Below are 270,283 nucleotides of genomic sequence, written 5' to 3'. Positions count from 1 at the left end.
ATACCATAGTACATTCCCCATGGGAGACATGAGACTTGGGGGCACATCCTGCCTGACATGGGCCCTGAGGGAACAGCTGGTGCTGGCAGGGCCAAGACCTGGGGCAGAAGGGATCCAGACCTCATCCACAGGGCAGGCTTGGGACCTGAGGGGGCCAGGAAAGGGGCCCCCTGGTACAACTGTGCTTATATCCTGGGACGATTGCTGAAATATAGGGATGCTCTAAATGGGAAGGAATGAGAAGCCAGTTGATTAGCATGTTTATTAAGTTAGACCTGCAGAGCAAGGTCAGAGCCTCTCCCCCCACCCAAGAGCAACCCTTCACCCCCCAGTGTGGTTTCAGCAAGGTCAGGGACCAGCCTGAGTTCTGCCTACCCCAGTAACAACATCCCCATCCCTTGGGGGGTCCCACCTAGGCTGTTCTGTTTCCTCTGCCTTCTCCCAAGCTGGAAGCAGAGCCCCTACCCTGGACCCCTCTGCCTGTTTCCACAACCTACAGCCACTTAAGTCTCCAGACCTTTGCAGTAGCTGTTTCCATTTCCTGGAGAACCATGCTGTGTTTGTGGCAAACTGCTATCCATCCCTCAACACCAGCCCCAATAACTCCTTCCAGCCAAGTCCTGACCAACCTTGGGGGTTGGGAGTGGGGCAGAGGCCATAGGAGCATTGGGTGAGAGCCTGAAGGAATAGCCCTGGGAGGGATGCTGAGGGTAGAGGTGGGGATGGTCATGCCAGATAAAAGGAGAAACCAGAAAAGCGGATAGAGTTGGGTGAGTAGAACTTGGGGTCCCTTTCTGGGCAGAAGCGTCAGGAGGACCAATAGGGCCCCACCACCAATCAGGGTCATCCTCAGAAAGCCACCAAATGACATGCCATGCTCCTGCCTGTGTGGTCTATTTCCTAGTATGTGAAATGGGTAGAGGAGTTATGTCCAGCCCAAAGGATGGGCACTGAACTTGCATTATTGAATGATGACAACATCACTGGGTCTGAGTGAGGGACCCATACCTCAGGCCCCAGGGTGAGTCCTGCAGGATTCTCATTCCACCCCATGGCCACCTAGGAAACGGGCTCCAGGGGCCAAAACGCTCCCGAGGCCACGACGTGTGATGACTGGCTGCACAAGGCAGTCCAGGTGCTGGTTAATCGCTCCATAAATGCCCTCTGAGGTCACTGTTAAGGGATGCACGGCTGCGGCACCCCCACTCCAGGCAGGTGACTTCGGCCTGTTTTCCTGGACTGTGCTGCTGACTCAGGCTCCCCTTCCCACGCCCCGCCTTCCGCCTTGCGGGCACCCCCAAGCGGAAGCACAGGGCTTGGAGCGGCAGAAAAATGTCAGGGAGCTCGGCTGTGCACCCAGAAACCCAATACCCGTGGCCCAAGTAGGGGTGCGATCGAGTCGTCGACTTGGATAACCGTGACCTCGGGTTCGGAGGCATTCCAGGAGCGCAAGTGGCCCAGGCCGGGCGGCACTCCCGTGCTCTGGCCTACTGGGAGGGGCGGGGATGGCCTGCGTCACCGCCCGCCCGGTTCCCTCCCACTACCCCTGCCCGCCCAAACTCCACCCCAGGGAAGGCGGCGCGGATAAAGGTTCAGGGCCGCCGGTTCGGCCCCATACCTACCCCTCCACGGCGCACTTGTTCTCGATCTAGGTACATGAAAGGACTGTTGTGACCTCGGACTGGCCGCGCCCGGTGAGTTGTGGGCGGGATCTCGCGGGCCAAGGAGGGGTTCCCCGCTCTAGGCTTTTAAGGTGCCCCACTTTTCTTTGTTCTTGGGGCAGGCAGGGTTTGGGATATCTCCAGTCCTGGGAAGCACCTCTTCCCTCACGGGACGTGGAATGGGTGGAGCGAGGCGCAGCCAGCACCCCCTTGACGGGACCTCGGCCCCTGCCCCACCCACCCCCGGCACTCCCCCTCCCCGGAGTGACCTTGAGCTAGTTGCTGTTCCAGCCTGATTTCCGGTTTGTACGGCCTGTTTTAAAGGATTCACACTAGCGAGGCTCCCCCCGCGCCCGAAGTCGGTCAGCTTTGCCTTTGCCCCGAACAGTCTCGCGCCCCCTCCCCAGGACTCCCAGCAGCGCTCCTGGATTGGGGCCGGCAGAGGGCGCGCCAGCGCTGCTGACTCACCGCAGCCCGGAGCGGAGCGGTGCGCGCGGGCCCCACCAGGGACGCCGCGTCACGTCATAGCTCCGGCGGGTGCGACTCAAGAAGCGGGTCCAGCCCGCGAGACTGGGGTGGGACGCGAGGTAGCACCAGGGTCCCCCCGACACCGGCCACGTCCCGGGGATGCAGGACTCGCCATCAGCTCGTGGAGACCTCACGCCCCAAAGTCGAACCTTCCCGCGAGCCACCGAAACATGGCCCAACCACGAGGCGCGGGTATTGCCTCCCGCTTCCGCTCGCGGTAGCTTCCCGGACGGACGCGGGAGAGGTCACGCGACATCCTGCCCATCCTGGCGTGGGGACAAAGCCGGACCTCACGCCACACAGCTCCGGGAATAGGACCCGAGTCCTCCCCGGCCGCTCGCCCTTTGTTGTGGGCACCAGGCCTTATGAATGGCCCCCGGCGCGGGCGGGGGCGTGGGGGCCGGCTTCTGCGGCTCCAGCTCCGCCCCCGCCGCGCTCCCCTTGGCCACCGGGGCAGGGGCGGGGCCAGGGGCGGGCCCTGCGGCCACGTGGGGCAGCGCCGCGGCTACAGCCATTGGCCTGCAAGCGCAGCCCACTAGGCCTTCGGTGCGTGCCGATTGGCCGGTGCGGGCCGGCAGAGTAAGTAGTGAATGGGAGGGGGCGGAGGCCCCGCCCCTTGGAACGTTGCTACATTATAACTTTTTTTTCTTGTTACTTTCACCCCCAGATCCTCGGAGCGGCGGCGGCGACTGTTGCTAAGGGAGGTGACGCGCCGAGAAACGCGGCCCGAGCGGCAGACGGCAGTAAGCGCGGTCAGCCAGCGGCGCCCACTCCTCCGGGACCCTCCCCCCGCGCCCGCCCAGTCTCGGTCGACTCCCGCCGCCCTTGAAAGAAGCCGCAAGTACAGTCCCCACCCCCGGAAGGCGCCCCAACGAGCCGACGCGACCCCGGAGCGCCACTGAGATTCTTGATTCGCCATTTGTTCCTGGGACCTTCTCAAAGGGGACACGCGCTGCCCCTCATACCCAGTGTCCCCAAGAACCCTGGTTCGGGGAGCCCCGGCCCTGTCCGGAGGCGCGGCGAGGATTGGCGTTGCCCCGCGGACCCCAGCTCCCCAGCGCGGGCCGGGGATGGAGCCGCAGCCAGGCGGCGCCCGGAGCTGCCGGCGCGGGGCCCCTGGCGGCGCCTGCGAGTTGGGCTCCGCGGCGGATGCAGCGTCCATGAGCCTGGCCATCCACAGTACAACGGGCACTCGCTACGAGTTGTCGGTGTCCCCCGACGAGACGGTGGAGGGGCTGCGCAAGCGGCTGTCCCAGCGCCTCAAAGTGCCCAAGGAGCGCCTGGCGCTGCTCCACAAAGACACGTAGGTACCGAGCGCCGCCCTTGCCGCAGCGCACCCCTGGCCTGTTGCCCCCCTATGGCCCCGGCCCCCGGACGGGAACAAAGAGCTCGCAGCTCGGGAAAGGAAGGGGGCGGCCAGACCGGGGGTGGGGGGACTGGTGCGCTCTCGGGCGCCCTCTGCTCGGCCTTGCTTGCTTCGGCCCCCTCCCCCGCCTGGGGTCGCTGCACAAAGGCTGCTGCGACTGTGCCTCCCGCTGGGCTCAAGCGACCCCCTCGCGGGACGATGGGATCCCTGGGATGGCGCGGTGCTCCCATCTGTGGGGGTAGGGGGGCCGCTGCTGTCGCTTCCCCTGCCTGCTTCTCTGCCGGCTTCCGCATCTGCTCGGCAGCCCTCTGTGCGTCTGGCTGTCTCCTTCCACTTGCGTCTCTCTGCCCCCCTTTGTTCTCGCCACGAGCGCTCCCCTCAGCCTTCCCCTCCCCCTCCCCCATGGTATTTAAATCGCCTCCAGGCTGGGAAGCCCTCCTCCCGCTGGCCTCCGGGGACTCACTGTGTCCATCCCCAACGGAGGGGCCTCGGTGGGGGAGGGGCAAGAGGGGGAGGGTCTCCTTTGTCTGAACGGCGGCTGCCTGCGCCAGTGAAGGAGGGAGGAGGAACCCTGCCGGGCAAAGCCCCTGAAGGCTACGTCCTGTGGCCCACAAGAGGAGCCCGGGGCTGGAGTTCGTGAATTACTGGCAGGGCTAGCCCTGGGGTGGCTGGTAGGGTGTCACAGGTCAAAATGGGGCCCGGGTAATGAAAAAAAGTGTCTTGCTGAGGTGCAAAGGGGTTGCCCCACTCCAGAGTTGGGGTTCCTTGAGAGAAGGGGTCTGGACCACTAGCAAGGGGTCCCAGGACCAGATAGTGAGCCTTGCCCCCATTTTCAGGGCCCAGGGTCTAGCCGCCAGGTAGAGATGGGGGTGGAAGGACTTCTGTCTCCCTAGCAAGCACTCCCTCAGCGTCTGCTTCCGCGTCCCTGCCTGGTCTCTGCTGTAGCCTCACCCTCTTCCTTCCTCCCCCTCCCCACCCCACCCCACCAGCCGGCTCAGTTCGGGGAAGCTGCAGGAGTTCGGCGTGGGGGATGGCAGCAAGCTGACTCTCGTGCCCACCGTGGAGGCGGGCCTCATGGTAAATGGCTGAGGAGGCCCCAACATGGGAGGGTAGCGCCCTTTCATGCCAGCGTGGTCCCCATCACACCTGTCTGGGCTACCTCCCGCCCTCCCCCCACTCCCCCCACCTAGCAGGGCCATCCCAGCCCCTGTGCCCAGGTGCCCAACCTAGAATGCATACTCAGGGTCTCTTCCCCTCCTTCTCTTTGTAGTCTCAGGCCTCAAGGCCAGAACAGTCTGTGATGCAGGCTCTGGAGAGCTTAACAGAGACCCAGGTGAGATTCTCAAGTGCTGCCCCTCCTAGCCCAGGGGCTAGCAGGCTCTGTGCCCAACCCCTCTGGAGAGCCTGGGGTTGTTTCTGTTCGGGGGAGGGGACTTGAGCTGCTCCGCCTTCTTGCCAGCTTGGCCTGGTCACCCAGCTTCCTCTTCCTCCTCCCTCCAAGCACTCACCACCTGACCTTGAGGGCCTTCTCTCCCACGGTGGCTGCCATGGGGGATGGAGGCCCAGCTTTCACAAGCCTGTCTGTGGGTGACCTTAGCCCAGGCTCCCACCCCCGGGGCCTGTGTCCCTGAGTGCCCCCCCTCCAGGGCCACTGAAGTTTCCCCTGAGCGACCTTTATAAAATTTCTGCTGGTGGGGAGAGGGAGGGGCTGGCCTGGGTGACACTCCTTCCGCCTTTCTTGACCCCATTGTGAGGGGTGGGTAGTCACCCCTCCCCCTCCTCTTTCTGGCCTTTGTTCTCTGCCCCAAAAGGGGAGGGGAAGGGAGGGGCGGGGTGGGGGCAACCAAGCACCCAGTGAGGCCAACACAGGATGTTAGGAAAATATTTAGTAAGCAGCCTGGAGGAAGATGAGGAGGGCGGCCTGGGCTGGCCCACACCCAGGTTCCCGGTTTTGTTGCAGCCTTTCCCCCCTCCTTTTCTCATTTTTCTGGCGGCAGGGCCTCCTCCCAGGAGGGTGACACAGGCCTCAGCTATCTGCCTGCTGCCAGGGTGGGGGAAGCAGGCTGCTGCCCTCCCCTAGAGGGGGTGGGCAGGTTCTAGGCCTCCCTGTCTGGGCTGGCCAGCCGCAGGAAACCTGCTCAGCCGCTTCCCTTCCTCCTGCCTGAGGCCCTCGCCCCCTCCCCGACATGTAGCATCCTGCCCTCGCCAGCCGGCTAGTGTGAAAGAGGGGGGAGAGCAGTAGCTGGGTGGTCTGCCATCAGGAGGGGCAGCCAGGTGGGGAAGAACAGGAGTCCTGGGAGCCCCATGGTGTCTCCTGATTTCCTGGGGCAGATGTGAACTGAGCTCCCTGCTCTTGGGGGGTGGGGGTGATGTGGTTGCCAGGGGGGCCCTCTGTGTTTGGTTCACATCCGCCACAGGGTGCCTGAGAGGGAGATAGGGAGGGGGGCTGGGTGAATTGACTGGGCTCCCAGGGCTGCTCCCTGCCTGGCACCACATCATGCCTGCCTGGTTGCCCTCCCCAGGGAGGAAGTTGCGGGAGGGAGTGGGGGGGGGGGGCGGGGAGGGTGACCCAGCTGCTCTTGGGAGCTACCCCAGGCCCTCTCTGCAAGGGGCATTTCTGGGGTGGGGAAGGGTCATGAGACTGGGCTGGGAGATGGGGGCTTCTCACTGCCTGCCTCGCTCGCCTCCTCCCCAAGGCCCCCAAGCAGAAAAGGTTACACCAGCCGCTGCCAGGGGAGAGCTGGGAGGCGGTTGTTCTGAGTCATCCAGCCTCTGTCACTTCTCAGAAACCTCCCCCCCCCCCCCCCGCACCCACCCCAGCCCGGCCCCTGGGGACAGTTCTGTGCTAGCCAGGCCCCACTTTAGACGGGTCAGAGGCACCTCACACCCTCTGTGAAGGGGGACCCCAATTGAAGGGTTCATGTTTGCATGGGCTATGTTCAGGTCCTGCGGGACCCTGGCTCCAGGGAACCAGTCAGGGCCCCTTCCCACAGTGACGCCTCTCTCTTAGCCTCCGCCCCGCCCAGGACAGATAAATATTTATCTTGAGAAAGCAAAGGTTAGGATAAAGAATTTGTCCAGCAATTCCACCCACTTGCTGCCCACCCCTGTGGCTTAACTGGGAGGGGGCCTGAGATAGGTCTCTAATAATCATAGGCAGAGAGAATCTGGGGGTTGAGAGGGTGGGGAAAGGTACAAGGTGAGGGTTATTTGAGGGCAGTGACCTCAGGCTATGCCCCGCCCCCTCTGGCCTCAGTTTCCCCTTGAAAGAACCAAGCTGGCCAAGGAGGGCCAGGCCCCCTGTCTGATCTGCCTCTGTCCCCCACAGCCCCCAGCGGCGCCCGGGCCGGGCCGGGCTGGCGGAGGCGGCTTCCGGAAATACCGATTCATTTTATTTAAGCATCCGTGGCACCGACAGGGACCCCAGAGCCCAGAGAGGGGCGGCGAGAGGCCCCAGGTCACACAGCGTGGGGGGCTGGGCCGGGCCGGGCTGGGCGCCTAGGGCTGGAACCCTGGGGTTGACAGGCCACTCTCTGCAGGTCAGTGACTTCTTGTCGGGCCGCTCACCACTGACCCTGGCTCTTCGAGTGGGTGACCACATGATGTTCGTCCAGCTTCAACTTGCGGCCCAGCACGCCCCACTACAACACCGCCATGTGCTGGCGGCTGCAACTGCTGCCACCCGCGGGGACCCCAGCATGACCACTCCTGTGTCCTCTCCCTGCCGGCCAGTGTCCAGTACTGTCCGTGTCCCCCCAGTGCCCACCAGCCCTGCACCTGCTTCCCCCTCACCTGTAACAGCCGGCTCCTTCCGTTCCCACTCAGCCCCCACCACCTGCCCCGAGGTGAGTCTGGGAAGGGCTTATCCTTCAAACCCAAGGACGGGCTGTTTGGAGGGGGTGGAGAAGGGACTCCAAGCCCCTACTGCATGTTTCAAAGGCCATTGATGGATCCTGGGCTGGTGGGTGGTCCCAGACCTTGAACCCCAAGGCCTTTCCTTATACCTTAAGCTTATGTCCCCCTATTCCATCAGCAGATGGACTGTTCCCCTGCTGCCAGTGCCCGGGCCAGCTCCACATCCACCCCTGGGGGCAGCCCCACCTCCCGTTCCAGAAAACCTGGTGCCATTATCGAGAGCTTTGTGAACCACGCCCCAGGGGTCTTCTCAGGGACCTTCTCTGGTAGGTGTCATGGCTTCTATGTATGTCCCAGCAGTGGTCACATGCACACACCTCAAGGGTGGGACACTCACCATCCCACCCTCAGTTCTTCACATATACTTGTGACCCTACAGCAGGCTTTGTGTCTCCCATGCATGGGTGGGAGTCTTTGTGTCATTCTTGCCCCAGGGTCCCATCCCTTGGGCATTCACCAATATACTCTGCCCCCCTGTAGGCACGCTGCACCCCAATTGCCAGGACAGCAGTGGGCGGCCACGGCGGGACATCGGTACCATCCTGCAGATCCTCAATGACCTCCTGAGTGCCACGAGGCACTACCAGGGCATGCCCCCATCACTGACCCAACTGCGTTGCCACGCCCAGTGTGCACCTGCCTCTCCCGCCTCAGACCTCACCCCAAAAACTACCTCCTGTGACAAGCTGGTGGCCACGGCCCCAGCCTCCCTGAGCCAGGCCCGCCTGGGCAAGCCCACGGGTGAGTGTCCAAGGCGCCCCACCCATTCTCACCAGTCAAGGCCCCTCTGTGTGCAGCTCAGAGCAGCTGACCCAATCAGGCTGGGGAGGCACCAGCTGCCATTCAGCTCGCTCTGGAAGAGCCTGAAGAGAAGGGAGTGTGTGTTGGGGACACAAAGTGTCCTTGTGCCCTCCCGAGGGGGAGTGGGGTTCCTCCTCACATCCTCCTCAGGCACTTTCTCCAGATGGCAGGTGGAGCCTCTGTGAATGGCCGAGTCAGGCTAAGGGAGGGGGGCTGGCTTCCCCTCCTACTCGATGGCCCCATGTCCCCCAACTTGTTTTTACCCTATAAATCTGGAATCTCGCAGACTTGTGATGCCACTCTGTCCAGTGGACCCCCAGCCCAAGCCACGAAGAGGAAACCATGGCCAGAGCCTGAGTTCCTCTGTCACAGAAGCAGCTGGAAGGGCTCAAGCTGCCGTTAATTCATGTGGTGACTGTGTCTTGAGTGCTTGTCTTGGACACGGCCCTGCCCTCACAGGGTTCACAACTGGTGTGCTGGACATTCAGACAAGTTTTAATAAGCCCGCAGCTCCTGGGAGTCCCTGGATACTCTTGATCAGCTCCCTCAATGGAGCTAATGTCCAGGAGGCCCTGAGCTCTGCCTAATGCAGGGGGGCATTTGCTGGGGGTCCAGCCTCTCCTAGGGGGTCATGGTCATTGCTTCCTTTACAGGGGATCGGCTGCGGCAGACAGAGAACCGGGCCACCCGCTGCAAGGTGGAGCGCCTGCAGCTGCTGCTCCAGCAGAAACGGCTCCGCAGAAAGGCCCGGAGGGATGCCCGAGGCCCCTACCACTGGCCACCCAGCCGCAAGGCCGGCCGCAGCGACAGCAGCCCCGGAGGCAGTGGTGGCAGCCCCAGTGAGGCTGCGGGCTTGGGCCTTGACTTCGAGGAATCCGTCTGGAAGCCAGAAGTTAACCCCGACATCAAGTCAGAGTTCGTGGTGGCCTAGAAACCTTGTCCCTCACCCCCTGCCCAGGGTGGCTGAGAGCATCGCCCAGCTCAGGAGGGCATGCAGTGGGCACTGCAGGAGACCCCTCCCTCTTCAGCCAGCATCCTGGTTTTTTAAAATTTTCATTTCTTACCATGGTTTTCCAAACCCTTTGTGGCCTTGGGTTCCTGCCTCCTCGGTTCAGCCTCACATCTCCCCACCTCTTCCTCTGTACCCCCACCCTCCCACCTCAGCCACACAGGGTCCTTCCCTGCCCACCTTCCCAAGCTCCAAATATGTAGCAGTCTTTCCAGATGGTTCAGAGCAGAAATGAGAAAGAAGCCCCCCAACCCCTTACGCTGGCTCTGATGCTCCACCACCCCCACCCTCTTCAGGTTTAAGTCCAAAATGTAGATGCCTCATTTGCACTTTACAGACAGGAGGGGGCCACAGAGAAGAGAACCCCCACTGCCAATTCTGGCCTCCCCCTACCCAGCAGGGCCCCCAGGGCTCCAAACACCTCACAGGACCCACAGCTGCACAGACCAGGGGCTGTCTCTTCCACATCTATGCTACTTTCTCTTCTTAGTTTCTTTTTCCTGGGAAAGAAAAGCTGTTTCAGGGGAGGCTGGCCAGAGCCTGCCTTGGAGTTCGGGTCTGGGTGTAGTACCCTTTCCTGGCAGAAAGGGATGGAGGAGAACAGACTTGTCGCCTGCCTTTGCTGGCCACGCACTGTGTGATACTCTTCTGATGCCACTCTCCAACCCCACATCTATTTTTTTTTCCTGAGCTCTGGGTATTTATAGACTGTTAATTTTCTGACTGAGCCAATAGTAGTTGGGAATCTCTTGAAAAATCAGGAGAGAAATTGCTGTGGGGTGGGGTAGATGCCCCCAGCCCTAATTCTCTGCCCAACCTGAGTGATCTGGGCCTGTGGACTATGTCTGGGGGTGGCCCTCCTGCAACCCGGAGGGGAGGGGGTGCTGAGCTGTGAATCTCATAGTTAGGAGCTACACTGTAGCATTAACCCCCCCTGGGAGGTTGCTGCTGGTCTAATTTGGAACCTCCCCACTCATGCCCATGCCCCAGGGGTCTTTGGCCCCCAGAGCAGAGGGACAGGACCCCCCCCCCCTTAATTGGGGCCATTTCAATGTGGGTGGAGTTTATTTTTCATTCACTTTTTTTTACTGATAAATGGAGATGAGATGTCTGGGCCTTCCCCCACACACACACCTGTCTGTCCTGCAGGATACCGCGCCCCCCCCCCCCCCAGCCTGTCTCCCTCCTTTTGTCCTACTTGTAGATGAACCCCCAGGTCCTCACTCCTTCCCCATTATGTGTTTCAAGTTAATGGTTTCAGATGTGAACATCATGTGTTAACTGTAGCTCTGTACATTTTTTTTTGTGGGGGGGTGGGCGGGGAGGAGGGGTCAGAAAGTTAGGGGTCAGAGATTTGTTTTGTTTTTCTAAAAGGAGAGAAGAGGGGCAGATTTGTTTTTGAAAAACTGTCTTGGATACCTATTTAAATGTGTGTTCTCTTTTATTTTTAACATTTTTTAAGTAATGTCTGTGCACCCCGGCAGGAACCGGCCTTGCCCAGCCCCTGAAGAAAGCATTACCAGTCCTGGGGGTTGGGGTCTGGCTATGGGGTGTGCCTGCACTTTTCATGAGTTTCCTGTATGAAAAAAAGCCTACACAAACACCAACACCATGATTTCAAGTAATAAACAAAATGACACAAGTGTAAGTCCCTCCTGCTCCCCTGGCGGGGAGGAGAGTCTGTTCCAGAGCATGATAACTGGTCTTACATGCCTGGGAGGGGTGCCTTTATGAGGTGGCATGCTGGGTGAGAAGTGGATCCCATAACATCCCAGGCCCCTTCCCTGATTAGGGTGAGGGTGGGCAGGAAGCTGCCCCTGCAGGGGAGGGGTAAGCAGGCCACCTCCAAGGTCCGAAGTCCAGGGTATGGGTAGGGGATGTGTGGGGCTTTGCCCTCTCAATTCCCTGGTCTGGTTGGCCCCAGATGAGCTCCCTCCCAGGATACCACCAGACTCCCCACCCCACTCCAGGGGATCCAATCCTCTCCTTAGGAATCCACAATTCCCAGGGCCGGGGGCTGTTCAAGGCGACCAGACCCAGTGTGAACTCTCCCTGGCCTTGCATTCCAGCACTCCCCAACCCTGACCATGCATCCAGCCTCCAGGATCAACCCTCTCTTAGCCTGGGAAGTTTCACTCTGTGTCTCCCACCATCTATTTGGGGCTGGACAGATACAGGACAATCATTTATTTTACATGGATTTCTTCATTTCACAAGTACTGCTACCTAATATAAAAAATATTTACACTCCCATTTCATAGAGGAGAAAACACTGGTCCAGGGGGTGTTTCTGAAATTAGTGACTATCACCCCTGGCCAATTTTTTAAATTGGAGATTGATTTGTTCTTCAAATTATTTTATGCAGTCATTTATTCTTGTTTGTTCCTTAACCAGGAATCTAACCTGAAACCTTGGCATATGAAAGGATGCTCTCACTGAGGTATCTGGCCAGGCCTCCCTGGCTGATTTCTGATGGCCCAAGTCCTGCCCTCCCAAGGCGCAGCTTCAGGGACCCAGAAGGAAGGGAAAGGTTCCCTCCCAGGAATATCCTGGGGGCATCTTGTGGAGGCACTTGGGCTCTTCCCACCGTCCATTCACCCCCAAATCATCTTTGCCTGCTCACAGCAAAAAAGGTATCGGGATGCCCAGGTTACGCTGATCACTTCAGACTTCAATGTCAACGGAGCAAACGTCCCCGCAGGTGGTGGAAGCGTGGGTGGGGCAGTTCAGGTGGAACACCCTCCTACGCAATCCGGCTGGAGGGGAGGGGAGGGTAAGGGCCCAGCGCTGTGACCCAGGTGACCACCGCAGAGCTGGGTGGGGGATGCAGAGGGAGGGTGTCCACTGAGGAACACGCTGAATCACGGCTGTGTATGCACAATGCAGGGCGGGGAACACTTGTCCCTATGTCCCGGAACTTACCCCTCAGGGCGCAGCCCCGGAATCAAGAGTCACGGCCCTGCCCAGGGGTCCTAAGAGGACTCCACCCCGCCTAGGGGCTGTGGGCCGCAGTGCAGACACCTACAGGAAGTGTGGGTGCGGGTGCCCATCCGAGGTGTTGAAGCGGTCGGAAGGGCGGTAGGTCAGACCATGCAGGAGTAGGAGGCACAGAAAGATAAACTGAGGCCCAGGGAGGGCAGGGACTACTGGGGCCGCCAAGTGTTGGGGTTGGCCCTGAACCGCCTCCTCCCCCATTGACGAAAAAGATGAATGGGAAGAGGCGGCCCCGGAAACCACAAGGATGGAAACGTGGTTTCCAGGGCAACGCGCCTTGGAACGGCTCTTAACGTCACCGTACAGCGGGCGCCCCGCCCGCCCCCTACCGCGCGTCGGCGGCCCAGGCCCCGCCTGCCACCGGTGACGCCTCATTGGTGGGTGCCCTGTTGGCCTCTGCACACACCAACAGTGAGGCGGGGTTGCCTTCCCGAGGCTGGACTGAGTCCCGGCCGGGCTGAGTGCGCAAGTGTGGCGAGGAGGCGTTAGACCCCCTTTGGCCGCAGTTTTGACGCCGGCGGATATCTTTTGACGGAAGAGGAGGCGGGTCGCACCCCCACCCCCTCGCATCCCCCACCCCCGCACCGGCGCGCTCGTGTGCGCCCCTTCTTCTACGCCCAGGTATTGCCTGCTGGCCCCTCCCCAACGTCCACGTGTGCGTGAACCCAGGCTGGAGGAGTACTGTAGTCCCCAAGGTGGGGAAGCCCCGGAGACCCAATGGGAAGAGGACACTTGAAATGAGGCTTTGCCCATGGAATAGGAGTTTGCCAAATAGAGGAAGAGGCAACGGATGCCCCAGGGGTGTGCAAAGACCAGGAGACATAAGAGCAGGAATCAGGTGAAGGGAGCAGAAGCCAGAACATCCAGATGGACAGTGGCTGGACACTGGGTCTGGGCTTAGGGGAGAGGCCTGAGAAGGGACAGATGGGGCTGGAGATAATTGGCAAAAGGGCTGCAGGGAGCTAGGAGACTGGAGGAAGGCACCCCTATGAGCTCTTGGCACCTGGCCAGCCTCCAGGCAGAGATTGTTGAGGACCCAACAGGGAGAGGTTAGGGTGGCAGGAAGTTCATGTCGCTGCCTGGGTGTGGCTCAGATTAGTCTGTGACCAGAAGTCACTCAGAGAAGTCAACAGTCAGTGTGAACAAGGTAGGCTTTGCCAGCTGGGGAGGATGTGAGCCAAACCATTGGTCCAAGGCAAAGATCTTAAGACTGAAGTGAGGGTCAATGATGGTGGTGTTGACTGGCTGGTGTGGACAGCAAGGTGTGGAGCCTGAATCCAGGTGGTGGCTCACAAGTTGGCCATGCTCCTGGGGTGATGAGGCCACTGTGGGTGGTCAGGAAAAAGTCACTGGGGTCATGGCTTTCTACTTGAGGCCAGAGTCCTCTGGGGGTGGCCAAATGGGTCACGGTGGCTAGCTGCACGGTGATGTTGAAATGCCAAAGGCCACAGTCAGTCCTGGGTCGCTTGGGGAGGACATTAGGAAGCCAGGCCCCTGGCCAGGAGCCTTCTGGTGAGATGGGAGTGAGTGGTATGCCACCAGGGACAGCTGCACCCCCAGCACTGGGCAAGTGCCAGGGGCACAGCCACCCCCAGCAGACCTAGTGGAATCCGCCCTTCTCTCCAGGCTCATTGGGAATGGGAGTTACCAAGCCAAGGGTGCTGGGGCCCAACTCAGGAGTCCTGACTCCAGTCCCACCCACGGCTGCCCAACCCTGGGAAGGCAGAGGACCAGTGGCCTCTGGTGTAATTCTAACCAGGTGAGCAGCCCGCCTGTGGGTGGGGGCAGGGCCACTGTTACCTGGGGCCCTGCTTCCCAACTGCCCTACCCTGATCCTGTGTCCTTGGCCAACTGCCTCATGTCTGCCCCTAGTCTCTATCATTCTCTGCCTTCCTCTCCTCCCTCTGTCCAGTTCTCTTCCTCTGTCTTCATCCCCTCTTTCTTTCTTTTTGCCCTGCTCAGTCTCTCAGCCTGTCTTTATTCTTGTATGGGTCTCCTTCTATTTTCATGTGGTCTCTGTCCCACCAGCCCCTTCACTATTTCTGCTCCATCTCTGGAAGCCCCCTCTCATGCTTGGCACATTCTGGCCTTCACCCCCACCTCAGTGCCCATCCCTGGAGCCAGCTACTGCTGCCTTAGGTGCCCAGGACCAAGGAGGTGGGTTTGGACCAAGGTTACAGGTCTGGGAGCAGACAGGGGTGGGGAGGTATCCCCTAGCCCTTCTGGAATGTGGGCAGGGCCGGCCCCAAGAAGTGGCAGGGGAAGGCAGCCCCCCACAGGCTGGCCCCAACTGCATTCACACACACACACACACACACACTCCCCAGAGGCTCCCCACAGGCCTCCTGGAGAAGCAACAACACCTCAGACTCCCACACAGGGCCCCTCACAGCCCCAGATAGACTAATCCACCTTCTTGCTGGACACTCACACGTAGCACCCTTCTTCACAGTTCATCAGCACTCTGCTCTGCAACCCAGCAACCCTAATACACAACATCCCACACACACACCCAAACCAGCTCCAACTCACATTTTGGTCCCACCACAACCTCAGTCAACTGAGTGATCCTCAAATCAAACTGCAGCCCAACTCTTAGCCTGGACAAAATCTCCCTTAAGAAAACTACAAAATTGGAAGTTACACTGGCAGCTGGCACTCAGGTCCTGGAAGAGTTGCTCACCCAAGGCAGTGTCCTCCCCAGACACACCCAGCACTCAGCTACAGACTCACCCACACAGACCCAACTGGAGGCTAGCCAGGTGATTCTGGTGGGGACAGGTGCAGGGGGGTGTGGGCTCATGTGTGGGCTGGTTGCCGCACAGCTCTTCCCTGAATCGCTGCAGCTGTCAGGGAGGGGGCACTCTACCTTTGTTCACTCCAGTGCTGCCATGGAGATGCCATAAGCCCCCTGTGCCTGCATGGAGCCTGTGTGTGTGTAATGACATCTTGTGTGTGGTGCCAAGGTAAAATGGACTGGGCATCCCTCGGGATTAGCTCCTTCTGATACATGTCCTATGCCTGAATGCATGTTTTTGGTGTGTGCTTGCTCACCACTGCATTTACCATCCTGCTTGTGCCTCAGTTTCCCTCAGCAGAAGGGACCACCATCCAGGTCTCTGGAGAATCATGAAATGGGGAAAGAGCAAACATGTGTGTGACGCAAGAGTCAGGCTTGTGGCTCCCACAGGCTTTCTGCCCAGGTGCAGGTGGGGGCAAATATACAAGATCTGTGTCTCCTTAGTCCCTCAGGGTCCCATTCTGCAGCCCATCACATGGTGCATGCAGTTTGTGGGGACTGGGGTCACTGCCTGGCATTTACACTCTGGGATGCGGGCCTGCGCAGGTGCAGAAGAATCAGCCTCCACAATCCTGGGCGGTGAGTCACAGGCAGCTCTACCAGGTGTCCGTCCCCCTGCCCTGTGTGCATCCTCCTCTACGTGAAATACCCCCTCCTAGAAAACAGGAGAGAAACTGAGCCGGAGACAGCTAAATCTCGTGTTCACAGTTGGCAGCCACTTGGGGCCTGCTAGGATCAGAAGCCCCCACCTCCTCCTGCAGGTCTGAACTGGGTGGAGAGCAGTTTAACTCTTCCTCCTCCTGGCTTTGGCCTCCTGTGTCTCTCCTCTGCCCAAAGAGACCCTGGCTACTGCTGATGCATAGGTTGTGTGCCCATACCTGGGGCATAACTCATGCTACCACCTATGGACACATAAGCTTTGTGAGTCCCAGCCCATCAGAGTCATGTATACCCAGCCCTGTCTCTGGCTTTCCCACATCCACATCCATATTGCACACAACCCCTCTCCCCCGTGATCTTTCAAATGGAGTGCCATGCAAGCATGTCTTCATATGTAATCACGCACACCTCCACGTGTTTTCACACATGAGTTCCATGCACACATAGCCATCCCGTGTGCACACACACATAGCCCCATTTTCGTGTCCACACAAGCGTCCCCAGGAATCCTTGTTTCTCTGTTTCTGTACCCACGAGTCCACTGCCCATGGGCACACATGTGCACCACACCTGGCAACTCCCGAACACATTCAGTCTCCACTTCCCCCACCCTAGCTCTGGACCCCACAGATTGGGGCCAGGACCATCCTGCTTCTGTGTCCCCGCTTGGCAGCCGCCAGGTGCACCGACTGGCCCCCGCCTGGCAGGCTAGGAGGAGGCAGTTATTACGCGGTACACGGGTCTTCCACATACAAGCGTCTTTCATCCCGGCCACTCCGGTTCTGGCCGCAGACCCTCATTACAGCCTTTCGCCTGTTCATTAGCTTGGGTCGGGGTAGGACCAGGCATCCCGCGGGTGGGGCACTGCAGAGAGGACGGAGGAGGCGGTGCGAGAGCTGGGCGGCCACACCCCCGTCTCCCTGGCGACGCCGGGGAGGAGAGTGGAGGAGAACCCAGCCAGGGGACCAAAGTTGGGTGATTCAGGAGGCTGGCGCCCCCTCCACGGTGGCCCTCTTGTGAGGGGCTATTTGTGAATGAGCCGACCGGGTCCTCCCGGCCTAATCCCCCATCCCCGCCAGGCAGGCGGCGAGCACCGCGCGTTCCCGGCCACAAATAGCAGCCTCGCCCCCGCCCGCGGCTATTTTGAGCCTCCTCCTCCCCGGCCACACACCCATCCTGGCTCGGGCTGAGGCGTGGGGCGAGACGGGGACCCTCTCCCACGCTGAAACAAGAGGTGGGCAGCCAGACTGGATGGCGGTACCCGGGTCAAGGTGACAACTAGGCCGCAGCGCCCCCTAGTGTTCTCGGGGTGAGCGTGACGCAATGGCTGCAGCAGAGACGAAGGTGGTCCCAGCCCCCTGAGAACACCCCACGGGAGACGCTGTTCTGGTTACACATCGAGTCACAGGAACAAACAGACACAGGTGACCACAGAAACAGGTACGGAGACAGGTTACACACCTGTGACGCAAGTACACAATTCCCACACAATGCCCGGTGCACCTAGTGACTGGTATCTACAGGTATGGATGGGTCCATACCATGATGGGAAACCAGGACAGTTGTGGGTACGAGTGCAGCCCGTACCCAGCAACGGGATCGTAGTAAACGTTTAATAATTGTGTGCTGGTAGAATGAATGAATGAACAGGACACTTCAAGAAACCAGCACAACTCTGAACCACAGAAAGTGGGGCAAGGCGGGAGGGGGAGGAGCAGAGGGTGATTAAGGCACAGTGGTCCTGGGAACCCCTGGTCTGAGCTGGGACAAGGAAATGCCCGACCTGACTTTTCTGGGGGAAGCAGATCAGAAAGGGTGAGCAGGAATTGCTCCTGGGCTAGGGAACCCTGGTCTCAGATTCCCCATAGGCGGCCAGCAGGAAAGGGAGCTGAGTGCTGTTATCTTTCTTTGCTTCTTTTAATAACCACCCTGTATAAGTGGCTGACACAGCATCAGGCTGCTGCTGACTGGGAGTAATTATAGAGGGGCTGTGGCGTGGGGGGACAAGCTGCAGAGGGGACCACGATGAGTCATGAATTGGTACCTGGGAGAGGAGTTCCCGAGACTGTATCACAGGAGACAGCATCTGTGCCCAAGCAGGTCCCTGCTGCATCAGCTAGACCCACCTGAGAAGTCTAGAGTGGGACTGGAACTTCTCTGGGGTGTCTTCTCTGAAGACTTGCTAGGGCAGGGATGTAGCTAGGATCTTTGGTCTGGCAGGCAAGGTTCTGCACTAACTTCCTCTGCCCGGAGGAGTTTTCCAAGGTGTAAGAATCTCTGTAAAGATGGTTCTCCTGATAGCAGAGATCTTGGGATACCTTTAAAAGACAGGAAAAACGACACAGGAGAAGGAGCAGAGTGGTACTGCCCCTCCCCCCATGGGTACTGAGTGGGTTCTGGGTTTGCTGGGCCGGATGTGTTGGAGCACCTGGTGGAGGGGAAGCCAGGGCTGAGCTGAATGTAGTGCTACAGTGAAGTCTCGAGGACGGCCCAGTTGTAGGCTTGAGAGGTCAGCCTGTGGTCTAGAGCTGGGATGCACAAAAGTATTTGGCCAGGTGAGTATTGGGGTGAGAGTGAGGTGAAGTCAGGATTGGATGGGAGTTAGGTGTGGGTAGGGATCGGGATTTGTAGACAAACTTGGTTGGGTAAATTTGGGGTGTCCCAAAATTGGGAAGTAGGAAGAATTGGAATGGTGGTGAATATTGGGGCCCACATAAATGAGCTTGTCTCAGTAGTGGGGTTTTGGTGGGGTTTGTGGCATATCACGTGAAGTGGTGTATTCATGAGCTTTGAGCCCTGGAACGGCGTGGGTGTTGGTGATGTGGACTGTTGTCGGGGTTCAGATGAAGTTGGGTGTCAGAATTGGGCCTCGGTGTCTATGGGAACCTGGGTGAGGTCGATATGTCTGCGATTCATGGCAACCATCAGAGTTCTCTGAGGCGCCAGCCTCTGGCAACTGCGGCTGGAGGGCCCTTTGTTCCAGACCCCGAGCGGCCTCACGCAAGTGGGTCGACCCCGCCCCGCCGCGCGCCGGCCCCGCCCTCCGCTCGCAGGTGGCAGGGGACGCGGATTCACGCGTCCCCGCCAATCACGTCGCCCGTCGCTAGCGCGCAGGAGGGGGCGTGACCTATACGAGCCCGGCCCACAGCTCATGAATATGAGGCATGGCCGCTGCCCATGGGGCCTGGGATTGGCCAACGCGGAGCAGGGGGTGGTACTTGGGGGCGGAGCCAGGAGGCGGCGTACATAAGGCCGGGCGCCCGGTTACCCCCCTCACTCGCACGTTAGGAGGCTCTGGTCGTTTCGCACCGTCGTCTTCCTGCCTGCGTCAGGGACCTGCCCTACTCAGTGGTGAGGGTCCTGGCGGCACCGGCTCCGAGGGCCCCGGGCGGCGGGCGGCCTGGGGCCGGCCGGATGAGGCAGGGCGGCGGCGGCACGCCCCTGGGCAGGGGTGGTGCCTGGGCGGGCCCAGGGTGGAGTCCGCCCCGCCGGCGGCGAGGGGCAGCCGTAGACCGGGCCGAGCCGCAGCTTGAGGGCGTCCCCTTAGAGGCCTAGGCTCGCCCAAAGCGGGGCGCCACCGCAAAATGGCGGCTGCGAGCGCGAGGCTGCGCCCCGCGAAATGGCGGGAGCGCCGAGTGCCCGGATGGAGTGGCGCAGGGCGCGCGCAGGGCGCATGCGTGCGGCGGGGGCGGGCCTGGGGGCGGGCCAGGCTCCCGCTTCCCCGGTTTCCCATTGGATTTGCACTAGGAGAGTACAGCCTTCATCCCCATGTCCCACTCTCCTTTCGGCACCCCAAGTTGGTCTTCAAATTGTGTGGTTCTAGAGACATGTGGCAGAGGTTTTCCCAGTCTGGGAAGGGTCGGTCCAAGTCAACACCCGCCCTCTTGCCCACTTCATGTTGGAGCCCCCCGCGTCGGGACTCTGCCCCAGCTCCTACAGAGGTCCAGTCCCCGGCCACCCCACAGGCGCCCTGTGGTGGACCAAGCACTTTGCCACCCCGCACCCCGAATGTCTTGTTAGGAGTTAGGTGTCTGCCTTTAGTGCCCAGCCCTAAATCTCTCCTGAGGGCATCATCTGGGGTCCACAGTACTTCACTGAGGAGTACACAAAACCGGGCCTGCTCTCAGGGAGACCTGAGTGGGGACGGGGCCCTGGGTGATGAAGGAATTCACAGCTTTTTAAAATTAAGTTCTGGGTGTGGGCTTGGGGTGATAAATGGCAGAAAGATAATTTTTCAATGTATCCCCAACGAGCATATGTCATTTGTATAAAGTAAAATAGGAGGGAGGGGTGAGCGATGAAGCCCCTGGAGGATCTCAGTGAGGATTTCAACGATTTGCCACAGGCCACCATGGCATCAGATGAAGGCAAGCTTTTCGTTGGAGGGTTGAGTTTTGACACCAATGAGCAGTCGCTGGAGCAGGTCTTCTCAAAATATGGACAGATTTCTGAAGGTGAGGCGGTGCTGGACTGGCAGCGGCTGACCAGGGCTGCTCTTGGGGCGGTAAAGTGCTGACTGCAGACTTCTCCCTCCACAGTGGTGGTCGTGAAAGACAGGGAGACCCAGCGGTCACGGGGCTTTGGGTTTGTCACCTTTGAGAACATCGACGATGCCAAAGATGCGATGATGGCCATGAATGGGAAGGTGAGGGTCAGCTGTCTGGGGATGAAAGGGTTCAGGCTTGTGGGGCAGGGAGGCTCAGAGGCTGACCAGAGCCAACCTCTTGATCTTCACAGTCTGTGGACGGGCGACAGATTCGAGTTGACCAGGCTGGCAAGTCATCTGATAACCGATCTCGTGGGTACCGAGGTGGCTCTGCTGGGGGCCGGGGCTTCTTCCGTGGGGGCCGAGGCCGGGGCCGTGGGTTCTCCAGAGGTGAGTGCCACTCTTGGGGCCTGAGGCCCTTGAGGACACGATGGAAACACTGGTGGAAGGAGCTGGCACTCACTTGTCCTTCCTGTCCCTGTCTGTAGGAGGAGGGGACCGAGGCTATGGGGGGAGCCGGTTCGAGTCCAGGAGTGGGGGCTATGGGGGCTCCAGAGACTACTACAGCAGGTGAGGTCTTAGTCCTGCCTGGGTGTGTGGCAGGCTTGTGTTGGGACGCTGGCACAGGGTTGGGGTGAGTACACTAAACTGCCCTCCAGCGCCCACATGTGTCCTTCCTACAGCCGGAGTCAGGGTGGTGGCTATGGTGATCGGAGCTCTGGAGGGTCCTATAGAGACAGCTATGACAGTTATGGTAAGTCACGCTCTGAGGGCCTGTGGTGGGAGCTCGGCAAGCCTTGGCGCCCTCTATGAGCGACACTCAGACCTTGTCACTGTGCTTGCCCATAAGGGATGAGATTGCCCTCTCAGGTCTCCGTGCCAGTAGCCATTTCTACAACAAAACATAAAAGCTAGACCAGACTGACCAAGAAGGAAAGGGAGACGAGGGACCTGCCAAGCAGGCAGCATAACTGCATGTGCGGCCACCCGGCCCCGCCGCCCTTGGCTGTGGGGGGGGTTGGTTGCTCCCGAGGCTGCAGGGCCGAGCCCTCCAGATCTGGACCCGGGAGTGGAATGCTGCCTCTTGTTGCGTGCTTCAGTGCTTTTACACTGTACCTGCTTCTTGTTCTCAGCTACACACAACGAGTAAAAATCCTTCCTGCTCAAGATCGTCCTTCCAATGGCTGTATATTTAAAGATTTTGGGAGCTTCGCTGAATCGTTAATGTGTAGTGAACACACCTCCTTGTACCCACTTTTGTAGTCTAATCAGTTCTGATCTTGTCAAACACAGCCTGACTGCTTCTGACCCCTGAGATGGCTTCAATACTAGACTTTACTTTTTAAGGAAACACTGTCCGTTTTTAAGGGTTTTAAAAACGTTTTGAAAAGCACTTCAGATTTTACTTTTTTCTTTTTACCATGAGCCATGAGTTTTTTAGAAAATCATCAGGGGGTTGTGTGGGTTTTTTGTTTTTGGTTGTGTTGTCTTTTTTACTTCCCTTTTTAGTGGGGTTGGCCTGGTGAAGTTGGGTCCTCCAATTCAAATCTCTTGGAGATTGGATGGACTCTGAGTCTGCTCTCTGTTGGAAGCTGAGGGAGCTGTGGCTTTTTTCCAACTTCATGTACCGTTTCTGAGTGTAGCATGGTAGGACCTGTCCCAGATCCCAGGTGGCAGCAGAGGTTCCTTGCCACTTGGGCCCGGCCTGTACGGCCCATCTGCTGTGTATGACTTACAGTAGACTTGGAGATGTCACCAAGAGGTTCTTGAAAATGTTTATTTATATTGTCCTTTTTTACTGGAAGACGTATGCATATCCCATTGATGTTGTATTTGAAGTGGTTAAGGAATTCTTGTACACAGTTTTTTTGGCTTTACGAAGCAGATTAAAAAACCGTCTGAAATGAACCTCGCTCTGACAATTTCCCTTTCATTGCTCAACACACTCCTGCTGCGAGCTCTTGGCACTCAGAACTCAGCAGAGAGGGCAATTTGAGAAGTAGGTCTGCGAGTCCTGCCTGAGGCCCATGGAGAGCTAGACCAGGAAGGCAGAGTAAACTGACGCTGGCGGGCCCCTGGTGACAGCCGACTGCCACCAGTCCTGGTTAGGTGAGCAGGTGGCTGACGGGAATGGGTAGGTTGGACCTCAAGGCAGCCCTTGGGAGGCTTCTGGCAGTGGCAGCCAGAGAGCTCAATGGGGCGGGCAGTGCAGCAATGACAGTGGACCCACGTGGGCACCTGACGTTGACCCGACTGCCTTAGCCTAGAAGCAGGCCAGAGAGCAGACGGCAGGCAGTGTCCCTGGGCGACCGCAGACTGACTGCTCATTAGTTAGCTCTGCTGTTGCTTCACAAGTTCTGAGAGTTCTCCGCTAGCCTATGGAAGCTGCAGCCCCTCGGAGGACAGAAGTGTTGTGCGCCCAACAGAAACCTCTGAGACGCAAGCTGCTCCCTTGGCTAGCTCATATGTGGAAATAGCCCTGTAATTCGAGGTAACTCCTTTTGCTCGTGTCCACATCCCTCCTCTTGTCAAGAGCTCATTTGAAAGTAAAATTATGTGCCTGGGGAATGTTTTTATGACTTTTTTGTTTGTTTGTTTTCCCATTATCTTTATTTTTTTAAAAAAATCAAGCTAGAATTAAAGCAGACCCCGGCTGTTTAGCCCTTCCCTGCCTGCAGCCAGGCGAGCAGCCCAGGAAGTTTCACCTCACGAGTAGGTTCAATCTGTAAGCAGGATTAGAGAGCACTGAACATCCTGCCTTCGGATTTTTTGTTCATCAATTGACAGTCTTTTCCAGACCTCCCTAACTCATATTCCTAACTATAGCTCTCTGATGTCTGTTGCCTCCATGAGGTTTTTTTTCCTAGAGCCCACACCATTCTCTAAGCAGCTCCATCCCAAGTGGGTAGCTGGCTCTGCTTAGGGATGGAACACTGCCTGGCCAAGGCTTAGGCTTGCCCTGGTCACACCAGCCCGTGACAGGGTCTCTGCCAGGATGGCCCGATGACTAGCTTGAGACCCTCCTAGGAGCTGTGGATGGTTTAGGGGGAGGTGGGAAGCAGCTATGAAGCTATGAGCATGTCCAAAACCCTGGGGGTAACACTCCTTTGCTTTGGCAGGTTGAAGGGAAGCCAGTGCAACTTGGAAGGGTGGCCCAAGAACAGTGATGACCTGGGGTCCTGTCCCATGAGGGACTTCACCTGGGAGCAGGAACCAGATGCCCAGCCCCCTGCTCTTTCAGCTTGTCATCTGTAAGTGCTTTTCTGGGGGGTGACACATGGTCCTTCAGCCTTGACAATGCCTGATCCTTGTGGGTTCCCTCTGGTTTCCTGTCCCACCTACAGTATGGGTGGGGGCAGCTTTCTGTGTGTGCCTCCTGCCGGAGCCAGCTCTAGTTCTCCCTTCACTCCTTCTTCATTTTTCCAGCAGGTGTTTTATTGGCAAGGTTGGAGTGCAGGGTTTCAAGTCACTCAGGAAGACCGGTGTGTGGCAGTCTGCACGTAGCCAGTCCTCACCTGCAACAGTGTGACAGAATGTGGAAGTCAGATTTGAATAAAGGACTGGTGTGTGTACCTAGAAATCTGAGTCTGGTTTGGGGTGCGACCGAGGAGGGTGGTTCCCTGAGCCTCAGGTGGAGGCTGGGTGGGAAGTGGGGCTCCCCTAGAGAAAGCCTCTTCTGGCCTTGGTTCAGGGCACTAGCTGTACTCAAACCAAACAGACCAGCCAGTCACTTAATTGTCTTCTTGGTTGGTCTGGAGCCGTAGTCGGCAAACTGCGGCTCGCGAGCCACATGCGGCTCTTTGGCCCCTTGAATGTGGCTCTTCCACAAAAAACCACAGCCTGGGCGAGTCTATTTTGAAGAAGTGGCGTTAGAAGAAGTTTAAGTTTAAAAAATTTGGCTCTCAAAAGAAATTTCAATCGTTGTACTGTTGATATTTGGCTCTGTTCACTAATGAGTTTTCCGACCACTGGTCTGGAGGCACACTTAGCCTAAGAGGAGGAGGTGGTGGTCCCTGTGTTCCCTCACCTGGGATGTGCACCTGTTTCTCTCAGGGCCCTGGCAAAGGTTTTTGTTCCATTTTTTAAAGTACAGCTTTTTATTGATATGGGATTAACGACCCAGGAGCTTCTGGGTGCAGAACTGGGATTGGGCCTCAGCAGGGAGTGATGGCTGTTCAGCCTCACTTGTTGGGGGCATAGGTATGGAGGTGACACATTGATTTGTTGTTCCACTTAATTATGCATTCATTGTATGTGCCCTGACCCGGGATTGAACTCAAAACCCTTGGCGTTTAGGGACAATGCTCTAACCAACTGAGCTACCTAGCCAGAATGAACTTAAGCATCTTCATCTGTGCTTGCCCGTTGGGCCAAGCTTGCTTCCTGAGCTGGTGACTTCTGCTCTGGTCTTGGGGTGCCGAGTTGGGGTTGGACCCTGCTTCTGTGAGGCCTTGGGTCTGTGTGCTTAACTCAACAGGGTGGTGGTGGCAGCAGCATTGGACGTCAATTCAGTGTGGTCAGGATGGCTGAGGTGCCCTTCACTACAATTGAGGACAGGATGCTCAGACTAGAGCGAGCAGGCAGTCCTACCTACCCTTCAGGAGGGCCTATCCTGAAGTTCTAGAGCCAGGCTGGGAACCAGAACAGCAAGAGCTCCCAGAGTCCCAGGGGTACTGTGCTGAAGTTGGCATAGCCTTGCCCCTTGCCCTAGTATGACGCCGCTATGCAGTTGGGAACCTTCTTGTGAGGGTGTTGGCTCCCTTGTGGCCTGTAGTCCACTCTCTGGTCACCCAGCTTTTCTGACTTGTCCCCTGAACTGGGCATTCCAGTTGGTTATAGCCATTGTGCTCTGGGCCAGAAGGAACTGAGTCTCAGGCATAGGGCGCGAGCCGAGCCCTAGGTGAGTGAACAACTGGCCGGGTGCAGAGCACTGTGGGACAGCTAGAGGTGAAGCGAGGTTAGCGCCTAAGGGGCGGGGCGTCCCCCCCCACCCCATCGTCGAACTCCGCCCCTGCGGGCCATTGGTTGGCACCGCCCCTTGCCCGGTGAGTGACGGACGACTTGTGGGGGCGGGGTGCAGCCACCGCTTCCGCAGGGCCATGGGGCTGTGCCTGCTGCCACGGTCGCTCCTGCCGAAGTTGCTGCTGTCAGTGCTGCTCTTTGGAACCCAGGGGGCCGCTTCCTCGTCGCCACACCTCGCACAGACTACGCTCTCGCCATCGCAGGCCTTGACGAATGGGAGCCAGCCAGGCGCGCCTCACAACAGCACACACCCCAGGCCGCCGGGCTCGCCAGGCTCGCAGATGCTGCGCTCCTTCTACGTGCTTTCTGGCTTCCTCAGCCTAGCAGTGCTCTACTTCCTCATCCGGGCCTTTAGGTATGTCAGGCGCATGCCGGCCTCCCTGGCGTGGCAAATGAGCTCACGCCTTGCGCCTCACGTGCTCAAGGGCGAGCGCCCAGCCCCTAAGGAGTGGGCGTGAACAGCGCGCGTTATCCGGGATCATGGGTGATAAGGCAGTCATGTAATACCTTGGTGCTTCGTAATGCAGGGGCACAGATGCGGGTTTCTCGAACACAGCAACCCAGATTGGACAGTGCGTGTGGGGGAGGGCATGCGCCCGGTTTATGTTTCTGCTCTGTAGCCCGTGCCAGGCGATGCCCACCAGCCCAAACTGGGTCTGTGATCCCCGACGTCCCCCACCCTAGAAATGGAGAGGAGGGCCCGCTAGGCAGGGCGGGACAGAACCGCGCCTTCCTTCTCCAACTCTTTCAGCACTGGGGCTGGCTGCGATCAGTTTCTTGGTTCCACTGATGTTCTCCCTAGAGAGTTGAGGACTCCTCTTCCTTCCCCATGGTTCACATGCCCTGGGAAGTTCTGGTTCAGTTCCCTGGCTTCCCTGTTTACTTCCTGTCTGGGGTTGACCTCCAGAGGGCTTTTGTCACACACAGCTGACCATGTTCAGACGCTTTAAAGGGGCCCTTTTTGTCCCCAACCAACACTCCTGTGGGTGCACAGTGCTCGTGTTCCCTCTAAGTACTTGATCTTGCATCCGCTTCAGAAGGCTTCCTTCCTTTCCCTGGTGCCCTGGTGGTTGGTGGTCAGGACCGGGGACTTTGGCCTGAGACAGAGTGTCTCTGGTACACCCTCACCCCTCTCTGAGACTCGGTTTTCTCATCAGTAGAGTAGGATAACAGCACAACCTGGGAGGGGGCCTGCCAAGGGAGGTATCCACTTGCCATTATTGACATAAGAGCAACAAATGGAATCACCGTGACTGTTATGAGGCCAAAGAAACACAATTAGACCAGGAAGCTTCACAGCAAAACTTTGAGGGTTGGGCAGAGGTGGCGGAGAGCATAGACAACAAAGGATAATGGGGAAGGCAGGAAGAAGGATGGGGTATCAGCTGCCCCTGGAAGTGATCCGAGACAACCACTGATCGTGCCTGGGACTGCTTGCAGGTTGAAGAAACCCCAGCGGAGGAGCTATGGCCTCCTGGCTAACACTGAGGACCCCACTGACATGGCCTCGCTGGACAGTGATGAGGAAACCGTCTTTGAGACCAGGAACCTGAGATGGTATTGAAGTCCTCCCCCCACCTCCAGAAGCTCTGGATGGGTGGGTAGAGCAGGGCTGGAGAGTTGGCAAGACCACTGATTCCCTTGAGGTCATCCACATGCCACCAGGCTATATAGCCTTGGGCAAGACATGTGCCCCTCCCAGCCTCAGTTTCCCATTTCTTGCAGATGGGAAGGGGCTGCAGTCTTGGGTCAGTGCTCTGGGCCCGACCCTGAAGGTCAAGCTCAACGTCAGAGATAGAGAATTAACTGTAGGGTGCTGCAGAGGGGATGGGTTGGGTGGTCTCTCCATGGCCCCAGCCCCAGGAAGATCATAGCAGGCAAAGGGAATGGTAGGAAGGAAGGAGGGCAGGATTAACGACCCAGGAGCTTCTGGGTGCAGAACTGGGATTGGGCCTCAGCAGGGAGTGATGGCTGTTCAGCCTCACTTGTTGGGGGCATAGGTACGGAGGCCAAGAGTTTAGGGGGCAGTCCTAGCTTTCTAAGCCTGCCAGGTAAGGCATTGCTATTATGTGGTAGCCCCTCTGGTCTTCTCTATCTCCCCTAGCTAGGGGACCTCTTCTCCCTCCTTCCCCCAAGGTGCGAAGTTGAGCAGGGCCTGGCAAGCTGGGCAGATGGGCCCCAGTGGTCCTGGGGGCAGGGGCTGGACAGGTGAGAGGGCTTCCAGTCACTTGGAGGGTGAGCCTCAGGCACAGTTGGGGGAAGTGGATCAGGATAGGCCCATCGCTCCACACCTCTCACTCCTACCCCTCATCTTTCAGATGTTCAGGTCAGGGAGGTGGTGTTCCCAGCAGCCCTGGGGGAAGGACAAGAGACTTGGTCCACTCCCAGTGCCTACATACCCTCCGATTCTCCTGCTGGCCTGAGAACTCGAGTGGACCTGCCTAGCCTGCCTGAAGCCACCTCAGCCCTCTACCGCCACAGGACCGCCCAGGATGCCAGGTGCAAACCAGAGGGGCCCCCGGCATCCCCATCTAGGATTCTGAGACCCTCTGGTTGGACTGTGACTTATGCTGCTGACCCTCCCTGTGGGAACACTGCTCAGGCCTGGCAGGCAGGTGGGCTGAGGGTCCTGTGTGGGAGTGCTTTCCCCACTGGGCTGGGGACAATAAAGGCAGCAGTGGTTCTGTAGCTGGTACCCAACTCCACATTGGGCCAGACCTGGCATCCTGGCTCACAGGGAGGGTGGATGGTAGAACAGGGCTTCATCCGAGCCTGGTTTTTCTTATCTGTGATTATGCTGGGCTTCTATGACCTGTCCCCAGCTGTCCAGAGGGCCCAGGGAGGTGTTCCATGAGGTAGACAAGAAAAATGGGAGGACCTGCCAGTCATCACCTCTGAGCCTAGAGAGATCTCCTATTCATCCATCAAAGGCCTTGTAAAGGGGCTTGCTCTTCTGTGCTGCATTCAGCCTGGGGCCCCTCAAGGCTATATTTTCTGGGATCCTCACCTCACCTCATTCATACCACTAGAACCTTTGGGGCTGGAGCTTTCTGTAGCTTCAGGACCCCTGTGCCCACCATGCCCCTCCCCTGTCAGCCTCCTATGGAATCATTGATGAACCTACCCTGGCACCTGACCTCATTCCCTGTGAGGGGTTTGATGGGTTCTTTTTTGGGCTTTTTTTCCCTTCAAGGCACTATGTCTGGGTAGGGTCCAGTTCGGTCACCCCTGCCCCCTGTAAATTTGATCTTGGAGATTCGGAGGGGAGGGGCTGGCCTGTGGCAGTCCCACTACTTGAGGTCTGTTCCCCTGCGGCCTGGCCAGAGCTACCATGGCCACGTCATTAGGAGAAGCAGCCACTAGGTGGTAGCCTTGTGCTGCCCAGCCTCTGCTCTGCTGCCTGCTTGGCCCAGGTGTGGCCTGGGCTCAGCCCAGGGGTGGGCAAACTTTTTGACTCGAGGGCCACAATGGGTTCTTAAACTGAACTGGAGGGCCGGAACAAAAGCATGGATGGAGTGTTTGTGTGAACTAATATAAATTCAAAGTAAAGGAGCAGAGGGGAGAGCAAGAGAACCAGATAGAACAGCCGGATCCGGCCCGCGGGCCGTAGTTTGCCCAAGGCTGGCTCAGCCAGTTGTACAGGTGGGGAAATAGGTCCAGTTGGGGGCCCTGTTTCTCATGCCTCTTCCTCAGTTCACTGTGGGATAGGCCAAGCCTGCCCCCTGGGTCTGTCCCTTTCAGCCCCACTGACTCTCCTTGCTGAGGCTGAGCCTGGGTCCCTGCCTGTTTCCAGGTGCAAAGGAGTCATCTCTGCCAGTCAGCTTGTCACTCCTCTCTCCATCTCCAGTCCTCTGAGCTGGTCCCCAGGCTGCTTCCTTGGGCATCTCTATCTGTGCCTCCCCCCAACTCTGCTCACACATCAGCTTGCCCCTCCAGTGTCAGTTGCCACCTCCAGGAAGTCTTCTCTCCTGGACTGCTCCCTGCCCCACTTCCCCACCATTCTTTGGGAAGGTCCTGCACTGAGGCACCAGCAGATCCTCCAGGGAAGTTTGAGGAAGTGAGGCCAGAGTCCACTGGAGGCCCCAGACATCACACCCTCTGCTTCTCGGGCTCTGGCTGTTCCCTTCCTATCTGCCCCCACTCCTCTCCACACATGTCTATCTTTGGTCTCTGCATCTCTGTCTTCTCCACCTCTGAACCCCTGCCTGCCTCCTTGTTTGCATCTCTCCATCTACACAGCCTTTCACTTGGTCTCCCTCTGTTTCCATCTGTCTCTCTGCTCTCTATCTCTCTCCCTGTCTAACCCACTGGGACATGCTTTTAACAGGTGCACAGACACTGTGCGGGTCTCCCCACCCTGTGATCTGTGCCCCTCTCCCACAGCTCTGAGCGATTTCTTGAGCTTCAAAAGGCACATTAATTACTCTAATGAGGTCAGGAGAGACCCTGCATCTGCCATCTGGAGCCAAGAACACCCTCCAGCCCAGCTGCCTCCTGCCCACCCCAGTGAAAAGGGGAAGGGTGCCCCTTGCTTCCAGGCCCCTGTGCCTGTCAGCACCTATCAGCCTCACTGCATCCCCCTGCATTAGTGTGGAGTAATTGGCAGCCCCCTCCAAGGTTAATGCAATATTAGCAGGAAGTTCTCAGTGGCTAAAAGCCGAGAGAGGGGCCTGTCAGCATGAGATGAAAGGCCTAGATCCTGGCAGTTTGAGGGCCCCTGTGTATGGGCATGCATGTGAGGACGGGAAGGGCTTCCAGCACCTTCCTCTACCTCTCACACTTATAGACACAGGACACATACAGCACGTGACACAGACTATCACACATAAGTGATAGACACAGGACACACATGCGCACATACTGCCTGCAACAGAGCTAGGGCCTGTGCCAGATCGGGGTGCACAACCCATAGCCCAGCACCCTTGTGGCCCTCCCACCACCTCCATCCCCCTCCACATGCCCACTGGACATGCAGCAAACCTGTCCCCTCAGCTGTGGGCAGGTTGGGGTTTCCTGCTCTTGGGTGACCACTGTGTGGCTTCTCTATCTTGGGAATGGGGAGAAGTGGGAGCTGGACGCCTCTGGCTCATTAAAGCGGCAGCTTGTGGCTGGCTGCCTCAGGCCAGTGGTGGGTGGTAGTCATGTTGTCTTCCAGGAACTGGGGGTTCTGTGTGCGTGTGTGTGTGTGTGTGTGTGTGTGTGTGTGTGTGTGTATGTTTTTACTGGTTTTTAGAGAAGAAGGGGGAGAGAGAGAAACATCTATCAGTTGCCTTCAGTATGCCAGGTCCAAATGTAAAACCTGTGCTCTGACTGGGAATCAAACCAGCAATCTTTTGTACATGGGATGACAGCCAACCACCTGAACCACATTGGCCAGGGCAGGAGTGGGGGTTCTTCTGCTGGCTCTGATGTGGGCTCCCTGGGACATGGCCCCAGCATCCAGCAGGGCCGCGTTTTCTCACTTAGGGTCATCAGTTGAGGCAGCTGTGCCCTCCTGGGGTTCCCAGCATCCCAGTTCTTCTTCTTCTTCTTTTTTTTTTTTTTTAAATATATTTTATTAATTTCTTACAGAGAGGAAAGGGAGAGGATAGATAGTTAGAAACATCGATGAGAAAGAAACATCGATCAGCTGCCTCCTGCACACCTCCCACTGGGGATGTGCCTACAACCCAGGTACATGCCCTTGACCGGAATCGAACCTGGGACTCTTCAGTCTGCAGGCTGACGCTCTATCCACTGAGCCAAACCGGTCAGGGCAAGCATCCCAGTTCTGATTCCCCATCCTCTCTGGTGGTTCAGTGCCCCTCATACTTCCTGGAGGAGTATGAGCTGCCCTCCACCCCATGATGTCCTAATCCTGGGCTGGTGTGGCTGTGCAGGTGCACCCAGACCTGTGCTACCCAGCACAGTAGCCATATGTGGCTGTTTACAGTCAAAGTAAGAAATTAAACGCCCTGATTCTCGTCATACTGGCCACATTCCATGTGCCTCGTAGCCATGCGGAGCTGGGGGCACTTTTATGGGACAGTGAAGATCTGGAACGTTTCTACCCTCAAGAGAAGTATAGCCCCAGACTGGCAGGTTATCACCATGGAGGATGTGTCTCTGTTCAGGCCTAGGGCTGGGAGGGTGGGAAGGAAGGAGGGAACTAGAGGGGTGTGGGGCCTGTTCAGTCACTGGCCTTGGCAGTTGCAGGAATCTTAGGTCCTGCCTGAGATTTCAAGGGCCTGGCTGGACACGAGTGTGGGAAGTCTAATTTATCAGCAAGAGAATGGGATACATTTTTATTTTCAATGACAGAAGCCAACACCCCCACAGCCTGGGGGAATTCTTCACCCCATGGGCTGGTGTAGAAGCCCTCACCCTGCTCTGACCAGGGTCAGTGGAGCTCCCTGCGTACTGAGGCCACCATTCTTCTCTGCCAGAAATCTACCTGACTGAGCTGGGGCATCTGAAAACCACTGGAGCCAGAGCAGGCTGCAGATTTGGTCCAATTCTGTAATGAGAATTTTTCCCTGTGTATTTTTAGCCTTCTTCACAGTGCTGTGGCCTTTGAAGGCTGAGGGATGCTGGACACTGATCCCTACCCTGGGGACTTGTTCAGTGGACCAGATGGCACATGATGGGTAATAGGTTCTGGGTGGTGGGTGAAGGGTTAGTGGGTGCTGGACTGGGGTAAGTGGGTGGTGAATGATGGGTAAGGGGTCAATGAGCAGTGGGTGCTGAGCATAGGCTAGGTGCCAGGTCTGCGTCTGGCTGGGACAAGATCCTCTCCTGAGTCTGAGCCATACCCTGGAGCCCAAGAATGCAGACCCAGTTGGATGGGGATAGACGCTCATCAAAGACCCTGTCCTGGGGCTGACAGAGAACCCTGGATGACCTTGACCCTGACTGAGCATTAAACCCCAAACTTAAACCTTGTCCCCAGACTGAGCCTGAAATCCAACTCTTGACTTCAGAGGAAGCTTACACCAGAATGACCTCTGATCCCAGCTGATCCCCTTGGCTGTTGATGGAGACTGGGACAGACCCCAGCCCTGGGAGGGGACAGGGCCTCTTGGGTGCCCATAGCTGGTTCCAGCTGAGCTGGGGTCTCCATGAACAGCTGGGCAGCTGTTCCTGCACCTCCACCCTTGGCTTGCCTGGGGCCAGGCCTTAGAGCTGCCCAGCCCTCCCCTCCCTGGGCCCCTTCAGGCACAGAGATTGAATGGGGGACACATGTCTTTGTTCCTATCCCTGCTCCAGCTGTGACCTTGAGAGAGAGACAAGAACAGAAGGAAACAAAGCTTCAGCGCAAATCTGCTCTGAGGAGGTAGTGGTGGCTCTTGCAGAGGTGGCTCTCACAGAGGTGGCCCCTGCGTGCAAATGAGCTTACCCAACGCTGACCTTTTTGGAGTAGGTCCCCTCTGCCAGTGGTGTCCTGCCTGATCCCCTGTGCAGGTCCAGTGCTGCTGGGTTTGACAGCCCCCACCCCATCTGTGAGGTCCCATAAAGTAGGAGGATTCTCCAACGGCCGAGGAGACTTCTGGAAAGGACCCCTCTGCCAGAGAGGATGCTGGGCTGGGCCAGGCATGCTGGCACTCTGGGTACATGGCAGCACTTTCTGTGCTTGGGCCAACTACTAGGTCTCTGCTTAGGATACTAGGTCTCTGCTTAGGATACTAGGTCTCTGCTTAGGAACTGGCTACCCCTCTGCTTCCCAAAGAACCAGCCAGCCAGCTGGGCTGAGCCCTTGCTCCAGGGATGTCCAGAGAGTTTGAAGGCCCAGGGCACCACTTGTAGACAGGTTCTGGGCCTCCTGGGTTGCCCCAACCACCACTTAAAGGCAGGTTCTTTCTTCCTCAGAGTCATTGGGCCAGCCCTGGGATGGGCATCTGCAGTCAGGTTTGAAGATAGGATCCACAAGCCAGAAGAGACTGAGCTGAGTTCCCTAGAGGACAGAGGACTGAAAATCTTATCCTGTGGGAGGTGGAGGCCCAGGGTCACATGAGCCTTGAAGAAAGAACAGAATTTCAATGAGAGAAGGATAGATACTCCAAGTACAGCCAAGCAAAGGCTGGGAAGTGTGGCTGGCAGAGAAGTGGGGGTAGGGAGAAGCTTAGGGGGCAACATAGTGGAGGTGTGTGGCTGGGATGGGTCTTGTTCGAAGGTTAGTTTGTCCATCTCTTGCCTCTCATGGTCCCTGGGAGGAGCTTCAGCCATCTAGATGGGGACCTTCCAGTTCAAGAGCTCTTGGCTCTGGACCCTGCAGCAGGCCTGGGTGAGGGAAACAAACCAGAGAAGCAAAACCTGGCTGGGCACCACTGGTGTTTAACATTCAGCACTTGATGACAGCATAACTCCACAAGCTCAGTCTGGTGAGGCCGTGGCATGCATAAAGACAGAAATATGCCCTAAACGGTTTTGCTCAGTGGATAGAGCATCAGCCTGTAGACTGAAGGGTCACGGGTTCGATTCTGGTCAAGGACACAAACCTCAGTTGCAGGCTCTATCCCCAGCCTTTCCCATTCTTCCCTTGTCAGACTTCTCCTGCATGTTGACTTACCTGCTGAAGGTGCCAGGTATGGACTCCTGTTCCATTTTCTGGATGAAAAAACAGGGGTCCAAAGAGGTGTGACTATCCTGTGGGCTCCCACGGGGGCAGTAGTGGACTTTGGTTAGCCCGACTGCAAAAGTCTCCACCAGGTGCCCTAGCTGGTTTTGCTCAGTGGATAGAGCTTCCGCCTGCGGACTGAAGGGTCCCAGGTTCAGTTCTGGGCAAGGGCACATGCCTGGGTTGCAGGCTCAGTCCCCAGTAGGGGGCGTTCAGGAGATAGCCAATCAATGATTCTCTCTCATTCATGTTTCTCTCTCTCTGAAGTCAATAAAAATATATCTCCCTTCCTCTCTGAAATCAATAAAAATATATATATTTTAAAAAAGCCTCCACCAGGTGACTGGAGAGGTGGAGTGGGCTCAGCCTGGTTTTAGGATTTTGGTTTGAAAAATGGGAGTGAGTCATCTCTGTTCCTCCTGCTCCTTGAACTGCCAGGCTCTGCAGATGGGCTTGGTGTCCTGAATGGAGGTGACAGAGAGGAACTCAGGAAACCTCGATCAGGGCTACATGGTGATGTTGGGATCTCTGGAGCAGGACCCTGGGGGTCCAAGCACCCAGACCAAGGACATGAACAGGGGAGGTGTCTGGGAAGCTTTGGCTGGGGCTGGGGGCGCGGTTGAGGCAGGAACCCCCGCCCACCCCCGCGTGGCCTGGGCACGGCAGGAGGGGGCGCCCGCGGCCCTCCCGGCGCTCGGGAGGGACAAAGGCTGGAGCCCCGGCCCCTCCTCGGCGGGTGCGGCGGCGGCGACGGCGGCCGGTGCTCCGAGAGTCCGCGCGGCCGGGCCGGCGCCCGGGGCGACCCCGGCGCCCCGCCCGCCGCCGCCTGACTTCTCGGCGCCCGAGGTCGTGCGCACCCAGGCAGGGGCGGCCAGGGATCTCCAAGCGCCAGCGCGCCCTCCTCCCGCCCGCCTGCTCGGCGGCGGCGGCAGCGGCGGCAGCAGAGGAGGCGGAGACGGCTGGCAGGCGGCGGCCAGGCGAGCGCGGCGGCCGGACCCGGGCCATGGCGCCCGTGCAGCGCCCGCTGCTGCCTGTGCTACTTCTGCTGCTCCTGCCGCCGCCGCCGCCGCTGCCCTTAGCGCGCGCTGAGGACGCCTCCCGAGCCAACTCGGACCGCTACGCAGTCTATTGGAACCGCAGCAACCCCAGGTGAGCGCGGGTGGGGACGGGGCGCTGGGGACCCCGGATGCCCGCCTCCCGGGCCCGGCCTCCCTACCCTGAGCTTGGGTGTTCCGTTCCCCAAACTCGCTGCTTCTGGAGTGGGGGGTGCCCGGTCCCCGGGGAGGCCCCAGGGAGTGCCGGCACCCCCGGAGTTTGGGGTACTCGTGCTACTCATGCATTCCCCTTCCGGGTTGCCCCACTGCCATGCAGTCTTGGGGGACTTGCACCTGCATGTCCCAGAGCGCCGCCATCCCCGGGAGTTTGGGGATCCCTTCTGGCATCCTCAGAAGCTGTTCAGCTTTCTGAGTTCCTTTCCAGACTTGGGGGACTCCATCCTTGCGGCTCTCCAGGGAAGGTAACCCCCTTTCAGAGTTGGTGGGGATCCCTCGGGACCTTGGCACTGAGCTGCACCTGGAGATGGGGGATCTTGGCCCCCTGGGTCCACAGGTACATCCTGCCAGCAGGTCCCCAGTATAACTTGAAGAAGTTGGAATGGACTTTCCTACTGACCCAGGTCCATCTGCATTCTAGGGGTTTCAGGTCCAAACTTTGTAGGTCAGGGGAGACTGAGGTACCTAGGGAGCTGGGGGTCAGTCCCAGGAGTCTTGACCCTCGCCAATCCTCCTAGTGTTTGATGGGAGAAACTGAGGGGCAGAGGGGATGAGCAGCTGGCTCAAGGTCATGGCAAGGGAGCAGAGCTGGGGCAGGGACCCAGGTGGCCTCTCTCCTAGCCTGCCGAGGTACCAACACCTGCCTGCCTGCCTGCCTTCCTATACAACCTCCTCAGTGCTGGGTGCTGAGTAGAATTTGGGGGGCAGCAAAATGAGAAAAGTTTGCTGGTGACTGACCACATCCTGGACATCAGCAGAAGCCTCTCTCTGGGCTGTCCCTGAGTCTTGAAGGCTGGAGTAGTCTAGGGGTCCGATGGGAGATAGGGCTCCAAGGTCCCATGGATTTATTATCAGCTCCAGCACTCATGGTCACACAGCTTTCCCATGGTGGCAGGGCTGTCCATGGGGATCTTAGGTGGTCAGCCTCCCAGCTCCCTGCCCCTCTGCCACTGATCACTTTCTCTTCATTTCTAATTCCTGCCGTGTGCCTTTTTAAGCCTGCCGTCCCCCCACTGTTCCCTGCTGTCCTCAAGTCTTAGGGCCGAAAGTTGCATAAAGGGCAGTCTTTGAGGCAGGCTGTGGGACAAGGGTGGCCAGTGTCCGCCGTGGGGGCAGGGAGTATGCCCAGACACTCCCCTCAGTTGCCCAGCTGCAGGGTCGGACCCTGGAGCCCAGGATAGAGACCCCATGCCAAGGAGGGCTGGCCAGGCCACCTCGGACCCCTTCCCCTCACCACGAGCCTCGCTGGTCACGTGGGTTTGATTAAGGCTATTCCCTGAAGTTGGCTGAGCAGGGAGCCCAGCGGGCAGTGCTTCCCAGCCCAAGTTTTTGGTTTCAGCTCCAAAATCCCTGTCCCTGTCATGGCCTGTCCTTTGTTCTAGCAAATGCCAAACACATGAGGAGCTGCAAACAAACCAGGACGAACCAGGGTGAACTGGGACAGATGGGGGTCGTTGGGGCAGTCCTCTGCCCATTCTGCCACAGGACTGTGCTGCTGGCAGGATCCTGCCAGGGAAAGGAGGTGCCCAGTCCTGGCTCTGCTACCACTTGGTCACTGCTGTTGCTGACCCAACAGCCCCGCTCTGAGGAGCCGCCTAAGGGGATGGCCTTGCTTGTCTGGCGCAGACCCTGGCTGGCACACCTTTCTCCTCTCTTGTCCTCCTGCCTGGGGTGTCCCATATGGGAGGTGACCCCCCTGACAGCTTGTGATGGGGGTGGGGATTGGATGGGTCCAGATTGGGACTCCATTCATTGCTGAAGTTGGGGGCTCTTCCAAAGGGGACCTTGGTGCCTGGGGACCCTTGGGAGGTTTAGTGCCCAGCGGTGGCTGGATTGGAACCTGTGCCCAGTAATGGGGTATCTCGGAAGGAGGGGTGGTGCTGGGCCTCAGGGTCTGAGGTCACCCAGGAATGGAACTTTCCCTAGGGCACCCAGTCCAGGGACCACAGCCTGGGGAGAGGCACAGGGTCGGAGAGCAGCCCTGAAGAGTGAGGCAGTCCCAGGAACAGAGATGAGAGACCGACCTGGTTGGAAGAGCCAAGGATGGGGTCAAATCAGAGAGATTGGTGGCTGTGGCAGGCTGAGGAGACAGAAACGAGAAGAGAGGGTGGGGTCACTGAGCCTGAAAGAGGCATACACAAAAGGCACTGTGAGGAAGGGGACAGAGCTAGGGCTGGGCAGCTCGAGTCGGGGACAGACAGGCAGAAGAGAAGCAAGGAGCCTGAGCAGCGACTGTGCTCAGGTGGAGATCGACAGGCACTGGTGGCATTGCGGTGAGGTCAGCCACCCTCGCATGGCTGGGCCTGGTACCTGCACTGAGGTAGTAAGTGTGTAGCTGTTTCCCAAATTATGTTTTCCTACTGTGCAGATCATTTCCTTTGGCCTGCGGACTTCGTAGGAGAGGGAGCCTTGCACCTACCTCGACTGCTGTCGTAAGGTGGGGTCCTGTCGCCAGTCCAGCCATCCTCCCCTGGCACCCCCACCAGCTGCTGTCCATTGCTGGTGTCTCTGAGCCTATCCCTAGCTGGGCTGGGCCAGGGTCCTGGGCCAGCTGCCCTCACCTGGCCTGGCCATTGGCCGAGTGTGGGGCTACGTGTGCATTTGTGCACATGGGGGCTGCAGGATGTGTTTGTATGTGTTGAGGTGTGTTCTTGTTCCTGATATACAAGGGGTCCTAGGGACCCTGGGAGGTGCATGTCTGTGTGGCAGGGTGATACATGTGCCTACCTATGTATGGCGGCCCTGGCTTGTTTGCACATGTGTCTATGTGATTATGCCTGTAGTCCACACGTGTGGAGGGTGTAACACACATTTGCAGGAGTGTGTCTGTGTGTGGAATGTGTGTGGTGTCTGGGGGTACATATGCCTATCTGCAAATGCATATTTGTGCATGGGGAGAATGTGTGTGTTTGTGTGTGGTGTATGTACACATGTGTGTCTTTAGTGTGTCTGCATGTGCAGTCTGGCTCTGGCTGTCCCAGGGCCTCACTGATGGTGGCACAGTATGCTTTCCCTGCCCACACTTCACTTCCTCTTTGGGCCAGGTGGGTCCCTGCTGAGGGACCTGTCCAGATCCCTCAGGTCCCATGCTGCCTGTGGTGTAAAGCAGTGGTCGCCAACCTTTTGGACCTCATGGTCCACCAGTGGTCCACGGACCACCAGTTGGCGACCATTGGTATAGACGGTTCCATTGAGGTTGACAGCTGGTACCATGCAGGGCGCCTGCCAACCCTCATACTCCCCACTTGACTGGAACACCTCAGCCGGACTAGACCCAGCTGTGCCAACCTTGGTGTGGGGGCTCTGGGCTTAGTACCTACCCCCACAGGCATCTCGGGCTCTTGCCACCTTCCCCTGGCCCTCCAGATTACCCACAGGGTGGGCAGCGGCCACATTTCCTCTCAAATGACCTGGTGGGAAATGTGGGTTTGGGGAGGATGTTCCTGTGGTGTAGGTGTGGGGCCTCTATCCCAACCCCCATCCCTGCTGGCCTTGCCTGGGCCTCTGGGGGGAGCTGGCTTTGAAGGGGCAATGCTGCATTTTGCCGCATGAGGCTTTTTTGTTTTGTTTGAAAGAAACTCACCCTCTGATGCTTGCGGGGCTTGGAGTCTGGAGGCCTGGGGCCAGAAGGTGGGGTCCAGTAGGCCGTGGGAGGGCCTGGACTTGGATTTATGGATCCTAGAACCCTAGGTGTGATCTCAGGTGGGCAGCTTGGCTGCTCTGAACCTATGTCTCTTCCATGAAGTGGGGGCTGGCAGGCTATGCCCCTCAGCAGATGGCAGTAGGAGTCTTTTATTTAACATGTATTTTTATTGATTTCAGAGAGGAAGGAAGAGGGCGAGAGAGAGAGAAACATCAATGATGAGAATCATTGACCGGCTGCCTTCTGCACAACCCCCACTGGGGATCGAGCCTGCAACCCAGGCATGTGCCCTTGACCGGAATCGAACCTGGGATCCTTCAGTCCGCAGGCCGATGCTCTATCCACTGAGCCAAATTAGCTAGGACATGCAGTAGGAGTCTTAAGGGGCACAGAGAGGAGAAACCGAGGCAGTCCCTGTGGGCAAGAGGAGGGGTCCGCAGGCCCCCAAATCCACAATGACAGTGATGTTCCAGGAATAGGTGACATGGCCAGCCATGCCCCACCTGGGAGGAAGCCCAGACCCCACCAGGTGGGAGTGACTCAAAACTGCCCCATTTAGCCCCCTGGCACTGCTGTCCCCACCATGCTGCTCCTAGATTGATGTGTGAGCACAAATCAGACTGAACTTGGTGGCCAGCCTGACCTCACTACAGGTGCACACGCCTGTCCTTGCACCCACCTGGTTATTGTAGGCACTTGGTCTCCCATGCCTCAGTCAACCCAAGGATGTTGGCTTCAAAGTGCTTAATTCACTGCATAGGTCAAGTTGCCCCCTCACCCAGCCCACACCCCAGCCATGCAGCCCCCTAACCCACCCATCCTGTGCCTCCATTTCACAGACCCAGAGTAAGTGAGTCATCCAAGGCCATGGGGAAGCCGGGCCCAATTGGGCGTCACCCCTCTCCAAGAGGCAACCAGGTCTGGGGCTGGCCAAGGAGTGTCAGGGACACTGCATGCATTCTGGGGGAAGACAGGCCTATACATCTGGGCCATGTCTTACTGAGACTGAGGCCCAGGGCTAGAGCTGATTCTGTGTCCCCTCCCCACCTATTGTGCCCACCCTGCACTCAGTGTATCCCCTGTGTACCCAAAAGGCCATACATGTTTCCAACCCTGCATTACTTGGGGCCCTAATTTCCCCCAGGGGTCCCACCCAGCCGCCCCGTCCTGGTGGCCAGGCCTCAGATGGAGCTATGTCTTTTTGGCCCCTGGAAAGCCTAGGGTGGGCACTGAGGCCTTAGGGACCTCACTGGGAGCAGCAGGCAGGGACAAGGGGACTCTGCCCCACTAAGGTGCCAGATGGGCACCCAGGGCCCAGGCATGCTACCCACCTCACCAGTGCCTCAGTTTCCAGTCTGGGAAGTGCCCCCACCATTTTGGGTGAGATCCTTAATTAGTTGCTTTGCTATTAGCTCCTAATGACTTGACAATTGCCCAATTGGAGCTAAGTAGCAGCTTGCCAGGTGGTTACGGAGAGGGGGCAGTTGGCAAGGTTGGGATGGCCATGAAGGGCAGGACAGGGAGCCCTGGTGGGTGAGGGACCACCAGGGCTGGGAGGGCTGCCTGGAGGAGCAGATGTTGGCAGGGTGATCTAGATGGAGGCAAAGGTGTGGCTGGTGAGGGTGGGGGTCGGGGAGGGAGCAGGAGGTCTGAAAGCCTGGGGAACCCTCTGCCTAGGAAAGATCCCAACTCAGTCACTAACTCCTTGGTGAGAATTTCTCCTCTATCTGCTGCAACCAGAGTATTTTCGTATCAAGCTAAGGCCCCAGTGGAGAAAATGAAAGCTTTGTATTGCATGCACAACCAGGCACCAGGCTCAGTTTTGGGGCTGGGCCTCTCTAACACACAAACAGGGTGAGGCGCCTGCCCTTGGCTTGCTAGCCATCTTGGAACTGGGAATGCCAATACAGCAAGGCAGTCACTATTTTATTTATTTCATTTCATTTTGTGTGTGTGAATCCTCACCTGAGGATATTTTTTTTTATTTATTTAAAATATAGTTTATTGATTTTTTACAGAGAGGAAGGGAGAGGGATAGAGAGCTAGAAACATCGATGGGAGAGAAACGTCGATCAGCTGCCTCCTGCACACCTCCTACTGGGGATGTGCCCACAACCAAGGTACATGCCCTTGACCGGAATCGAACCTGGGACCCTTGAGTCTGTAGGCCGACACTCTATCCACTGAGCCAAACCAGACAGGGCAACCTGAGGATATTTTTTTCCCCATTGATTTTTAGAGAGAATGGATGGGAGGGGGAGAATTAGAGAAAAGCATTGATGTGAGACATATCCATTGGTTGCCTCCTACACTTGCTCCACACATGCCCCAACTGCTGCCAGGGATCGAGCCTGCAACGGAGGTATGTGCCCTTGACCGGAATCAAACCCACAATCTTTAGTCCAAGGGCCATTGCTCTATAGAGCCAAACCAGCTAGGGCAAGGCTGTCATTATTTTAAAACCAGGAAGGGGAAAAATGGCCCACTTAAGGGGGGGTAGGGGTTGGGCTTCTCCTGGGACACGCCTCTCTTCCCCATGTGGAGGCCACTTTTTGCTCCCCAAGACTCTAACACATTGAATCCTTGGCCTTTGTTTGATCAACAAATATGTATTAAGCACCAAATATGTATAAGGTCTGTGTGGGTCACCAGGAAGGAGCGGAAAAGGAGGCCGACCCTCATTGTCCAGGAGGGCAGACAGTGGACTATGTAGAGGTAAAACTATGATGGTATTGTAATGAGATACATGATAAGGTTGGGGAGGCAGGGAAAAGCATTCCAGGCAGAGGGACGAGTGTGTGCAAGGGCCCTGGTGTGGGAACAGGAACAGCCAAGAGGCTGGTGTGGCTGGAAGGCAGGCAGAGGGTGATAAGGGGACTGTGTCAGGGCCACACGGGGCCTTATGGGCCTGGGAGGACAGTTTTATTCTGAGCCGTGGAGAGAGTTTTAAGCCATTGGCTCACAGAGTCTGATTGACATTCAGAAAAGAGCCCTGGATTTTGGGAGACACGGAGACCAGCTGACCTGGTGGGGTACAGATTATCTGGTTTCTGAGCCAGCAAAGAAAGCAGCCTTGATCTCTAATGCTTTTCAGAAGGTGAAAAGAGAATGATGGTAGCATCTGGTGCAGTGGCGGGAGTGGGGGTGCGTTGTCAAACGTAATGGACACAGAGGTGGAGGGGGAAGAAAGGGTCACGCTGTGGCCCCACTTTCCCAAGTCCATTCTGGTCTCAAGAAAGCCCTGCAGAAAGCCAGGCTCTCTTTCAGGCTATGTGTGCATCCCTGGGCATTGTGCCAGGGACAGGAAGGGAAACTGAGGCCCAGAGGTGTTGGGGGCCAGGATGGCAGCCCTTCCAGCCTGGCACCCCCTCCTTACTTCCTCCATTGTGGTCTCCTCTACAGGGCCCTGCATAGGTACTAGCCAGTCCCCAAGTGGGTGCTTGGCTGCCGCTGCCATCGATTGGCTGATCAATGGGGCTTTCAATGGGGCCAGGAAGGAGTGAAAATGACTTTTCAAAAAGCCTAGAGCAACTTCTGCATCAAGCCCAAAGGGCTGAAGGACAGACAAAGCCTGGACAGCCTTGGGGCAGCCTGAGGGATGGGCAGAGTCCAAGGCTGACCCTGGTCTTAGCCTGGCCCTGGTCCCAGCTGACCCTTTCTCAGCCTGACCCTGGTCCCAGCCTGATCCCCCTTCCTGAGGCTAGCTGCCAGACACATTTATTCTACAAAAACCTTCCCACCTCTGTGGAGGTGGAATGAGTTCTTGATCCCTGAACAAACCCTATAGAATGGGGAAGTGGCTGGGGAAAAATCTGCTCCTTCCCGTTCCCAGAAATTCTGTGAACCTGGATCTTAGCTACAGACTTGAATCACTGCTGTAGTGATGGATGGGGAAGCTGAGGCACAAATGAGCAGGGTCTTCTGCCTGCCTCATTCCCACTTCTGGGGGGTCCTGCCCTGCCTGGTGCAACATCCCAGGGGGCCAGCCCCTACCATCTGATAATTCTGCTGCCCCCTCAGGTGCCAGCTGTGCCAATTAGTGCTCCTGGCATGGGGGTCACATAGAGCTCCCTCCCACGGGCTGTGGCTGCTAGCAGGGTCGGTACAGAGACAGTGGCGGGGCTGGAATCCCAGCAGCTTGCACCCTCCCTGCCACCCACCCTGGCCAGGTCTTTTTCCTTGCCTATACAGGGAGGAGGAAGACAGGGGCAGCCTGATGTTACCCTGAGGGAGCCTGTACTCCAAGCACGGGTGCTTAGGCTTTTTATGTGCTAATAAGCCCCTCTTGGGAGGCCCTCTGTTGTCCCCTTCTGTCCAGGCTGCGTTCACATGTCAGGGACCCTGGGGACCATGTCTGGAAGATCTAAGAGCTTCTGGTGCTATAACCCGAGGTGGTGATGGAAGGGGAGCTGCCGGTCTCTGGCTCAGCTGACCTCCATCCTCCCAAGACAAGGCTGGGTCAAGAGGGGCTTCAGCTGCCAGACAGTCTAAAGGGACCTCCCTGGCAAGGCTGGGAGGCGGAGATGTCATGGGTGGGGGGAACCAGGTGCATTGACCAGGAACTTGGGGGGCAGCTGCCTGATCCCGAGGCTCCCGAGCTGGGGTCACACAGGATGGAAGGGGTAGGGCTGGGAGGACACCTCTGAGCTAGGCCGAGGGAGTGCCTGAGGTGTTCTTCACTCTGTGCCCCACCACCTGCGGGAACACTGAGGCAGAGCTTGCCCAGAGGAGGCCAGAACTCCGGGCCTGTGTCCCCAGGCTACCTGGGTCCTTCCTGGCCAGCGGATCTGCAGAAGGAAAGCCAAGGAGGCTGCATCTGATGGGCAGGATAGGGGGTTATCTGGAGGAGGGGGTGTCGAAGTCAAGCCGTAATGTTTCTGGAGAAGGACTTCCTGGTGGGGGAACAGCTTGTGTGAAGCCTGTTTGCCAGGAGGGGCCCAGATGTTGGGCCTGCGGGGTGGGGGTGGTGTGTGAGTGTAGGCGCTCCCGAATCACTTGGTACGTGCTCATTTGCATGTTACCCTGAATGCGGTCCCTCCCCCTCAGCTCCAACCACGTTGAGGCCGCGGGCTCAGGCGCCTGCCAGCTGACCGGTCTGCTGGGCCAGGGACTTGCAGGGTGGGGGTGGGTGCCAGACCGGGGACCGTGGGCTCGCACCCTCGAACCTTTCCTAGCTTCCGCCTAGCGGTCTCCTAAGACCGCCGCCAACAGCGTGCTGATCACGCCCCCGTGCAGACCACGCCCCTCACGTTTCCATCCCTTGGCCCCTGCCCCCGCTTTGGCACGTCCCCTAAACTTATTGTCCCGGACCACGCTCTGATGTCTGGTCCCGCCCCCGAGCTCACCGCCGGCCCCGCTTCCAGGTTCCACGCGGGTGCGGCGGACGACCGCGGGGGCTACACGGTGGAGGTGAGCATCAACGACTACCTGGACATCTACTGCCCGCACTACGGGGCGCCGCTGCCACCGGCTGAGCGCATGGAGCACTACGTGCTGTACATGGTCAACGGAGAGGGCCACGCCTCCTGCGACCACAGGCAGCGCGGCTTCAAGCGCTGGGAGTGCAACCGGCCCGCAGCGCCAGGAGGGCCGCTCAAGTTCTCCGAGAAGTTCCAGCTCTTCACGCCCTTCTCGCTGGGCTTCGAGTTCCGCCCGGGCCACGAGTATTACTACATCTGTGAGTGGGCGGGCGGGGCCGGGAAACGAGGAGGCGGGGGAAAGGGCGGTGTCGAAAACCAGGAGGGGGCGGGGGCCTGGGGTGGGAGGCCCCCTCTCCTTGTCCCGCGCTAGCCTCTGTCTTGGGGTGGGGGTCAGCCTCTTGGATGGTCTCGTTATCCTTCCAGCAAGCCCTGGAGGCCCACTGTCAGGGTCCCCATTTTGCAGATTGGGAAACAGGCTCAGAGCGCGGCGGAGACCACATACATATATGACCTCAGCCTCAGGATCAGCCACTGGACCTCTGTTCTGGGGGAGCCAATGTCTGTCCCACCATCAGTCTGTCCCACACTGAGACCAACGCTGCCCAACCCCCCAAAGCACTGAGGGGGTAAACTTAAGCATACCGAGTCTAGTGGGAGAGTGGAGCTTGGTCAAAGCCAGGGGAGACAGCAGAGCCCTTGTTCTGCCCAGCACATCCTGGCTTGGGCACGGATCCCCCTGGCCCTACCCCTGCCACACCATCCGACCCCTGCTGCCGGGAAGGGACCCAGCTCCTCAACATTCCGGCTCCTGCTGTGTCAAATTAAACTTCACAAGGCCCCCTTTCCTCCTTTTCTGCTCTGTTTGGACTTTTTCTTTTTAATTCAGGGAAGAAAGGGGTGGAGGCAGGGGGAAGAAGGTGTTTAAATTAAATCCTAAAACATAAGAAAAAATACATTTTCTTTCTGAGATGGGAGTTTCATAAAGACAATCGTTGTAATTATTTGTCCTGTCTGTGACAAATGTTATTTTTATTATCTGCTCTTTATCTTCATCTCCCAGAGTAAGGGGCTTCTGGGGGTTGGGGCAGAGGTGGCAGTCAAAGACGAGAGGACAGTCTGAGAGGACAGGTGGGGACAAGCCTTGCTGTAGCTCTGGGTGCCCACAACTATTTACATGTGTGCTCCCTGCCAGCCCCCTCCCTTCTGATTCGTGGCTGAGCTGTGGCACCATCCCTTCCCCGCTCCGGGGCCCTTGTCATGTTGGCCAGGAAGCAGGGAGCAATATGGTGGCTTTTTAGGCATGAGACCCAGTGTATTTCCACTTCCATATGACCTATGTAGTGTGGGTTCCAGGAGAAGTGGAATCAGACTTCCTCCCAGGGTAACTGGCTTCTGTTGTCTCCCAGATGGAAATAATCATCTTCGAAGTACTGAAGCCCAGATAAGGGGTGATTTGTTAACAGTAACCCAGAGAGCAGGGATTTGCTCCCATGTTAATCATTTAGTTATACTGAGTTTTGGCTGATCAATTGAAAACAAACGTTTTTATCTATCACCTTTGAACCTTGCTCTGTACATGATGGAGCTAGACACAGACACCTCAGTTTCTGAGGCTAGAGTTCAGCAAAGGGAGGGTCAGGGGACATGTGCAGGAGGACTTCTGGGAAATAAGGAGGGCACTGTGTCTGGGGCTTTGATGTATGATTAGGAGTTTTATGGGTGGATCCCCACCTGGGGTCAAGGATGGGGTACCAGCCTGGGGAAAGAGGTTACAGTGCTAGGAGGTCTTGGCCACCCAGACCCCCCTGCCCCACTAACTCACAACCCATTTCTTCTAGCTGCCACACCACCCAATGCTGTTGACCGGCCCTGCCTTCGGCTAAAGGTTTATGTGCGGCCAACCAGTAAGTACTCAGGGAGTTGGGCAGGGTCCAGGACACCCTTGTGTCCTCATTGAGAATCCACTGAGTGGTCAGTAGAGTCAGGGGATGATCATAACACAGCCTGGGAAGTCCCACAACCTCAGCAAGGGCAGGCTCGCCCTTGAGCCTCAGTTTCCCCATCTGCAAATGAGGACATTTCAGACCTTCAAGAGTGAAGGTTGAAGCCCATTGCTAAGCACCTCACTGAGGCCATAACCCCCGGGTGTGGGCATCAGGGAAGTTTCCTGAGATGGACCAAAGGGCCTGTGTTCTGAGCTCTTGAAACACCAGAGCCACACCCAGAGACAAGGGGACTCCTGCAGCTTTCACCCAAGTGCCAGGGTTGAGACATTTAATGATCGGGTCTGGATAAGCCCTAGGAAGCAGATGGAGGGGTGGCCACTTAGGGAGGGGTCTGGGCTGCTGCTGACTGTTCTGTCTCCTTATCCCCCAGACGAGACCCTGTATGAGGCCCCTGAGCCCATCTTCACCAGCAATAATTCGTGCAGTAGCCTGGGCAGCTGTCAGCTCTTCCTCAGTACTGTCCCAGTACTCTGGACCCTCTTGGGCTCCTAGTTCTGGCCCACATGATGCCGGCCCCACCTGGACGACCGAATCCAAGACCAAATAGAGACACCTGGCTCTTTCTCGACTGGTGCTGCCCCCACCTACAGGGGGTTGTCTACCTGTTCCAGAACCAGCCCCAATGGCAGGAGACAGCCAACAGCCCCTGATGCCTGAGGGGCTGGGTGTCAGTACAGCCCCTGGCCAGCCCATCTCCTCAGGGGCACTGGAGAACCTGAGAAACTTATCAGTGATGTTGGTTTTTTGTTTGTTTGTTTATTTTTCATGGTTGGATCAGAAAGGCTTGAATTTTTAATTTAATTTATTCCTTGCTGTCGCCAGTGACTTTGAAAGGAAACACATTAGTTTGGGGGGGTGGTCCTTGGCTCCCTGGGGGATGGGGATGGGTAACCCCTAGTCTGGGTGCTCCATTTGTTGGGTCCTGGCTGGAGACCACTGCAGACTCCCCAGATGCTCCAGGATAGGCCAGTATGAGGCAGAAGGGTAAAGGTGAGACCCCTGGATTCTGGCCTAGGACTCTGAACCCACCTCAGATTCTCATCCCCTCAGCCCCACTATCCTCATGCCTGGTGATTATCTCCCAGAGTGGAAACCCACGCTGTTTCACCAGAGGCCCCTGGAGTTCCAGCCCACTCTGAATCACAGCTCCCCACTGTGTTCCACAGCCTCTCATGATCACCCCTGAGCCCAATAAGACCTTACATTTCTGTAAATAGAGCCAGGAAGTATATACTGTGGTTTATTTTTACTGTATTCCTGAGGACGAACTGGACAGTTTCTTTTTTTCTCACATCTTCAGGAGGATCTTTTATTTTGGTGGGAGGGTGGGTGGACTTTTTAGAGTAGAAGCCACACTTTGCAATAAGCTTGTTCGTCTGTCAGAGCCCTCTTCCTCTACTCTGTGACTAATAATGTTTATAAGAAAAAAGAAAACAGGACACAACAAAATGGGGGGGTGGACCTGACAAAAAGAAACCCCCCTCCCAAAGACACTTTAATGAAGCAAACAGCGCATTTATACAGATTTCATATTTCTACCCACCTTTCCTGATCTGTGTTTTATATATATTATGTAAAAATATATATGGTGCACAGCTGCTGGGAGACCACCAGGCGTGCCAGCTGGGAGACCTTTTGTAGGGGTTGGCGTGGGTGGTGGTGTTGCCACGCCTGGAGCTGGCGACGGGGCCTCCCCCTTCCCGTCACAATCAACTTTGGATTCTGTATTTTTTAATAATAAAATAAGCATAAACCTCTAGTGTGTGCATCTATGGTAGGCCGGTGACCCTCAGAGGAGTGCTTTGAGCTAGTAATTTGGGAGTCAGGTCCTTGCTAGGGAAGGGTGTCCTAGAAGAACATCTGGGGATGATCATGATTGGTTCTTTTGTTCTGTGCATCTTCTAGGCCAGGCCCTAGAATAAGCATTTTATGGGGCATTATATCCTTTCTTGCCACCCATGGGCCTTGGTCTCCCCTTTTGAGAAATGGGAACAAGCCCCCTCTCCCTCAGGGACCCCTGGGAGGATGGACAGAGGACAGGCAGGCTCTGAGTAATCAGCAGGGACTTATTAAGTGTCCTTTGGAGCACATGATGGGTCTCTTAGAAACCAAATTCTGGTCCTGGCCATTTTGGCTCAGTGGATAGAGCATCAGCCTGTCGACTGAAGGGTCCCAGGTTTGATTCCGGTCAAGGGCTCGTACCTCGGTTGCAGGCTCTATCCCTGGTCAGGGCGCATGCAAAAGGCAACCAATTGATGTGTCTCTCTCACATTGATGTTTCTCTTTCTCTCTCCGCCTCTCCCTCTCCCTTTCACTCTCTAAAAATCAATGGAAAAATATCCTCAGGTGAGGATTAACAAAAAACACACACAAACCAAATTCTGTGACATCTCCATTACCAAGCTCTGTTGTGTGACTTAGTTTCCCTAACTGCCCCAGGCCAGGGCAGGGGAGTTTGGCTTCTCTAAATCTCTTTCTGGCTTTGCAAAAGGCATGGTCAGTGGGTTGTGGAGTCCCAGGGGCCTTCTCCCCAGTCTAGCCCTAAACGGAGGCACAGAGAGGCTGGGGACTACCCAGCAGGGCTGAGAGTCTGTGGTCTTTGAGGCTGCTCATGCCTTGGTGCTATTCCCTGGGACTGCAGTGTCTTGGGTATAGTTTGCCGAGAGGGAAGGCTCTCAACTAATGAATTTGGCCGTGCTGAGCTCGGTGACGGGGGCTGCCTCTTAATGAGGCCAACGAACAGCACAAAGACCCCTCTGTGTTCCCCGCCTGCCCCTGCACAGTGGCAGCGGATGGAGTGTGCCGAGTACCATGAAGGAAAACCTAGGGTACCCCACCACACACTGAGGACCTCGAGGCTCCAACCCAGCCACAGAGTCAGAGGGACCTAGAGGGAGAGAATTAAATGCAGGAATCATGGGGCTGAATCTTAGCAATTGACGTTGATTTTATTATTTGAAAAAAAAATCTATACATATAAAACCCTAATATGCAAATAGACCATCAGAACAACCGAACAACCAGTCGCTATGATGTGCGTTGACCACCAGGGGGTGCACATGGAACATGGTGGGCGTCAGCCATGATGGGATGGATGGTGGAGCAGGTGAGCAGGGGTGCCAGACCAAGGCGGGGTGCTGGTCGCTGTTATTGGGGTGAGCTTCTGTTGGTTACTGAAAATTCCACTTGTGGCCCCAATTGCTCAGTGTTGTCAGCAGGTGTGAGCAGCTGCTGCTGGCCCCAATCGTCCCTCAGGGCTTCTCCACCTCCCCCTACTCCTGAGGGGCAATCAGGGCAGCAGCCTCCTCTCGCATCCGCTGCTGGTGCGGGCCCCCATCGCTCCACGGTGGGTGGGAGCAGGGCTGGCGCTGTCAGCGCTGTCAGCGCGTGGGAGCAGCAGCAGCCCGAGCAGGGCTGCCGGCAGAGAGGGGACCAGGGGGCCGTGGCGGGAGGGGCTGAGACCTGCCCCTGTGTGCACAGCAGCCTCACGGCCAACAGTTCCTTTCAAGGAGCACAAATTCGTGCACTGGGCCCCTAGTTAGATATAATTTACATATCACACCATCCGTTCATTTAAAGTACAACTTCATAACTTTTAGTATATTCCAGAGTTGTGCAACCAGTACCCCTATCTAATTCCAGAACCTCCCATCACCCCTAAAAGAAACCTGTCCCCATCAGCAGTCACCCTCAGCCCCTGACAACCATGAAGCCACTTTCTGTCTCTGGATTTGCCTGTCCCGAACATGTCATGTGAATGGAATCCCACACTGTGTGGCCTTTTGTGTCTGACTTCTCTTACGGAGCACCATGTGTTTAAGGTCCATTTATGCTGTAGTGAGCGTCAGTGCTTTGCTCCTTTTCATGGCTGAATAGTATTCCAGTGTGCGGATGGACCACTTTTGTTTATCTGTTCATTTGGTAAAGACTTTTAGGTTGTTTCCACCTTTTAGCAATTACAAGGATTTTTAAATTATTATTTAAATTATTAGGGTTTTTTTTGTGTTAATCCTCACCTGAGGATCTTTTTTCCATTTTTTTTTTTTTAGAGCGAGTGGGAGGGAAGGTAGGAGGAAAGGGAGGGGAGAGAGAGGAGAGAGAGAGAGAGAGAGAGAGAGAGAGAGAAACATCGATGTGAGAGAGACACATCGATTGGTTGTCTCCCAAATAAACCCTGATTGAGGATCGAACCTGCAACCCTACGGTGTGTGGGCCGACACTATGACCACTGCACACACTGGCCAGGGCAATATGATACATTTATAAATTGCAATATGACAACCACTTATTATTTTTGAGACAGTTTTAGCACAAAAAAATTTTCTTGGATGGGTAAATACAGAAATAGCTGTGTGCCTGGCTCAGGGCCTTGGCACTTGCTGTGCTCCCTGCCTGGTACATCACTGCCCACCTCTCAGCTCCTTCAGATCAGGTCAGATGTCACCTCTTGACCTCCCTGGCCAAGTGGCCACTCACCCCACACCCCTGGCTGTCAAATCTCTGATTCTTGTCCATCTCCCCCACTGGCTGGGAGCTCCTTGAGGGTAGAGACCTGGTCCGTTGGGGCATCACTGGGACCCAGTGCCTGGCCAGTCTCCCCTCAGACTTGTCATTTGCCACACGTGCAAACATGCATACATACACATGTGTTGCACAACCCCAGACACCATATACCACCGGACACATTTGGAGCCCGGGTTTCTCTAAAACCACTCCTGTCCCTCAATGGCCACTGGTCATTGCCTCAGGGGCCACCATCAATGTGCAGAGTGGCTACTCACTCCCCAGGCTGCATTGTGCAGAGCTGGGGACCCCAGCCACACAGAGGCACTTGAAGGCCCCGGGTGACCATCGGTTTGGGGCTGTCGGTATGTGGCCTCTGTGCGGAGCCTCGTCTACCCTAGAGGTTCCAGAGGAAAGTTATTTCCCTCTCTCGGTGCCCCATCTTGGGCAGGGAATCCAGGAGGCGGGGGCGGGGAGTCTGAGGCTCTTCCTGACCTTCTGGCTGTTCTTGTGGAGCCATACCTCTCTCGTGGGCCCCCTCAGTTTCATGGCCATCCTAGTGTGGGGGAGGGACAAGCCCCTCAGTCACAGGACAGGCGCCCCCAGCCCCTTCTCCAGTTCCTTCTCTGGGCCCCTAGTGTCCTGTCTACATGCCTGGGCCCTGTGCTTGGATCCCCCCACTGTGACCAGGAAGGAAGGGGTTCACCCCTCATTCCCAGGACTGGCTTTTAGGGGTAGGAACAAGCCCCTTGACCATAGCCACAGACCTGGAGGCCCCCAACTCCCTCCCTTGACTCGGAGGAAAGGCCACAGTCCCAGCAGCTTCAGTCTTCCCACCTGTTCCTCCCAACATCTTCCTACTCTCTGGGAGGCTCCCACCTCCCAACTCCCAGGCCTTTGCTCCAGCGGTGCCCCTGCCCGGACACCCTCACCTCCTTTCGGCTTTCCTCAAATGCCCCTCCTCAGACCCTCCCAACCCCCTCTCTAGCCTCCTCCATGGTTTTCTTCCCTGGTGTTTATTCATCAGCCCTCAGGCATGCCCCATAGTTTATTTATCTCAGTTTCTTATGGTCTCCTCCTTTAGCCAGACAACCCTGAGGGCAGGGATTTTGTCTGTCTTTGTCATTGCTATGTCTCCAGTTCCTAGAGCATGTCTGGTACACAGTAGGCGCTCACTAAATGCTTAAATGCATGTATGTTGTATATATTTATGTGGAAGCTGCATGATCAGAAAAGAGAATTGCATTTCCTGTGTCAATGTCAGCAACCCCAGCAAGAATCTACTGAGCGCCTGCTGAGTGCAGTCAGTGCTGGGCCCTCCCTCAGTCTGTGGCATCAGGGTGAGGTGGTGAGGCCTGCTCCAGTGGCCTCTGAACACCATATTTGGGTGGCTTATGGGCCATGGGAAGAGGCCACGGTGTTGGTGACCCTTGTCCAGGTTGCAGGTGGTTGGATGGCCATTAATGAACAAATAAAAAATGAGTTTTTGGCCTGGAGCCCGAGGAGCCATAAATCACCATGAGATGACTCAAAAGCCAGAAATTAAGTGGCCCCAGCTGGGCTGGTGTGGCTGATGGGGCAGAGACCATGGTGGGGGGACAGGAGCCCCTCCTACTCTCTCTCTCTCTCTCTCTCTCTCTCTCTCTCTCTCTCTCACACACACACACACACACACACACACACACACACACACACACCATCTCTCCTCACAGCTGCTGGACTGGCCATGTCATTATTAGAACCATACAGGTGATGATCATTAGGGCTGGGTGTGGACCACGGGTGAGGAACGCTGAGCAATCCAAGTGGTAGGATTGGCAGAGACACAGAGAACTGAAGGGCAATTCAGGTATGTCTTCCCTCCACTTTTTTAGAGGCTGGGAGGGAGGGGAGGCCTGGAAAGCCAAGCAAAGGAGGCAGTTGGGGGTGAGGGGAGGGGCACAAGAGGCTTTGGGGCAGGACTGGAGGCCAAGGAGGAGGAGTGGATTGCAGGTGGAGGGCTGCTGAGCCTGAGGACCGGGGCTGCCCCCCACCAGGAGTTGTCATCCAGGAGGGCACTGGGCCCTCTGTGCCTCTGCACTGTCGTGAGATGATGGAGCAGAATCCTGTTGGCTTTGCCTTTCCCCCGGCTGAGACTCCTAAGGGCCACCCACCCTACAGCCCTGACACCCCCACCTATCGATCCAGAAATGAAGGCTGAGACGTCCAGAGATTATCAGTGGGCCCTGATGGTGGGAGCACTGAGTGGTCCAGGAGACCCTTTTTCCTGTGCAGGTGGGAAAACGAGGCCCCATCAGGCATACAGGTCAAGGGTTTGAATGAATCCAGGGTGAGTTTAGGCCTCAATGGGATCAGGAGTTGAGTCTGAGCGGGGCCTCAGACAGCCCCAGGGGCATAAGACCAGGCCTCCCCACAACCACTAGCGGGCCTGGGTGGAGGGAGCCAGTCTTCATGTCGCCTCTTTTAGGAAGCATTCATTTGTTCAGCCCGCCAGGCTGTGTTGGGGACCTTGGGCTGCCCTCTCCTGGGAGCTCTGACTCAACTCATGGATGGGTTTGGGGGTGTAGAAGCTGCTACAGGTTCAAGTCCAGGACTCCCACTGCTGGCTCATGACTACCTCTCTGGGCCTGGGGCCACAGTGTCTGACTCCTGGAGTGGAGGAAGGTTCCAGGAAAGTCATTTCCCCAGCCCTCCTGCCATGTCCCTCTGGAGCTCCAGCTCCCAAGGGCGCATTGATGGAGTGCAGAGAGGTGGAGGAAGGTAAGGGGGTGTTATTTATTTTTTAAAAAAATATATTTTAGCCCTAGCCGGTTTGGCTCAGTGGATAGAGCATCGGCCTGAGGTCTGAGAGGTCCCAGGTTCGATTCCAGTCAAGGGCATGAACCTTGGTTGCGGGCACATCCCCAGTGGGAGGTGTGCAGGAGGCAGCTGGTTGATGTTTCTCTCTCATCAATGTTTCTAACTCTCTCTCCCTCTTCCTTCCTCTCTGTAAAAAATCAATAAAATATATTTAAAATAAAATAAAAAATATATATATTTTATTGATTTTTTACAGAGAGGAAAGGAGAGGGATAGAGAGTTAGAAACATCAATCAGCTGCCTCCCGCACACCCTCCACTGGGGATGTGCCCGCAACCAAGGTACATGCCCCCAAGCAGAATCGAACCTGGGACCCTTCAGTCCACAGGCTGACGCTCTATCCACTGAGCCAAACCAGTTTTGGCATAAGGGAATGTTATTGATGGCACATATGTGAGCCCCTCTCAACCTTCAAGCCTCACCCAATGCCGGCTTCCATGCTTATTTTCATGACATACGTATTTTCATGATCCATTTCTGACTATACCAAGGAGCTGCCCATTGGACAAGAGGGAGACTGAGGCAGGAGGCAGGCAGGAGGTCCCATCCCGGAAGGAGGTGAGCGGCAGTTGTTCTGGTCTAAGGGTGGGGCAGGCTGGAGAACTGGCTGCTCACCTTGCACCCATTTGTGGGCTCCAAGTGCTTAAAATCCTCTTGTGGCTACTGAGACTGGAAGGGGCAAAAGGGGCGGCGCAGGGCAGCCTGGGTTGAGGCTAGGGGCACCCCAACAAAGAATTTGAGATGGGCGGGGACCCCTGAGGATGTCTCTGCCCCCCAACCTTTCCCCCTGCTCAAAGCCCTGTGGTAACTCCTCTGAGCCCTCAAGACAAAGCCCCACTTCTGCTGCGAGGTCCCGCCCACCCCACGCCCCACTGGGCTGGTTCCTCCCTCAGCAGTCTCCAGGCTGGGCCTGTCCCGCGCCAGTGTCTTCCCAGCAGAGAATGTTCTCTGCACTCTGTTCCTTAAAAGAGCATCTCACCCTTCAGGTCCCAGCTCTGTGCACTGGGCCTCAGTTTCGCCATTTACAAACTGAGGGCGCGAGCTCTGGTCTCCAACTGTTTGGGCAAGCTTTGGCCAAGCTACCTTCCCCCTCCAGGACTCCATTTCCTCAACTGTGCAAAGTTCCATTCCCAACTCAGCCTCTTTCTCCAGTGGGATCCCACAGGCAGGGCAAGCGTTTTCCTTTCTGGGCCTCAGTTTACCCTTCAGCAATACTTGAAACCCACTGCACAGATGAGAAAGCTGAGGCTAGAAGATGGGCAGGTCAGCCCCAGGCCCCACAGCTGGGACCCTGAGGTGGGTGCCTGAGCTGCCCCTACGCTTGGGGTGGGTGGGGACAAGTTGGACCTCCCTCCTCAGCAGCGCAGTAAGCAGCTCAGGTTCAGAATATTTATTCTTGGCAACAATCTGAAGTGGGCTGGGAGGAGTTGGAAGGACTGGCAGGGGCATCTGAGCAGGCAGGTGGGGCTGCTGGACCGTCCTTGTGGGTCCTTCTTAAAAGGTGAAAATTAGAGCCTGTTAAGATCCTGACTTTGGCGGGCACCCCTGAATGGGCCCTCCACAAACCCACTCAGCCATGCCCAGCCAGCCCCTCCGCCCCTTGCCTCACCCTCCTGGTCAGGCGGCCAGGCGCTCCAGAGTTACGGTTTGCAATATCCCAGCCATGTGTTAAGGACCCAGCACCACCCGGGGCCATTATTAGCATCATTCATCATGCACAGCCCAGGCTTCCACTCTAGACACCCTGTGGCCAGGGTGGGAAAATGAGGCACAGAGAGGTTCCTTAAGCTCTTGGCTGAGTTTCAGCACCCACCTTCAGTGAGTGATGAATGACTGAAGTATGTTTTGGGCATGGACTCCATATCAAGTGCTCTTTGTCGCCAGCTAGGCAAGGCTGGAGGCACTTGGCCTCATTTTCCAGCGCTCCCTCCTCAAGCAAGGCTAGGTTGTGGGTGTTGGTGGGGCACCCCAGGAGTCAGTGTGCTGGCTGGCAGATCTTTAAATTAAAATACGTATATAAACCAGATAAATAAATGGGACCCAAGTCCTGGTGACAGGCGGAATTAAGTCCCTTGGATGGGGACCTGGCAATGAGGGGTATAGGGTGGGGATGTATCACTGGCTCTCAGCTCCCCACAGCCCCCCATTCTATCCATGACTGTTCAGCACCCCTGCAGCCTGGTGGGGATGTGAGAAGGCGTATAGGGGGCAGAGAGTGAGGTCTGGGACCCAAGGCCTAAATTGTGAGCCCCAGGGTTCCATAGCCCTGAGTTTAAGAGCAAATCCAGCCCTGGCCAGTCTGACTCAGTGGATAGAGCATCGGCCTGAGAACTGAAGGGTCCCAGGTTTGATTCCAGTCAAGGGCACATACCCTGGTTGCAGGCTCGATCCCTGGCCCAGGGGTGTATAGGAGGCAACCAACTGATGTGTCTCTCTCACATTAGTGTTTCTCTCTCTGTCTGTCCCCCTCCCTTCCACTATCTGTAAAAATCAATGGAAAAATATCTTTGGGTGAAGATTAACAACAACAAATAAAGAGCAAGTCCATCTTTTTAGCGAGGTGCCCCTGAGAGTCACGTGTCTTCCCCCGCCCCCCCCCCACAAACGGAGGAGACCGTGCTGCTCCTCAGGGCTGTGGTGGCACTGGGCACTGGGCGTGGCACAGATCAGGTTGGATCCTGGCCCACCCCGCTCCTCACTGGCCGGAGTTAGCAGCGGATCTTTCTTTTCTTTTCTTTTTTAAAAATATATTTTATTGATTTTTTACAGAGAGGAAGGGAGAGGGATAGAGAGCTAGAAACATCGATGAGAGAGAAACATCGATCAGCCGCCTCTGCACACTCCCCACTGGGTAAGTGCCTGCAACCAAGGTACATGCTCTTGACCGGAATCGAACCCGGGACCCCTGAGTCCGCAGGTCGACGCTCTATCCACTGAGCCAAACTGGTCAGGGTGGATCTTTCTTGTGAGATCCTGGCAGTCCCTGTCTTGTTGGATGCCAGGGAGACCCCATTCCAGCACATGGGAAGGCCCCCATGGGGCATGTACAGCTGTGGGGTCCTCCCTGGCCCCTTCCCTCCACCAGAGCCCCAGTAGAGAGGGGGGTAGGGGCTGGGAAGGGAGCTTTCAATTAAGGAGCAGCTAATCGCCTGGCGAGGACCTTTCTGGGGTCCAGTAAATCTATTATGAAAAGCCTCTAAATGTGTGTAAAACTGTCCTCAGACAATCTGGGGATTAGGCCTTGGGGAGGGGAAACCGAGATGCAGTCTGGCTGGTAGATTTGTAGAACTGGGGCCCCTGGAGGGTTGGGGGAAGTGGCCCACAGGGGTTGGGGCAGAGGAAGAGAGGTCTTCCTCGGTAGAGGCCAGCACCCATTTTATTTTATTTTTTATTTTTATTTGAAATATATTTTTATTGATTTCAGAGAGGAAGGGCGAGATAGAAACATCAATGATGAGAGGGAATCATTGATTGGCTGCCTCCTGCACATAGGACCAAGCCCGCATGTGCCCTTGACTTCAGTCTGCAGGCCGACACTTGATCCACTGAGCCAAACCGGCTAGGGCAACCAGCACCCATTTTATAGTTGGGGAGACTGAGGCCCAGACCCAGAATAAAGGGGCCCCTCCCAGGGTACCCTCAGACCCCTATCCAAAGGTGGACAGGGGTGCTGTTCACTGCTATTCCTTCCCTCACATATCATGGTGGATTTTCCTATGGCTTCAATGGGTCTGAAAGATCGGGGGCCAAAGACAGGGGTCTTTGTCCTGACAAAGGCGCTAGTGAGCCCAGGTCCCAGCCAGTGAGGAGGGGTCCCTCCGGGGAGGCGTAGGAAGCCAGAGCTATGATTTCAGGGTCCCAGTTGAAGTCACCATGGACAGGCCCACACCCTTCACCTGGCAGACACTCCAGGTAGAGGCACCTGCCTGAGCCAAGGCTTGGTGGTCAGAGGGAGAAGGCTGAGGCTGGGGTGGGAGGAGGCTAGCAGAAGGGGATTTTATTTTCTTCTGAGAGCAGCAGGGACTCTGAGTGGGGTTTTAGCCCAAGTGGCCCTGGCTTCCCTCCCAGGATCCATTGAGGGAACATTGACCCTAAGATCACCTTCCTCTGGAGCTGAGTTCCCCCAGCTCAGCCCCCACCCTGCTTCCCGGGTCCTGCCACCGGGTCCTGCTTAAGCTGTTCCCTCCTTCCGGGATGCCATTCTCCCACCCCCACCCCCTGTGGAAAGCCTTCCATTGGCTCCAGTTAGGTGCATGGGGAGGAGGGAGAAGACATGCCCTGCACACCCCCACTAGCGGCGCTCAGGGCTGCCCTGCAGAGTGGCCCTGACAGCAGAAAGACTGAGGCACCTGGCAGACAGCCATTTCTATAGACCTCAGGCATAGCTGGTGGGGCCTTTCCTGGGCCCCTGGTATGGTCTTGGTCCAGCCACCTATGTGTACCTGCCACCCAGATGCTGAGAAATTATCAGGCGAGTGGTTCCCATGACTCAGCTGGGCCCAGCCTCCAAATGCCTTCAGGTCACGGTGAGGCTGTGTGGCCGGCGGGGATCGGGGCTTTGCAGGCTGCCAGGCCTGGCTGTGTGTGTACCTTCCAGTGACTGAATTCGCTCATCATCATTCTCAGCGATGGCTCAGTGCTGTTGAGGGGAGTGACGGGGGCTCCAGGTGACCCCCCTGCCTGTCTACCAGTCAGGCCTGCTGGGCCCCTTCAAGTCGTCACAGCCCAGCAGCTGTAGCAGGGGACATCATTCTGGCCTGTCCAGGATGGACTCAAGTGGAACTGATGCTGACCAGTGGAATGCCCCCACCGGCCCAGCCTGCTCACCTTGGGCCGCTGCTGGGGCCCCCACCCACTTGCCCTCACGGACAGCACCTCCAGTGCTGTATTGCACAGCCTCCATCCTGGCCATGCAGCTGTGGACCCTGCCTGGCTGAGACTGGCACAAAAAGCCATTGGACCCTCAGCAGATGCCCCTGTGCCCTGCTTCACTTTCCCCATCTGTAGCATGGGCATGCCTGTAGTGGCTGCTTGCTGGTCCTTTGAGGATTGAATGAGAGCTGTGTGAGCAGAGGTGGGGGGCGAGCGGGGAGAGAAACTCCCAGGACTTTCCCAGGGGTGCTTGGCTGGTCCTCTGCCCATTCCTTCTGCTGAGCTTTTGTCCAGGAAATTCGATGTGGCAGGGAGAACGGATCTGCTCATGGCATGAAATGAGCAGAGGCAAATGCTGTTGACCCCTGACCTCGGTCCCCTAATCCCAGTTAAACCCTCACTGGGAAGGGGCCCTGCGAGATGGCTGGGGTGTGGCCCCTGCCCCAGGCATAGAGGGGGGGGGGCTTCCAGGTCGAGGTTGCAGGGGCTTGGGGGAACACAGCTGCCCCACTGTCCACGTGTCTATTACCACCCTGAAGAGGCCCACAGAAGAAACTGAGGGCAGGCAGAGCCCTCGGAAGCCCCAGGCCTAGGGTAGAATTAGGCCCTGCCAGCCCTAGGCTGGGTGACTAGGGCCAGCAGCCACTCTCTCTGAGCCTCAGAACAGGAAGCTCATAGGAAGTCTGGCCTGACTTGGAAGTCAGCCCACAGCCACGTGGGATATCTGCTTCTAACTGGCTTTGTGCCTCACTCAGTGCACTCCTCTGGGTTGGGGGATGTCTAAGGGGATACGTGGCCCAGGGGTCCCCTCGCCTGCAGTGTGGGGAACATCTTTCTGACCTGACTACCCTTTCCTGCTATAGACTCCTCCATAGCTTCCACGGTCTTTGAGACAGTTTTTCTGACCTGGACAAGGGCCACAGAGATGGTGGTAAAAGTTCTGACCACGGAGCTTCAGGACCTGAATTCAAACCTCAGGTCCCCCTCCCTTGGGGGAGCCATCTTTCCGCTGGGGCCTTTCCCAGTGGACAAGGAGGATATCAACACCAGGGCTGTTTCCAATATAAAATGAGGGACCCCATTAATCAGGCTGAGCCCAGGGCCAGGCATATAGCAGGCGCTTAATACATGCAACTCAGGGTGGTGCTGGACTTCAGCCCTGATTCTGGCCCTAACCTTGGGCCACATGCACAAGACCGGCTGCCACCAACCCAGCAGGGCTAGCTGAGGAGTTGCTAAGACAATTAATATCAGGGTTGGCACCGGGTGACATTGCCCGATAAATGCTCCAGGAAGAAAGGGGTGAGTGAATGAAGGAATGAGTAAAGGGAGGGACGGAGGGAGGAGGTGTTCTCACTTCTGCTAGCTGTGGTGACTTAGCCTCTTGCCTTCCAGCTCCTTGGAGGCTAATGCTAGAAGCTTCCACTGAAGATTAAACTGTTCTCCCTCAATGGCTGGGATGTGTTCTCATGCCTGGGTACCCCTGGGTTCCCTGGAGGCCATGTGTCTGTTCCACCCTGCTGAGCTGTTCCCCATGATCAATTTCAATTTGGCCTGCTCTTTGCCTCTGCAGCGTGATGCTCCTTGGAGGCTGGGTTGGGGGTTTGCGGGGAGGCGGTGGCTCTCACAGCTGCAGCCGACCCCCCATGTCCTGAGACCTGCATCTGGTAACAAGAGGGGCCTACTGTTGCTCCCCGTTTCTGGACCTGTTTCCTCAGGGATGGGATGAGGAAGTAAGGAAGGGAAGACTGGGGCCAACCCTGTTTTCATCTAATCTCTTACTTTTCTTGAGTGCCAACTGGGTGCCTAATCCTATGTTGGATGCCAGGGACACAGTGAGAACCAAAGTAGACAAACCTGAGTTCGAGTTAATCAGGGTAAGGGTAAGAGTAGGCATTCTGGCAGGGGGGAGAGCCAGTGCAAAGGCCCTGAGGCAGCAGGGAGCATCATGCTGTGCAGGAACACAAGGAGCCCTGTGTGGTGGGAGCAGAAAAGGAGAGAGGACCAGGGTGGAGGGTGGGGGAGCCTCGGTAACAATATTGCTCAGTGTTAACTCTCAATATTTATTAGTGCCTACTCTGTACCCAACATCGACCCCTGGGTTTTACCTGCCTCATCTTCCTGGAACCTTACAACTACCCTATATGTGTACTCATCTTACAGACAAGGAAACTGAGGCTACGGAGGGGCGGTTGCTGGTCAAGGTTACTGAGCAGGTGCGCAGCAGAGCTGGGGTTTGGTCCTGGAGTTCCAGCATGACAGTGGTATGGATGGACCCTCAGCCACTGCCCTTACCACCCATGCCCCCCTGTGATCCCCCCAACTTCACTCCATGACTCAGGCCCTGCTCCATTTTCATGGGGTGAGGAGGAAGGACATCTATAGGTTCTGATGCCTGGAGTTTGGTTTGAACCCACTGCCCTTCTCTGTGACCTTGGGGCAGGCCTGTCCCTCTGTGCCTCAGATTCCTAGCCTGTAACAAGAGACTGTGGGAGACACTTCTCTCTCAGACAAGGTGAGCAGGGGGGAGGGATAAGGCCTCACCTGTAATGGCTGGGAGCGCCCTGTGCCTCACACCCTCTTTGGGCCCAACCCTGCTGTGTACCCCATAGCCCTATTCAGGCCCCAACTCTCCCTGTGCTTGGGTGTGTGTGTGTGTGTGTGTGTGTGTGTGTGTGAATTCTACTGTGCACCCTGTGGCCCTTTGCCTCCTCCTTGGGCCCAACCCAGCTGTGCGTTCCCGTGCCTTTTCTGGGTCCTGATCCCCACTGTGTACTCCCTGAGCCCTGAGCCCTGAGCCCTTCTCCAAATCCCTGTGCCCTGCACCCTCTCTGGGCCCCATCCCCACTGTGTGTCCCTACACCCCAAGACCTCTCGGGGCCTCAATCTCACTGTGTGCTTGCTCAGTGGGTCCCATGCTCTCTCTGCCCTCTCCCCGCCCCCGCCCGCTCCTCCCGCCCCCCCCCCCCCTCGCTCAGCTCCAGCCACCACTAGGTGGAGTGAGGAGGCCAGTGGAGACCTGAGTCTCCTGGCCACTGCTAGATGGATGCCTCGGACACCGGCAAGGTCAAGCCTCCTGCCCGACAGACAGTGGCCCTTGGAGGGAAGCACCAGTTGTGTCCAGACAGATGTGAACCAGAAGCCCAAAGGCTGGTGTCCAAAGCACCTGAGCTGCACGCAACTGTGACCTTGACCCCCAACCTCTGACCCTGCTGCTGCACCCGAGATGCCCATGTAAAGTTCAGAATCTCCACCTCCTGATGCCTATCCATAGTCTGGCAGCTGGGCATATGGGCAGCTGGGGAAACTGAGGCTGGATGCCTGGCCAGCGGGTGTGAGCTGTGAGCACACTTTGAGTTAGGGCCAGGTTGAGGCTAAGTGAGAGTTCTGAGTCTGAGGATAACCTCCCACCCACAGGCAAGGACTCCATGACACGGGAGACAGGTAGGCTTCTCTGAGGAGGTAATGGCTCAGCTTAAATCTGAAGTATGGGAAGTATTGGGCAGGGGTGAGCACAAAAGGGACAGTTTGCTGTGGCCCCAAGGTAGGGTCCAGCATGTTTTGGGAAATGGAGACCAGGTAAAGGTGGGTCAGGGCCAGTCCCCACCTCCCAGGCCTTCATAGGCCAATTGGGGGAACTTGAGTTTTTTGCAGAGCGTGCTGAGGAGCCATGGTGAGTGAGAGCAGGAGAGTGACATAATCTAAATTACTTTGTTTCACAGCTCCCTGAGGCTGCCTGAGGACAGGCTCTGGGGGCAGTCATGGAGGCTGGGGAGGACCAGAGAGTAGGCTAGGTGGGGGTCCCGTTGAGGTCTGTGTAGGAAGTGGCTGGGGCCCTGATTCAGGAGAAGAGCAGGAAGCTCAGAGATGTGGGTGACCTGAGTGGGCTCAGGGGCCAGGCAAGCCCTCAGGCTGGCCCATCAGTCCCAGGCTGTTCCCCACACCCCCAGAGTCTCAGGGCTGGGTTTGTGCCTCCTCCTGTGTCTGCCAGCTTCTCATCAGCTGCCTGATGAATGGCTTCTGGCTTAATTCTCTTGGGTTACTCCTTTTCCAGAAAAGAAAACGAGGCACAGAGGGTTGGTCAGTCTGGCACATCTGGGGCCCCTTCTGTGTAATTAGCACATCAGGGTCCCCCACTCTGTGTAAGTGGCACATCTTCTATGTCTATGTAATTAGCACATCTGGGGGCTACTTCTGTGTAGTTAGCATATCTACCTCTGTTTCTGTTAGCAATGTGCCCTGGGCCACAGAAAGACCACATGCCTTGGAACCCATTCTTATTTTTTGTTTTTTTAAAATCTATTGTTGCTAGTCTTACAGATGTCCCCCATTTTCCACAACTCCCCATTGGCCCCCCTCCAGCCAGCCACCCCCAACCCAGGCCTTCCCCACAGTATTATCTGTCCTTGTGCTATGCATATATGTTCTTTGGCTAATCTCTTCGAGCCCCACCCAACTCCTCCCCTCTGAGATCTGTCAGTCTGTTCCATGCTTCCATGTCTCTGGACCTATTTTGTTCCACAGTTTATTTTGTTTATTAGATTCCACATGTAAGTGAGGTCATGTGATACTTGTCTTTCTCTGACTGGCTTATTTTGCTTAGCATAATAATCTCTAGGTCCATCTGTGCTGTCACAAAGGGTAAGAGATCCTTCTTTTTATAGCTGCATAGTATTCCATTGTGTGAATGTGCCACAGCTTTTTTATCCACTCATCTACTGATGGGCATTTGGGCTGTTTCCAGATCTTAGCTATAGTAAATAATGCTGCTATGAACATAGGGCTACATCTATTTTTTCTGATTTGTGTTTCAAAATTTTTAGGATATATTCCCAGAAGTGGGATCACTGAATTCCATTTTTAATTTGTTGAGGAAACTCCATACTGTTTCTACAGTGGCTGCACCAGTCTGCATTCCCACCAGCAGTGCATGAGGGTTCCTTTTTCTCCACATCCTCACCAGCACTTACTGTTTTTTAATTTGTTTTTTTATTGATTTTTTATAGAAAGAGGAATGAAGAGGGGGAGAGAGAGAGAAGCATTGATGTGAGAGAGAAACATCAATCAGTTGCCTCCCAACCAGGGACTGAAACTGCAACCTGGGCACGTGCTCTGACTGGGAATCAAAATGGCCACCTTCGGACGCAAGGCACAATGATCAACCACCTGAGCCACACCGGCCAAGGCCAAGGCTGTTGTTTGTTGATTTATTGATGATAGCCATTCTGATAGGTGTGAGGTGATATCTCATTGTAGTTTTAATTTGCATCTCTCTGATGATTGGTGACCTTGAACATTTTTTCATATGTCTATTGGCCATCTGTAGGTCCTCTTTGGAGAAGTGTTGTATGCGTTTTTTATATTTTTTTAGAAATTAACCCCTTATCAGATGTATAATTGGTGAATATATTGTCCCATAAAGTGGGTTCCCTTTTCATTTTGTTGTTGGTTGTGTGTGTGTGTGTGTGTGTGTGTGTGTTTTGCTGTGCAAAAACTCTTTAGTTTCATGTAGTCCCATTTATTTATATTTTCCTTTGTTTCTTTTGCCATAGGAGATGTATTGGCAAAAATACTGCTACATAAGATGTCTGTGATTTTACTGCCTATGTTTTCTTCTAGAATTTTTATGGTTTTGAGACTTACATTTAAGTCTTTCACCAATTTTGAGTTTATTCTTGTAAATGGTGTAAGTTGTTGGTTTAGTCTTTCTTTCTTTCTTTCTTTCTTTCTTTCTTTCTTTCTTTCTTTCTTTCTTTCTTTTGCATGTACTGGTCCAATTTTCCCAATACCATTTATATATATATATATATATATATATATATATATATATATATATATATATATTCCCAAATCTCCATAAAAAAAAAACTACTAGACTTAATAAATGAATTCGGTAATGTAGCAGGATACAAAATTAACACCCAGAAATCTAAAGCTTTATTATACACCAATAATGAACTCAAAGAAAGAGAAACTAAAAAAAACAATCCCATTTACCATTGCACCAAAAAAATTAAGGTACCTAGGAATAAACTTAACTAAGGAGATAAAAGACCTGTACTTGGAAAACTTCAGGACATTGAAAAAAGAGATAGAGGAAGACATAAACAAATGGAAGAATATACCATGTTCACGGATTGGTAGAATCAACATAATTAAAATGTCCATACTACCCAAAGCAATCTACAGATTCAGTGCAATCCCCATTAAGATACCAACGGCATATTTCACAGACTTAGAACAAACTCTCCAACACCATTTTTTGAAGAGACTGCCTTTACTCCATTGTATGCTCTTGCCTCCTTTGTCAAATACTAATTGACCAGAATGACATGGGTTGGTTTCTGGGGTCTCTGTTCTGTTCCATTGGTCTATATGCCTGTTCTTGTGCCAGTACCAGGCTATTTTTATTACAATGGCTTTGTAATATAGTTTGATATCCGGTATTGTGATGCCTCCAACTTTGTTCTTCTTTCTCAAGATTGCTGAGGATATTTGGGGTCTAAATTTTGGAAAAATTGTTCTAGATCTTGAAATATACCATTGGTATTTTAACAGGGGTTGCATTGAATCTGTATATTGTTGATTAGTATGGACGTTTTAATGATGTTAATTCCCCCAATCCATGAACATGGTATATGCTTGTGTGCCGCATCAGCACAGCCAAGCGTTTGGCGAGCCTGAGGGAGGGCCGGTGAAGGATGAAGAAAAGACAGACAAAGAGAATAAGCTGGGTCTAGGTGGATCTTCTGTGTCTGGCTGAGACCATAGAACAGATCCAGACGGCAAGCTGTGCCTTTATTTTTATAGTCAGAGGTAAACAAGGTAGTGGTCACCATAGTTACAATGTTCTTGTGAGTTTCACTTGTTTTGTCAGCACTTGCTGCACCTCCCACAGCCCATTAGCTACCCAGGAAGGATCTAGGGAGTGTCATAAGGTCAAGCTTAATTATGCTAAGAGGGCTGTGCCCTCTAAGCTGGGACTTGTTTTTGGCTTTGCCAGCAGGTCAGTCCGAGCCTTAACCCTATAACCGCTCCCTACATGCTTGCACTTGTTTTGTGTGTTCCTCTATTTCTTTTTTCTATATCCTATAGTTTTCCGAGTACAGGTTTGTTTGTTTTTTACCTCCTTGGATAAGTTTATTCCTAGGTATTTTTTGTTGTTGTTGCAATGGTAAAAGGGATTTTTTTTTTTAAGTTTCTCTTTCTAAGAGTTTATTATCTTATCTAATAAAAGAGTAATATGCAAATTAACAATCACTCTGCTACACCCACAAGCCACGCCCACCAGCCAATCAGGAGCAAATATGCAAATAAACCCAACCAAGATGGCTATGGCCACAGAGAGCAGGAGGGAGTCTTGGGTTTCCCTGGCAATGGAGGAAGCCAAGCTTTCCGTCTGCCCTTGCCGGCCTAGGCCTCCACTCAAGGCTACAAAGTTTCAAATATAGAAGATACATAAACCCAAACAGAAATGGCGGCAGCCACGGAGCTGGAAAGAGCAGGAGGCTAGGGTTGACCCCAGCAATGGAGGAAGCCAAGCTTTCCACACACCCTGGTTGGCCCAGGTTTCCACTTAAGGCTACAAAGTTTCAATTATAGAAGATAAATAAACCCCAACAGAAATGGCTGCTGCCACGGAGGGAGCAGAAGGCTTGGCTCCGCTCCAGGCTACAAAGTTTCAATTGTAGAAGATAAATAAACCCCAGATACCAGGGCCTCCACTTGGGTCGCCAGGGGGCGTGGCCAGCCTGCAAACCACCACAGGCCCCTCGCCCAGGCTGCCTCATGCCCCAAAGGAACCCCCACCCTGATCCGGGACACCCTTCAGGGCAAACCAGCTGGCCCCCACCCGTGCACCTGGCCTCTATCCTATCTAATAAAAGAGTAATATGCAGATTGACCATCACTCCAACACACAAGATGGCTGCCCCCATGTGGTCAAAGATCCTGCCCCCATGTGGACACAAGATGGCCACCACAAGATGGCCAGCAGGGGAGGGCAATTGGGAGGGACCAGGCCTGCAAGGGAGGGCAGTTGGGGGCAATCAAGCCTGCAGGGGAGGGCAGTTAGGGGTGACCAGGCCAGCAGAGGAGGGAAGTTGGGGGTGACTGGGTCTGCAGGGAAGGGCAGTTAGGAGAAAACAGGCTGGCAGGGGAGCTGTTAGGCATCAATCAGGCTGGCAGGGGAGTGGTTAGGGGGTGATCAGGCTGGCAGGCAGAAGCGGTTAGGGGCAATCAGGAAGGCAGGCATGCGAGCAGTTGGGAACCAGCAGTCCTGGATTGTGAAAGGGATGTCCAACTGCCTGTTTAGGCCTGGTGGGATCGGGCCTAAACGGGCAGTTGGACATCCCTCGAGGGATCCCAGATTGGAGAGGGTGCAGGCTGGGCTGAGGGACACCCCCCCCCACCCTGTGCACGAGTTTCATGCACCGGGCCTCTAGTTGGTGTATAAAAATGCCATCGAGCCCTGGCCAGTTTGGCTCAGTGTATAGAGCATCAGCCTGTGGACCGAAGGGTCCCAGGTTTGATTCCGGTCAAGGGCATGTACCTCGGTTGCAGGGTCCTCCCCAGCCTGGGCCCTGGCCGGGGCTCATGCAAGAGGCAACCAATTGATGTGTTTCTCTCACATCACATCTGTCTTTCCCTCTCTCTTCCAATCTCTCTAAAAATCAATGGAAAAATATCCTCAGGAGAGGATTTTTTAAAAATTTGTTCTATCACCTATAAAGTATAATTTTAAAAAATGCTGTGAGGTTCTCAGGGCAGGGAACAAAGACAGGGAGTCCAGGCCAGTCAAAAGGGAGTTTAATCTTGCACCCCCCGGGCGAGGTTCACTGGTCCTGAGGGTAGGGCCTGAGAAGTCGCGCTGGGCGGGAACTGAGGCACTTTTTTTATACAGGTGTTCAGTGAGGGCGGAGAACCATGAGCTGAGGGCGGGTGGAATTTCCACCACGGGCAGGGGTTCCAGGAATGGAGCCAATATCTGCGCCACCATTTGCCTGGAGCACTGGTCTGTCAGGGGTTCCAGGAAGGGACCAGCATTTGTGTCCCCTTCTGTCTGGTGCACTAGTCTGTTATCTGCGTCACCATCGGTTGCATGCATCGGCTTCTGGAGTTCCTCTGACCTAACAAATGCCATCAATTTCTGGATGTTAATTTTGTATCCTACTACTTTACCAAATTCATTTATTAAATCTAGCAGTTTTTTGTGTGTGGAGTCTTTAGGGTTTTCTAGGTACAATATCATGTCATCTGTGAATAATGACAGTTTATTTCCTCCTTTTCAATGGATGCCTTTTATTTTTTCTTCTCTGATCACTGTGGCTAGGACTTCCAGGACTATGTTGAATAAGAGTGGTGAAAGTGGACATCCCTGTCTTGTTTCTGATCTTAAAGGAAAAGCTTTTAGTTTTTGCCCATTGAGTATGATGTTGGCTATAGGTTTGTCACATATGGTCTTTGTTATATTGAAGTATGATTCCTCTAATCCCACTTTGCTGAGAGTTTTTATCATAAATGGGTGCTAGATTTTGTTGAATGCTTTTTCTGAGTCTATTGACAAGATCATGTGATTTTTTAAATTCTTCATTTTATTTATGTTTATTGATTTGTGAATATTGTACCAGCCTTGCAGCCCCAAAATAAATTCCACTTGGTCATGGTGTATGATCTTTTTAATGTATTGCTGGATCTGATCTGCTAATATTTTGTTGAGGATTTTAGCACCTATGTTCATCAGGGATATTGGCCTGTAAGTTTCTTTCTTTGTAGTGTCTTTATCTGGTTTTGGTATTAGGATAATGCTAGGCTTATCAAAAGAGTTTGGAAGTCTTTCCCCATTTGGGTTCAAGGCACCAAGAGTCACGAATCTGGCCCTGCATCTCCCCCCTTGCTCCCTACAGCCCAGCCACCTTGTTCTTCTTGGAAACAAACCAACCTTGTTCTTGCTGCAGGGCCTGTGCACAGACCATTTTCTTCTCCCTTGATCGGCCAGGCAAAGGGCAGCACCACCTACCTGCTGCCCACCTGTGATCACGCACACACACCCCCCACCTGCTGATACAGATTTTTATTTTCAGTTCAACAATGTTTATCACAAATGGGTCAGGTATTGTACACCTTAGGTGAATGAGGCGCAGTCCCTTCCCTCCGGAAAGTCACAATTGAGCACAGGAGACAAATGTTCTAAAAAGATGGAGCCTACACTAATAGAATAAATAAGTTCTTACCCAGAGAGCAGTGGGTTTTTTATTTTTATTTTTTCAGATATAATTCAAGTACCATGAAGTTCACCCATTTAAAGTCTACAGTTCAGTGGTTTTTAGTACCTTCACAGAGTCATGCAACTACTATCTAACTCTAGAACATTCCATTACCCCAAAGAAATCCCATCTCCATCAGCAGCCACTCCCTATCCTCCTCCCTAACCCCACGTCAGCCATGAATCTACTGTCGGTCTGTGGATGTGCCTGTTCTGGGCATTCCACATAAATGGGATCACACACCGTGTAGTTTTGTGTCCGGCTTCTCTCACTGAGCACCATGTGTTCAGGGTTCATTCATGGTGTGGTGAGTGTCAGTGCTTCACTCCTTTTCATGGCTGAGTAATACTCTACTATGTGCATATTTCCACTGTTTGTTTTTTTCCTGTTCTTTTCTCCGTATTGGTCAGGGCCAGCGTCAGGGTCCTGAGGAGACATGTGTGAACGTTGCCTGTAGACAGCTGGGTTTGCCCCTTCCTCCCTCTGGGCCAGCTGTCCCACTCTGCCCTTGAACCATGCCTCTGGCCACTTTTCCCGTATGGGATCCACCTTCTCCCTGATTCCCCATCTGTCCCCACCCTGCACAATATACATGGCATCTGCCCACTCCCCTCACCCCACCCTCTGCTCTGGGCCAGGCCTTGTTCACTGCCCCATGCTCCCTCCTTCCTGGAGCAACCCGTGGAAAAGTTCAAAACCAAAATGAGACCAGGACCCACCCCTGCCTAAACCCCCCTATGGCTCCCCATCACCTTCAAGGTTAGTATGAATTCTGGGGCATGGCCAGATCTCTCTGTGGGCTACATGATGTGGCTGGAAGATTCTCAGAAGGTCGAAGAAATGGGGTGCTCCTTCCCCCAGGGATAGGAGACACGACAGCAGGGGAAGTGGGCAGTGGGATTGTCCCCATTTTCTGGGTAAGGAAACGTAGGCTCTGGGGCTGAGATGTAAGTTGGGGCTGCAGTGAGTCCTGTTCTCAGCCACGTGAAGTGATGCCAGACCCCTGATGACCAGACCCCACTGCCTGGCTGCCATTCCTGTCCAGAGGCCCTTTCTGGTGGCCCAGAGACTCTACTGTTGCTTCTGGGCTGTCAGTGAGTTGGGGAGGGTCATTGCCAGAGACCCTGAGACCTGAGGGAACAACACCAGCCTAATGAGAGTCCCCAGGGCCCCTACCCAGCCTGGGTTGGGAATAAAGGCCACCTCTTCCAGTCCACTGTTTCTCTGTCCCTGCTGTAATAGGATTGGGACTTTTGAAGTTAATAGGAAATGAAGAGGCTTCCACATAGAGAATACAGTGCAAAGGGCTTCGAGGGGCCTTTGTGTGCCTAGCTGGCGATGATAAAAGTACCGTGAAATCAACAGTGTCACCAATGCCCCAAGACCATGACAGGCCCCGTTACTTGAAGAAAAAAAGGCGGGGAGATCCCCAAACAGTTATATATGTGCATGTGAACATACGTGTGTATGCAGGGCTCTGGCTGAGGCTGAGGCCCCACAGGTCCCGAGGCTCCAGCCACAAGGTGCCATCTCAGGCAGGAGAGTCTGAGATACCAGAATGTTTTATCAGCAAAAAAAGTTTCTGGCCCTGGCTCGGTAGCTCAGTTGGCTAGAGTGTCATCCCAATACACCAAGCGGGTTTGATCCTCTGTCAGGGCACACACAAGAATCAACCAATGAATGCATACATAAATAAGTGGAACCACGAATCAATGTTTCAATTTTTAAAAGTTCCTGGCCCTAACCGGTTTGGCTCAGTGGATAGAGCATTGGCCTGCGGGCTGAAGGGTCCCAGGTTCGATTCCAGTCAAGGGCATGTACCTTGGTTGAGGGCACATCCCCAGTAGGGAGTGCTCAGGAGGCAGCTGATCGATGTTTCTCTCTCATCCATGTTTCTAATTCTCTATCCCTCTCCCTTTTTCTCTGTAAAAATCAATAATATATATATATATATATATATATATAAAGTTTCTGGATTTCCAGCACTGGGTCTGAGAGTCAGAAGCCATTTCTCACCCATGGCTTGAAGCTCTCTGCTTGCATTCCGCTGGAGATGGGAAGCTCACTATCTTGCAAGGCTTCCAGACAAGGCTTCCTTGGGTGTGGCCCCAGATGAATGTGAAATTATAGCTTATCTGGGTGTGGACTTCCAAAGTCAGGGAGGAAAGCTGACATAGGTAGGAGGGACTGTCATGTTTTTAAACATCTTAATTGAACTGTTCACATACCTTACAGTTTGTTCATTTAAAGTGTACAATTCATTTGTTTTAGTGTATTCACAAAGTTATGTGTCCATCAATACCCTCGATTCTAGAATATTTTCAGCCTCCTCAAAAGAAACTCTGTCCCCAACAACTGTCATACCTCACCTTTCCCAGCCCCGGCAACCACTAACCCACTTCCTGTCTCTGTGGATGTGCCTGTCCTGGACATTTCACATAAATGGAACCACACACTGTGTGGTCTTTTGTGACCGGCTTCTCTCACTGACTGTCATGTGTTCACATACCATCCATGCTGTAGCAAGTGTCAGAGCTTCACGCTTTTTCCTGGCTAATATTCTCTGTGTGGATGGACATTGTGTGTGTCCATTCCTCCATGGAGAGGCATCGGTTGTTTCCCCTCTTTTGGTGCTTATGACGAGAATGATTCTAGAAGAAAACCTTTCCTCAGACCTCCTGTTGGGCGTTAAACCCTCACACAAGTGTAACGCCCACTGAAGCCCAAGGCAAAGGGCAGGTCCCCGTCCAATGCATCTGTGGCACCAGGGTGGGTGGAGGCAGGTGGCAGGTACAGGGTTGCTCCTTGGAAGCTGCCCTGCTCTGCCCGAGGATGCCTGGGGAGGCCTGACCCTCCCTGGGCCCTAATGACCCATGTCCCCTCCGTTCCTCAGTGAGTAGGGGTTGGGTAGGTCCTGGCCTTTGCCCACCCCTGAAATGGTTCCATCTCCTTCTTTTCCTGAAGAAGTGCTATGAGATGGAGCAGAAACAGCATTGGACGGAGAGGACATGGGTCCAGAGAGGACACAGGAAGGCCAAAGGTCATGCAGCAGGTGGGAGACAGAGAAGGAGAGATGTCATTTGAGCCGAAACCAGAAGGGAGAGAAGAAGCCATATTCTTGATGAAGATGAGCATCTAGGCAGAAGAAACAGCAAGTGCAAAGGCCCTGGAGTGGGATGCAGCCTCCGGGCGGCTGGCATGGCTGGAGCAGGGGTAAGTGGGGGGAGAAGTGTGGTTCACCCCAAAGGTACTGGGGAGCCACAGCAAGGTTTGTAGCAGGGGAGGGATGTGATGGAGGCATGTACCTATCAGGAGGACCATCCTCGTTGGCTGTTATTGCTTCCCTCAGTAGTTGCATAAAAACAACATTGTCCCCACAGACCTTGCTCCCTGAAGGAGACTTTGAACAGTGCATTCCTCATCGCAGGCTACTGTCTTTTCTGATTGCTTTAGTTAATGGTGACCACGCCTGACTTTTGCAATATAAAGAAGGAAATTAGGACGGTAACTTTGTCATTGAGATGAAATTTACACCGAATAAAATCAGTAAACATTTCCTCAGGTGAGGATTTAAAAACATACATATGTTTTAGGGTCATTCATAGAACCATAAAGTCCTAGAAGAAATTCTAGATAAATATTTTTTTAAGTCTTGAGGTGAGGAAATCCTTTCTAAACATACTCTCAAATCGAGAAACTAAAAGAGAAAACCTGCACAGATTGGACCTCTGAAAAGTTTTTTTAAATTATATTGTGTAAAAGTTGGGATAATTAATATCCTTCATATAAAAACATTTGCCACTAGTCAACAAAGACCAACAACCCAGTAGAAAAATGGGCAAAGTCGGTAAAAACGCAGTTGTTAGGGAAGAAATGCAATGGACAAGTGGAAGTGATAATCAGCATCAAAAAGCAGAGCATTCACCTGAGAGCAAATGCCTTTTTTCTGGTCTTGGAGACTAATATCTTCTTGCTGGCTATGAAACAGGACATGGCACATAGAAAATGTGAAAAACACAGAACAGCACCCAAACCAAACCCCGAAATCCTCACCCTGAATCCTCTCTGGCACCGAGAGGCACATCTCCAAACCTCAATCACATGTGTGTGTTCTGGCACATGTGTGCGCTGATCTGCTGTTGCTTTGCTTGTTGATTTGTGACCTGTTATCACTTGACAGTGTATCATTACATGGCCCTCTTCCCGTGTAGATTCTTCTTCTGGGACAGAGTCTGTGAAGCTTACACTGTCCTGCTAGGCGGGGCCATGGTTGTCATTCACTGTGACTTCTCCCATGGGGCCGACCCCTCTGGGGAAGGCCCTGGACAGATGTTGCCTAATTGCCCCTCCAGGAGGGCCTGCTGGCATCCACACATTAACCCACAGGAAGCAGACAGAGCCTTTCCCAACTGGGTGCTGCTTGGAGGGAGGCCCTGAGGGGAGAGAGGGGCTGAGGTCTGGAGGGTGGGGCGGAATGACCTGCTGGGGGGACCCACTGAAGCTGGTGGTGTGACAAATGGGGAAGGCCGAGGCCTCCACATTGGATCCCGGGCACTCACTGTAGGGTCACTCTCTGCACCCCAACATGCCTTGCCTTCTCTGACCCTGTCCCAGCTGTGCCCAGGAGTCCTGGTGGGGGCTGGAATGGGCCAATGGGGGCGGAGGCAGGGGCTCAACAGGCCAGCTGAACGCTCTCATGGGAGCCCGTTGGTCATGGCTGCAGAAAGCCGAGGCCTCTGGTGGGGCAAGGCATCAAGCACACAGTGCTCCTGTCATCTGAGTTTTCTGCTGTCCCAGGGCCGCTGTGGAAAGTGGGGGCTGAGAGCCCTTGCAGAAAGGCTGGCTTTGTCGCTATTTTGTGCGTCCCTTTGGGGAGACAATAGGGGGTACTTTCCTCTTTCCCCTCTGGACAAGACGGGTGATGGCTTTCGGCTGATGGCATCACGGCCAGACCCTAATCCATCTGGGCACTTGAGGAACGGGGCCCACATCCCCTGCTCACACCCGCTCTCCCATTGCAGGCTCTCCGGTGACCAGCATCCTCCTGACCAGGGGCATTCTGCACTGTGACAGGTGTCTCTCTCCCTGTGGGGACACGGGGTGGCCCTCAATGCCAGGTGACTGAGGACAGTGCAGGCATAACCCAGCTAGAGAGGGGCTGAGGGGTGGGAGGCGAGCAGCCACTTGGCCTGCTAGGTGCCCAGGTGGGAGAGGGGCTTTGGGTCCACAGCCAGCTCAGGACCACCCCCTCAGAGCCACATGTGTTTGTCATGGTCAGACTGGGGTGGGAGTTTCGGGGAGGAGCCCCAGTCCAGGCCGTTTCTGGGGGTTCTTCCGTGAACTCGTGGGGATCACTTATCCTGCTCTTTTGGACTCAGGTCCTGGGGGGAGATCTCAGGACCCACCAGCACCTCCTGCATATTCCCCATCACCGATAACTGGGCTGTTCCGTTTTCTAAAATTATTTAGTATTGGAGTTTTGTGTGTTTTACTCATTTTATGACCTTTAAAAATTAAATTATATGCGGAAGCCGCCCATTGTCTTCACTAGCAGAGAGGTGGGGACAAGGAACCGGAAGGCTGATGACCCTTGAGCTCTGGCAAAGGTCAGGGCTGTACACCCACTGTTTAGTCCAGACAATGATAGCTGAAGCAACTTCCCTACAAGACAGTCATGTAAATCCTTACTGATAAGATAGTCTGCCTGTTACTGGAAATTGCCTGCCTAAGGGCTATAGGTGTATCCCAAATTGAATAAAAGGATGGTGAGGCCGGTGCCCAAGCGGAGTCCTTCCTCTTGAGTTGGGCTCCCACCTGGTCCCCAAATATTTCCAAATTATTATTTCTTGTCTCTTTGATTTGCGTGCAGCCTCTCTTCCAGAGCTCAAACCCTGAACCATGCGGAACATGGGTATTCACAGTTATACTACATGTTCTGTAATGTCTACTTTGTTTTGCTTTTAAACTTTAAGTAAAGGAATCATACTCTGGGGGGAAAAAACAAAACTCAGCTCCCAGAATCTAAAAACAAAAAGTAACAGTTTGGTGTTTTTAAAAAAAATACTCAAATGTTTGGCTGTTCACATTAAAAAAATGTATGCCCTTTTCTGGATTTCAGAAGGAAATAATTCTTTTAAAAAATATATATTTTTATTGATTTCAGAGAGGAAGGGAGAGGGAGAGAGAGATAGAATCATCAATGATGAGAGAAAATCACTGATCAGCTGCCTCCCGCATGCCTCACACTGGAGATCTAGCTCGCAACCTGAATGGGAATCAAACCATGACCTCCTGGTTCATAGGTCGATGCTCAGCCACTGAGCCACTCTGGCTGGGCAGGAAGTAATTCTTTTAATAGCTGGTGGCTTCTCTCTAGGACCATTTTTAAAAATTCTTCTTGCCCTGGCCAGTGTGGTTTAGTTGGTTGGGTGTCATCCAGTGAACCAAAAGGTTGCAAGTTCAATTCCTGGTCAGGGCACAAGCCCGGGTTTTGGGCTTGATCCCCAATGTGGGGCATGTAGGAGGCAGCCGATTGACTGATGTTTCTCTCTAAAAGTCAATTTTTAAAAATTCTATGTTCTTTTACCTGAAAAATGCATAGAGATTTACACACAGCAGGGACTCTCTACTGGCGTTATTCTGTCCCCACGGGACACTGGGCCACGTCTGAGGACTTCTGTGGTTGTTACTTGTGGTTGTCAGGACTGCTGGCATCAAGTGGGTAGGGGCCAGAGATGCTGCTTAACACCCCCTGGTTCCCAGGATGGCCCCCACAGAGATACTCCACCCAGTGACCCCAGTGTCCAGAGGGGCACCCTGCCCTACACTGAGCATTCCCTTGTATGTGTGTCTGTGTTCAAATTTCTTTCTTTCTTTCTTTTTTTTTATAAGGTAGGGACTATGATTGCTTCCATTTTAAAAATAATAATTTTATTAGTTTCAGAGAGAAAGGGAGAGGGAGAGAGAGATGGAAACATCAATGATAAGAGAGAATCATTGACTGACTGCCTCCTGCACACCTCCCACTGGGGATCAAGCTGCAATCCAGGTATGTGCCCTTGACTGGAATTGAACCTGGGACCCTTCAGTCGAAGGCTGACACTCTATCCACTGAGCCAAACCAGCTAGGGCTTTTTTTTTTTTTTTTTTTTTTTTAATTTAAATAAGGACACTACCATATTGGATTAGGGGTTACCCTGCTCCAGTATGACCTTATCTGAGTAAATAACATTGTTTCCAAATCAGGTCACATTCTAAGGTCCTGGGGGCTAGGGCTCCAACATGTGAATTGGAGGTCACAATTCAAGCCCTGAGCCCGCCTTCTCTTTGTGCAAAGGAGTCTCTGCTGCCAAGGTGGTGCACTGATAACTTGTCAAGGTCATTTGAATTCTAGTCCTATCCTCCCACGCGTCTTTGTGTTGGGACCATTTGCTTCAGGAGGCAGGCACACTGCTTAAAAGCTTCCTTTCAACTCATCCCCTCCATCCTGGGGACTGGCACTGTTTTCCAAGTTGGAAAGGATTTTTGAGTTACGAGGGTACCATCCTGCCCTGGCCTGGGGACCCGTGGGCCTTTCATCTTTGGGAGAGCAGTATGGAGTGGCTGCCTGTTCCCTGGTTTAGGGAGACAGTGTTATCGGATGGGACAGTCTCTTTTAGGGAGCCACCACAGCCCCACTGCTTTGCAATTCCCAGGCCCCCCCCCCCAAATGAACAGGGGTATGTGGCAGCCATGGGGCCCTAGGGCCCCTGGGTTGCTGCAACTTTTTGGGAACTTTATTTTAAGCCACTGTACCACCTCCCTTTCCCCCAGGGCACAGCGGTAGCCTGACTCCAGCCTGGGGATCCTGTGGGTTCCATTGTGTCCATGTTTTCCCAATCCTTCTGAAACTTTTGCTTATGCCGTGGAATATCAGCACCCTCTTTCATTCTAACAAAGACACAGGATGTCTGTCTCTCACGCAGGGGACGAGTTTGCAGAAACACAGTGTACTGTGGGGTTTTTAAATATATTGCAGGGCTTCTGTCCCTGTTGAGCTGGGGCCCCATCAGTGAACACACACAGTCCTCATCCCCCTGAGCTCGTCACTCATGTGCCTGGGAATGGTGAGTGCAACAAGTCTGCTGGACAGATGGGAATTCATCCTCATCGAATGGAGTGAGTGTGGCAAGACACAGAATCCGGAAACAGGGCAGCTCTCCAAGTGGGAAGGACCTGCCCACCTCCCCAGAGGCTCACTCCACCCCCAGCCCCCTGAGGGGGCTCAGGGCTTGGTCTTCTACATGGTGTGAGGTCACTTGTCTCTGTCCACAGTGCAGCCGCACCAGCTTGGGGAGAGAACATATTTCTAGAGCACTTCCTTTTTTGTGTTTTTAAATGTACTTTTAAACATTTTATTTTTAAATTAGAGTCACTGAAAGGTGCAAAGTTATATAAAGGGAAGTTCAGTGTACCTTTCACCAGCCTCCTCCAATGATAACATCTTATAACTAGAGTACCAACATGCCAGAGTACCTGGGTACTAGCTACAGTGCCTAGATACTAGAATACCTGGATACCAGAGTGCCTGGATTCCAGAGTGTCTAGGCACCGGAGTGCCTGAACACTTGAGTGCCTAGAGATTCTAGAATACCTGCATTCTAAAGAGCCTAGAAACCCGAGTATCTAGGTACCAGAGTGCCTGGATTCTAGACTGCCTAGATACCAGAGTTCCTAGATAGTAGACTATCTGGATATCAGAGCGCCTAGGAATTGGAGTATCTAGGTATTAGAGTTTCAAAGCCAGAGCACGGAGCCTATTGATATCATACCAATCTTACACACATGCATTTATCTGTGTTTCCATGCTATCCGATCACATATGGAGATACAAGTCACTGCTCCAGCAGTCAAGTTACAGAAGGGGCCCTGGCTGGTTTGTCTCAGTGGATAGAGCGTCAGCCTATGGACTGAAAGGTCCCAGGTTCGATTCCAGTCAAGGGCATGTGCCTTGGTTGCAGGCAACCTTTCTCACATGGATGTGTGTCTCTCCCCTCCTCCTCAGGTGAGGATTAACAACAGCAAAGTTACAGAAGGGTGCTGTCCACCACCAGGAAGCCCACCCTTACCCTGTCTCCCTTCCCCCCAAGAGACTCAGGAGCCATTCTGCCATAAGTGCTCTGGGAACAAAGTGAATCACTGAATCTAGCAGCCAGCATCGGCACATCTGTGATTTGAGGCTATAGCAAATGTACATTGTATCACAAAAAAGTTTATTTTTACTAATTTTTCTTCCGTTTCCCTTGCTTCCTTATATTCTGGTGTATGGTGCTGTTGAAAGCAGGTGTCAGAGTCTAGGATTCTCATACAACTGAGAAGCAAAAGGGAGTGTTTACAGGTATGTTTACAGCTATATTGTACCCAAGAAAGGATGACGGTAAGCAGTGACACTTGGTGGCTCCTGCAGCCGGGCAGATCGTATCAGGTGTTTGATGTGCTAAACTCCCTAATAAGGAGGAGAGGCCCTAATGATGGGAGGGATAGTCTACAAACAGACCCCCAGCACCACTGAGTGATCCCCATTGCACATGGGGAGACACAAACACCGGGAAACAGCGGGGTTCTCTTCTTGACATTCTCATCGTCATCTTGAAAACCTTGCTGTGTCTCCAGTTTTTATCTCACTGACATAGACTTGTGGGTTTTAGACATTTTTTTATCCATCAGTTTCACATGCAGAGAAAGAAGTTCATGACACCAACACTTCCTGATGTCATGTTGCACTTCGTTTTAGTGAGATGGTAAAGTGAATTCATCTGGCCCTCATGAAAAGAATGAAAAAATACCTAAGACACCATGGTTCATGTCATGAGCTGGTCCTGGAACTGCAGCAAATATAAAATACAAGTCGCCCTAGCTAGTTTGGCTCAGTGGCTAGAGCCTCGGCCTGAGGATTGAAGGGTTCTGGGTTCGGTTCCCCTCAAGGGCACATGCCTGAGTTGTGACCCGATCCCCAGTAGGGGGTGTGTAGGAAGCAGCCGATCAGTGATTCTCTCTCATCATTGATGTTTCTATCTCTCTCTCCCTCTTCCTTCCTCTCTGAATTCAACAAAATTATTTAAAAATAAATAAATAAATAAATAAATAAATAAATAAATAAATAAATAAATAAATAAATAAAAAAAATACGAGTCAACTAAAAGAAATGCTTGTGGGGCCCTGGCCAGGTAGCTTAGGGGGTTAGAGTATCACCCCAATACGTCAGGGTTGCAGTTTTGATTCTCAGTTGGGGCACATATAAGAAGCAACTAATGAATGCATAAATAAGTGAAATAAATCAATGTTTCCCTCTCTCTCTCTCTCTCAAGTCAATTAAATAAATAAATAAATAAGAGAGATTTCTTAACCAGATCTGTGATGGGACTGCTCAGTCCATATGACAGACATGGGAGAACACAGAAAGTATAACTCAGCTTTCAAAACTGTCCCACGTTTGGGGGTCGAAAGGGGAGTTAGTGTTCAATGGGTCAGAGTTTTAGTTTGGGATGATGAGGAAGTCCTAGAGATGATGGTGGGGATGACTGCACAACAATGTGAATGTACTTAATACCACTGAACTGTGCATTTAAAAATGGTTAAGATGGCCCGGCTTGTGTGGCTCAGTGATTGAGCGTTGACCCATGAACCAAGAGGTCACCAGTTTGACTCTGGGTTGGGACACATGCCCAAGTTTTGGGCTTGATCCCCAGTTTTGGATGTTCAGGAGGCAGCCGATCAATGATTCTCTTTCATCACTGATGTTTCTATCTCTCTCTCCCTTCCTTTCTGAAATCAGTAAATATATATATTTTAAAGATGGGCCCTGGCCAGGTGGCTCAGTTGATTGGAGTCCTGTACACCAAATGGTTGGTTCGATTCCCAGTGGGTACACAGGTGTCTAGGAGGCAACCAATGCTTCCCTCTCACATCAATGTTTCTCTCTCTTTCCCTTCCTCTCTGTCTAAAAAACACACAAAATCAAACAAACAAAAATAAATAAAAACATCCTCTGGTGATGATCAAAAGAAATAGTTAAAATGGTCAATTTTATAATACGTGTATTTTACCACAATTTTTAAAACTGCCCCTCTGTAAGAAAGAGATAGGAATAAACAAGGTTCTTTGGAATCCGTTTCAAATCCAAACTGCTGAGCTGAGGCACATCTTTCCCGGGTGGGATGAAGGTGACAGTCAATAGGGTTAAGGTCCAGGTGATTTGTCCTGGCTGGGGTCCAGGCTGCAGGGAAAAGCTGGACTGTGAGCGTATACCCTCAGTGCTCTGGCATGGGTGCCCAGGTTCTCGGGGACTTACAAAGCAGAATCCTTACTTCCATTCAGTGTGTTTTAGGTGGAACCAGAACAGGGTTATAGTGACCCTGAGAAATTCGAGTTATTGATGACGGGGGTGGGGGGGGTGAGAGGATGGGGGGTGCTGGCTTGTATGCTGGTGGGGGACTGGGAGGGGTGGTTGTGTGGGGGTTGTCAGCTGTGTCCATGTGTAAGACTTTTAGACAAAGGAAATTTATGCCTGGGAACAATGTGAGGTAATATGATAGAGGACCTTGAGGAAAACAAATAAAAGATGGTTGTAGATTACCCTCAGTCTGGGAGAAGAAAGGAAAGGAAGAAAATAAATCCTTGTGAGGCGCTTTTTTGAAATGCAGATGACGTTGTGTAGCTTGCCCTGAAATGCCTAATAGTTAAAATGAAAGGCTTTAAAAAATCAAAGGCAAACAGGATGGAAACTCAATGGGCCTAATCCTTGACTCTGTTGAAGAGACACTGCAGCGCTTGCCCTTTTCTGGTTGGGGAGGACACAGAGATAGGAAAACAATTTGGAAGGGGAGGTGCAGCGGGGGTGGTGGTGGTGGTGGTGGGTGGTGTTCCTGGTGGGGTCACATTCCTGTCAGGCTGTCTGTCACTCTCTGATCTGAACAGTGAACACCTTGGGAAACATCCCACATGGTATGGGAAATGTTTGCTTGTATGAATGGGGTGTAAAACAGTTTTCTAATGTGTCAAAATAAGTACAACATAAAATTTTAACCATTTGTTACTATTTTGGAGTATACAGTTCAGTGGAATTAAGCACATTCACATTGTTATGCAGCTGTCACCACCATCCATCTCCAGAACTTTCTCATCTTTTCAAACTAAAACTCCATCCTCATTAAACATGAATCCCCCCTTACCCTCCCTCAGTCCCTGGTTCCCACCAGCTACTTTCTATCTCTATGAATCTGACTCCTTTAGGGACCTCCTGTGCGTGGAATCACACAGTATTTGTCTTTCTGGGTCTGGCTTATTTCACTGAGCATAATGTCCTCAAGGTTTGTCCATGTTGTAGCAGGTGTCAGAATGACCTTCCTTTTCATGGCTGAATAATATTCCTTTATGTGGATGGGACCATGTTTCATTTGTCTGTTCATTTGTTGATGGACACTTGGGTTGTTTCCACCTTTGGGATGTTACAAATTGTGCTACTGTGAACATGGGTGTGCATGTATGGGTGTCCTGCTTTCAATGCTCTGGGTATGGACCCAGCAGTGGAATTGCAGGGTCATATGGTGAACCATGTCCAGCTCAGCCAGGGGTGAACCTGAGGAGGGGCGGTGAAGGATTAAAGTAGACAGACAAGAGAATACAGTTGGGGCCAGGTAGGATCACTGTGCCTGGATGAGGAAACAGTGACAGCCTGTAAGCCGAAGCTTTATTTTATAGTCAGATCACACAAAGCAAAACAAGGGCAAGATGTTTACAATGTTCTTGCGAGTTTCAAATCTATTTCATTACTCAAGCCTTGTTTTGGCAGCACTTGCTGCACCTCCCACAGCCCATTAGCTACCTAGGAACAAGGGAGGACTATATGGTCAAGCTTAATTGTGCTAGGAGGGCTCTGCCCTCCAAGCTGGGACTTGTATGTGGCTCTTCCACAGGTCAGTCCGAGGCTTGACCCTATAGCCGCTCCCTACAATATGGTAATTCTGTGGTTACCTTTTTGAAGAACCACCACACTGTTTTTCACAGCGTTTGTCCCATTTTACCTCTGCGCCTGCCGCTCAGCCCCCAGCCGAGTCCAACAGAGGGTGGACTCCAGCACTGGCACGTGTACATAGCGTCCTCTAAAGATCAGGGGCATGTTGCCTGGAGAGCTCACTGGGAATTGCCTGGCAATGAGGACTCTGGGCACAGAGAGGCCTGGTGGCAGCAGGGGCAAAAGAAACAATCTGGTATTAGTTACCTAAGGCTCCTGTGTTTGTCTGCTCTGGCTGCCATAACGAAACACCACTGACAGGGCAACTTAAACAATTTATGGTTCCCAGAGCTGGAGGCTAGAGTTAAAGGACAAGGGTTGGTGGGGCTGGCTGCTCCTGAGGCCTCTCTCCTGGGTGTGTAGACATCCGTCTTCTCCTCATGTCCTCACCTGCTTGTCCTGCTGTGTGTTTTGTGTCATGATCTTCTCTTCTTATAAGGATACCAATCTCCTTGAATTAGAGCCCACCCTAGTGACCTCATCTTAATCTAATCACCTCTTTAAAGACAAGACACTGTCTAAATACCGGACATTTCTAGGTTCTAGGGGTTAGGACTCCAACATATGGATTTTTGAAAAATATATTTTTATTGATTTCAGAGAGGAAGGGAGAAGGAGAGAGAAATAGAAACATCAATAATGAGAGAATCATTGATCAACTGTCTCCTGCACACACCCTACCGGGGATCAAGCCCACAACCTAGGCCTGTGCCCTGACCAGGAATTGAACCGTGACCTTCTGGTTCATAGGTCAATGCTCAACCACTGAGTCACGCTGGCTGGGCCATATGGATTTTTGAGGAGACAAAAGTCAGCCTGTAGCAGTTGCTGAAACAAATGACCACAAACTGGGTGGTTAAAATAACCTAATTTATTCTTTTTCAGTTCGGGGACCACATGTCTGAGATCAATGTGTTGCAGGGCCCCCCTCTCACTGGAGGCTCCGGGAGGGGTCCTTCCTGCCTCTTTCCGCTTCAGGCGTCTCCAGGCGTTCTTGAGCTTGTGGCCACATTACCCCAGTCTCTGCCTCTGTCTGCACAGGGCTTTTCCTCTTCTCTAAGTGTCTAATCTCCCCACCTCCCTCTTATAAGGACACTTGTGGCAGTTGGGGCCCACCCAGACAATCCAGGGTCATCTTTCATCTCAAGATCCTTAACTTAATCACATCTGTAATTCCTTTTTTCCCCCCCAAATAAGAAAACATTCACAGGTCCAGAGATTGGAAAGTGAATATATATTCGGGCCCTTATTTAGCCTACCACACCACACAGTGAAATATTACTCAGCCATGAAAAGGAGTGAAGCACTGACACTCGCTACAACATGGATGGACCTTGAACACATGACGTTCAGTGAGAGAAGCCAGACTCAAAAGGACACACAGTGTTGTAAGTCCATTTATGTGAAATGTTCAAACCAGGCAAACCCACAGAAACAGGAAGTGGATGAGTGGTTGTCAGGGTCTGAGGAGGGTGACAGCTGATGGGGATGGGGTTTTATTTTGGATGATGATAATGTCCTAAATAAGATTACAATGATAGTTGTAACTTTGTGAACATACTGGAAGCCAGTGAATCACACACGTTAAATGGGTGAATTGTATGGTATGTAAATTATAACAACACTAGAGTCCCGGTGCACGAAATTCATGCACGGGGGGTGTCCCTCAGCCCAGCCTGCACCCTCTCCAATCTGGGACCCCTCGAGGGATGTCCAACTGCCAGTTTAGCCCACCGGGATCGGGCCTAAACGGGCAGTTGGACATCCCTCTCACAATCCAGGACTGCTGGCTCCCAACTGCTTGCCTGCCTGCCTTCCTGATTGCCCCTAACCACTTCTGCCTGCCAGCCTGATCACCCCTTAACCACTCCTCTGCCAGCCGGATTGATGCCTAACTGCTCCCCTGCCAGCCTGTTTGCCCCTAACTGTCCTCCCCTGCAGGCCTGGTCACCCCTAACTGCCCTCCCCTGCAGGCTTGATCGTCCCCAACTGCCTTTCCCTGCAGGCCTGGTCACCCCCAACTTCCCTCCTCTGCCGGCTTTGTCACCCCTAACTGCCCTCCCTTGAAGACCTGGTCCCTCCCAATTGCCCTCCCCTGCTGGCCATCTTGTGGTGGCCATTTTGTGTCCACATGGGGGCAGGATCTTTGACCACATGGGGGCAGCCATCTTGTGTGTTGGAGTGATGGTCAATCTGCATATTACTCTTTTATTAGATAGGATAGAGGCCAGGTGCATGGGTGGGGGCCAGCTGGTTTGCCCTGAAGGGTGTCCCGGATCAGGGTGGGGGTTCCCTTGGGGCGTGAGGCGGCCTAGGCGAGGAGCCTGTGGTGGTTTGCAGGCCGGCCACGCCCCCTGGCGACCCAAGCAGAGGCCCTGGTATCTGGGGTTTATTTATCTTCTACAATTGAAACTTTGTAGCCTGGAGCGGAGCCAAGCCTTCTGCTTGCTCCCTGGTGGCAGCCATTTCTGTTGGGGTTTATGTATCTTCTATAATTGAAACTTTGTAGCCTTAAGCGGAGGCCTGGGCCCGCCAGGGTGTGCGAAAAGCTTGGCTTCCTCCATCGCTGCAGGCAACCCTAGCCTCCTGCTCTTTCCAGCTCTGTGGCTGCCACCATTTCTGTTTGGGTTTATGTATCTTCTATCATTGAAACTTTGTAGCCTTGAGTGGAGGCCTAGGCCGGCAAGGGCAGGCGGAAAGCTTGGCTTCCTCCATTGCCGGAGAAACCCAAGACTCCCTCCTGCTCTCTGTGGCGGTAGCCATCTTGGTTGGGTTTATTTGCATATTCGCTCCTGATTGGCTAGTGGGCGTGGCTTGTGGGCGTCGTGGAGTGATTGTTAATTTGCATATTACTCTTTTATTAGATAGGACTAGAGGTCCCTCGGGGTGGCCTGCAGAGATCAGGTCCCAGCTTGGGCCCCCATCCTCGCAGCCCCGCAGCCCTGCCTGGAACCCTGCCTTGGCCTGCCACCGCCCCCTCACCTGCTCTACCATCCAGCCTGCGGGGCAATTGGTTGGGGCCGGGCCCCCTGCCTGGCTCCCTCAGCACCTGGGAGCCGGGAGGTGGCCCCTTCCCTGGCCACTACCGCTGGTCGCCGTCTGTGGGGCAATTGGTTGGGCGATCAGGCCCCTGCTTGCACCCACCTTGGCCTGGTGCCACCCGCTTACCTGCTCCACCATCCTGCCGCAGTCCCACTCTTGTCAGGACCCTGGGGCAGCAGCACCTCCACTGCCGCCCACTGCCAGCACTGTGTCACTGACGTCCACCATGTTCTGCACTGCCCACTTTGTGGTCAGCGCATGTCATAGCCAGCAGTCGAACTCCCTGTCTCCCGGTGGAACTTCTGGTTGAACGACTGCCCAAGGGGACAATTTGCATATCAGGCTTTTATTATATAGGATAAGCCTACTTAACAAATTTCAATAAACTTAGTTTTAAGTGTTTGATAGAAAAAAAGAGCAGCCAACATATGTTTTTAAGAAATGTATCTCTTGCCCTAGCCCGTTTGGCTCAGTGGATAGAGCGTCAGCCTGCGGACTGAAAGGTCCCAGGTTCGATTCCGGTCAAGGGCATGTACCTTGGTTGCAGGCACATCCCCAGTGGGAGGTGTGCAGGAGGCAGCTGATCGATGTTTCCCTCTCATCGATGTTTCTAACTCTCTATCCCTCTCCCTTCCTCTCTGTAAAAAATCAATAAAATATATATATCTCTTTACCAGTTTTCAACAATATGTGTGAATGTGTGCGTGTGTGTCCCAGAAACTGAGGAAAACTGGTAAAGAGATATATATTTTTTATTGATTTGGCAATTGGTTGGGGCCGGGCCCCCTGCCTGGCTCCCAGGTGCTGAGGGAGCCAGGCAGGGGGCCCGGCCCCAACCAATTGCCAAATCAATAAAAAATATATATCTCTTTACCAGTTTTCCTCAGTTTCTGGGACACACACGCACACATTCACACATATTGTTGAAAACTTCCCTGTTTTTGATAAGACTCCAACTTTGGTGCCTGTCAAAGGTTCTTGTGGAACAGGAAAATCAACATTATGCTTCCAAGTTTCACTTGTACCTCTCCATACAAGTTCTCTATGTAGAAAACATTCTATAAATCCAATTAATAAACAGGGTTGTCACTCACCTTCATTTTTAAAATTTTTTGTTAAACTCACCCAAGGATATTTTTTCCATTGATTTTTAGAGAGAGAGAGAGGGGAGAGAAAGAGAATGAGAAACATTGGTGTGAGAGAGACACATTGATTGGTTGCCTCCCACACGTGCCCTGACCAGGGTGGGAGATCTAACCTGCAACCCAGATTCGTGCCTTTGAGGGGGAATCGAACCTGTGACCCTTTGGTGTACAGGCTGATGCATAACCACTGAGAAATGCTGGCCAGGGGCCAGTCACCTTTAAATTTCATGGTCATGACTAACCAGTGTGGTTCAGTTGGTTGAGCATTATCCCACGCACCCAGAGGTTGCTGGTTTGATTCCTGGTCAGAGGATATATCTAGGTTGCGGGTTCAATCCCTGTTTGGGGCATGTACGGGAGGCAACCAATTGATGTTTCTCTCTCTCTCCCCCTCTCTCTCCCTTCCTTTCTCTATAAAATCAATATAAATATATTTTAAAATTAATTAATTTCATGGGCATTACACGAAGTTATTATGTACCTAATCTGTCTATTTTGTATACAATATATATGTAATAATTTATAGTGAATTTGAGTTCCTTACATATCTACTATGTATCTGATATTTTGTATATAATATATAGCTAATAATTTAGTCCTTTGTTTTATTTGGCAAACCCTAATCTATGAGGCTGCTGCTAATGACATTGGATTTGGGGTTACGTGATGAGGAACTCGATCATTCACTGTGATATTGTTATGGGTTGAATGTGTTTCCCAAAAAGTTATGCTGAAGTCCTAGCCCCCAAGAACCCATAAATGTGACCTGATTTGGATGTTGTTGTTTTTTGTTGATGTAATTAGTTAAGATGAGGTTAAATCCTGAAGTGCAGTGGCCCTAATGCAATGACTGGAGTTTTCATAAGACGTGGGAAATTTGGACACTGACACATAGGGGAGAAGATGGCTGTGCAAAGACGGAATCAGAGACTGGAGTGATGTGGCCACAAGCAAGGGGCACCAAGAGACTTTGGAGCCCCCAGAGGCTGGGAAAGGCAGGAAAGACCCTCCCCTGGAGCTTGGGGAGGGAGCAAGACTCTGCCACACTTTGAGTTTGGACTTTTGGCCCCAGAACTGGGAGCCAATACATTTGTTTGTGGTATTTTGTTACAGCATCCCTAGGGCAGTCACACAGAGGTAGTCTGTGTTCTGTGCAGAAACTTGGGCCAGGAACACATGTTCACCCATGTCAGGACAGTCTCAAGTTGTGAGCCCCAGAGGAATTACCTCAGGCATGCCAAATGCAAATGGTTGATGACAGAGGCGTATGGCTGGTTCTCTGGAAGGAATGTTTTCAGTGAAAAGGAAACCAAGCTCTGTTTGCCGAAATCAAATTGGGAATGCCAGGATTTGGTGGAAGGAGAAAGATGGGGTGGGCTGACAGTAGTATAGGAGAAGTAGGTCCCTGAGGGGCTACGCAGCCCCTGGGCTGTCCTCTTCTCCTGCTGTGGGTCAAGCCAGAGGGAAGTCTTGACAAACAGGTAGAGTTTCAGGAGGGAGATTGTCTTTCATTTGTTCATATCCCAGGTGTACGGATGCTGGGTGCAGGAAACCCCAGGAAGCAAGCTGACCCCATCGCAGCCACATCCAGGAGTGATGGCCAGAATGCAATTAGTGTATGGCTGTGGGCCTCACCCAGAGCAATGCTGCCACCAGGGGACACTGCACCATGCTTTTGGACATGTGTGATTGTCACACCGGGTGCTTCTGGATTAAGTGGATGGGGGCCAGGGATGCTGTTCAACACCCCAAAGTGCCCAGGAAGGCCGCCTACAAAGAGTGACCCGGCCCCAGTGTCCCCAGTGGTGAGGTGGACAGACGCTGCTTTGTTAAAGCAGGTCAGTGACATGATAGGGTCAGTGCAGAGAAGAAGGTGCACGGCCCCTTCACAGCCGTCATTGGAGCCATCGGTGAGCCCTGAAGGCCACGCTAGGAGCCTGGGTTCCTGAGACAGCTGGTGGTCGGGCAGCTGTGTGGATAGGGGTCATATTGTGTGGCGAAGTGTGGTTGGTTTGGTGGCACTAGATGACCCCTCAGAGCCCAGAGGGAGGCAGTCCCAGATCAGATAAGGGTTGGCATTCTGAAGATGGTTTTAAATTTAACATTTTTGGTCTTGAAAAAACACATAGAAGTCATACAGATCCCAGATAACCAAAGGAAACTAAGGAACACAACAGAATCCTGCCTAACTCCTCCAAGACAGCCCCACACCCACCGCCCAATGTCAGCACAAAGTCGTCATGACTGGGCCAGGTCTATAGTCCTTTTTTTTTTTTTTTTTTTTTTTTTTTCACTGTGTCCCGGGTTTCTTTATTAAAATCAAAGTGATAGGGGATTAAAATCAAGAGCATCACTGAACTTCACCTTCCCGCCAACCAGCTCCCCAAACTCCTGCCCCCACACTGTTTGTGCTCCCAATTCTATAGTAAGAAGAACTCAATCCCAAAGCCCTGGGACTATCTCGGGTTCTTTCCCTTGCTCCCCGTCCTGGGAAGGCGGGCAGCTCAGTTTGAATGCATGGGAGAGCCCAGAGTGGTGACGGGCACAGCGGGAAAGGCCTCACCCTCAGGGAACTGGACTGTGGAGTACAGCGTAGTGAAATGAGGGCCCGCATAGCCTGGGCCAAAGTGGGGCCCTGGGGCCATAGGAAAGGATACTGGTCCCCCTGAGAAAGGAGGCCTGGGAGCCTCAAAATCCTCACGTTGAGAATAGTCACTGTTTGATCGTTTGCCCTTCTGGCGACGGTTGCAGAACCACACTCGGACCACGTCCTTCGCCAGCCCGAGCTGCTGGGCGATGTGGCTGATCTGCTGCAAGGTGGGCTTCGGGCACTGCAGGAACATGTTCTCCAGGTTGCCCTTCACTCGGTTCTCGATACTCGTCTGCTTTCTCTTTCGGGCCTGCATCAGGGTCTCTGCTTTGCATATCTCCTGCAGGTTCTCATTGTTGTCAGCTTCCTCCACCCACTTCTGCAGCAGTGGCCGCAGCTTACACATGTTCTTCAAACTGAACTGCAGAGCCTCAAAGCGGCAGATGGTCGTCTGGCTGAACACCTTGCCAAAGAGAACGCCCAAGGTAAGCCCCACGTCGGCCTGGGTGTACCCCAGGGTAATCCTCTTCTGCTTCAGGAGCTTGGCGAATTGCTCAAGGTCTTTCTGCAGAGCTCTCATGTTCTCCTCCTCGGGGTTGGGCTCCAGCTTCTCCTTCTCCAGCTTCAGAGCCCCAGGCAGGGCAGCACAGGGTTCGGGGGAGGCCCCCTCAGAGTTGCTCTCCACCCCGCCTCCTGCCTCGCCCTCAAGCTGGGGGGCCTCCAGGCCGCCTTGGGGTGCCAGCCCCACTCCAGCCTGTGGCCCACAGTAGGCCATCCCCCCGCAGAACTCATACGGTGGGGGGCATGGGGAAATCCCCCACACCTCGGTCCTGGGCGCAAGCCCTGGCCCGATGGTAGACCCGCCAGGAGGGCCCTGGAAGCCCAGCCAGGTCCGAGGGTCAACCCAGCCCAGCTCCGGCCCTCCGGGCCCATGGCCTCCACCACCTGTGGGGGGCGAGAAGGCAAAGTCGGAAGCCAGGTGTCCTGCCATGGGAAGGACGGCGCCCCAAGCCGGGGGCCTGGTGGAAGGAGGGCTCTCTGAGGCACTGCTCGCCACCAGGTCTATAGTCTTGTTTCCTTGGTGACCTGAGCATGTTGGGGTTTTGTTTTATTTTATTTTATTTATTTTTTTTTTAAATATATTTTATTGATTTTCACAGAGAGGAAGGGAGAGGGATAGAGAGCCAGAAACATCAATGAGAGAGAAACATCGATCAGCTGCCTCCTGCACACCTACTGGGGATGTGCCCGCAACCAAGGTACATGCCCTTGACCGGAATCGAACCTGGGACCTTTCAGTCCGCAGGCCGACGCTCTATCCACTGAGCAAACCGGTTTCAGCTGGGGTTTTGTTTTAATTAGCAGCTTGGTTCTCCTTGGGTTTCTTGTGAATTGCAGGCATTTTCTGATAATCATGTTAATTTTCATTCCTTTTGGCCAACATTGTCCATCCACTGGGTGCTGGCTGGGCCCCTGGGGGCCTAGCTCCCCCTGGCTGGCAGGCTCCAGGGTGTGGAGGCTTGTTCTCTTTTTTGGCTGAGTGTGTCCAGATTAGAGGATCTGGCCGAGCCTGATTCAAAGCACAGAGGTCCTGAATTGGATGTTGTTCATCCTTGACTCCCACTTTACCCCCTGGGTTATCTCTCTGTCTCTTGATCTCCATGGCTCCCACTTCTCTTCCCAAACAGCAGTTACCTGTCATCAGGGCCTCCCTTACTGTTCCCTCGTAATAATTAAGGTATTTTCCTAAACAAGCTTTATAATGAGTCTCTAAAATGAGTTGTGGTGCCAGCTGGTCAAATTAATTTTTCCCATATTCTTATGATACAACTAGGGGCCCAGTGCACAAATTCGTGCACCTTGAAAGGAACTGTGGGCTGAGAGGCTGCAGTAGGCACGGGGCGGGTCTCAGCCCATCCTCCGCACCCCTCTCCCAGCCTCTCCTGCTGCGGCCCCTGGTCCCGTCTGCTGGCAGCCCCACTCCCACCACCGCCACTCCCACATGCTGAAGGTGCCAGCCCCACTCGCACCCGCTGATGGCACACAGCAATTGGGGCCAGCACCGTTAGTGGGTGTGAGTGGTGGCTGCTGCCCTGATCACCCCTCAGGAGCAGCAGGAAGTGGAAAAGCCCTCAGGGGAGATCAGAGCCGGCAGCCGCCACTTGCACCCGCTGACAGCTCCGAGTGATTGGGACCGGCGCCAGGCACTGGCAGCAGGTGTGAGCGGGGCCAGCGCTGGCAGTGGGTGCGAGTGGGGCTGGCGCCAGCAGCAGGTGCAAGCACCAGGCGGGACTGCAGTGCGTGGGAGCAAAGAATTTTCATTAACCACCGAGGCTTGCCCCAATGACAGCAACCGGTGCCCCGCCTTGGTCTGGTACCCCTGCTCACCTGCTCCACCATCCTGCCGCGGCCAATGACCATCATGTTCCGCACATGCCCCCTGGTGGTCAGTGCATGTCATAGCGACCGGTTGTTCAGTTGCTCTGATGTTCAGTCTATTTGCATATTAGCCTTTTATTATATAGGAGGATAGTGAATGATACACCATCTGTCATCTGTGGGAGGTCAGCATCTGGGGAAAGACCAGTGTGTAGACAAATAATTACATTACAATGATATTAACCCTACTTTCTGAGGCAAAGCTGCAGTGACAAACACCCTACCCATCAGCATTATGACAAAAGAAAATGCATGCTGGCCACAGCATTTTGGCCCAAGCAAGTGGAAGTAAATTCACCACATACTCCCGCCTCCCAGGAGAGAGAACCAAACAGACAGGAACAACTCCAGTGGCCACCATAATTAGGTACAGACTGGTCCTGGGCTCAGAAGGAGGGGTGCATGGAAGAGCTAAAACTTGAGCTTGGCCATGGAGCACAAAATGAAAACTGAGGAAGGCAGGAGAGGGAACTGGTAATTTCACCCTGGTGGACGAAGGGTCTCCTGAATGTTTGTTTCCTACTGTGGGGCTGGGGCCTCTGTTCAGGGTCTTCAGGGTGGCAATCCATGAGTAGGTGAGGCTGTGTCTCCTCTGAGAGTAGGCTAGGGCCTCTCGCAAGCTCACAGGTTGTTGGCGGAATTCCCTTCCTGGCAGTTGCATGACCCATGGCATCCTGCTTCTCTATGGCCTACAGGAGAGCTTCTGTGACCTTAGGAGGACTCCTATCTCTCTTCTGAAGGTTCCCCTGATTAGGCCAGACTCACTTTTGATTAACTAAAGGTCCATTCATTAGGGACTTTAATTCCATCTGCAAAGTCCCTTTGCCTTTGCCATGTAATCCTATATAATAAAAGCCTAACATGTTAAGTGTCTGACTGTTCGTCTGACCATTCGACCAGCTGCTATGATGTGCACTGACCAACAGGGGGCAGACGCTCCGACCGGTAGGTTAGCTTGCTGTTGGGGTCCAGCTGACTGGGGATTGGACAAGATGGGTCAGACACGCCCTAGAACCCTTCCATAGTCCCTCCCCAGCACCAATCATTCACCGGTGGGGTCCATCGGCCTGGCCTGTGCCCTCTCGCAATCTGGGACCCTTTGGGGGATGTTGGAGAGCTGGTTTCGGCCCAATCCCCACAGGCCAGGCTTAGGGACCCCACTGGTGCACGAATCTGTGCACCGGGCCTCTAGTATCATATAATCAGGGGTGCAATCCCCATCACATCACAGGTTCTATCCACACCCAAGGGAAGAAGAGTGAGCCATTGGAGCCCTTAGCACACCTCTATTGTTGGACGTTCAGGTGACTTCTGATTTTTTACACAATATAAATAATGTGCAGAAAACCTGCTGCCCACACATTTTTGGCCATGTTTGTCTGTGTCCTTAGGATAAATCACTGGAAGTGGAAATGGCAAGGCTGGAGAGTCTGAAACATTTTCAAGGCATTTGACAGATAAGTTGCTTTTCAGAAAGTTACCAATTCACATTTCCAAGCTGCCCTGTGTTACAAAGGCCCACCTAACCCTGTGCTAGGGCCAGGTGTGATTATTCCTTTCCTCTTTGTTAATCTGATGGTGGGTGAAAAATGTATAAATCTGTTATTGAACCATGAACTGGATCAAAGATTAAAACCTACTCATCCATGCACACCTAGTGAGCCAGCCTGAACCAGAACTGAATCTATATTTTCTAAAATGATTGAAATGTAACATCAAAATAGCCTCTGAACTGAGACTCACCCAGTGTTTCAGTCCTTTCAAGTACCTAATTAGGTCATAAGGGGACCACACTGGAAACCTTGACCATGCCCCGATCTTGTTAACACTGACTATAATCCAATCAGCAGCGAAAGCCCTATGGGAGCTTTACAGGTGATGATGACAGTGCCCTTTAAACCAGCCAGATTTAACACAAGAAATTCAGAAAGCAAGAGGCAGGTGTGACACCCCAGGAGTCAGGTGAGTGGGCAAAGGCCTCAGGGTTCAGGCCCTGGGATACAGCTCCTTCCCTCCTTCCCACTCACCCACACAATGCAGCCCTGGGGGCCACATTAGGACCTGAAAGTCCCTAAACCCTGAAAAGATGTAAACTGAACCTCCACTCACCAATTTCCATTTTCCACCTGACATAACACTTCCATGCTGGGCCCTTGTTAGCACAGGATTAAAATATGTCAAGAAGTGACAGAAAATATATACATATATTAAATCATTACGTTGTACACCTGACACTAATATACAATAGTCCCCCCTTATCAGTGGTTTGTTACCCAAGGACAACTACGGTCTGAAAATATTAAATAGAAAATTCCAGAAATAAACAATTCTTAAGTTGGTTTTTTTAAAAATATATTTTATTGATTTTTTACAGAGAGGAAGGGAGAGGGATAGAGAGTTAGAAACATCGATGAGAGAGAAACATCGATCAGCTGCCTCCTGCACACCCCCTACTGGGGATGTGCCTGCAACCAAGGTACATGCCCTTGACCGGAATTGAACCTGGGACCTTTCAGTCCGCAGGCTGACGCTCTATCCACTGATCCAAACCGGTTTCGGCACAATTCATAAGTTTTAAATTGTGCGCCATTTAAGTAGCAGGATGAATTTTCTCACTGCCTGTTCCATCCCCACCATCCCCTCCAGGTGAAGCATCACATTGTTCTGCACACACTCCACTCCAGTCACTTAGCAGCCACCTTGGTTGTCAGAGGGACTCAGTTGAATTGTGTTCAAGTCACCCTTATTTTACTTAATAACAGCCACAATGGCTCTCACATAACTTTCATTACAGCCTATCGTTATCATTGTAACATTTCATTATTGTTGTTAGTCTCTTACTATACCTAACTTATAATTTAAACTTCATGTACTGCTGATCTTTGTAAGAAATAAAGTGAGCCCCCAAATTCAGGGGTCCTGGTGGAACACAAAACATACTCAGGACATGCCAGGCAGCAAGGCAAATGTCTTTACTTCTGCAAGTGGGTGCACACTGCTCAGCTTTTTAATCCTTACAAAGGTAACCTGGCCCTTACTCTTGATTGGAGCGCAGGCTCATAGTGTTTCGTGATTGGCTAATTCAAAGGGAGAGGTTGGCCTTTGCCATTTCAAGGTGGCGGCCACCAGGGGAGCTGCAAGTTATGGAGCCAAAATGGTGGCTGCCAATCACGCAGTCCAAAATGGCAGCTGTCTAAAGCAAGCAGGTCAAACTCGTGGCTGGTGGGCCGCATACCTTGAGCCATGCAGCCCACCAGCCGCAAGTTTGACATGCTTGGTCTACTGTTCTTTGACAGAAAAGATTACTTGTTTATTCTCACATCTTGAACATCAGTTTGGATTGCACAGGTCCATTTACTCATGGATTTTTTTCAATAAATACACTTGGCCTTCATGGATTTCACACTGGCGAATTCAGTCAACTGCAGATTGAAACCAGTATTTCCACATTCCCGACTGCAGATTTTTTATTCTTTTCTGGCCAGCTTGCCCAAACTGTGGGGACAAAAAATAATATTTCTCCTCTCACTATGTAAGTTCTTCCAGCTGTTAGAGTAATCAAATTAATAGGGACAGATTGACAGGAGAAAATCAAATTTTAATACATACATGTGGGAAATTCACATAAGCATGAAAATTCCAAAGACAGTGAGGCAGCATTGGGTATGTGACATTTTGGACAAAGGAGAAAAGGGGGGGAAAGGGTCTTAGATTTTAGAAATAACTGAGGAAGAGCAGAACACATGGTAGGTAATTCTTTTTTTTTTTTTTCTTTTTTCAAATATATTTTATTGGTTTATTACAGAGAGGAAGGGAGAGGGATAGAGAGTTAGAAACATCGATGAGAGAGAAACATCGATCAGCTGCCTCCTGCACACCCGCCACTGGGGATGTGCCTGCAACCAAGGTACATGCCCTTGACTGGAATCAAACCTGGGACCCTTCAGTCCGCAGGCCGATGCTCTATCCACTGAGCCAAACCGGTCAGGGCACATGGTAGGTAATTCTTAAAAAACAACCCAGAAACACTGGGACAGAAGGCAGCAAACAGGTCCCCATTTGACACCTTCCCACCTACCATACTCAATGCAAATTAGGCTAAGGCGACATCCTAAAATTTCCCTCCTGGATCTGGTCTTTGCCTCTTGAATCTCTGGGGCAGGAAGTGGGAGGGTCAAAGGTTCTTTCTGAGACTTGTTTCTTAACCAGCTTCACATTAATATCCCAAAAGGCAGCTTCAGGTGGCAAGTTTTGGTCCCCTTTGGTCCCAACCCCGGTTGTTGAATCCACAGATATAAAGGGCCAAAGGTGGAGCCAAAAGGTATAGAAAAGAGCCCTGGCCAGCGTTGCTCAATGGTTAGAGCGTTGGCCTGCGCACTGGTTCGATTCCCTTAGGGCTGGGGGAGATAAAGGTATAGGATCGGTGGTACAGGGTCTGCACACCTCACCCACACCCGCCTGGGTCAAGGGCCAACCGCATGGGGGGAAAATATCTGTGTAGAGGGCTGGGCATTCCCACGGTTTCAGGCCTCAGTGGGGGTCTTGGAACGCCAAGGATGAGGAGGGGCACGGACAAGGGAGACTATCATAATCTAAGTCATTTACCTCAATTGAAAAAAACACTAACATCATCACAGAGAGAGAGGCAGGGGCCCTTTGGATTGACTGCACAGTGCGCCGGCCTTCCAGGAGCCCTCCTTCCCCAGGTACTGGACTAAGTAAACAGGTTATTTGCAACACGCGCGGCCCCCTTTTGTGGGTGTGCGCGGGGGTGGGGGTGGGGGTGGGGGCCGGTGCTGAACTTGAATTGTTTCAGCAGAGGATCTTCAAGAATAAGAAGGCTCTCCAAGATTCTGGAAAGTTCCCTCAGGGTCCGCTGAGGCTACGGGCGCCCCAAGGCGGGTTTACAAAGAGTCTTGGGCCAAAACCCCTTATAAACTGTGGCAGAGAAGTGGCCGGAAGATGGAGGCCGCCCGCCAGCCAAGTCAGCCTCGTGCGTTCCTGCCCACCCGCGCCCGTCACTCACATTGCGCCCGCCAGTCCCGCGCCCACCTGTCAGTCACCCAGCCTCGCGAGCGGCCCGGCGGAAGGGGCGGGGCGAAGGCGCGGTTGCACACGATTCATTGGTCCGCTGGCGGGGAAACTCCGCGGCGCCGCGAGACTGGCTCCGCCCCGGACCCGGGGGAACGGCGGCGGCGGCGGCACGGTCTGCGGAGGTGGTGAGCGCAGGCGTGGGCCGCGGCGGCGGCTAGGGCGGCGCGGGTGCGACCGCCGTTGGGCCGCCGCGGCCTTCTAGATCTCCACGCCGGGCTTGGAGACGCCGCGCTCGCGAGGCCAGGGGTCCGGTGAGCCCCCGGCGGGCTGTACCTTTCGGGTCGGCAGGGACCGGGGATTGAGGCGGCCGTGCCTGGTGGGGGAGGAGCGAACCCCGAAAGACGCTTCTCGGGGCGTTGACCCCGCGCTGCCGCGGGAATCCCCTCCCCCTGCTGCGTGAGCTGCTCCTCTGTTCACGACTAACCTCTACTGCCCGACCCTCCCCTTCTGCAGCACCAACTCCCCCCCTGCATGAACTCCTCTGCTGCGTGAGCCCTCCTCTGCTGACCGACACCCCCCCCACTCTGCTACCTGCAACCCTTCCGTTGCTGCCCCCAAGTCTCTTCCTCTGTCGCTTGTACCCCTCCTCTGCTGCTCGAATCCACTCCTTTACTGCCTGAATTCCTTCTGTTGATCAAACCGCTTTTCTGCTGCCTTAAGCTCCTTCTCTGCATGAACCCCCACCTTTGCTGACTGGCCGCCCTACGCTGCTGTGGTGAACCCCTCCTTTACACAGACGATGCCCCCTCGTCCCCTTTACGTTTGTGCTGACAGCCCAACCAGCTTTCCCATTGATGGAAGGAGCGTCTGCAGCTGTCCCATCCTTCAGGGACATGGCGGCTAAAAGAGCAGGCCTTTCCCTCCGATTTTATTTTTTTTTGCTCTGCGGTCAACTGTTAGCGCCCTAAATGGGGGAGGGTTATGGATTTTGTTTGTTTAAAACGCTTCCCCTGCTGAAGTCCTGAGACAGCCTTCAACATAGAGATGATTTATTTAGGAGCCTTTAAAAAACAATCTAGACACAGCCTTTGGGGAGGGAGTTTGGCTATTTTATTTATGAAAACAAACAACAGGTGCCTGGGTACCAAGGCCAGTCATCTCGTTTTGGTATCAAGTATCTCTGTGCAGGGTTACACATGAGGATAAGCCCCCATAAAGTGGGCCTTAAGGGTTGTCTCGGTGTAAAAATCACCAGCAAACAACGTTAGAAACCACCCTGAAAATTTTGTTGCAGGGCCCTTTGCACCAGACCTTCAGGCACTTTGCATCTAATCTTTACCACTTGCCACATGAGCCCAAATCATGACGGACGCCAAGTATGTCCTCTGCAGATGGAAAGAGCGATTATGGCCTGCAAAGGTGACAGCATTATTTTCTAATTTCAGGAATAGAAATGACTTTTGGGTGACAAGTAAAATATTTATCAAGAGAGACTTAGGAGTTGCTTCAGTGGAATAATTGAGCCTGAACAGTTGGCTGCTGTTTCTGGTGGCACCAAATCTCATTCCCCATTTAATGGGGTTTTGGTGGAGTGCTTACAAGGTTAAACTGCTGGAAATGTGTGGTGTTTTTTTCACACTGAAAAAAAATTAACAGCTCTAAAAGGCATATATGGCAGTAACTCAAGGAAATTTCTGGCAGGGAGTCCTGTGATAGTAAATAATGGGAGGATCTAGGGAGACTTTCCAGCCAAGCCTGAGGAAGAGAGTCAAACCTAAAGGTAGAAACCCATCCTTGTCAGGGTCTGCCACTGACCTCTTGTGCCTGTTTCCCCACCTGCAATATCAGGAAGATTAGAATATCTTTGAAGTTCTGTGCTTTTATACTTTAAGAATTACCTGCTACAACATAAACTGATGAACAAAAATAGGTCCAGAGACAAACACTGAACAGACTGTCCAACCTCAGAGAAGGCAGGGGAGGGGGAGGTGGTAAAAGATCAATCAAAGGACTTGTATGCATGTATATTAGCATAACTAATGGAAATGACACTGGGGCGGTGGGGACTTGTCTTGGGGCCGTGGTCGGCAAACTGCGGCTCATGCAGCTCTCTGGCCCCTTGAGTGTGGCTCTTCCACAAAATACCACAGCCTGGGCGAGTCTATTTTAAAGAAGTGGCGTTAGAAGAAGTTTAAGTTTAAAAAATTTGGCTCTCAAAAGAAATTTCAATCGTTGTACTGTTGATATTTGGCTATGTTGACTAATGAGTTTGCCGACCACTGTACTTGGGGGTGGGAGTGGTGGTGGTGGGGGTCAATCGGAAAAAGGACACATATGTAATACTTTAATCAATAAGAAAAAGTCCATAATAGAAACAAAAAGATGGATATGTAACACCATGTTAGAAGTCCATACATGTTATGGAAAAAGAAAAATAGAATAAGTAAGGGGATTGTGGTGGATTGTTTTAGTAAATGGGAGATTGGGGAAACTAGGGTCATCAAGGGGAGGTTAGAACAAAAACTTAAAAGAAGTGGAGTTAGCCAAGCCAATATGTGGGAAAGAGATTTCTAGCAGAAGGAACAGCTGTTAAGATCCTAGTGCAGTGTATGCATGCATATTAGCATAAACAATGGACACAGACACTGGGGTGGTGGGGGCTTGCCTGGGGTGAGAATGCTTGTGGGGGGGCGTCAACTGGGGAAAAAGGAGACATATGTAAAACTAGACCAAAAAAAAAAAAAAGATCCTAGTGCAGGAATGGGTCTATTATGTTAATAAAACAGGAAGGAAATCAGTATGGTTGGGGTTGTGTGAGCAAAAGAAAGAGTACAGTAAAAAGTGCAAAAAATTATCTGCTACATTTGTACCTGTTGTCACTGCTTCTTACTCTGTGTCAATTGTTTGTTGTGTCTTAATAACAAGGATTTTTTTTTTTAAACATAGGTTTTGGCCAGAACTGAGATGTCAACAACTAAGAAAAAAAAGGGATTTTTTCTAAATGTTCAAATACTCTCCTTAGAAAAAAAGTTAAGTGTGACAGTTTTTTTCAAGACTTTATTTCCTTACTAGGGGCTCAGTGCATGAATTTGTACACCTTGAAAGGAACTGTGGGCTGCAAGGCTGCGGTGGGCACAGGGGCAGGTCTTGGCCCATCCTGTGCGCCCCTGCCTGGCCCTTCCTGCCACTGCCGCTCCACTGACGGCACAGAGCGATTGGGGCCAGCACCAGCAGTGGGTGCGAGTGGGGCTGGTGCCGTCAGTGGGTGTGAGTGGCGGCTGCTGCCCCGATTGCCCCTCAGGAGCAGGGAGAGGTAGAGAAGCCCTCAGGGGCAATCGGGGCCGGCAGCCACCACTCGCACCCACTGATGGCGCCAAGTGATCAGGACCAGTGCTAGACACCAGCAGCAGGTGCAAGTGCTGGACAGGACCACGGCATGTGGGAGCAAAGAATCTTCAGTAACCACCAGAGGCTCGCCCCGATGACAGCGACTGGTGCCCTGCCTTGGTCTGGCGCCCCCACTCACCTCCACCATCCCACTGCGGCCAACACCTGCCATGTTCCGCACACGCCCCCTGGTGGTCAGCGCACATCATAGCAATCGGTTGTTCCACCGTTAGGTCTATTTGCATATTAGCCTTTTATTATATAGGATAGGATGGGATTTCTGATTACCATGCCCCCACCAAAAAAGTGAAGTCCACACCTAAAGGCTTATTAAGCTAACTCTTCAGTTAATATAACTTCAGTTATTGTAACTGATTAGTGCTCATCATAATCTTAAGAAGAAAGTAGCTGATTTTAATTTTTTGTCAGTTTGGAAATTGAAGATCTACACAAGGCATTGTGTGATCTCCAGGGAGACCAGTATAAAAATGGAATAAATATAAAATTACACTAGGGTAAACTCTCATCATTGGTGTTCAAATAGGGGTATTTCCTGCCCACTGATTTATTTGTGTCTTCCTCCCCCCTCCAGAAATTTGTGTAATATTTTTGAAATAATTTGATTTTGAGTCAGTCCCTCTAATAAACTATGATTTAGAACTCAGAAGGCACACCTGATTCTGGCAGCACATTACTGTTCTCTTGATTACCTGAAATGGAAGGACATAAGATGATCTAGAATGAAGATAAAAATACTCAGATCAAGTAGGACTGGCATCGTGTGTCTGATGGAAGAATTCCCAATTCTAAATAGAGAATTAAAATAAAACCCAGTGGGCTTCCTTTGCAGCTCCCCACCCCTCTTTCTTCAGAGCCTCCTAAGCTTGTTTAGTCCCCAGCTCACACTTTCCCTGCGGCTGGGGAGGTAATTGAATACTGGAATTTGAAAGGAAAGCACATCCTTTTAAACTAGAACACACATGCTGGGATGTAAACATCTATTAGTGACATTATCTGTTCTCTGAAAATCTAACACAAGGAGTTATTTGTGCAGTTGAAAGTAGGATTTGCCTTACAAAAGTCACAATTTGAATTCATTTGTACTCTTAAATCCAGCCAACCTTTTCTGTCTTTTTAAAAGGGGAAAAAAAACCCACATAAAATATTCACTAGGGTCCTTGCTGACTCAAACCTCAGGCACATGGATTCCTAGTTGGCTGTAACTTGGTTTAAGTGGAAAGTTGAGAAGGAAGAAAACAAGCCTAATTCTTTTGTAATCTGAAGAAAACATGTTTGAAAATGTCTCCATGCCTTAGTGGGTAGCAGGTAGTATATAACAGTCATTTCTGTCCCTGCAGGGTGAGAGTGAAAAGCACAGAAGCCAAGATTCTGAGGAAGTCCCACATCGAGGACATTGCTGCCTTATTGGGTAAGGCACTGTGAGGCCTTAATAAAGGACGTGTAGGGACTTGCCAGTTAGTCTTGTCATCTAGAATTCCTATCATGGTGTTTATAAAATAGGGTCTGTATTCCTATGTCTTTGGAAAAGCAGCTGTTTATTTTTCAAAGCAGGTTTCACCCTTGCACACCCTGGGCATGTCAGCCATCACCTCTCAGTTGCCACCATCTGTTTGCTCAGGTTGTGTTGGAGGTCAGTTGTTTGAGGGTGCTTTTATATGAAACACAGGAAGTCCTGTGTTGATGGAGGTTATACCCGCTGAGCTGGGAGATTGCATTTGTCACCAGTTCCCATGAATAGCATCAGGTGTGTGTGTTGGAATGAATGAATGACGCTGTTTCAGCAGAGAGGCCAGGCTGAACTCAATGTCCGGAGTGCTCTTTCCTGCCTTTGAGATGCTCTTGCAGAAAAGTATGGAAAATTGACCTGCCAACAAGGAGTCTTTTCAGTCGGCTATTTCCCACCCTACCCTCCACCTCAGAATGCATTCCTCCTAAGTTCTTTTTAATATATTTTTTATTGATTACAGAGAGGAATGGAGAGAGCGAGATAGAAACATCAGCGATGGGAGCCCTAACCGGTTTGGCTCAGTGGATAGAGCGTCGGCCTGCGGACTGAAGGGTCCCAGGTTCGATTCTGGTCATGGGCATGTACCTTGGTTGCGGGCACATCCCCAGTGGGGAGTGTGCAGGAGGCAGCTGATTGATGTTCTCTCTCATCGATGTTTCTAACTCTATCCCTCTCCCTTTCTCTCTGTAAAAAATCAATAAAATATATATTAAAAAAAGTAATTGGAGTTTAAAAAGAAACATCAGTGATAGGAGAGAATCATGGATCGGCTGCCTCCTGCACGCCCCCCACTGGCAGTCATGCCTGTGCCCTGACCAGGAATAGAACCATTCATAGGGCGACGTTCAACCCCTGAGCCACACCAGCTGGGCCCTCCCAATTCTTTATTTCCTTGGAGTAGGTTCTTATTGACCTTGATTGAATTGGAAGTTGTCAGACTACAAGAGGATTTATGAAACATATGAATATGTTTTGCTGGCAAGATTATTTTGTAATCTGGAGGAATTTATTTTTGTCACTCAATCAGGTTAGGGTTACTCAATTTGTTCTTTTAAAAAACCCAGCCCCGCAGCCCTGAATGCAGACCACAGCCAGTTACCGTTTTGCAGCCCTGTCCCCTCTTTGGGGAAGACAGAGGGGAGAAGTGTCAGTTCTCGCTTTAGGTGGAAAACTAGCTATAGAATGAGACGGAGCCTGTAAAGTGATGCTCTGATGGTAGTGCCCGGGCACCTGGACGTCACCAGGCTTTGTTTATTTACCATCCTTCAGCCTCACAGAACAAGGTTTCAGCCAAACCTGTGGAGGAGTTGACCTACAGACGGTCGCTTAGAGTGGCTCTGGATATTTTAAATGAGACAACACATTCTCATCAAGAAAACTCTTCAAGGGAAGAAAGAACTGTGTCTGCAGGAGGGAAGCACATGGAACTAGCATCCTCACTCTGTGGTCACAACGCTTCATCTCTTCTCCATGAGGGGGTGTTGGGCAGTTCTGGACCTGAGAGGAGGGAACGCGTACACCAGAAGCTGTTGGGCTTGTCCACTAGTGAAAATGAGATCAAGTGCCAAATGGACCACAAGAAGGGGATTGGGGAAAGTGAAAGCCCACTTACCCTGGTGGTCTCAGCTGGAGGTGGCTCTCAGGACCGGAGTAAATCAAGAATACACCTCAAAAATGGGTCGACCCTGAGTAAAAGGGGAAGAAATTTGGCACAGGAGCCCAGCAGGCATCTGAATGGCTCTTCACTTTCAGTGGGAGATCAGGAAAGAGAGAGTGAGGGAGAGACGGACAGCCCTGCAGTCCTGAACTCACCTTCTGCAGCTACGGAGCAGGGTCTGTGTGCCAAAGGTCGCCACTCAGTTTTGCCATCAGGCAGCCCCACTGTGCACCTAGCCTACCCGGATGTTCAAGGCCCACCCGGTAAGCAGCTGTGCTCTGGTGGCAGCCAGAGGTCTGGGCTAAGGGGTTGCATGATTCTGGGAAGTGCCAGTAGGCTTGGCCCTTCCATCCTCCTCACTCCCTCAGATAACACAAGTCTTTATGTCCTGGAGGAAGGTAGGTCTATTCCAGTGCTGGGACAGGGTGGGGTTCTGATCTTCCCTCAGCCAGATCCAGAGCCAGGCCCCATGTATTTTTAACCAGATCTTAATGAGATCAGTACCAGAATAGATCCAGAACAAAGATTTCCCAATTCCTTTTTTGTCTGACTCTTTTTAAAAAGAAATATATTTTATTGATTTTTTACAGAGAGGAAGGGAGAGGGATAGAGAGTTAGAAACATCGATGAGAGAGAAACATCAATCAGCTGCCTCCTGCACACCTCCTACTGGGGATGTGCCCGCAACCAAGGTACATGACCTTGACCAGAATCGAGCCTGGGACCTTTCAGTCTGTAGGCCGATGCTCGCTGAGCCAAACCGGTTAGGGCTCTTGAACTGGGCTTTAATGACTCCACTTCTCCCCATATTTGTATAGTTATTTTTGTTTTGAAGGGGAGGGAGGAGTTGGAGTGGGGCCTGGGGCAGTGTGCCTGCAGACATGTTGTGGGAGGCACTGTAGTTATAAGAATGCTCCCTTCTAGGATTGATTCCTTTTTTCTTAAACCATTGCAGAAGTGAGAACATGGGAATCTCTAAGTGATGAACTCACTATAGAGGCTCCTAACTTCCCGTATAGACACATTTCTATGCAGCTGCAGTCAGGCTCAATGATTTTTTCCCATTTTCACATCGTAACATCCCACTTATTTTTGAAACACTAATTGAGAAATCTTCATTTCTCCTTGCTGGGGTGTCTAGAGTTCTCACTACCCACCTACTGCCCAGGGTTCTGCCCTGAGTCCAAACTTCCTTCATGAGGCCCATACCCTGGCATATTTGCAGGCTGCAGGGAACTGATATGCACCTCCCTGTGTTCCGACTACAGCCCTGCCTTGTCTCCCAGTTGTATCACTGTCCCTGCATATTCACTGAGTGCTTTACACCCAAAAGGGATCCTGCCCAGAATCCAGTCAATCTCTTGTGACTTCCACTGCTTTTTTTCCTTCCAGACTCGACATTCCCTCTCTGTCTCATGTATTTATCTTTTAAATGCCCTCTAATGGAAGTGTACCCCACTTGAATCGGGCACTGTGGAAGTCTGTAACATGGATCTGTTTTCACTTACGGTCACAGATCATGAAGTGTTTTTTGGGGGATGAGTCATTCACCATGAAAGTCTAATCTGACATTTTTGGCAGACCATCAGTCTTCTGAAGAGTCAGTGGAGTTTGATCCTGTTAATTCCATCCTGGAGGAGGAGGAGGAGGAAGAAGAGGAGGAGCCCCCAAGAATCCTTTTATATCACGGTAAGGCTTGAGAATGACCCAGGGGTGGTAGGAGCACTCTCGGATGTCTCAATCCTCTGGAAGGAAATATGCATTCCTGGACCACTGACACCTTTGCCTGAAGGTCTATTACTCTTTCATTTTTCTCCTACTAAGCCAAGACCTTGGAAAGTGCCTCATTTTTGGTTCCCTGCCTTAAGCTTAACCACACAAAGGAAGGAGGGACTCCTTGTCAGCACAGAGCTGTCTTTCCTTGTCCCTCATGGGAACAGGACAGTCAATTAAACAGGTGGGCTCCCCAGCCACCGTTGGAATGTGGCCTGGCACCTCTTATAGGCCTTTGGAGATGGTGCCTGTGTGTGTCTTTTAGAGGCAGGAGTTCTCTCCCTCCCACACATGTTGCCTGCTCTGAACAGACCACCCTGGACAGATAAGAGCTGTGGGCCCAGAATGTACACCAACAACACCAGTTCCTTTAGTTTTCTGAAATAATTGACTGAGAAACAGTTCCCTTGTTAGACTTGCCCATTACCCTCTCAGGTTAACAGAATCTAGTTTTTTTTCTTTTTTTAACCTTTTGATTTTGAAAGAATTGTAGATTCACAGGATGTTACAGAACTAACACAGGGCAGGATGGAGACCTGTCCCCTAGCCTTTCAATGGCAACAGCTTGCAGGACAAGGAAGCCACGTGGGTACAGCTCCAGAGTGTTCCATGTCTCCCATGCCACCTACATTCCCTTGTCACACCGTCTTTTTCCAGAAATCACCAAGTGCTTTTCTCTCACTGTCACTGTACTTAAAGGTTTGCATTTTCCTTATTTTTACTTGATAATTCAGACTTTTTTATTAATCCTCCTCTGAGGATATTTTTTCCATTGATTTCTAGAGAAAGTGGAAGGGAGAGAGAGAAACATCTATTGGTTGCCTCCTGCACATGCCTCAATTGGGGTTAGGGAACCTGAAACTGAGGTATGTGCCCTTGACCAGTAATCGAACCGCGACCCTTCGGTCTGTAGGCCAACACTCTAACCAGTGAGCACTGGCCAGGGCATAATTCGGCCATTTTTTACATTTCCACATGGTCTTCTGATTATTCTCAGTGGAAACTAGTTACTATTTACTAGGAGTGATGAGTGATTACATACTGAGCCTTCGCCACCATCAGTGTCTAGATTGTCCCACAGCTCTGGGGCTACAGTGTCTGTGGCACATGCTTCTGGGAAATAACTCCGTAACATCAGTTCCTGGAGCAGGGCTTCCTGGGCCACAGAAGGGACACTGCCTTCTTTCAGAGGAGCATTTCCATCCCCACAGCCACCAGCAGGGGGTCAGGTTGCCTTGGCCCCCAAACGTGGGTATTTGCTTTTTCTCCTGGTTTCTGCTTCCATTTGGTGTGGGTATTCCCGGTTACCATGATCGTCTGAATGTTTACTGGTGATCCCTTAATTGGCCATCTGCACCCTGACCCATTGTCCTCTGAGAAAGGGAGACTTCTCACAGGAAAACAGCCCCTCACAGACCTGTGGAAGGCGGTTTCCCAGTTTGCCTCTGTCCTCCCTTGGTCTTGCTTCTCATTCGATAAACTTTTAACTGATGGATAGTTGGACAGCACGCTTTCCCTTCTCCCACAGTAGTGTCAGACAGAGGATCTTGGCTCTTTGTCAAATACCAGCCTGTCTTCTCCAAGGTTTTGTTACCCGATTTTTTTTTTAATATATATTTTATTGATATTTTACAGAGAGGAAGGGAGAGGGATAGAGAGCTAGAAACATCGATGAGAGAGAAACATCGGTCAGCTGCCTCCCACATACCTCCCACTGGGGATGTGCCCGCAACCAAGGTACATGCCCTTGACCGGAATCGAACCCGGGACCTTTCAGTCCGCAGGCCGACACTCTATCCACTGAGCCAAACTGGTTTTGGCTACCCGATTTTTTAAACATTTAAATTATTTATTCATTTAGGAGTTTTTGGTCGAAAATAGTTTAATTTTGTTCAGAAATAATTTTATAGTTCTCTGATGGTTATTTAAATAATTCTCCTTCTTTCCCCTTAAAGTCCCCATTTCCTCAGACAGATGAGCTTCTCAGAAACTGAGTTCTCACGTGGGTCTTCATTGTGTGCTATTGGCTCCTTTCTGTTTTCTATCAACTTTTTTAAAAAAATATATTTCTTTATTGATTTCAGAGAGGAAGGGAGAAGGAGAGATAGAAACATCAATGATGAGAGAGAATCATTGATTGGCTGCCTCCTGCACCCCCCCCCCACCCCACTGGGATCGAGCCCGCAACCCAGGCATGTGCCCTTGGCTGGAATCGAACCTGGGACCCTTCAGTCCGCAGGCTGATGCTCTATCCACTGAGCCAAGCTGGCTAGGGCACTATCAACACTTTTAAAAAAAGTTTATTTTGGAGTAATTCGAGATTTACAGAGACGTTAACATGATACAGAGTCTTTGCTACCAGCTTCTCCTGTTTCACAAACACTATGTGACTATGGCATGTTGTCACCATTTGGAAACTAACAAGGTGTCTCACTCTTAACTGCTCAGTGTGCTTGTCCAAAATCGAACCCGTGACCCTTCGGTTCTCAGGCCAGCAGTCTGTCCACTGAGCCAAACCAGCTAGGGCAGTCCTTGTGATCTTTTAAGTGAACTGTGGTAACATCATATTTAAACATTATCACAGTAACTGTTTTCTCAAGCTGATGCATTTGCTGCTTGCCATGGATCTGACTTATCTGTTCTGTCTTTTTGTGTTTTTTCTTTTTAATTCTAGAACCAAGTTCGTTTGAAGTAGGAATGCTGGTCTGGCTTAAATACCAAAAGTACCCCTTCTGGCCTGCAGTGGTAAGAACAACTCTATCTCCTAAGTGCAGTTACTTGGCACCCTCAACAATTGAACCTGGGCAAATGTTTTCACATTATTACTAGGAAAAGTGATGGGCTTATAAGTAGGATTTCTGAAGACACATGTACCTAAATAAAGGGAGTTTAGTCATTGTGTCACCATTGATAAAGTTTATAGGTCAGATTTTTACCAACGAGGCTTAGAAAAACCTGCTTGGAAAAATAAAATCCACAATTTGTTCATTTTAAATGTGCATTTCAGAGTTTCTCCTCTGTAGGAGCTTTTTAATCTTTTAGATTTTGGGGTAGGAAGCCATTGTGCATATGAAAAAGCATTTGAGGTCCTGGCTGAAGAGCTCATTTGGTTAGAGCTGTGGTCGGCAAACTGTGGCTCGCGAGCCACATGCGGCTCTTTGTCCCCTTGAGTGTTGCTCTTCTACAAAATACCACGTCCTGGGCGAGTCTATTTTGAAGAAGTGGCGTTAGAAGAAGTTTAAGTTTAAAAAATTTGGCTCTCAAAAGAAATTTCAGTCGTTGTACTGTTGATATTTGGCTCTGTTGACTAATGAGTTTGCCGACCACTGGGTTAGAGCATAATCCTGATAATGCCAAGGTTGCAGGTTCAATCCCCAATCAGGGCACATATAAGTATCAACCAATAATGCATAAATAGTGGAACAACAAATGATGTTTTGTGGGGGTTTTTCCTCTCTCTTTCCTCCTCCTTCTCTCCCTCTAAAATGAATCAAATTAATAAATAAAAAATAAATAAAAACAGGCATTTGAGATCCTGCCCAGTGACCCACTGTGGTGAATAAGCTTAAATGTAGCCAAGTTTGAGGATTTGCTTTTAAGCTGGATGTTGCAAACAGTCAGTTTATTGTTTAGGGCGGCAAAGGCACTGTCTTGGCCTACTCTTTATCCTTCTTCAGCTGAGACAGGATCTGCATAATTCTAGCCAGAGTTCTTTAATTTTTAGTGAGAGACAGTGGCCTTTTAAGTTGGAAAGGTATTAGTTGTAGTCAGGAGGAGTTCTGTTCTCTGGATGAGTCTGACCTGCAGTCAGCCGGGCCTCCTTGCACAGGGCAACAGCATGGCTTCAGGAAGGGCAGAACCAGACCCTGCAGTATTTGTGGATAGAATTTGTAGCTTGAACACACATCTGGTGAGCTGGGCGTTCAGAAAGCCCCGGGACAATTGTGGTAGCCTTTATCGGGGCCTCCTCCTCCCTCCAATACCCTCTTCCCAAGAGATGCCACAGCCTGCTTACAGTAGGCACCCTTTTCTCGGCCCTTTCAGCCCTTTCCTCATTTCCAACAGTTCCCTGGGAGCCCTGCTGGTTAACGGGTCACCAACATGACATTCTTGGGGCATGGATGTCCACACCCACCCTTGTCAGTGAACCCTGTGTACAGAAAGGGGCTCCTTGGCCCTTTCGTCCAAGCACGTGGGTTTGAGTCAGGCCCTGCAGAAGTAGTTGCTTTTATTTAAAATTTTAAGAAAACCCTGCCTGATTCTGCTCAGTTGTCAAATCCCTTAGAGCCATGCATGCAGCAAAACTTGGGCAGTTCCTAAGCACGTTACCATGTGGACTTCACTTCAGTCCCCCAGCCAGCGGCATTCCCTGTCCCAGGTGTCAGTTGGTTACCTCTTGCTCAATGAGATGGTGTCAATAAAGGATTTAAAACCCATGGCTTTTCCTAGGTTCTTGATGCTTTGTTTTCTTGGCTTTGTCCATAGGTCAAGAATGTCAAGCGGAGAGAAAAGAAAGCGAGTGTGCTTTTCATCGAAGGACACATGGACCCGAAAGGGCGAGGGTGAGCCCATCATCCCTGGCTCTTTACGGACACTTTCCAGAATAGGAGCTGGGGAGCAGGCAACCGGGGCCTGCTAGGTCACACAGCTCAGTTTTCCAACCTTTATTTGTGGGCGTAGAAAGGCCATCCAGCTACACATGCACCAGACCCCATTTCCCAGAAACTAGCAAAGGTGGCTCCCTCCATGCAGGTTGTGAACAGGGACCCTCCCTCATTCTGAGTTTTGTCATGTGGGTAGTTGTCGGTCTTTCTCTACTCGATCTTCGTCCTGGGATGAGAATATACACAATGTGTCACTGCTCCCAGCGAGCTCAGCAGGCACCACACCACTCTGCACTGAGGCTACTGTAGAGCTGCTCCTCTCTGATCCTCTGGCACTTCGGTGCTGCCACCCCTCCTTTGGTCACCAGCAGTGTAGAGATTGGGCCCTGGCATCAGTACAGTGGCCCCAGCTGTGTCCCTTTAGGGACCCACTCAAGGGTACCTGCCACTCCAGGGCATGGCTCCAAGGGGCTTCCTTGGGCAGCGGGGCACAGCAGTTGCCTTGGGTGACCTGGTCTGGCAGAGGCCCCTCCTAATGGTCAGAGGAAGAGAATGTCTGTTCACGTGGTGCCTTACGTCTGTTACCTTGCCTCTGCTTTCTGCAGCATTACAGTGCCTCTCAAGAGGCTGAAGCACTTCGACTGTAAAGAGAAGCAGGCGCTTCTGGTAGGTGGCTTGTTATCTGTGCTTCACTAAATAGCTCCCTTATGATTGGTGACAGTATTCTTTGTGTAGCCTTTGAAATCATTATCATAGGGTACTAGCACCTGCCCTGTCTGCTTTGGCCACTACCCTCAGGGGTTCCTGCAGGGGCCCTCAACTACCCAGGAGCTTGCCACTTGTCTTCCTTGTGGTTCAGGGGTGGAAACAGGCTGTGGCAGGGGAACCGTTTGTCCCGGGTTAGGGGCTAAGGTGGCAGAGAGGCTGGACATGAGGCCTGTTCCCTCTGGCTCCTTCTGAGTCCGCCCCTTGCGATGAGGCACAGGGCCTCTTGGAGTAAGGACCCTGCCCACCCGGTGCCTGAGCACAGCATGAGTTGGGGTCAGGACATCCCCAGGCTACCTGCTCTGCTTCCAGTGACCGAGTCCCCACAATTCTATGATCAGCTTTGTTATACATGAATCCATGAGCCATGAGGTGTTGCTCCTTCAAAACCCTGTCTGCTTTGAAACACTGCTCTATGTTGTTCCAGCTTTCAAAAAAAAAAAACAAACCAAAATTGGGCAGGGAGTTGAGGCTTCTGCCTGCACCCCACTGCAGGGGTTCCCATGGCAGTAGCCAGGGTTTCCTGGATTTGCAGGTTGGGAAGCAGTCTGTGTCTGAGCTGTGTCCTCAAGAGTGCTGCGATCTGGGAAGCCCGCTGCCCACTCCTGTGTTGTTTCCTGAGGATAGCAGGCCTCAGGCTGCAGGGGCAGGTGGGCGTTTGGAAGATTGGCTCCCATACCAGATTCTATCCCTTCCTTTTCCCCCCTGGTTTTCTCATCTTCACAACGTGAACCTTGCTCCATCTGTTTGTCTGCTACGTCTAACCCACAACCAGTGCTGGGTGCCCGATCCCCATCAGAGTGCGTGTCAATGGGGCCTGGTTCTAGTCTTACAGGGTTCTATGCTCCCTGAATGCCAATCTGTAAGTACAAGGAGCTACTCACCCAGCCTTCCAGGCCAGAAGCTACCTGACTCCTCTAAGTGCTATGTGCATTCTTAGGGTCCTGGTAACTTTCCCATGGCGGGGAGGAGGTGGGGCTGCAATGGTGCAGAAAGCAGAGTAGGAATCTTGCTTTAGGATTTGTTATGAGAAGATGTTGTGTGGGCCTCTTGTGGTCTAGCTTCCTGGAGGGCATCTGTGGCCAGCTTCCTATTCCCCTGTGAGATGAGTGTGGAGGGGAGCACGAGGTGTTGGGTCCTCTGAGTAGCAGTGAGCAGCACATCCAAGGGGTGGATGTGTCGCCTGTTCTAGAGGTTGATGGATTGGCTCTCACGGCCTCTGCTGGCCCTTGGGTGACTATCACTGCTTTGTGGCATTTGTAGGCTCCTGTGTGTCTCCTTCCCTGGTGCTACACTGTCTGCCATCCCAGGTGCCAGTTAGTTTGGCCTTCTCCCGCTAGAGCTGCTTGCTGTGCTTGCATCCCTTGCCTGCTTCGTGTGGTGACCACAGGAGGGTGGCCAGCCCAAGGCAGCAGTAACGCAAGATGTGGGTTCATCTTGAGTCTGTGGACATTTCCTGGGAACTCCTCCCAGCTCAGGGAGCCTTGCCGGTTATATTGTTCTTGGTTTGGTGGTGGCCAATGTCACTCCCTTAAGGCTTAGACTGCCCCTCTCTAAGTGCTGGGCACAAAGACATCTCTTAAAAGGATTTATTTCACACTTTAAGGTCCTCTCCCTATGATGGTCATGGCAACTACAATTCGAGGTGTTTATCCACCTTTCTCTTTGAGTCTTCAGGCCTCTCTGGCCCAGAGCCAGGCTCACAAGGGAGCAGCCCGGCCGCAGAGCTGGACCTTGCCAGGCATTCCCTGCCAGCCTTGGGAGCCTGCCTGAGGGTATCTGCTGGGTGCCCTTCCTAGATAAGGTTACTGAGCAGGCCAGAGGAGGAGTCCCAGCAGACTCCTATTGACACATGCTATCTCTCTCGTTGCAGAATGAGGCTAAGGAGGACTTCGACCAGGCTATTGGCTGGTGCGTCTCCCTGATCACTGACTACAGGGTCCGACTCGGTATGTGGGACCTCCACAGCCTTGGACAAAGGGAGCAGGTGGGGCAGCAGCGTGGGGCCTCCTTTGCAGACCGTCTGGTGGTAAAGGCTGAGTGCAGCCCATTCCCCATGGTAGTCTGGCGTAGCCCTTGACAGTTGTGTGCCCAGTACAGGTGTATAAGTAGACCCCAGGAAGAGGTGGTGATGTTGGACATGGACAAAAGATGGGGCCTCCTTTGAACCAGAGCTGGTTTCTGTCCATCCCAAGTTGGACTGTTGGGAATTGGGAATCTGAATCAGGCCTGTTAGCAGAAACTCCTGGCCTTTTCGTGGCCTCAGGCTCTATGCTGCACCAGCCCTTCCGCTAGAAGGGGTCTGATTGGGACTGATGTGTGGTCGGAGCATCTAGATCCTACAACCTGAAAGGGGTTTCCAGAGCATACCTCATGTGCGCCTTCTCCCCTTCTCCCTCCTCTGCAGGCTGTGGTTCCTTCTCTGGCTCTTTCCTGGAATATTATGCAGCCAATATAAGTAAGTCCACCAGCGCCTCTTGAAAAGTGTGGCCTGCTTTTTAGTCTAAAAGTAACAGGTCCCTAAGCCTTTTCCTGGATTGTGGGACCATTTAGCTAGTCCGGTATCCACAGGGCACCCCCAGGTCTCCTCTCCCTCCCTGCCATAGGGGCCTGGACAGCAGGTCCACTTCTAAAACTGCCCTGTCAGTGATAATGTCCCAACTTTAAAATACATATATGAACAGTACCTTTTGTCTTCCTTCCTTGTCTCTGTTTTCATTTAGTGATAGTCACACATATATACTGTCCCATTCCTCCCATCCTTAAAGAGGGAGATAGGTGAATTAATGCTTCTTTTGGGGGCTGGAGGAGCTCTGCTCTTTCAGGTTAAACTTGGCTAAAGGGCAGAGTTGGGGGAATGATGAGGGTCTGCTAGAGGAAGAAGCCTTTAGGAATGTGGCTGCTCCAGTGTCCCCATGGCCTGGGGTCTTCTCCATACCCCAAGGACGTAGTGAAGGGACCCCACCTGGCCAGCAGTCCCACAGACGCATGCCTTGCCTTCTCTATAGGCTATCCTGTCCGCAAGTCCATCCAGCAGGATGTCTTGGGGACCCGGTTCCCTCGGCTCTGCCATGAGGATCCTGAGATGCCTATGGCCGGGAGTCCCTGGGGCAGGAGGCAGCCCTGCAGAAAAGTCTTGCCTGATCGATCACGAGCTGCCCGGGACCGGGCCAACCAGAAGCTGGTGGAGTACATCGTGAAAGCGAGGGGCGCTGAGAACCACCTGCGGGCCATCTTGAAGAACAAGAAGCCATCCAGATGGCTGAAGACGTTTCTGAACTCGGGACAGTATGTGACGTGTGTAGAGACGTACCTGGAAGATGAGGAACAGCTAGACCTGGTGGTGAAATACTTGCAAGGGGTCTACCAGGAAACAGGCAGCAGGATGCTGACGCAGATCAATGGTGACAGAATCCGCTTCATCTTGGACGTCCTTCTGCCTGAAGTGAGTGGCCAGAAAGAAATTCTGTGTATGAGGGTGGTGGGGGTCTGTGGTATGGGCCCAACTATAGACCCAGCCCACTTTTGCCCAGGCATGGGCTGTACCAGGCATGGGCTGTACCAGGCATGGTGCTAGAATGTCACCCTTCCAAAATCTGCCTGGAGGCCCCTACTTCATGGGGTCCCAGCCCTCCTGGCCATTCCGTGGGCAGTGGCACAGGGCTAGGGTGTTCTGATCTCATCACCAGCCCTGGGGGAATAAGATGCAGGCTTCATCTGCATGACTGTTCCAGAATTTACTCTGGAAACGGGAATTTTAACTTGCCTCAGTACTGGTGCCAGGCTGGGCAAGGAGCAGACACAGCTCCTCGGTTACTGTGAAATTCAGAATGGGCACTGCTGGGTGTGTATGCATAGTGTGGACAAAATATTGACAAATGCAAATATGTTGAACTTTATAATTGTCATAAGTCCCAAATATATATATATGTCTATATGTATGTAATATATATATATATATATATATATATATATATATATATATATATATATGTATGTATATAAATAAATATATATAGAATATTGTGAACCCTTATGTGTTCATCACCTGCCTGGAATGGTGACCTCAGTCCATATGTGCCTCCAGTCCTTCCCCAAAATTATGCCTCCAGTCCTTCCCCCAAATTAGTTCTTTTGGGCGGGGGGGGAGGGGGGAATCCCAAACATGTAAAAAAAATTTTTGATATATTTTTTATTTTTTTTAATTGAGTTTAGAGAGAGAGGAAAGGGGAAAGAGAGAGAGAAAAACATCAACTCACTGTTCCAACTATTTATGCATTTATTGGTTGATTCTTATATATACCCTGACTGGGGATTGAACCTGCAACCTTGGTGCATTGGGATGATGCTATAACCAACTGAACTACTTGGCCAGGGCCCAAATGTTTTTTATTCATAAATCCTTGTGTATCTCTAAAATGGGATGATCCTGCTTCCTGGGAACATCTGGGGTTGTCACTGTAGGGGTGCTCCTGGCATCGAGGCGGTGGTGCCAATATACTCAACAACCCAGGACAGCCCCACAAAGAAAGACCTGGCCCTGATGTCTTTTGATATAACCACAATGCTGTTATTTCACCTAAAAATATTGACAGTGATTCCTTGATATCAGGCATCTTTATGTATTCAAATCATCACTGTTGTACCTTTTTATTTTTTAACAGTAAACTCAAAATTTTTCAAAAATGCACTTGTTGGTTTGGGTGCTGCCTTTTGTTATTATATGCTTTTAGTGACAGGAACTCTCCTCTTTAGTCCAGAAGATAATGTTACTGATTTTATTCATAAACTTGATTACTAGCAGAGATGTCACGGGTTCCATACATATCTTTTAAGCCAGTGGTCGGCATACTCATTAGTCAGCAGAGCCAAACTCAGTATCAACAGTACAACGATTGAAATTTCTTTTGAGAGCTGAAAACCGACTTCTGCGCATGGGCCACAAAGTTACAATCGCACTGTACGTGCACGCCCGCACGTGGTATTTTGTGGAAGAGCCACACTCAAGGGGCCAAAGAGCCGCATGTGGCTCACGAGCCGCAGTTTGCCGACCACTGTTTTAAGCCATAAATGGGGACGTGTCTGGAGGCCAGCATGTGGTCGAACTGGCCCCTTGCTAATACTTCAGAGCTCGGTGCTGAGAGTGGCCTGACCCGGTGTTGACCTGTTCCCCTCTTGCAGGCCATCATCTGCGCGATTTCTGCGGTGGATGCGGTAGATTACAAGACGGCTGAGGAGAAGTACATCAAAGGACCTTTGCTGAGCTACCGGTAGGCTGCTCAGAGCCTTGCCCCAACCATTTTACAACGTATCTTCCAAGGCTTGTATTTGCACACATGCTAGTAACTGGGACTGAGGCCCCTCTTCTTGATATGTTGGACTAGATACACTTTGGTAAATGAGTCACATAAACTTGAAAATATACATTAGCACTTGGCAGTTGAAATGCCAGACAAAGCCGGTGAAGCCAGCAATGGACGTGCTTGTCCTCTGTCGAGTTTGGGCTGTGGGCCCTGGACCCTGTACTGGATACATACCGAGGACCCATGTAGCACCCTATAGGGGCAGCCAGGGTGACCCCTGGACGTGCCCTCGGGCCTCTCTGCCTAATCTCTGATTGCTGAGAGCTGATACTGTATTTTCAACTCTCCCCTGTGCTGCAATGGTATGGCTGTTTGAGAACAGGAAGCACTCGTCCTGATGGGTATTCACCAGTCAGAGAAGGCTCTGATCAAGACGTTTTTCTCACATTGGTGTGGTTAGCTGCCCTTGGAGTTCTGGCCCCGGAGCCCCTAATCCCTTCTGGGCATGTTGCCAGGTCTTGCTGGAAACAGGCGTGGCTACGTGCCAGTGACAGGCTGAAGACTCAACTAGAGTCACAGGCTAGGGGCTCCCTCCAGGGCTGACTGGGCACTGTCACGGGACACTCGGGTGAAGACGCTCGGCATCCTTCCCAGGCAGGGCCCCAGCGTGTGCAGGGAGGGTTGGAGGGCTGCCTGCCGGCCTCAGTGGATGACAGGCCTCCTGTGCAGCTGCCCACAGAAGAGTCAATTGGCTCTGCATGCAGCTCACTTAACAGGACAGGAAGGGCCTTTGGAAACAAATTTGGCATCTCTGTTCCTGGATCTCAGGCCTGGCACGATCCATATACAAATCAAGATAGTGGTCTTGGAAGAAGCAGGGCAGAGTAGCTTCGTCTGGAGCAAACTTCTGCTCCTATGATCCTGTCTCCATCTCCACACTGTTCCCTCTGCTGGGTTGCCAGCATTAAGAGTGTGAGTTCTTTATAGCCTCTGCCTGCCATGAATATGTCAAATGCCCCCTGGAAATGCGGTTCACTGGCTGACATGACTGAATTAGGGTGAAAACACTGGCCCCATTTTATTCCTCGGGGACGTGGTCTAAGGAACACAATTAGTGATTAGCCTCTGTTTCTGTCCTTTCGCCCCAATTTTCAGCCACATGGTCTGTCTATCACAGGATCCATGTACCCGTGTTCCTCTTGTCTTATAAGTTAAGAGGTTGTGCACAAAACTGACTGTACTGTGCATTGCAAAGGTGTGTGTGCTGTTTCTGTTGCGCTCATTTTCAGGCTGCCTGTGTTTCTTGTTTTGAACTGACATGCACATTTACCTCTCCAACGTTCCTGTGTTTAGCTGAGCCACCTCAGAATTAATTTGTTTATTTATATCCTGAATGCAGTGGCCAGCCAAGTGATTGTTGACACAGTTTTTCTTAACTGGGAGTCACTTAAAAAGGACAATTTGAGCCCTAGACGGTTTGGCTCAGTAGATAGAGTGTCAGCCTGCAGACCCAAGGTCCCGGGTTCGATTCCGGTAAAGCGCAAATACCTTGGTTGCAGGCTTCTCCCCGGCTCAGGCCCTGGTAGGGGCATGTGCAGGAGGCAACCAATCCATGTGTTTCTCTCACATTGATATTTCTGTCTTTTTCTTCCACTCTCCCTAGGGATCAATGGAAAAATATCTTCGGGTGAAGATTAAACCCCCACACCCCAAAAAGGACAATTTGATATTTCATACTTTTAAAAATTATTTTGCCCTGACTGGGTTAGAGTGTTGGCCTTCAGACCCAAGGGTCATGGGTTTGATTCCCTGTCAAAGGCACATACTTTGGATGTAGGTTCCCCAGCCCTGGTAGGAGTGCCTGTGGGAGGTAATCAATCAATATGTCTCTCTCCCCACTCCCTCTTCCCTTCCACTCTCTAGAAATCAGTGGAAAAAATATCCTTGGGTGAGGATTAATTATTTGTTAAAATATATTTTATTGATTTCAAAGAGGAAATGAGAGGAAGAGAAAGATAGAAACATCAATGATGAGAAAAAATCATTGATTAGCTGCCTCCTGCATGCCTCCCACTGGGGATCGAGCCTGCAACCCGGGCATGTGCCCTGACCAGGAATCAAACCTTGACCTCCTGATACATAGGTTGACACTCAACCACTGAGCCATGCTGGTTGGGCGAGGTTTAATTTTTTTTATTTGGTAAAATATACATAATATAACTTTACCATCTTAAATCATTTAAACCTTTTCTTTTACTATGATTTTAATGGGGAGAAGGGAGAGAGAGAAAAACAACATTAGTTTATTATTCCACTTACGTATGCATTCATTAGTTGACTCTTGTATATGCCCTGACCGAGGATTGAACCCACAACCTGGGAGTATCCGGACAAGGTTCTAACCAACTGGACTATCTGGCCAGGGCCATCTTAACCATTTTTAAGTGGACAATTCAGCAGCATTAAACACATTCACATTGTCATGCAACCATCCCCACCATCACCCAGGACTTTCCAAACTGAAACTGCCCCCATCATACATCCACTCCTCTGTTTCATGCTTTTAAAAACACAATTACTAAAATGAAGTTGTCACTTTTTATCTTCTGAAGGGAAAAAGAAATATTTGACAACCAGCTCCTAGAAGAAAGGAACCAGCGATGCTGATGTGGGAAGGCGCCATCGTGTGTAGTGAGAGTTGCCAGAGGTCCCTGGGCTGTTGCACACGCTTTCTGAAGATGGAACTGGAGAGATGTGTACATCAGATCTGTCTATGGGTTTTTTTTTCCTGGCTTTTCAGGGAAGATACAGTTCCTGAAAGGTTTTTGAAAGGACAAAACTGACTCATTTTGCTTTATTTCATTACTTGCGACTGTACAGAATAGTTTAATATAAGGTACACATTTGTCTTTTTATGTTAAAAAGCATTGTATTCGATATTAAACAGGAGTTGTTGTTTTTTAAAGAGTCTGATAATGAATGTATAGCTCCAGAGATAATCATGTATTTTTCCATTTCCCCCCCTCCTTTGTGTGGTTTCCTCTTAAGATGGTTCCTGAGTTTGCTGTGCCTCCTTATACATTTTTTAGGAAAACCAGTATTTGTAAAAGGCAGAAACAAAGACCAGCTGCCTTCTTGTGCTTTAGCATTTGCTATGTTGCTCATGCAGGACAAGAGACAGACATAAATCTTTCCATAGCCTCTTTCTGCTCGGACTCAAGTCGGGGGGAGTCTCCGCTCCAGATGGATGTCGAGGCTGCCTGTCCCCTGTGGATTTCCATGCATGTCTCAGTGCTGAGCATTGTCACAGCCCAGCCAACCCTATTGTCTCAGTAATCTACATGGGTAGCTGTGATGATCCCATGTTTTCACTGCTCCCACATGGACAACTAAGGTCATTGTGTACATGCCTTGTACCCAGCTCTTGGTCTGGGAGCCATAGGATTGGGCTTGTTCCTGCCCGAAGCATGAGACGGGTCCCAGGGCCCCTGGCTTGGAATTCTAGCTGTATACAAACCCATGCCCCATTTTTAATTGGCCAGGCCTTGAACACGTACCAGTTAGAGCCACACACCAATGAGTTATTTATTCTAAGCTGATGCAACACTGTTGTAGTCAACATTGGTGATGTTAACTTCAAGGTCCTGCCCCATCATTATTACCCTGGCTTCATTGTCACCCATGATGACAGCGCCCTCTCTCCTGATACCCCCTTACCTGACAGGAATTACTGTAGATGACAGTCTGAAGGAGATTCTCCTGGCATGTGTGAGAGTAGGTGCCTGGTGCTCTGAGATGTTGAACAGGAAGGCACTGGTTGGTTAACAGGGTGTGCTGAAGAGATGGCATGAGATGCTGGGGGCCCCCGAACCCTGCCAGCGATCTTTGTCTCAGTTTATTTTGGTCAAATCTTAAGAGCAGGAAATTATTACATGTGGCTCTAACAGACCTGCTGTCATCCCTCCCAAGTTGGCCAGAGGGGTGACAGTATAGGGCCAGGTTTGGGAGAGGGACTGGTGGCCCAAAGCTAAGACCATAGTGGGTGAGGGTCTGCATCTCATGGGGAAGGCTCCTGATGTCTAGTAGCTTGGCCCTGCACAGGTCACTCTTCCTGGACCGAGTCCTCTATCCCCACACTGGAGGGCCCCAGCAGCACTGCCAAAATGGGCCTGGCTCCCTTCCAAAAGGTTACGGCATTGACAGTGAACAAATACACTGGCTGTACTTTTTGGATAACAAATGTCCATGAGGCCCCATGGAAACCCTGAGGTCCACATAGGCCTATTCCATTATTGTGAAGTATTTTTAAATTTCTGTTTCTTTGCTAATCTTCACTGTGTTTCAAGGCTGTGCTTGTAGACTTGAACCGTTAAGATGGGAAGTAAATGCCATTTTGGAGCTCTGACTGCTTTCCTGGGCTCCGCTTGCGGTCTCCCTCAGGTGGGTTTGGAGCTTGTGGGGTCCAGCCACAGCCCCATCCGGAGAGGCTTCTAACCACATCCTGGTCCCATGTCCCAACAGGGTGTTTTCAGCGCTTGCTGTGTTTTTGTGGATACCAAGTGTGTTTGTCTTCAAACTTTGTCCGGAGGCAAGGTTGCAGTGGTGGCTAGTGGGGTGGGTAGAGGTCTGTTCTCCCTCTACATGGGTGGTGGTAGTAGTTCAGGAAGTCACAACCAGCTTACCTGACAAGTGAGAAATTTCCTAGAAGGCCTGAGAGGTGGTCACTGCCTCTGGGGAAGCCAGTGCCACTCAACTGCTTCTCAAGTATGAAGAAGATGGACTTCACCCAGCACAAGGCAGGGCTGCAGCTGGGGCACCACACCCTCTTGCACCCACCATTCTCAATGGCAATGCAATGGCTTCCCTCCAGTGTTCTGGCAGCTGAGCCTGTATATCTCTTTCAGCAGGCTCTCCCCTCTGCACTGTTGACATGGGGCAGGGGTGGGGGACATCCTGGGCACTGGAGGAGGGTTTTGAGCAGCATCCCTGGCCCCTGCTGCTTGCCAGGAGCACTGCCATAAACTGATGGGGATCTTGCTATCTTTCCCTGTCACCATACCTATGGAGGCAGTGACTCCTGCCTGCCTCCTCCACCCTTTCCCCAAGGGCTTTGTCTAACTAGTTGCTCTAAGCTGCCAGCGCCTCTGCTGAGTTTTCTCTGCTGCCCCCTTGTCCTCCCCCAGGACCTCCTGAGACACTTTCCTCCAGCCCAGCCTTCCCCAGCCCATCCCTTCACTGAACCTCATCCAGACCCTGCGACCCTGCAACTACACAGATGCCTTCTCTATGGTCAGTTGACTCCCAGCACCAACCTGTACAGCAGAGCAGTCAAACTCACCCTCAGGGAAGTAGCCATTTTCTACAGAACCACTTCCTGGAAAGGGGATTTCATTGCATAGTATTGGCAAGTCTGTTATTTATCTTTAGAAATTATTTTTTTTAAGTAGCATATTCACAGGGTAAGAATCTCCAGCCACAGAGAAGCCTGTCTGCACAATGAACATGGGTCACTCTTGCACCAGATTCACGGCCTCTACTGACCCACATTTCCTGTGCTCCCTCTCTCCTCCTCCCCCTGTCCTATGTATCTCTTCTCCCTTTTCCCTCTCCCCTCTCCCCTCTCCCCCTCCCCTCTCCCCTTTCCCCTCTCCCCTCTCCCCTCTCTCCTCTCCCCTCTCCCCTCTCCCCTCTCCGCTCTCCCAGAAGACCTGGGTTCCTGAGGCAGGCTCTTTCTTCCTCTATTTATTGCTGTATAACAAATTGCACCAGATACCCAGGAGTTGGAAACAACATTCTGATTTCTGTGGGTTAGAAATTCAGGAGCAGTTTGGCAGGGAGGCTCTGTGGTCCCCTGAGGTCTCTCTCAGTCAGATTTGAGTCTAGGTTGGGGGCTCAGTTCCCAGGATGCCATGCTCACAGGGTGCGAACTTTAGGGGAAAGGAAACCCAATAAAAGAGGGTGTCCTTAATGTATCCATATTGGTTCAGGAGTTGTGATAATGCATCAAATCAATGTAACATGTTAACCACAGGTATGGGGTACATCCTCCTATATAATAAAAGGATAATATGCAAATTGACAGAACGGGGGAATGACCAGTCGCTATAACACACACTGCCCACCAGGGGACAGACGCTCAACGCAGGAGCTGCCCCCTGGTGGTCAACTCAACCAGAAGCCGGCTCATGGCTGGTGAGCATAGTGGTGGTGGCCAGAGCCTCTCCCGCCTCCGTGGCAGCATTAAGGATTCTGATTGCCGGCTTAGGCCTGCTCCCCGCAGGGATCGGACATAAGCCGTCAGTCAGACATCCCGGACTGCAAGAGGGTACAGGCCGGGCTGAGGACCCCCCCCTACCTCCACCAGTGCACGAATTTTGAATTTCATGCACCAGGCCTCTAGTTGGAACTGTAATATCTTTGTAACTTTTCTATAAATCAAAACCTTGATGTGTCTAAGATACAAAGTTAATTTAAATATAAAAATCCAGTCCTGGCCAGTTTTGCTCAGGAGGCAGTGACACAGTTTTGCTCAGTGGTTAGAGTGTTGGCCCAAGGACTGAAGGGTCACGGGTTTGATTCCTGGCCAAAGGCTTATACCTTGGTCGTGGTTCGATCTCTGGCCCTGGTCAGGGTGTGTGCAAGAGGCAACCAAGCAGTGTGCCTTGTATGTTGATTTTACTCTCTCTCCCTCTTTTCCCTTCCACTCTCTCTCTCTTAAAAAAAAAAAAAAAAAAAAAAAGGAAAAATATTCTCAGGTGAGGATAAAACAACAACAAAAACAAATAAATAAATATAAAAATCCAACTGCACAACATAGCCAGTTGTGGGAACTACAGGGAAAGGTTATTTGTGCATCTGCCAGAATTTTATAGTCCTGTCAGAGTGGCCACCCTTTTATTATTATTATTTTATTTTTTAATTTTTAAAATTTAAGACAGAAAAAAATTGATTTGTTCCACTTATTTATGTATTCATTGGTTGAGTCTTGTATGTGCCCTGATTAGGGATCAAACTTCACAACCTTGATATGTCAGAACAATGCTCTATCCAGCTGAACTACTCGGTTTGGCCGCTCTTCATCTCCTCTTTCCCACCTGTGTGTCATCCCTTTAGCTACGGGGTTTTGGCCTAAGGCCCACCCCACACCTCTCATTCCCAAGGGACCTTGAGCTCCTTAAGAACAGGGACCAGGCCTTGCTTTGCTCAGTACCAGCACAGAGCAGGGAGTGGTCCTGCCAGGAGACCAGCTCTGTCACTCACCTTCTTTTTTGCCTGTTTGGGCCTCAGTTTCCCCGTACATAAAATGGGCAGAACAGCTACCTAGCAGGTTTGTCAAAATGAAATTACATACAAGGGGGAAGTGTTCTTGAAATCTATTTTGCCAGTTTTGATGTTCAGTAGTGTTCAGTTTTACAATTAACACTGGTTCTAATGCTATCACTTTAAAAAATTGGGTTGTGTCCTAGCTGGTTTGGCTCAGTGGATAGAGCATCCCCATGCTAACTGAAAGGTCCCAGGTTCGATTCCAGTTCAGGGCACATGCCTGGGTTCTGGGCTCTATCCCCAGTGGAGGGCTTGCAGGAGGCAGCCGATCAATGATTCTCTCTCATCATGGATGTTTCTATCTCTCCCTCTTCCTTCCTCACTGAAGTCAATAAAAATATGTTTTTTTAAAAAATTGGGTTGCGCCCTGGCCGGTTTGGCTCAGTGGATAGACAGCGTCGGCCTGCGGACTGAAAGGTCCCAGGTTCGATTCCGGTCAAGAGCATGTACCTTGGTTGCGGGCACATCCCCAGTAGGAGGTGTGCAGGAGGCAGCTGATCAATGTTTCTCTCTCATCGATGTTTCTAACTCTCTATCCCTCTCCTTTCCTCTCTGTAAAAAATCAATAAAATATATTTAAAAAAATAAAAATAAAAATCGGGTTGCCCTGGCCAGTGTAGCCAGTTGTTTGAGCATAATCAGCTCCTGCACCCAGGTTTCGGATCCCCGCTGAGGGCACATGCCAGGGTTTCCCAGGGTTTCAGGCTCAATCCCCAGTAGGGGGCGTGCAGGAGGCAGCCAACTGATGTTTTCAATATCTCACATGGGTGTTTCTCTCTCCCTTCCTCTCTCTCTAAAAATCAATAAAAATATTTTAAAAGAAAAAAACTAATCATTGCTTTTTTAAAAATCGGATTGATGAAGGGGAACGTTTTGGTTGGAATCATAGTCTTGGAGGTGGGGACAAGGGGGTGAGTACGGGATTTGAGTTCCTTGCTCTGTCCTTCCCACGTTGGCCTGAGTGGCAGCCCTGCTCTTCATTTGCAGAATGAGGACACATTCTGGTGAAAGGAGAAACCGCACCAGCTGCGAAAAAGGGTAATGATGCTCCCGGCCCGCCAGCTGGCGTGGCTCAGTGATCGAGCTTCGACCAATGAACCAGGAGGTTACGGTTCGATTCCCAGTCAGGCCATATACCCGGGTTACGGGCTCCATCCACAGTGCAGGGCGTGCGGGAGGCAGCCGATCAATGATTCTCATCATTGATGTTTCTATCTCTCTCTCCCTCTCCCTTCCTCTCTGAAGTCAAAGTATGTTTTTTAAAAAAACCCAAAACAAACAAAAAAACCCACGATGCTCGGGGGCGCTGAAACGCTCGCCAAAACTCGGGATTGAACCAACTCGGGATTGAACCAGGGACCTTTAAATCTGCAATTCAGCGCTTTTCCAATTGAGCTTTTTCGGGTGAGTGGAAGGGCCCCATAGTCCATTTCACTCCATTTAGCGGGCACGCAGGCGTATTTCACCCTGCGTTTACCGACCGCGCATACCTTGTAGGGTCGCGGCTGAAGCAAAAATGCAACTCAGTCTCTGTGGCGCAATCGGTTAGCGCGTTCGGCTGTTAACCGAAAGGTTGGTGGTTCGAGCCCACCCAGGGACGCAATCTTGCTTTTGCTTCTCTGGTAAGGAAAAAATTGTGCGGTCGCCTGCTTTTTTGGAGGCGGACTCCCCTGTCCTTTTATGCCTCGTGAGGGTTTGGGGGTGCACAGTGTGGGGGACGTCCACAGAGGCGGAACGTTCTGAGCTTGGGTTCCGTTTTCCCTCAACAGCCGAACCGCTTTGGGTGACGGCCCCCGGGACTCGGAGCGCTAAAACGGACGGACTGCAGAGGTTATCTGAAGGCCGAGGCTAAGATGGCGGCGTTGGCTGGTGAGCGGGTCGGGGAGCCTAGGTCAGGGCCCCCTGGGGAAACTGAGGTCCGGATAGCGACGCAGGAACCCCAGCCTCGGGAGGTCCCCGGAGCGGGCCCCGGAGGGGCGCAGGGCTCGGCCCGGGGAGCTGCCCTGGAAGCTCCCGAGAGAGAGGTGGCCTGAGATTGCAACTCGGACCGGCGTGGAAACTGAGGCCCGGAGGGGTGCCAGAACAGCAGGCGTCCCACCTTGCCTGATCCCGGAACCTTCGTCCCGAGATTAGTGATTAAACGCATAGGATGAAATCCGCAGGGTTGCAAAAGAAAGCAGTTATCACGAGACAGTTGTCAGGATTCTGTCTCTAAACCCGGTTGACGAGTTCCTCATTCATTGTGCTTGGGTATTAACGCCGAAATCCAGCGGCAGGTCCGATTGCTATGGTTTAGAAGGATGGGTGAAGATGTCTGTAGCCCTGGTGACACCATTGGGAAACGTCCGTGATTTCTGTTGGTGAAAACCATGGGTCCTGCCAGTAGGGGTCCTGTGGTTTGTTGGCGACACAGAATTGAAAGAAAGGCCAGTTTCCAGTAAGACGGTGACAAAGAGGGTATTCTTTCCTGTGCAAGTTCACAGGTCTACTGATCTGTGAAGGACATTTACTGGGCTGTAAATTTATGCAAAGCCCTAAATTTTCAGGTGGGGAAACAGGCTCAGAGAGGAGCAGCTCGAACAGGAGTCTGGGGCTGGGCAGTTAGCCTGTCTTCCATGCCGGTGTCTGTAGGTTTGTTTACTCAACACACACCACCCAAGGCTAAGGCTGTCGGGGAACCTGGAGGCCCTAGCAGTGCTGAGGAGGCAGGCACCACACCAGCAGGTACAGGTGGTGATCGGACAGGGTGCCAGGATTCTGGGGGGCGGGGCGCTGCCGCAGACCCACTGAGAAGTGAAACCTGCCCGAGCGGGGCTGGCCTGTGCACCTGCGGGGCAGGCTCCGGCAAACGGATTAGCACGTTGGCAGGCACCGAGGAAGTGTCAGCTCCGACCTGTGAGGACGGGAAGGTGCCCCTGGTGTGGAGCCTGGCTTTTCTCCCGGGGGCTGTGGGGTTTTAAGCAGGGGATTGGCACTACCCGGTTCATATTCTGAAAGACCCCTCTTGACCAAACGTTGGTTAAAGTAGAATTTAGATAGACCAAGGGTAGAGGGAAGGTGACTAGGCAGGAGGCCTGATGGGCAAAGACCTGGCTGGTCCAGGCCCCTGCGTTTGTGGCCTCTGGTGCTGTCCAAAACTCACTGCCCACACCCTGTGTTTCTTTCTGCAGCTCCCGGCCTGCTCCGCCCAGTCCTTGCTCTGCGGTGAGTGCCTGCGTCTGGGTCTCTGGCCTCGCCTCCATCCAGAGGCCCTTGGAGGGAGGGCTCAGACTGGGAGGGGGGATGGGATCAGAGTACCTCTGAGCTGGGAAGGGCTGAGCAACTACAGACGGGGTCCTGCCTGCTGAAGGTCACACACGAGTCAGGGGCAGCGCTGGGACTGGCAGCGGCCCTCCAGCAGGTGGTGTGCTGGCCCCTCTGTCCATGTTGTGGCAGAGCCTGGGTTCGGACCCTTGTCCCCCGTCCTAGTGCCCTCAGGACTCACTTGCTACCAAAAGTAATCAGTGCGTTTGCTCAGGTGACAACCCCATGCAGGCCTCTTCAGGACAGGAAGGCAGGTAGCCACTGGGGCCTCGTTATGGACAGAGCCTGGAAATCAAACCCCAGGTCCATAGGATCCGGGACATGACAGATCTAAGGAGAGGGTTTTCCTAGTGGAGAGAAGTCGGGGGGCTTGGAGGTGGGCACAGATTTGGGCTGAGTGTGGTTTAGTTTGATAAAGTCTTTTCCTTAAGGGTAAAATACATATTCACTGTAAAATGAAGGGAAAAGGGGAAAATGAAAGAAGTGTCAAATGAAAACCAGGCACTTTGTCCCTGATAGGTCAGATGGTAAATGTCTTTGGCTGTGTAAGCCAGATGATCTCTGTTGAGACTGCTTAGCTGTGCCTTTGTGAAAACAGCTGCAGACAGCACAGAGACAGATGAGTGTGGCTGTGTGTCAGTAAAATTTATTTACAAAAATAGGTGGCCCTGGCCAGTTTGGGTCAGTGGATAGCATGTTGGCCTGGGGACCAAAGGATCCTGGATTCGATTCCGGACAAAGGGCACATACCTCGGTCGCAGGATCAATCCCCGGCCCTGGTCGGGGCACATCCAGGAGGCAATGAATTGATGCTGTCACATCGATGTTTCTCTCTCTGTCTCTCCCTCTTTCTTCCACTCTCTAAAAATCAGAGGAAAAATATCCTTGGGTGAAAATTAACAAAAATAGGTGGAGGGCCAAATTTGGCCACTAGCCCCATCCCTGCTACAGTGTAGCCCTTGTAACAGCATCTCAGGATGTCCCAGGCTCCTCTTCATGTGTGCTCTGTCTCTCTGCAGCTCCGGCGTGGGTGCGGCTGTTCAGGTACGATGTGTCCATGCCAGTTTGGCTGCTGACAGCCCAAGCAGGTGAGGCCAGCCTTCCCAGTGGCCCGAACACCCTGAAGCACCCACCCCCTCCAGCACAGTAGTACCCGTGGTAACTCCAGGGCCCTCCCACATCCAGCAGAGCTCTGAGGTCCCTGCCCTTGGAGCTCTGTCCAGACCAGTGGCTGCACATCCACAGTCCAGAAGGGCCTTTGCTGAAGAGTGTGTCAGTTGGCCCCTGTTTTCCAGATGAGGACACTGAGTTCCTGAGAAAACAGGGGCCTCTTGGGGCCACAGCAAGGCAGGCTGAGGCACATCCATGCCATCTTTCATTCCTTTGTTCAGCAGACCCAGACCTGGGTACTAAGATGCTGCAGCCCCAGGGTAATCCCTGGCCCCATGGCTCCTCCCATTACTGCCCTCAGGACCAGCTGTGACCATAGCTTTGACCTGTGCTCTGAGAGCTGCTCTGTGTTAGGTTACAGGGTAGAGGCTGTGAGGGTAGCCAGTGTTCCTTTCCTGGGACTCCTGCCTGACTAACACCTTCCTGTGCCATGTCCCATGCCCAGCACACAGCCTGCCGTGTCCAAGGCTGGAGCCGTGGTCTCCAAACCCAGCTCACTTCCCAGCAGCCGGGGCGAGTATGTGGTGGCCAAGCTGGATGACCTCATCAACTGGGCCCGCCGGGTGAGCCCCCAACCCTCATCCATCTCTCCAACCTCTATTCTTTGCTTGCACACTGTGCACACGTACAGCACACACGCTCACTGCCCTTGTGGTTCAGGGAGCCCAAGAGGCTCGTGATTATGTCAGGATTCATCCTCTGCACCCCCTACCCCGCCAGCTCCTGGCTCTGACATCCCCTCAGTGTCTCTGTCCCATCCCCTTGTCTCTCCCTCAACCCTTAGTGAAGATTGCCCACTTCCCTTCTATAGTTGTCTTCTGTTAATGCCTCTTTTTTTCTCTTAATGTAAAAGTAATCTTCTTGGCTAGAAAAGTAATGTGTACTGAAAACAGTAACTCCTTCCTGGCAAAAATTTTAAAAGCCTGCCCTGCCCCTAGCATCAGCCACGAAACAGTTTTTGTCTTGTATCCATTCCCTTAGGTTGTGTGCATGGCATGTCTCCCTTTGGACATATGTCCTGTCTCCCAAGACAGGCTCCTTTCAGTGCCCAAGGGGTGCTGGCTGGATAGGCCACGTTAACAATCCCTCATTGATGGCTGTGCACTAGCTCAGGCTTTTGTGTGTCTTTGTGTCACACACAGCACCACAGCAAACATCCTACTAGAGCCTCCAGCTCCAGGACAGAGATGTCCACTGTAGCCTTGTTTATGACTGTGAACACCCAGAGACGAGGTCAGGGTCAGGCAGCTCAGGTGCTTGGTCAGTCAGGTGGCCTAGCCATGTTGGGCAACCCTTGTCCTGTCACCCACACTAGCACATTAGTAGGGCAGTGGGGGCCACTTCGTAGTCCCAGATTCGAAGCAGAGGAGCAGAGATAGGTCTAGCCTAGGAGCACAGCTGTGAGGAAATCAGACACCAGACAGATAAAGGAGTCAGGGCGCTCAAGGCCATCCAGAAGGACTTCCTGGAGGAATCGGCATTTGGAGTTCTTGGACACTAGGGGGTGTCCAGAACAAGATCCTCAGGGTTAGGCCTATGCCACATGTGGCGGCCAGGCACTCAGGGCAGCAAGTGCCCACGTTGGAAGGATGGGGTTTAGGATGTACTAGGTTACATCAATGGTATTAAAACTAATTTTACTTTTTTTTTAATTTATTTATTTTTTAAATATTTTATTGATTTCAGAGAAGAAGGGAGAGAGAAACATCAATGATGAGAAAGAATCATTGATCGGCTGCCTCCTGCATGCCCCCTACTGGGGATTGAGACCACAACCCAGGCATGTGCCCTTGACCAGAATTGAACCTGGGACCATTCAGTCCTCAGGCCGACGCTCTATCCACTGAGCCAAACTGGCTAGGGCTGCTTTTTATTTTTTTAGAGGCAGGAAGGGAGAAGGAGAGAGAAAGAGAAACATTGATACAAGAGCTGAACATCTATCAGCTGCCTCCTGCATGTCCCCTACTGGGGATCAAGCCTGCAATTCAGGCATGAACCGGCAACCTTTCCATGCACGGGATGATGCCCAATGAACTGTCCACACTGGCCAGGACAACCTTTTTTTTGTAATATGGCAATTGGCAAGTGCTGACCCACAGGCCTAGCCTACTTTACCTTCACGTTGGGCAGCCCTGGGCTGGGGCAGGCAGCAAGCTCAGGCTAGGTCTGAGGGGCCTTGAGGTCACGTGGTTGCTGTACGGGGAAGAGGGTGGGGAAAAGCTGATGTGTTGTTCTTCAGGAAAGGCTAGAAATCTGTTTTTCTATGTGAAATTGCCCAGTTTCTTTAAACATGATGGTCCAACTGTCCACTCACGGGTTGACCACCCTGGCCCCCTCAGAGTTCCCTGTGGCCTATGACCTTCGGCCTGGCCTGCTGTGCAGTGGAGATGATGCATATGGCAGCACCCCGCTACGACATGGACCGCTTTGGCGTGGTCTTCCGAGCCAGCCCACGCCAGTCAGATGTCATGATTGTGGCTGGGACACTCACCAACAAGATGGCCCCTGCACTCCGCAAGGTAGGCCTGGCCCCAGACCCCACCCCTCCACCGCCCAGGATTGAGCTGCACATAGACCCTGTCGTCTCTTCCAGGTCTATGACCAGATGCCAGAGCCTCGCTATGTTGTGTCCATGGGGAGGTGAGTTCCAGTGGGGCTGGGGGCCATAATCTGGCTCCAGGGACGAGACATACCTGTGACACACTGTTGTGTTTCCCCCCAGTGTTTTATCTGGGCTTCTGTCTGATCAAGGTCATGGAGGTATAATTTATACTCTAAAATCCCACACCTGCAGGAAGCCAGATAGTGACTCTGACACTCTGCTGTGTACACTCCCCCCTCCCCAGAATGTCCCTTCCTGTGGATTATTATTGCTCCCTCATCTGATTTGTCTGTTTCTTTATGACTACATAAATGATATCACCATCTGTAGACAGTTTATATTCTCCTTGCCTTTTTAACTTGTAGTCATTCTCTACATTGTTAAAACCTGTTTAATTACTTAATTTCTTTTTGTTGAGATAGAATTCACATAACAGAAAGTTCACCCTTTTAAAGTGTGCAGTTCAGTGGGCTTTAATGCATTCACAATGTGTAAAACTATCCCATCTGTCTAGTTCCAGATTATTTCATTATCCCAACAATAAGCCTCGTCCCCCCATCAGCACTCACCTCCCACCCTCTTCCCCAGCCCCTGGCAACCATGCACCCATTTCCTGTCTCGTGCCTGTTCTGGACATTTCATATAAAGGGAATCACACACTGTGTGGCCTTTTGTGCCTGGCTCCTCACTGAGCATCATGTTTTCAAGGCCCATCCATTCATTTCTGCTCTACCTGGTCTCAGGTGACTGTTGTCTTTCCTATGACTTCATATCCCTTCTTGTCCTTTTTGGCAGCCTAGGCACCTGCCTGCAGTTGAAGGCGGGTGTGGGTTAGGGAAAGGGCCCTGAGGAGGGAGCAAGGACAGGATGGCCAGAGAGGCCCTCACGGCACTCTTCCCACTCCAGCTGCGCCAACGGAGGAGGTTACTACCACTACTCATACTCCGTCGTGAGGGGCTGTGACCGCATCGTGCCTGTGGACATCTACGTCCCAGGTAAGTCCACTACCTCGTCTCCTGGCAACCAGGTCTTCAGGTCCCCACAAAGGAATCCCCATGCCCCTGTAGACATGGTGGGCTCTCCCTGTTTTAAGAACGAGCAGATTTGGCCTGGCCGACGTGGCTCAGTGGTTGAGCATTGACCTATGAACCAGGAGGTCACAGTTGGATTCCAGGGCAGGGCATGTAGGAGGCAGCCAATCAATGATTCTCTCTCATTGATGTTTCTATCTCTCTCTCCTCCTTTCCTCTCTGAAATCAATAAGAATATATTTTTTTTGGGGAAAAAAAAGAGCCGATTTGGGTCTAAAAAGAGTGATACCAGTCTTTCCTTTTTGTCCTTTCTTCATGGGCTCCCCAGTTTCATCCAGATGTTGGACCAGGCCAACATCAAAAGGATTGAGCTGTACAAAATTGCTGATATTTGGCCATTTTTAAGCTACAGTTTTATATGATTCCACCTAATAGAAACCAAACCAAATAAATGCAATTAAAAAACAGAAAAAAGTTCCTGGAGGACATGAACAGTGTCTGCGAGGTCTCATACTCATGATGGGAGGTGAGACCCCACCCTACATAGACCCAGGATCACCAGGGTGTCCAGGTTTAGCAAATAAAAATGCAGGGACCCAGTTAAATTTGAATGTCAGAGAAACAATGAATAATAATCTTTTTCATTATAAATATATCCCATGATATTTGGGATATAGTTATACTAAAAAAAAGTATCAGTGGTTTGTCTGAAGTTTACATGTAACTGGGTGTCTATTTTATCAGACCGTCCTGCAGAACTCCCTTGCCTCCTCACTGGGCCAATGAGCAGGGGGTGGCCTCCTGGGCATGTGCTGGCACCTCCCAAAGGCAGAGAAACAGGTTTCTACATTGGATTAGAGCTCATTGGAAAATGGCATTGATTTGTTTAGCATTCTGCAAATACTTATTTATTTATTTTTAATCTTGAACATCAGATTCTTTTCTTTTTATTTAAATATATTTTTATTGATTTCACAGAGGTAGAGGGAGAGAGAGATAGAAACATCAATGATGAGAAAGAATCATTGGTCGGCTGCTTCCAGTAAACCCCACACTGGGGATCGAGCCCACAACCCAGATATTTTCCTTGACTGGGAATCGAACTGGTTCACAGGTTGATGCTCAACCACTGAGCCAGACCAGCTGGGCTGCAAATATTGAGTGCATTTTCTAGGCCTGGGCCTGGCTTGGGCAGCACTGGGCCCTAGAAAGGCCCCATCACCGGACCAGGCCCTGGGGAACCCCCAGGTTTGGGGGGATGGAGCCTGACACAAACGTGCCCCACCCCACCTATTGTATAGGACTTTGAAAGATGCATAGAAGTCTACCCTGCAGGCTTGTTAACCTTGACCAGGAGCCAGACCCTTAGTCAGTCACTGCTTGTTTGACCCATGACCTCAGGCAGATCTCTCCATGCCTCAGTTTCCCCATCTATCAAATGGCCATTGTGATCATACTGTCAGGCACTGAGCACCCCAGAGTCAGCTGGAAGTAATTGACTGTGACAGTTCTTTATCCAGCCTCCCGAGGTGGCAGGCCTGTCAGGTCCTGGCCGTCCTTCAGGTGGCAAAGTGTCTCTCTGCTTCTTCCACCTGAGATACTCGGGTTGGAGACTCTGGGAATTTCCTTCTCAGTGTGTGAACCTCCCCGCCCTGCCCACCTTGCTGGCTACTTCCAGTAATGGGCCAAACTACCCACCCCCTTTGTGTATTCTTTGGATGCTGGGGTGAGGGTCCTTCTCAGCCTTCCCCACCATGGGAAGGGGTCAACCAGCCCTTAGCCCACCTGCAGCTCCCAGGTCACTCTTCCTAGGGCCCTTGGTAGCCCAGGCCTTTCTGCTCCATGTGGCCTGTAGTTGCTGCCCACAGCCGGACCCTTTGACCTTCCTTCTGTTTCATGTGCCCTTTGCCAGGCAGCAGGGAGAGGGGTGGTGCCCCAGTAGGGCCCAGATCCAGTCACTGGTCAAGGGCTCCTGGCAGAGCCAGAGCTGTGGGCCCCCTCCCCATGTGCAGACACTGAGGCAAGGTCCCGCCCCCCAGGCTGCCCACCTACCGCCGAGGCCCTACTCTATGGCATCCTGCAGCTGCAGAAGAAAATCAAACGAGAGAAGAGACTCAAGATCTGGTACCGAAGGTAGTGCCACCCGACTGCCACCCCGTATCCTCTTCCTCATCCTGAGAGATGGTCAATAAACCTGAGAAATGCACTGGCACGGAAGCCTGCCCTCAGGGTGTATGGGCAGGTGGTCCTGGGAAGTAGAGAGGTGCCCCTTGTGCTGGGTGTAGGTGGGCGAGTGCTTCCTTGGTCAGGGTCAGTCCTTAGAGATGCTGAGGTCCTGGAGGCAGATGGCTCGGTCCACATCAGCCCCTCTTAGGGGCCCTACACCTCGTCTCCTAAGGCCCCACCAAGGAGGAGGAGAGCCCAAAGCAACCCCTGGAGCTAGGTGGGGGCTGGGCTGCCCCTGCACTGAGACTGAAGGGGACATTGAGTCAGAGGAAACAAGACAGTGGGAGAGTGTCAGGCCTCAGCAAGTGACACTGCACTTCATGAGTGGCTGAGGGTTCTGTGAGAGTCCAGATATAAAAATTTTGCTTTATTCTGAAGTTCAGCCTGACTTGGTGGGACCAGAAAATCCTCCTCAGCAGCCTGAGGACCTGGGCCTAGAGCTGCTACCCTCCTTGCAGTCCTGACCTAGTTCTGCACCCCCCTGGACCCCAAGTGCCAAACACAGGGAAGGGAGGGGCAACCGCCCTGGACGGCTGAGGGACAGGACCGTAGGTGATTGATTGGTGATATCTCCCTTGGGCAGGATTGGGTTCACTGACTTGTACACAATGGAGCATATAGCTTGCCCACTGGCTCCCTGAAAGTCCAATAACAGATTGTTTTTTTAAAAATATGTCTTTATTGATTTTAGAGAGAGAGAGAGAAATAGAAACATTGATGAGAGAGAAACATCCCTCCACTGCCTCTTGCACACCCCCTACTGGAGTTCGAGCCCACAACCCAGGCATGTGCCCTGACCAGGAATCTTGGTGCATGAGACACTCAACCAACTGATCGACACAAGCTGTGCAACAAATTTCTTTTTCTTTTTGGAGGAGTGAGGGCACTTTTGCAATTGGCCAGCCTAGTGTTAGCATTTATTTCATCCCTGTGACCCCAGAAGAAGGCTGAGACTGGTACTCTTGCAGAGGTTAGGGAAGGTAGCTGGGGTCTTACAGCTGGTGCTACTTCAACTAGAACCTGGGCTGAAGCCAGAGCCTGAGCTCCTGGCCACGAAGGCACTCGGAGGGTGGTGCACCAGACTTAGTGCTTGGTGATCAGGGGTGTGATCATCTGTGGGAAGGCATAGTAGCGGCAGTCAGCAGGCGGGACCAGCTCCATCACCTGTGTGTGGATGTTCTCCCGGCGGAAGCCCGACTCCAGCAGCGCTGGCACTTGTGTCTCCTGTGAAAGGGAAGTGCCAAGTTATGTCCAGGCTCTGAGGCCTCACACACACACCCGGTGCCTACCCTTCCTTGCACAGCATTGTTAATGCCAAGGCCCTCAGGGCTGCAGTAGCCTCTACCCCAGGCCCAAATGCTGAGATAACATGGGAGCCAGGTCTGAGTGGCAGTCTCCAGGTGTCTAAACTCAGGCTGCAGCTTCCTGGCTGTCACAGGCCATCACCAGGCTGCCCAACCGCTCCCCCTGGCAGGCAGAGGAAGAGTTTGGTCAAAGGCCCTGAACTAACAGGGGCACCCTGGGTAGAGGAAGGCCTAGGGAAGAGTATGGGGCCTGTCAGCCAGGCGGAGAGCTTGGGTGAGTCCTATGTCCCAAGGGCACTGGGGAGGACCTTGCCTGATTTCCACACAGAGCACACAATCTACCCAAGAGCAGTCTGGAAGCAAGGGACCTTCCCAGGTCCAAGGTGACTGCAGCTGCCTCCCCAACCTGCCTGGGGTGGGTGGGGGAGGGGAGGACAGGGAGCTAGGCTGTTGCACCTCAAACATGGTACTGATGTTGGAGTACTTGGACTTCATCAATTCCCCCCAGGAGGTGAGGTTGCAGTAGGTGAGGATGCCCCCAGGCTTCAGCAGGCGAAAAGCATGGCCCTGAGAGGGGGACAGAGGTGGGGAGGGAGATCAGAGAACCAAGTGGAAGGAGGGGCGCCCTGTGTGGATGGCAGATGCCCCCACCCAGTGAACTCCATGCTGGTGGCTGCAGACCCTATTCCTCCGTGAGGTCCTACCCTGATGAAATTGAACTGGTGCGTGTGCCAGGTTTCCTCAGACAGTGGATACGTGTCGTACAGGATCCCTGCATGGGAGGATGGAAGTCACATGGTCAGGGCCAGGGGCAGCCACACCAGGACAATGGCTCCACACGAAGGTGGAACTTGAACATGGCCCAGGAACCCCAGCAGCCATACCCCAAGTTCACTATGCTGCCATCACCTCTAGGTGTCATGTGCAATTCAGTGATTCCTTTAGGTATCCTACTGAGTGTCAGGTCTCCTGTGTGTCTGTGCCCCCTTCCCAGACTCAGTTGGCCCAGTGACATGTCAGCCCATGTGTTCTTTAAAAGGTCCTTCAGCAAGTGAGGAGGAGATTCAGGCAGAGGTTCCCCCTCACCCAGTGCCCAGAGTCCCCTCACCATCAAAGTGACCATCTGGTAGGGTGGGTGCCACCTCTTCCCACAGGCCTTTCAAGGGAACCACCTTGAGGCAGGGGAGAAAAAGAAGGCTGAGGGTCAGAGGGATCCCCAGGACTTCTCCACTGTAAGAAGGAGGGCAGAGGAACTCCTAAGGGAGGTAAGGGAGGATACTCCCCCCACCCCGCCCCCATCCCATGCTGGAGACTGCCCCAGGAGTGGGAGGGGGGCCTGCAGGCAGAGGTAGCACCTTGTGTGGCTGCCGCTGGGCCCAGTCCTGGAGCCGCTGGAAGACACCGTCGTTGCACTCAATGATCCAGTGCTCATCGATGGCAGCTTCCTGCACCTTGGTTGCTGCGATTGCCATGCCAAAGCCCACCTCCAGGACCCGGCCCCCTGGACACACAAAAGGCGGGGGCTGGGGAGACTACCTGGAGGAGGCGGCTCAGGGGCAGAGCCTTGGCGGAGAAACTAGGACAGAAGGGCACAGCAGACATAGGGACACAGTGGCCCTGAGAAGGAACAGTGTGGACCCTGGCCAGCGGCCAAAAAGGGATGACCTGCCAGGGAGGCAGCAGAGCAGCTTTTGGGTCGGGTATTTGGTGGGGCGGGGGGAGGGGTCAAAACCTGGACTTTGAGCCTGACTCTGGCTGTGTACACCAGTGGCACTGATGGCATGCCACCAGTGCAGCTTATCTTTTGGTTACTTTTCTCTCCCCCTCCCACTGTCCCCACAATGAAGTTCACAAGAGAAGGGCAAGGGAGGACCAGGATTCCAGGCCAGGGCCTGGAACAATTGGGGAGGAGGTGGGGGTGGTACCCACTGCACTACAACAAGAGGCCTACAGGCCACGAGCCCAGCCCTTGGGGGACCTGAGCACTCTTAGGGCCCTGACACCGGAGGGCAGGGTCACCCCGTCACAGCTGTCTCCCAGCCTCAGCTTTCCCAGAGCTATTCTTAGCTGGGGTGGGTGGGGTGTCTAGCGCAGGGACGCTCCCCACGTGCCTCTGGGCAGCGACCTCCGCCAGACCCCCTGTTCCTGATCTCAGGCGGGGGGCGGCACCTCATTTCTCCTGGAGAGGAAGTTCTCGATACTTAGGGGGCGCCTACTGGGTGCATGCCCCGTGCCTGTAGCACCCCTTTTAGTTCCCCATTGTCGTCCCCCGTTAGCAGCCCCATTCTCCAGGCTAGGAAAGAGGCAAGGAGAGGCTCGGATGCGCATCAGCCAGAGAGCTGGCTGGCATGAGTCTGGTCACCCTCCGGCAGGACGCGGAGCTACCTCTGGAGGCGGCGGCGGCCGCCAACGCGTGCATGTAGGGGGTCTCCCAGCGCTCCATCACTGGCTTGCCCAGGATCTGCAGGTGCATGTCCGACGCGTCGTAGGACGCGGGCGCCGCCAGCCACGCAGGCCTGCAGTTCTCTCCAGGCGCGAAGATGGGGGTCGCGGCGGGGGCGCTCATATTGCAGGCGGACGGACAACCTGACTGCTCCCGAGGCGAATGGTTGGTCCCTGCAGGGCCTTCTGGGCCGGGGGTGTGACCATGACTGGCGGGGGCGTGGCCGAGGGCGTGGCGTGATGAGGACCCGCCCGGAACCTGTGAGCAGACTGCGCGAAGACTCCAGTGGCCTCTAGCGGCTGTGAAGCAGAAGACGGCTCCACATGGGTCGGGCCTCGGCGGATTCCCCGCTCCTCGCTGAACCTCCAGCGCTTGCTGGCGAACTGGGCACAGCAGCTGAGAGCCCTCAAGGTCTGTAGCCTCGCCTTTTCACTCTCCTGCCTCAATTTCCTCATCTGTCATGCCGGAGAAAAGCCCCCCTTCCTTGCTGGGGTGGGAGGATCTAATTTTCCTGGCGCTGTTGGAAGTGCTTTTTAGGTATTTTTAAAAAATCAATCTTCAGAGATGTTGCAGTGGGTTTTTATTGTCCTCATGTTACAGATGGGTAAACTGAGGCTCCGAGAGGCACAGCCAGCAGTCTTATGGCCATGGATGTGAGTGGGTGAGGACTCATGATAGAACCCTGATAGTCCCCACTTCCACCACTTGCCGAGCTGCCTCTCTTCTTTCAGGAGCTCACTTCACATCCCCATAAGCTGGTGGTCACCCAGGATCCTGATGGGGGCGCTCACCATGCAGAGGCTTTGCAGTTCTGGGGACCCAAATGTGATTCCTGCAGTCTGCTGTCCCTTACACCCAGGAAGTTGGGTAGGGCAGCGCTGCCCGGACATGGGATTGAGGCCACTTGAGGTCAGCTGCATCTTCTGCCTGCCTGGGTCCTACCCACAAGCACTGGCCTCCAGGCTTTGTAATGTGACTTCCCTTTTCCAATTCTCTGCACATCAGGCCACGAGCTCTAAACACTCCATTCCTGCCTTCTCACTGAAAAACTGAGGCCCAAAGACGCTGTGGTCACAGGGTTTGAACCCAGGCAGCATCTTTTTTATTTTTTTAAATATATAAACATATCTTTATTTTTATTTTAGAGAGAGAGTAAGGGGAGAGAGAGACATCCATTTGTTGTTCTACTTTTATTGTTTGTTTTTTGTCAATCCTCACCTGAGGATATTTTTCCATTAATTTTTAGGGAAAGTGGCAGAGAGAGGGAAAGACAGAGAGAAATGTGGATATGAGATAAACACATTGATTAGTTGCCTTCTGCACGCTTCCCAACCAGGGCCTGGGCTGGGGAGGAGCCTGCAACCAAGGTATGTGCCCTTCACCAGAATTGAACCCAGGACCCTTTGGTCCGCAGGCCAACACTATCCACTGAGCCAAACTGGCTAGGGCTGTTCCACTTATTTATCCATTCATTGGTTGATTCTTGTTATGCCCTGATTGGGGATCAAACCTGCAACCTTGGTGTATTGAGACAATGCTCTAACTAACCAACTGAGCTACCCGACCAGGGCCCAGGCAGCCTCTTAAACAGTTCTGGAGTTTGGTCACTTCCCTGGATCTCTGTGACCATCTTTCACAGTCCTGACTGACTGAGCTTCAGACTACTCCCCACAACCCCTGCCCACCATCTGCAAAGTGCTCCTGTGTCACTCCTGCCTCCGGGCCTTTGCACATGCTCTTCCCTTGACCTGGACAGCTTCTCTTTCCTCCTGACTTGGTGTGGGCATCATGCTTGAGCCCATACCTCCTCTGGAAGGCCCCCAAGACCCCCAGGCTCTTTCATCTCTGAGTACTTCTCCTTGGCATTTTATTAACTGAAGGTATTTACTTCTTCATGGCTCTATTGTCTGTCTGATGGGCTTGGTGCATAGAAAGTGCCTGCTCGATAAATCCTGAGGGCACATTGGGATCTAATATAGTCTAGATGTGACAACTCTGATTTCACAAGAATCTCAGGAGTGGGCAGGATGAGTAGATGCCATCAGACATCTGGGTTGGTCTCTTGCTGCTTTTTGCCTCACGTGAGTCCATTTGGTCTGGTTTCCCCATCACCAGCCACCACCGTGGGCACCAGGACGGACACTTTGTGGGCCTATATTCCAACATCCTTGTGCTGCCCAAAGGGCATGTCCCAGGATGCTCCCTTGTGCATCCCATGTAAATGGGTGGCACACGCTAAATGTCACCCAACTCAAGGGATACCCTGGAATGCCTTCCTGAGACAGGAGGAGGCTGTATTTATTAGCACTTGCTATGTAACAAATCACCCCAAATATAGCCGCTAAAACAAGGCACATTTATGATCTCAGTTTCTATAGGTCAGGAATCCAGGTAAAGCCAAGCTCAGTCTTCTGCTTCATAACATTTCACAGGCTGCAGTCATGGTGCCTCTGGTGCTGAGGACTCATCTGAAGGCTCAGCCAAGGAAGGATCCTTTCCAAGCTCACTCACTGGTTGTTGGCAGCACTCAGTTCCTTTTGGGCGATGGGCCCCCAGGCCTGAGTTCTTGACCATGTGAGCCTCCCCAGTGTGACAATGTGCTTCATAAGAGCCAGAAAGAGAGAGCCTGCTAGCAACAAGAACTGACACCCTTTGTAAAAAATATTTTTATTGATTTCAGAGAGGAAGGGAGAGGGAGAGAGAGAGAGAAACATCAATGATGAGAGAGAATCATTGATCGGCTGCCTCCTGCACACCCCCTACTGGGGATTGAGCCTGCAACCTGGGCATGTGCCCTTGACCAGAATTGAACCCGGGACCTTTCAGTCCGTGAGCCGATGCTCTATCCACTGAGCCAAACCAGCTAGGGCAAGAACTGGCACCCTTTATGAATTCGTATGCAACAAATTCCAGTGTTAGGTGAAAAGGCAGGGTGGAGGGAAATGTGGAGTGTGCCACACTGTGTGACAGATGTGTGTGAGTGTGTGTGTGTGTGTGTGTGTGTGTGTGTGTGTGTGTGTGTAGACTGGAGCATTGTCTCACATAGATTGCCCTGGAAGGACACTCAAGATCTGGTCATCACTGATAGGGCACCGTGAGGGGAGATTTTAACCTGGTACACATTTATTGTGGTAAAACACACGTAACATAAAATTCATCATCCTGCACTAACCAGTTTGGCTCAGTGGATAGAGCGTCGGCCTGCGGACTGAAGGGTCCCAGGTTCGATTCCGGTCAAGGGCATGTACCTTGGTTGCGGGCACATCCCCGGTGGTGGGTGTGTAGGATGCAGCTGATCGATGTTTCTCTCTCATCGATGTTTCTGGCTCTCCCTTCCTCTCTGTAAAAAATCAATAAAATATATTTTAAAAAATTAAAAAAAAAATAAAATCAATAGAAACATATTTTTTAAAAAATTTACCATCTTAATGATTGCTAAGTGCATGGCTAAGTGGTATTAAGTACACTCATTGTTGTGCAACCATCAGTATCATCCATTAAACACTAAGTCCCCAGCCCCTGGTTCCCACTATTTTCTGTCTCTATGAACTTGACTCCTCTAGGGACGTCCTATGAGTGGAATCACACAGTATTTGTCTGGCTTATGTCACTGAGCATCATGTTCATCCACATTGTAGCAAGTGTCAGATTGTCCTTCCTTTTTTTTTTTTTCTTTAGTATTTTTTAAAATGTGTGTTTTGTTTTTTTATTGATATCAGAGAGGAAGGAAGAGGGAGAGAGAGACAGAAACATCAATGATAAGAGAGAATCATTGATCGGCTGCCTCCTGCATGCCCCACACGGGATCGAGCCCACAACCCGGGCATGTGTCCTTGACCGGAATTGAACCCGGGACCCTTCAGTCCGCAGGCGGACGCTCTATCCACTGAGCCAAATCGGCTAGGGCTAAAATGTGTTTTTAATAGATAGAGAGGAAGGGAGAAGGATAGAGAGATAGAAGCATGGATGAGAAATATCATTGATCAGCTGCTTCCTGCACGCCCCCTACCAGGGATCGAGCCTGCAACCTGGGCATGTGCCCTTACTGGGAATCAAACCAGCAACCTCTTGGTGCATGCATGGGTTGGTGCTTAACCACTGAGCAACACTGGCTGGGCAGAATGACCTTTTTATTTTTATTTATTTACTTACTTATTTACTACTTATTATTGATTTCAGAGAGGAAGGGAGAGGGAGAGAGAGAGAAACATCAATGATAAGAGAAACATCATTGATCAGCTGCCTCCTGCACACCCCCTACTGGAGAACGAGCAACAATCTAGGCATTTGCCCTGACCAGGAATCGAACCGTGACCTTCTGGTTTATGGGTCAATGCTTAACCACTGAGCAACACTGGCTGGGCAGAATGTCTTTCCTTTTATTTATTTATTATTTTTAAAATTTTATTTTTATTGATTTCAGAGAGGAAGGGAGAGGGATAGAAACATCGATGATGAGAGAGAATCATAGATTGGCAGCCTCCTGTATGCCCCCCACTGGGGATTGAGCCCGCAACCCGGGCATGTGCCCTAACCAGAATCGAATGATGACATCCTGGTTCATGGATTGATGCTCAACCACTGAGCCACCCTGGCTGGACTGTACTTCCTTCTGAAGGCTGACTAATATTCCACTGTATGGATGGACCATGTTTTGTTTGTCCGTTCATTTGTCCATGGACACACCTTTGGCTGTTGTGAATCGGGATGCTATGAATAGTCATGTACAGGTAGGTATCTGTTCAAGTCCATGCTTTCAGTTCTCTGAATTTGAAAGGAGTGGAGCTGTTGGATTATATGGTGATTCTATATTTAACATTTTTTTAAAATATATTTTTATTGATTTCAGGGAGGAAGGGAGAGGGAGGGAGAGAGATAGAAACATTATCGATGAGAGAGAATACATGCATCTGCAGCCTCCTGCATGCCCCCTAGTGGGGATTGAGCCTGTGACCCAGCCATGTGCCCTTGACTGGAATCGAACCCGGGGACCCTTTGGTCTGCAGGCCGACACCCTATCCACTGAGCCAAACCAGCCAGGGCTATATATTTAACATTTTAAGCAACCCGAATTTTCTGCCCAGGGTTACTCCCCATGCCTCCAATCCAGTCCAGATGGTTCTCATCCTAATGGCTAACTGTATACTCCGCATTGACTGACATCGTAGGGTACTCACTCCATTTGCTAACTCCATATAACCATGTGACCCCCACCTTAGCCAATCAGAGTTTTCCATTGCCTGGTCGCAACAATGGATTGAACAAGGACATGTGACCAAGGTTGAGCCAATCAAAACCTTCCCTTGAATTTTTGCTACCTCTTTTTGGGAAGAAGTTCTGACCTGCTGGGGCTGTTAAGCTGATGGAACTGCTGGCACCATCTTTGTCCCCACAAGAAGTGGGACTGTTGAGGTAAAAAGCCAAACAGAGGGTGACAGAACCAAGAGAATGGAGAGATGGATGAATCTTCATGCACTGTTTGAAGGTCCTGGATCCAGTCAAGCCTGAAATTAGCTGGCCAGTGTGTCTCAGCCAGGGGTGATTCTACCCCCCAGGGAACACTGGGCGATGTCTGGGGACATTTGTGGTTGTCATAACTGGGGGTTCTCCTGGCATTGAGTGGGTGTGGGCTAGGGGTGCTGCTCAACACAAAGAAAAATCTGATCCCGCCCAGCTAGTGTGGCTCAGTGGTTGAGCATTAACCCATAAGCCAAGAGGTCTCTGGTTCAATTCCTAGTCAGGGCACATGCCCAGGTTGCAGGCTTAATCCCCAGCAGGGCGAGTGTAGACAGCAGCCAACTGATGTTTCTCTCATCAATGTTTCTATCCCTTTATCCCTCTCACTTCCTCTCTCTCTAAAATAAATAAAAACGTATTAAAAAAAAGAAAAAGAAACATCTGATCACAAATGTCACCCACGCTGAGGGAAAACCCCTGATTTACATCTATCCCTGGACCTTTCAGTTCCATGAGCAAAAAATTCCCATTAAAGGAAAAAAACAACAATACAGTTTCAGTTTCTGTGCGATGAAACAAAAGATTCTAACCAATTTGGGAGGTAAGACACATGCAGGGGTTTGGGAGATGGAAGGTGCAGATGGCTGGCCTGGGGCTTCACCTCCATAAGCAGAGCATCCTACTTGGGATTAATAACCAGGTGGAAGGACATGGGTCAGGCCTATACTTTGATTATTTTTTAACACAGGCTTAGTTTTAGATTTATAGAAAAGTTGCAAAAAATATGCAGAAATGCCTGGTACCTACTTTGCTCTGTTACCATCTCATGTTAGTGTGGGACATCTGTCATTTATACATTATACTAGAGGCCCGGTGCATAAAATTCATGCACGGGGGTGTGTGTCCCTCAGCCCAGCCTGCACCCTCTCCAATCTGAGATCCCTCTCACAATCCAGGACTGCTGGTTCCCAACTGCTCGCCTGCCTGCCAGCCTGATCACCCCCTAACCACTCCCCTGCCAGCCTGATTGATGCCTAACTGCTCCCCTGCCAGCCTGTTTGCCCCTAACTGCCTTCCCCTGCAGTCCTGGTCACCCCTAACTGCTCTCCCCTGCAGGCCTGGTCACCCCTAACTGCCCTCCCCTGCAGGCCTGGTCATCCCTAACTGCCCTCCCCTGCAGGCCTGGTACCCCCCAACTGCTCTCCCCTGCAGGCCTGAGTCCCCCGCAACTGCCCTTCCCTGCAGACCCAGTCACCCCCAACTTCCCTTCTCTGCTGGCCTGGTCACCCCTAACTGCCCTCCCCTGCAGGCTTGATCGCCCACAACTGCCGTCCCTTGCAGGCCTGGTTCCTCCCAACTGCCCTTCCCTGCTGGCCATCTTGTGGTGGCCATCTTGTGTCCACATGGGGGCAGGATCTTTGACCACATGGGGGCAGCCACCTTGTGTGTTGGAGTGGTGGTCAGTTTGCATATTACTCTTTTATTAGATAGGATAGAGGCCTGGTGCATGGGTGGGGGCCAGCTGGTTTGCCCTGGAGGGTGTCCCGGATCAGGGTGGGGGTTCCCTTGGGGCGTGGGGTGGCCTGGGCGAGGGGCCTGTGGTGGTTTGCAGGCTGGCCACGTCCCCTGGCGACCCAAGCAGAGGCCCTGGTATCTGGGGTTTATTTATCTTCTACAACTGAAACTTTGTAGCCTGGAGTGGAGCCAAGCCTTCTGCTTGTTCCGAGGTGGTAGCCATTTTTGGGGGGATTTATGTATCTTCTATAATTGAAACTTTGTAGCCTTAAGTGGAGGCCTGGGCCGGCCAGGGTGTGTGGAAAGCTTGGCTTCCTCCATTGCCAGGGGCAACCCTAGCCTCCTGCTCTTTCCAGCTCCCTGGCTGCAACCATTTCTGTTTGGGTTTATGTATCTTCTATCATTGAAACTTTGTAGCCTTGAGTGGAGGCCTAGGCTGGCAAGGGCAGGTGGAAAGCTTGGCTTCCTCCATTGCTGGGGAAACCCAAGCCTCCCTCCTCTCTGTGGCCATAGCCATCTTGGTTGAGCTTATTTGCATATTTGCTCTTGATTGGCTTGTGGGCGTGGCTTGTTGGTGTAGCAGAGTGATGGTTAATTTGCATATTACTCTTTTATTAGATAGGGTTATTATTACCTAAAGTCCTCAGTTTATTTGTGTGTGTGTGTGTTAAATATATTTTTATTGATTTCAGAGAGGAAGGGAGAGGGAGAGAGAGATAGAAACATCAATGATGAGAGAGAACCATTGCTCTGCTGCCTCATACAAGCCCCCTACTGGGGATCAAGCCCCCAACCTGGGCATGTGCCCTGACCGGGACCTCCTGGTTCATAGGTCGATGCTGAACCACTGAGCCATGCTGGCCAGGCTGTTTTTTCAAATTTCTTTAGTTTTCCCTTAATGTCCCATTTCTGACCCAGAACCCACCTGACATTTAGTTGTCATATTGCCTTAGGCCTCTCTGGGGTGCGATGGTTCCTCAGACTTTCCTTGTTTTTGATGATCTGGACAGACTTGAGGACTGGTTGGGTAGTTTATAGAGTTTTTCTTGATTGGGGTTTGCCTGGTGTTTGTCTCAGGGTTAGTTAGACAAAGTGATGGGTTTTGAGGGCAAGACCCCTTTCTCATTCCATCAGATCAAGGGTCCCTACTGTCCACACAGCTGATCACAATCAATGGCCACGGAACCTCTCTGGTGTGGGGCCTGTTGATCAGAACCAGAACCCTAACCTGAACATTAGCAGGTCTGCAGCATTAGTATTAGATGTCAGGAGAACCTGGCTGTGACATTTATCACTCCTTAATGGCCAGGGTTGATTACCTTATTTTTTTATTTTGGTGAAATTCATATACAATTAACCATTTTAAAGTGTACAGTTCAGTGGCATTTAGTACATTCACAATGTTGTGCAGCCACCACCTCCCTCTAGTTCCAGAACATTCCACCACCCCAAAAAGAAGCCCCTTCCCAATCAGCAGTCATTCCCTTTCCCCTCCCCCAGGCCCTGACGACCACTAACCTGTGTCTTTATGGATGTGCTTGTTCTGGACATTCCACATAAATGGAATCGCACACCGTGTGGCCTTTTGTATCTGGCTTCTCTCACTGAGCACCCTGTGTTCAAGGTCCATCACATTGTAGTAAGTGTCAGTGCTTCACTACTTTTCATGGTCAAGTAATATTCCGTTATATGGTAGGCACATTGTGTTTTTCTGTTCATCTGCTGAGGTGCATTTGGGTTGTTTGTACTTCTTGACTGTTATGAGTACTGTTGCTATGAATTTGTCTCTTTAAACATTTTACCATGAAGTCCTCACCACATCCCAAATCTCGCTCCAAACACTTAACACATACTGGTCCTCACCAAATTCTCACGAAAACCCTCCAAGAGAGCCCAGCCGGTATGGTATAGTGGTTGATCATCGACCTATGACCCAGGAGGTCATGATTTGATTCCCAGTCAGGGCACATGCCTGGGTAGTGGGCTCAATCCCTAGGGCGGTGCATGCAGGAGGCAGCTGATCAATGATTCTCTCTCATTGTTATTTCTATCTCTTCCTTTCCTTTCCTCTCTGAAATCAATAAAACATATACATATATATTTTAAAAACCCTCCAAGAGAATTACTATGATTGTCCTCATTTTATAGATGGGAAAACTGAGGCACAGAGAGGTTAAGTAACTTGCTGGGGGTCACACAGCTACTGGGTGGCAGAGCTGGATTTTGAACCCTCCAAGTCTTAACCCTGGTTATTCTGCTGCTGAAGCTCCACTCTGCAGACCATACTTGCAGCCCTGGGGGCACAGAGATGACCAACAGGGGAGGAAAAGCATTGTAAACCAGCTCCAATACTCATCCCCAATATCTCCCCTGTTGGAACCCAGATTCTGGCCTTTGCTCTGCAGATTGTGATGGGGACGCCCTAACTGGGACTGGGGAGTCTGGCTTCTTTCACGCCACGGGGACCTGATGTGAGTCACCCAGCCTGATGCCCTGGAATTTCCCGTGGGGCGGGGCAGATCCAAGGTGAAGGTTCAGGAAGTCCCAGTTCAGGTGACGTCAGTGCTCAGGGAGAAAGGGTTGGGGTGAGGTAAAGCCTGGGGGAACAGGGAGGCTCCATTCACCTTCTCAGATCCTCACCTGGTACTCATGTTACAGGGACTGGCCAACATATCAATGGAAGGACCAGGAAGGACCAACATATCAATGTCCTGTCCTGCAGGGCTGTTGCACTCCCTTGTGGGCCAGGAACATCATGGGGTAGGCTCTGTTCTCCATTGTGTCTCTGGGGCTTAGCCCCAAAAGGCACCCAGTAAATGATTCTCAGATGGATGTGTGGCTTCCCCTACCTTTTGACCCACCTCCTCCTGTGATCACCTGAACCCCTCCTCCCGCCCCCCCCCCCCCACATCCTAGCTCTATCTCCCCTGGTGCTCTAAATCCCCCCATAACTCCCATTGTTCAGGTACAAAGCCAAGCCAATTCCCTCTCTGGAGTGGGGTTGGGGGTGAGGGGTCATCCTGAGGGTCCTCTCTCCTCCCCCCTCTCTACTCTTCAGCTCCAGCCTGGTTCACAATGGGACCTTGATAGAAAGAAATCCAAAGTCTGACCGCTTCTCTTGGCTTCAGGCAGCAGGTCAACTTCCATGGCCTCAGTCTTGCCACCAGATGAGCTTCAGAGATGTGGCCCCTCAGTCCTATCCAGTCCAGCCATGTGGGCTGATCCAGTGACCTCCAACCCCATCCTGACCATACCACTCCATTGCTCCATAACCTTCCATGGCTCCCTACTGCCCTAAGGATAAAGGCCTCCTAGTTCTCTGGGGGCCCCCATGATCCCACCACTTCCTTCCCAGCCTTAATGCCCTGCTCCCTGATGCATTTCCCCCTGAGGGCCTTTACCGGTACTGTGCCCTGTTCTTAACAGTCCCTCTCCTCTGGGCTTGACTGGTGGACTGCTGATCTTTCTTCTCTCCCACCTGCTCCCCACCCTCAGGGCCCAGCCCTGACCCAGCCTGGGGGGGTGCTCTGTCAGGTGTCACATTTACCCTCCTGCAGCCTGAGTGTCCCAGCCTCAGGCAGAGGCAGTAAGGCCTGTCTGAGGTGGGTCTCAAACCCAAACCCGTTGGACGGGTTAGCTGTTCCCTGAAGTTGCCCTGGCTCAGAGGCAGCCTTGGCCGGGCCTGGCAGGATCCTGCTAGGGGCTCAGGCCAGGCCAGAATGGTGCCAAGGGAGCTGCAACCTGCCAGCCAGAGCCACCTGAAGACCCCTTGGGGCAGGTGGCAGGTGGGCCAGGATACAGGGACAGTGTAGTGGCTGAAACAGGTGGGGCAGGCTTGGTTTGGAGAGGGGAGGGTGACTAGCCAAAGACCGAGATAGAGGTTTGAACAAATTGACAAACAGAGATGGTGAGAAAGAAAGAGGTGGCGAGGGAAAAAAGGAAAGTGACTGGGAAAGTGAGGTCAGGGGACATAGAATAGCTTGTGTGACCTGGGCAGGCCCTGCAGCTCTTGCCTCAGTCTTCTGCACCATGCGAGGGTGTGATTAAGGCTAGAGAAGAAGAAAAAAGAGGGGCATGGGAGAAGAGACTGGAAAGAAGGGGAGAAGAAGAAGGACTGGGAAGAGGGGGGCAGGAATGGAGCCACTGGCCAGGGAAGGGGGTGGTAGTGAGGGGAAGTGGGTGTGGAAAGGAGAAGTGGTGAGGGAACCAGGCCTGGGAGCGGCTGGGAGGGAGGTGCTCTGGCTGCTCAGGAAGGCTTGGGGCTTTCCAGAATGTGGAGAAACAGGAAGTGGCTTTGTCCCCTCCCCCACTTAGGCCAGGCCCACCTGCCCTGCCTCACCTGCCCAGGTCTGAGAGTCTCGCCTCCCTAGATGGGTCCTCAGTTTGCCTCTGTCTCCTTGACTGCAAAATGGGCATAGCCCCAGAGTGTTCCCCAGAAGAGAAACTGAGGCTGGGAGTGAGAGGAGCTCCAGGGTGACACTTCTCAGAAGGGAAACTGAGGCTGGGGGTTTAATCGGTGGCACCTCCAAGATGGGAAAACTGAGGCCAGCCCAAGAATTTCGTGGGTTCACAGGGAAGCCCCAGGGGACTTGACCTTCGGGTCTGTCTTAACTTTTCTGCTGTTGGAAGTAATTAAAACAGCTGACCTGCACTGCAAGCTCACTGCACATCCTCTCCTGTCTGTGTGTTGTGTCTTCTATGTCCCTTTAGCAGGGGTGACACTGAGGCTCAGAGAGAGGCAGCTGCTCCCCAAGCCTCCCCTGTCCTGGCTCTGGGACCCCATTTCTGTCTGTGATCTCCCCACCTTGGGTCTCCCAATTTCACCAATAAAAATACAGCACTCCTGGGTAGATGTGAATTTTAGATACACGAAGGCTACTACTTCTTTAATGTAAGTATGTTCCAAACATTGCCTGGGACATGCTTACACTAAAGAAGTATTCTTTGTGTACCTGCAATTCAAATGTAACTGGGCATCTTGTGTTTTATCTGGCAACCCTACTTCCACGAGCCTGGTCACAGTATCTAGGGGCACCTCTGGCCTTGTGTGAGCACTGTCTCCCCTGCTGATGGAGCCCTGGGCACATGTGATCCATGAATGTTCACTTAGGTGACCCTGTGGTCCAGAGGCCTCACATGCAGACACCCTAATGGCTAAATACTAGGCACTGCTCACTTAGCTGTTTAAACAACTTAAAGGGCAACTACTATTATCATCATCGTCCCCACTTTACCGGTAGGGAAACAGAAGCAGAGAGAGATTAAGTAACTTTCTAGGGCCACATAGCATGAAAACACAGCTGCACCGGGGCTGGGGCTAGAGCTCCAGAACTGTGTCCCTTCTGCTCTCCCAGGCTGTCTCATGCGATTCCCTGGAAATCCCCGAATCTGACTAATTCCCCAGACATCCCCAGACTTGGAAGATTCCTCCATGCTGAGATGGCTGGACCCACCCTGGCTTGGGCAAATTGCCCCCACTTCAGGCGAAATTACCCGTAAAGACCTCATGGTTTCCCAAGGTGGACGTGGCAGAGTTCAAGTGCACGCCTGCCTGCCACTCCTGGTGACCTCAGTTCTGCACTCCAGTTTCCCCACTAGCAATATGTAGGTAACACCAGTCCCTGCCTCTGAGGGACTTGAATTTCACCCAGGCCCTGCACTCAGGGGTCAGGAGCCTTGGTTCAATTTAATCTCTGCTGCCACCACCTTAAAATTCTGAACGCTTTTTGAACAAGGGGCCTCACATTGTCATTCTTCATTGGTCCCTGAAAATTGTGTGGTTGGTATTGTGTAGGAGGAACTGGGAAAATGCAACTGGGCACCCTCTGTCCCCCAAATCAGCTTGTTCACCCTTTTGAATCTTCAGTGTCTGTTGCTCAATTGGATTTATTTTTATTAGTTCTGAAAAATAGTTCCAAAGTCAGGTTAGAACCCAGATTGCCAAAGCAATACTCACTCTGGATAAATCACTTCTATCTGGGTCTCAGTTTCCCCATCTGCTCTCTTGTGCTTGTGGGCTTGGACACAGGAGGTCTTTGGCCTGAATTTTGTAAGGCAAACAGGTTTTTTTTTTTGTTTGTTTTGTTTTAAATATATTTTATTGATATTTCACAGAGAGGAAGGGAGAGGGATAGAGCTAGAAACATCGATGAGAGAGAGACATCGATCAGCTGCCTCCTGCACACCCCCCACTGGGGATGTGCCCGCAACCAAGGTACATGCCCTTGACCGGAATCGAACCCGGGATCCTTCAGTCCACAGGCCGACGCTCTATCCACTGAGCCAAACCGGTTTTGGCAAGGCAAACAGGTTTTAAACATACTCTTCTCCCTTACCAGACCAGTCATTTGAAGAGCTTTTATACTTTGCCTGGACTACCCTTCCTATTCTTATGTGTCTAACAAACTCCTACTTAAACTTCAAAGCCCTAGCACCAATATTCCCTCCTCCCTGCAGGACTCCATGATGCCTTAGGCAGAGACATCACACTTCCCTGGGCCCAAGGCCTTATCTTGCAGATGAGAGTGTCTGGCTCTGTCTCCCCTAGACTGGGGGCTTTCTGAGGCCAGGGCTGAGAACTGAGTTCTCTCTGGGGCCCCAGCTTTGCTCAGCTCAAGGCCAGGCACAAAGTAGCATCCATTAGAGTTCACTGAATGAATAAACAAATATATGAAGAGGTGACCTGTAATTTCAGGGGGTTGGAATGGGTTCAAGAGGCACTGGCTGGTGGTAAGGTGGGTCCTGGGAAAGAGTTGTAGCACCTTCATTGCTGATAACCTAACTGGGGAGGGAGTTGTGCCTCCTGCACTGGATATGACTGAACCAGCCAGCCCACCCCAGTGAGTCCAGTGGGCTCAAGTCACAGGAAAACTGCTTTCTGTGCCAAAGTCTGGCCCCATCCTCTTCTTGGCAGTGCCCCGAATCTCATGTGTCAGGCCCCTGGAAGCCCTAACGGGGTTCTGAGTTGCTGGGAAGCTCTGGTGGGAGCTTCTCAGAACCCTCTGGCCCTGCACTCTGCGATAGAGGATTCTGCTCTCTCTCTGGGGACCCCTGAGACTTACCAGACACCCCCTCCCCCCAACACAGATACCCAAGTTACAGGCTCCGTGTTGGGGGTGGGGGGGCAGGGTCCTAGAACTATTCGGATGGGGAAACAGATTGAGCCAACTACTATTGTTGGGGAGGCAATCAAGGGAGGGAGCATGACTGGGTGGTCAGGGGCCATTTCAGATAGTTGCAAGGAAGACTCTGAGGAGGGGGCTTTCGAGTTAAGATCTGGGTTGTACAAGAACCCCAGTGGCTTAAGGTCAGGGGTGAGTGCACGAGAGGAGGGCACAGTCCGCACAAATGGCCTGGAAGTCGGAGTGGTTGGTTCTATACCCATGTTACAGAGGAGGAAACCGAGATTCGCAAGGGTAAGCTACGTGCCAGGGTCTCAACAGTAGGTGGCGGGGTCGGAATTCAAATTTAGAGCCTATAGAGAGTTCCAACCTCTCAACAGGCTCAGGATCCACGGGCCGCACCACGCCCGCGCCCCGCCCACCATAGGTCCCACCCCGCGGCATGACCGGAAGTGCGCGGGTCCCCAAGATGGCGCCCGGAACCAGGAAGTGAGCGCGGCCGCGGCGAAGCTCAGAATCGGAGGCGGCCGGACCCGGCTATGAGGTGAGGTGAGTCCAGCCCGACCCCCGGCCCTACCCCGCCGCCCCTCCTTGGCCCGAGTCTCGCTCTCCGGCCCGCGTTGGCCCGGGCTTCCTGCGCCGGGGTTTCCGGGATTCCGGGAGTCGCGGGCGGGGGGAGCGCGGCGGCTTGTCCCCGCCCTTTCCCGCGACCCCCGACCCTGCGCTGCTCTATGACCCCAGTCCGACGCGCCTGAGCGGCGAGCGCCTGCCCAGTATAGCGGTGATTCCCTGATCCCTTCCTTCTTGGTGACCCCCTATCCCGTGCTTTTTGCTGACCCCGAACTTTAATTCTTTGGTGACTCCTAAGTCCATACATCTCGGTGACATCCCAGAACCTTGTGATCCTCACTTCCTAATCTCTCCTCCGCGATTCCCTGACCTCTCCCTTCGTGTGATCCTCAACCTCCGTGACCCCAGCCCCTCCCTTTCTGTGAGGCTCCGATTTCTCCCATCTTGGTGACTCCTGACCCCAGACTCCTTGGAGTTTCCCTGGACCCCTCCAGCGCTCCAAGAAGGGCAGACACCCTCAGCTTTGGGATAGGGCCTTGCTTGTATCAGCTGACCTGGCAGAGCATGTTGTGGTGGGAGTGTCACCAGAGTTAGTAATGAAACCCGGCAGACAAGGACAGGCCAGGGGGTGGGGTGGGGGATGCAAAGATGGCCCCCACCCCACAGGTGAGCGGAGGAGCTGCCTGTGTGGGTGGATGGGGAAGGCAAGGCTGCCAGGCAGGTCCTGCCCACCAGAGCTTCCCAGCAACTCAGAACCCCAGAGTAGGAGGCTGATAGGGCCTGGAGGGACTGGGCGTGGACAGCCAGCCAGGCAGGAGCCAGGGAGGCGGTGGGGTGTCTCCCTGCATAACATTATTAAGATTCTACAAAGGGAAAAATAATTGAGTAAAAGGTGTGTCTAGGGCGAACCCGGCTTCTGCTTCCCTGAATTTGCCTTGGACCCACCTGCCGGGATGTCCTTTCTACCTGTCCATTCGCCTCCCAGGCTGGGTATAGTGCCATCTATTTGCACTGAGGACAGGAGAGTGCCTGGTTGGAAGCTGACGGTGATGAAGTTTGCTGGCAGTTTGGGGGTGGTGGTGTTTCAGGGTGTAACAAGGGAGCTGGTGTTGGACTGAGTTTAGCTGGGAATCTGCTTATCTGCTGCAGGGCATGGTGAGTCTGTCTCAGTAGACCCTTCAGAAAGATTCAAGGCAAATGGGGCTGGGACCTGAGGGCTGTGGGGCCAGGCACCACAGACCCTGGAGGGAAGAAAGGCTTGCTGTCACGCATTGAAATCCCAGAGGCGGATTGGAGGCTGGCCTCAGTCAGTAGATGTGAGGCTGGCCCTTTCTCCAGGCCAGGCAGTACCCTGCAGTGGCTTTTCCCTGCTTGGGGGCAACGTGCCCTTTAGGACCCTGTGAGCAGAGGAGTGGCGCTTTCTTTGAGGCTGAGATCTGGGACCCCATTGGTCAGCCAATTTGTGTCCTTTCTTCCAAGCACCCTGGATTTTCCCAGGGGAGGCCCCAGAAGTGAGTGGTGGTTGCTGTCTGTTTGGGGCCACTGGCTTCGTAGTGCCATTTGCCCTGAGTCCTTGTGAAGAACACTGAAATCTGGGCTGATGGGTGGGTGAGACCAGGGAAGGGCAGGATGGGGAGGGGGGCCCAGGGCTCTCTATGGTGGGGGAGACACATGCAGGTGCCCATCAGACTCTGAGGAGCCCTGTGAGTGCTGTCCACAGGGGAAAACCACTGCTGGTACCTGGAGGAAGATGCTCTGGAATTTCAGAAGACATGAGGTGCTTTGGTTTAACTGAGTGTCTTAGCAGACATCTGCTCACACCTGTCTGGAGTGAGGACCCGCCCAGAATGTGTATGTGTGTGTGTGTGGGGGGAGACATCTATGTTCTTACAGAGGGGTGGGAAGTCCTGGAGTCAGACAAGGGTCTGGGTTTCCAGGGAAGGCCATTGGTTTTCACGTTGGGGCTGGCAAAGCAGGCTGCAGGTGGGCAGCCCAGGATTAGTGCTCTCCAGGCTGTGTGATCTTGGGCCAGTCACTGCCCCCACCTGGGCAAAACCACAGCCAGGCTCCTGCAGCTCATAACCCTGTCCCACCCCAGGGGTTTGACCAATCTGGGCAGGCCAGCTCTGTTTTATTAGTCTCAGATGCCCCTCCAACCAGGGCTGGCTAGAACTGCTGACCCAGCTAAGACTCTGGCCGCATGAGCGAGCTTGGTTGGGAATAAAGAGGCAACTGTGTCCAGGTCCCCAGAGGCGGCCACCCCCCAGGATGGCCTCTGCCTTTACTGCCAGCATGGGGGGGTGCGGTTAACGTAATCTCAAGAGTGTAAACACAGCATGCGGCTGACATGGTTGAGTTAGGACAGCAGCTTCCCATGGCGCCAATACAGTCCAAGGGTCTGAATGTGTATGTAAGTGCAGGTTTCATATGAAAATGTGTGCCACACTGTGCATGTTGTATGTGGGCATGTGTATGTTTTGTGCTGAGTACATGCATGTTTGTGTCCATGTCTGTTGTATGCATGTAGCATGAGTGGGCTCTCGTGTGTATGAGTGTGCAGGTTTGGGTGTGCATGTGGGTTGCATGTGCACACTTGAGATTGAACGCAAGCACGTGTCATACATGAGTGTGCACATATGTATGCGTTTGTGTGTGTATGTGTGCGGTTTGTTGTGGACATGTTTGGCGCATCTCCACCACTTTTTCCCCAGCATAGGGCAGCGTGGTCAGACTGCAGGGAGGCTGGGCATAGAAGGCTGCTGGGTGTAGCCAGAGAGTGCGGTCACCCAGACCCAGTATAGGCCTGGCCTGGATACTACTCACCCAGCTTTGGCCTCAAGTGCTAGTGTCCCTGAGTGCCTGTCAAGTGTAGGTCACTTCTCCCCTGAGTGGAACCCCCAGTCCTTGTCCTTTGGAACTACCCTCTCCCTTCTCCTGCCACTGGCAGGTCAGTCCCACATGAGTGGCCTGAGCAGGGCTAAGACAGAAAGCAAATGCCGATGGTGACAACTGCCCTGAGGTCTCCTGCGTCTCTCACTGGGAGGTTTGGCTGCCCTGACAGCAGGCGGGTGACTCAACTGAGGGCCTGAACTGTGGTTTCTGATGCTGGGGCTCCATCACCTGCTGCCCTGGGCTTGACGGGGTGGCAGAGACAAGACCTGTTGTTTGTATTCTAAAACGTAGATGAACCTTCAAAATTATGTTCATTGATAAGCCAGACACAAAAGGCCACACAGTGTGTGATCCGTTTATGTAAAATGTTGAGAACAGGAAAATCCACAGACTTAGGAAGTGAGCTTGTGGTATTCAGGGACTGGAAAGGGGATGGAGGTGACTGTTGATGGGGATGGGGCTTCTTTTAGGGTGATGGAATGTTCTGGAACTACATAGTGATACTGGTTGCACAACCTGTGAATGTACTAGAAACCACTGAGATGTGCATTATAACGGATGAAGTATGTGGCATGTGAATTGTGTCTCTACAAAACAAAGTGTTAAAAAAGGAAAAGAAAGAAAGCCCGGTCTGTCCTTTCCCCTCCTATGCCCACATGCTGTGGCCTGGGGGTGGGTGCATGTATACATGAGTGGGCTGAGCATGCCTTCCGCTGCCAGCTCATACATGGGTACTAGATGGTTTGCCCCACACGGGGATGGCAGAGGAGGTGCTATCTGTTTTATGGAAGGTGAACGCGGCTCCCCAGGGGCCCCTCACTAAGCCCCTACTCTATCCCGAACCAGTGCATCCTGCAAGAGGTGGTCCTAGGGCAGTGGTCGGCAAGCTCATTAGCCAACAGAGCCAAATATCAACAGTACAACGACTGAAATTGCTTTTGAAAGCCAAATTTTTTAAACTTAAACTTCTTCTAACGCCACTTCTTCAAAATAGACTCACCCAGGCCGTGGTATTTTGTGGAAGAGCCACACTCAAGGGGCCAAAGAGCCCCATGTGGCTCGCGAGCCGCAGTATGCCGACCACGGTCCTAGGGGATCTGGATTCCTGGTACAGGGGCGTCGGGTGGGATGCGAGTGGGTGGGGGTGGGGGGCCCAGAGAGCAGCTCCTCCCTGAAGGCTACTCAGTGGGAGGTGGTGGGTTGAGGGCTGGCACTTCTGTGGGCCTCCTGTAGGTTTCCCTGATTTGCTGGCTGGAACCCCCCCTGCCCACCGCCCCCCCACCCGCCACTGAGGCCAGGTGACAGCAGGAAGGAGAATGGTCCCAGAGTGTCAATGCTGAGCGCCCCTCCCTCCCCAAGTCGCCCATTTACATGTAACTCTTCCTGGGTCAGTTGCTGGGGGAGAGGGTCCCTTCCTCTGCTACACACAGGGCCGAAGGAGTGTCCATAGTGTCGATGGCAGGGACACAGCCCAGGGAAGCCAGCGAGGTTGTAAAGGAAAGGTTCGCTCATGGTCTCTGATGTTCTGACACGTCCTCTGAGCATGTCACCTGCAGCAGGAAACCTTTCCAGGCTGTGCTCTAGGCACAGAGTTCCCTTAACTTCCAGAACATGCTCGGGGCTAACCTCTAGCCACATTGTGTCTTTCTCAGTGGGCATGTAGAGCAGACCCCCAGTTTCCCCTCAGATTGGCCTCAGTCCTCCTAGGATAAATACCAAGTGAAACTGAAAGAGGCCTCAATCCTTTTGCTCCAAGGTCTTGGAAGCAATGTGTCCACGCCCACCAGGAAAGCTGTCCCCCATTTCCTGGGAGTCCACCCTGAGGGTGAAAGGTCGCTGACACAGGAAGCTTCCATGGTGGGAAGGAGGAGGGGTCCGACTGGGGTCCTAGCGGGCAGTAAACTTTTATGGCCCTGACTCATCTGCAGCAGAGATGGCCCACAGGCATGGGAGTGTCTGCTGTCACTGCAGCCCAGGGCTCTGAGTGTGGCCACAGTGAGAAGGCATCTTCCTCCCCGCATGAGGTAAACCGAGAAAAGGCTCACTCCCGGGCACTGGGCCAGCACAGGCTTCGGTGGGGAAGTTGCGCTCAGGCTCCCTCATGCCCTTGGCTCCTCCTGTGGCCAAGTCTGTGTGGCCAGAGCTCAGTAGGGCTGCTCCAGGGTCTGGGATGGTCTTGATGTTTTGGGAGGTGCCCTGGAGGCTGTGAAGTGGGGGTGTAGGGCCCCTTCCTGCCCCCACCCGGTCCAGAGTGGGTGCTGGTGACACAGGGTGTGGGAGCCTCTCCTGGTGTCCCAGCGTATATGTGAGCTGGCTGGGGGGGGGGGGGCGGCGGGGGGGGGGCGCGGAGCGGGGAAGGATGTTCATTAGATTCTGGCCCTCCAGGAATTCGACTGACTAATTTTTGGGGACTCAGGGTGAATGAGACCCCAAGTAGATATGGGGGCTGTAAGGGACAGCCCTGGAGGAGTACTGGGTAGTAACAGAGGGTCTGGGAAGCTCCACTGTCAGCACCGTGGGAACTTGGAGGAAGGTGCCCCACAGGGAGGGTTGGGCATGATGGCTGGACTTCCAGTTTTGAGAAATCAGGGGCTGCCACCTCCAAATCCAGACTTGTCGCTTCTCTTGAAAAACCAGCCCTTCTGGAAGCCTGGACCACATTCCTGTGCCAGCCAGCCCCCCACTGCCCGGCCCCTCCAAGGGCCCTGGGGAGGCTTCCGGGAGAAGGGGCCACGTGGGCTTTGCATCTATGGGGAGCAAGACCTTCATCCCCAGAGCTTGTCACTGTGTGTGTTTGTGTGTGGGAGGAGTGCTTGCTGCCTGCTGGTCTACTCTTGAGCTGTGTCCTATCTCAGTAACACCCCACAGCTGTCCCCATCCTGGTCCTGGGATCTGTGGATATGTCACCTCATGTGGCAGAGGGGATTTGCAGATGGAATTAAGTTGAAGATCCTGAGATGGGGGTGATTGTGGATTCCCGGGAGGCCCAGTGTCATCACAGGGTCCTCATAAGCGGAGAACTTTCTCCACTGGAGGCTGAAGAGAAGTGAGGGACTTGAAGCTTGAGGGGACATGAGTGCTGCTGCTGGCTGTGAAAATGGGGGCAGAACGTCGACGGGGGGGCGGGGAGGGGGTGCATGGGCAGGCGGCCTTCCAAAGCCAAGACCTAGCCCTGTTGGCAGCTCAGAAACAGCTTTTCCCCAGAGGGTGCAGCATAGAGCCTGGCCTGGGAGCCCCAGGGCTGAGGTGGCAGTCTGGCCTGGATTTTCAGCCCACAGAACCGTGGGAGGGCCCACTAAGCCATTTTAAGCTGCCAAGTTTGTGGTCACTCATCATGGCAAGAGTAACGGATCCAGCCCTAGCCAGTTTGGCTCAGTGGATAAAGTGTCGTCCTGCGTACCAAAGGGTCCCGTGTTTGATTCCGGTTAAGGGCGTGTAACTTGGTTGCAGGTTCCTCCCTGGCCTGGGCCCTGGTCGGGGCTCATGCAGGAGGCAACCAATCGATGTGTTTTTCTCACATCGATGTTTCTCTCTGTCTTTCCCTCTCTTTAAAAATCAATGGAAAGATATCCTCAGGTGAGGATAAACAAACAAACAAACATAATCAATGGAAAAATATCCTCGGGTAAGGATAAAAAAAGAGAGAGAGAAATGGGTCCAGTTTCTGTTGATAGGTCTTGGGATTCTTGCTACTGTGATTTGGAGGTCTCTGCCTTTTCCCCAGAGAGGGCACAGAGTCTAGCCCAGCCCGAAGCCAGGAAGGACCTCCTCCTCCTGTAGGACACCGATGCCCTTCAGGCTGGGACAAAGGCCCCTTATGACGTTCCTGGTACCAAGCTGGACAGAAGGAGCCCAAGGAGAGTGCTGACTGCTCAGACCACTCACCTAGGATGAGTGTAACTAGTAGCTGCTCGGGGCTCTCTGAGGAATTGGGTAGAAAGACCTGGCATGCTGGCCAGCCCGAGGGATACCCAACATCAAATAGGGACAGCAGCAAGTGCCAGAAGACTGTCCACTCTCTGCATAGACTCCAGAAGACTGCTCGAGTAGGTGTCAAAGGACCAAGAAGTCAGAACCAGGGGGATTTGGCTTGACATTCATTCAGGGGAAGAAGATCTGGGGTCAGAAGAGACCACAAGCTCAGCATGTCTAAAACTTTCTAAAGACCACAAGTAAGCACAAGACCTAAGTAGGCATTTACCAGAAGAGGATGCCCGCATGAAGATGCTAGGCCTCCTGAAGGCTGCACAACTCTGCTGTGTCCTTATAGCCTCAGAGGCTTCCCTGGAATCTAAGTTGCTTTATAAAGCACCCACCTCACCAAATAGCTGTCAGAACATCATCATTCTGCCTTGCCCTGCATGGGACCATCACAGTGGCCAGCTGGTCTGTCCTGGACAAGTGGATGGGTCTGTGGGCTCACAGTTGGCAGATGCATTGGCTGGAGACAGCCAGCCAAGGTTACCCCTAATAGGTGCCCCGGGAACCTAGCCTGAGGGCCTCCTTTTCTGCATAAGTGTTTGTTTCACCAAATATCAATGGCTGGGTTCTGCTTCCCAGGTGCAGTTTCTCCTAATGGGCCTTCTTTCCCTCCTGGCTGTTTGCCTGTCAGAGGGGTGTGTGTGTGTGTGTGTGTGTGTGTGTGTGTGTGTGTCCTTAGGCATGTACCTGTCCACTGTCCCAGGCTCCTATGCCAATAGCATTGTCCCTGGGGTGGCGTGTGGAGTCACCATGAATGTTCCCCCTTGCTTGTCCCACATGGTCCAGCTCTGCAGCTTTCACTCTTGGGAGTGAAGGCTGGAGTAACAGGCTGTGTGGTTGCCCCCCCACCTGAGTCTCCTTCATTCATTGCTTACTGGTCCTCTGTTCAGCCAGGTGTTCAGGGCCAGGGCCAGGGTATCAGCTGAACAATCTCCCTGCTCAGCCTGGAGAGGAGCTGTGGGGTCCCTGTCCTGCTGGGTGGCCACCTGGTGCCTTGGACTGGAGCATGGGGGAGAGGGGCTTCATGTCTAACAGGTTGGGAGGTTTTGCAAAAGATGGCTGCATTAGTTCAGACACCCTCTGTAGGTGAAGTGTGTGAGTTCCACCCAGGTGGGGGCCCGAGGGGAGTCCTGGGGTCCTGCAGGCTACCTTTCACCACATTGAGTGCAGAACTGGAAGTTCAACCTGTCCTCCTACACTCTCAGATGGGGCTTCCTTGAGGCCCACCTTGTTCTCCTTGTCCCAGATGGATGGGCTTTCCACTCCCACCTGCCCAGCATGTGCATGGGGCTGGGGCCCCTGCCATCTTTGGCATTCCAGGGCTGCCCTGTTCCAGACGCCTCTTGGGGGCTTTGTAGAAATTTGAGGACATACGCTTGGTGCCAACCTGGCCCCAGTCAGTGGAGCTCTTGGTCCCCAGGCATCACAGGATTTGGGCCGAGGGTCAGGGTGGCTCCAGCTGGGGTTTGCCTCCTGTTCCTGTCTAAGTGTCCTGGTACAGCTTTACTGACCACACATTTGGGTGGCTGAAACCACAGAGATTTGTGCTCTGTCAGTTCTAGAGGCAGAAGTCTAAGACCTAGGTGCCACAGAGCCATGCTCGCTCTGAAGGCCTTATGAGAAAATCTTTCCTGCCTCTTCCAGCTTCTGGGTGCTCCAGGTGTCACTTAGCTTGTCGCTCCATCTTGATATGGCTTTACTTCCGTGTGTCTGTGTCCAAATCTGGGGGCGGGGGGGCAAGATACCAGTTTGTATTAGGCTCACTCTGATCCAGCATGACCCCATCTTAACTAATTTCATCTACAAAGACCCAGTTTTCTAATAAGGATCCATTCACAGGTTCCCAGTGGATGTGAGTTTGGTGGATACTGATTGCCCCAGTACACCTCTGCCCCTCCCCCCCACTTCCTCCTGAACCACTTCTCTTCCCAAATCCCCAATCCCCCATTGTTCTCAGCTGGTGTCCATCCCTCTGTTGGCCCTTGAGCCCTGGGGTCTCACCCTGGTCTTGTGTCCTCCCTTTGCTGCCTTGTCCCCATGCATCCGACCCAAGTATTCCTCAGTGGTCAGTAGCTAAGGAATGGGCTCCCAAGGCTTTTGGTAAGGAAAGAGCCACAGCTGTCACATCCTTCAGGACCCTCCCCCACAATCTCCTTTTGTCCTTGGGTCTAGCCCAGTGGTTGGCAAACTCATTAGTCAACAGAGCCAAATATCAACAGTACAACGACTGAAATTTCTTTTGAGAGCCAAATTTTTTAAACTTAAACTTCTTCTAACTCCACTTCTTCAAAATAGACTCGCCCAGGCCGTGTTATTTTGTGGAAGAGCCACACTCAAGGGGCCAAAGAGCCGCATGTGGCTCGTGAGCCACGGTTTGCTGCTCTGTTGACTAATGAGTTTGCCGACCACTGACCTAGACTCTCGATTCCAATAATTACAGGCTGTTGTTGTTCCTTGTGATTAAGCCCCTATCCCAGTGGTCGGCAAACTCGTTAGTCAACAGAGCGGCAAATTGTGGCTCGCGAGCTGCAGTTTGCCGACCATTGGTCTAGCCCATCCATGGAGGTGGCTGTCCAGGTGCGAGTGCCCCATTGGGGGTCCTGGAAGAGCTGAGCTGAGCCCAGGCAGGACCTTAGTACAGAGCTGGTGCCCCCAAGTCAGGCTGCTGATCTCTGCTGGCTTGGCCCCTCTGCCTGCAGCTGCCCATTTCTGCCCCTGACTCCAGCATGCCCTATCTCGTCGGCCCAGCACCTCCATCTAGGAGCAGAGCAACCTCTTCAGGATGTCCCCACTCTTTTTCCTTTTTGGGTCTCTCATTAGGGACTGACCCCAGACTGGGCCTGAACAGTGAGTCAAGGAGAGGGCTCCCTACACCCAGCTCTGTCAACTTCATTGACGGCCCTCCCCCCAGACAGTCCTGGTCTGCCAAGTCAGGCCTAGCCAGGCCTCAGGAACCACTGGGGCCTCTGTCCTAATAGCTGAGCCTCATGGAGCCCTGGCTGCCCCTGCTCCGCTCTGTCTGGATCTCAGGGACCTCACTTGGAGCCTGAGGGAGGGATGGCCGGAATGGCTACTGTCCTATATCCAGCATGTCCCTGCCAGCTACAGATGTTGTTCCAGGGGGACAGCCTTGTCTTGGCCTGGGAGGACACAGAATAGGTAACGAGTGGCTAGCTGGGTCCAGGCACCGGGGGAGAGTCTGGGCAGATGGAGAGTGTTTGGGGGCTGAACCAACAGCTCAGTATGGGGTGAGATCCTTGGCCTGTCCTGGGGCTCAAGCTTTCCCAAACCTTCCACCGCCAATGGTCCTGTCCAGGCCACTGATTCCTTGATCTTTGTCTTCTGTGATGACTCATGAAAACCTGATCTCAAAAGGAAATCCTGTGAACATAAATCATGATGGCGACTGCAGGCCTCTACCTGCCGAGAGCACTGACGCTTCTGTTATGAGACTTGCATCTAAAAATACTCACCAGGCCCCCTGCACACTGGCTCTGATCTTCATGCCCCAAGATCCCACACTGTGCCCCCTGGGGTGGGTGCCCTCTGAGATGTGACATGTTCACACTCAGGGGCTGGGGGCAGGGTCCAGAGCTCAGGACTAAAGAGTGGGGCAGTGGCAGTCAGCAGAGGCCAGAAAGTGAGGGGATGGTACAGCCTGTGTTTGGGGGGACAGGGGAGCAGGAAACCTGAAGCTGTGGAGGCACCAAGACACTGAGAAGTGATGTTGGACCTGGGCGCTGGAGGAAGGGGCACCATACGGATGGCTTCTGGGGGCATGTGGATGGTAGTGGGCACAGTGTCCCTCCTTCCTTCCCAGCCTCCTCTCCCATACCTGGCACCCACTCACCAACTTCCTGTCTCTGTGGGTCTCCCTGTTCTGGACATTTCTCATAAATGGAATCACACACTCTAGCCTTTTGTGTCTGGCTTCTCTCACCAACTCATGTTCCAGGTTCATCCGCATTAGAGTGAGTGTCAGTGCTTCACTCCTTTCTGTGGCTGAGTAATATCCTAGTGCAGCGATTTTTGCCCTTTTCCATCTCATGGCACATTATAAACTAATTGCTAAAATTCTGTGGCACACGAAAAAATCTATTTCTTGCCAATCTGACAAAAAAAATTAATTATAATTTTGATTCATTCACACCGGACAGCTGCTGTTGTGTTGGCTGTTGTAATTATTTTTATTTGACATTCTTTTTTTGTGTGTGTTTTTTTAAATATATATTTTATTGATTTTTTTTACAGAGAGGAAGGGAGAGGGATAGAGAGTTAGAAACATCAGTGAGAGAGAAACATCAATCAGCTGCCTCTTGCACACCCCACTGGGGATGTGCCCGCAACCAAGGTACATGCCCTTGACTGGAATCGAACCCAGGACCCTTCAGTCCGCAGGCCGACGCTCTATCCACTGAGCCAAACCGGTCAGGGCTTTATTTGACATTCTAAGGGAAAAGAGGGCGGTGCCCCTGACTAAACAGTTAGGTATTGCATGTTTTAAAAAAATCTTGTGGCATACCAGTTGAAAATCGGTGTTCTAGTATGTTTGTCTATTTATTAGCTGATGGACTTTTTGGCTGTTGTGAATCATGTCACTATGGACATCTAGGTACAGGTTTTATGTGGACATGAGTCTTCCTTTCTCCTGGGTGGACACCTGGGAACACAATTGCTTAATCTGTGGCGACTAGGTTTAACTGTTTGAGGAACTGCTGATGTCTAAGCAGGCATACCCGCCTGCTGTGTGTTCCATGAGACCATAACTCTGTCTGCGAAAGGAGAGGATGCACATGCTCCCCAGGGTCTTAGCTCCCTGGATCTCCGCCCTTTGGGTCCTGGCTTCCAGTGGAGCCTGGAGCCCTTCGCACAGGTGACAAACCTCTTTCTCTGAAGGAATGTGATGGCTGGACCATGGGTGAAGGAGGACATAGTGCTTGAGCCTTCTAGGGCTGCCAAACAGGTTCCATGGGAGGTTTCTGGGCATGACTGATTCTGGTTCCTGGGATAGGAGCTTCTGGGGCTCTGGAGGGGGCAGGAGGGGCCATGCAGGCCAGTAGGACATGGATGAGGGGTGAGCATGGGGGGGGGGATATGCTGTGGTTGGGAGTCCCTTGGGCACAGTGCAACCTGAGGGCCATCCATGGTGACACCCCCACCCCACATGCTCTTTGGCTGCAGGCTTTGGACAGTGCTTTCCAAGGAAGCAGCCGAGCCCTGTGGTCACAGAGCCCAGAAGCACCCTGTGTAGATTGGGGTCTGCTTTGTTCGGGGATGTGGCTGCTGTAAGGGGGAGCCATGGTAGGGAGATTCTTGGGCCAGGGACATGTCCTGTCCTGAGTCTTTGCTGCAGAGAAGGGACAAGAGTGAGCCAGCCAGTGCCTATGGTCAGCTTTGTGAGCTTTCTCTGTTGAGTAGAGGTGGTTTCCACCTGCCTGCTGTCCCAGGTGCTGGGAGCACACTTTCCTTAAGGTATGTCTCCTGAAGCAAGGCAATTCCTGGGGCCACTGGGTTGCAGAGGCCTCTGGCTCTGCTAAGGGCCTGATGAGCCTTGTCCACAGAGCCCTGGCCAACCAGCCCATTCTCCAGATAAGCAGGTGGAGGCTTCAGGAGCGGGTGCCCTGAGGTGCCCAATTATCCAACCATTCAAGTCTTCAACTTGTCTGCCTGACCCCAGAACTTTTATAAATACCAGCCAAGACCACAATCAGAGTAGGTGTGTGTTCATCGCAGGCAATCCCAGGGCTTCCCACTTGCAGCGTCCAAGCCTGTGTCCCACCAAATCTGGTCTGCGGGAGCCTAGAGGGTGCATTCAGGAGGTGTCTGGCATCTTCCAGGGTCCAGGCCTCGGGGGGGCATGGGAAAGGTTATCCTGCCAGCAGACATGAGCCTGAGCCTGAGGGCGGAGGCTGGAGCAGGGCCGAAGGATGAGGGGTGCACGGCCAGCAGGGTGCAGAACAGCCCGCCCCCCCCCCCCAGGATTGCACAAGCTGCTCTTTCGACTGTGATTACTGGAAGTCCTTAGGATTTCTTCACTCAGGGCTTGGCTGGGAGTGGTGGCTGCCTCCCCTTCCTGCCTGCCTCCCTGGGTGATTAATGTCCTGAGGTGGCCTCTTTCCTGAGGAGCATGCTGGCCTGCTTAGGGTCCCTGCTCATAGTGAGGGGTGGGGCCCAGGGTGGGGGTGCTCAGTCACAGGGCAGGGGGAAGTCATGGGGAGCTAGAGTCACCCCTATGCCTTTTCTTGGCCGGTATGCCTGCCCTAAAGAATGGGGAAATTCTTAGTGGGAACACTGTGTGTCCTTATTCCGAACGAGGACTGGGGGACTCTTCCTGGCTCAGCTCGGCCCTGATTCCCCAGAGATCCTCTGGGAAGCCTCTCCTGGCTACAGAGGGGCAGGGCTGGCCCATGGGCCTGGTGAGCACCCCCAACACAGAGGTGCCAGCTGGTTGGACTCTGCCTCCTAGCCATACGTGCCGGTCACAAAGCCAAGTGCTCAGGGGTCACCCCTCATATCAGAGGTCCCAGAGCTCATGGCTTTCTATGTGGGTATAAAGAGTGCTCTTTAGGGCCCACATATTTGTTATTCGGTGGGCAAGGCTGCCTGAGATGGTGCTGTGACCAGCAGGGAGGGAATGAAGCGGGGTCAGCTGGCCATGCTGAAGAGGCTGCCCTCATCCCAGAGGTCCAGACCCAGTGTCCCCAGGAGGGGGCCCACGGTGGGGCCCCTGTGGGTTTTGAGCATGGAGGCCAAGTGGGGGTTCTGCCCTGGCTTCTGAGGGGCCCCCTCCCCAGAATAGCTGCCGGGGAGAGGCTGGGAACTGAGGGGCATCCCCGGGGGAGCCTCCGCTCATATCCTCCCCATTGAGGTGAGGTAGTCAGGTTGGGTGAGGGTGTGGTGCATGGCCCATGGGGCTCTGCAGCTGAGGCAGAGCCTGGGGGGCGGGGCCTGATCCCTCTGTGAAAGCCCTGCCTAGCTGTCCCTCACCCACTGTCCCTTGTCCCTAGGGAAGGTGTCTTTGCCCACTGAGGTTAGAGGCTGACCTCAGGACATGTTGTGTCTCTCCCCAGGTCATGATGCCTCCACCTTGGAGCAAGAAGCCCAGATAGACGCCCCCGTGGCCCAGGTCGAGGAGCTGCCTGATGCTGGCAGTGGGGTCCACCATGGACAGGGAGTTCCCACAGCATGAAGCCCAGCCAGCTGGCAACATGATGTGCAGCCTATCACCTCTGCAGAGCCCACGGTGTGTGCCCAGCGTCCAGGTGAGCCCGTACCCCCAGCATTGGCCCTGGGGTGGGACACTGCCTTTAGTGGGGAATCCTGTCTGCCACCAAGTTCCTCACTGTGAGCTACTAGATTTCTTCTGCAAGGATCATGACTGGCCCTCGGGGAGCCACCTGGGCCTAGCAGCTACCTTTACTTGTGGGACTGGGACCACTGCAGTGGGTCATGGTTGTTTATTTTTCTTCAATATTTGTTCTTTGTAATTCAATAGACATTATTTTTAAAATATATATTTTTATTGATTTCAGAGGGGGGAGAGAGAAATATCAATGGTGAGAGAGAATCATTGATCGGCTGCCTCCTGCATGCCCCCTACTGGGGATTGAGCCCGCGACCTGGGCATGTGCCCTTGACCAAAATCGAACCTGGGACCTTTCAGTTCGCAGGCTGATGCTCTATCCACTGAGCCAAACCAGCTAGGGCTAGATTTTATTTTATTTTATTTATTTATTTTTAAATATATTTTTATTGATTTCAGAGAGGAAGGGAGAGAGAAGGAGAGAGATAGAAACATCATCGATGAGAGAGAATCATGGATCAGCCGCTTCCTGCACACTCCCTAGTGGGGATCGAGCCCGCGACCTGGGCATGTGCCCTTGACCAGAATCGAACCCAGGACCCTTCGGTCTGCAGGCCAACGCTCTATCCACTGAGTTAAACCGGCCAGGGCTAGACTTTATTTATTTATTTTTTTATTAATTTTTTAAAATTATATATATATTTTATTGATTTTTTACAGAGAGGAAGGGAGAAGGATAGAAAGTTAGAAACATTGATGAGAGAGAAACATTGATCAGCTGCCTCCCGCACACCTCCTTCTGGGGATGTGCCCGCAACCAAGGTACATGCCCCTGACCGGAATCGAACCTGGGACCCTTCAGTCCACAGGCCGACGCTCTATCCACTGAGCCAAACCGGTCAGGGCTAGACTTTATTTCAAGTGGCTTTAGATTTATAGGAAAATTGCACAGAAAGTTTCCATATACCCCTCAACCGCATCCCCTGTTGTCAATGTCTTGGTTAACGAGTGAGTTACTTTTTTGCAACAAAGAAGCCAATGTATATACACTGAGTGGCCAGATTATTATGATCTCTGAAAGCATAATAATCTGGCCACTCAGTGTATATCCTATATAATAAAAGGCTAATATGCAAATTGTCCCCTCGACCAGGAGTTCGACCAGCAGGCAGGCCGGCCAACCGCCCATGTCCCCTCCCCCTGGCCGGGCTGGCTGGACCCCACCCATGCATGAATTCATGCACCAGGCCTCATATACATACATACATACATACATATATATATATATATATATATATACACACACACACACACACACACACACACACACACACTGAGTGGCCAGATTATTATGTGTTCAGAGATCATATTAATCTGGCCATTCAGTGTGTGTGTATGTGTGTGTGTGTGTGTGTGTGTGTATATATATATATATATATATATATATACATTTTTTTTTTTTAATATATTTTATTGATTTTTTTTTTACAGAGAGGAAGGGAGAAGGATAGAGAGTAAGAAACATCGATGGGAGAGAAACATCGATCAGCTGCCTCCTGCACACCTCCCAGTGGGTATGTGCCCACAACCAAGGTACATGCCCTTGACCGGAATCGAACCCGGGACCCTTCAGTCCGCAGGTCGACGCTCTATCCACTGAGCCAAACCGGTTAGAGGAGCCGTGGGCAAACTATGGCCCGCGGTCTGGATCCGGCCCGTTCGGCTGTTCTATCCGGCCCGCGGAGCCGAAAGAGCGGAGGGTTCTCTTGCTCTCCCCTCCGCTCCTTTACTTTGAATTTATATTAGTTCACACAAACACTCCATCCATGTTTTTGTTCTGGCCCTCCGGTCCAGTTTAAGAACCCATTGTGGGGGGGCGGGGCAAGAAAAAAAAAAAAAAAGAACCCATTGTGGCCCTCGAGTCAAAAAGTTTGCCCATCCCTGGGTTAGGGCATCAGTGTATATTTTTAATATATTTTTTATTAGTTTCAGAGATGTAGGGAGAGGGAGAGAGAGAGATAGAAACATCAATGATGAGAGGGAATCATTGATTGGCTGCCTCCTGCATGCCCCCTACTGGGGATTGAGCCCGCAACCCGGGCATATGCCCTTGACCTGAATCGAACCCAGGACCCTTCAGTCCACAGGCCGACACTTTATCCACTGAGCCAAACCGACTAGGGCCAAAGAAGCCAATATTGACCATGTTGTTATCCACTGAAGTCCACAGTGGACATCACGGTTCTCTCTTGGACACTCTATATGTTTGTTCACATGTATAGTGAACCACCATTACAGCATCATACAGAGTAGTGTCACTGTCCTAAAACCCTCTGTGCTCTGCCTGAGTATCCCTCCCCAACCTTGGCATCCTTCTTAGAAGAACCGCAAGTCTATGATCTGAGCCTGAGTGGTTTTTTTTGTTTGTTTTTTCAGAATGTCCTAGAGTTGAGATCATATAGTATGCAGGCTTTTCAGATTGGCTTCCTTCACTCAGTAATATGCATTTGAGGATCTTCCATGTCTTTTCATGGCTCCATAGCTCATTCTTTTTAGTGCTGAGCAATGTCCTGTAGTCTGGATGGACCACAGTTTTATCCATCACCTCCTGAAGGGTGTCTTGGTTGCTCCCAGCTTTTAACAACTGCAGTCTATATATATAAAAGCCTAATAAGCAAATTGTTTGACCGGGAGTTTGATCGGGAATTCAACCGCTCGCTGTGACGGGTGATGCGGCGCTGGCGGTGGGCGGCAGTGGTGGCGCTGCCAGTCCCGATGGGCCCCGACAAGAGCAGGACCGTGGCAGGATGGTAGAGCAGGTGAGTGGGTGGTGCCAGGCCAAGGTGGGTGCAAGCGGGGGCTCAATCGCCCTGCCAATTGCCACACAGATGGCAACCAGCAGCGGTGGGCGGGGCTGCCGCCCAGCTCCCAGGTGCTGAAGGAGCCAGGCGGGGGGCCGGCCCCCAATCACCTGCCCTGCAGGTGGGATGATGGAACAGGTGAGGGGGCGGTGCCAGCCTGAGGGAGATCCCACCCGTGCATGAATTCATGCACCAGGCCTCTAGTAAGTAACTTAAGTAACAAAACCACTACAGGTGCCAGCCTAAGTAACAAAACCATCACAGGTGTTGGGCTCTCATGTCACAGAGGCACAAGTGGCCCCAGGAGAAGGGTCCAGAATTCTCCAGCAAGTCAGGCCTGGCATTTCCTTTCCTGGGTGGAAGCAGAGCTCCTCTTCCACTGTAGAAAGAAAAACTGCATTTTTCGCCCTAGCTGGCTTGGCTCAGTGGATAGTGTGTCAGCCTGTAGACATCCCAGGTTTGATTCCGGTCAAGGGCATGATCCCCAATGGGGGTTGTGCAGGAGGCAGCTGATCAATGGTTCTCTCTCACCATTGATGTTTCTATCTCTCCTTCTCCCTTCCTCTCTGAAATCAATAAAAATGTATTTAAAAAACATCAACAACAACAAAGCTGCATTTCTCAGTGGGGAGACTGGTGAGGAGAATAGGTGTGGTGCTGAGTGGCAGAGAACAGCCTGAGAAGCAGCAGGGATGGGCAGAAGCTAGGTGGGCAGAGGAAGCAAGATTCAACCTCAAGGTTAAGAGGAGCCAGGAAATGGGCCTCAGATCAGATGGAGCTCAGGTTCCAGTGCTGGAAACCACTGGGAGGCATCAGGCCCATAACCGGAGCATCAGAAAGGGCTGGGAGGACTCAGACCCTGAATTCCCTCCAAGCTCAGCTGTGCCCACATGATGTCTTAACATGACAGGGCATGGAATCCGAACTTACTCAGAGTTGGCCTTGAACACTGGGCAGGCAGTGAGTTGATATGCCACCTGCAGCTCAAAGCCTAGCTGAGGTCCAGCAGGGCCTCTGCAGGGTCCAGGTCGCACCATGAGCTGGTATAGCCTCCTCTCTCCTTCCTATTGAAGCTGTGTCCACATGTCCCCTGACCCTCCTGAGCCTCTGCTCATGTTGTCATAGCTGATACCTTCCCATTCCTCCTTTGATCCCCTTCACTGTCCCTTCGTGCCGCCCCATGAGTGGCATTGTGCCTGTTTCTTAGGCTCAGAGCACAGACTTGCTGTTCTAACACACAGGATTCTTCCTTCTCAGCATCTCATAATTTGCTTAATTATTTCCGTAGTGTTGGGCCTTTGAAGTGGTTCCAATTTTCTGTTAGTATATATAGCGCCCTGTGTTTTCCTTCCCCTCCTCGATTTGTCCCACAGCTGTTTCTGGAATACAATTCCTGGGTCAGAATGTGCACTGACTGGGTAACCGAGGACAGAAATGTGGGTTCTTGCCATGTCCCCTTTATGGTGACTCAGGAAGCCAGCAGAAGGCCAGGATATGAGCTTTGCCTGAACAGCCTGTGAGGACCTGAGGGGTTCAGAAACTGGCATATAGGGCAGGTATAGGGACCATGGTGCAAGGAAGGTACCAGTCGAGCCCTGGCTTTGGATCTGGGCTCCCCTCTGGGCAGTCAGATCTGTCTGACCAAGGCTGGGCCACCCCTCCCCAGGCTGTGCACTCAGCCTGTTCCTCTGGGGCCACCAATTATGGGGGTTGCCCCTCAGGCCACATCAGGTCTGGCCAGGGAGCTACCGGCACACACTGTAGCCTGTGCAGTCTTCGAGTTTGCGAGAGTCAGAGTGGGCGACATGCTTCTTCTGCCTCCTAGCTGGGTGGAACCAAGCTCAGGAAGGGGAAGCAGAGTGGACCAGGTGAGAGGTGGAGCTGGCCCCAGGATATTCAGTGTCACTAAAGTAGCCAGATTTAGCAAATAAAAACACAGCTGTCCAGTGAAATTTATTTCACATAAACACATAATTTTTATTGTGTGTGTCTCATGTAATACTTCACACTCAAAATCACTTACTTGTTGCTTGTCAGAAATTCCAGTTTTACTAGATGTCCTATATTTTATCTGCCTCCCTGGCAGGAGTTATATCTTCCTAGTCAGCTTATAGATGGCCTGGGCAGCTAGGGCTAATGACCCAGGGCCTGCCCCTCCCCAGGAGAGGGCTAGCCTCTGTCCACAGATGGAGAATCCCCAGGCAGGCTCTGAATGGCTAGTGTCAGGTGCCTGTCTCTGGACCAGTCACATCCCAGGGCCTGCCCTCAGAAGGCGGAGCCACCATTTCTGGCTGCACTGGAAAATCCCATGGAAGCCTGATTGGCCGATTTGTGGTGCTACCTCTGGGGTTGAAACTGGGTTGTTGCCCCTTTTTTTCATTCAATTATTTATTTATTTTTAATCCTCACCTGAGGATATTTTTTCCATTGATTTCTAGAGAGAGTGGAAGGAAGCGGGGAGGGGGAGAGAGAGAGAGAGAAATTATGAGAAAAGACACATCGATTGGTTGCCTCTCGAATGGGCCCCTACCAGGGCTGGGGAACCTGCAGCCAAGGTACATGCCCCTGACTGGGAATGGAACCAGACTCCAACCACTGAGCAAACCAGCCAGGGCAGTTTTGTATGTTCTTTAATTGATTTTTTTTAGAGAGAGAGGGAGAGAAACATCCACGTGAGACAGAAACATCAATTGGTTGTCTCCCATATGCGTCCTGACTGGGGGGATTGAACCTGCAACCTAGGTATGTGCCCTGATGGGGAATCGAACCCCCAACCTTTTGGTGTATGGGACGACATTCCAATCAACTGAGCCATCCGACCTGGGCCAAATTGGGTTGTTCTTGATTGGCAGCCTTACTAGAGCGGAGTACTGGGGAGGAGGTAGAGGTTGCTGGGTAGACAAAACCAGGAGTGACCCCTACCATCCTGCCTTCCCTGCTGAGGCCTTGAGTGCCTCGAGAACCAAGGGGTCCCCTGGCCCAGGAACTCCACCAGGCTCCCCAGACCTGATCTAGGTGTAGGCAGAGCAGATTGGGGAATGAACAACCCCCTCGGTCCTCCCCACCCCAAACACCCACAGCCCCCAGGCCAGCTGTGCCCCTTGTGAGCCCATAGTTTAGGCACCCACTCCCTGGACTGGCCTGGCTGAGGTGCTGTCTGTCCACACACCCTGAGACTGTTTATGCTAGTTCATCTAAGGAGGCTGAGCCTGGTCTGGAGTAGAATGTTCAAGAAGTGCCTGTGACCTTGGGAAGTTCATGTCCCTCTGGAGCTGGATTTCTCTTCAAATAGGGCCACAGGAGTTAAGTGACCCTGCACCAGGGCCCTAGGGAGAAGTAGGGTTCCTGGGGGGACCCCCATCCTCTCCAGGCCACAGCATGGCTTCCTTCTGGAGGCTTCCACAGCGGATTCATTGTAAGAGTGTTTGTACTATTGGTATTCATGCTGGGGACAGGCCTTGTGCTTCTTTTTCCCCAAATTTTTTATTTATTTTTATTTTGCAGCCTGTGCAAAAACAGAATGGGCAGGCCAACCGGGGCCTCTGCCAGTCAATAATGTCTCAACGTGTCTCTCTCCCCTTCTTCCTTGCATTGATTCTCTGGGACTGGACATCTGGACACTGGAAGGCCCCTTCAGGGGTGGGGCGTAGTGATGGGAATTCATGGCTGGCTCCCCCCTTGGCATGGAGGGGGCACAGGAGAATAGCGCTGTGGTGGTTTCAGACATCAGGGCTGATTCTGGGCCAGATTTGGGTCAGGGTCTCAGAGAGGGAGGCACGGAGGCCTAGGGAGTTGCATCCAGCCACTTTACTAAGGACCAGGACCTGTGTGGGCCAGGTGGTGGGAGGCTGCCGTCTGCTGGGCTCCTGCCTTGGACTTGCCATCCAGCTGGGCCAGCTGGGACCACTGGAGACCTGACTGCAGCCAGTAGGCCTCTCCCCAGGGAACAGCTTTCCTGATGGGGTCCTATGTGGGCTTTATTGCTGGTGAAGCTGTGGCTTGTTTTAGGGGAGGGGACTCCTGCCCAATTGACCTGTGTGTCAGTGTAGGACATGCCACTTCCATTGTACAGAGGGGCTGGCGTGTTCACGGTCCCACACTTTCAAGCTAGTCCTGTCAAATTCCAGTGCAAGGCCTCTTATATACCCATTGACCTCAGGCTCACTCTTCCTCACTGGTGTTTCCCAAAGCAGGTTCCTTGGAACCCCTACTCATATGCTCTTAGACCAGACAGAGTTGACTGATGCTGGTAGCTCCCTTGGCCCATGGGAACTCTGAGGAGCTCTGAGAAGTGTGACCCCCCGCCCCCCAACTTGACTAGGAGAGGTTTGACCATGAGGGTCTTGCTATGGCAGGGGCCAGTTCATGGTGCTGTGGGAGCCCCTTGCCCTGGCCTTGGCCCCCACCCCTCTGAGAAGTCCTATCTCTCTGGGTAGGCCACACATCTTCCCTATGGGGCCTGGCCCTGCAGGGACTTGAACTATCTCGCTTTGCATCTGGTCTTATCCTTCCCTTTGTAGAATGCGGGTAGGGAGCCTCCAAGCAGGGTGTTGGATCACCAACACACAAGTTGTTAAATACAGTTTCCTAGGCCCCAGGCCTGGGTGTCAGACCTTGGGCAGCTGGCAGTCTTGGCTCCCCAGGCCTCTGGGATTCTGGGACCACACCCACCCATCCCACCTGGTCCTGTACATGTATTGATCAATACCTTCATCTTTGCTGCAGCCGTCTCAATGGGTTCTCCCATGCATGTGGGGAAACTGAGACATACAGCGGCTAAATGAGGCCCAGGTGACCCAGCTAGGGGCCAAGGGTGGGCTCATACCCTGACCTTAGAGCCCCTGACTCTGGACCACTGGAACCCTACCCAGTGAGTGAGGCAGGTTCCCTCTTCTGCCATCCCCTCTGGTCCCCTTATAATGCACTTGTTCTTTTGCAGAGCGCCATGCTACAATACCCGTGGTGGAACACCCAATATGCAGTCTTCTCCAGTGAAAGCCAGTAAGTTCCACAGCCCGGGTCTCAGCCAGCCCCACCACATTCCATAACCACATCTCCCTCAGGGGCTTCCCTCTGCCTTCCTCTTCTGTAGCGATGAATTAAACAAAACTAGAACTCGTAGCCGGGGGGCTTCAACCTCCTGCCAAGTGGGCTATGAACCTGGTCTTGGCTGCTTAGAAGCAGTTGAGATCAACCAGCTATGATTTGTCTTAGTGAGAACCCACCAGGGAAAAGGGCAGAGGTAGTGGGGATGAGCAAGGGCGGGCTCCACTGTGGGAGGTGACAACAGGTGAGGAGGGTGAGACACTTTGGGGGCAAAAAGAACCAGCATGCATCTTCTTCCAGAGGGCAACAGGGGCTGGGTTTTGTAGGGCATATAGGAGTTTGCAGGGGAGCATGCCTGGAACCAGGCCAAGGAATGGCGGATGCCAAAGCCTCGAGGCACATGTAGCTGGACCCTCTTTTTCTGGGACATGGATGCTTGGGCCCCTCCTCTGAGCTGAGTTTCTGAGAGACCAGAGTTCTTCCTGTTGGTGGGTAGCCCCACTCATGTTCTGCACTCAAAGTGGGGAGGACAGTGCCCCTACCACACCCTATAGCTCACCTTCTTTCCTGTCTCTCTCCAGCCCTTACATGAACATTGTGGGCCAATCCTGCACAGACACCAGCTACAGCCCAATGGCCGCCACCCCCAGCTTCCTGCCAAAGAGTGACTTTCCTCAGGTAGGAGACTCAAGTTCGAGCAGCCTGTCAAGCCCTCAGTGGCCCAGTGCCTACCCACGGGATCCCTGCTGCATCTCAGGTCGGCACCAACAACCTCTCCTGAGCCACGTGCCATGTGGAAATACAGCTTATTTTGGGGAATAGCAATGCCCCTTGGCCCTGCCAGCCTGAACTACAGCCCCACTGTTCTGTCTGGCAGAGGCAGTTTCACCACAGTAGAGAGCTGGGTCAGAGGTCATGTAACGGAGGATGGGGGCTGTCCCCATCGCTCCTTTGCTCACATCCCGTGTATGGGTGGTGGGGCAGCCTTTTAGAACTCCTGATTTGCTTTCCCCAAACCTCGGTGCCTTCTTCCTTCTCCTAGCGTAGGCCCTATGTTCACCTTAGCGCCTAGGGGAGGATCCTCTGTCCCTGTGCCCCCAGGCAAGAGCGGTGCCCATCAGGTGCAAACACCACAGTGAGTGTCTGTGCCCTCAAACCTAGCGGCCATTTGAAAACATGACACACACCAGTCGAAGGAAGATAACGTTTGATTTATTCTCTCGGGGGACATGGGGGCAGCTCGGCTCCCAAGGAATCAGGCAGACCCTGCCTTCCTGGCCTCACCAGTATTTTTGCATAGCGCCCCATCTCTTCATGGCAGCTCTGGAAAACTGAGCTCCATGGAGATGATTCTCGGGAAGAAGCCCACCCTCAGTCTAATGCTGGCACCTTTGCTCGAACGTGATTACCTGGGACCGCCGAGGCCTTGGCACTGCATTTCCCTGGGAAACTTCAAATACTCCGTGAGCCTGTTCTTTGTGGCAGGGGCCTTGGCATATGGTTTGGGAACCACCCAGTTGTGAGGGTACTGAGGCCAATCAGGGAGGGAGGGGGCAGCAGCCGCTCAGCTCCCAGCCTCAGTCTCCCCCTGTGAAGTGGGGGATGTGAGGACAGGCTGTGGAGGGATGCAGCATAAATCAGTCAGTTAAAACCCACTGGGCTTGCTTGGATCCAGACAGGCCATTTATCCGGCTTGCACCCACTGGAGCCAGCCGTTCTCCACACTCAAGGCTTCAGCAGGACCGGGCAGAGAGCTGGACTGGGGGGGTCTGTACTGTGATAACCAGTGTCCCCCCTCAAATCCACATCCACCTGGATCCTCAAAATGGGTCCTTCTTTGGAACTAGGGTCTTTGTAGGAGTAATTAGCTGAAAGTGGAGTTGAGAGGATGCTGGTTATCTCAGCCGGCCCTAAACCTGGCGAGTCCTTAGGGAGACAGAAGAGGAGACACAGAGGACAAAAGCATGTGACCATAGAGGCAGAGACTGGACCATGTGGCCAGAACCAAGGACACCGGGAGTAGGAGAGGCAGGAGGGACCCTCCTGGGATGTTTGCCCTCCACGGCTGTAGGAGCAAGTGTCTGCTCTTTTTTTTTTTTTTTTTTTTAATATTTTTATTGATTTCAGAGAGAAACGGAGAGCGAAAGAGAGAAACATCAATGATGAGAGAATCATTGATCGGCTGCCTCCTGCAGGCCCCCTACTAGGGACCGAGCCCACAACCCAGGCATGTGCCCTTGACTGGAATCGAAACTGGGACCCTTCAGTCCGCAAGCCGATGCTCTGTCCACTGAGCCAAACCAGCTAGGGCAAGTGTCCTTTAAGCTGCCCCTTGGTGACCCTTGTGGCCACCCAGGAAAAGATGAGGCTGGGCCTCATGGAGATGGGAGCACAGGGTTACCTGCCCCTTGGGGGCCTGCAGAAGGAATTTGGGCCCCCAAGTATCCCAGGATAAAGGCAGTGATGACAGAGATGAGAGGCCCTCTGGACATGGCCCTCCAATCTTTCCAGGTGGGTTCGAAGTTTCTTCCTTCAACTCTGGAGCATGAGGACACCCTGGGCCTCCAGTTTAGCAAGTGCCATTGCACAACCTTGGGAGGTGCCATTGTCCAGTGGGTTCAACCTCTCAGGGTGCTCTGGCTGTCATCTCAAGACCCTCCCCCATTTTCTGTGTCTCTGCGTGTTGGCTTGTCCTGCAGAGCTGGTGACCTTCTCAGAGCTCTGATTAAGTTCCTCTCCACTCGTCTCAGACATGACTCCATATCCAGACTAGATATTTCCTGATGCTGTTTCCCCATCTGGGGCATCACCTGACATGTGAAGGAGGAAACTGAGGCTTGAGGTGTGCAGAGTCCACGGCCCTTGGAAGCCTCCCAACCCTTGTGGCCACCCACCAGGCCTTACTCCCCCATCTCTCTGTCTAATGCATTCAGCTCCCACCACCTCCCCTGCTTTGCCAAGAAATAGCGCGGTTTCTCAGCATAGAACCCCTTGGGACACCACAGCCGCCTTTCCTAGCACTCAGAGTTCATGTATCCATCCCACAGACGTTTATTGAGCGCCTGCTGAACACATAGCGCCCTGTCGCCCACCCCAGTCTCCTTGTTAGGGCACCTTGGACCCAGTTCTCCCTTTTAAAGCAGCAGAACTGCCCTGGCCCGATGGCTCAGTTGGTTGGAGCATCGTCCAGTGCACCAAAAGATTGCGTGTTCGATTCCTAGTCAGGGCACATACCCAGGTTGCAGATTCTATCCCCGATTGGAGTGCGTACAGGAGGCAACCGATCATGGGAGGTAACCAATCAGTGTTTCTCTCTTACATCAATGTTTCTGTCTCTCTCCTCCTTCCTGTCTCTAAAATCAACTAAAAAAACAACAACACCAAAACAAACTAACAAAAAAGACACCATATCACCCAGCCAGCGTAGTGGCTTAGTGGTTGAGCATTGACCTATGAACCAGGAGGGTTTCGAGCTCAATCCCCGGCAGGGGGCGTGCAGGAAGCAGCCGATCGATGTTTCTCTATCATCATTGATGTTTCTTTCTCTCTCCCTCTCCCTTCCTCTCTGAAATCAGTAAAAAAACATTATATATATATATATATATATATATATATATATATATATATATTTTAAAAAAAAACAACAAACACCAGATCTTTGGGTGAGGATTTAAATGAATAAATAAGGAAAGCAGACCCTTCCTCCAGCAAAATCTCACCCCAGTGCTGAGTGTGGGATCAGACAAAAATGAAATCAGAGTTTGCTCAGGGTAAGGGGTCCTGAGGCCCTGTTGGTCAGCTTCCTGTACCTCCCACATGACCCCCATGATCCCCAGGCCTGTGATTCGAGCCAGGAAGAAGTCCAGATGGAGCCTAGTATTCGAAGCCCTTTATAGCCCACCACAAGCACCTTCTGCTCCTGATCCAGACTGTGACATCAGCATGGTGGCTGGCTTGGAGACAGCTCCAAATATGTCCCCATCCCGGTCCTGGGACTGTGGACATGTCTCCTCATATGGCAGAGGGACTTTACAGATGAGATTAAGTCAAGGATCCTGACATAGGATTGAGCCTGGGTTACCCAAGGGGTCCAGGACCCTCCCTTCTGAGGTACCTGGGCCTCTGTCTGGGCCCCTGGAGGAAGCTTAGTGCTAGAAAGTTTCTCTGTGTCTGCCCCCTGGCCAAGCCAAGTGCTCCTCAGACCCTTCGGACCCTCTGACACCCAGCTCTTTTTTCTTTTAAGATTTTGAAATTGACTTGATTTTTAGGGAGAGAGAAAGAGAAACATCGATATGAAAGCAAAACATCGATCCGATGCCTCCTGTATGTCCCGTACTAAGGATTGAGCCCACAACCGGGCATGTGCCCTGACAGGAAATCGAACTGGCAGCCTTTTGGTGCATGGGATGACCCCCAACCAACTGAGCAACAATGGCAGGGCAGACACCTGGCCTCTAAAACTCTGTTTATACAGTTTGTTTTAGAGTCCCTGACAAGGGAGCTGGGGGGAGCCCAAAAGAAAGAAAGAATGCATTGCACTGAGTGGGTGTATTAGAATGCAACCCCAAAGATGTCCCCATCCTGGTCCCTGCACCTGTGGATATTACTTTGCAGATGGGATTAAGTCTAGGACCCCGAGATGGAGACAACCTGGATTCCCCATGGGGCCCAGTGTCCTTATAGGGTCCTCATACGAGGGAGGTAAGAGGGTCAGAGTCAGAGAGATGGAAGAGGCTGTGCTGCTGGCTGTGAAGATGGAGGAAGGGGCCAGTGGTGCAGTGCCTCTAGAACAGCCGTGGGCAAACTACGGCCCGCGGGCCAGATCCGGCCCGTTCGGCTGTTCTATCCGGCCCGCGGAGCCGAAAGAGCGGAGGGTTCTCTTGCTCTCCCCTCCACTCCTTTACTTTGAATTTATATTAGTTCACACAAACACTCCATCCATGCTTTTGTTCCGGCCCTCCGGTCCAGTTTAAGAACCCATTGTGACCCTCGAGTCAAAAAGTTTGCCCACCCCTGCTCTAGAAGCTAGAAAAGGCCAGAAAGTATTCTCTCCTGAGCCTCCAGAAGGACCAGCTCTGCCCACACCTGTGTTTAGATCCGTGAGACCCATGTTGAACTCTTTTTTTTTTTTTCAGGTAATTTTTTTTTATTTTTTATTGTTTAAAGTATTACATATAGTAGTACATATATCTCCTTTTTCCCCCCCATTTACCTACGACAAAACAAATCTTAAAGCCTCCCCTACCCCCTGTCGTATGCCCTCATCCCACCCACCCCCAGTGTCTTGTGTCCATTGGTGTGCCTATATGCATTCATACAAGTCCTTTGGTTGATCTCTTTCCCCCCCTCCCCAACACTCTCCTGTTTTCCCACTGTAATTTGACAGTCTGTTCAGTGCTTTACTGCCTCTGTATCTATCTTTTTGTTCATCGGGTTATAATGTTCTTTATTTTCCATAAATGAGTGAGATCATGTATTTTTCTTTCATTGCCTGGCTTATTTCACTTAACATAATGCTCTCCAGGTCCATCCACGCTGCTGCAAATGGTAAGAATTCCTTATTTTTTATAGCAGCATAGTATTCCATTGTGTAGATGTACCATAGTTTTCTAATCCACTCATCTGCTGATGGGCATTTAGACTGTTTCCAAATCTTAGGTATGTTGAATTGTGCTGCTATGAACATAGGGGTGCATATATCCTTTCTGATTGGTGTTTCTAGTTTCTTGGGATATATTCCTAGAAGTGAGATTACTAAGTCAAATGGGAGTTCCATTTTTAGTTTTTTGAGGAAACTCCATACTGTTCTCCACAGTGGCTGCACCAGTCTGCATTCCCACCAGCAGTGCACGAGGATTCCTTTTTCTCTGCATCCTCGCCAGCACTTGTCGTTTGTTGATTTGTTGATGATTGCCATTCTGACAGGTGTGAGATGGTACCGCATTGTCGTTTTGATTTGCATCTCTCGGGTAATTAGTGACTTTGAGCATGTTTTCATATCAATGTCGAACTCTTGATCTCTAGAACCATAAGGTAATAAACTTGTGTTGTTTTAAGCTAGAAAGTTTGTGGTAATTTATTACAGCAATGAAAGGAAACTAATACACCATGCAAAGCCTTCCTGTGGCCCATAGCACACTCTAGAAATGTTCCCCACTGTTGTATAAGTCAGAAGGAATTGAAATGGGAAATCTAGAGGGGGGGTTGGGGGTGAAGAGTGAATATAAACCCATAGGCCTTAATATACTTCCTAGTAACTAAACTTGATTCCCAAGTTTCCTGGCAGCCAAAGCAAAAAGAGCAAGATGAACTGTGTGACTCCTGTTACCTACAAGGAGAAAGCTTCTTCCACTTTCCCTTTAGGGCACAGAGCGATTCCCCCGGGGTCAACATTCTGCCCACACCTCCACAGGGAATGCATCCAGACCTGCGGTTCTCCAGCCTGTGGTTGGCCTCGGCCTGGCTTTGCTGTCTGAGGTCTTTGCTCTTCTCTTGTCTCCTGGCATGGAATCCCAGGGATATTTGGTCCCTCCCTTGATTCCGAACAGGAGCCAATCCAGGCCCAGGAACATTGGGGGTAGGTTGGGCCTCTGTGGGCCTCCACTTCACAGATACCAGGGGTCCTCCAGCCTGGGGGATTCTGCAGTTCACATGCCTCTTGGAGGTAGCTGTGCTGGGTGTGGTCCCCATCACCCTTCCCTGTCCTGCCCAGGGCCTGAGACCTAGGTCTCTGAAAATTTAAGCTCTGATGCTTTTTTTTTTTTTTTTTTTTTTTTATGTTTGAATGTTTTCACGACAAAACAAATCTTAAAGTATTTTATATTTACAGAAAAGTTGCAAAAACAGTACTGAGAATTCCTGGCCACCCTTATTCACCTAGCTTCTGTGCATGTATGTCATCATCCTGTATAACGTTGGCCCATGTGTCACAGGGCAGAAATGAGCTTGATTCAGTGCTGGTGACAGACCCGAGTGCCAGGTGGACACAGGCCTCTGAAGAGTTTGCCTGGGGGCCTCTTGCTGAGACTGGGGCTCTGTGCTTATGGCAGGAATCCCACAGATGAGACCCTGTGTCCTCCTCAGTGCTTTGTCTCTGAGACCCTGGTATTGATGTATCTCATTGCCAGTGGGATTGACCTTGACCCCTGTTGGGGCGGCCTCCACCAGGTCCCTCCACTGCCCACTGTCAGGCTGCTACTTGTCCCTCATCCTGTGAGAGACACAAGGCTGTGCCGGTATCTTGGCCCCTTGTGGTGGGGGTGGGAATGACCTTGTCATCTGTCGGGGGTTGTCGGCTACAGCAATTGTAACCGAGGTGTCCATCTAACAGATTGTTGTCTTCCCTGCTATAATGATAGCTGGCATTCTGTAGGGACAGCTGCCCCCTCCCCTTAGCTATTCATTCATTAATTTATATCAGTGTGGGCTCTGATCAGGAGTGTCTGCTCAGGATTTCCTGTGTCCCTCTGTGTCCCCATTGGAGCACTTCCTCCCTTGTAGCCACTCAGGCTGGCCCAGGCTCATGCTGTGTCTTCCCTGCCTTGGCCCTTGCATTACCCACCTCCCAGAGGAAGGGCCTCCTATCCTTCCAACTCCTGTTGGCATGAAGCCACACAGGCCCCAAGTCCCTGGTTGGTGACCTGAACAGCTCAAGAGGCCCCGCATAAGGTCTCACACTGGAGTGTGCTGAAGACACAGGGATGTGAACATGCAGCTTTTCTTTCATCTTATTTATTTATTTATTCATTTATTTATTTATTTATTTATTTTTATTGATTTCAGAGAGGAAGGGAAGAGGGAGAGAAAGGTAGAAACATCAATGATGAAAGAGAATCATTGGTTGGCTGCCTTTTGCACGCCCCCCACTGAGGATCCAGCCTGCAAAGCTGGGCATGTGCCCTGACCAGAATCGAACCTTGACCTCCTTGTTCATAGGTTTGAAGCTTAATCACTGAGCCACGCCAGCCAGGCTATTTTTAAATTGAGATACAATTTGCATATCATACGATTCAGTGGCTTTTAGTACACTTATTATGTTGTGCACCCATTACCTCTGACTTCTATCAGAACACTCCATCACCATAAAAAGAGACCCCGTCCCCATCAGCAGTCATCTCCCCATTCCCATCCCCCAGCCCCTGACAACCACAAATCCACTTCCTGGATGTGCCTGTTCTGGACATTTCACATAAATGGAATCACACTGTGTGGTCTTTTGTGTCTGGCTTCTCTCACTGAGCGTCATGTTTTCAGTGTTCATCCACATAGGGAGTATCAGCACTTCACTCCTTTTCATGGCTGGCTAATATTTTACTGTGTGAATGGACCACGTTGTGTTTATCTGTTCATCCAGTGGTGAACATTTGAGCTGTGTCTACCTTTTGGCTGTTGTGAATCCTGCTGCTGTGAACGTCGTGTACAGGCCTTTGTGTGGACATGTGTTCCAGATGTAGCTGAATCTGATTGGGGGTGGTATTTGGGGACATGTCAGAAATGGGTTGGGGGCAAGAGACTTGGAGTTCCATCCCCCTGCCGTCCCACATGCTCATTTTCTGGAGTTGGTGCTGCCCTGGCACCTCCTCCCAAGACCATTTGGACCTTGGCCAGGCTCTAGAGACGGCTCTTTCCCACATGCTGAACACACACACACACACACACACACACACACACACACACACACAGGAAGCATTGCATCTCGGGGCTGGGGCTTCTGGGAAGCCAAGATGAGGTCATAGCTCAGAAAAATACTTGGAAAACTCTCGGCAGCTCCCTATTTGGGGAGGGGCAAGTGGCCTCAACTGATTGGCAAATGGATTTCTTGGGATCAGAGGTCTTGGCTTATAGCGTGTTCTTAGCAGTTACCAGCATTGGCAAAAAGAGAAAATGTGGGTTTCTTCTTACAGGAGCCTGTTGGTTTACACTCGGCCATGGCCAGGAACCCCTCCAAGATCTGTGCTGAGGGCCAGGACCCTGTGGGAGCAGGAGCATGGTATCTCTAGAGGGTCTCTGTGTGGAAGTCTGGGTACCCAGACCCCAGGGAACAAGGAAGTGAGGGAGGTTTTGGAGTCCAGGGGCTGTCCCACAGATTCTTAGAGGGTCCAGCTCCTCCTGATTGCACTGCTGGAAAGCGGTCTGGGGTGGTGTTCTGGTGAGGCCACTGGGCCCACACCAGGCAGCCGTCCCTTTGATGCGCTGACAGAGCAGAGCTTTCTAGAGAGTTGTAGGGGTGAGTGTCCTGGGCTACCCCACCAAAGTACCACAAACCTGGCAGCTTAAAACCATAGAGACTTACACCCTCCCATTTCTGGGGCCAGATGTCTGAGATCAAGGTGTTGCAGGGCTACCTTCCCCGCTGAGGCTTCAGAGAAGGGTCCTTCCTGCCTCTCCCAGCTTCTGGGGGCTGCAGGCATCCTGGGCTTGTGGTTGTATCACGGTAGTGTCTGCCTCTGTCTTCATGTTGCCTCCCCCTGTGTGTCTGTGTCCAAATTTTCCTATTCTTGTAAGTCATTGCATTAGGGCCACCTTAATTCAGTGTGACCCCATCTTAGCTAATTACATCTGCAAATACCCTATATCCAAATAAGGACCAGTTCACAGGCTAGGACTCAAACCTGTCATTTTGGGGGACACAACTGAGCCCTCAACAGAAATATTCTAGCAGTGAGGTGTGCTGCTCACTCGCCAGCCTCAACTGAACTCACTGTAACTCAGGGACAGACAGGCCATCTGTGGCCCAGTTATGTGGTTGCCCGAGCACTTGAGTGTGTATAAAGAAACTGGTGGGATAGGTGGAGAAGGTAAGGAGTGAAACCTCAAAAACAGATGGGGATGGGGGGATTCTCAGGAAACCTAGACAATTGGGCCACGCCTACCCTTCTGTACTCAGCCACGTGGTGGAGGGTCAACTTAGGGACCACTAGCTGGGCAAGCCCACAGCTCAGAGAGACACCAGACAGGAACCAGCCATACTCATGGGGCTGGATCCATGGCCATCCATGTCCTCGAGCATGGCTGGCACCCAGGTCACCCGTTTCACCTTCACCAGGACCTCTGCTCTGACCTGACTCAGTCCCCCCACCTGTTACGCCCCCTTCCAGTCCCATCCAAGACCCACAGCACTTGGTGGCCAGGGTGGAGGGCCCTTGGCAGGCCAGACTTGGGGTGGGTGAGGTGGCCAGGAGCCCAGTGGGTGATGACTTCCCTAGACAGGGGCCCTTCCTTGTCCTGGGATCCCCAGCCACACCCTGGACTTCCCTGTCTCCTTCAGGTCACCTTTGCCAGGTGGTAAACCATCTGGTGACGAGATAATGAGAGACAGAGGTTACAAACTTTGCTAGCAACTTGACAAATTTTATGCCCATTAAACCTAGTAATAAAAAGTTTGGTGTGGTTTTTTTTATTATTATTTATTATTATGTTTTCCTTTCATTCCAGATTCCAAGAAATTCTGTTTAAAATTGAGACAGAATTCACATACCTTAAAACTCACCCTTTTAAAGTATATTTACAAAGTTTGTGCAACCATCACCTCTCTTTTTAAAATATAAATATATTTTTATTGATTTCAGAGAGGAAGGGAGAGGGAGAGAGAGTTAGAACATCAATAACGAGAGAGAATTATTGATTAGCTGCCTCCTGCATACCCAGGCATATACCCTGACTGGGAATCAAACCGTGACTTCCTGGTTCATATGTTGACACTCAACCACTGAGCCATGATGTCCAGGCCCATCACCTCGCTTGTTCTAGAACATTTCTTTAAAAAGAAGAAATGTTCTAGAACATTTCTGAAAAAGAAGCCTCATCCCCCTTAGCAGTCTCCCCCAGCTCCTGACAACCACTAACCTACTTCCTGTTCCTGTGGATGTGCCTGTTCTGGGCATTTCACATAAATGGAATCACACATTGTATGGCCTTTTATGTCTGCCTTCTTTCACTGAGCACCATGTTTTCAAGGTCCAATCCAAGTTGTAGCAAGTGTCAGTGCTTTACTCTCTTGTTCTTTTAACTGATTTTAAAGAGAGAGGAAAGGTGAGAGGGAGAGAGGAACATCCATGTGAGAGAGAAACACTGATTGGTTGCCTCCTGCACACAGCCCAACCGGGGATTGAACCCACAACATGGGTATGTGCCCTAACCGGGAATCAAACTTGCCACCTTTTGGTGTATGGGACAACACTCCAACCAACTAAGACACACCAACCAGGGCACTTCACTCCTTTTTACGGCTGAGTAATATTGCAGTGTGTGATTGGATCACATTCATCTGTTGCTAGACATTTGGGTTGTTTCCAGTTTGTGGCTATTGGCATGCTTGTATCTCTTTTGGATGGACACCTAGCAGTGGCATTGCAGGGTCATGTGGTGACTGTGATATTTGGAGGAACTGGACACTGTTTTACAGAGAGACGCTTATTGCACATTCTTACCAGTTTGTTGGAGGTTCCGACTCTTCTGCGTCTTCACCAGCACTTGTCACTGTTGTTTGAGTTTCGCAGTCCCTTGCATGTGCAGTGTATCTCATCTCATTTGTGACCTCCCTTTCCCTGTTGCCCTGTGGTGTTGAGTATCTTTTCATGAACTTACTGCCATATGTACACTTTCCTCCCACCCATGGCAGCCAGGGCCTGGTGGGGCATCCCACAACTTGCTCTGTTGTTGGGGTGTGTGTTGCCCTCTGGCTGTATGGGGAGACAGGATAGGGGCTGCTATGGGGGCCTCACTGGACTGCAGGGTTGGACCCTGTGACTGTTAATTCTCTCTGACTCGGTAGGAGGCCCAGGGTCCCTCTTCTCAGCCTGTGAGGAGTGATCTAAACAATCATTCCCACTGGGTGGGTACCTGTGCCTAGGCTCTGAGCCCACAGGGTATGATGGTTTTGCATACCCTGCCCACTAGCCCTTCCCGGTCCTACTCCTGTGCTGGACTGAGGGAGGCAGGGGCAGGGGGCATGGGGAGGAATGGAGCTTCAGGGGCAGGCAGAGCCCTTGCAAGGCTGGAGGGTAAGGAGCAGGGTGGGCCTGGGTGCCCCAAAGGAGGTGCTCTAGGCAGAGTCCTAGCATGGGCAAAGGCCTTGGGGTGCCCAGGAGGCACTGGTGATGGTTCCAGGGTGGCAGGTGAAGGCCATGGACCTGGGTCCAGGCTGAAGAGCTGGGGTGCTGGGCCTGGGAGGGTGTGGGAGGATATGTAAGAGTGGGATGGACCTGTCTCCTCCCCGTGTTCTGGGGGCCTGTGCCCCTTAGGATCACTGCTGTGGGCATCTCAGGAGCAGCAGAGGGTCCCTACCAGGCCCAACTGTCAAGGGGAGGAGGCCAGGTAGAACAGAACCCAGTACACCACCAGTATGGGAAAACTGAGGCAGAGTGGGGAGGGTCTGCCTGGGCGTCCATCCCAGCTGTGCCCCCCCCCCCCAACATCCCATCTGAACCCTGAGTGCCTGCAGAAGAGCCTGGCCACAGTGGACGGGGCACCCAGGACCAGCAGGGTGCAACCTGGCGGGCTGGTGCATTGTTGTCAGTGTCTGTGGCTAGATTCCGCCCTGTACAGTAATTGTCCCTGCACTGCCAGTAATCGCCCTGACTTACCAGGCAGGCATCATTTCCTGAAAGTCAGTGGGCCTTAGGGGAAGTAGGCGCTGGTGGTGACTAAACCAACATGCAAATGCAGCTGGGCTGAAGGCTGAGAGCAGAGCCGTCTGCCGGCCCAGCCCAGCGCCCAAGGTCATGAGGGAGTGCTCCTACCAGGGGAACCCACCGGTGGCCAAGCCATGTCCCAGCTGCAGTTCTGGCTGCAGTTTGCAGCACTCAACAAGGTAACCCTCCCGTTTTACCTCAGGGTTCAATCGGTTCCCTCCCACCTGGCAGGCAGGTCAGGCCACTGTGAGGACTGACTGGACCCACCAGACCTGGGGCGTCCCCTCCTCCTGGTCCTCCTGGCTCCCACTGGCTTTTTTGGCAGGGACAGTGAATCTGCAGGAGTTTTCTGAGAACCGTGGGGACAGGACGAGGGGAGGGACCAGGGAGGCGCTGCAAAATGAAAGTGCTTGTGGCCAGCGGGGGAGGTGGGAGGGGCTGTGTCTGTGTGCCTGCTCTGATCTGGGTGTCCCTGGCATTGGACCTTGAGAGTTTCGTGGGCTCTGGGATGTCCTGGGGCAGCCATCAGAGCCTCTGCCAGCAGCAGCGAACACCGTTTGGGATTGGGTCTGACTGGACAGGTAGGAATGGGTCTCTGTAACTCCTTCTCTCCCCTGACCCAGGCAAGTGGTTAGCCCCTGGGGCGGGGGCGGGGAGGCAGTGAAAGAACCCATTTGAAGATAATTTCTGGGGTCTGAGCAGTTGTAGCCCTCCTGGAGGAGGCCCACAGCCCGGTCAGGGTGGAGGGTCCGTCCTGTCCCATCCAGCTGGACTGGGAGGAGGGTTACTGTCTGGGCAGCTCTTCACCTGATCCAGGGGATCCCCAAAATGCTGCAGATATGGTATCCACAGCAAATGACCCCACACTCTCTTGGGTAACGAGCCGGCTCCCTCCACATTCAGGGGCTGCAGCAGGAAGAGCAGTCTGGGGTCTGGGGAGCAGGTGTTCCAGGTGGGGACCCAGGGAGGGCGGTTCTGGGTTTGAGTAGTCTTGGGGTTCTGCTGGTGGCTGCTGGGAGTCAGGTTCCCACACAAGCTGGTGGGCAAGCAGCCCACCAGGGAGAGGTCCCTTCTCACCCCCATCCAGCTGCCCACCCTGCACAGGGAGTGGAGCTGGGGGGTGCCCTAGAGGCCTTACCTCCCCCTGACCTGTGGTGACCCGCATGAGGCCCCTCCTCACTTTGCCTGAGAATCCAGGAACCCCTATATTGCTAGCTGTTGGTCTGGGCATCTGGAGGTAGAGTCCACAGAGTGGGGCAAAAGTACCCACTTAACATGATATTTTTAAAACAGTTTTAGATTTACAGAATTATGACGGATGGTATATATTCCAGTGTGCCCTGCCCAGTCCCCCTACCCACACCTGATGTCACTGCAGTACCTTTGTCACAGCTAATGAGCCAGGACTGAGACATCATTAATAACCAAAGTCTGTATTTACTAGATTTCCTCAGTTTCCCCTGATGGCCTCTCCCTGCCCCAGGACCCCATCAGGATCGCCCGTGATACTCAATCATCATGTCCCCTCAGCACCCCCCCCCCCCCCCGACTGAGTCGGTTTCTCCTCTTTCCTATGTGGATGCCCTGGGCTGTTGTGTCCTACAGAATGTCCCCCGTCAGGGTTTTCTGGTGTCTTTCTCATGTTTGCACTGAGGGATGTGCTCTACTCATTAGTCACATCAGGGTCCCTGTGTCCCCATGGCTCCTCATGGCTAACATTGATCCTCATCACTGGGGTGCTAATCAGGCTTCTCCACTGGGAAGCCCCCTCCCCTTCCACTGTGCTCTCAGGAGGGGTATCTCTACACACCCACATTTTGCCAGGACCAGTCTTCCTTCTCTGTCCCCCAGCCTTGCCCATTTGCCTCCAGAAGACAGGACCACCTCTCAGGGTCTCAGGAGCTAGCATCACTCTGACCAGGCTCAGGCAGTATCCATCACGGACCTGCTCAGATGTGGCCCCAGAGGGATTTCAGCCAAGATATCTGTCCACCTCCACCTGTACCCAGACCCCTTCCTGCCCAGCTTGCTGGGGTCTCTGGCCCTGTCACTTATAGGGACCAGGTAGCAAGACTTATAGCCTGGCTTTCCTTGGCATCGTCCACCAGACTTGGGCTGGGCCACCTCTGACCGCCCCTGACCTGGGAAGGGCAGAGCACAAGGGAGGTCTAGCCTGGGGGGTCGCAGGGCCAGGCTCACCCATAGTTGTCTCAGTTTCCCCTGAGACAGCTGCGCTGGTCTGTTGAGTCGCTGGGCTCTTGCATGATTGTGCTAGGCACCCCAGGAGTTTCAAAGTGCGCCCCCTTCAGTTCCTGCCTCTGTCCTGGAACTTGGAGCTTTTTTTTTTTTTTTTTTTTTTTAAATATATTTTATTGATTACTTACAGAGAGGAAGGGAGAGAGATAGTTAGAAACATCAATGAGAGAGAAACATCGATCAGCCGCCTCCTGCACACCTCCCACTGGGGATGTGCCCGCAACCAAGGTACATGCCCTTGACCGGAATCGAACCTGGGACCTTTCAGTCCGCAGGCCGACACTCTATCCACTGAGCTAAACCGGCTAGGGAGAACTTGGAGCTTTTATTAACCTACTTAGGCCACCATCTGTGTCTGGTGCCTGAGCAGGTCCTGCCTTCTATGGGGCAACTGAAGGCCCCGCCTCTTCCCCTGACTGTCCAGGTCATAGTCTTGCCAGCTGGAGGTGGGGTGGGGGGCTGGGTCTGCACTGCCTCCTGCTCCCACCCCCACCCCCACGTGGATCCAGGCTGCTTGCAGCTGGGGGGCAGGCAGGGGTGAGGAAAGGCCTGGTTGGTGGTCTGAGCTCTCTCCTTGCACACCACGTGACTGTGTGGCTGGCCCCTATGGCTCCCTGTGTGCACAGATGGCCAGGGCTCTGGAGGGTAGCAGGAGGCTCATTCAAGGCCCCCTGACTCCTTGTTGGCACCAGGACTGATCTTGTCCAGCAGATGGGCAAGACTGAGGCTCTTGCATCCAGCCATCTCAGGGGAGGCTGCTGGGTGGAACCCAGTTCCATCTCCTCCCCACCCATTCCCTTGGAGCTGCCTCTTTCTGGGGCTGTATATACACCAGTGTCAGAGTCAGAACTTCTGGGAAGCTGATGAGGTTGCCTGCAGATCCCCCCAACTCCCCACCCCCACCCCACGGAATAGGAATCTGATTCAGATTGCTGGGAGGGGAGCCAGGAAAAGGGCCTCAAAGGGACATGGGTTAGGCCCAGGCACTGGCTGAGACCCAGGCCAGTTAATTGTGGCATTACAGGTGCATCAGGATAGGTTCCAGGGTCCCCTTCCTCCCTGGAGTCCATCAAACTGAGCCCCGCGACCCCCCTCTCATCAGCCATTCTTGTCTTCACCCACTGGTTGGCAGGACACACATGTATCCCTGCACACCTGGCCATGGCTCTTCAGTGCCTCCAATGTGTAAGTGGTGCACAAGGCATGGGGCTCCAGGAGGGCAGCCCTGCCTGGATCCTCACTGTGGCCTCTGCCAAGGCCACTGGCCCTGCCTGCTCAGGAAATGCTCCCACAAACTGACTGAAATGCTTAGGGCCTGAAGTCAGTGTGACTGGCCCTCTATGGCTTCGGCTGAGCAGGCTGGAGGGGAGGTGCTCATCTGGGAGGTTCTTGTGGGGCTTTCTCCTAGTAGTGTTGGCTGAGGACTGCTCGCCTGCACCCTCCCCAGCTCCTGGTCTTCCAGGTCCCTGTCTGCAAAACGGACACTCACTGCAGGGAAGTCTGATTGGGAGCTTGCTCCTGCCTGTCCAGGACCCCTGAGGGGCTGGTCTCCACGTGTCCCAATGTCCAGTGCAAGCCAGGCACTCGGTGCCTCTGACTGAGGGGTGGGGGTGTGGGGCAGCACAAATGCCTGATGTTCCTGATTTTCTTTAAATTTAGGTTTATAAACTGTGTGTAAACTCCATGCAGCAGGCTTCTCCCAAAGGTGTGGGGCCCCTGAGTCCTGACAAATCTCTATACTCGTGTCACCCACACAGGAATGGGCCAGGGAAGGCATGAAGCGGGTGGCACTCAGTGGTGTCAGTGCACAGCTCATGGGGTCTGGCTTCTCTCATAAAGTGTCGTGTTTTCAGGATTCATCCATGTTGTGGCCAGTGTCAGAGCCTTGTTCCTCTCGTGGCTGAGCAGCATCTGCCCCTTGGCTAACCCCTCCTGCACCTGTCATGGGGCCGCCCTGGCTGTGCCCTCACCCAGCCTGTCTTCCAGGAATCCTCGTACCTCGATGACCTCTCCAACGCCTCCATCTTCTCCTCATCTGTGGACTCCCTCTCGGACATCGCGGATACCCCTGACTTCCTGCCCGCCGACAGCCTCAGCCAGGTGCCCACCATCTGGGACGTGAGCACCGGCTCCTCCGCCCAAGACAAGGTCAGTTCACCCTGAGGTCTCCATGTCAGTAGATGGGTCAGGGCTGTTCAGATACTGATGAGGCTGTTGATCCAGGGTCCTCACGTTTCCTGTACAGCCCAGACAATGCAAGGGTTTGTGGAGGAAGCTACTATGACCTTGCCCCTCCTTCTGTGTAAGTGCTGTCATAGCCAGGTACCACCCCTCCTATGCCTCCAGTGGCTCAGTCTCCATGCCCTGCTCTGTGTTGGGCCTGCTGGGGAGATGGGGGTCCCCAGGATATGAGCAAAATGTCATTTCTCATGGTTCTCACCCAGGATGGTCCTGCCCCCAGGGAATACTGGGCCATGTCTGGGGACATCTGTTGTTGTCACAACTGGGGGTGCTCCTGGCACCGAGAGAGTGGGGGCCAGGGATGCTGCTCTCTCCTCCACAGTACTTGGGGCAGCCCCCTACAGAAAATGACTCAGCCCCAATTTCAGCTGTGCTGAGGGGGAAAGATCCTGGGCTTGCTAAACATAAAGTCACGTGATGGGATAGAAAGGTGGTAAGAATCCCTCTGTAGAGGCCATTTGGGGCTGAGGGCTGGAGGAGTCATTGGCCAGGAGAGGTGGCAGGAACAGCACTTGCAAGGACCCTGTGATGCCCAGCCATTGTTGCTCAGTGGTTGAGTGTTGACCTTTGAACCAGGAGGTCATGGTTCAATTCCCGGGCAGGGCACATGCCCAGTTTTCTGGCTAGGTCCCCAGTAGGGGGTGTGTAGGAGGCAGCCAGCCAATCGATGATTCTCATCATTGATGTTTCTATCTCTCTCCCCCTCTCCCTTTCTCTCTGAAATCAATAAAAAATACACACACACACACACACACACACACACACACATATACATACACACTAGAGGCCCGATGTACGAAATTCGTGCAAGGGTAGGCCTTCGCAGCCCTGGCTGCTGGGGCCCTCACAGCCCCGGCTGCCTCAGAGCCCCGCGGCCCCATCCCCTGCCTGCACCCACCTTGGCCTGGTACTACCCGTGTCCACCACCACACACCCCCGGTTTCCCGGTTCTGCAGAGCTCCCTGCCCCTGCCCCAATCGATCGCCCCCTGGCCAGTGGCCTGGGCCTCCCTCTTTGGGGCGATCATGGAGCCCCCCAGTTGATTGCCCTGCTGGCCGGTGCCACTGTGTGTCATAGCATGGTAGTCTGGACAGTTGTTCTGCTGTTCAGCCGTTCGGTCGATTTGCATATTATACTTACAATAGAGGCCCGGTCCACAAAATTTGTGCACAGAGGGGCGTTCCTCAGCCCGGCCTGCACCCTCTCCAATCTGGGACCTAAACCGGCAGTCGGACATTCCTCTCTCAATCTGGGATGACTGGCTCCTAACCATTCGCCTGCCTGCCTGATCGCCCGTAACCCCTCTGCCTGCAGCCTGATTGCCCCTACCTTGCCCCCCTGCCAGCCTGATCGCTCCTACCTTGCCCCCCTGCCAGCCTGATCACCCTTACCTTGCCCCCTTGCCTGCCTGACGCCCGTAACCTCTCTGTCTGCCTGCCTGATCACCCCTAACTGCCCTCCCCTGCCTGCCTGATCTCGCCCCCAACTGCCCTACCCTGCAGGCCTGATCTTGCCCCCAACTGCCCTCCCTTGCCGGCCTGATCGCCCCAACTGCCCCCTCTCTGCCTCAGCCCCCACCACCATGGCTTTGTCCAGAAGGAAGTCGGACGTCTGGAAGATGGCCGGTTGACCTGGTCTAATTAGCATATTGCCCTTTTATTAGTTTAGATAGATTATATAGGATAGGATTGTTATAGATATATATTTTTAAAAAAACAGACCCTATGATAGGAACTAGCCTGGTGGACCCCGAGCTCAGTAGTGGGCCCTGTGCCTGGCCAGGTGGGAACTGGGAGATGAGGCCAGCCCAGAGCTCACAGGTGAGCAGGGTCCCCAGGTATGCTAGGCCCAGACTCCAGCATATGCCCAGGACCAGGCAGTAGGGGGACCAAGCATGGAGACTGCAGGGGGATAGGGAGTGCCCAGGGCAGCCCAGGGAGGTCCCTGTCCTTGGCAGCTTTGGTAGACAATCCAGGCCCATCTCAGTGTCTGGGTGAAAGGGCCCAGCAGGACAGGGTCATTACTCATGCCTTCCAGGGCCCTTGGGTGGCTTCCAGCTCCTGGGAAGAGGGTGTGAGGGCAGCCGAAACCCAACACTCACACTATGCAGCGAGCCAGCCCACCCTTCCGGAACCCTGACTCAGCCTTCTGGGAACCTGGCTGAGGTTGTTTGTTTTTGTTAGTTTAAAAAAAAAAAAAAATGGAGAGGGACTTGAATATAGGTTTCTGACTTCCCTAAGGACACTTTCACTGATTTTTAGAGAGGTGAAGGGAAAGGGAGTGGGAGAAAGAGATGTGAGAGAGAAACATGGGCTGTCTGTCTCCTAAATGGCCCCCAACCAGGGCCAGGAATCAAACCCGCAACCAAAGCACATAGCCTTTCAGTGCACAGGACCACACTCCCACCAACTGAGCCAGGGCATTTTAGTTTTTTAAAAAGAAAACTTTGGCCCTAGCCGGTTTGGCTCAGTGGATAGAGCGTCGGTCTGAGGACGGAAGGGTTCCGGGTTCGATTCTGGTCAAGGGTACATGCCTGGGTTGTGGGCTCAATCCTCAGTAGGGGGCGTGCAGGAGGCAGCCAATCAATGATTCTCTCTCATTGATGTTTCTATGTCTCTCTCCCTCTCCTTTCCTCTCTGAAACCAATAATATATATATATATATATATATATATATATATATATATATATATAGTGTGTGTGTGTGTGTGTATATATATATATAAAAGAGAGAAAACGTTGGCCATGGTCTTAGCCTTTGGAAAAAACTGGAGTCATAAAATCAAGTTGGTTATCACATTACTGAATCCCCTGGTGATCCTTGTCCCTCTGAGACTGTAACTGACACTTGTGGTCCAGGGCATCCAGCACTTACAGTCATTGGTCTTGAGATAGTGGGGGTCTGTGTGGGGCTGAAGAGGATGGCCACATGTTACTTCCATGAAGCATGTTTTGTAGCCACATAGTAGTTCTTGGCCACCAGAACTAGCTGGCAGGCAGCAGGAAGGAGGCAGACAGCAGGTCCTAGGCAGAGGGCATGAGGATGGCATGGAAAACCTGAGTCTAGGCCAGTGGTACTATCGAGGTGCTTCCTTGGCATGTCCAGCCTGCAGGCTCATGTCCACTCTCCCCTTCATCTCTCCTCCAGTCGTTCCTGCCCAGTGGGCCATTTACTGGCCTTGAGGACCCTGTGTCCTCCCTCCCCAGCACCCCACTTCTCGTCAGCTACCAGGTGAGCCCAACCCTGCCCACCCCTCCTGGGACTAGGGAGGGCCATTCACACTCAGGCATCTACTATGTGTCAGACCCTGGGCTGGCTTAGAAGCAAGGTCTACCCATTTTATAGGTGGGAAAACTGAGGTCCTGGGAGGTACCATGTTGGGGCAGGGGACAGGTGGGCTCTCTCCCCACCACCCCCGTCACTGGTCTGGCTGGTGGACCAGGCCCCGGCCCCTTGGGGGAGGCTGGCCATGCTGGGCGACAGGACTGTCCCCACTATGATGACACCGGCCTTCAGTCTCAGAGTCAGCCAGAGGAGGAGGAGGAGCCAGAGGAGGAGGAGGCAGAGGAGCTGGGCCACACGGAGATCTATGCAGACTATGTGCCATCTAAGTGTGAGTGCACGGCCTCCCCTAGCCCCTGGCATGTGGGAGGAGACCCCTGGAGGACACCCCCAGCAGGCACCACAGGTCTACACAGACCCACTGGGCCTCAGGACTCCTGCAGGGAGGTGCCTGGTTCCAGGGTCCCTCAAGTAGCGAAGGTGGGTCTGTTAGGGAGGGGTGGTTCTATAATTGTGGTAATCTGAACCTTGCCCCAAACTGAGGTGGCTCAGAGGTTGCAATGGAACGTAAGCCCACCTCCTCCCAGCCCAGAATCCTCCCTGCCCAGCCAGGGTATTATGGGTCTGCCCCCCTCTCCTTAGTACAGAACTCTGATGGGCCCCCTTCCCCCACCCTGCTCTGCTGGCCCCCATCCTGGTCCCTCCCACATCCTGGTCCAGCCCAGCTGAGACCCTGACCACACCCCTCCAGCCAAGGTCGGGAAGCAGCATCCAGACCGTGTTGTGGAGACCAGCACACTGTCCAGCGTCCCACCACCAGACATCACCTACACCCTTGCCCTGCCTACCTCGGACAGCGGGGTCCTGTCTGCCTTGCAGCTGGAGGCCATCACCTATGCCTGCCAGGTGACCCAAGAGTCTCCCACCAACCCCATCCCTAGTTGGAGGGTCTCAATGCCCCACCTGACTCTGTACCCCATGGGGGTTTTTTGGTGCCCACCCAACCCATCCCATATGGCAGGGGTGTCTCGGTGCCCACCTGACCCCGTCCTGCATGGGAGGTCCTGATCATTGCACCACACACCTACAGCAACACGAGGTCCTGCTCCCCAGTGGGCAGCGTGCGGGCTTCCTCATCGGCGACGGTGCTGGCGTGGGCAAAGGGCGCACTGTGGCTGGCATCATCCTTGAGAACTACCTGCGGGGCCGCAAGAAGTCCCTGTGGTGAGTGTCCCCCTGCACATGGGGTGGGCGGGGCCAGGGGACGTGGGGGATAGCTGACACCCACCAGCCTGCACCCTCCAGGTTCAGCGTCTCCAACGATCTCAAGTACGATGCTGAGCGTGACCTGCGTGACATCAATGCCCCTGACATTGCGGTGCACGCGCTGAGCAAGGTGGGTGGGTGGCCCTCTCCCCCGTCTCCTGGTGAGGGGTGGGTCCTGGTGACCCTGCAAACGTGCCTATACCCACTCCTCTCCCCAGATCAAGTATGGTGACAACACTACCTCAGAGGGTGTCCTGTTCGCTACCTACTCCGCCCTGATTGGGGAGAGCCAGGCTGGTGGGCAACATCGCACTCGAATCAGGCAGATCCTGGAATGGTGTGGGGCAGCCTTTGATGGCGTGGTATCCTAGCTCACTGAGGGGTGGGCAGGAAGGAGGGGGCGGAGTGGGCACCGGAGGGTGGGAAGGGGTTGGAGGGAACAGGTACGACAGAGGAGGGGGCAAGGTGGGCACCAAGGGTGGGAGGAGGAGGGGACTGGAGTGGTCAAAGGAGGGGAAGGAATGGGTACAGAGGGTGGGACTGGGCTGGAGGGGGCAGCGCCTAGGGGTCAGGAGGGTGGGGATCAGGGGAGGGAGGTATGGCTGTAGGGGTGGGGTTCAGATTAGGGGCCTGTGAGTAGGAGGAGCAGGGTGGAGGGAGGCGCTGGAGGGGCTCCGGGAGCCCTGGAGGCCAGGGCTTGAAGCTGGTGGGGGAGGAATTCCTGTGAGAGGACCCTGTGCTTGGGAGGCTCGCCCCCAGGGGAGGCTCCCTCTCAGTGACCACTGCTGTCTGCCCGTCACAGTCTGGCGGGGCCTCCTGGTTCCAGCCCACAGGACTGTGACCACAGACCCTGGGTGGCGTTTGGTAGTGGAAAGATGCCACCTGGGCAGAGGTGTGGAGTGCAGACCTCTTCCTCCTCCTGCCCCACCCCAGATTTGGGGGTCTCTAACTTTCCCTCCTTTGCTTTCAAAACCTGGTTACTCGGTTAACTTTGTCTTCCACTCCTACCCGACTAGAAGAGCCAAGAATAGGAGAGTGGCAGCAAGAGCACAGGCAGTTTAACATGTCTTTGTTAACTTTTGCAAACCCCAGTCCCCCAGGCTCACCCCGTAAGTGGGGCACCAGATGGGAGGCCCTCAGCTTCTGGAGAATTGTACAAACCACCCGCCCCCCGCAACTCCCCTGTACTCACAGGATCTGCCCCTGGCATGGAGGCCGCTTCCCATGTCCCCTCTGTGCAGCCCTGGGCTGGCTTGGTACTATGGGCATCCTGTGGGTGCTCATCCTCCTATGTGCCACCTCCCCAGGTTGTCCTCTGTATGCTATCTCATGTCGCTGTTCTCACCACCTGAGCTGGGCAGGTTTGCTTGTCACTGTGCAGCATGCTGCTCTGTTCTGTCCTTGCTCAGCCATTTCGCTGTCACAGGGGTATTCTGGGGGTTTCCAGCTTCTGTGTTATATACAGCCCTGTGTGAGCCCCATCACCCCTTTTCATTGTGTCTTGGGTCGTTCCAGAAGTGGGGTGACCAGCTCTGGTGCTCCTGGTCCCAGTCAGATATAAGAAGAGGGACGTGGGCCCTGTGTGTCCTTCTGGTCACGTGGGCAAGTGTATGGCTTTACTGGTTAAGTAATGCAGAACAGCTGGGTGCCCAAAGAAGAAACAAGGTTATTGGTGCATCCTGGGCACCCAGATGACACCTTGCACAGCCTGGGGAGAAGGATAGCGTAAAAAAAATACGTTTGAGCCGAAATCGGTTTGGCTCAGTGGATAGAGCGTCGGCCTGCGGACTGAAGGGTCCCGGGTTCGATTCCGGTCAAGGGCATGTACCTTGGTTGCGGGACATCCCCAGTAGGGGGTGTGCAGGAGGCAGCTGATCGATGTTTCTCTCTCATCGATGCTTCTAACTCTCTATCCCTCTCCCTTCCTCTCTGTAAAAAATCAATAAAAATATATTTAAAAAAAAAAAAATACGTTTGACCCCAGGGGCTGCATGCTCAGCCCCAGACTCACCTTTTCATTTGGATTTCACAAATCCTCTGTCCACCCTTTACATGCACATCATGTGCACATGTGCACGCGTGTAAACCTTGTTTTTAAAATAGGCTTAGTATAGGTATACTTGTCTGTAACTTTGGTTTTTCATATTATAAGAAAAAGTGTAGAAAGTTACAGAGGTAGTAGAAGTGAGCCAGCTGGGCTGCATAGGCTCAAGAAAGAGGTGACAGAAGCAAAAGAAGGGCCCTTGGAGCTTAGGAGAGGGAAAGGCAAAGGTAATGTGCCTGGGGGGAGAAGAGGGAGGCGGGAAGGTGAGGGCATGCTCCTGAGAGGGAGAGGGCCTGCCTGTAACTTTTCCCCCTTAAAATATTAAGAACTTGCTACATCGTATGACAATTTGTTTCTTCAGTATATTTTTAAATGGGATTAGTGTAGATTTGTGAGAAGTCAGTAGAGAGAGATTCCAGCTCCCGGTGGGAAGTCATGGCCCACCTCTTTTCCAGAAGCTCCTGTCCCCGCATTGGTGCCCATATGTGTCAGTGTCATCTGTAAGCTCTTCAAAAGGCTGTCACACTCATTTCCATCAGTAGTTGTGTGGGGGCCTAGAGGCTGTTTCTCACTCATTCTGGCGGCTTCACACACCCCAAGGCCCCCACCTGTGGTCAGACACACACATACCCCGGGCACCTTGCTGAGCTCCCTGAACCAGGAACGGGCAGGCTGGGATGATCACCTTCCAGAACAGTCCTTAACTCACACCTACCAACGATTGTGTTTGATGAGTGCCACAAAGCCAAGAATGCCAGCTCCACCAAGATGGGCAAGGCCGTGCTGGACCTGCAGAACAAGCTGCCCCTGGCCAGGGTGGTCTATGCCAGTGCCACAGGTGAGGGGGGCAGCTGCCAGGGGCAAGGAGGAAGCCTGATCACGTACACACTCCGTGCTGTCTGGCCTGGTGTAGCCATAGTGGGGGTATCACAAGTGCCATCCATTCATTGACCTTGAAGCCTGGCCCAAAGTTGGAGCTCACTCTCCCTGGGCCAGTGGTAACGTCCACATCTTCGTGGATGCCAACCCCTATCAGGGACTCCCCTCTGCCAGCTGGCTCCAGCTCCTTGGCTGTGGGTGCTTTCTTGGGACCTTCAGGTCCCTGTACCTGGTCCTTGGGTCATTTCCGGTGCCATGTCCCTTATCCCCCCAAACCTTGCTGGGTTGGAGGAGCTGATGGTGACTCTCACCTCCAACTCCCCAGGCGCCTCTGAGCCCCGAAACATGATCTACATGAGCCGCCTGGGCATCTGGGGTGAGGGCACACCCTTCCGGACCTTTGAGGACTTTCTGCATGCCATTGAGAAGAGGTGAGTGTCCCTCCCTGCCTGTGACAGGGGCAGCTGAGAGGCCCACAAGGGGGCTCATCACATGCAGAGGCCTGGTATCAGTGTGCCCAGTCCACATCCGGGCCCACACTCCTCCAGCAGCCAGAGTGAACTTAAAACACAAATCCTGCCCTTTCTCTGTCTACACTTTCCATCGTTCTAGGAGAAAGAGCCTCTCCCTGTTTTTCCCACACACACCCCACAACCCCTCCTCAGCCCAGGAGGGTCAGGCAGATGGGAGCAAAGGGCCTTTGCACCAGCTGTCTGCATTCCCCTTGTGCACCTGTCCCTTGCCCTCCAGGGCTCAGCTCCAGGTGTCAGCCCTTCCACAGAGTAACTCCATCACTTGATGGGACTCAGCATGTGGTCAGGCAGGTCCCTGCCAATGCTCAGGCAACCTTGTCTCCGTCCACAGGGGCGTGGGTGCCATGGAGATCGTGGCCATGGACATGAAGGTCAGTGGCATGTACATTGCGCGCCAGCTCAGCTTCAGTGGTGTTACTTTTCGAATTGAGGAGATCCCGCTGGACCCAACCTTCGAGCGAGTCTATAACCGTGCAGCCCTACTGGTGAGCAGGGTGCCCAGGGGTGTCTAACTGCATGGATACATCATGCATTTCCTCTTGGAATTACATCCCTGTCACCTTCAGCATCTGTCTTTAAAAACACTACAGGCGCCGAAACCGGTTTGGCTCAGTGGATAGAGCGTCGGCCTGCGGACTAAAGGGTCCCGGGTTCGATTCCGGTCAAGGGCATGTACCTTGGTTGCGGGCACATCCCCAGTGGGGGGTGTGCAGGAGGCAGCTGATCGATGTTTCTCTCTCATCGATGTTTCTAGCTTTCTATCCCTCTCCTTTCCTCTCTGTAAAATACCAATAAAATATATTAAAAAAAAAAAAAAAAAAAAAAAAAAAAAAAAAAAAACACTACAGGGATTTGTCAGGTTACAGAAAGGAGGAAGCAGCCAGCCCACTTGCCAAGGTCTTTGGCTGGAGCCTAGCGACTCAGTTCTGTTCAAGGCAGGGATTCTTATGTGACTGTAGTGATGTGGGCATACGGCTGGGCCCCACCAACCTCCCCATGATGTCATGAGTACTTTGTCTCTAAGCTGTTTCCAGTGTCCACATCTCTGTACACTGTGGCCTGGCCCTCATCTTCACCATCTTCTCCATGTGTGGTGGGTTCCTGTGTCCTCACTGCAGGGCACACCTACATGAGACAAGCCCTGAGCATTGGCTCTGCCTGTGCTGTATCCTTACCTCAAACCAAGACAGGGTCTCCCCCTCAGCACTGCTGACATCAGAACCAAGTCATCCTATGTGGGGGTCCGTCCTGGGTGCTGAGCAGCATTACTGGCTCCCACCCACTTGATGCCAGGAGAACCCCCCGCTCCCAGTCATGACAACTACAGATGTCCCAGACATGGCCCAGTGTCCCCTGGGAGCAGGATCACCCAGGGTGAGAGCCCCTGGTCTAAAGTATCAAGAGTCGAGTAACTGCCGCAGGAGTCCCTGCAGGTGCCCTTCCTCTTTCTGAAATCATGGCCCACAGGTGGCACCACATTTTGGTTTTTTAACATTTCTACCTGTTCAGGTATCAGCAGAGCCTTTGTGTTGCTCTACGTACAAGCCTCCCCACCCTGGCCCCACATTCCAGCAGGGTGTGCTCTGTCGTTGCAGTGGGCCGAGGCCCTGGGTGTGTTCCAGCGGGCAGCTGACTGGATCGGCCTGGAGTCCCGCAAGGCCCTGTGGGGTCAGTTCTGGTCAGCCCACCAGCGCTTCTTCAAGTATCTGTGCGTTGCCGCCAAGGTGCGCCGGCTGGTGGAACTGGCCCGGGAGGAACTGGCCCAGGACAAGGTGAGTTGGCAGCAGTGATAGCTGGGCCTCATGGCTGCACCCCAGATGCCTACACTGGTACCTGAGGGAGTGAGTTGGTGGAACAGGCACCAATATCCATCTCACAATCACAGACAAGCCCAAATGTAGTTGGACTGAGTCCAGGAAGACAAGGGTGAGCTGAGGTCCAAAAGGTTCTGGTCCTGCCTGACCCCAGCTCCCTGCAGCAAGGGGCAGGGGTGGGTGGCCTTGCCCTGGGCTCTCCGTGTCCAGAACTGGCGGGTCCCCAGAAGAAACAAGACACAGAGTAATGAGGAGGTTTGGAGAGCTGAGGTCAGATGTTAGCTGCAGTGCAGAGTTCCTTCATGGGTCTGGGTGTGTGAGGCCCTGGCAGCCAACAGGACCCAAAGGGAGGAAGGAAGGAGAAACTGAGGCAGGCTGGGTTTCTGACTTCAGGGGCTTCCCTCTGGCCCCCTGGGGCCATGCTCCAGAGCTATGGGTGGGGGTTCCAAGTGGGCTCACCCCCACCTCATCCCCCACAGTGCGTGGTCATTGGGCTGCAGTCCACAGGCGAGGCACGGACGCGGGAGGTGCTGGATGAAAGGGATGGGCAGCTTGACTGCTTCGTCTCGGCCGCCGAGTGAGTGATGCAAGCGGGGGTGGGCAGGGTGGCCACACCGGGGAATCCCTCACTCTCTGGCTCGCTGGGCCTCCCCAGCAGTGCCCTGTGGCCTGGCCCTGCCCCATGACTTCACTTGCTGATCCCTGTCCTTAGACCTCAGGCGCAGCTTAGTTTTAAAGCCACAAAGGTTAACTGTGGTGACTTGGGGATCAGAGGGTCTGATGGAGGGTCCCAAGATTTCAGAATGAAGCTTCCAGGAGCCTGTCCCCCACGTGGGGATAGTGCTGTTTTAAGAAGGACTCCTCAAAATTTAGGGACTGGCCTTCAGGGTCCCCAAAACCCCAAGCCTCTCTTCTGAGCCCATAGTAAGCATGGGTTTCACTGTGCCGCCCCCCTCATTCTGGCTTATCCCCCATGGCCCAGCATTCCCTCCTTTCTCCAGGAGCTCCCAGCCCCACATACCCAGCCCACCTACCCTTACCAGATGTGTCCACCCCCTTGTCCCTCAGAGGTAGTCAGCTCCACCCAGACCACCAGCCTCACATCCAGTCCATCGTAGCTAAACTGCCCCTTGAGACGCTGCCCCACTGTCCTCTGGACCTAATCGCACTCGGTAGACGGGACAGCATGTTCATCTTCATAGTGAGAATAAACTCTGCTTCTCCTTTCAGGGGCGTCTTTCTGTCACTAATTCAGAAGCACTTTCCTTCAACCAAAAGGAAGCGAGACAGAGGGGCCAAGAGAAAACGTAAGCACCCACCCTGCCTGCAGCTTTGGCTTGTGGCCTCCCGGGCCTCCCTTCCATCCTCTTTCCTGCTGCCTCTCTCCAGCCCCTCCTTTCTGAGCATCATCCCAGGTCAGCTGGTCACTCCTGCTGCTCCCTCTGCTGCACAGGCTGCCCTTCCCCAGCATCCACCTGCAAAGGTGGACTAGGAAGAGTGAAATCACAGACATCCTGTAGGGAGGGCAGTAAGCAGAGCGCCCCAACTGCAGGTTCCCAGGGCGAAGCCACACTGCCCGCTCATGAGTTGTCATGTGCTGGACCCCAGGCCAGACCCCCACAGGATGGAGAAGCAGGGCTGGGCCAAGGTGACCCCTGACTCCTCCCCTTCAGGGCGGCCGAGGGGCCGTGGGGCCAAGGCGTGCAGGCCAGCATATGAGGCAGCAGGTGTGATCCGAATCAGCGATGACAGCAGTACCGAGTCGGATGCTGGCCTGGACAGTGACTTCCACTCCTCCCCTGAATCCCTGGTGGACGATGACGTGGTCATCGTGGATGCTATTGGGCTTCCTGCTGACGACCGTGGTGAGACCTGTGACCCACATTTCCCTTCTTTTGATACAGGGAATAGGTTCAGAGAAGGGAAGTCCACATCCCACAGCTGGTCAGCAGCAAAGCTGGGTTCATACAGACAGTCTGGGATTAGGGAGAATGTCTGGGCCCCCACACCGACCCTGCACCTGGCTGTCCCCAAGGCTGGTGGGGACCCCCCTTTGAATGGGCTGAGTCCTGTGAGTGGGGTTGTGGGCAGGTCACCTAGCCGGTCCCTCCTGACTCTGTGGCCCCACAGGCCCTCTGTGCCCCCCACAGCGGGACCCCCACGGCCCCAGCATCCTAGAACAGGTGGAGCGGCTGAAGCAGGACCTGCTAGCCAAGGTGCTGGTGCTGGGCCGGGAACTGCCAGTCAACACCTTGGATGAGCTCATAGACCAACTGGGGGGCCCTGAGCATGTGGCGGAGGTAAGCTCTGGGGCCCCCCACCCAGACTGAGGTTTTGGTGCCCCCTGGTGCTCACTCCAAGTCCCTGCCAACACTGAGGTGGAGGGCAACTGCAGGGTCCAGCATGGGTTGGGGGCAGAAAGTGCCCATCTCCCACGACACCTTGTGTGCCCTGGGCCTGTGGGTTCTGGGTGCAGTCCTCGGGCCCCAGGCTGGACCCCCACCCCCAGTTTTCCCTGCATGTCCTCCCTTCCCACCCACACTAACTAAGCTCTTTTCTGGGCTGTGCCTCTGGTGCCACCTCATATCCTTTGTAGCCCCAGGTGGTTGGTCTCAGGGCAGAGACCATGTTCTGGCCCCTCCCCTCACACACACCTGTTCCTTGCCCTTGTCCCTGCCCTGCCACAGATGACGGGTAGGAAGGGCCGTGTGGTGTCCAGGTCTGACGGGACTGTTGCCTTCGAGTCTCGGGCAGAGCAGGGTCTCTCCATCGACCACGTGAACCTCAGGGAAAAGGAGCGCTTCATGAAAGGGGAAAAGGTAAGGGGGCATGGGGGCAGGGTACCCCTATGTGTCAGTACACATGGGCAGGAAGGAAAAGCTTAAGAGAGGCCCCGGACAGGGGAGGCGCAGGAGTCTTGAGTCCTAAGGGGCTACCTCTGGACCACTAACCACCCCATCCCTGTTATGGCTGTGTGCATGCGAGTGTGCATGTGTGCCTGAGTGTGGGGGGGGCACAGGCCTCCCTGGCTGTCCTGCCTTCGGTCCTGGTGGAAGCCGCCTGAGGAAACAGGGAAAGAGGGCATCGGTGGGCAGCCATTTCCTCCAGGAGTGACCCAGGGATGGTCCACACTCCATTCTAAGCCCACGTGGCCACCCCCCACCCCCCCAGATGGAAGGTACCTCAACTTGCTGTGTGGGTCACCCTAAATACATCAGGGTGACCCAGGGCATAGGTACGTGGGAGAGTAAGAGAAGACCGCCATCCACCCCGCTAACCCGACCCGTCTGCGTCCCCCCAGCTTGTGGCCATCATCTCAGAGGCCTCCAGTTCTGGAGTCTCCCTCCAAGCTGACCGTCGGGTCCAGAACCAGCGGCGCCGGGTCCACATGACACTTGAGCTGCCCTGGAGTGCAGACCGTGCCATCCAGCAGTTTGGTGAGCCCTGCCCCTCCCCAGGATGCCCGGCCTCTTCCCTTTCCCTGCCCCAGGCCTGCCCTAGCCTTGGTCCTGCCCCACTGGGGCAGCCCCTGAGAGCCCCCTCTGTCTGTCTCCAGGCCGAACCCATCGATCCAACCAGGTCTCTGCACCAGAATACATCTTCCTCATCTCAGAGCTGGCTGGGGAGCGCAGGTTCGCCTCCATTGTCGCCAAGCGACTAGAGAGCCTGGTGAGTGGTTGGGCTGGACCAGAGTTGAGCTGGGCGAGAGTTGGTCAGGGGGGCTGTTGGGGGAGCTCCCTGAGGAGGGGAGTGGGGAAGGGTGTGACAGCTCCCCATCCCTGGCAGGGGGCTCTGACGCACGGGGACCGCCGCGCCACTGAGTCCCGAGACCTAAGCAAGTACAACTTTGAGAACAAGGTACCCGGGAGGTTGGGTGCTTGGAGAGGAGGGGTTCCTGGGTACCTAAGCACAACCTCTGATCTGGCCTCTCTGCTCAGTACGGTGCCCGGGCTCTCAGCTGTGTCCTCAACACAATCCTGAGCCAGATGGAGAACAAGGTGCCCCTGCCCCAGGGCTACCCAGGAGGGGACGCTGCCTTCTTCCGGGGTGAGCTGGGGATGTGGCACATGGGGGGGTCTCACTGAGGACCAGTGTGGGGCACCGGGATTGGTAGACTGAATTTGTGTCCAAATATCCCTTTGACACATACCAAAGGGACACTAGTGGCAGAGGGACCTGGGGCGGACTAGGGCAAGAGGCACGTGTGAAAGCCCTCCCTTTCTGCAGACATGAAGCAGGGCCTGCTATCGGTTGGCATCGGTGGGCGGGAGTCCAGGTCCGGCTGCCAGGATGTGGAGAAGGGTGAGTCCCCTCACCTACCAGTGGGCTGGGTAAAGAGTGGGTGGAGTTGACGCAGCCTGAGGTCCTCCTGCCCCCGCAGACTGCTCCATCACCAAGTTCCTCAACCGCATCCTGGGACTGGAGGTGCACAAGCAGAATGCACTGTTCCAGTACTTCTCTGACACCTTCGACCACCTCATTGAGGTGGACAAGAAGGAGGGAAAATACGACATGGGCATCCTGGGTAAGTGCCACCAAGGGAGAGGGAAGGGCCTAAAGGAACCGACAGCCAGCACCCCACACACCAGGCCCTCACCAAGAACACCAAGGGCCAAGGGAGCCTCGTACCAATAAAGTTTTTATTCATAACGTTTACAGAGAGCATAGACCCCTATTTTACTTAACTGCCCCCAGGACAGCTGTGCAGGGAGGGGTCCCGAGGGGTTGTCTGTTGGGCCAGGCTGACTCTGCTGGGGAACCTCTCCCTGTGCGGGGCACCTGAGAACTTGGGGTTGGTGCCCCCCAAAGCCCATAACTAGAGCCAGCTGAGCAGTACCAGGAACCCGCCCTCCTGGTGGCACCCGTCTCACCTGGTGTCCTCTCCCCAGACCTGGCTCCAGGCATCGAGGAGATCTATGAGGAGAGCCAGCAGGTGTTCCTGGCCCCCGGACACCCGCAGGACGGGCAGGTGATCTTCTACAAGGTGAGCAGACACCAGCCTCCCCTGACCCTGGCCCCACGCTCCCACCCCGATCCTTAACACCCACGTGCCATGGCAGATCACTGTGGACCGTGGCCTGAAGTGGGAGGAGGCATACACCAGGTCACTGGAGCTGACAGGCCCCCATGATGGCTTCTATCTCTCCTATAAGGTGGGCAGACCTGGGGGCAGGACCCCAGGCTTGGGGAAATGGGGACAGTGCTGGAAGCGGGGTACGGCGGGGGGGTGGGGGGCAGCTTCCAGCCTCATCCCCTCCCCAGCACACCCACCATGGGAACCCCCACCTGGGACGTGTCCCTGTCTGCCCCAAACTCACAAGATCCCCTGCCCAGGCTCGTGGCAACAAACCGAGCTGCCTCCTGGCTGAGCAGAACCGCAGCAATCTCTTCACCGTGTATAAGCCCAACATCGGCCGGCAGAGTCAGCTGGAGACCTTCGACAGCCTGTGCCGGAAGTTCCACCGGGTAGGGATGGGAACGGTGGGGGGGGGGGAGGCCCCAGGATGCTCATGTCCCTGGGCTTATGTATCCCTATTATGTATCCTGCTGGGGCTTCTGCAGCCCCAGGCCTGCCCTCTGTGCCCACCCCAGCTGGCCACCAGGAGGGGGCTGCCAGATTTGAGATGAGCCAGCCTGGGGCACTCCAGGCTTCGATTTCCCCAATTGTGTACTAGAAGTGTGGACAGGTCTCATTCAGGGTCTCACATGACTGTCCCCCTAGGTAACGGCGAAGGAGGCCAGGGAGCTCTGGGAGAGTAACTACACCTTGTCACTGAAGCACTGCAGCCACACTTCATGGTGAGGACCCGGGTTGGACTGAGTGGGTGGGAGGCACACTGCATTAGACAGTCCTGCCCCATTTTCTCTGGGCAGCTCCACTAGGGATGGTCCCACACACCACACAGAGTAAGGGGCCCTTTGGGCATCCCAGGACCCCCAAGAGGGGCACTTACAGAGATGAGCTGAGCTAGAATGGGGGAGGAGCCTGCAGGTTATCAAAGGTAGGTGTGTAGAGCACTGAGTGTCTGAGCTGCCCTGCCTGCCTGCCACGCAGGAACCGGCAATGCCGGCTGGTGCAGGAAGGCAAGGACTGTGTGCAGGGCCTGAGGCTGCGGCACCACTACATGCTGTGCGGGGCACTGTTGCGCGTGTGGGGCCGCATCGCTGCTGTCATGGCTGATGTCACCAGCAGCAGCTACCTGCAGATTGTTCGCCTCAAGACCAAGGACAAGAAGAAGCAAGTTGGTGAGTGGGTGGGCGTGCCAGTGGAAAGGGGATTATGGGGATTGGTGGGCTCTGCACCAGAGGCCCTGACCTGCCATCCCCATACGCTCTGCAGGCATCAAGATCCCTGAGGGCTGTGTGCCCCGTGTGCTACAGGAGCTGCAACACATGGACGCAGACGTGAAGCGCAAGAAAGCGCATGGCCAGGGCTTCCCTGTGCCATCACCTGCCCTGTGCCCACTGGCACTGCCCTGTGGTCCTGGAGAGGTCCTGGACCTCACATACAGCCCACCAGCCCAGGTCTTCCCACCGCCCTCACCCTTCGCCTTTCCACTGCCCCAGGACCCTGCGCCCAGTCTGCTCCTGGGTACCCCCGATGCTCCAGCTGACCCTGCTACCCTCGTGCACCAGGGCTGCGACATCAACTTCAAGGAGGTGCTAGAGGACATGCTGCGTTCCCTCAATGCTGTGCCGCCCCCAGAGCCCCCTGGCCCCCTGGGTGGCGGTGCAGGGGTGCCAGGGGGTGGGGGGGGCCCCGAGCGGCAGAGTGTCATCCAGTTCAGCCCCCCGTTTCCCAATTCCTAGGCCTGGGCTGTGCCCCAGCCAGGTGTTCTTCCTGGATGAAACTTATCTGTAATACACATCTGCACAGATATGGTCTAGTACCAAAGTGGGTGGTGAGCAGGGCTCCGGTGCCCCTGCTAACTACTGAAAGGAAGGGGGGCTAGGGTGCCCCTCATCCAGCTAAACAAGGCCTCCACTGTAGTGCCTTCCTGGTCGGTGCCTGGGCAGATCCGAGATGCTGCCACCCTGCCCAATGCGGCAGCAGGTGTGTATGTCCCACTCAGGGCTCAGGCAGGGCCTGGGGGTGGAGCTGCCCTCTTGTGCCTCTCCTATCCTGCCCTCCAGGCCTGGGTGGGGCCACCTTTTCAGGCCTAGAAATGCCAGAACCCCTGAAATACACAAAACTGGGTGGCCCCTAAGAGCTGGAAACTCAGGAAACCCCCAGTTCTCAGGGCCTTGTCTCTGGGAGGTTGTGAGAGGCAGACCCCCCATTAATATATGCAATTCCCCCCTACCTGCTCTCTGCTCCCTAAATTATTGCCCAGCTGCCTCTTCCAGACCTCAGAATCTCTGTGGAGCTGGAGGGAGGGGTGGGCAGCCCCTGGTTTCTATGTGTATTTATAATTCAGTGTATATATGTAAAAACATCTTTTTTAAAATATATGTGCCTTTTCACTACTTCCTATGCTGTCTGCTCCTCTGGCCCACAAGGGTGGGAAGGAGGGAAGGTGGGGGTGGGGGGTGCCTGGTCCCACTTTGGGCAATGAGGTCAGGGGATGGCTACCATCTGCGAGGCATAGGGGTGTGTGTGAAACTGGACCACTCTTTGCCCAGACACCCCTCCCGAGGCCATTGCTTTCAGTCACAAGGGCTCATCCCACTCACTGGCCTTGTGGATGACAAGCCAGGCAGGAGAAATACATCCACCCACTAGGGCCACTGCCCACTGTGGTCCTGGCACCAGCGTAAGTCAGCTGCCTCTGGACCAGCTGAGCCAGGCTCGTGATGTCTTAGACCAGACACTGCCTCCTGCCCACTAGAGAGATGAAGCCCACCTGGGACCCTCATGGTGAGACCAGTTCCTCAGGCTTTGGCCTGTTTTCCCCCAGGGTTTCCTTCCAGCAGGCAGGGCAGCCCAGAGACAGGAGGGCTCAGGAGCTGGGTTTGGTCTTGAAGGCAGGAATGGACACCAGGCCACTCCCTGGAGCTGTGCGGAGCACATCAAGCCTCTGGTCCAGGGGCAGAGGACTGCCCCCAGCCAAGAAGCTGACAAGGGGGCAAAAAGCACCACCTTCTGCAGGTCCCCATCTACTGCAGGCTTTCCCTGAGGCTATTGGAAGATGGGAGCCCAGTCACTCTCCAGCAATACCACTCCCCAAATTATTCCCCATCCTCTTAGGGAGGACTGTGGACTACTACCCAGTTACACCAAATGAGGACCATGAGCAGGCTTGGGTGCCCATACAATGAGGCCAGTCTGTTGAGCAGGCCCTGCCCAGCATGGCTCTGAGCCAGGAGCAGTTTGGCGGATGCTACGCTCCAGGTGCCTGCCTCCCTCACCCTCCCACTTTCGCCCACTTGGGAAGACCACTGCCCTGGGCAGGCCCCAAAAGAGGCCTCAGATCTTGGCTCTGGGCCAGGAATAGCACCCGTTAAGAATTATCAGCTCTGCTAAGTGCCTAAGGGGTGGGGCTGTCAAGATTAGAAGCTGGGCTGCAGGGTGAATGCAGTCATCTGAACCTCAAGGGAACTCCACCCCCATGACCTCCCAGGGAGGCAGAAGCACCCAGCAAGCCAATTTGTATGTTTTATTCCCACAAGGCAGCCAGGGGTGGGGGTGCAGAGCTGCGAGCCAGGCCGGGCCGAGGGGCCTTCCTCCGGCAGAGGTGCACGCCGGGTTCTCGGGTCTGCCCCACCAGCAGGCTGGTTTTTAGACAGACTGTCATGGGTGCCGGGTGGAAGGCTCCGAGGGGCGCAGGCGGTGGGCTCAGATGGGGGAGGCCACACTTGTGGAGCTAAAGGTAGCAGGGCAGGTCCTTCTCTATGACCTGTGGGAGAGGCAGGGTCAGAACATCTCTTCCCAAGGCACCACACCCAGCAGGCTCCCTGGAAAGGCACCTACCTGGGGCTCTTCCATGGGACCATACCGCTTCACCACACAACCATTCTTGTCAATGAGGAACTGCCGAGACATGGGGTTTTAGCAGAGGAGGCCCTCATGGGGCCTCTGCAAGAGGGCTGGGGGCAAGCAAGCAGCCCCCCCCATTAGGGCCAGGCCTAGGGCTTCTTGGGATGTGGGCAGTGAGCTGGCCTTGGACACAGTCCTGGCCTATTCTGTCCCCCAAAACCCTTCCTTACCTTGGTGAAGTTCCATTTGATGGCACTAAAAAAAAAAGCAAGAAGTCATGAGGAAACCCCATGGCAACTGTAGCCCCCCCCCCCCCCAGCCCCTGGGGAACCATCCTGCCCTGCCCTCTCCTCCCCCCACTTACTTTCCCAGGATGCCCCTCCCCTTGGGCTGGACTTTCATCCACTTCCACAGAGGGTGGGCATCATCTCCGTTCACACAGATCTTGCTATACATATCGAATTTGACATTATAGCCGGCAGCGAACTCTTTGATCTCTGCATTAGTCCCTGGCTCCTGTGGCAAGCAAAGAAAGGTACTGGGGTCAGTGTGTGGGAGGGAGCGTGTACCCCATTTTAGTCCTCCCTCCCACGGGCAGACCTTCTCCCCACACCCGCACAACAGGGACACTGGGGCCACGCACCTGCCTCCCGAACTGGTTGCAAGGGAAAGCCAGGATCCGTAAACCGCACTCAGCATATCGGGCGTGCAGGTCGACAAGCTGAGTGTAGTTTACGTCTGTTTTGCCTCATTGCGAGGCCACGTTGGTGACGATGCACACGAAGCCCCTGGAGGTGGGATGGGGTGGTCAGAGTTGCTGACCTTCCCTCTGCCTCCCCCACCAGGCAGGTAGGTACCCACCGGTACTTGTCCAGGTTAACCATGCGCCCGTCGATGTCCTTGGCTGAGAACTCGTGCATTGACTGAGCACAGCGCCAGTCATCACGGGAGGCACACTGCAAGACAGACACGGGAGCAGCTGAGCGGCTGGGGGACCTCGAGGCCCGAAGACCCCGGCCAACTCGTCCAACCAGGTCCCCACCGCAGGAGATCCCAGGTGGATCCCTGCTGAGACAGACAGGACCCTGGGGCAAGAAAAAGGCAAGAGCTCCTCCTCCTCAAAGGTGCATGCAACCTGCGCGCGGGGCGCATTTTAACTGCAGACACCAAGGCCCAGGGAGGGTTGGGGATCCCACCAAGTGCCCCAGCGGGCGAGGGACACCGCCACCCTGTGTGGGGGCCCCGCGCGCACCGGATCCTGATACTCGACACAACAGTCACTCTTCCAGGCCGCGGGATGTGCCTGCCCCAGGCTCTCAGAACCAGGCTCCTTCCGCCGGGGGCGCGTCCTCTTGCGATCGTAAGCTGGAGCCTTTCGCCGCCCGAGGGCGCGGCGCCGCCGCCGCCGCCTGCCCGGCAACCGGCGCCGCTGCCTGCAGCGACCCGGGGAGCCGGCGGCTGCGCGGCCCATGCCAACCCTTCGGACGCTTCTGTGCCCACCAAGTGCGGCATCCGGGGACAAAGGGCCGGTAGCTAGGACTCCGGCCGCCCATCTGTGACGCCACTGCGCAGTGTCCCGGGGCGTACAAGGCGGGGGAGGGGCGGTGACGCCTCGAGGCGCGTGACCCCGGATTAACCAGCCCAAGGGGCTCCCCCACTCTCCCGGCCCCAGCCTGGGGCCAGTGGCCTAGGGGCCCCCAGCTGTCCCGACGCAGCAGCCCCTGAGCGGCCCGAGGTTCCCGACCGCTCAGCCCTTCACATCTAGCCAAGACCCCCAGCCATGACCCTGCCTGTACCCCAGCCCGCGCGCTACCCACGGTCCCGACGGCCGCCCGCCTGCGCCCGGCCAGCGAGCTCCCACTCAAGGTCACCGTGGCCCTGCGCGCCACGGTGGAGGCCGCGCGCCCGCCCCAACGGCCCGCCGACCCGGCCGCCGGCACCGCACTCACCATGGTGCTGGCCACGCCGGGCACGGCAAGAGCACCACACAGAAGCGCTGGCTTCAGCAGACGGCACAGGCGGCTGAAGCTCATCACGGCGGCGGGGGCACCCCGGAGGCAGCGGCTCCTCCCCTCGCCGAGCCGACCAATGGACGCGCGCCGGCGCGCCTGGCCTCCCATCCTGCTGCCACGCCCACCAGCGCCCTCATTGGTCAGGCGCTGTGACGCGTGACAGCGACAGCCATTGGGAGGCTGGGGTGAGGGGCGTGTGCGGGCGGTGCCTGAGCGGGCTGCGGTTTTGTTGTTGTCTGTGAGTGCGCATGCTCGCTGGCGGGTGGGCGGCCGCCTCCACGCAAGCGGCTCGTTGGTGGCCCGTTGACAGTTACCGGGTAGTTGACCACAGCGCCGCGGGGTGCCACACAACTTGAGAAACTACTGGAAACCCTAAGGGAGGGATCTTGAACTTGCAGAAAAATCGCTCCAGCTCATTGAAAACTGGGGTTTTGTTTTTAATGTCAATAAAACCAAACTGGGGTCCAGACACCCGTTATCTTGGGACTGCGCGAGGCGCCTCGGCTCCATCTGGGCGCCCAGGAGGGCCTGGGGTCACCTAGAGGCGGGTGTCCCCGGCCAGAGTCGCCCACTGCTGCAGTGTCCGCTAGGGGGGGGGGGGGCGGGGGGAGCGTCAAGGTCCTTTAGTCACTTATGTAAGTCACACCTGAGCCCTGGCGGGGGGGGGGGGGTGGCGGAGTCATTAAAACGGGCTCCGTGGGATCCCGCCCCCCAGGGAGAACACGCGGGGATGACCAGGTGTGTGCTTACAAGGAAAACAACCCCAGAGCGACATCTCCACTTCTACATTACAGGCGGTGCGTGCACAGCGGGAGGGCCCCACCTCTGGGCTCAGGCACTTGGCCACAAGGGCAGAAAAATGACCCACCTCATTCTTGGGACCTGAGTCATGGAATTCCACAGCAGGCCTGGCTGCCCCCATCCCCCAGCCATGACTGGAGCTTGACCCTGAGTCTGCAGAGTGGTTGCAGCATTTTTGTGCTTTGTCAACTTCTTATCTCTTTGTTGGACCCTCCCATGAACATTTCTGCAGAATCCAGGGCAGGGGGCAGGACTCTTGGGGCTGGGTTCATTTGGGAGAACCATTGAGCCCCCTCTCTCTGCCCCTGACCCAGGCCTGTCAGAGGGCAGAGCAGGGGGCTTACCGGTGGAGTTGGGTGGTAAAGGCAGTAGAGGGAGAATGTTCCCCTGCCCGGTTGCTACATGCCCCTTCTTGCACGATTGTCTTCATCATGGCTTCTTCCCTCCAGCAGGCCTCCATAGTTCTGGGAGTCACCCCTGGGGGTGGGGATATTATTTCAGCTGGGCCTCCTCACTTCTTAGGAAACCCTCCTCAGTTCCTCCCCTTGGCAGCACTGGGTATTCCAGACAGTCTGGTCCTTAGGAAGACACAGCTGTTTCCACTTTTGTTTACGTTGTGATCCATTGTTATTTGCTGTTATCCATTTCAGAGTTGCCAGAAAAACAGCACAGGGTGAGCCCCCCATGGGGTACACCAAGGGTAAGAGATGGAGCGTGGGGGCTTCACCCCATGCCTGACTTCCTCCCGGATACATAGAAGATAAGAACAGGGGAGGAGACAAGTCTGTGGGGCCCCAGCTGCCCTGTGGGGAAAGTGCACCCCAGGCTCTGGGAGGGGTTTGCCTTTGAGGTTGCACAGCTTTTGCCAAAGGGACCCCATCTTACAGATGGAATTCATGGGGTCTTGGGGCAGTCTCAAGGCTTCAGAGAGGCTCCACTGTGGTGGCTGAAGACCCTCAGTAAGGAAGGTGAGTTGCCCACTGGCCAGAGGTCTTTCCAGAGTGGCAACCAGTTCCAGGAAGGACTCGATCCCCAGTGTGGGGCATGCAGGAGGCAGCCGGTCAAAGATTCTCTCTCATCCGTTGATGTTTCTATCTCTCTCCCCTCTCCCTTCCTCTCTGAAATCAATTAAAAAAATTTTTTATATAAAAAAGAAACCCTGTCCCCATTAGTAGTCACTCCCCATCATCATTAGCAATCATTAACCCACTTCCTGCCTGTGGATTTGCCTGTGTATGGTAAATGAGAACATGGGTCCCTTCCCAAGCACCAACTCCCCCTCCCACCCTGTAGGAAATAAAGTGAAGGCTATCAGTAAGTGGACTGTGAGACCTTGTGTTATAGGCACCGCTCACAGAAGACCAGAGTGGTCCTATCAAACAGCATCTTGAGACAGGAGAGGGCTGTCCCACCCTGGTTCTTGTCTTCTCATATAAATGAATTTAAATGAGAGGCCCTGATTGTGTTGTGATAAAACCAATTTATTAAGGTAATCAAATTTATTAAAAAAGCAAGGCAAGCAAAGCAAGTTGGTTGGGGGTTTGAGGCATTATATACCCTCTTGCCTATAGGCTTAAAAACTCCTCTGCTGAGCCCTGGCTGGGGTGGCTCAGTTGATTGAGCACTGTCCCATGCACCAAAAGGTGGTTTGAATCCCAGTAGGAGGTCACCCAGGTTGTGGGCTTGATCCCTAGTAGGGGGCGTGCAGGAGGCAGCCGATCCATCTTTCTCTCACATTGATGTTCTTCTCTCTCTCCCTCTCCCTTCCACTCTCTCTAAAATCAAAAACATTTTTAAAAAGTCCCCTGCTGAGTATTTTGGTACAGATTAATTCTCAAGGTCCCTTTTTACTTTGTTGTGGCCTTCCCAGAAATCATGAGAAGCACCTGGCAATTTTATCTTGTTAAGCCTTGAGACTGCTGTGTTCTTTGCCTAGGGAGTGAAAAAACAAAAACAAAAAACTGCCCTTTTTCCTTCCTCAAAACAGCTGATTTCTTTGTTTAGTGGGTGAGAAAGACTTCCCCTTCTCTCCCCCTTTCCTGCATTCTCTACTTAGGGAGGCTTTAAACCATTTGCTCTCTAGTGTCCTTGGCTAGGGAAGATAATGGCTTGTTATTTACAAGCTGGCTGTAAATTGCCCACACTGTTTGGCCTTGTTTTAACGTTCTTGTCTCAGTTTCCCTATTCCTCTTGCCATGGAATTTCCCTAGCTTTTCACTGCCCTGTAACACTTGTGAGCCTGGCTAGCTCCTCAGTCAAGAAAACATTGTTTTGATCTCACACAGCCTTTGCACAGTCTCTTCTTCCTGCTTGTCCTGTTTTTCTCTGTTTTCTGTCCTCTATAAAACCTTGTATTTGGAAAGTGTGGGTGTCATGCAAAACAATAGCACCAGGGCCACCCAGGTTCAGCCAGTCCTCAGACCGGATGGGGCTTTGTGGTTCAACCTCACCGGTAGCAGCCACTGGTGTGTGCGCAAGTCCTAATAAACCTATGTCTTTCACAGCCAGTCTTCTGGGTTATTTCTTTGGAATCCAAGAACAATATGCTGAGGTTTTCTGGGACATCACACTTTGCATAACAACCTGTTCTGGACATCTATATATATAAAACCCCAATATGCAAATAGATGGAACAGCGGAACAACCGAACCACCGGTCGCTATGACGTGCGATGACCACCAGGGGGCATGTGTGGAACATGACGAGCGTCAGCCGCGGCAGGATGGTGGAGCAGGTGAGCAGGGGCACCAGACCAAGGCGGAGCACTGGTCACTGTCATCAGGGCGAGCCTCTGGTGGTTACTGAAAATTCTTTGCTCCATGCTCCATGGTCCCACCTGGTGCTCGCACCTGCTGCCAGTGCCGGTGATGGCCCCACTCGCACCCACTGCCGGTGTCTGGCACTGGTCCCAATTGCTCAGTGCCAGTCAGCGGGTGTAAGCAGCGGCTGCTGGCCCTGATTGCCCCTGAAGGCTTCTCCACCTCCCCCTGCTCTTGAGGGGTGATTGGAGCAGCAGCCACTGCTCACACCCACTGCTGGCGCAGGCCCCAATGGCTCCGCACCATCAGCGGGTGCAAGCGGGGCCGGCACCGCCCAATAGTGCATGGGAGCGGAGGCAGCAGGAGCGGGGTTGCCAGCAGAGAGGGGACCTGGCCAGCCGCGGCACAGAGGATGGGCCGAGACCCGCCCCTGTGCTGACCACAGCCACACAGCTGACAGTTCCTTTCAAGGTGCACGAATTCGTGCACTGGGCCCCTAGCTTTACATAAATGGAATCACACACTCTGTGGCCTCTTGTATCTGGCTTCTCTCATTGAGTGTCATGTTTTCAAATTTCATTCATGTTGTAGCGAGTGTTAGTGCTTCACTCCTTTTCATAGCTGAGTAATATTCCAGTGTGTGGATGAACCACTTTCTTTATCTATTCATCCCTTGATATACATTTGGGTTGTTTTCATCTATTGGCTTTGTAATGCTATAAAGTTTTTGTGTGGGCATGTTTTCATTTCTCCTAATGTTAAGGGCAGAAATAGAATAGGGGGGACTGTTAGGTCGCCAAAGGAGGAACGCACGAGGCCAGAATGGTGAGGGATTACAAATTTATTCGATCATCCGCACACCAGGTGGCTGAGCCCCAGATGGCTCCAGCACCCTGTGACAGGAACCAGCGGTTTTTAACGAACTTTTGGCGGGCTTTTTCTAGGCGGAGAATTCTCTGTGCAGGTCCAGAGGGGAGAGAGAATGGAATGTGGTCTCAGCAAGTAAAGTGTGGTCTCAGCAAAAGGGAATGTCCATAGTGAAATGGCCTTAAGGTTGGTTCCCACGGGGAGGGTATCAATTCAGTTATTTGATCAGACCTAACAGGGACTAGCTATAATTACAAATTATAAGAAATATTAATCATGCTCTGTTAACCGTGATTGTTCTGTTCTGATTAGAGAAGCACATTCTAACCTGGCTGAGAGCTATGTGCCCTGGGAAATAAAAGTTAACCTAGGGCCCTGACCGGTTTGGCTCAGTAGATAGAGCGTCGGCCTGCGGACTGAAGGGTCCCGGGTTCAATTCCGGTCAAGGGCATGTACCTGGGTTGCAGGCACATCCCCAGTGGGAGGTGTGCAGGAGGCAGCTGATCGATGTTTCTCTCTCATTGATGTTTCTAACTATCCTCTCCCTTTCCTCTCTGTAAGAAATCAATAAAATATATTTAAAAAAAAAAAGTTAACCTAGGAATGCAGTCAGTCCATTCTTCTTTTCCAAGAACTGCCTGTCATCATGGGAAGATTAACAACCTTGTTGCTGAAACAATCTGGCCCAGGAGGCAACTGCCCTTTGCCCGCCCTTTCCACCCCAGCCCACATTGCCTGTAACCTAGTAACCATTATACCTTGCCTACTTCCCCATGCCTATACTAAAAAGTAATACCTATACTTTCCCATGTAATCTTTGTCCTCCTACCCGATATAAGTGGCTGGCTTATGGGAAGGAGTCGAGCAGATTTTTGTGGATGACCTGCTGCTCTCACATACTGCTGGCATTATTGGAATAAATGCTCATGTATGATTCAACCTTGCCTCTGTTTAATTGGCTCAAATAGAGACAGGCAGCTCAGACCCATTGGATGTTCGGTTTCACTTATACACCTAGGAGTAAAAATGCTGGATCACGTGGTAACTCTGTTTGAGGAGCTACCAGACTGTTTTCCACAGTGGCTGCCCCATCTTACATGCCCACCCATGAGTGTGTGGGTGGGGGCCTGAGCTCTGGGCCTCAGGATCTACCAGGTGGCACAGCATGCTGAGGGGTGTGAAGGAGCAGGTTGCTACTCTGTGTCCTGGTGCTGAGGCCACTTGATCAGTGGCAGGACTCTGAGTCAGCAGCACTGTGGTCTGGCTCTGCCAGCCTCTCTGGTGTCCTGAGGCCTACCTGCTCTTGTGAGCCCTTTTTCCTATTAAAACCCACCCTGACCTTCTCACTCTCCAACTTTGTCCCTCCCCTCCCCACCCCCGTTCCTCTCTGCATCTAGCCACATCTCCAATTCCTTTCCTCCTGCAAACCTGCCCCATCCAGGCGTTCAGGTCACCCGTTCCTTGGATCTGTTCTCCTCATGGTCATGAACAACACCCACTTAACTAAACCTTTGCCCAGTCCTCAGGCCTGCTCAGACTCATTGCTTGGTGGCTTCGATGGCTGCTCCCTATTCCTCCTCCAGACACCTTTTCACCTGGTTCCAGAATACCTGGCAACCTCTCGCTGCCCTTATTCTATGTAAGAGCACTTACATAACATTAGTGTCAGGTGCTCAGTCATTAGCCAGGTCACCCTAGGAAGTGGCTGCTGCTTGTGGCACGGGGGAGGGAGGCAATGAGGCACAGAGAGGTTAAATAATGTGCGCCTTGGGTCACATAGCCAAGATTGGAGCCCATGCAGCCGGTCCAGGGTCTGTGCACACTTCTGCCTTCTACAGCTCCCTTTCCTCGTCCTGGCCTCTGGTCTGGATCTGCTCAGTGAACTCATTCAGGCTCCCAACTCCAATCTCCACCCTGTGCCCATAGTGCCCACATGTCTGTCTCCACTTGAACCTCACCTTGAATTCCAGACTCCTATCCTCCCCATTTCATCAATGTCTCCCCTTGGGGTCTCACCAGAGCCCCCTAAGCTCTGTACATCAAAGAGTCCTTCCCTATCTGCCCACTGAGCCTTTCCATCCCAGTCAGGGCAACTCTGTTTGCCCTCATCTCCACGTCCTGTCCTACAAATCCTGTGGGTGCTTCCTTCAGGACACCTGGATCTGGAGCACTGCTCCCCACTCTCCGGTTGGGACATCCTCCCCAGCTCCTTCCCTGGTCTCCCTGAATATAAAACCCAAATGTTTCAATTCAATCAACAAGGCCTCTCAGATTTGACCCACTCCACCCTCTGACCTCCTCTCCTATCCTGCCTCCACAAGCCTCCTGCTGCCAACCAGGCAAGATGCAACTGCAGAGTCTTGGTACAGACTGTACTCTCTGCCTGATAAGGCCTTCCTCCAGATGCCACACCTTCCTCCCTCTCCTCCTTTGGGCCTTTGCTGGAACTTCTCCTCCCCTTTCCTAACCTCCTGTCTGATACTGCAAACCTCCCATTTCCCATAGCCGGCCTGCTCTTCTTACAAAGCATTGTCACCTTCTCACATTATTGTCTAATATGTTCACCATGTCTATCCTTTCTCTTCTTGGAACCTAAGGGGGTGCTTGCCCTGTGGTTTTTCAGTAAATATCTGATTGAATAAATGTATTACTGAATGAGAAGTTACCAATGGCCTCCAAAGTGACAGGGGCTGGGCTGGGTGAGCCTCCTGTATGAACTTAGGGAGAGATACAGGCAGAGACAGGGCTGGAGCTCAGGGGACAGGACAGAGGTGGGAGAATGTCATAAGCACTAGGACCTATGCCAACCTCCTCCCAAACATGGTCGTCCCTTTAGATTCTCAACTAACCCTCTCTCTTTTTTTTAAGTTTATGATTTTTTAGAGAGAGAGGAAGGAGGGAGAGAGAGAAACATTGATTTATTGTTCCACTTATTTATGTATTCATTGATTGATTCTTGTATGTGCCCTGACCAGGGATCAAACCCACAATCTTGGTTTATCTGAAAGACACTCTAACCAACTGATCTACCCAGCCAGGGTCAGCTAACGCTCTTAAATAGGGGCAGTTTATTATATCCATTGTACAGATGGGAAAACTGAGGCTGGGACCCATTAGGTTGCACATGGCCCAGAACCAACTGAAAGGACCCCCTACAGTTGAACGCACAAATATTTATGGGGCGACTACTACGCAGCCCCACGGGTCCTGAGAGGAGAGCAGTCCTCTGGCTCGGTCTGGGCCTCAGTTACCCCAGCCTCAGCTTTCTCGCCACAGCTAGTTGGAATTCTAAACTGTCGCCCCGAGACGGGTGTTGAGAAGAAACAGGAACTCCAGAGAAACAGCCAAAGCCACGCGAGAGCTCCCAAAGCCACGCGAGAGCTTCCAAAGCGCGAGTGGGCGGTGCCATTCGCACTTCTTGGGCACAGCCACCAGCCACTCGGGCTGCCCTTAGCACTGCCTCTCCCAAAGGTCGTTGCATTCAGGCGTTCGCTGGCGACAGCCCTAAACGGAGAGGCTGAGGGGGCCTGAACGGGGCTTCGCAGCAGGCACAGTCTGCACGCGTCCTGGCGGGCACAGGCGCAGTGAGTGCGAGCGGCGGTAGGTAGGCATGGATGACGAGGAGGAGACATACCGGCTGTGGAAGATTCGCAAGACCATTATGCAGGTGAGAGCGCGCGGGGCTTGGCGAGCACAGTGAGCGCGGGCCTCGGGGCCCAGTCGTGAGTCCGAGCGGGGCAGGGAGGCGGAAGCGGGAGTCTGGTGTCTCTACCCGGATGTTTGCTACCTCTTGTGTCACGGTGTTGTCCACGTAAAGAATGCCGAACCCTGTAGATAACTTTTTTAAAAAATATATATTTTATTGATATTTTACAGAGAGTAAGGGAGAGGGATAGAGAGCTAGAAACATCGATGAGAGAGAAACATCGATCAGCTGCCTCCTGCACACCCCCCACTGGGGACATGCCCTCAACCAAGGTACATGCCCTTGACCGGAATCGAACCCGGGACCCTTCAGTCTGCAGGCCGATGCTCTATCCACTGAGACAAACCGGTTTCGGCTGTAAAGAACTTTTAAAAGAGTTTATTAGAGCCCTGGCCGGGTGGAGCGTTGTCCTGTACACCAAAAGGTTGCGGGTTCTAGTTCTAGGTTGTGGTTTGATCTCGGTCCGGCGCTCGCTCTCGCTCTTCCCTCTCCAGTTTGCAAAGCTCCCCCAAAGATAGGGACTGAAACAGTTGTGCTACAGGCCGACAGTGTTGTGGGTCCTGAGAGAAAATCAGGCTGTGGGGACTTCACAGAGGAAAGGGAATGTAGGGGGCCTCAGGCAGGCCAGGCTGAGTAGCAGCTCTGACCTCCCCTTTCTTTACGTTTTTTTGTTTTTGTTCGTTTGTTTTTTACAGAGAGATAGAGAGATAGAAACATCAGTGATGAGAGGGAATCATTGATTGCCTGCCTCCTGAACAACTCCCGTATCCTACGGGTAGGGGGGATCTAGCCAGTAAAGCCGGCATGTGCCCTTGGCCAGAATCGAACCTGGGGCCCTTTAGTCCGCAGGCCGACACTCTATCCACTGAGCCAAACCAGACTTGGATCTTCTTCCTGTCAGCCCACTAAAGAGCCCCAGTTTCCGAGATGAGTCCTAGAACTCATGGCCCTGAAGCTTTTGCCTGGTTTTCAACTGTCCAGGCAGCCCAGCAATGCCCCTCCCACCTGTCTTTTTCTGCCCCAGACCCCAGGGCCCCAACCCAAGTCTCAGCTCTGCAGCTGCTTCCTAATCACAGCCTCTCATGGCCTCAGTTTTCAGGATAAAATGACAGCACCCATGGCAGCTGATTAACTAGATTGGCACAATGGCTGTCTTGGTGTGTGCCCCATATTTGTCTCTACCTGCTTCATCCCTCTTTTCTGGGTTCTACACACACCTGCCACACTGAGCCCCAAACTCCCTGTATTGTCCTCACAGTGGCCTCGTTCAGCCCAAGCTATTGCTGCCATTCCTCCTCTCCCTTTGGGTCACCTGGCTCTTTCTGTCCACAGCTGTGCCATGACCGAGGCTACCTGGTGACTCAGGATGAGCTGGACCAGACACTAGAGGAGTTCAAGGCCCAGTTTGGGGACAAGCCAAGTGAAGGGCGGCCACGGCGCACGGACCTCACAGTGCTGGTGGCCCACAATGATGACCCCACTGACCAGATGTTTGTCTTTTTCCCAGGTGAGTGTCTTGCTGGTGCCTGATGGGGTCACTGTTCTGGTAGAGCCATCTGAGGGCCTGCTTAGGATCCAGCTTGTAACATTCCCCTGCTTAGAATATTCCAGCTTGTAACATTGACCCAGAGGAGGGAGTTCCCCCTCACCTTATGTGCTGTGGGCGACGCCCTTCTGAGTACCTTTTCCAGTTTCCTTCTTGGTCCCCATCCCCATTCTCTATTCCTTGGCTGTTTTCTCTGACCACAATTGTCATAGGCCTTCCAGGTGAGCCCCCAGCTCCTGACCTCAGACCCACTGTTTCCTCCTCAGTCCACCACCAGCCCAGCTTCGACTCTCAGCACCTGTGTTCCCTGCAGCTCCTTCCTGCACCGTTGCAGAGTTACTGTCTCATATTGCCTATCCCCTGCCTCACCACACCCTTTCCTCCTCACTCTGCCTCCTCAGTGTCCAGTCATTGTCCCCGGAGACTACACTCAGGTGCCTCCCCTTCCAGGATCCCCACTGAGCCCTGGGTTGAGCAAAGAGCCCACTGAGGGTGTCCTGGGATCCCTGTGTTCCTCTGTTTTAGCACCTAACACATTGAGGCAGCCTCCCTCTCAGGCCTGCAAAAGTTGGGGGACCAGGCTGTGTTTAGCACCTTGGTGTCAACTACATGCCTAGAAAGAAGGGGGTGGGCAGAAAACATTTGCAGAGCTGAACCTGGTGACACTTTTAAAGATAAATGTCCCGGTGTATGAGATACGATTATTTCAGACCTTAATACCTAATTACAGGCCTCCCAAAGAGCCATCTCCAGACCTGTCAGGGATTAGCTTCTCCCTGGAGTAGGAGTTCTCCCTGCATTTCCTGGTGTTTTATGACACTGGAGGTGTCACTGCTCCTCTGGGACATGCTTCAGGACAGGGCCAAAGTTTCTGCCTGTATTGGTTTGCTGGGGCCGCCATAACAAAACACTACAGATGAGTCCTAAAACAACTGACGTTTATTGTCTCCAGCGCTTGGGGCTGGAAGTCCAAGATCAAGGTGTCTGCTGGGTTGGTTCCCCCTGATGCTTCTGTCCTTAGCATGTTAGACGGTGGCTGTCTCCTCCCTGTGTCCTCACAGGGTCCCTAATGTCTGTCTCAATCTCTTAGAAGGACACCAGTCAGATTGGATCAGGATTCACATGACCTCATGTTACCTTAATTATCTCTTTGAAGGCTCCTTTAACAAACACAGTCGTTTAGTTACCTTCTGAGGTACTGGGGATTAGGACTCAAACATGGGGATTTGGGAGGACACAACTCAGCCCAGGATACCCCTCATCGGTGGAGTGATTTGCACTACAGGAGACAGAGGCCCAGCTAGGAGTCTCACATGAATCCTGGTGGCCAGAGCCCAGTGGCTGACCTGCTAAGCTCATAGGGTCCAGTGTTTCTCTAGTGACAAAGCCCCAGGCCCCTAATGCTACTGAAAACGTAAGGACTTCTACCCCTGGGGATGGGTGGTCTGTCTCCATGGCAGATCAACCAACCTCATCTCACCTCTGGACACCCAGCCATGCACTTTGTGGGCTCCCAGACTAAACAAGCCACTTAGCTTGGGGGTTCTCAAACCTTGGAACCAGTGAGGCACCCAACTAAACCCAGATTCCAGACCCCACTTCCAGACAGGGCCCTCTGAAGTCCAGGGGCATAGGCACCTTTCAGCTGCTTGGTGACCTGGAGGCAGCCAGCTCCCTGTTCTACAAACAGGAAAACTGAGGCCTCAGAGGGGTGCCACACATGCCTGGGAAGGGGTGGTAAGGCGCCTGGCATTGTGGACCAGCATGCGCTCTTTCCGCAGAGGAGCCCAAGGTGGGGATCAAGACCATCAAGGTGTACTGCCAACGCATGCAGGAGGAAAACATCACCCGAGCCCTCATCGTGGTGCAGCAGGGCATGACACCCTCTGCCAAGCAGGTGGGTGCCCCCACAGCAAAGAGCCTGACCACTTCCCTTCCTGTTTTGTCCCGAGCCTCACTTTCCTATGGCACCTAAGAGGCCCGCTGCTATCTTCACCCAGGGAACCCACTGCACCCTCGGCAGCACTTGCCTCTGGTCCTGTGTTCTAATGTGGGAGTTCAGGGTCTGAGAAGGAGCTGCTGTCCTTTGTGGGCAGCATGGGGCATCCCCAGAGCAGGCCCAGCATCCCCCGTCTGTGGTTGGAGAGGCCTAAGTGGGATGGGAGGAGCAGTGAGCACCCTCTTCTCTGTGCCTGTGGTCCTTGCCCAGAGTCTTTGCCATCTTGGTCCTCTCTTGGGAAGGGGCCTCCATGTCAGCTCAGGGACCAACCTCCTGGACTCATTTGACTGATAGAAACTCATTTCCTGACACCAGGCTGAGGTCTGGAGATGTGCCAAGTGCCAGGGCAGTGGGGAGAACCCCATGCATGCAATGGGAATGCCTTGCTTATGCCTGGCTTCTTGTTGAGGTACAAGATCAAACCCATTCAGCTTTCCCACTTGCTATGTCCTCTGAGGAAGAAACAAGAGCTAGGTCTCCAGTCGCGCGCGCGCGCACGTGTGTGTGTGTGTGTGTGTGTGTGTGTGTGTGTGTGTGTGTGTGTGTGTGTGTTGTGGGGGTGGGGCATGGCCGTGTCTGAGGATCTCTTTTCCAGTCCCTGGTCGACATGGCCCCCAAGTACATCCTGGAACAGTTTCTGCAGCAGGAGCTGCTCATCAACATCACGGAGCATGAGGTGGGGCCTAGGGAAGGTGGGGGGAGTTGGGTGGTGGGGAGGGGTGAGATGGTAAAGGAAGTAGAGCCAGGCTCTCAAAGTGTGGCCCCTGGGTCCAGAGCAACAGCAGCAGCAGCGTTACCTGAGCCTTGCTGAGAATGTGGGTTCCCAGCCCACACTGCTGACCTGGGGATGGGGATCCCAGGTTGTATCCCAAGGTCTCTCTGCATGACAGTCATGGGTGGGGTGTAGACTAGCTGAGAAGGACACTGTACCTTCCCCCGTGTGGGAGTGTGGGGCACAGCAGGGTCCTGGCCCTCTGGAGACACAGGTTCTGTTCTCTTGGCAGCTGGTCCCAGAGCATGTTGTCATGACCAAGGAGGAGGTGACGGAGCTGCTGGCCAGATAGTATCCTTTCTATCCTTTCCCCTCCCCAATCCTCTGGGCTTCTCCATCCCTCCCAGGCAGCCCTGTGTGGCTTTTTTCCTGACCGAGCTTCCCAGTAAACTCCGAGAAAACCAGCTGCCCAGGATCCAGGCTGGAGACCCCGTGGCACGCTACTTTGGGATAAAGAGAGGGCAGGTGAGAGACTACCCTGGCAGGAGAGCCCTACCCCCAGCCTTTTTCCTCCTGGGCAGGAGCCTCAGGACCTCCCTCCCTCCCCCAGCTTTTTGAAGAATCAGGGCTACCCCCAAGTCTCTTCTCCTGTTAGGGGTCCTGGTGCCACCTGCCCTGCTGCTGCCCCCACCAAACTCCACACACACCTGGGTCCCTGGGGAGGCCCTGCCCAGCCCTGCTCTCATTCTGATGCAGGTAGTGAAGATCATCCGGCCCAGCGAAACCGCAGGCAGATACATCACCTACCGGCTGGTACAGTAGCCATCCTACGACCTAGCAGGTAAGACAGATGCCACCCCAGCTGGGGGGGTCTGTGTACACTGGTGGTGCAGGAAGGACCCAAGTCTTTGCCTGAGTGGGCCCCACCTGTTACCTGCCCCACTAATGTTCTGACCCAGAGCTCTGAGCTCAGCCCCTTCTTTCCAGACCTGCTTTCTTCTTTGTTGCCCTAGCCTTCTCCTTCCAGGTTCCACCACAGCCTGTCACTATCCACCTCCTTTCTTCTCTCCCCCAGCTCCCGGGAAACAGACAAATAGACTGTAACCACCTTACCCAGGCAGTTGGTCTGCTGGCGGTCTGTCCTGCTGTGATCTGCTCAACCCTGGAAACCTACCTGCTGCTCCTCTGGAACCCAAGGCAGGCTATGTGCTTGCCTTCCTGGGCTGAGGGCCCTTGTGGCCTCATATGGACACTGAGCCCCACCTGGGATCCTGTGTAAATGGTTCCTCAAGAGGACAGGATGCTGAGGGGAGGCCAGTGAGCCAGCCAGCAACCAAGATAGTCCTAGGTTCTTGCCTGTCCCCCCAGGCACTCCAAGGTGGCTCCCCACAAGTGGGACTTGGGTCCGAGTCTCCGGGTAAGCCCCCACTTCCAGCTTCCCTTCTCTGTGCTCCTCTCACAGTGGCCCTGTCCCTGACCCGTTGAGGACTCTTGAGGTCAGCAGGCAGGGAGATTAAAACACCTCTGGATTTGAGTTGGTATTGAAGCTGGGTGTTTTTAAATTAAAGGTATTTTGAGTAAACAGTTTCACTTGTCTAAAAAATGTGAGGACAGGTTTGTTGTGGCTTCAAGACAGGGTCTCTATGACCCCTCACTGCTCTCCACCTGCAAACTGCCACAGCCATGCCTGGCTGTCTGTCCAGTGCTCACAATGCAAAGGTGCATCTGTCCTCTCCCTTCACCCAAAAGGCAGGATTAAAGTCCAGTGCTCACTTCCAGCTGTGCTCCCTTGTGCTTTTCTTGCCCAGAAGTTTGTAGTCCAACGAGCCTCTCCCCCACTAGTGTGTCTGGTTCCAGAAGACACAGTCCCCCCAAGTTAAAAGAAAAGAAATCATGTATGTACTTTAATAGCTTTATTGAGACATAATCACCATACAATTCACCCATTTACAGTACACAGTTTAGTGATTTTTAGTGTGTTCCCAGCTGTGCACACATCACCACCAGTTCTGGAATATTACATCACCCCCAAAAGCAACCCCAATTCCAACAACCACCCCCTGTTCCCCACTTCACTTCTGCTGTCACTTTGGTTGGCTATCTAGGTTGCCTTTTTTAAAAAATTAAATTTATTGGGGTGACAATGGTACCCGCCTTGGCCTGGCGCCGCCCACTCGCCTGCTCCACTATCCCACTGCGGTCCCACTCAGGGTCCATTGGGGCCAGCAGCGCCTCCACTGCTGCCCGCTGTCAGCGCCACATCGTCAACACCCACCATGTTCTGCACCACCCCCTGGTGGTCAGCGCACATCATAGTGAGCTGACGAACCCAGGTAGAGCAATTTGCATATTAGGCTTTTATTATATAGGACTAGAGGCCCGGTGAACAAAGTTCGTGCATGGGGTTGGGCGGTCCCTCATCCCTGTCTGCATCCTCTCGTAATCTGGGACCCCTTTGGGGATGTTGGGCCTAAACCAGCAGTCGGACATCCCTCACAATCCGGGACACTGCATGCACTAGTGACCATACTTTTCATACAGGTGAAAGGCATCTTGCTTTTGTATGGGCAGCTACATTTTTCTGCCCTGATTATAAAAAGTAGTACATAACATGATCCTTCTGAGGCAGTAGTACCATTTTCCCTATCTTATGGGTGGAAAAACTGAAGCAGAGAGAAGTTAAGTAATTGGCTTTGTCATACCGTTATGTGTCAGAATCAGAGCTGAGCACAAAAAGTGCAAGCCAGAGTCCATGCATGTCATCGCTGCATCATCCTGTTTTTTTTGTTTGTTTGTTTTTTAAGAAAAGCCACAGAATTTGGCTATATATTTTTTTTAAATATATTTTATTGATTTTTTTACAGAGAGGAAGGGAGAGGGATAAAGAGTTAGAAACATCCATCAGCTGCTTCCTGCACACCCCCTACTGGGAATGTGCCCTCAACCAAGGTACATGCCCTTGACTGGAATTGAACCCGGGACCCTTCAGTCCGCAGGCTGACGCTCAATCCACTGAGCCAAACCAGTCAGGGCTGATTTGTCAGTTCTTAATTTGTAGGATAGCTCAATAATATTGAGCTAATATTGCCTCCTTGCTGTAAGTGCTGAGTTACACTACTCATTTTACTTGCCAAGGATACATGCCCGAATGTATTCTTGATTGATAAATTGCAGAAGATTTGGAACAAAAAAACCATCCTCATCAGCAGTCACCCCCATCCTCCAGACCCTGACAACCTTGGACCCGCTTTTTGTCTGGATCTGCCTGCTCTGGACATTTCACATAAATGGAATCACACTGTGTAGCCTTTTGTGTCTGGCTTCTCACTGAGCGTCATGTTTTCAAGGTTCATTCACGTTGTAGGGAGTGTCGGTGCTTCTCTCGTTTTCATGGGTGAGTAATATTCCAGTGTGGATTGACCATGTTGTGTCTGTTCATTAACTGTTGGACACTTGGGTAGTGTCCACCTTTTAACCATGCTGCTGTGAACAGGTTTTGTGCAGACATATGTTCAGTAACCTGGATGTGCACCTGCAAGGGGAATTGCAGGGTTATATGGAAACTCTGGATAATCTTTGCAGAAACTGCCAGATGGTTTTCCAGATTGGATGCCCTGTTTTGCATTTCCATGAGCCCCATACAAAGATTCCATCTTCACATCTGTGTGTCCATCCCAGTGGGGGTGAGTGAGGCAGAGTCTTTCTGTGGTTAGGAGTCATTTTCCCCAATGACTGATGCATCTTTCACATGCTCATGGCCGTTTTGCATATTATCTTTGGATAAATGTGTTTTCAGGTCTTTGCCTTTTGTTTAGTTGGGTTGTTTATGTTTTTATTATTGAGGTGTAAGTTCTTTATTCTAGATACAAGTTTCTTTTTTAAAAAATATACTTTATTGATTTTTTACAGAGAGGAAGGGAGAGGGATAGAGAGTTAGAAACATCGATGAGAGTGAAACATCGATCAGCTGCCTCCTGCACACCCCCTACTGGGGATGTGCCCGCAACCAAGGTACATGCCCTTGACTGGAATCAAACCCGGGACCCTTCAGTCAGCAGGCCGACACTCCATCCACTGAGCCAAACTAGTCAGGGCACAAGTTTCTTAATAGATACACAATTTGCAAAAATTACCTCAATTTGTTTATTTCTTAAATTCCCAGTTCTAGGTATATTTGCATAGGCCTTAAACCCTGGGGTTTGCTTTTGGGCACCCTGTGATCCAGGATGTCATTTCCGACCCGCCACCCCCAGACATTGATCTCAGCACTGTGGAGCATCTGGCAGATCCTTTGATGGCCTCCCTGGATTGCCTCTTCCATGTAGACTCACAGATGGTTTGTTTCAAGATTCTTCCAATGCTCAATTTAGGTTTTAAAAAGTAGTGCTTTGTAGTATGTCTAATGGTAGAACAAGTCTCCTTTTCCTCCAAATATGCACATTCCAAAATGAGCCAGGCACAGAGCACTGTGATACCACTCACAGGAAGTCCCTAGAGGAGTCAGACTTAGAGACGGAAGTAGATGGTAGGAGCCGGGGGCTGGGGGAGAGGGAAAGAGAGTTAGTGTTTAACAGAGTTCCAGTTTGGGAAGATGAAAAAGTTCTAAGATGGATGGTGGTGATGGCTGCACCATGTGAATGTGCTAATGCCATTGAGCTGCACTTAAAAATGGTTAATATGGTAAATTTTATATTTTACCACACACAAAACGTCTTGGTTATTCCTTAATATTTACTCTGAATGAATAGAATCGGCTCACGAGCGTCTGTGGCAAGTCCTTTGCTGTGGTTGGTTTGCTCTGTCTCTGAAGCTGGTGAAAACCTGCTGTTGTCCCTTTGTGAAGGGTCCCAGATGCCCTTGGTTAGGTTTCCAGCTGCAGAGGGCATGGGCATTATTGTCACCTGTGTGGACACTGTGGTCTCTGTGCCCTCCTCGCTGCAGGAGGCTCCCATTTATTTCTTAGAGACCTGATTCTGCCTATGCCATCAGGCACAGCCTGTCCCAGGCTCTGAGATTGACTCAAGGTGGCTCCCTGCTCTGTGACACCCACCGTGGGACTCCTGGGGGACAGCTGGGATAAGGTCAAGACCTGGCACTTACGTAGTTCCCCGCCACCAGGACATGAAATTGGCCTACCCTGTGAAGGTGCCTCTAACAAGTTGGAGGCCAGTGTTTGCAGACCTCAGGTTCCAGAGATGCTTTTCATCCAAGAATGGGGTGCTTTACATGACATTTGCTTTCTGACTAATGCCAATAGTGAAAAGCTGCTGTCCAGCTGAACTCTGGACTATTAGTTTTAGCTGTTAATTCTTCTGTCCTTTAAAAAATGTAGATCAGCCGAAACCGGTTTGGCTCAGTGCATAGAGCGTCGACCTGTGGACTGAAGGGTTCCGGGTTCGATTCCGGTCAAGGGCATGTACATTGGTTGCGGGCACACCCCCAGTGGGAGGTGTGCAGCAGGCAGCTGATCGATGTTTCTCTCACATCGATGTTTCTAGCTCTCTATCCCTCTCTCCTCCTCTCTGTAAAATATCAATAAAATATATTTTTTAAAAAAATGTAGATCAAAATGTACACATCTTTTGTGTAAAGGGCTAGACAATAAGTGTTTTCAGAGTTCAATAACCCAGCTCTAGGGCACAAATGGCATACAGGGTGGCATGTCAACAAGAGTGTGTGGCTATGTGCCAACTAATCTTTGCCCAAAAACGGTACCGGGCTGCAGTTTGCTGGCGTGTGGTCTCCTTTTCTGGTTTTCTTAGAAGTTTCCGCAGAGACGAGGCCTGCTGTTGCAGTGTGCTGACTGACTTGTCACGGCCACTTCTTAGCTATGCCTGGGGTGTGATATGGTTTTGGGGGACTGTTCTGTATCAGGAGGGGAAGCCCTTGCTCCCTGGCTGCTTTTGTTACAACAGTGTGGATTCTGCCTAATTCTTCTGCACTGAATTAAAAATTGGGGCTCTTCCACACGCTCTGACTCCATAGCCCACTGGTACCAATGTCAGGCCATTGGGCTATGGAGCCAGTGTGTGGTGACTGTCAACAAATGTAGCTTCTCAAAAACTCAGTTGGGGTTAAAATTGAATATCGAATGTTCTGACTCTTCTTAGTTAAATGCCTGTCAAAATCATTCAGAAGCTCTGAGTTATAGAATTTTGTTATTTGTAAATCACAGAAGATGTAACATATTTAGAATTTTTCATCCCAGGATTTTAAAGTGACTTTTCAATATATTGACGGTATTTTCATAACTTCTTTGTGGAGAGATCATAAAAATAAAAATAATTAATGAAAAAAGCTTAAAGCAAAATTACTGTTAACAGCATACATGTACATTTTGTGTGTTAACATTAAGTTCTTCATGTGTACACTGCAAACCACTGAAATTTAAACAAGAGAGCCCAGGGATGTGTTTTTGCCTCCAGTGGAGTAGGGAGCAGCACTTGAAGAGATTTCCAGACAAAAGGGAAATGTCACCCGAAGAGTTTTAGATTTTGTGTCTGGTGAAAATGGTTGGAGAGGGCAGATTAGTCAACTGATCAGAGACAGACTAAAGGGAAGGACCAAGATCTATTGTTTAATACACTTTAACCCTTTGGAAAATCTTCTTGTTTGACCTCAAGTCATATTTATGTAGGCACTCAAATAAAGCTTATATATCTGTTAATATAAAAAAAGAAAGCTGGGGCTCTTCTCTGCTGGGCTGCCCTCCAGTATAAACCTGGCTGTGGGGAGGTAGTATGCATTGGGGGAGTCCTTACCTGTCCCCCCTGTGCTGTCCCAGATGGTGGCTCCCACCCTCCTGAGGCTCTTCAATCTAAACAAACAAAATGAAATGTAAATGAGTTCCTCAGGTTAGTCTGGCCTAATTTCAAGTGCTGAGAACCCATGGGAAATGCAGGTAGCCGGCTGGGTAGTAGCTCAGTTGGTTAAAGCATCCCAATATGCCAAGGTTGCAGGTTTGATGCCTGGTCAGGGCACATACAAGAATCAACCAATGAGTGTATAAGTAAGTGGAACAACAAATCGATGTTTCTCTCGATCTCTTAAATCAAATTTTGTTGTTAACCCTCATCTGAGGATATTTTTTCCATTGATTTTTTCAGAGAGTGGGAGGGGGCGAGAGATCAATTGGTTGCCTCCTGCATGTGCCCAGGGGCAGGGAGCGAACCACTAACCCAGGTAAGTGCTCCTCATTAGGAATAGAACCCATGACCCTTTAGTCCATGGGCCGTCATTCTAACCACTGAGCACCACCGGCCAGGGCTCAAATCAATACTTTTTTTGGTTTTTTTTCTTTATTAAGGTATTCCATATATTTCCTTTTCCCCTCATTGCCCCCCCCCCCCCAACTCATGCCCTCACCCCCCTGGTGTCTGTGTCCATTGGTTAGGCTTATATGCATGTATACAAGTTGTTTGGTTGATCTCTCCCCCTTACCCTTACCTTCCCTCTGAGGTTTGACAGTCTGATCAATGCATCTCTGATTCTGGATGTTTTTTGTTCATTAGTTTATGTTGTTCATTATATTCCACAAATGATCATGTGGTATTTATTTTTCTCTGGCTTATTTCGCTTAGCATAATGCTCTCCAGTTCCATCCATGCTGTTGCAAATGGTAAGAATGCCTTCTTTTTTACCACAGCGTAGTATTCCATTGTGTAGATGTACCACATTTTTTTAATCCACTCATCTGCTGATGGGCACTTACTAGTAGGCTGTTTCTCAATCTTAGCTATGGTAAATTGTGCTGCTATGAACGTAAGGGTGCATATATCCTTTCTGATTGGTGTTTCTAGTTTCTTGGGATATATTCCTAGAAGTGGGGTCACTGGTCAAATGAGAGTTCCATTTTTAGTTTTTTCAATACATTTTTTTAAAAATATATTTTATTGATTTTTTACAGAGAAGAAGGAAGAGTGATAGTCAGAAACATCGATGAGTGAGAAACATCGACCAGCTGCCTCCTGCACACCTCCCACTGGGGATGTGCCCGCAACCAAGTTACATGCCCTTGACCGGAATCGAACCTGGGACCTTTCAGCCCGCAGGCTGACGCTCTATCCACTGAGCCAAACCGGTTTTGGCACAATACATTTTTTTAAAAAGGAAATGCAGCTGGTACTCGAACAGCACAGATGAAGAGTGTTTTTCATATTCTGGAAGATTCTACTGGATAGTGCCGAGGCAGCGTTTATGTGAGGTAGTTATCTAACATCTGCATGTTTGCACAACTTGCCTCAAAGGCTCCCTGGGCTCACATACCTCACTGGGCCATTTGGGGTAGACTTTCCTTCCTCACACCCTCCCCAGCGAGGAAGCAAAGGAACCCCCGTGTCCCTATCCCCAAGTTGCCACTCAGATTAACAACTTTATTTTAAATGTTTTTTTAAATATGTATTTTTATTGATTTCAGAGAGGAAGGGAGAGAGAGAGAGAAACATCAGTGAGAGGTAAACATCTATCGCTGCCTCCTGCATGCTCCCTACTGGGAATCGAGCCCACAATCTGGGCATGTGCCCTGACCTGGAATTGGAATGTGGCTTCCTGGTTCATGGGTCGACACTCAACCACTGAGCCACACTGGCTGGGCAACAACTTTATTTTAAGCAAAATACATACACAGGTAAAGGGAGACCCCACCATGTACCTAAATCCCAGATGTCCAAACCCGATTCTGCCATCTGGTCCCTGACATTTGTCTGGCTATCAGAGTGGCCTTACACAGCCCAGCAACCAAAAGTTATAGGTCAGGGCAGGTCCAAGGAGTGGCCAGCCCTGAGCAGAAAGTTGGGGTCACTCAGGCAGTTCCTCTCCACAAAGCCCCACGGTGACTCCTGAGAGCAAAGTCCCCAGCTCAGCCAAGCGGGTCATGCAAAGGGGCATGGGATGGACCATGGACTTGATCCTGGGAGCTTGTGGAAAAGGTGGCTGTTGATGCCCTCACCACTGTGGGCCATTGCAGCCTCGGCACAGAGTGGCCAGGCCCGGGGACATCCACAGTGACGGGGGCCAGGAACGGGGTGGTGCTCGGCCCCCAGCCACAGCACAGGCCACCCAAGGTCCCAGCTAGACAAACTCTGGCCTGCTCTCCAGGCCAGTGCCTGCTATGACATGCCCGTCACAATGCTTCACGGTGGGTGTCGGACTCGCAGCTACATTGTTGCACTGGTTGGTGTTGTACTGGGACAGCCCCTCCCAGTCACCATCCTCCCCAGCTGAGGGTCCCAGCTGCTCCTCACTGCCGCTGTCCCCAGCCTCCTCCACGCTGGCCTCACTGCTCTGCTTCTCCAAGAAGCTGAGGTGGTGCAAGGCTCCCCCCTCTGCCGGGGACAGCAGCTCTGGGGCCTCCTCCAGTTCTGAGTCAGAGTCGTTGGAGGCAACATGGGATTCTGATAGGTCTGTGAGAAGGAGAGACAGAGGTAGAGACATGAGAGAGAGGGACAGAGGGAGAGACAGAGGTATCGCCCATTGAGCTCCCTAGGCCGATCCACTCACCTGGGCCTCCGTCCTCAGCCTCTTCCTGCAGGGGGAAGGCAGCCCCCTCATTGGCTTCCGAGTAGGGTACCTGGAGCAACACCTCACCCCCATACTGCAGGGGTGGCAGAGAGGTCAGGGAGGGGCCTGGAATCCAGCCCATCCAAGCTCCACTTTCTGTCTTGTAAGTTAGCTACATTTTAAAAATCCCTAACAGTTGTCACCACCCGCTGCATCTGAGGCTATGAGGGCCCCATTCCCATGGCATGACTGACAGCTCTTCCAGCAGGGGCAGCAGGCTCTGGCAGTTTGGTTCCTGCCTCACACCCTCAGCCAGCAAGGACACTGTGATCCTGAGGCCACACCCAATCTTGCCTCTAGAGACTAGGGACCTGTTGCCCAAACCCCAAGAGATGCCTAAAGACAAAGACTCAAGGCAAAGGGGATGAATACTAGAGCAGAGCCCTGGCCAGGTGGCTCGGTTGGAGCATTGTCTTGTATGCCAAAAAGTTGTGGATTTAATTCCTAGTCAGGGTGTGTATGAGAGGCAACCGATTGATGTTTCTCACATCGATGTTTCTCTAAGAAAAGAGTCGCAGGCTCGATCTCCCCGTAGGGGGCATGCAGGAGGCAGCCGATGAATGATTCTCATTATTGATGTTTCTCTCTCCCTCTCCCTTCCTCTCTGAAATAAATAAAAAAACATATCCTCAGGTAAGACTTTAAAAATATATATACTAGAGCAGGGGGCTGCTTGGACACCAAAACCTGCAGAAACAAAAACTTGGCTTAAAATTAAAACCCAGCAGCCAGGTAAAGTAGCAAGTTGGACCCAGCCAAGGGGCTGGCTGCAGCGCACAGGATGAGCCAAAGCCTCTGCACTGAGTGGGGTATACCCCAGATTTGAGCCCACTCTTTTCTTAAAAGACCCCTCGGAGGCTGCCCCTGTGGAAACCAGACACCTCCTGGTCCTCCCCAATCTGCATCCGCCCATGAGCAGGCCCTTGCACCTTCCCCTGATCCACTTGCCACCTCACCTGTCCCCTATTCTCTTCAGGCTTCTCCTCAAAAACCAGCTCATAGTGGGTGATGAGGGTCTCCACGATGCGGGCCTGGTGGGGGTAATCGACCAGGGAGGAGAGGGACACAGTGGCCTCTGTGGGCCGTGGCCGGAGCAGCGTGGGCCCGAACACAATGCCTAGATTCCCGGGGGTCATCTTGTTGTCCTGTTCTACCTCCACAATCCTGAGGAGTCGAGGGGTGCAGAAGCAGGTGAGAGTGGCTCCCTGGACCCAGCCACCCTGGACCCCTGCCTGGCTGACCCTCACCTGCGCAGGTGCTGCAGCAGGTACTGCAGTGAGGCCCTGTTCTCGGATGGCAGGTCACGCAGGAGCTCCCGCAACCGGCCCACCATAGCCATGGCCACGGCCTCGCTCTCAGCCATATCCGGACAACTCCGGGACGCTGCCTTCGCTTCAGCCTCTGCCTTCAGACTGTCCTTGGCCAGCCCCACAAGTTCGTGGTAGAGGCGGAAGGAGATGAGTGGCTCAGGCAGCTGCCAAGCGACAGGTGGGGATTGGGGGGTAGGTGTCATCAATGATCCTGGCCTGGTCCCCTCCTGTCCTTCCCTGGCCATGCCCCTAGCATCAGTCCGACCCCTGCCAGGTGCTGGTCCCACCCCAACCCATAACCAGATCTGCTCCTGCCCTGGCCACATCCCTGGCCTAGCAGCCCACTACCCCAAGAAGCCCTGCCCCTGCCAGGCACAGGTCTTGCCAGCCATGGGTCCTGCCCGGTATCTGCTCTTCCTCCATCGGGCTCACCTGGCGCAGGTAGAGTTTAAGGACATTGCTGATGTCGTGGGGTGAGGCCTGCGACAGCTCCACCAGCTCCTTGCCGTTTTCGAAGGCCTGGCACAGCTTCTCCACACGCGTCTTCACCCCATTCACCCGGTATATGCCCTGTAGGAGTCCACGGTCAGCCTCAGCCCACACAAGCCTCCCCTCCCTGTGCTTCTAGGATGAAGCCCCTGCTGCTGTCCCCACAGTAGTCACCTTGGTGCGCAGAGCCCGCCGCTCGATCTCACAAACACACTTCTTGACAATGAAGGGCACGCCATCGGGAGTGCCACGGGCTGCCTGGCCAAAGTCCTGGCCAAAGAGCTGCAGGCGGCCCTGAAGCTTCTTGTGTCCACACTGGATGGCCAGGGTCTCCAGACACTTCTTGTGGCAGGCCAGGCAGCACTGGGGGCAGGGCATAGTGAGCAGAGAGCCTGGGTCCCCCTCCCCTCCTCTCGGAAGCCCTCATGACCCCCCCCCCCCCACAGGGCAGTTTCTGAAAGCGCAGTCCAGATGGCCACTCCAAGAGTCCCCTGTGCTCCGCATGGGACCTTTCAGCCATCCCTGGGGCCCACCCACCTCCTCGCACTCAGCGCCATGGAAGTAGACATAGCTGTTGCACTCCCGGCACTTGGCTGGTGAACGGAGCTTTCGGAGCCTGTGAGTTCGGGCTGCCTTGGAAAGTCCCATGTGGCGGAAGGGCCCGCTGGGCACAGCCACTGGAAGCTCAGGGGTCATGCCGTTGAGGTCAGCTGGGGGTGGGACAGGGTGGTCATTGTTGCCCAGGGAGGTTAGGACCAGGCCCACAGGCAGAGTCTAAACCCCCTCTCCCCTTACTGCTGGGGTCAGAGGCCCCCTTACCTTGCTCAAAGGCTGACGCCCCTGCACTGCCCTCTTGGTCCACCAGCTCCTCGCTGGATGACATGGTGCCACTGGACGACATTCGTTCAAACTTCTTAAAGTCCCCTGAGCAGGAAATAGGGCTGTCAGATACCCCAAGCCCAGAGGGAGCAGCATCTGGTTGGCCAGCTGCTCCCCCAAGAGCCCTCTCCATCACCCTAGCCACATGGTGAGCTCTGTCCCCAGCCAGCAGGGCAGGTCCTTCACCTGAGCCAGGGCTGGGGTCCAGACTGCCATCAGAGTCTGGGATGGAGGTTGGCCATGACTTGTGCACCTGGTGTCCACGCCCACCTGCAGAATGGGGCATCTAGTGAAGGGCTGAGTGGGGCTGGGAAGGGCTGGAGGGAGACCTCACCCACCACACAATCCTGCCAGGCACCCACCCCCACTGGGGACTCACCCCTGCGCTCCTTGGCAAGCAGCCCATCGCTGGGTCCACCTTCATCAGGAGGGCCGCTAGCAGCCTCCGCAGCGTCACCAACATTGAAGCTGCCTTTCCGGGCACGCATGACAGGGGACCTGGTGGGAATAAAAGCCGAAGAAGGAGCCATGATGGGAGTCAGAGAGGCATCATCATGCTTACCCCCATCTCAGGTGCAAAGCCGGCTCCCAGGGCACACACACAGCCATACCAGCTGCTGGTGGGGACATGGGGCTCGAAGTCATAGTGCACATCAGGCTCCTCATCACGCTGCAACTGGCGCACGTGGGAGGCATACTGCTGGCCCGGATCATAGAGCTTGCTGCTCTCACACAGCATCTGGAAGTGTACAGGCAGCGGGGCCGTCTGCATGTGCATCATCTGGTAGTAGGAGATGGTAGCCTGACGGAGATGGGGCACAGGCAGTGAGGTCAGCAGTTTGCACAGGTAGCTGCGCAGCCTGCCAGCAGCCAGAGCATGGGAGCACCTGGCACCCACCGACTTGATGGTCTGGTCACTCTGCCGGATGACCTCCTGGATCTGTCGAAGCGCTGTCACCTTGGTGTCCTCCAGCTCCTGCTTCTGTGTCTTGGCATCCGCCACACATGTGCGGTATGTGGCCATGGCTTCCTCTGCCTGGGGTGGGGCATAGGGGGTGCACAGAGAGACCTCAGCCTGGGATTCAAGACCCACACAGAAATCCAGCCAGCGGAACAGGGTGGGAGGGCTTTCCCGGCAGGATGCACCGCCCAGGCAAAGGCCTGGAGGTGGGAAACTTCACACAGTGCATCAGCAACTGCCCCCACTGGGTCTCACCCTCCACTGCCGCCTCCCACTCACACCCACCTTGTTCTTGGCCTCCTCTTCCAAGCGCCGCCGCTTGTCCAGGGCCTTGGAGACTGTGCCCCCTGCCCCAGGCCCAGTGCCCGCCTGCTCCTCCTCCGTCTTGGCCACCAGCAGGCGGGCCTTGTCGTGGTCCTCACAGCGCTGCACGTAGCCCTGTTTGGCCTTGCGAAGGTTGGACTCTGCCTCTTGCTGTGGGCGTGGGAGCAAAGAGACCATTTCCAAACTGTCCTTCAACTGAGCTGTGTCCTGGCTTTCCCCACTTCCCACCCCAGCAGCCAGACACCGAGTCAGGCACCACCACCACCCATGTCCCATGGTAACATCCCATGGCCCAGTGGGCAAACAGGCACCTGCCCAAGAACTGATAGTAGAAGAATAGGAGGTGACACCTATAATGGGACTCCAGGAGGAACTGGCATCTGGTGTGCCCATTTGACAGCCCGGGAAGCGGAGGCATAGCTAAGCTCTGAACGAGGCACGGCCTGCATCAGCCCCTGACACCTATACCCACCCCCGTCACAGTGCTGGTGACGCACACTCTCTTTCACTTCCCCTCTCACAGAGAACAGTGCAGCCGCCCAGGCAGGAAGTCAAGTACCCTCTGGGTGGGCAGGAAGGCAATTAGTCAAAACCCATGGGCCTTCTGGGGCCACACCTTGCAGCCTGCACCTTCAGAGGCTTAAACGTAAGGAACTGGTATAGGTACTAGGAGAAACCATGGGGGAATTTTTTAAATAAAAAATTTTGATGCAAGACACAAAACCCAGAAACCATAAAAGAAAAGACTATTGCCCTGGCCGGTGTTGCTTAGTGCTTAGAGTGTCGGCCCATGCACCAAAGGATCATGGGTTTGATTCCCAGTCAAGGGCACATATCTTAGTTGCAGATTCGATACCTGGCCCCAGTTGGGGTGTGTGCAAGAGGCCACCAATTGGTATATCTCTCTCACATGGATGTTTCCCTCCCTCCCTTACCACTCTCTGTAAAAATCAATGGAAAAATATCTTCGGGTGAGGATTAACAAAAGAAAAGACTACTGCTGGAAATCACAGGTTTCTACCTAGTAAAATAGGCCAAGGGGGGATCTTAACACACACCATCAGAGGCTGAGTTCTTTAATATGTAAAGAGCTCTGGCAAATCAATAAGAAACAGACCACAGTCCAATCCAAAGGGAGCAAAAGATATGGACCGAGCTTCACAGAGTGGGGGGAAAGTGCAGCTCTGGTTTGAGGGGGTAGCTCATACACTCACATCCCAACCCAGCCCTTTCAGGCAAAGATCTGAAATAAATGCTTGATCACATATCCAAAAGAGGGCACAGGCTTATCACAGCAGTGGTGTTTGAAACAGCAACCACTAAAATACCCATCAATAGAGATTTAGTGAAATAAGTCACATGATCTCCACAGCTAAGCACCTGTAAAGGGCCTGGAAAAAGGGAGGAGGGTGGATTGAGGTGGAGCACACCTCTGGATGTGGGGTGAGTGTAAGAGACTAGAACGGGTGCTCAGTAAGATGTCATCGGATGTACAAGAGGCACCACAGTATGGTGTAGGTCCATGCCTGGGACTGCACCAGCTCAGAGGCCAGCCCGCCCCACCCTACCCACCCGCCTGCCTCCCGAGGTACCAGCTTCCTCTGGGCACGGTGCCAGGACTCCTTGATTTCCTTCCTGCGCTTCTCGTGCTCAAGCCGCCGCAGGTTCAGGGGCTGGGGTGAGATGGGCCATGAGCAGGAGACCCTGGTAACCCCCCTCCTAGCCCAACCTCCGGGGTGCAGCCCACCTGCATGAAGGTCTGGGTCTGCAGCGTGCTCACTGCCTGCACCATGCCGTGGCCAAACTCCAGGTCCTGCTCCAGGGCCAGCGAGTAGATGGACAGGAGGGGCATGTGGGGCTTTTGGAGAGGTTGGCAGTTAGAGGGGTGGGACAGCACCCAGGCCCTCCTGGAAGCCCTCCCTGGTTCCCTCGGGTTCCCTCAGCCACCACCATAGCATAGACAGGGAGCCCCTTCCTTTTGGCCCTTCTCAGTTGCAGGGACTCACACCCAGGCACGTGGCCCCACCTCCTGCATGACGCTCTGTCTGCAGTTGTGGACAATCTTCTGCAGGCCTTTGGCAAAGTCCATCTCTGCAGGGCAGAGGAGTCAGTGCAGGGGGGAGGGCAGTGAGCAAGGGGTATGTGAGGGGAGGGGGTCCCCTGGCAGATCTCACCCCAGGCCAGCACTCACCCAGTGCAGTCCGCTTCTCCAGGTAGCCAATGAGGTCCTTCATGTACTTGGCCATGTTCTTAGCGTAGTTCAGGGCCACATCTACGCCTCCCTCACAGCGTTGCAGCAGCATGTCCACCTCCTCGGGCAGCAGGCAGCCTGCAGAGTGGCCTCTCAGCCCGGGCTCCACCCTCCAGCACACCCTCAGTCCCAGTCCTCTGCCCCTCCATCCACCATTCAAGCAAATGCCCGCCCAGTGTGTGTGGCTCAGACTCACCGGCATCACAGTCCTCAGCGCTGGGGGGGGCGCCCTCACTTCCCTGTCCGTACAGGTTCTCCATGGACTGTGCAGGGGGAGTCCAGGTGAGTCCAGCCCTGTGCTGAGTCCCAGGTGATGTCCACCCATCAGGAGACCATCACCGCCCCCGGACAGAGGCAGCCACCCCTGCTCACCTGGCTCGGGTCCCCAGGGGGCACTGACAGGAGGGTGCTGCTGTCCACTTCACCCATGAGGAACTCGGACACACTGCAGGGTCGGGGGCTGTCAGTATCCAGAGGTACAAGGGCCCCACACACCCCTGCTCCCGCCCCACAGGGCCACGCTCACGTGCTGCTGAAAGAGACGGCAATGGTCTCCAAGGCCTTCTCAAACTCCTGCTTGTCTGCCTCATTGTTGCACTCGTAATGGAAGGCTGGCGGGCAGAGACAAGGACGAGGAGGCTTGGCTCACTTTGGGATGTGACCACCCCTACAGCTAACTGAAGGGGGCCCTGAGCCCAGGGAAATCATTGGAGCAAGTGTGCCCATCAAACTCCTAGCTATCCTTCAAAACCCACTTCAACCATCCCCTCCTCCAGGAAGCCCTTCCAAGCAGAGAGCCCTTGCTGCTCTGTCCTGGCCAGCTGACCTTTGACCTTGGCAATGAGGGTGCCCGCAGCTGTGAGCGTTTCCACGGTGTTCAGCAGTGGGTACTTGCAGATGACCTGGCGCATCACTCGTAAGGCCTCGCCCAGGCACTCGTGGGCCAGGGGCCGGCGGGCCTCCAGGAGATCTGCTGGGCAGAGCAGGTATGAGCAGGGAGGGAGGCGGATGGCCCCAGAGAAAACCTGCCCACGTATTCCTCAAAGATCCTGTCCCAGGTGGGAAAACTGAGGCAGAGGTGGGAGGGGGCAGCTGCCCAAAGCTTATTAGGGGACGTCAGGTAGGCACTGTCCCTCTCTTGGCTGCTGGCCAGGGCAACAAAGGCCAGACCTTGGCCTAGGCAATCCCTTTTGCCCAGAACACTTTCCTCATCCCTCCAGAAAGTAAACTGCTTGTCCTTCAAGTTGCAGCCCTGTACCTCCTCCTCCATGCCACCCACCTGGCCCCTCCCCTGCCCCAACCCCTCAGGACTGCTCAAGGCTCTATCCAGCTCTCCCCCTTCCCTGCCTGCCTGGATACCAGGCCTCAAGCACCCTGTTAGCTCACACTCTCCCAACAGCCGCCCCATGACATAGGCACTGTCATCATTCCCATTTTGCAGATGAAGAAACTGAAGCACTGAGAGGGAAAGTCATTTCTCAAGGATCACACAGCTTTTCCACCTACGCTATATTTGAACAGATGAGAACGCCACACAGAAGGACCCTGCCTGGCTTTACCTCAAGGGCAAAGGGGAACCCTAGACGGTGATGGAGCAAAGGGGGTCAAGGTTAGCTCTGTTATCTTAGAACTGTGGTTTTAAATGCTCTCTTCAGATGTTCTGAAAAGCAGCATGTGCAGGCAGAACAGTGTGTGCAAAACACACCAATAAAAACAAAACCGTAGCAGTGCATGTAAGGGGAAGGGATAACTAGGTGCTAAGACCCAGGAGGCCTGGGAGCTGGTTGGCATGACCTGTCTCTGTGCCTGGTGGGCCCGCTCAGAACATAAGTGGTACCTGAAAATAGGCCCGACCCTTTTCAGCACTGAGGACCCTTTGGATGACCCTGTGCCTTGAAACCTAAGGGGTCCTGATACTGACGCCAACTCAGAGGCATAAAGAGGCTTCAGGAATCCAGGGAAGATGCTGGGGAAAGGCCAGGCCATGCCCCTTCCCAGGACATTCCTTCTACACACCTGGCCCCTCGCCCCTTGTGTTGCCTGGCCTCAGCCACCTGGGTCCCTGCAGCACCCCCAACCGGGAAGCTGACGCCAGGGAAGCCGACTCCAGCGAAGCCTGGACATGTTCAGCTTGGCATGGCCAAGCCAAGTGCAGCAGCTGCTGCGTCCCCAAGCACCACGTGCTCCCAGAGGGCTGGGGACCCTGCACCCTGCTCTGTCCCTTCACCTCGGGGTTCCATGCAGCAGCATATTGGTCCCCAAGACAACACACAAAACGCTGAGAACACCTGGTAATAGCCACTCTAAGCCTCAGGTATCCTATCTGTGAATCAGGGCAACCATAAGCCCTGAGCATATAGTTGCCCTGATTCACAGATAAGATACCCGAGGCTCAGAGAGGGAGGCAGCTGGTCCAAGGTCTCACAGCTGGACAAGCAGGGGCAGCACAGGATTCAAACCCACATCCCCTCTGCCCCAGTCTCTTTCCCAGGCCCAGGGCGCCCGGGGCATAATAAAGTGTGTCCCCAACCCTATCCCAACCGCCTCCAGGACTCAGCCCCACCCAGACCAGGCCTCCAAGGAAGTGCCAGAATAGGAAAGGAACCGAGATTAGCGAGTTTCCCCAGGAAAGAGCTCAGGCCCTGCCTCTGTGACCAGATAACCTTAGGGGTTCCCACTCCCACCCAGAAGGGGCTGGGCCTCTACACAGAGCCCCTCATTAGCGCCCTGAAGACACAGAGGCCACTGCAGGCTGAGGTTGGATCTGGCCCTGACCCCTTCTCAGCTGGGTGAGCCGGAGATCAGTGCCCCACTCCTGGCCTTAGTTTTCCCATCTATAAAATGGGTGCTTAGGGCAACGCAAGCTGGTCAGAGCACTTGGTGTGGTCTTGGCACTGTGGTTTCCGGGAGGAGCAGGCAGCACACAAGGTGCTGTGCCTGCCTGGTCTGAGGTGCCTGCCAGGGCTGCCAGGGACAAACAGGAAACAGATGAAAATAACTCAGCAGGAAGCCAGGCTGTCAGTCTTGTGGAGGAGAAAACGGAACTGCCATCCCACAAGCTGCTCACTCCTGCAGCTCACATGCTGTCCTGCCCCTGTCCCTTCTGACTCTCCATCAGCCCTCAGCCTGCCTCTAGCCCACCTCGGCCCAGCACACAAATCTGACCTCTGCTCTAACACCTTCCGTGGATCCCCACTGCCCGCAGGATAATGTCCAAGATCCTTCTCCCTGACATCCTCAATACCTTCAGCTTCACACACTTCATATACCAGCAAATTTTGTTCCTCCAAATACAACTCCATTTCATGTTTCTAAGCCAGTGCACATGACGTCTCCTCTGCTTCAATACCTTTCCCTCCTAGTTCCCACCAAACTCCTACACATCCCTGAAAGCCTTAGCTGCAGCGGTTTCTTCCATAAAGCCCTCCCTGTGATCCCCTTCTGAGCCTCCCCAAGTCCTTCTCTTTACCTTGCCTGGATCCCACGGGTTTGAGATATCTGTATCTACCTCAGTCTTCCACCCAGGCCTCAGTGTCCCTGCTGGCTCTCACCATCATGTAGAACATACTCCTTGAGCTTCTCCAGGCCCTCGGCAAAGCGGGCCACATCAACCAGGAGCTGGGAGATGTCCTCCACGGCATCGGGCCAGGGCCCCTCAATGGGTGGTTCGGCGGGGCTGGCTGCTGTCAGTGGGCTTCGGTGGCTCCGGCCTAGCGTCCAGGAACTGGCACCGGGCAGAGGGAAGCCGGCAGCGCTGGCATGGCGGCTCAGGCTTGTGGGCCTCTTGAGCGTGCCTGTGGCCTTGGCGTTGGAGGTCACACTCAGTGGCTCCAGGCTGGGTCCCTGGTACAGAGCATCGGCCCCATCTTTCCTGGGCAGCTCCTGGAGGTGGGTGGGTGGGTGTGTGGGGGGTAAGGCAGGTGCTCTGGCCCAGGTACTACCTCAGTTTCTTCAAAAGTGAAATGGGGTTCTGGGGGGTCTTCAACATGACTCCATGAGGGTCACAGGCCAGAGGTCAGAGGGCTGAGATTTGGGGCCATGCCCCACCCACACCTGTTACCCAACATCCTCTTCCCCAGAGCTTTCACAAACAACGTCTACCCAAACCACAGCCAGGGGCGGGGCCTGCGGGGGTGCGGGTACCCCACTTCCTGGTGGGGGAGGGCGGGCCAGAAGAGGGTCCCAGACCCTGTAGCCCACCTCAGGCTGTGGCAGACGCACCTAGTCCCTGGTAAAGACACCTGTCAATTCCTGGAGACCCCCGAGTCCCATAAACACTATGAAACTGTGTACAACCCCTGGGCCCTGGAGGCCCTACACCAGGGATCCTGTTAGATACTCTGCTGTGCCATAGCTCTCACATCCAACAGCACCAGAGCCCCCAAATTCTGAGCCCCATCCTACAGAGCCCACAAGCAAATGTTGCCCCCACCCTGGCACCGCCACCCTTCTCCCTGCGTCCCACAGCCAGCCCTGGGCCAGATGAGGGAGGCAATGGCCACCCAAAGGACTCCTACCATGAGCCGAATGCTAGGGTCCTGGCTGGTCCTGCGTGGCCCCTGCAGTCCTGCCTGGTGGGGGCTGTAGCTGGCGTGAGCCCCCCATCGCAGGCCCAGCATGTTACTTCTAGGCCCCTGCCCTGCCGCCCAAGTAGAGGGAGCACCCTGTCCCCCTGTTGCTCCAAGGTCCCCACCCGCTCCTCCTCCCCAAAAAGGCTAACTCACTCCTGAGGGCTGCGGGCTGGGGCTTCCCGCCCGGTTCTTTTTCGAGATAGAAGGGGTTTTCATGAGTTCGCGCTTCTTCCTGGAGAACATGGTGGGGCCAGCAGAGCAGCCCAGGCAGCAGGCGCGGGTAGAGCAGGCCGGGGGTCTCAGCGCCGCTGCTCCAGGAGCTGACCACCTCAGGACCACATAGTCACCAGCCACCCCCTCCCCAGCTGTCAGGCCCACGTGACAGGCCCAGTCCGCATTGGCGGGCCCTCCCCCCACAGGAAAAGGCCTCCGGAGGTGGTGACGCAGACCCACCACCCCAACCTCCCGGCCTCAGCCTGTCCCTCCACAGAGTGGGCTTGAAGGAGGGGTCCCAGGCCCCGCCCCAGCCCCGCCCCAGCCCCGCCCCAGCCCAGGCCCCGCCTCCAGTTTCCACTTTTAGGAGCTCTGCATGTGCATTGGACTGGGCGCCCCCTGTTGGCATGGCGGGCACAAGGAAGCACAGGCTGACTGTACAGACGCTGACCCTTTTTCAGACACACCCAGATGCAAGCAGGAGTACACTGACACAGGGGCATGAACAGCACAGGGACACTGATACATGGGCACATGACATGGGAATACAGACTCGCTCTCGGGCACAATGACATGCAGGGACACTGATGCACACGCATGCTCAGACTCCACGAAGCTCTGCAGATGAAATGGATGACCTGGAGCTTTGCACTCAGACCTGGGACACAGACACCCTCCCTCCAGTCCCCCTGTCCTCTCATGGGGGTCCCCATCCTATGTCCCTAGCAACCCCTCACCCTCGTAGGCCCCAGGGCCTCAGCTCCACAGGGCATAGCAGGTCACTCCCTCAGCCTGGCGTCTGCACTGGCCTCAGCTCATCTCCCTACCCCCATGCCCCACCCTATCTTCCAGGGACACATAGGCTGATCAAGGACATACTGGGTAGCAGGGCTGATAACACTCCTGAGGCCACTCCGCACCTCCTCACATCCTGGTATCAGCCAGGTGTCCAGAACCCTGCCCCCCTCCCTCTACCCTCCCTGGACCTCCTTCCCCTCCCCCAAGACCACCTGTTCTCTTGGGAGCTTCCCCAGCCTGGGTCCTCTCCCCCACACTTCCAGAGTCCCCCCGCCCCAATCCCCAACTCCTTTACCCAACACCAACCCTCACTGACCTCAGGTGGGAAGGGTGGATCTCCCGGGCACAGGGCATGTGGCTGTAGCTCCTATGCCAAACCCGGCTCTCTAGGCCCAGGCCCATCTGCACACCCAGCCTAGAAATCCCTTCTTTCCAACACTCATTGCTCTGGGGGCCAAGACCAGGTGGCAAGGGCAGGCTGGCTAGCTGGCGAGCTTCTGGCCTGGGCAGAAAGCCTGAGGTCCTGATGTCCCAGCCCCCTGCCCCCCACTGGACTTCTCTAAGCTGTTCTGGACATTCCCACGCCCTGACCTCACGCCCACTTCATGGCCAGGCACTCACTGGTACTGTCCTCAGTCACAAGACCCATGTGGGCACTAGGGACTCTGGGACTAGTGTCCAGGTTCTATGAAGCCCACATAAAACCCGCTTCCCAGGCCCACCAGAGCCCTTCCCAGCTGGGGGTCCAGGCGGCTGGAGCCGGTTCTCACCTGTGCCCTATGAGTTGCATGTGTCCACAAACCTATGCATGCACACACTCAGGCTGGATCCAGATGAGTGCACAGAGCCATCTGTGGACACACATGCAGCCCAGCACACAGACAGGCGTGCACAGTTTCACAGGATAGCTTCTTTTTATTTCCTCCGGGGGAACAGGCCCTCTGGGAGCCAGCTCCAGGCCCTCTGTCCTGCCTTTGTCACTCCCAGGGCCTCCCTCCAGTCCACAGAGGAGGGAGGCTCATAGCACTGTCTCCGTCATGCTGGGGTCATCCAGGAACTGGGTGATGAGTTTGGGGACCTGTGGGCCTAACCCAGGGTCCACCCCCACTCCTGCTTCCTGGTGATCCTCCTCGGTCTCCTCCTTCCCCTGGTTCTCAGAGAAGTACAGGAATACCTAGCAGGTGGGAAGCCCGAGGGAACAAGAGGGGAAATCAGCTTGAGAGCCCGGCCCCCAGCCCCACCATTGCCTCCAGCGCCCCTGCTCCCCGGGCACTTTGGGCACCTCCTCCAAGGTGGTCTGGCTCACTGAGAAGTCCTCCACGCCCTGCTCTGCCCCATGTGCAGCCAGCTCTTCAAAGACATGCGCTAGGGTGCAGGGCCCTCCTGGTGGCAGCTGGAAGCGCAGGCGACTTCCGTGAGCCTCCCGCAGCTCAGCCCCTGGAAACGCAGCTGCCACGAAGGCCGCCACTGGCTCAGACTTCCCCATGGGCACTCGCAGGGTCAGCATGTGGCCAGCACCAAATCTGGTGGTGAAGGGGGGGTGGTGGTGAAAGTGAAGTGGGGGTGGTATGGTGAAGGGGGGTGGTGGTGAAAGTGAAGTGGGGGTGGTATGGTGAAGGGGGGGTGGTTAAGGGGGTTGGTGGTGAAGGGGGCGTTGTGGGAGGTCATGGGAGATGGGGGGTTGTGAAGGTGGGAGTTGTGGGGATTGGGGGAGGGTGACAACAAACACACCTACTACAGCCCAACCCACCCATCCCACCCTCCTCCTCTCTTCTGGCCCCACCCTCACTGCTAGGCCCCTCTTGACCCCCTACCCAGCACACGTGACCCCACCCCTGCTCCTCCATGTCCTTTAACCAATTAACGGCCACGCGTCCAAAATGGAAACCATCCCCACTGCGTCTATAAACGCTTGTGGTGTACAAAGCGTTAAAATGCTCATCCCTTCTCCAACCCTTCCTCTCCCAAGGCCCCACCTCCACCTGACTCCCCTACTCACCTCACCCTCCTCAACCTCCACCCATGGGCCCACCCTTACCCATAAGACTCCAGCCCACCTAGGTCCTGCCATGCCCCGTCAACATCTCCCCTGGACAGTCCATGACCCTCACCTCCTTACCGCCCCACCTGCTAGAGCCCAGCCAGCCCTAAACTTAGTCTCTCTCTGGCCCCACCCTTCTCTGGCCTCTTCCTGCCCCAACACCAGCCCTTGAGGGCTGACCCAGCTCACCTGCCCTTGAGGTGCTGCGGGCTCCCCAGGCAGTGGAACCGCCCATTCACCATGATGGCCAGGCGCGTACAGAGTGCCTCACACTCCTCCATGCTGTCAGGACCAAGTGCTGTGAGCTCCGGCCAGGCCCAGACCACCTACCCTCCAGGCCTGGACCATGCTTCTACTCTGAACCTGTGCAGCTGGGCCCAGACCACTCAATGCCCGGGTTTGCTGTGTCCTCACACCGGGCCTCGCATCCTCCCCTAGGGTCAGGACCACCCATCCCGTGAATCCCTATGCTCTGAGTGACAGCCTCTCACTGGGGTCTGCCTCTCTCTCCAGAGCCTGGATGGGGTGGGGGTTGTGAAGGTGGGGAGTTGTGGGGGTTGGGGGAGGGTGACTAGACACCTTGACCCACAGCCCTGACTCACGCAGGGCCCACCTGTGCGAGGTGAGCACCACGGAGCGGCCCTTCCGCACCACAGCCAGGAGGCTGTTCCAGAGGAAGCGCCTCGCACTGGGGTCCATGCCGGTGGTTGGCTCATCCTGGGAGGGGCAGGGGTAAGACTCAGTAAGACTGGCCCTGTCCTGCCCGGCCCCACCCTCACCCAGGCCTCCGCACACACACACCAGAAAGACCATTGTCGGATCTCCCACCAGGGCCACAGCTGTTGCCAGTTTCCGCTTGTAGCCGCCACTGTAGGTACCCACGGGCTGGTCGGCGTAATGCTGGAGCCCCAGGTTTGCCAGGCTCAAGCTTACTGTCTGTGGGCAGGCCGGGGGAGGGGAAAGTGTGAATGTGGGAGGACCAATTAAAGTTGCGGGGGGCCAGAGTAAGCAGGGAAGACCAGTTAGCACGGAGGGCCAGAGTTAGCATGGCGGGGGGGGGGGGGCGGGGGGGGCAGGCAGAGTAATTGTGGGGGACCAGAGTCAGAAGGGGGCAGAGTGAATGTGGAGGGACCAGAGTAAGTATGTGGACCCAAGTGAGCAGGGGGGACCAGAGTGAGCCAGGAGGGCTAAAGTGAACTTGGGGGGGGGTGCAGAATGAACAGGGGGGCCAGAATGAGGGTGGGGCCAAAGTTAACAGGAGGATCAGCGTGAGCAAGGTAACCAGAGTGAGAGTGGGGGGCCAATGTAAGGAGGGGACCAGAGTGAATGAAGGGAACCAGAGTGAGCGGGGGGGGGGGGGGGGGGCAGAGTTAATGTGGGTGAGGGAGCCAGAGTGGTGGGTCAGTGGGAGCCAGGGGGATCCCATGTGAATGTGGCAGGGATCAGAGTGAGTGTGAGGGACCAGAGAGAACAGGGGACAAGACTGAGTAGATGAGGCCCCGGCCAGGTAGCTCAGTTGGTTAGAGCATCGTCCCAAAAAAACCATGGTTGTGGGTTCAATACCCGGTGTGGGTACACATAAGAATTAACCATTGAGCTGGTAGAGAAAACTGGTAAATCCCTCCACCGATTTTTGGAATGTTGCTACCTGGGTACATTTTTCTTCTCCTCCTGTAGTTCCAGAGGTAGCTGGTTTGTAGCCAGTACATGGTGCGCTGCTTGCTGGAAAGTTTAGTTTGGGCTCAGTTTGCGGGGGTTGGATGAAGAGTGCTAAAACTATCTTTCCCATAAACACTAGCTGGTTTGCTCAGTGGTTACGTCGTTGGCCTGAAGACTGAAGGGTCACTGGTTCCATTCTGGTCAAGGGCACGTACCTCAGGGTTTTAGGCTTGATTCCCAGCCAGGAGGCAACCAATTAATGTGTCTCTCTCTCTGTATCTCCCCCTCCCTTTCACTCTCGCTAAAAATCACTGGAAAAAAAAATATACTCAGGTGAGGAATAACAAAAAAAAGAACAACTCACAAAACACTGTGGCATCGACAGGCAAAGGCAGAGAAGGGGGATGAGTGGGAAGGAGTCGTCACTCTTGTACTTCAGAGAAGTGCGTTGCACCAAGCATATGGGGAAATGTAATTCCTCAGGGAGGTAGGCGTGGTAGCAGGTGGATTCATTCTTTTTTAAAAAATATATATTTTTATTGATTTCAGAGAGGAAGTGTGAGGGGGAGAGAGATAGAAACATCAATGATGAGAGATAATCATTGACTGGCTGCTTCCTGCACACCCCCTACTGGGGATCAAGCCTGCAACCCAGGCATGTGCCCTTGACTGGAATTGAACCTGGAACCTTTCAGTCCGCGGGCAGACGCTCTATCCATCGAACCAAACCAGCTAGGGTGTGGATTCATTCTTGCCAGGTATTCATTCCTTAGTGTAGGCATTTGACAGGTATTTATTGATTGCCTACTGTGTACATATTACTGTGCCCTACGATGCCAGATTTCATACTCAAGTTCTGGATTCAAATATTAATAAAATAGACCTTCTCCTCTTAAATAAAGAAGAATCAACTAATGAATACATAAGTAAGTAGAATAACAATTCAATGTTTCTCTCTCTAAAATAAATTCTTAAAAAAGTGAGCAGTGAGAATGGGGGGAACCATGTAAGGAGGGGACCAGAGTGAGTATGGGGGGCAGGACGAGAGTAAATGGGTAGGGGAATGTCCAGCGTGCGCGTTGGGGGGCCAGTGACCTTTGGTGGATCAGAGTGAATGTTGGATGACCAAAGTGAGGGTGGGACCAGGTGGGGGAAGCACAGTGAATGGGTGGAACCTCCTCAGGGCAGGACCAGAGAGAGAATAGGAATGGAGGGGCTAGGGCGAGAATGGGGTAAAGGTAAATAAAGGGGGCAGGAACAGAATGAGAACAGGGTGGGACTGACACCTGGGTTGGGGCCACAGTGAATGAAAGATGGGACCTGACCCAGGGGCAGAAAGGCTCAAAGTTCTCAGTCAGAGGTGGAGTCATGGAGAGAGTGGAGACAGCCACAGACAGGGGAAAAGGGGCAGGTTCTGAGCAGGGGAGGGGGACGTCCCAGAGCAGGGAGCTGGCAGGTGCAGCTTGGATGACAGCAGAAAGCACAGTAGAAAAAGAAAAAAAGAAAGCACAGTAGACCCACACGATTGTAGGAGCTGGGGGAGGATAGAGAGGGCCAGTGGACCTGGGCTCCAGGCATGGCCAAGCAGAGCCAGTGTGGGCAGGGATCCAGAGGTCCCAGTAGAATAAGGGGCAGTGGTCACCTGGACAATCTTGGCCTCGGGGACACCACGCAGGCGTGCAAACAGCTCCAGGTGCTCCCGGCCTGTCAGCAGCTCAAAGATGGCATCTGACTGAGGACAGTAGCCCGTGCGACAGAGCGCTGCGGCTGGTTCCCGAGTCACGCTGAGGATAGAGGACAAGGGGCTCAGGGAACTGGCTAGGCCCCAGGCAAGCTGGGGCAAACACAGGGTCTCATTTACCACCCAAGACCACTCTGTTAAGGGACGATGGTGTCTCCGGGCCCACCCTGTCCATGTTTGGAAGTGTGGAGGCTCACAGCCTGCCCCACCCCTACCCAGAAGCCCCTTACCTGTGGCCTGCCAGCATGACCTCGCCCCTGCTGGGCAGTATGTCCCCAGTCACCATTCGAAATGTGGATGTCTTCCCTGCTCCATTCACGCCCAGCAGCCCAAAACACTGCAATGACACCCACAGAGGGAGTTTGACAAGGCCTCATTTCCCTGTGTCCCAGCACTTCTGATTCTGGGTGGATTTCTAAGTTTCTGTGTGTTGGGCTGTGAGCAAGGAAAACTCCTGGGTGTGTGGGGAGGCAGAAGGCTTTCGCTTAGCAAACAATGGTTGTTGGCACATGGGATGTGTTTAATCAATCCTGGCGCACTGTAGGTATCCTACAGCAATTGCTCCATACATAAAGGGGCACAAGATTTCCAAATATTTCCTGCCAAATGGGGAGTACTCAGGTTGGGTGCACAGTCAGCCCAAGGCGGAGAGGTTGGCTAGCACACAGTAATTACTTCATAAAGGTTACTGGCACATGTGTGGACACCCACTAGGTGCTCAATAATGAATATGCTTGTCCTCAGTAGGGACTTACTAATACCTTATTGCACACAGGAGGGTTCAATAAATGTAAGCATGCAGTAGGTGCTTAATGAGAGTTTGTTGGCTCAAAATAGGAGGTCAAGTGTTGTGCTCAACAGGTAGGTATTCAATAAAGGGCAGTGGGGCCCAGCTGGTGTGGCTCAGTGGCTGAGTGTTGACTATGAACCAGGAGGTCATGGTTTGATTCCTGGTCGGGGCACATGCCCAGGTTTCAGGCTCAATCCTCAGTAGGGGGCATGCAGGAGGCAGCCAATCAATGATTCTCTCTCATCACTGATGTTTCTCTCTCTTCCTCTCTGAAATCAACCAATCAATCAATCAATCAATCAATCAATCAATAAATGGCAGTGGGCGCACAGTAGGGCAATCTCTCACTGAGCCTGCACCAGGACCTCTATTCTGGACTCACCTCACCAGGGGGGATCCCCAAGCATAGACGGTCGACAGCTGGTATCTTCTGCCAGGGATACACCTGGGAGAAGTGCAGGACTCTGAGAAATGTGAGTGGGCCAATGGGAGCCCCCCCACCTAGCACTCTGCACCCACCTTGGTTAGGTCCCGCAGCACCAACACGTCCCCCTGGGTGGCCCCTTCAACCACCCGCTGCCGCTCATGAGCCACATCCTCATCCTCCTTTCCCAGTGGAAGCAGTGGTCTCAGCTTGGGTCTAGGAACAGAGATATCAATGGGCCCAAAGCTGGACCCCAGCCCCTGCCACCCTTCCCTGGTCCCCACTGACTGTGGCAGGAGGCGGGTGCGGTGCTGCAGCAAAAGTGTAAAGAGGAGGAAGAGGGGCCCCTGTATCACCATGGCCAAGAGGTTCTTGCCAACCACCTCCCAGTGCAGGGGTGACTGGAATCGCCTGTCTCCTGTGGGAAGAGGAAGAAGAGACTGGGTCCTTGGAGGGGTTTGGTTTCTGAGCCCCTTTTTATCTAAGTCACCTTAAGTTCTTAAGGGATCAAAAACTGGTTAGGCCACTCAACTGGGGTCTAATTGTTATAGAAAACAATGATATCACCACCTCCCTTATTTATTTTTCACCTCCATTATTTAGGGTTTTAGACTTCTGTGATATAACCCAAGATGGAATTAGCATTTATGGCTGCTTTTCTGAATCTCTAACTTGAGCCAAACTTGGGGCCACCTCAGCCCTCCAGTTCTCTTCCTGGGGTCTGCTGTTTGTCCCTGCCCTGTATAACTGATTCTTGGCTGGCACACCCCACCTGGAGGAAAGCTCTCACCTAAGCGATCAAAGGCATCAGCCATGGCCTGATTCCTCACCATATCGATGAGCCCCCTACCCAAGCAGAAGTGGGGGAAGATAAGGAAAACCTGTTTCAGGATCCGGCTCACTTTCTGCAGTTTCTGCTCAGGGGCAGGAAGGAGGAGGTGGGTCAGGGGCCAAGGCCCCAGCCCCACCCCAGCTTGAGGCCCAGCCTTGCAGAGTCCCACCTGATCAGAGAAGAGCTCAAGCACGAAGGTGGCCATGCTGCCATTGATGCCAATAAATAGGTTGATGCAGGTGAGCACCACGTAGGCAGTGCTGGGCACGGAGAAGAAGAAGGAGGCTGGGTACATGAGTGGTGTGATTGACCAGCTGCAGGGGAGCAACAGGAGTTGCCTGGTAACCACACAGATTGAGGCTGAATAGCCTTGAGAGGAATACATATCTTCTCTCCCATAGTCTGCCTTACAGAACCATATTAATATGAGTTGGGACAAGATGAGCTTTTAAGGCCACCCTGACACCCCACTGAATTAGATCTCACTTGGAGTTACCTCAAACCCCATATTCTTTCTTCTCCTTGGGAGCTACTGCAGAGTCCCATTTCCCTCAATGGTATTGGGGAAGGGAGTGTGGTCAGTTAGAACAGGCCCTGAGGGTATGGGGGCCTCACCCATATAGTAGTAGCAACAGCAGGAGGGCAGGCAGGTTGGCAGGGGCCACATATGCCCTCCGCTGAAAGGCCAGAAATATGAGCACCACGATGCATGCTGGCACCAAGTAGTTACACTGCATAGGAGATGGCAGTTACCCCATCAGTGTGCAAGGTTGGGAGCTACCATCCTTAGCTCTGTAACCCACCCTAACCTCTCTGCATTCTAGGTATCAGGACATGAGGTCCCACAATCCCCAAAACTTCACCCTAGCCATCCTGGACAAGTCCCTGCCCAGAAAGGGCCAGAGGGGCAATGGAGAATAGCAAAAGCTGGGCCCCCACCCCTCTGGGGAGTCCCCGCACCATGTCCCAGAGAAAGTTGCCAAGCCAGTAAAGAGTGGGGGACAGGCCCCCCATGAACTGCAGGTGTTTGGCTCGGGTGACACGCTCCTCAATGAGGACAAGGATGAAGCTGGCCGGGATGAAGGACATAGCGAAGACCACGCAGATGGAGACAAGCACGTCCACTGAGGAGGCCATCCTGGGGGCAGGGGCACATAAGCTGCTCAGGGCAGAGCTGCATTCCATTGGTGGAACCAAGATCCACAGGGCTGGTTCAAGCCATTTTGGGATGAGGGTGGCTGGGTCATTTGGCAGGGAGAGGTTTTACAAATCTCCAGTAAGATAAAGGTTTATGTGATGAGTACACATGGGCCATTGGGGGAGACGTGAGCCCCCCTCCCAAGCCCCTCCCATCACCCAAAATAATAGGGAAACTGAGGTGGGAGAGAATATGCAGGGCACAAAGACTCACAGGGTGGCCTTAGATAGCTGCTCCTTAGTGAGGTTCAGGGGGTGGTTGAGTGTAGTGATACTGTGAGCATGGCGGGTGGGGCCTGGTGGCAGGCGGGCATGTAGAAGTGCATTGTTGGCTCGGTTGACAAAGGCCACCATGGCATGCCAGCCCTTGTTGTTGAACCAGATCTAAGATGGGGTCAGGGCCAAGGGGTAAGGGTGACAAAGTCAGCCCTTCCCCCACTAGCCACCTGTCCACTACCCCCAGTTCCCACCTTGAGGCGGTCCTGAGCATCCAGGCCATGAGCCCATGCTATGAGGTTGTTCAGGATGCGGTCGAGGGCCCCACCAGGTTGGGGGCTCAGCAGCGCACGCAGCTCCTCCAGTGAGCGCCCCACCTCATGCCCTGAGGGTAGGCCCACATCTGGGGCCCCCAAAGAGAAGCCCCCATACCTATGGGACAGTGGGGGCAGGGAGAGGCAGGGTGGGGCAGCTGAGGGCCAGGAAGAATGGGATAGGAGAGCCCACGAGTGGAACAACAGAGGGATGTAGGAAGGGAACCCAAGGCAGAGGCCCCTCCTCACCTGACCTCATTCACCCATTTCTTAGTCTTCAGGCTGAGAGAGAGACAGACAAAAAGAAATGTGAGACAGTGCAAGATGCTGGAGGGTCTGGTGAGACAGTGAAAAGGGGGTTGGGCATGGAGGGCACTCAAGGCCAGGCATCCACCCTGACCTCCCTGTGGACCAGATCACCTCCTTGACCAGAGGACCCACACAACAGCCAGGCACACCAAGTCCTACTGCTGCTCACCCCTGGTGCACTAGGCGTGGGTAGGTCTTGACCAGAAAGTCAGACAGGTTCCGGCCTGTCAGGTTCTGCACAATTTCGCCCGAGCCAGTCAGCGCCTGGGGTGGTGGGGGGCCACCGGCTGCAGCTGGGCAGTTGGGAAGCAGGCGGCGGGTGCCAGGCTGGCTGCACTGGCAGGCAGGGGATGGAAACTCCGGGGTCCAGTTGCCACTGGCCAAGACCTCCGCCACTTCTGTGGGAACCTTGGGCACTGAGAACCAGCAGACGGTAGGCTGCATACACTTGGGGGGCCTGCGGAACGGGGCAGAAGTGTGGGCATGCAGCTTCCGGGGGGGCCGGAACGTGCAGGCTCCCAGGTCCCACTGGCCAGAGCCCAGATAGGGAAGCCGAGGTTAGAAAAGAGCTAGGTCCAGGCTGAGGAACTCACCTTTGGGAGCTGTTATGCAGGTAGGGGTTCTCCAATCCTGCCTCCTCCAGCAGTGCCTCCAGCAGGCGGGCACCCGTGGAGTCCCCTGGAGCATCCTCACTGTTGGGGGTGTGGAGTCAGGGCTGTGTCCACGGGTCCCTGGTCCTCCCACCACCAGCTCCCTCTTCTCTGCACCGACCTGAAGAAGGAAACCTGGGCACCGTACATGCTGGGACTGAGCCGCAGAGCTGGGTAGTACTGGAAAGGCGGCACGATGAGGCTGAATATCAAAGCCAGGGCCACAAACAGGGCAGGCAGCAGGATCTGAAGGACCGGACATTAGCTGCCCTCCCCACCTACCCTCCAGTCTCGCCACACCTTTCCCTGCTCCTACTCTACAACCATCTGTGGCTCCCCAGTGCTTTCAATAAAAGTGTGCAGGGTAGGGGATATGCCTGGGGTTAGGCAGTTGAATTAGGCAGAGTGTCCTCCCTAGTGTCCATCCCGCTTCACCTGTGAGAACAGACCACGGCGGCTACGGAAGGTAAGCAGAAAGCGCTTGAGAAGCAGGGCTCGGAGCTGCTGTCGGGTCAGTGTCCAGCCCTGTACCCGGTCCACGATGTCTGGCCCAGAGACCTGCAGGGGCTGTGTCTCTGGGGCAGAGCCAGCTGTGGGGCATGGGAGGGTCAGTGTTCATGCTATGGGGACTGAGAGAGGCCATGGTGCCACAGGGTCAGGGTGGGGCAACTCACCCAGGTCCTTATCCTCCAGGGCTGACTCCTCTGGCAGAATCCTGAGCCCCTGGGTCACCTTTGGCTGAGTAATGCCTACACAGGGGTGTTGTCTGTGGCGACCATCTGTGGGACCACCAGGGGACAAGGTTAAGGGGGCACAGATGAAGGGGTTCAGGAGTCAGAGATGGAGGTCAGGGTTATGCCTTGGCCAGACTCAGCCAGGAATTGGGACTTGGTATAAAGTGAGGTCCAACTCTGGACCAGTGTTAGGGGTCTAGGACAGAGACCTGCAGCCGCACCCTCTGGGTCTGTGTTCACAGCACAGTCTTCTACCACCTTCAGGAAGATCTGGGGAGACAGAATAGGGGGCTCAAAGCCTGAAGACCCACAGAAGGGAGCCAGGGACTCAAGACCCTCCCATCCTCAGTTTCTCCAAGGAACTCCAAGTCTCCAGGCATCCACCAGTGCCCTGCCTCCTCCCTGGAGTGCTTGCTGTAGATAAGCAGACTCCTCCTCATTCCAGGCAGCCCTCCCCCAGCAACCGCACCTCCTCGAGGCTGGTGTCAGAGATCCCATAGCCAGCCAGCCCCAGCTCCCCCAGTCGCTGGTCCAGCTCATGGAAGAGTTTGGCGAAGCTGCCATCCAGGGCACCCCCATAGGGCAGCACCAGCACCAGCTCATGTGATAGGTCCTCGACCACCTGTGCCCCAGGCACCTGGTGCTGCACCACTGCCAGCAGGTGGGGTGTACCTGGGTGAGCAGGGGGGCGTATCAGGGGCCCTGGCAAGGTGGGCAGCCCTGGCTCCTGCCTCACCCCTCTCATCCCAGCCTCCCTGGGGAAGGGACTTGGGTGACTCACAAGGGCCTGAGCCTGTGGACAGAGGAGATCAGGGTTAAGCTCCGGAGGGCAGGATTTGATCTGGGATCAGAGCTGGAGTTCACCCAAGGTCAGAGGTCAGAGGTTTCTGGGATCAGCCCAGGGTCAGGGGTCCAGTCTGGGGTCATAAAGCCCTGTTGTCCTGAACCAAGCCACTGCCACCCACTGGCTCCTCCCTCTGGTTCTCCTACCCCAGCCCTCACCAGCCCTGCTGCCATGGCTGCCCAGCTCCCTCTCCTGCCTGGCATCCACGCTGTCCTTCAAGTCAGTGTCACCCTGCAGGCAGAGGGGCACCAATTGACATGGCCTTTGGGGCTGGATACAGCCATCAGGGGTTTGGGGTCTAAGGTCAGCCCCAGCCCTTACCTTTGTGCTGGTGGCCAGGGACTGGGGACACTTTGCCAGCCTCAGGTAGTAGCCAGATCCCAAGTGATGGCGCAGGAAGAGTGGGGAGCCACAGCAGCATAAGCGGCCACCTGCCACCACTGCTATCCGGTCTCCCAATAGCTCCGCCTCATCCAGGTGGTGGGTAGAAAGGATCAGTGTGCGACCTGGGCATAGGAACCCAACATACATGTATCATCAGGTCATCCGGTCTTTGCCTATGTTGTAGCCTCTGACAAGAATTGCCTGTTGCCAAAACCAGTTTGGCTCAGTGGATAGAGTGTCGGCCTGCGGACTGAAGGGTCCCGGGTTCGATTCCGGTCAAGGGCATGTACCTTGGTTGTGGGCACATCCCCAGTGGGAGGTGTGCAGGAGGCAGCTGATCGATGTTTCTCTCTCATCGATGTTTCTAGCTCTCTATCTCTCTCCCTTCCTCTCTGTAAAATAGCAATAAAATATATTAAAAAAAAAAAAAAAAAAAGAATTGCCTGCCCCATGTGGCAAACTCTTACTCATCTCTCAAAACCCCATCCCTGCCCGCCAGCATGGCTCTGAGTGGTTGAGCGTTGACCTGTGAACCAGGAGATCACAGTTCAATTCCCCGTCAGGTTACATGCCCGGGTTGTGGGTTCGATCCCCACTGTGGGGCATGTAGAAGGCAGCCGATCAACGATTCTCTCTCATCATTGATGTTTCTATCTCTCTCTCCCTCTCCCTTCCTCTCTCTAAAAGCATTAATAAAAACATTTAAAAACAAAACAAACAAACAAAATTCATCCCTAACACTTCCTCCTGAGTAGCCTTTTCTCCTTGTCAGAAACCTTTTTTTAAAAATATATATATTTTATTGATATTTTACAGAGAGGAAGGGAGAGGGATAGAGAGCTAGAAACATCGATGAGAGAGAAACATCGATCAGCTGTCTCCTGCACACCTCCCACTGGGGATGTGCCCGCAACCAAGGTACATGCCCTTGACCGGAATCGAACCCGGGACCCTTCAGTCCGCAAGCCGACGCTCTATCCACTGAGCCAAACCGGTTTCGGCCTCAGAAACCTTTTTAAATATATATATTTTTTTTTTGATTTCAGAGAAGAAGGGAGAGGGAGAGAGAGATTGAAACATCAATGATGAGAATCATTGATTGGCTGCCTGTGCACCCCTACTGGGGATCAACCCCGCAACCCAGGCATGTGCCCTTAACTAGAATTGAACCTGGGATCCTTCAGTCCTCAGGCTGACGTTCTATCCACTGAGCCAAAGCAGCCAGGGCTTTTGTGAGAATTTTTATAAGCCTTTATTTGAGCCAAACTGAGGACATATGCCAGGGAGTTTGCCAGGGAACAAGAACTCAAATGTTCCTCTCCTATTTTTTAGTCAAGCTAGTTTGCCAGTCGGCAAAGCCTTTGAAGATATCCGGTTAAATTATGCTAAGTGAAATAAGCCAGTCAATGAAAGAAAAATGCCACATGATCTCACTCATTTGTGGATAATAAAAAACATAAACTGATGAACAAAAAGATAGATACAGAGGCAGTAAAGCATCAAACAGACTGTCAAATTACAGCAGGAAGGTTAGGGAGAGGTGGGGGAAATAGGAGATCTACCGAAGGACTTATATGCATGCATATAAGAGTAACCAACGGATGCAAAACATTGGGGGGTGAGGGCATGTATGGGAGTGGGGTGGGGGGGGCAATGGTAAGATATGTACACATATAATACCTTAATAAAAACATATATAAAAGAAAAAAAAAAGATATGCGGTTAAAACTTCACACCCTTGCCCGGGCCAGTTTGGCTCAGTGGATAGAGTGTTGACCTGTGGACTGAAAGGTCCTACGTTCGGTTCTGGTCAAGGGCACATGCCCAGGTTGCGGGCTCAATCCCCAGTGGGGGGTGTGCAGGAGGCAGCTGATCAGTGACTCTCTAATCATTGATGTTTCTATCTCTCGCCCTCTCCTTTCCTCTCTGGGGTCAATAAAAATATATTAACAAACAAAAACACTTTGCACCCTTACTTGTTGCTAGGGCAGACAATGAAGAAAAATGCCACTAAAAAAACACACCAAAAAAACAAAACAAAACAAACAAACCACTTCAAGCAGCAACCCACAGAGAAAAAGCAGAAACCTTTTTCTGGCCCCTCACACAGAATCCAGGAGAACCTGTGCTGCCCCAACTTTTACCTTCCCGGTATTTAAGCAGCAGCTCCCAAATGTTGCGACGGGAAGCAGGGTCCACACCAGCTGTAGGCTCATCCAGGATAACGACTTGGGAGCCACCCACAAAAGCAATGGCCACTGAGAGCTTTCGTTGCATCCCTCCTGGGCAGGGATAAGGGCGTGGATTTCAGCATGACCCCCCTCCCCCCGCCACCGACCGCCTTGAACAGTGCTGCCTCCCCTTTCCCCACCCACCTTGACCTCAGCACCTGGCTTATTCTGGGTGCCCAGATCTCCTCTGGCTTCCTAGTACCCTTGGATAAAGTCCCAGCCCCCTCTCCAGCCTCATCTCCACCAACCTGACCTGGAGGTTCCTCCCCAGGCTGGGCTCACCTGAGAGGTGGCGTGTCTGTGCATGCCGCTTGGGGACAAGTCCTACATCCTGCAGCAGATGGTCCTGTTCTGGGCCCACGGCAGCCGCACTCAGACCCTTCAACCGACCGTAGAACCAGATGTGCTCGTCCACAGTCAGCCTGCAGCCACAGACAAAAACAGTGGCCACCATAACAGGCAGGGTCTTAGAGAACACCCAGCCCCTCCCTCTGTTATACCCCAGGCCTCTCAGGACTCACATGTCAAACAGCACATTGTACTGAGGGCAGACGCCCAGGTGGGGCCGGATGGCTGCCATGTTGGACTGAACGTTATGGCCCAGGACATAGGCGGAGCCACCAGTGGGTGGGAAGAGGCCACTCAGGATGGACCTGCGGGTGCAGGGGTCTCAGAGCATCTGTTCCTTCAAAAGTGGAAATTGAGGCCCCCAAAGAAGGGGCACCAGCATTTATGGAGCACCTATTGCATGCCCAGACCAAGGTGGAGTTATATCTCTATTTTATAGTAGGGAAACTGAGGACCAAAGAAAATACTTGTTACCTGCCTATCATGCACCCAAAGTGATCTGGGGGTCACACTCCCAATGCAGAGATAGGAACCTTCTGGCCCCAGATGCCTTCACGTTAATCAGATACGCAAACAGGCCCCGGGGAGGAAGGGGGGGTGGCCACTCACAGTGTGGTTGTCTTGCCAGCACCGTTGTGGCCCAGGAAGGCGGTGATGTGGTTCTGGTAGAAGTCCAGGCTGAGCCCGCAGAGGGCCGGTGTTGGGTTGCCAGGAAAACGCTTCTCTAGGCCCCGTAGGGAGACCCCTGGAATCAGGCCAGACGGAGCCTCTTCTACCAGCTCTGGGGAAAGAGGGCAGTCAGCGGTGGGAGCCTTGGGCAGTCATTAGAACCTGTCTGTATAGTCAGGGACCTGTCAGGCTCCAGTTTATAGGAGTGAGGGAAGCCCCCAGGGATGTGGAGAGCTGAAGATGCCCAGAGATTGGGATCTGATTGGGTTTTGGAGGGGCCTTAGGGTCTAGCTGGGGAAGCAGCTATTAAGGCTTGTTTTCTCACCCTGTGGGTCCTGCCAGGTTGGGGGCAGGTCAGAACTTTTGAGGGGTTTAGGCCCAAACCAGTAGCTCCTCCGAAAGGGAAAGTTCCACGGTTCAGGGATCCCATACTGGCCTGGGGGGAGCAGTGCTCAGTTATCCTTTGAGCCTCATTCCCCTGGAGTATTCCTGGCATTCAGGAAAGGAGGTGACTAGGAGACCCCACCCTCCTTCCCCAGGCTGTCCTCAAATGCAGCCACCTGTGTGCATGTGTCAGGAAGCCCCACCCTCACACCTTGGAGTTCCCATCCTGAGCAGACCCGCCCCTCAGCCCAGTCTCCCTGGTACAGGTGTGTAGTCAGGAGTCCCTACTCATAGAGTCCACCTGGGCACACAGTCTCCAGGTACCAAGTGGTGAGACCGTAGAGCACGGCATCCAGCAGCAGAAGGCCCGAGACCTGGGCCAGGCTGAAGACATCAGCTGCAGGCCCAGTGCCCATGTTGTGCCACTGTGCGCCCTCGCCTTGCTCCTCCAGCAGCGCCAGGCTCTCACAGCCAAAGCCAAAGGCCACAGGTGATAGAATGCTCTGCGGGTGGGGGAAGAGGCAGGTGGGTCAGAGAGTGAATGCAGCTACCATCCTACGCCTCACCCCGGCCCAGCTCTCACCATGGCCACGCGGCCGCCCGCGGGCAGCTGGTCCCTCCAGGCCACGCACAGCACATAGGGCAGGTAGAGCACGAAGTACAGGAGGCCCCCGCAGGCGGCTGCCAGGTTGGCATGGGAGAAGAAGACGCTCAGCAAGAAGCTCTGGACCACCGTGGCCACAGCGAAGGCCGCCAAGAACAAGAAGAGGACGACTGGGTGGCTATAGGGGAGGATGTCCCCAAGCTGCAGGAGACAAAGGGGACTCAATGAGACCCGGATTTGCCCAGGGGTACGCAGCCACACAAGGCTCCTCCTGCCTGCTACCCTCCTCTGCGTGCACACCCCCACTCTGCAGCCAGGAAGACATGGCACCCCCACCTTGAGTACCATCACGAGCAGTGCGGTGCTGAGAAGGAAGGGCCCAAGGCAGCTGAGGAACCAGCCCAGCCACAGCACAGCACCACTGAGTCCCATAGCGTGCATGGTATAGCGCAGCCGCGTCTCCTTCTCCCGCACCAGGGCCTTCACTGTCAGTGACACTGAGTAGATCCAGGCCAGTGTCAGGAAGAGTGGCAGCGACCGGCTCAGTACACGCAGGAACCTGGAGCAGCAGGGGTGGAGGCTGGAGACCCTGTGCAGCCCCCATCTGACACGATGGTTCCCACCCCACGATCATAAGGCATAGGCAGCTATGGTCATTTGTCCTCTTAACCTCGGACCCTTCAGTCAGCCTAAGGGTCCCAGCTGTCAGCACAGGCCACATTCTCTCTGTGCCAGGGGACCCCTGTTCTTCCTCTACAGGTCTCTGGGGGTGGCCCACCTAAGCCAGCTATTCACAGCCTTGACTTCATGAATGTTCCAAATGGAGACCAGCTCCCACCTGAGACCTGGTATCTGCAGCTGGGGAATGCGTGGGGAGGGGGCACGCACCCATCATCCACATAGCACGGGTAGGGCATCTGCTGCAGGTAGAGGCTGGCACGGGGAGCACTGCCACTGAGCACACGCACTGCCGCATGCTCCAGCAGGTCCTGCAGGTACACGAAGCCACCCCACACATAGCGCAGGTCTGCCAGGGGGTCAGCGGCCGGGCCAGGGTCCCAAAACCTGCAACAAGGGGCACAGTAGTTGCCTGTAGGGACCAGCTGGAAACACCACCCTCCACCCCGTGCCCATTTTACAAATTCCGTTCTGTCCACACCCACAGGCTCAACTACAGGCCTGGCCAGGCCTGCTACCCAATTGTCCCACACCCCCTCCCATTTACCACAGAAGCCAAGGCATTGAGCCCACCCACCAACCCCTTCAGCAGGCCCATTACACAACCTAGGCCCCGCCCACCATGGACCCCAATTGGTCTAAGGCAGTGGTCGGCAAACTGCGGCTCGCGAGCCACATGCGGCTCTTTGGCCCCTTGAGTGTGGCTCTTCCACAAAATACCACGTGCGGGCGTGCATGTACAGTGCGATTGAAACTTCGTGGCCCATGCGCAGAAGTCGGTTTTCGGCTCTCAAAAGAAATTTCAATCGTTGTATTGTTGATATTTGGCTCTGTTGACTAATGAGTTTGCCGACCACTGGTCTAAGGAATCAATCAGACTCTGCCTGCCTGGTCTCTAATGGGGGATGGGGGATGGGGGATAGACAATGGGTGGAATGCCCTGGCCTCACCCATCATGATCTTGGTCCCACCCCCACACGTGGCCACACTCCCACCTGTCCCTGATCTTATTGGTTTTGACGACATTGTCAATGTCCATGCGGATCTTGATGCGCATGTGGCCTGGGCCGGGGAGCTCCCCTTCGTCTGGGGAATCCTTGGGGCCCAGGAAGACAACACCTGCCCAGAAGCGGTGCTCGGCAAGCAGCTCCAGAGCCCGCTCTACCAGGGCCGCCTCCGAGGGTGCTGCCTCCAGCTTGTCCAGGGTCACACACTGGAGAGGGTACAAGGCCTGGGTCAGAGGGGCCCTGGTCCTGTCCTGGGCCTCGGGGCTGAGCCGAGCTTTCTCCCAAGGCAGGGCCCACCCCTCCAGCAGATCCCCCACAGGACAGGCTAGTTCTCCCCTCAAAACAGTTTCCCATGTGGATGGACCCTCACCTCCATAGCACGGCCCAGTATGCCCACCAGATGCTCCACATCTGCATAAGCTTCCTGCCAGCTATAGCCACCGCTATAGGGATCCAGAAAAGCTCGAAGAGCCTCCACCTGGTGCAGGCCTCTGGGTCCTGGCTGCCTCTTTCCTTTGTTCTGAATTTGCAGGAGCCTCTGGGGAATGGCAGGGGAACGTGGCGGTGTGCATGGGGCACTCCTTGTCTTCTTACCCCTCTTCCCATCCCTGGGGCCTGTCCTCAACATGGAGGTCACATCGCACCTCCTCACCCTTGCCCAGGAGGCCTTGACCTGTCCTTTGCTATCAACTAATTATTGGGGGGCGGGGCCTCAGCGTAACTCTTTCTCAGCAGGGGGTGATAAGACTGGGGAGGCTGTAGATAAATCTGCCACCCTCCATTGTGGACCCACCTGCAGTATGGCTATATTTGCACTGTCATTCATGAAATTGAAGAGCTGGGGTCCCAGCACCCCCCACACCTCCTGGACATCCTTCAATAGAGTCAGCTCCTGGAAGGTCCGGTTCACCTGGGGGAGGCAGGAGCCCAGATCAATGCCATGCTCACCCATTCACGACCCATTTTCTAACAGAGGACCCCCGTCTACTTCTTTCTCCTCCACTTTGCTCCATCCTGTGCCTTTGAGCACTGGCACATGCCTCCCAGGGCCTTCTCTCAGGCCTGGCCCTCATCCCCTGAGCTGAGGGCGGGACCAGGGACCCCTCCCACCCTAACCTGTGCCATGAGCTGCCGAGTGAAGGGTGTGTCAGGTGCAAACAGCAGTTTCCCCAGGACCAGTGGCTTCAGGCGCCTCCAGAGCAGGTGGGACAGTGGGTGCATGTCCAGGATCCCCATCAGCTCAGCACAGGCAGGGCCTGGTCAGAGGTGCCATGAGGCCATGCTCCCACACCCACACTCCACTTCCCAAACTGGGAAACCAAGGTCAATCACTCACTCAGGCCATGGTCAGGTAGGGCTGGCTCCTGCATCACCAACTCCTTCAGATCACCGGCCTCATACCTGTTGAGGGAGGGGCCCCTAGGGACTCTAGGCCCCTTGTCACCACAGAGGGCTTCTAACACTGCTTCCAGGGGGCCACCTGTCGGCCGAGGTCTCCGCAATAGTGCCTGAAGCTCTGCCAGGCTGGGCAGCACCAGGATCTGGAGAGAGGTCACCAGAGGGTGCTGGCAGTCCTCCCTCCAGCACAGTCCCACTGCCAATCCTTAGCCAGGGCAGGGCACCCCACCAGAAGCACCTTCTCCCCCTTTTTCTGCCCAAATTCCCCCAAAAAACCTTACCCAAGGTGAGTACCCAGGACTACCCTGTCACCTCCCCATCTGGCAGCCTGCCCCACTAGTTTCCTGCATGGGGTGGAGGATGAGGGGCCTCTTACTTGCTGGGCCAGGTCCTCTGCTGCTTCCACAAAGCTGCCCACTGACTCTTGGCCTTGGTCCAGCAGAGACCTCAGGGACTCCTGGGAAGAAAGATAACAGGGTGACAACAACCTTGTTTGAGGTTTCACTAGAGGGCACTTTGCCAGGCAGTTTATACTATGGGTACAGACCCCATTTTATAAATGGGGAAACTGAGGCTCCAAGAGGCACTTGGACTTGCTCAAGGTCTCAAAGCCTAGAGTCCACCACCATGCCAGACACAGCCTGTCCAGGTCCCAGGGACAGCCCAGACAAAAGTCTGGAGGCTGGAATCAACTGCCCTGGGAGGGAGGGAGTCATCTGGCCCAGAACGGGGCAGTGCCGGGACTTCCTGAGGGCAGTGTCTCAGAGTTGGCCACATTTCACCCAGCCCCACCTCACCCCTCGCAGCAGTGTTCCCAGCAGCTCAGTAGCCAGGGATGGTCTCTCCTGCAGCTGATCACTTGACTGAGGCCAGACTGTAGGAGGCACACAGGAAGCACAAGGGTTAGGCAATGTTTAGCCTGAAACATCATGCCTCCACCTGTGCCCATTTCATAGCCAGGCAGGTGGAGGCTCCGAGCTCAGCACCACCTACCAGAAGACCCTGGCCTCCCACCTGCTCCTAGTGCAGTCTTTAACTTGGGTATCAGCTTCCCCAGGCTGGCCAGCATCCTGTGGGCCCTGGGGCTCCCGAGGATAGCACGGACATCTGCCAGGAGCCTGGAGACCCTGGGGACACAGAGAGGGCGGGAAGCAGGGACTCAGTAGGCATCCCCACACCCACCAGTGGCCTCCACACCCACAGCGATTGCTCACAGGGAGTCGTTAAAGTTGTTGAGGACACCTGGCTCCTCACTGGGCATGTGCCGCGGGAAGCAGGTGTTGTTCAGGTTGCAGATGAGACCCTGGAGCCAGGGTACGGTGCCTGCAGAGGGCAGCGGCTTGCTGGGGAAGTGGCCTGCGGGAATGCCAGGTGTTAAGGGCCTTGTCAGAGTCCTCACCATGATCCCACTCAGCCATTTATTGGGTGCTGGGTCTGTGCTCTCTGGTGTTTGCTCACTGGGGCCCCTGTGCATAGGGTGACTCCCTTGCCTCCCCCGCTACCAAAGCACCTGGACCCTGGAGGGGGCTTACATTCATGCTGCTCCAATGGGGGGTGGGAAGAGCGGACAGCCACCAGGATTAAGAAGAGAAAGAGAGGCCACAACAACTCCACCAGGAGCTGGATCTGGGGTAGACAGAACAAGCAGGACAGTGGGGAACAGTGGGGAGCGCTTGGGCCGTACCCAACCTGTCCTAAATGCCCGGGCGTTACCGGTTGTCTCTTGCGATACAGGAAATTCTTCCAAAGCAGCAGCATCAGCTGTGTCCAGAAGGCCATGGTGGAAACAGACAGGAGACAGGACCGAGGGGTCAGACTGAAGATGTGCTGTGCAGCTGCGGGCAACTCCCTGTCCCTCTCGGAACTTCATTTCTCTATTCCATTGTGCAGAATTTCTGGACATCTGCTTAGAGCTAGGCAAACAGTAAGCACTTATTAAAGTGTTTACTCCCCGAAGGGAACCAATGGGAGCCCTGCATCAGATGTCATCCTTACACCTGATTGGTTGCCAGGGCTGTCACTCTCTGCAGTGCAGCTGGTGTCGAAAAGGCTATCAACTAATTATTGGGGGGCGGGGCCTCAGCGTAACTCTTTCATCACCAGCCTCTACCATAAGTCCACTTGAGGGCCTCCAGATCCTGGCCTCCAACCTTATCCTTGACCAGGGGAAGGATTCCCGCCCCCTCTCCCCAATGATTATAGCAAAGTATTTACTGTGAACATTTTACACGCCTGGCTGGAAGAGGGGGCAGTTCAGGAGCCCAGAGACAGGCAGTCATCCAGCTGGAGGCCGGACCCCAGCTCTACCTACCCCTCATGTATTATTTACCGCTCAGAAGACCCCCCAAGATCTAGAAAATGGGTTAGGAGAAGGGACAGTGATGGAGGCTCTTGGAACCAGTGATCCTGACCCCATCACTTGCTTGGAATTGTCCAGCTCTGGCCTACTTCATTACTGTACAGATGGGGAAACTGAGGTCGCCAGGGGGACAAGGAGTTGCTACAGCCCACATACAAAGGGGCTGCAGGTGTACCTCCGACCCCACTCTAGAACTCTCCTTTACGTAAAATGGGATCTCGGGGAGCGGCCTCAGTTTCTCCATTGGTAAATCGGGGAAAGGTTTGGAGGGGTTCTAACGAGGAAAGGGGCTGCAGGTGTACGTTGGCCAAGCCCCTCTCAGATGAGTCTAATGTCCAAATTCCCCCTTAAAAATTAATGGCCAATTCTGCCGTCCCCCAGTACTCATCCGCAGGGAGCGAAGGTGAGTGAGAGTCTGGACTCCGCCTGCACCCCCTAATTCTCAGGGAACCTGCCTTCGTACCACCCATCCCCACACCCGCACCCTCTTGGGGCTTTCCTCTCTCTCCGGGACCCTCTCACCGTTCCAGCCCCCAGCGTTAGCCTCCTTCCCTCACCCAACAGCAGACATGAAAGCACGGCCCTTTAAAGAAAAGGCCCCCTCGCGGCCCGGGGCCCTGAACTTTTGGTGCCAGCACCTGGTGCGCCCTCCCCTCCCCACCTCCTGCCCCCGCAGTGCCTGGCCCTGTCTCCACCCACTGCTATTGGCTGCCGAACCGCCACTCACTGACTGGGCCAGCGGGAGCGCCGCGCTCCGAGGAAGTAGGTGGGGTCACCGCAGGGCCTCGCGGAGCCGGTTTTCTTAAAAGGACCGGTTTTCTAAAAAAAGACCTCTCGCCTCTTGCTGCGTCACTGTGAGGTGCGGCGGCTGCAGGCTTACCTTACCCGGGCCGGCCTCCGCACACGCCGGCTGGGCTGCATAGCAGCCTGCAATACCGCAGCTCCCGCACGCAGGAGACCACTTTCTCCCCACTCTCCCCGGGAGGATCCGGGCCCTCGCCAGACTCGCCCTATTACCCTGAGACTGTATTTGTCCATCAGGAAAAATGGGCTTCTATTTATTCATCATTCATCCCACAATCGTTGGTCCCTGGAATGATACAAGTGATGGCAGAAAGGGAAGGGGGCCCCCAACATTCTAAGATTAGAGTCCTGGGTCCTAACGGTCACCCCGACTGTTTCTCACTCCGTTAAAGTGGGTGTGTTTCACACGATCGTCAAGATGAAACAAGGTGCTGGGAAGAGTGAGCACTGTGGGGGGGGGGGGGGGGGGAAAGGCTCTATGGAGGAAGGTGGTTTTGTTGTTGGGGCTTTGCAGATGAATAGGAGTTTGTCCTCAAGGAGAGAACTCCAGGTAGAGTGAATGCACAAGCAAAGGCCTGGAGGTTGGATGCTGGAGCACTGGGTGGAGCCCTAATTCTCAGTGTGTGTGTGTGTGTGTGTGTGTGTGTGTGGCGGTGGGGGGAGGGGGGGCTGGATGGAGGTGGCGGTTTGGCGTTGAGTTCCCACCTCCTTTCAAAACCAGGCAGGAGGTCCAGCCTCTTCCCCTATCCCAGGTCCTAGCACTTAAATCACTTTTTCAACCCAGACTGATCTGTGCCCTTGGCCTCAGCTTCTCCTTCTCCCAAGAAGCTGTGAGGACCAGGTATTTGTCCCATTGTCCCACCCCCCAGGCCCCTAGAAAGTATCCAAGCTAACACCTCCTGACTGCCAACTACCCCAGCACCTTCTTTTCCTTTTATTACTTTTTTGACTCCACCCTTCAGCTCAGGGCTCAACTCTTCCTGGCTAAGTTAGGCTCTTCGGGGCTAGGGTCACCCTTTGGGGACCAGCTTTACCTTTTCAGGCCTCAACTCCACTCCTTGGGGATATAGTAGGCTCTTAGGGGCCTGGCTCCGCCCTTCCGGACTAAGCTGGGCTCTTGGGAACTAGGGTCCGGTCATCCTTTCAGGACTATATTCAGCTCAAGGCACTGGCCAGCCCCAGGAGCCGCCTGACTCCCGGACAAACAGCACACCTAGTGGACTGGCAGCCACACTGATAGGTTTTCAGATGGTCAGCTTGGAGGAGTGTATGAATTTCCGAAGGTTGCTGTAACAAATGACCACCACTTGATGGATTGAGACAGTGCATTCTGGAGGTCAGAAGCCCAAAATTAGTTTCACTGAGCCAAAATCAGGGTGTCACCAGGGTCAGGCTCCCTCCGGAAGCTCCAAGGAGAATCTGTGTCCTTGTCTTCCGGCTTCTATAGCTGCATCTCTCACATATTCTGGCTCGTGGCCTCTTCTTCCATCTCAAAGCCAATAGGGCAGCATCTTGCTTTAGTGGTCCCCTTGCCTTCTATGGGTCAATATCCCTCTGCTTCCCTCTTATAATGACACTTGTGATTGCACTTTTAGGCCCAGCCTTATAATCCAGGATGGTTACCTGTCATCCTGCAATGCAATTGTGGCACTAACCACCCCAAGTTAGTATAGAAGCACCCACAGATTAAGGGCACCATTCCTAACAAGACTGCCCTAACTACAGTTTGAGGGTACCACACCTCTGACCAATTGATTCTTACCAACTGATACAAATTCAGAGGATTTCACTACCCCCTCCAAATTAGTTCTATAATTTGCTAGAATGGCTCAGAACTTAGGAAAGCTCTAGATTACAGTTTTATTATAAGGAACACAAATTCAGACTAGCCAATGAAGAGACCCATAGAGTGAGGGCTGGGAGGGTCTTAAACATAGAACTCCCATGTTCTCAGGACAGATCACCATCCTGGCATTGGTGTCCGGAGTTTGTATTGGGGCTTCATATGAAGGTGCTTAATGGAATCATTGGTCATGTGATTGCACTCCATCTCCACCTCCATCACCTCCCCAGAGGTTGGGTGTCTGAAAGCCCCACCCCTCATGGTTGCTCTTTCTGGCATGACCGACCCACACCCTGAGCCATCTCAGTGCTATAAACTCAGGTATGAGCCAATGGGTCCCCATGAAGATCAAAGACATTCCTATCACTTGGGAAATCCCAAGGGTTTAGTGCACCTTGCCAAAAAACGGACAAAAACCAACCAAATTCTTTAACACGTAACACCCCCCATCTCTAAATCTTTAATCACATCTGCCAAGTCTCTGTTGCTATATGAAATAAACCAGCAATAAAAGGACAAGCACTGTATTATTTCCCTTACTTGATGTACCTAGAGTAGTCAAACTCATAGAAATAAAAGGCAGAATGGTGGGTGCCAGGACCTGTGGAGACAGAGGTGTGAGGAGTTATTTAATGAGTATAGTCTCTGCCCTTCGGCGCTCAGCTCGGCTCTTTGCTGAGGAGAGCTGGGACTAGCCCAGGAGACTGCAGCCCCTCTCTCCTCCTGTAAGTAATCAAATGAAGTAAAACATTCCTTAACAGAGCACAAGGCTCTGCAGACTCAGGCTCTGCCTTTTGGGACTAGCTTTGGCTAGACCAGTGGTCGGCAAACTCATTTGTCAACGGAGCCAAATATCAACAGTACGATTGAAATTTCTTTTGAGCCGAAACCGGTTTGGCTCAGTGGATAGGGCGTCGGCCTGCGGACTGAAGGGTCCCGGGTTCGATTCCGGTCAAGGGCATGTACTTTGGTTGCGATGTTTCTAGCTCTCTATCCCTCTCCCTTCCTCTCTCTGTAAAATATCAATAAAATATATTTTAAAAAAAAGAAATTTCTTTTGAG

The 270,283-nt window shown here is 53.6% G+C and overlaps 13 protein-coding genes across 41 annotated transcripts; 8 read left to right on the top strand and 5 right to left on the bottom strand.

Annotated features, from left to right (window-relative positions):
• The first annotated feature begins 1,554 nt into the window (after positions 1-1,554).
• Positions 1,555-10,920, top strand: MIDN (midnolin). 5 transcript variants are annotated; one of them, XM_080672553.1, is made up of 9 exons: positions 1,555-1,694; positions 2,857-3,492; positions 4,545-4,632; positions 4,826-4,888; positions 6,884-7,012; positions 7,095-7,400; positions 7,592-7,736; positions 7,951-8,211; positions 8,925-10,920. In XM_080672553.1, exons 2-9 carry the CDS (start codon positions 3,260-3,262, stop codon positions 9,200-9,202), a joined length of 1,503 nt encoding a protein of 500 aa, XP_080528679.1. In that variant the 5' UTR covers positions 1,555-1,694; positions 2,857-3,259; the 3' UTR covers positions 9,203-10,920. The 5 variants fall into 5 exon arrangements, with proteins under 5 accessions (XP_080528679.1, XP_080528677.1, XP_080528681.1 ...); XM_080672551.1 differs by having other exon boundaries at positions 7,589-7,736; XM_080672552.1 differs by lacking the exon at positions 1,555-1,694 and adding an exon at positions 2,696-2,768 and having other exon boundaries at positions 7,589-7,736.
• A 7,994-nt stretch (positions 10,921-18,914) lies between these two features.
• CIRBP (cold inducible RNA binding protein) lies at positions 18,915-22,133 on the top strand. Of its 2 annotated transcripts, none has more exons than XM_080672114.1 (7): positions 18,915-19,086; positions 20,081-20,189; positions 20,274-20,380; positions 20,473-20,611; positions 20,710-20,791; positions 20,905-20,975; positions 21,355-22,133. In XM_080672114.1, exons 2-7 carry the CDS (start codon positions 20,087-20,089, stop codon positions 21,369-21,371), a joined length of 519 nt encoding a protein of 172 aa, XP_080528240.1. In that variant the 5' UTR covers positions 18,915-19,086; positions 20,081-20,086; the 3' UTR covers positions 21,372-22,133. The 2 variants fall into 2 exon arrangements, with proteins under 2 accessions (XP_080528240.1, XP_080528239.1); XM_080672113.1 differs by having other exon boundaries at positions 18,962-19,086; positions 20,009-20,189.
• Positions 22,134-22,202: 69 nt separating this feature from the next.
• On the top strand, positions 22,203-30,367 carry FAM174C (family with sequence similarity 174 member C). 2 transcript variants are annotated; one of them, XM_080672116.1, is made up of 6 exons: positions 22,203-22,712; positions 23,341-23,472; positions 23,648-23,784; positions 25,393-25,598; positions 26,684-26,800; positions 27,562-30,367. In XM_080672116.1, coding segments are annotated over exons 2-6 (495 nt in total). In that variant the 5' UTR covers positions 22,203-22,712; positions 23,341-23,438; the 3' UTR covers positions 27,563-30,367. The 2 variants fall into 2 exon arrangements, with proteins under 2 accessions (XP_080528242.1, XP_080528241.1); XM_080672115.1 differs by having other exon boundaries at positions 26,684-26,840; positions 27,562-27,947.
• A 4,342-nt stretch (positions 30,368-34,709) lies between these two features.
• On the top strand, positions 34,710-47,933 carry EFNA2 (ephrin A2). Its single transcript, XM_080672112.1, has 4 exons — positions 34,710-34,985; positions 44,114-44,427; positions 46,009-46,074; positions 46,547-47,933. The coding sequence occupies exons 1-4, from the start codon at positions 34,840-34,842 to the stop codon at positions 46,666-46,668; spliced, it is 648 nt and encodes a 215-aa protein (XP_080528238.1). The 5' UTR covers positions 34,710-34,839; the 3' UTR covers positions 46,669-47,933.
• Positions 47,934-88,417: 40,484 nt separating this feature from the next.
• On the bottom strand, positions 88,418-89,494 carry LOC308251249 (POU domain, class 5, transcription factor 1-like; the record flags this gene model as incomplete). Its single annotated transcript, XM_080674392.1, has 1 exon — positions 88,418-89,494. The coding sequence occupies one exon, from the start codon at positions 89,492-89,494 to the stop codon at positions 88,418-88,420; it is 1,077 nt and encodes a 358-aa protein (XP_080530518.1).
• A 6,595-nt stretch (positions 89,495-96,089) lies between these two features.
• On the top strand, positions 96,090-119,391 carry PWWP3A (PWWP domain containing 3A, DNA repair factor). Of its 3 annotated transcripts, none has more exons than XM_080673137.1 (14): positions 96,090-96,287; positions 97,271-97,395; positions 98,923-99,005; positions 100,722-100,792; positions 102,161-102,811; positions 104,130-104,237; positions 106,996-107,066; positions 108,807-108,883; positions 109,531-109,591; positions 111,564-111,639; positions 112,098-112,148; positions 112,699-113,135; positions 114,872-114,960; positions 117,606-119,391. In XM_080673137.1, the coding sequence occupies exons 2-14, from the start codon at positions 97,339-97,341 to the stop codon at positions 117,658-117,660; spliced, it is 1,887 nt and encodes a 628-aa protein (XP_080529263.1). In that variant the 5' UTR covers positions 96,090-96,287; positions 97,271-97,338; the 3' UTR covers positions 117,661-119,391. The 3 variants fall into 3 exon arrangements, with proteins under 3 accessions (XP_080529263.1, XP_080529264.1, XP_080529265.1); XM_080673138.1 differs by having other exon boundaries at positions 96,112-96,282; XM_080673139.1 differs by having other exon boundaries at positions 96,140-96,432.
• Positions 119,392-123,447: 4,056 nt separating this feature from the next.
• On the top strand, positions 123,448-132,634 carry NDUFS7 (NADH:ubiquinone oxidoreductase core subunit S7). 3 transcript variants are annotated; one of them, XM_080674154.1, is made up of 9 exons: positions 123,448-123,720; positions 124,086-124,185; positions 125,487-125,520; positions 126,639-126,707; positions 127,235-127,352; positions 129,129-129,308; positions 129,383-129,429; positions 130,298-130,386; positions 132,462-132,634. In XM_080674154.1, the coding sequence occupies exons 2-9, from the start codon at positions 124,170-124,172 to the stop codon at positions 132,557-132,559; spliced, it is 651 nt and encodes a 216-aa protein (XP_080530280.1). In that variant the 5' UTR covers positions 123,448-123,720; positions 124,086-124,169; the 3' UTR covers positions 132,560-132,634. The 3 variants fall into 3 exon arrangements, with proteins under 3 accessions (XP_080530280.1, XP_080530279.1, XP_080530278.1); XM_080674153.1 differs by lacking the exon at positions 123,448-123,720 and adding an exon at positions 123,818-123,938; XM_080674152.1 differs by lacking the exons at positions 123,448-123,720; positions 124,086-124,185 and adding an exon at positions 124,764-125,040.
• Positions 132,635-132,766: 132 nt separating this feature from the next.
• GAMT (guanidinoacetate N-methyltransferase) lies at positions 132,767-136,695 on the bottom strand. Its single transcript, XM_080674155.1, has 6 exons — positions 136,338-136,695; positions 135,308-135,453; positions 135,061-135,124; positions 134,657-134,724; positions 134,409-134,519; positions 132,767-133,872 (listed from the first exon to the last, which is right to left on the bottom strand). Exons 1-6 carry the CDS (start codon positions 136,516-136,518, stop codon positions 133,732-133,734), a joined length of 711 nt encoding a protein of 236 aa, XP_080530281.1. The 5' UTR covers positions 136,519-136,695; the 3' UTR covers positions 132,767-133,731.
• Positions 136,695-207,555, top strand: SBNO2 (strawberry notch homolog 2). Of its 5 annotated transcripts, none has more exons than XM_080674147.1 (33): positions 136,695-136,806; positions 150,869-151,032; positions 165,002-165,193; positions 173,035-173,096; positions 173,723-173,819; positions 190,016-190,177; positions 193,418-193,501; positions 193,787-193,883; positions 194,304-194,458; positions 194,643-194,776; positions 194,858-194,948; positions 195,037-195,180; positions 197,583-197,700; positions 198,067-198,172; positions 198,606-198,759; positions 199,870-200,046; positions 200,568-200,665; positions 201,319-201,395; positions 201,762-201,953; positions 202,219-202,388; positions 202,776-202,907; positions 203,390-203,525; positions 203,645-203,757; positions 203,875-203,946; positions 204,027-204,135; positions 204,316-204,390; positions 204,470-204,613; positions 204,978-205,072; positions 205,149-205,241; positions 205,423-205,554; positions 205,811-205,887; positions 206,144-206,334; positions 206,429-207,555. In XM_080674147.1, the coding sequence occupies exons 3-33, from the start codon at positions 165,074-165,076 to the stop codon at positions 206,896-206,898; spliced, it is 4,077 nt and encodes a 1,358-aa protein (XP_080530273.1). In that variant the 5' UTR covers positions 136,695-136,806; positions 150,869-151,032; positions 165,002-165,073; the 3' UTR covers positions 206,899-207,555. The 5 variants fall into 5 exon arrangements, with proteins under 5 accessions (XP_080530273.1, XP_080530272.1, XP_080530274.1 ...); XM_080674146.1 differs by having other exon boundaries at positions 150,869-151,037; XM_080674148.1 differs by lacking the exon at positions 150,869-151,032 and having other exon boundaries at positions 136,781-136,806.
• A 1,116-nt stretch (positions 207,556-208,671) lies between these two features.
• GPX4 (glutathione peroxidase 4) lies at positions 208,672-211,140 on the bottom strand. 2 transcript variants are annotated; one of them, XM_080671724.1, is made up of 7 exons: positions 210,955-211,140; positions 209,867-209,961; positions 209,649-209,793; positions 209,370-209,521; positions 209,236-209,260; positions 209,000-209,059; positions 208,672-208,925 (listed from the first exon to the last, which is right to left on the bottom strand). In XM_080671724.1, exons 1-7 carry the CDS (start codon positions 211,123-211,125, stop codon positions 208,893-208,895), a joined length of 681 nt encoding a protein of 226 aa, XP_080527850.1. In that variant the 5' UTR covers positions 211,126-211,140; the 3' UTR covers positions 208,672-208,892. The 2 variants fall into 2 exon arrangements, with proteins under 2 accessions (XP_080527850.1, XP_080527849.1); XM_080671723.1 differs by having other exon boundaries at positions 210,258-211,031.
• A 7,705-nt stretch (positions 211,141-218,845) lies between these two features.
• Positions 218,846-225,185, top strand: POLR2E (RNA polymerase II, I and III subunit E). 2 transcript variants are annotated; one of them, XM_080675014.1, is made up of 8 exons: positions 218,846-219,111; positions 220,483-220,657; positions 222,478-222,593; positions 223,291-223,371; positions 223,700-223,758; positions 223,854-223,932; positions 224,164-224,248; positions 224,483-225,185. In XM_080675014.1, exons 1-7 carry the CDS (start codon positions 219,055-219,057, stop codon positions 224,227-224,229), a joined length of 633 nt encoding a protein of 210 aa, XP_080531140.1. In that variant the 5' UTR covers positions 218,846-219,054; the 3' UTR covers positions 224,230-224,248; positions 224,483-225,185. The 2 variants fall into 2 exon arrangements, with proteins under 2 accessions (XP_080531140.1, XP_080531141.1); XM_080675015.1 differs by lacking the exon at positions 223,700-223,758 and having other exon boundaries at positions 218,856-219,111; positions 223,819-223,932.
• A 6,613-nt stretch (positions 225,186-231,798) lies between these two features.
• Positions 231,799-244,245, bottom strand: ARHGAP45 (Rho GTPase activating protein 45). 2 transcript variants are annotated; one of them, XM_080672305.1, is made up of 23 exons: positions 243,904-244,245; positions 242,731-243,061; positions 240,006-240,149; positions 239,706-239,790; positions 239,552-239,624; positions 239,376-239,442; positions 239,120-239,257; positions 238,955-239,019; positions 238,676-238,786; positions 238,521-238,601; positions 236,890-237,078; positions 236,542-236,679; positions 236,255-236,445; positions 236,023-236,141; positions 235,830-235,913; positions 235,584-235,688; positions 235,302-235,474; positions 234,939-235,127; positions 234,708-234,845; positions 234,213-234,439; positions 233,922-234,129; positions 232,906-232,999; positions 231,799-232,808 (listed from the first exon to the last, which is right to left on the bottom strand). In XM_080672305.1, exons 1-23 carry the CDS (start codon positions 243,991-243,993, stop codon positions 232,477-232,479), a joined length of 3,372 nt encoding a protein of 1,123 aa, XP_080528431.1. In that variant the 5' UTR covers positions 243,994-244,245; the 3' UTR covers positions 231,799-232,476. The 2 variants fall into 2 exon arrangements, with proteins under 2 accessions (XP_080528431.1, XP_080528432.1); XM_080672306.1 differs by lacking the exon at positions 235,830-235,913 and having other exon boundaries at positions 243,904-244,122.
• Positions 244,246-245,221: 976 nt separating this feature from the next.
• On the bottom strand, positions 245,222-267,141 carry ABCA7 (ATP binding cassette subfamily A member 7). 12 transcript variants are annotated; one of them, XM_080674711.1, is made up of 46 exons: positions 267,097-267,141; positions 265,929-266,128; positions 265,748-265,841; positions 265,430-265,571; positions 265,230-265,342; positions 265,013-265,089; positions 264,592-264,672; positions 264,154-264,358; positions 263,934-264,073; positions 263,611-263,727; positions 263,188-263,355; positions 262,806-263,023; positions 262,021-262,197; positions 261,112-261,691; positions 260,830-261,031; positions 260,470-260,580; positions 260,085-260,256; positions 259,649-259,780; positions 259,410-259,549; positions 259,041-259,178; positions 256,834-257,018; positions 256,671-256,743; positions 256,138-256,340; positions 255,878-255,938; positions 255,609-255,713; positions 255,370-255,524; positions 255,056-255,180; positions 254,878-254,976; positions 254,454-254,741; positions 254,225-254,257; positions 253,916-254,093; positions 253,660-253,829; positions 253,209-253,386; positions 252,864-252,979; positions 252,418-252,586; positions 252,207-252,330; positions 251,705-251,834; positions 251,512-251,632; positions 251,375-251,437; positions 250,433-250,539; positions 250,104-250,245; positions 247,604-247,738; positions 247,416-247,519; positions 246,992-247,084; positions 246,044-246,284; positions 245,223-245,935 (listed from the first exon to the last, which is right to left on the bottom strand). In XM_080674711.1, the coding sequence occupies exons 2-46, from the start codon at positions 265,992-265,994 to the stop codon at positions 245,780-245,782; spliced, it is 6,627 nt and encodes a 2,208-aa protein (XP_080530837.1). In that variant the 5' UTR covers positions 265,995-266,128; positions 267,097-267,141; the 3' UTR covers positions 245,223-245,779. The 12 variants fall into 12 exon arrangements, 11 of the variants coding, with proteins under 11 accessions (XP_080530836.1, XP_080530841.1, XP_080530835.1 ...); XM_080674712.1 differs by having other exon boundaries at positions 252,418-252,562; XM_080674713.1 differs by having other exon boundaries at positions 251,512-251,834; positions 252,418-252,562; positions 261,112-261,333; positions 261,469-261,691.
• Between the last annotated feature and the right edge of the window lie 3,142 nt (positions 267,142-270,283).

The sequence above is a fragment of the Plecotus auritus genome (genome assembly GCF_963455305.1).
Source record: "Plecotus auritus genome assembly, chromosome: 6".
In the NCBI taxonomy this organism is placed as follows: Eukaryota; Metazoa; Chordata; class Mammalia; order Chiroptera; family Vespertilionidae; genus Plecotus; species Plecotus auritus.
This window is presented reverse-complemented; position numbering and strand designations above follow the sequence as displayed.

Bases quoted from the DNA above. Each gene is read 5' to 3' on its own strand.
- SBNO2 (XM_080674147.1), top strand. From the start codon at position 165,074: ATGCTGGCAGTGGGGTCCACCATGGACAGGGAGTTCCCACAGCATGAA. The intron at 193,884-194,303 runs GTGAGTGCACGG...ACACCCCTCCAG, and splicing joins AGACTATGTGCCATCTAAGT to CCAAGGTCGGGAAGCAGCAT. The intron at 201,396-201,761 runs GTAAGCACCCAC...CCTCCCCTTCAG, and splicing joins CAGAGGGGCCAAGAGAAAAC to GGCGGCCGAGGGGCCGTGGG.
- GAMT (XM_080674155.1), bottom strand. From the start codon at position 136,518: ATGAGCGCCCCCGCCGCGACCCCCATCTTCGCGCCTGGAGAGAACTGC. The intron at 134,725-135,060 runs GTGAGGGGACTC...CCTCCCATGCAG, and splicing joins ACCAGATGGTCACTTTGATG to GGATCCTGTACGACACGTAT. The intron at 134,520-134,656 runs GTAGGACCTCAC...TCCCCCTCTCAG, and splicing joins ACCAGTTCAATTTCATCAGG to GGCCATGCTTTTCGCCTGCT.
- CIRBP (XM_080672113.1), top strand. From the start codon at position 20,033: ATGAAGCCCCTGGAGGATCTCAGTGAGGATTTCAACGATTTGCCACAG. The intron at 20,190-20,273 runs GTGAGGCGGTGC...CTCCCTCCACAG, and splicing joins ATATGGACAGATTTCTGAAG to TGGTGGTCGTGAAAGACAGG. The intron at 20,612-20,709 runs GTGAGTGCCACT...CCCTGTCTGTAG, and splicing joins GGGCCGTGGGTTCTCCAGAG to GAGGAGGGGACCGAGGCTAT.
- PWWP3A (XM_080673137.1), top strand. From the start codon at position 97,339: ATGACGGACGCCAAGTATGTCCTCTGCAGATGGAAAGAGCGATTATGG. The intron at 99,006-100,721 runs GTTAAGTGTGAC...CTGTCCCTGCAG, and splicing joins ATACTCTCCTTAGAAAAAAA to GGTGAGAGTGAAAAGCACAG. The intron at 104,238-106,995 runs GTAAGGCTTGAG...TTTTAATTCTAG, and splicing joins AAGAATCCTTTTATATCACG to AACCAAGTTCGTTTGAAGTA.
- ARHGAP45 (XM_080672305.1), bottom strand. From the start codon at position 243,993: ATGTTCTCCAGGAAGAAGCGCGAACTCATGAAAACCCCTTCTATCTCG. The intron at 239,791-240,005 runs GTCAGCTGGCCA...TCTGCCCGCCAG, and splicing joins CCTCATTGCCAAGGTCAAAG to CCTTCCATTACGAGTGCAAC. The intron at 239,443-239,551 runs GTGAGCAGGGGT...CCCCCTGCACAG, and splicing joins CCCCTGGGGACCCGAGCCAG to TCCATGGAGAACCTGTACGG.
- NDUFS7 (XM_080674152.1), top strand. From the start codon at position 124,932: ATGCCGGTGTCTGTAGGTTTGTTTACTCAACACACACCACCCAAGGCT. The intron at 126,708-127,234 runs GTGAGGCCAGCC...TCCCATGCCCAG, and splicing joins GCTGCTGACAGCCCAAGCAG to CACACAGCCTGCCGTGTCCA. The intron at 129,309-129,382 runs GTAGGCCTGGCC...CGTCTCTTCCAG, and splicing joins TGGCCCCTGCACTCCGCAAG to GTCTATGACCAGATGCCAGA.
- MIDN (XM_080672551.1), top strand. From the start codon at position 3,260: ATGGAGCCGCAGCCAGGCGGCGCCCGGAGCTGCCGGCGCGGGGCCCCT. The intron at 4,633-4,825 runs GTAAATGGCTGA...TTCTCTTTGTAG, and splicing joins CCGTGGAGGCGGGCCTCATG to TCTCAGGCCTCAAGGCCAGA. The intron at 4,889-6,883 runs GTGAGATTCTCA...TGTCCCCCACAG, and splicing joins AGAGCTTAACAGAGACCCAG to CCCCCAGCGGCGCCCGGGCC.
- ABCA7 (XM_080674706.1), bottom strand. From the start codon at position 265,994: ATGGCCTTCTGGACACAGCTGATGCTGCTGCTTTGGAAGAATTTCCTG. The intron at 264,359-264,591 runs GTAAGAGGCCCC...ACCTCTCTCCAG, and splicing joins CAGAGGACCTGGCCCAGCAA to ATCCTGGTGCTGCCCAGCCT. The intron at 259,550-259,648 runs GTGAGTCCTGAG...CTGTGGCTGCAG, and splicing joins TACAATGTGCTGTTTGACAT to GCTGACTGTGGACGAGCACA.
- FAM174C (XM_080672115.1), top strand. From the start codon at position 23,439: ATGCCCAGCCCCCTGCTCTTTCAGCTTGTCATCT. The intron at 23,473-23,647 runs GTAAGTGCTTTT...TCATTTTTCCAG, and splicing joins GCTCTTTCAGCTTGTCATCT to CAGGTGTTTTATTGGCAAGG. The intron at 23,785-25,392 runs GTGTGTGTACCT...TTTGGAACCCAG, and splicing joins CAGATTTGAATAAAGGACTG to GGGGCCGCTTCCTCGTCGCC.
- POLR2E (XM_080675014.1), top strand. From the start codon at position 219,055: ATGGATGACGAGGAGGAGACATACCGGCTGTGGAAGATTCGCAAGACC. The intron at 219,112-220,482 runs GTGAGAGCGCGC...TTCTGTCCACAG, and splicing joins TTCGCAAGACCATTATGCAG to CTGTGCCATGACCGAGGCTA. The intron at 220,658-222,477 runs GTGAGTGTCTTG...CTCTTTCCGCAG, and splicing joins GATGTTTGTCTTTTTCCCAG to AGGAGCCCAAGGTGGGGATC.
- EFNA2 (XM_080672112.1), top strand. From the start codon at position 34,840: ATGGCGCCCGTGCAGCGCCCGCTGCTGCCTGTGCTACTTCTGCTGCTC. The intron at 44,428-46,008 runs GTGAGTGGGCGG...CATTTCTTCTAG, and splicing joins CCACGAGTATTACTACATCT to CTGCCACACCACCCAATGCT. The intron at 46,075-46,546 runs GTAAGTACTCAG...CTTATCCCCCAG, and splicing joins GGTTTATGTGCGGCCAACCA to ACGAGACCCTGTATGAGGCC.